The sequence below is a fragment of the Vespa velutina genome, chromosome 16 (assembly GCF_912470025.1).
Source record: "Vespa velutina chromosome 16, iVesVel2.1, whole genome shotgun sequence".
Taxonomy (NCBI): Eukaryota; Metazoa; Arthropoda; class Insecta; order Hymenoptera; family Vespidae; genus Vespa; species Vespa velutina.
The window spans coordinates 4835897-5100152 of NC_062203.1; the positions used below are offsets into that span (position 1 = coordinate 4835897).

The 264256-nt window shown below is 35.1% G+C and overlaps 39 protein-coding genes, 2 long non-coding RNA genes and 1 pseudogene across 142 annotated transcripts in view; 21 read left to right on the plus strand and 21 right to left on the minus strand.

Moving 5' to 3' along the window:
* LOC124954961 (two pore potassium channel protein sup-9) overlaps positions 1 to 2512 on the minus strand; it is a 4025-nt gene extending 1513 nt beyond the window's left edge. The window contains exons 1-6 of one of the 2 annotated variants that reach the window (XM_047508671.1): positions 2286 to 2512; positions 2046 to 2084; positions 1808 to 1963; positions 1299 to 1642; positions 1090 to 1208; positions 1 to 1009 (exon numbers count right to left, since the gene is read on the minus strand). The exon at positions 1 to 1009 is cut by the window's left edge and continues 1513 nt beyond it. In XM_047508671.1, coding sequence (XP_047364627.1) covers positions 742 to 1009; positions 1090 to 1208; positions 1299 to 1642; positions 1808 to 1963; positions 2046 to 2084; positions 2286 to 2298 — 939 coding nt within the window. In that variant the 5' untranslated portion in view covers positions 2299 to 2512 and the 3' untranslated portion in view covers positions 1 to 741. Of the gene's footprint in view, positions 1010 to 1089; positions 1209 to 1298; positions 1643 to 1807; positions 1964 to 2045 lie in introns of both variants that reach the window. The other variant, XM_047508669.1, reaches the window with a different exon arrangement.
* A 1116-nt stretch (positions 2513 to 3628) lies between these two features.
* On the plus strand, positions 3629 to 8209 carry LOC124954692 (serine/arginine-rich splicing factor 4-like). The gene is made up of 4 exons (XM_047507968.1): positions 3629 to 5876; positions 6109 to 6513; positions 6851 to 7232; positions 7365 to 8209. The coding sequence occupies exons 2-4, from the start codon at positions 6384 to 6386 to the stop codon at positions 7603 to 7605; spliced, it is 753 nt and encodes a 250-aa protein (XP_047363924.1). The 5' UTR covers positions 3629 to 5876; positions 6109 to 6383; the 3' UTR covers positions 7606 to 8209.
* A 363-nt stretch (positions 8210 to 8572) lies between these two features.
* Positions 8573 to 25657, plus strand: LOC124954687. 7 transcript variants are annotated; one of them, XM_047507957.1, is made up of 7 exons: positions 8573 to 8960; positions 12051 to 12276; positions 17141 to 17336; positions 17902 to 18398; positions 19064 to 19365; positions 19538 to 19793; positions 20527 to 25657. In XM_047507957.1, the coding sequence occupies exons 4-7, from the start codon at positions 18135 to 18137 to the stop codon at positions 22993 to 22995; spliced, it is 3291 nt and encodes a 1096-aa protein (XP_047363913.1). In that variant the 5' UTR covers positions 8573 to 8960; positions 12051 to 12276; positions 17141 to 17336; positions 17902 to 18134; the 3' UTR covers positions 22996 to 25657. The 7 variants fall into 7 exon arrangements, with proteins under 7 accessions (XP_047363913.1, XP_047363912.1, XP_047363915.1 ...); XM_047507956.1 differs by having other exon boundaries at positions 17141 to 17304; XM_047507959.1 differs by lacking the exon at positions 17141 to 17336.
* Positions 25658 to 25799: 142 nt separating this feature from the next.
* Positions 25800 to 26761, plus strand: LOC124954690 (dolichol-phosphate mannosyltransferase subunit 3). The gene is made up of 3 exons (XM_047507967.1): positions 25800 to 25963; positions 26134 to 26361; positions 26453 to 26761. The coding sequence occupies exons 1-3, from the start codon at positions 25952 to 25954 to the stop codon at positions 26501 to 26503; spliced, it is 291 nt and encodes a 96-aa protein (XP_047363923.1). The 5' UTR covers positions 25800 to 25951; the 3' UTR covers positions 26504 to 26761.
* Positions 26762 to 27256: 495 nt separating this feature from the next.
* LOC124954689 (UV excision repair protein RAD23 homolog A) lies at positions 27257 to 30879 on the minus strand. Of its 2 annotated transcripts, XM_047507966.1 has the most exons (7): positions 30642 to 30879; positions 30491 to 30563; positions 29933 to 30089; positions 29496 to 29669; positions 29023 to 29354; positions 28492 to 28809; positions 27257 to 28390 (listed from the first exon to the last, which is right to left on the minus strand). In XM_047507966.1, exons 1-6 carry the CDS (start codon positions 30705 to 30707, stop codon positions 28538 to 28540), a joined length of 1074 nt encoding a protein of 357 aa, XP_047363922.1. In that variant the 5' UTR covers positions 30708 to 30879; the 3' UTR covers positions 27257 to 28390; positions 28492 to 28537. The 2 variants fall into 2 exon arrangements, with proteins under 2 accessions (XP_047363922.1, XP_047363921.1); XM_047507965.1 differs by having other exon boundaries at positions 27257 to 28809; positions 30642 to 30878.
* A 169-nt stretch (positions 30880 to 31048) lies between these two features.
* On the plus strand, positions 31049 to 34444 carry LOC124954688 (zinc finger protein 337-like). 2 transcript variants are annotated; one of them, XM_047507963.1, is made up of 6 exons: positions 31049 to 31671; positions 31831 to 32162; positions 32272 to 32626; positions 32718 to 32888; positions 32998 to 33165; positions 33294 to 34444. In XM_047507963.1, the coding sequence occupies exons 1-6, from the start codon at positions 31512 to 31514 to the stop codon at positions 34202 to 34204; spliced, it is 2097 nt and encodes a 698-aa protein (XP_047363919.1). In that variant the 5' UTR covers positions 31049 to 31511; the 3' UTR covers positions 34205 to 34444. The 2 variants fall into 2 exon arrangements, with proteins under 2 accessions (XP_047363919.1, XP_047363920.1); XM_047507964.1 differs by having other exon boundaries at positions 32296 to 32626.
* A 237-nt stretch (positions 34445 to 34681) lies between these two features.
* On the plus strand, positions 34682 to 47910 carry LOC124954694 (activated Cdc42 kinase-like). Of its 6 annotated transcripts, XM_047507984.1 has the most exons (8): positions 34682 to 36598; positions 36936 to 37028; positions 37114 to 38700; positions 38857 to 39102; positions 39189 to 39328; positions 39843 to 40073; positions 43851 to 44470; positions 44536 to 47910. In XM_047507984.1, exons 1-8 carry the CDS (start codon positions 36595 to 36597, stop codon positions 45554 to 45556), a joined length of 3942 nt encoding a protein of 1313 aa, XP_047363940.1. In that variant the 5' UTR covers positions 34682 to 36594; the 3' UTR covers positions 45557 to 47910. The 6 variants fall into 6 exon arrangements, with proteins under 6 accessions (XP_047363940.1, XP_047363937.1, XP_047363934.1 ...); XM_047507981.1 differs by lacking the exon at positions 44536 to 47910 and having other exon boundaries at positions 34682 to 36609; positions 40988 to 43930; XM_047507978.1 differs by lacking the exon at positions 44536 to 47910 and having other exon boundaries at positions 40988 to 43930.
* A 3476-nt stretch (positions 47911 to 51386) lies between these two features.
* LOC124954693 (E3 ubiquitin-protein ligase RBBP6) lies at positions 51387 to 80018 on the plus strand. 8 transcript variants are annotated; one of them, XM_047507969.1, is made up of 13 exons: positions 51387 to 51911; positions 69287 to 69430; positions 70223 to 70367; positions 70458 to 70544; positions 70655 to 70781; positions 71705 to 72451; positions 72618 to 72629; positions 72736 to 73056; positions 74474 to 75247; positions 75586 to 76634; positions 76719 to 76819; positions 76897 to 78061; positions 78137 to 80018. In XM_047507969.1, exons 1-13 carry the CDS (start codon positions 51772 to 51774, stop codon positions 78152 to 78154), a joined length of 4830 nt encoding a protein of 1609 aa, XP_047363925.1. In that variant the 5' UTR covers positions 51387 to 51771; the 3' UTR covers positions 78155 to 80018. The 8 variants fall into 8 exon arrangements, with proteins under 8 accessions (XP_047363925.1, XP_047363926.1, XP_047363932.1 ...); XM_047507973.1 differs by lacking the exon at positions 51387 to 51911 and adding an exon at positions 58153 to 58571; XM_047507972.1 differs by lacking the exon at positions 51387 to 51911 and adding an exon at positions 65050 to 65284.
* A 268-nt stretch (positions 80019 to 80286) lies between these two features.
* On the minus strand, positions 80287 to 82161 carry LOC124954699 (xyloside xylosyltransferase 1). The gene is made up of 3 exons (XM_047508012.1): positions 81399 to 82161; positions 80866 to 81339; positions 80287 to 80802 (listed from the first exon to the last, which is right to left on the minus strand). Exons 1-3 carry the CDS (start codon positions 81849 to 81851, stop codon positions 80596 to 80598), a joined length of 1134 nt encoding a protein of 377 aa, XP_047363968.1. The 5' UTR covers positions 81852 to 82161; the 3' UTR covers positions 80287 to 80595.
* A 334-nt stretch (positions 82162 to 82495) lies between these two features.
* LOC124954697 (alpha,alpha-trehalose-phosphate synthase [UDP-forming]) lies at positions 82496 to 96561 on the minus strand. Of its 5 annotated transcripts, XM_047508004.1 has the most exons (13): positions 96540 to 96561; positions 95296 to 95302; positions 93952 to 94001; positions 92538 to 92643; positions 90775 to 90931; positions 89000 to 89164; positions 88376 to 88921; positions 87907 to 88280; positions 87642 to 87833; positions 86819 to 87155; positions 86390 to 86683; positions 86007 to 86276; positions 82496 to 85915 (listed from the first exon to the last, which is right to left on the minus strand). In XM_047508004.1, the coding sequence occupies exons 1-12, from the start codon at positions 96544 to 96546 to the stop codon at positions 86025 to 86027; spliced, it is 2487 nt and encodes an 828-aa protein (XP_047363960.1). In that variant the 5' UTR covers positions 96547 to 96561; the 3' UTR covers positions 82496 to 85915; positions 86007 to 86024. The 5 variants fall into 5 exon arrangements, with proteins under 5 accessions (XP_047363960.1, XP_047363961.1, XP_047363958.1 ...); XM_047508005.1 differs by having other exon boundaries at positions 82496 to 86276; positions 86819 to 87146; XM_047508002.1 differs by having other exon boundaries at positions 82496 to 86276.
* On the plus strand, positions 93293 to 99824 carry LOC124954698 (E3 ubiquitin-protein ligase TRAIP-like). Of its 4 annotated transcripts, none has more exons than XM_047508011.1 (7): positions 93293 to 93801; positions 94011 to 94261; positions 97817 to 97903; positions 97992 to 98363; positions 98464 to 98565; positions 98666 to 98779; positions 98923 to 99824. In XM_047508011.1, the coding sequence occupies exons 4-7, from the start codon at positions 98161 to 98163 to the stop codon at positions 99593 to 99595; spliced, it is 1092 nt and encodes a 363-aa protein (XP_047363967.1). In that variant the 5' UTR covers positions 93293 to 93801; positions 94011 to 94261; positions 97817 to 97903; positions 97992 to 98160; the 3' UTR covers positions 99596 to 99824. The 4 variants fall into 4 exon arrangements, with proteins under 4 accessions (XP_047363967.1, XP_047363966.1, XP_047363965.1 ...); XM_047508008.1 differs by lacking the exons at positions 93293 to 93801; positions 94011 to 94261 and adding an exon at positions 95583 to 95672 and having other exon boundaries at positions 98923 to 99169; positions 99263 to 99824; XM_047508010.1 differs by having other exon boundaries at positions 93293 to 94261.
* LOC124954700 (endoribonuclease CG2145-like) lies at positions 98896 to 101588 on the minus strand. Of its 4 annotated transcripts, none has more exons than XR_007102619.1 (6): positions 101470 to 101588; positions 101048 to 101157; positions 100756 to 100963; positions 100199 to 100631; positions 99796 to 100118; positions 98896 to 99040 (listed from the first exon to the last, which is right to left on the minus strand). XR_007102619.1 is itself a non-coding variant. In XM_047508014.1 (5 exons), the coding sequence occupies exons 2-5, from the start codon at positions 101130 to 101132 to the stop codon at positions 99888 to 99890; spliced, it is 957 nt and encodes a 318-aa protein (XP_047363970.1). In that variant the 5' UTR covers positions 101133 to 101157; positions 101470 to 101588; the 3' UTR covers positions 98896 to 99887. The 4 variants fall into 4 exon arrangements, 1 of the variants encoding a protein (XP_047363970.1); XR_007102621.1 differs by having other exon boundaries at positions 101292 to 101555; XR_007102620.1 differs by having other exon boundaries at positions 101255 to 101555.
* A 4867-nt stretch (positions 101589 to 106455) lies between these two features.
* LOC124954696 (dystrobrevin beta) lies at positions 106456 to 121630 on the minus strand. Of its 14 annotated transcripts, XM_047507994.1 has the most exons (18): positions 121151 to 121630; positions 117780 to 118008; positions 117163 to 117326; positions 116869 to 117085; positions 116636 to 116718; positions 116397 to 116548; positions 116224 to 116332; positions 115989 to 116155; positions 115222 to 115349; positions 115028 to 115126; positions 114806 to 114887; positions 114387 to 114425; positions 114162 to 114280; positions 113633 to 113798; positions 113155 to 113531; positions 111150 to 111295; positions 109089 to 109202; positions 106456 to 108601 (listed from the first exon to the last, which is right to left on the minus strand). In XM_047507994.1, exons 3-18 carry the CDS (start codon positions 117320 to 117322, stop codon positions 108339 to 108341), a joined length of 2421 nt encoding a protein of 806 aa, XP_047363950.1. In that variant the 5' UTR covers positions 117323 to 117326; positions 117780 to 118008; positions 121151 to 121630; the 3' UTR covers positions 106456 to 108338. The 14 variants fall into 14 exon arrangements, 13 of the variants coding, with proteins under 13 accessions (XP_047363950.1, XP_047363949.1, XP_047363946.1 ...); XM_047507993.1 differs by lacking the exon at positions 117780 to 118008; XM_047507990.1 differs by lacking the exons at positions 117780 to 118008; positions 121151 to 121630 and adding an exon at positions 117435 to 117548 and having other exon boundaries at positions 114806 to 114830.
* Positions 121631 to 123558: 1928 nt separating this feature from the next.
* On the plus strand, positions 123559 to 124791 carry LOC124954701 (troponin C). Its single transcript, XM_047508015.1, has 3 exons — positions 123559 to 123718; positions 123874 to 124294; positions 124423 to 124791. Exons 1-3 carry the CDS (start codon positions 123716 to 123718, stop codon positions 124449 to 124451), a joined length of 453 nt encoding a protein of 150 aa, XP_047363971.1. The 5' UTR covers positions 123559 to 123715; the 3' UTR covers positions 124452 to 124791.
* LOC124954695 (arylphorin subunit alpha-like) lies at positions 124783 to 129184 on the minus strand. Of its 2 annotated transcripts, XM_047507986.1 has the most exons (9): positions 128868 to 129177; positions 128354 to 128697; positions 127987 to 128271; positions 127369 to 127880; positions 126490 to 127271; positions 126251 to 126387; positions 125894 to 126173; positions 125612 to 125812; positions 124783 to 125557 (listed from the first exon to the last, which is right to left on the minus strand). In XM_047507986.1, the coding sequence occupies exons 1-9, from the start codon at positions 128941 to 128943 to the stop codon at positions 124980 to 124982; spliced, it is 3195 nt and encodes a 1064-aa protein (XP_047363942.1). In that variant the 5' UTR covers positions 128944 to 129177; the 3' UTR covers positions 124783 to 124979. The 2 variants fall into 2 exon arrangements, with proteins under 2 accessions (XP_047363942.1, XP_047363941.1); XM_047507985.1 differs by having other exon boundaries at positions 124783 to 125812; positions 128868 to 129184.
* A 3325-nt stretch (positions 129185 to 132509) lies between these two features.
* LOC124954890 lies at positions 132510 to 141594 on the plus strand. 4 transcript variants are annotated; one of them, XM_047508493.1, is made up of 16 exons: positions 132511 to 133235; positions 133891 to 134824; positions 134913 to 135238; positions 135368 to 135765; positions 135858 to 136003; positions 137243 to 137434; positions 137727 to 138317; positions 138398 to 138498; positions 138656 to 138761; positions 138862 to 139213; positions 139340 to 139456; positions 139525 to 139689; positions 139787 to 139981; positions 140128 to 140447; positions 140512 to 140746; positions 140862 to 141594. In XM_047508493.1, exons 1-15 carry the CDS (start codon positions 133026 to 133028, stop codon positions 140739 to 140741), a joined length of 4383 nt encoding a protein of 1460 aa, XP_047364449.1. In that variant the 5' UTR covers positions 132511 to 133025; the 3' UTR covers positions 140742 to 140746; positions 140862 to 141594. The 4 variants fall into 4 exon arrangements, with proteins under 4 accessions (XP_047364450.1, XP_047364449.1, XP_047364448.1 ...); XM_047508494.1 differs by lacking the exon at positions 140862 to 141594 and having other exon boundaries at positions 132510 to 133235; positions 140131 to 140447; positions 140512 to 140840; XM_047508492.1 differs by lacking the exon at positions 140862 to 141594 and having other exon boundaries at positions 140512 to 140840.
* LOC124954908 (transmembrane emp24 domain-containing protein 5-like) lies at positions 139823 to 142958 on the minus strand. Of its 3 annotated transcripts, none has more exons than XM_047508552.1 (5): positions 142794 to 142958; positions 142561 to 142700; positions 141780 to 141976; positions 141608 to 141674; positions 139823 to 141486 (listed from the first exon to the last, which is right to left on the minus strand). In XM_047508552.1, the coding sequence occupies exons 2-5, from the start codon at positions 142648 to 142650 to the stop codon at positions 141256 to 141258; spliced, it is 585 nt and encodes a 194-aa protein (XP_047364508.1). In that variant the 5' UTR covers positions 142651 to 142700; positions 142794 to 142958; the 3' UTR covers positions 139823 to 141255. The 3 variants fall into 3 exon arrangements, with proteins under 3 accessions (XP_047364508.1, XP_047364509.1, XP_047364507.1); XM_047508553.1 differs by having other exon boundaries at positions 142561 to 142715; positions 142794 to 142922; XM_047508551.1 differs by having other exon boundaries at positions 142561 to 142833.
* A 45-nt stretch (positions 142959 to 143003) lies between these two features.
* LOC124954895 (ileal sodium/bile acid cotransporter-like) lies at positions 143004 to 146110 on the plus strand. Of its 4 annotated transcripts, XM_047508512.1 has the most exons (7): positions 143004 to 143561; positions 144008 to 144331; positions 144404 to 144616; positions 144706 to 144880; positions 145000 to 145262; positions 145363 to 145549; positions 145670 to 146110. In XM_047508512.1, the coding sequence occupies exons 2-7, from the start codon at positions 144017 to 144019 to the stop codon at positions 145849 to 145851; spliced, it is 1335 nt and encodes a 444-aa protein (XP_047364468.1). In that variant the 5' UTR covers positions 143004 to 143561; positions 144008 to 144016; the 3' UTR covers positions 145852 to 146110. The 4 variants fall into 4 exon arrangements, with proteins under 4 accessions (XP_047364468.1, XP_047364465.1, XP_047364466.1 ...); XM_047508509.1 differs by having other exon boundaries at positions 145363 to 146110; XM_047508510.1 differs by having other exon boundaries at positions 145093 to 145262; positions 145363 to 146110.
* Positions 146111 to 146394: 284 nt separating this feature from the next.
* LOC124954889 lies at positions 146395 to 156317 on the plus strand. 5 transcript variants are annotated; one of them, XM_047508487.1, is made up of 8 exons: positions 146395 to 146781; positions 147184 to 147271; positions 147562 to 147674; positions 150418 to 150654; positions 150751 to 151016; positions 151088 to 151250; positions 151349 to 151584; positions 151843 to 156317. In XM_047508487.1, the coding sequence occupies exons 2-8, from the start codon at positions 147253 to 147255 to the stop codon at positions 155582 to 155584; spliced, it is 4776 nt and encodes a 1591-aa protein (XP_047364443.1). In that variant the 5' UTR covers positions 146395 to 146781; positions 147184 to 147252; the 3' UTR covers positions 155585 to 156317. The 5 variants fall into 5 exon arrangements, with proteins under 5 accessions (XP_047364443.1, XP_047364442.1, XP_047364445.1 ...); XM_047508489.1 differs by having other exon boundaries at positions 146396 to 146781; positions 147562 to 147692; XM_047508486.1 differs by lacking the exon at positions 147184 to 147271.
* A 114-nt stretch (positions 156318 to 156431) lies between these two features.
* On the minus strand, positions 156432 to 157083 carry LOC124954912 (mitochondrial translation release factor in rescue). The gene has a single exon (XM_047508566.1). The coding sequence runs from the start codon at positions 157081 to 157083 to the stop codon at positions 156511 to 156513; it is 573 nt and encodes a 190-aa protein (XP_047364522.1). The 3' UTR covers positions 156432 to 156510.
* Positions 156930 to 157632, minus strand: LOC124954914 (MIEF1 upstream open reading frame protein). The gene is made up of 2 exons (XM_047508567.1): positions 157292 to 157632; positions 156930 to 157153 (listed from the first exon to the last, which is right to left on the minus strand). Exons 1-2 carry the CDS (start codon positions 157445 to 157447, stop codon positions 157115 to 157117), a joined length of 195 nt encoding a protein of 64 aa, XP_047364523.1. The 5' UTR covers positions 157448 to 157632; the 3' UTR covers positions 156930 to 157114.
* A 277-nt stretch (positions 157633 to 157909) lies between these two features.
* LOC124954894 lies at positions 157910 to 162670 on the minus strand. 6 transcript variants are annotated; one of them, XR_007102703.1, is made up of 11 exons: positions 161324 to 162670; positions 161024 to 161145; positions 160796 to 160919; positions 159923 to 160696; positions 159545 to 159773; positions 159274 to 159485; positions 159009 to 159188; positions 158795 to 158934; positions 158533 to 158653; positions 158268 to 158433; positions 157910 to 158160 (listed from the first exon to the last, which is right to left on the minus strand). XR_007102703.1 is itself a non-coding variant. In XM_047508507.1 (11 exons), exons 1-11 carry the CDS (start codon positions 161432 to 161434, stop codon positions 158055 to 158057), a joined length of 2259 nt encoding a protein of 752 aa, XP_047364463.1. In that variant the 5' UTR covers positions 161435 to 162665; the 3' UTR covers positions 157910 to 158054. The 6 variants fall into 6 exon arrangements, 4 of the variants coding, with proteins under 4 accessions (XP_047364463.1, XP_047364461.1, XP_047364464.1 ...); XR_007102704.1 differs by having other exon boundaries at positions 158533 to 158650; positions 161324 to 162665; XM_047508507.1 differs by having other exon boundaries at positions 158268 to 158407; positions 161324 to 162665.
* Positions 162522 to 167645, plus strand: LOC124954899. 4 transcript variants are annotated; one of them, XM_047508521.1, is made up of 7 exons: positions 162522 to 162677; positions 163319 to 163431; positions 163534 to 163726; positions 163848 to 163945; positions 164101 to 164237; positions 164334 to 164681; positions 164756 to 167645. In XM_047508521.1, exons 2-7 carry the CDS (start codon positions 163384 to 163386, stop codon positions 165108 to 165110), a joined length of 1179 nt encoding a protein of 392 aa, XP_047364477.1. In that variant the 5' UTR covers positions 162522 to 162677; positions 163319 to 163383; the 3' UTR covers positions 165111 to 167645. The 4 variants fall into 4 exon arrangements, with proteins under 4 accessions (XP_047364477.1, XP_047364481.1, XP_047364478.1 ...); XM_047508525.1 differs by having other exon boundaries at positions 162523 to 162677; positions 164783 to 167645; XM_047508522.1 differs by having other exon boundaries at positions 162526 to 162677; positions 163239 to 163431.
* A 312-nt stretch (positions 167646 to 167957) lies between these two features.
* LOC124954877 (histone-lysine N-methyltransferase SETMAR-like) lies at positions 167958 to 168305 on the minus strand. The gene has a single exon (XM_047508470.1). The coding sequence runs from the start codon at positions 168303 to 168305 to the stop codon at positions 167958 to 167960; it is 348 nt and encodes a 115-aa protein (XP_047364426.1).
* A 1720-nt stretch (positions 168306 to 170025) lies between these two features.
* On the minus strand, positions 170026 to 173394 carry LOC124954900 (ubiquitin thioesterase OTU1). Its single transcript, XM_047508526.1, has 4 exons — positions 173330 to 173394; positions 172403 to 172776; positions 171997 to 172313; positions 170026 to 171893 (listed from the first exon to the last, which is right to left on the minus strand). The coding sequence occupies exons 1-4, from the start codon at positions 173377 to 173379 to the stop codon at positions 171675 to 171677; spliced, it is 960 nt and encodes a 319-aa protein (XP_047364482.1). The 5' UTR covers positions 173380 to 173394; the 3' UTR covers positions 170026 to 171674.
* Positions 173395 to 173580: 186 nt separating this feature from the next.
* LOC124954892 (probable ATP-dependent RNA helicase DDX23) lies at positions 173581 to 177446 on the plus strand. 5 transcript variants are annotated; one of them, XM_047508503.1, is made up of 11 exons: positions 173610 to 173727; positions 173865 to 174102; positions 174181 to 174799; positions 174887 to 175219; positions 175293 to 175715; positions 175807 to 175933; positions 176009 to 176132; positions 176202 to 176317; positions 176400 to 176660; positions 176749 to 176923; positions 177009 to 177446. In XM_047508503.1, exons 3-11 carry the CDS (start codon positions 174192 to 174194, stop codon positions 177230 to 177232), a joined length of 2391 nt encoding a protein of 796 aa, XP_047364459.1. In that variant the 5' UTR covers positions 173610 to 173727; positions 173865 to 174102; positions 174181 to 174191; the 3' UTR covers positions 177233 to 177446. The 5 variants fall into 5 exon arrangements, with proteins under 5 accessions (XP_047364457.1, XP_047364459.1, XP_047364455.1 ...); XM_047508499.1 differs by having other exon boundaries at positions 173865 to 174098; positions 174179 to 174799; XM_047508500.1 differs by having other exon boundaries at positions 173927 to 174098; positions 174179 to 174799.
* Positions 176010 to 182175, minus strand: LOC124954904 (snRNA-activating protein complex subunit 1). 2 transcript variants are annotated; one of them, XM_047508535.1, is made up of 9 exons: positions 181727 to 182175; positions 181269 to 181563; positions 180826 to 181166; positions 180594 to 180726; positions 179696 to 179944; positions 179237 to 179588; positions 178935 to 179138; positions 178366 to 178794; positions 176010 to 177197 (listed from the first exon to the last, which is right to left on the minus strand). In XM_047508535.1, exons 1-4 carry the CDS (start codon positions 181864 to 181866, stop codon positions 180615 to 180617), a joined length of 888 nt encoding a protein of 295 aa, XP_047364491.1. In that variant the 5' UTR covers positions 181867 to 182175; the 3' UTR covers positions 176010 to 177197; positions 178366 to 178794; positions 178935 to 179138; positions 179237 to 179588; positions 179696 to 179944; positions 180594 to 180614. The 2 variants fall into 2 exon arrangements, with proteins under 2 accessions (XP_047364491.1, XP_047364492.1); XM_047508536.1 differs by lacking the exon at positions 178366 to 178794.
* On the plus strand, positions 177589 to 181178 carry LOC124954903. Of its 3 annotated transcripts, XM_047508533.1 has the most exons (4): positions 177589 to 178442; positions 178506 to 178817; positions 179396 to 179562; positions 179726 to 181178. In XM_047508533.1, exons 1-4 carry the CDS (start codon positions 178242 to 178244, stop codon positions 179949 to 179951), a joined length of 906 nt encoding a protein of 301 aa, XP_047364489.1. In that variant the 5' UTR covers positions 177589 to 178241; the 3' UTR covers positions 179952 to 181178. The 3 variants fall into 3 exon arrangements, with proteins under 3 accessions (XP_047364489.1, XP_047364487.1, XP_047364490.1); XM_047508531.1 differs by having other exon boundaries at positions 177589 to 178817; XM_047508534.1 differs by having other exon boundaries at positions 177589 to 178817; positions 179003 to 179860.
* A 69-nt stretch (positions 182176 to 182244) lies between the features above and the next one.
* Positions 182245 to 184327, plus strand: LOC124954898 (NADH dehydrogenase [ubiquinone] 1 alpha subcomplex subunit 10, mitochondrial). The gene is made up of 4 exons (XM_047508520.1): positions 182245 to 182481; positions 182715 to 183353; positions 183444 to 183836; positions 184056 to 184327. The coding sequence occupies exons 1-4, from the start codon at positions 182413 to 182415 to the stop codon at positions 184185 to 184187; spliced, it is 1233 nt and encodes a 410-aa protein (XP_047364476.1). The 5' UTR covers positions 182245 to 182412; the 3' UTR covers positions 184188 to 184327.
* A 430-nt stretch (positions 184328 to 184757) lies between these two features.
* Positions 184758 to 186868, minus strand: LOC124954911 (synaptobrevin homolog YKT6). 4 transcript variants are annotated; one of them, XM_047508562.1, is made up of 6 exons: positions 186607 to 186868; positions 186405 to 186492; positions 186282 to 186339; positions 185930 to 186125; positions 185534 to 185805; positions 184758 to 185349 (listed from the first exon to the last, which is right to left on the minus strand). In XM_047508562.1, the coding sequence occupies exons 4-6, from the start codon at positions 186117 to 186119 to the stop codon at positions 185209 to 185211; spliced, it is 603 nt and encodes a 200-aa protein (XP_047364518.1). In that variant the 5' UTR covers positions 186120 to 186125; positions 186282 to 186339; positions 186405 to 186492; positions 186607 to 186868; the 3' UTR covers positions 184758 to 185208. The 4 variants fall into 4 exon arrangements, with proteins under 4 accessions (XP_047364518.1, XP_047364517.1, XP_047364519.1 ...); XM_047508561.1 differs by lacking the exon at positions 186282 to 186339; XM_047508563.1 differs by lacking the exons at positions 186282 to 186339; positions 186405 to 186492.
* A 425-nt stretch (positions 186869 to 187293) lies between these two features.
* LOC124954905 (inhibitor of growth protein 5) lies at positions 187294 to 189396 on the plus strand. 2 transcript variants are annotated; one of them, XR_007102705.1, is made up of 5 exons: positions 187294 to 187489; positions 187798 to 188250; positions 188331 to 188509; positions 188602 to 188807; positions 188896 to 189396. XR_007102705.1 is itself a non-coding variant. In XM_047508537.1 (4 exons), exons 1-4 carry the CDS (start codon positions 187351 to 187353, stop codon positions 188701 to 188703), a joined length of 873 nt encoding a protein of 290 aa, XP_047364493.1. In that variant the 5' UTR covers positions 187295 to 187350; the 3' UTR covers positions 188704 to 189396. The 2 variants fall into 2 exon arrangements, 1 of the variants encoding a protein (XP_047364493.1); XM_047508537.1 differs by having other exon boundaries at positions 187295 to 187489; positions 188602 to 189396.
* A 348-nt stretch (positions 189397 to 189744) lies between these two features.
* Positions 189745 to 193976, minus strand: LOC124954902 (beta-1,3-galactosyltransferase 6). The gene is made up of 2 exons (XM_047508530.1): positions 190414 to 193976; positions 189745 to 190349 (listed from the first exon to the last, which is right to left on the minus strand). Exons 1-2 carry the CDS (start codon positions 191124 to 191126, stop codon positions 190064 to 190066), a joined length of 999 nt encoding a protein of 332 aa, XP_047364486.1. The 5' UTR covers positions 191127 to 193976; the 3' UTR covers positions 189745 to 190063.
* On the plus strand, positions 191334 to 195529 carry LOC124954906 (phosphomannomutase). 5 transcript variants are annotated; one of them, XM_047508543.1, is made up of 6 exons: positions 191334 to 191610; positions 192249 to 192256; positions 192500 to 192581; positions 192697 to 192891; positions 192956 to 193223; positions 193341 to 195529. In XM_047508543.1, exons 3-6 carry the CDS (start codon positions 192522 to 192524, stop codon positions 193604 to 193606), a joined length of 789 nt encoding a protein of 262 aa, XP_047364499.1. In that variant the 5' UTR covers positions 191334 to 191610; positions 192249 to 192256; positions 192500 to 192521; the 3' UTR covers positions 193607 to 195529. The 5 variants fall into 5 exon arrangements, with proteins under 5 accessions (XP_047364499.1, XP_047364494.1, XP_047364498.1 ...); XM_047508538.1 differs by lacking the exon at positions 192249 to 192256; XM_047508542.1 differs by lacking the exon at positions 192249 to 192256 and having other exon boundaries at positions 191334 to 191606; positions 192478 to 192581.
* LOC124954901 (dual specificity mitogen-activated protein kinase kinase 6) lies at positions 194108 to 197139 on the minus strand. Of its 3 annotated transcripts, none has more exons than XM_047508528.1 (7): positions 197002 to 197139; positions 196610 to 196796; positions 196325 to 196490; positions 195911 to 196147; positions 195278 to 195457; positions 194965 to 195182; positions 194108 to 194863 (listed from the first exon to the last, which is right to left on the minus strand). In XM_047508528.1, the coding sequence occupies exons 2-7, from the start codon at positions 196672 to 196674 to the stop codon at positions 194719 to 194721; spliced, it is 1011 nt and encodes a 336-aa protein (XP_047364484.1). In that variant the 5' UTR covers positions 196675 to 196796; positions 197002 to 197139; the 3' UTR covers positions 194108 to 194718. The 3 variants fall into 3 exon arrangements, with proteins under 3 accessions (XP_047364484.1, XP_047364485.1, XP_047364483.1); XM_047508529.1 differs by having other exon boundaries at positions 196610 to 196727; positions 197002 to 197119; XM_047508527.1 differs by having other exon boundaries at positions 196878 to 197097.
* A 489-nt stretch (positions 197140 to 197628) lies between these two features.
* On the plus strand, positions 197629 to 203190 carry LOC124954891 (gamma-tubulin complex component 3). Of its 3 annotated transcripts, XM_047508497.1 has the most exons (11): positions 197630 to 197865; positions 198090 to 198256; positions 198405 to 198537; positions 198630 to 199050; positions 199851 to 200356; positions 200450 to 200645; positions 200777 to 200981; positions 201094 to 201315; positions 201477 to 201608; positions 201692 to 201952; positions 202138 to 203190. In XM_047508497.1, exons 1-11 carry the CDS (start codon positions 197787 to 197789, stop codon positions 202312 to 202314), a joined length of 2499 nt encoding a protein of 832 aa, XP_047364453.1. In that variant the 5' UTR covers positions 197630 to 197786; the 3' UTR covers positions 202315 to 203190. The 3 variants fall into 3 exon arrangements, with proteins under 3 accessions (XP_047364452.1, XP_047364453.1, XP_047364454.1); XM_047508496.1 differs by having other exon boundaries at positions 197629 to 197865; positions 201692 to 202281; XM_047508498.1 differs by having other exon boundaries at positions 197826 to 197958; positions 201692 to 202281.
* Positions 202583 to 208783, minus strand: LOC124954896 (pre-mRNA-splicing regulator female-lethal(2)D). Of its 6 annotated transcripts, none has more exons than XM_047508514.1 (6): positions 208468 to 208783; positions 207421 to 207799; positions 205178 to 205302; positions 204845 to 205023; positions 204607 to 204761; positions 202583 to 204487 (listed from the first exon to the last, which is right to left on the minus strand). In XM_047508514.1, exons 2-6 carry the CDS (start codon positions 207650 to 207652, stop codon positions 203745 to 203747), a joined length of 1434 nt encoding a protein of 477 aa, XP_047364470.1. In that variant the 5' UTR covers positions 207653 to 207799; positions 208468 to 208783; the 3' UTR covers positions 202583 to 203744. The 6 variants fall into 6 exon arrangements, with proteins under 6 accessions (XP_047364470.1, XP_047364472.1, XP_047364473.1 ...); XM_047508516.1 differs by lacking the exon at positions 208468 to 208783 and adding an exon at positions 208276 to 208395; XM_047508517.1 differs by lacking the exon at positions 208468 to 208783 and adding an exon at positions 208212 to 208229.
* Positions 203439 to 205663, plus strand: LOC124954916. The gene is made up of 2 exons (XR_007102710.1): positions 203439 to 205044; positions 205193 to 205663. It is a non-coding gene; the product is annotated as an uncharacterized LOC124954916 (long non-coding RNA).
* Positions 208784 to 208918: 135 nt separating the features above from the next.
* On the minus strand, positions 208919 to 210566 carry LOC124954909 (activator of basal transcription 1-like). The gene is made up of 4 exons (XM_047508554.1): positions 210218 to 210566; positions 209853 to 210073; positions 209538 to 209709; positions 208919 to 209420 (listed from the first exon to the last, which is right to left on the minus strand). The coding sequence occupies exons 2-4, from the start codon at positions 210010 to 210012 to the stop codon at positions 209141 to 209143; spliced, it is 612 nt and encodes a 203-aa protein (XP_047364510.1). The 5' UTR covers positions 210013 to 210073; positions 210218 to 210566; the 3' UTR covers positions 208919 to 209140.
* On the plus strand, positions 210304 to 213254 carry LOC124954910. Of its 5 annotated transcripts, none has more exons than XM_047508556.1 (7): positions 210304 to 210662; positions 211042 to 211144; positions 211243 to 211410; positions 211716 to 211834; positions 212042 to 212181; positions 212270 to 212444; positions 212585 to 213254. In XM_047508556.1, exons 3-7 carry the CDS (start codon positions 211302 to 211304, stop codon positions 212645 to 212647), a joined length of 606 nt encoding a protein of 201 aa, XP_047364512.1. In that variant the 5' UTR covers positions 210304 to 210662; positions 211042 to 211144; positions 211243 to 211301; the 3' UTR covers positions 212648 to 213254. The 5 variants fall into 5 exon arrangements, with proteins under 5 accessions (XP_047364512.1, XP_047364514.1, XP_047364515.1 ...); XM_047508558.1 differs by having other exon boundaries at positions 211075 to 211126; XM_047508559.1 differs by having other exon boundaries at positions 210304 to 210629.
* A 10657-nt stretch (positions 213255 to 223911) lies between these two features.
* Positions 223912 to 225575, plus strand: LOC124954907 (cytochrome P450 4C1-like). 8 transcript variants are annotated; one of them, XR_007102706.1, is made up of 8 exons: positions 223922 to 224288; positions 224359 to 224523; positions 224608 to 224683; positions 224756 to 224882; positions 224987 to 225052; positions 225141 to 225247; positions 225329 to 225397; positions 225502 to 225575. XR_007102706.1 is itself a non-coding variant. In XM_047508545.1 (7 exons), the coding sequence occupies exons 1-6, from the start codon at positions 224117 to 224119 to the stop codon at positions 225228 to 225230; spliced, it is 696 nt and encodes a 231-aa protein (XP_047364501.1). In that variant the 5' UTR covers positions 223923 to 224116; the 3' UTR covers positions 225231 to 225247; positions 225329 to 225476. The 8 variants fall into 8 exon arrangements, 6 of the variants coding, with proteins under 6 accessions (XP_047364503.1, XP_047364504.1, XP_047364501.1 ...); XM_047508545.1 differs by lacking the exon at positions 225502 to 225575 and having other exon boundaries at positions 223923 to 224288; positions 225329 to 225476; XM_047508549.1 differs by lacking the exons at positions 225329 to 225397; positions 225502 to 225575 and having other exon boundaries at positions 223924 to 224128; positions 224244 to 224288; positions 225141 to 225314.
* A 3074-nt stretch (positions 225576 to 228649) lies between these two features.
* On the minus strand, positions 228650 to 234053 carry LOC124954915. Of its 2 annotated transcripts, XR_007102709.1 has the most exons (4): positions 230459 to 234053; positions 229883 to 229952; positions 229727 to 229821; positions 228650 to 229430 (listed from the first exon to the last, which is right to left on the minus strand). It is a non-coding gene; the product is annotated as an uncharacterized LOC124954915 (long non-coding RNA). The 2 variants fall into 2 exon arrangements; XR_007102708.1 differs by lacking the exon at positions 229883 to 229952.
* Positions 234054 to 238578: 4525 nt separating this feature from the next.
* LOC124954913 lies at positions 238579 to 239889 on the minus strand (annotated as a pseudogene).
* Between the last annotated feature and the right edge of the window lie 24367 nt (positions 239890 to 264256).

Here is a 264256-nt window from a genome sequence, read left to right on the forward strand (position 1 = left end):
TTTTTTAAACGTTAACCGTTCTATAACGTATATGTGATAGATCATGTCAGAACGATATAAACTCTAATAATTGTTTACGTAGACGTTTTAGACAACGTACGTAGCTTACGTTGCTACGAACAGTTAAAAAGTATTCTATAGAGAATGGAGATCCCTCGCATGCTATTAACAGCCACCAATTTTTAACTTTATTTTCCTTTCGATTTAACAATTTCGTATCGTTCTTCAGTCTTACTGTAATACTTAAATTTATTATAGTGTTTAATTACAAATCACATAGAAAAAATACGATCTCCGGTCCGGTAATGTACACGTAACATTCATTAAATAGAATCGTACACGTGAAACAGATCTCTATTATCATTGAACGTTAATAGACGTCGAATATTACATTACCAACACGTTACTCATTAGTTCACTCAAGAAAGTTCACGAAGTAAGCCGAATCTGGCGCTTCTCTGTATAACTATACAACGATATTTATTTTTTAAATAGGGCGCATAAAGGATTTCCTTTATCTAACGAGTCTTACGATTCCTTTATTTCGGATCACCCTCTCCCGTGATTATCGTTGAATATATCTGTCCTTTGGCAGTGTTCTATACTCGTTGCTTATTTTATTAGTTGTTTATTTTTCTCTCGTCGATTCTTCCTTCGCTTTCAAACATCGATACCGAGGAGTTCCCTGCTGTCGGCCTTGGAAAGTCGACGACGTAGACTACGACGACGGAACTCCTTCCATCAGACGGATGCGCGCTTAACGCGAAAGCTCGCCGTGGTTGAAGGTGGCCTGTAACCTTGATATCCCGTAGAATCCAACAATTCGGAATTGGCCGGTCCAAGACACGTGCAGGAGCAAACGCTAACGCAGTCGTCCGTATCGTGAACTATTGGCACGTGACTGGACAAAAGTTTCCCGTTCACAGCAACTACCTCGTCGTCCAAGTTCAAAACGTGATCGGACGCCAATTGAAATTCGTTGTCTTCGCGACGGGTATCGCCGGTATTCCTGAATAAAGAGAGAAAAAAAAGAGAGAGAGAGATTTGCTTTTTTTCTCTTGAAATGATAAACGATCAATTATTTTTTACATTGTCATGAAACGAAGAACGAGGAGATTTATGCTGGCGGCAACCACTGCCAGACCGAATAATATGAAGACGAGACTTAAGGCAACGTATCCTGGCTTGTTTGAAAGTGCTTGATCGTTCTGAAAAACAAAAAGAAAGGAGAAACGTTTTGCCTGTTTGTTTACGCTTGGAAGATTTATCATTTAAAGGATTTCTCGGAAGTAATCTACCTGCAGAGCAACGTAATCCCCAAAACCTATGGTGGTTAACGTCACGAAACAATAATAGAAGCTATCGAAGTAGCTCCAACCCTCATAACGTGAAAATACTGCAGCGCCGGTGGTAATAATTATACTGGATAACAATCCGGTCGCCAGCATTAGATTCATCTCCGTGGCGTCGACCTTTTGACATCTCATGTAAATCTTTGCTCGTTTGATAACGACGGAGGCAAATTTATTGAGACGTTCGCCGATGCTCTGAAACATTACCAGGCCAAGAGGAATGCCCACCATAGCGTACGCCATGCAAAAGGCCTTGCCGCCTATAGTGACGGGAGTGGAGTGTCCATAGCCTTGAAAAGTAAATCAACCGAATAATCGATATACAAATATAGGCATAAGCACACACACGCACATACACACACACACACACACACACACACACACACACATATATATATATATATATGCCAAATGCGACCAAACGATGAATAAAGACATATAATCATATTGTTTACCAATCATAGCGAGAACAACCGTAGCAAAGTAGAAGGCACCAGCGAATTTCCATTGAGGACCCGCTTTGTGAGGCTTATTTTCGATTATTACAATCTCCACCATACGATAATCCTCCTCGGTGATGTTATACTTTCTCATCATGTTACGACGTATATCTAAGACGATGATTTCACGTGTCAAATCGTGTGCCCGTGATAAATCAAGAAAAAAATGTTAAACGTTAAATCGTTCACCTACCCGATAGAAATTCTCGGCGTTTTCTTTCAGTATCCGATTCTAATGCGTCAAACACCGCAGCACCGATCAAAAGGTAAATAAATGTACACACTACCAGCGACAGAGTCCTCACGTTCTGTCTCTTCATCTTTATTAATCGATCGACGAAACGATGGCGACGATCCGGAAATATGATAAATCTTGGAGTATCTTTAAAAAGAATAACTCTTTCGGTTTATCTGGATATTTCTAATCACTCACCAAGGGAACGCATATTGCCTATTGAAAAGCACTCGACGTTCGATCATCACACCTCATTGGGAAGAATAAGAGGAACTATACGATCACTAGTTGCCATTTCGGCAATTATTCTTTCAGCACAATTCTATTTATTTGGCATATTTGAAAAGTCGAAACTCGTGTGCGTGCACTCGTACGCGAACGCACAAGCCACAATGTGTTTCCCAGCCGGACGAAACTCATGAAGTATTGATCGGACCCAAGCGCAAGTATATAGATACCTTACTCCATAGAAACGCGAAACATCTAGTGATCTCTCCAAAGATATAGGTAGCCAGTGGTAACGGTTTGCACTGTAAAGGCGACTGCCCCGCAGTAGTCAACGTCGGTCAAAAATCAGCCACTAGATTACAAGATAACTATATGGAAGATAATTTAGAGGACTGACATGAATTCCTTACCGACGATCAATTACCTTATTTTATCGCTCCAAAATTAAACCGATTAAACTATTAATCGATATATAATCATATTTTATCGTAGACATTCGTTTGGTGCACCAATTGTACAAATTTTAATTGATCCGATCTGTACTTGTGTATATATATATATATATTACAGGATCGAGGATTCGCTTATCTTTCAAGATTAACAAACTTCATTAAAATACAAAATAGAATAGATTTACAATTAATAACGACGAAGTATTACTCGTCAAAAATATTATCAATATCGTTACTTCGGAGGATAAATTTGAAACGTTTAACGAAGAGCGCGAACGGTGACACTTTTAGATCGTTCGCTAGATGACGCCAGAGGTACTACAAAAGTTACACATTTTAATAATTTAACTTTTAATTTATCAAACAGTCCAACTTTCAGCACTAAAAATAAATTATTATTTACCTATATATATACAAAGTTAAATGAGATTTTATTTAATTAATAATAAGAATTTTTCATAAATCAAATTATACAGTTGCAAATTATTATTATTATTTCATATTACATGAACATTTTATACTGTAAATTTACATAAATAATAAGTTTAACAGTTATCTCCAAGTATTATATCTTCAATGTTGCTCTTATTATTATTGTCAAGTAAAGTAAGTAAGGAAAAATAAAGTAAAATTTATCATATTTTCCAGGAATCAAAGCCTTTTTCAAGGTTCGTATTTGTAATAAAATAAATGTAACGTCGCAAAGGAGAAGATTATTCCTTGGAAAAATGTCAAAGCGAATCGATCGACCATCCATAAAATCCATACTACGACAGAAAAGATTTTTTTCTTTCTTTTTACCACGAACGCGTTAAAAAAAAAAGAAAAAAAATCAAAGCGAGTCGTTGGAAAAGTAAACGTGGCCGGATTCTTTTACTCGAACGACGATCGAAGAACGATAAATCTGCGATTTGGTGACCCGGAGAAAAGCGAGATCGTCGAAAGTTCGTCCTCGAAAACACCAGGGATTATAGTAAATGTACGGCAGCTCGTTAGCATCCAGAAAGAGGGAGAGAAAGAGAGATAGAGAAAGAGAAAGAATTTTAAATTGAAAACTTTGCTCAGAAGCTATGCCAACTACGAATTCGTTGGTATAACAAAGGAAAGAAAATATACGTCAAAGCATAATGGACGAAAAGAGAAAAGGTACGTAAAATGGTGAAACACGTTAAATGAATCCCTTACTTTCATCGATGGTGCTGCAATTGTCACTGTGCGGACCCTCGGCCACGTTTGCGAGAAAGCATCGACGTACAAGAACTAATTTGGCAATTTTTAAATATCACGAAACATAACCAAGGTGATATGAAACAATAGTATTATATGAACGATCATTTAAAAATGCAACTTAGCAGAGTATGCAAGCAAAATCTACGATATACAATATGTATGTATGGTACCATTCGAGAGTGTTTCAATATCACGTGCTAGCTCGGAATCCGGAGCAAGCACTCTGGAGGAATCTGACAGAAGCGATGGATGCCGCGAGCAGCAATTCCTTCGTGGAAAGCATTGGTAGATCCTAGGAGAGCTTTATTGAACAAAAACGATTCATCCTTAACAATTACATCAAGGCTGGTATCGAGGAAGGTTTCGTAATTTTCGTTTACTCGATCGTTAAGCTAATTTAGATCAATTCTTCTCGTATTGGTCGAATCGATCGTAAACGACAGGTAAACGATAAGCAAAAATGTATATCCGCAAGGCACTCTAGTCCGGCGTGAAATCGGGATACCTGATCCCTGCAAACTCTCAGGAGCAAGTATTCAAAGTGTCTCCCAAAGTTGGTAAATTCGAGAAGAGTCGGCACGGAATTACAAAAGAGACGACTGTAAGCTCGTAAGTTCCGATAATGACGGCCTTGAAACGATTTAACGAAGGACCCGAAAGAACTCGTTCTCGCGAAATCTCAAAAGATCTAAAAGTAAGAAAATCATTAGGGATCCCTCTAAAAATGACAAAGAAAAACCGAACCGTTGGCCAAAGAAGGAAATCAGATTTGTGCCTGAACTCGATTCTAAGATCGTACGTATACTCTGCCTCGACATTTTCTTTCACTTCGATAATTTCACTTTCCCGTTTAAGAACGAGAAAAATCGAGAAACGAACTGATCGATCGAATAATCGACTCTGGATTAGAGTCCTCGAAAGAATATCGGACAAATTAGAAATCATTCTCGAAAGGAAACGTTCAAAACGATCTTAATGATAGAAATTGTTCGAAAAAGTTTCAGTATAAACTAAAGGAGTCTCGTAGCGAATTCATCGGGTGTCCGATCACGAAGCAACGAATCTTCTTAATAGATCGAGGAAACGAGTCGAGAAACAAAGCCGAGGAAGGAGAAAAGAGAGGAAATAACGAGGATCAGATGGACGGTTCCGTTTTAAAGAGAACCAAGGGATAAACGTTTCAAAGGGATATAATAAAGCAAGTCGCAACAGATTGCCGACGCAAAGTGAACATTTTCTAAATATATTTATATTTATATATATATCTTTAAAAAAACTTTTGACATTTTTCGTGTCGCGACACTTTCGACGTTTCTATAAAAACAAATGAAATAGAGGCTGAGGCAAATAAAGACAAGACGGACGAGATAGCTTCGGTATGGTTACCTGCCATCGACGATTGCATCGCTCTCGCGTCGCTTTTCATTATCATAACGTTTACATACGTTCGTACGGAAGTTGGCAATTTATTTCGAGTTATTTTTTCGTACTTCGAATGTCAAGAGAGAAAAAAGAAAGGAAAAAAAAAAAAGAAAAGAAAAATATGACAAGTCAGTCAACTTATCGCGGCTAGATCGGTCCTACATATTTCTCATTTCATTTTCTTCCGAACGTTCAAAAATTCCTTGTCAAACAAAATTACACTTCGCGATCACGTTTGAGCCTTGTAACGAATAAATCCAAAAAATTGAAAAAAAATATCAAAGCACGGACACGAATTTTTTCCTTCTGCTCGTCGAACCTCTCGTACGGAATTTACAAGCGAGTACAGATTTTTTAAGCGCTAATAAGATACGACAAAACTGACGAGATAAACCAATTACCTATGTATACGCATTTTCTGTATAACGATATGGCATACCAGTGACCCATATTTCAGGTAATAATTTATTCCTTAAGGTCAATAATCAGTGGCATCGATTCTTCTATATTACGTTCATTACTCTCGTCGACACACTCGCGCTTTAAGTCTAAAAAAACACAGACACACACATACACACACACACTCATACATATGCACAAAAAGAAGAAATTAACCTCGTCATTAAATTAACACAAAAAAAGACTCCACATTTCGTAATATTTCTCGAACGAATATTTCTATTTTAAAGTTTTGCAGTAGCAGCAGCAGCAGCAACTTAAAAGAATTTTAAGCAAAAAATAAAGCGCTTCAAAAAACAATTTGGTCGCTAAAAAGCTTGGCGTAGGTAAAAAGAAATAAAAAGAAGAGAAAAAAAAAGTCAAAAGGGAGAAATAAAAAGGTGTAACCAAGAGAAACGAGCGTCTCAGTCCGAAGGAAAAAAAGGAAGAGCAACCGAGGAAAAGAACGAAAGAGGCAGAAGCGATCGCGTAGACTATCGTCAGGTGTTGCGTTTATTAACGAAGGATGGTATACGGAAGTAATAGAAAGAGCAGCAATGATCGTTCCAAGTTACACGCCGTCAGACAACGTCGTCGTAGCTCGAAGAATCATGCTGGCTTGTCGTCCTGTGTACATGGATGCGTGGGTAGCGAAGGTGAGCTTTCTTACATGGACGATGTCCATGTTCTTGCACGAACATCGATCGGATGGTAATTAATTCTCGTCGACAGCGAATGGCCGCTTAAGAAAACAATGAGAAACGAGGAGAACACGACGACGGTGACTCGTTCCTTTTCGCATCTCCCTCTTTTCAATTTCTTTTATACTTTTTTTCTCTCTTTGTCTTTCTAACTAAACGAACTTTCCAATCGTTGCCATAAATAAACCTTTAAGTTAATGATTTTAAAAGCTTTACTCTTCGGAAGCCAAGATATCAAATATCTTTTACGTATATACGTAACATTAACGCGAACCTGTTGTCAAACTCTCAGGTTTACAAAAAATAAGGGATCACATAATGAAGGCCCTTGACTTTGGCATCGAGTCCGGATATCTCGTACCAACGGACGCAACCTGTAAGATGCTGCGCGTATCCTCCGATTTATTAGAAAAACGGCAAAGACGAAGAATTGAGAAAACGAACGAGACGACGACGATGAAATACAGGAGGAAAGGATCCGAGGATTCTTGGAATTTGCGTGAAAAAGAAAATAAGGAAATCGAACCGGTGGACTCATCGACGAAGAAATTTGAAGAATGTTCGGTACAAGAAGCGAGGCGCAAACGAAAAAATTGTAGAAGAAATTGTAGATCTCGAAGTCGATCGGAAGGAAATCGATGCAGATCTCGTAGACGTAGCAGAAGACGTGGAAGGTGAAAATCGTTTTCTTGTAGTATGAATTTTCTACTTTTTTTGTTTTCTTCTCTTGCCAATCGCAAGTTATAACCAATAACAAAGTAGTAATGGTCAACGAGATCAAATCAATGTTTCGCATGTATGTGCAGTTCAGAGAATCCTGAGAAGTTGGGAGAAGACGAGGACGATTACGAGCCAGACAAAAACTCCGGAAAAAAGAACGCTCGTAACGAGCGTGCGAATAGCGGTTCAAGAAGTTCACGCTCGAAAACGCAGGAAATCGACAGAACTGACGCCGAAAGATCCGATGACATCTCGGACATTTCTCTCGACGAGTACGAAACCGACGAGGAGGGGGATAAAAAAAAGAGCAACACTACCAAATCTTAATTTAAATCGATGTGCGATAGCCGCGAATCACTTTCAAATTTCTAAGTATCGTCCATTTCTCCGAGTGTTATTATTCTCCGTATGACCAATACATCTGTACAATCTTTAATCGTTAATCGAACTAATAGCATTGTTTTCGACATAATCATATAGACACTATGTGGCCACGAAAATTTCTTTCCACGCATCATAATTACACTAATTACACGTGCCATGCACCCATTCTCTCGTGGCATGACGCGTGACACGAGCTAGAGGTAGAGAGATAGAGAGAGAAAGAGAGAGAGAGTGTGTGTGTGTGTGTGTGTGTACGTACCACTGTGACCTTCCCTTCCTTCGATTCCCACAACTTACAATTGCTTGACCTTGAAACAGAGAGCGAGCAAAGGAGAAAGAGGGGAAGCATCGATACCAGTGGACAGAATCCACGATTTACGATCGAGATTCTTCTCCGGATTCTTTCGAGTCACTCTCCTTTCCTTGAACTTCACTCTTTGACCCTTTCCATCTCACGATAGCGCACTCTACACGCTTTCATCCGCATATCCTGCAGACCTCTCTCTCTCTCTCTCTCTCTCTCTCTCTCTCTCTCTCACTCTCTCTTTCTCCCCCTCCCACCCTCACGCAGCAGCAGCAGCAGCAGCAGCAGCAGGAGGAGGGTAAAAGCGGATCGATCGAAGACCGGCTCGCTCTCTTGCATAGTCCGTCAACTCGATTGCAACGAGTCGTTCTTTCTCGCTATTTAGACTGAAGAGAGAGTCGACTCTTGCGTCGACCGGTTCGACGATTGCGCACCACGTGGCTTCGGATTCGCGCCAGGCTCGATACGCTTCCCTTCCTTCCTCTCTAACCCGATACCAACCAACCCTACCGCCAGCAAAAAGAACTCTCACCAGACGCACCCCGATACGCCCTCGTCGTCGACGTCGTTCTACTCCCTCGTTCCTCGTCCTTCCTCGTCCTTCCTCGTCCGTTCTCGCCCATCCTCTCTCTCTCTTTCTCTCTCTCTCTCTCTCTCTCTCATCTATGCTACGAAACGATGCCTTCAGTCGACACGCGGCATCGCGACGCGAATCAGCGATCTTCCTCCTATTGAGATTTTCTCACACCAGTGTGTTCTTCGATCGGTCTATCCAATAAATTTTTCATTTTTAACGGAAGAGATTCAATTTCTATCGTCCTTCGTTTCGAATCTGATACTTCGATTCCGAGAATAAACAGATAGATATAACTACCGTTCGATAATTCCAACGCGATTTAATTTTTCATCTCTTCGACGACAAAGAAAGGGATTTATCTTACATTCATTGTGCCTTCGTGTATGATTATCGCGATGAGGAACAATATCCTTTTCGGTGAGTAAGTCACACGAACAATCGATTTTCGAACCGATCAATCGAACCTTACGTCGATCCTCTTAGAATTATTCCGTTTCCATTTCGCTTCGTTATACCGAAGAACGGATGTTATGGAGATAAAAAATGTGGGCAATGATGAGTTCAAGGATTTTTATTAATTTTTCCATGGAAAAATTAATTTAAGATTATTTCGATGGTTTTCCTTTAATTAAGCTTATTAAACTTTTAATTGATTTTTATTGCCGGTACTCAAAGGGTATTAATGTCGACCTGATAATTTTTAATTACCTATTTCTTCGTGCCAAGTTTTGTACAGTTTTCATTAGACATTAAACCCACCTACGCTCAGCGTAAAAACTCTCGCGCTCGGTGACGCTTATTTACAGATCTCCTACACTCTTCTTTATCTCTCACTCATAACTGTTATTCGAAGATAGAGAAGGAGTAGGGGGAGGCGGGGGAGGAGAGCGCGCGCGATTGCACTTGCGGAACACGCGCGCACTGTTCCGTGCGATGCGGTGCTTTCAATCGCATTTTTCTCCGATTTCTTCGTATATCCCCCTGTTATTCGTTTCGTCGTATTGTCCCCATAGTAACGCTCTGTTACGTCACAGACGATGCCGTCCACTTTGCGAATATTTTCCACCATAGGTAAACGGAAATCCTTCGAAATAACATTATAGGGTGAATACACGAGAGCATAGACAAATACCTGTGGCTCGGTTTACATACGAAAGCACGCGTACAATGTAACCCTTTTCGAGCTTCCAAGGATTTAGCGTGACCTGGCACGATCCATTCGACGGAAGGTTACACTCTCGTGCCCTCACGTACGAAGATGGAAAAAAATAGAGATAAATCATCCAGCTGATTACGCTCGTGACTGCCTCGACTACGTAGACATCAGAGATCTTTTATCAAAAATTTACCAAGTCGGATTAAAAAGAAAAAAAGAAAAGAGAGAGAGAGAGAGAGAGAGAGAGAACGTAAAAAATCAATATTTTTTTTATCTTTTCCTCTTTCTTTTTTTTCCGTAAAAGTAAAAAAATCTGATAAACAAATAGACACGCTCCAAAGACTATTCAAACTCCCATCGCAATAAGATCGTGCTTCTCCGTTGGCTTTCATCTCTTTCTCCGTCAACTAGAGAGTTCACCCTCGTGTACTTCCTTTCTAATTAATATTTATGCGACCTTGTTGTCGTTGAATATGCGATAAACCGCATACGATAAAGCTCGATAACAGAGGACTCCGTTTTACTACTCTATCGATACACTACATTACGTTCCGTACAGGCGCATACATACGCAAGACACGTGTACTTTCTCGATGCAATCTCAAGTTTATCTCCTAATATAACGATGTCCGAATCGATTCGTCGAACCGCGATCAATCCTTATTATGAACAAAACGATCGATCTGCGTTGAAGAGATACTTAGAGAGAAAGAGAGAGAGAGAGAGAGAGAGAGAGAGAGAGAGAGAGAGACGTAGAATACGGGGATGTAGAATAGACATACATTTTCTATGGTTAATTTAGACGAAAGGGACGCGGCGCCGTTAATTATGAACACATGTTGTATACTACCCCCCAAGGAGCAAGCTCAGTGGCAGTAACATTGAATTCCATCCCCCGATATCGTCACACTTCGACGCAAAAATACCGTCTATTTCAAACGCATAATATCGTAAACAAATGTTTGCACTTAGAAAAATAACTACGGCTAATAAGATCTACTCTCTAGTCTTATTGAATTGTATAAAATATATTTCAAATAATGTCAATAAAAGAAATTTATCACGATCGTTTCTTCCTTCGATCATCTTCTTTTTACCATTACAGACAGATGTTGAATATTTGTTTTATCATTGATTTAAAAATATTTCTTTCGAGATATATTTTAAGAAAATAGAACACGCTCGAAATGTTTTATCGCGTTACGTGACATTCGCATTGCTCGTAGCATCCCCATAGAAATCTATTTGGTGGGATGTGAGAGAGACCGATATTCCTTGATTCGAAGCATCGACAATTTTAGAGAGAGACTTTCAAAGATGCGCCAGCTGGTATAGTTCGATTTTACTTTTCTCTCGGTCTCTTAGAAAAACATTGGAAACATTTCGGAGTCGCGATAAAAATTATCCAAAGTTGACAACGTTTATTTTACTATTTGTATTATTATTATCATTATTATTAGTGATTTTTATTAGTTATTCAATAATTACTTCCAAAGGGAACGTACGTGTGCGAATAAAGCGTAAAAGTTTTAAAACGCAGTCATTCAGCGATTCAGCATGTAACATAAAATATATAATTTTTCTTATAAATCGCTTCATAAACAAAGCTTGAAAGAATTTAGCCTCATGAAGGATATTGCTCTACTCTGAGCCTAAATATTATTCCTGGCACGTTCCAAACTTATTGTTAGACTTTTACGTGCAAGCAGTAAGCAATCTTTCGTGTCAATGAATGATCGTCGTTATTATCTCGTTTTGTCTTCCTCCTTTTTTTACTTTTTCCTTGCAAATTTTTTTTTTTCTTAATTTTTGGATTGTATGACTGTTCCTCTCTTTATCTCTCCCCCCTCTCACTCTCGATACCAGACTACGTACGATTCGCTATGGAACATCTTCAAAACATTTTCCCCTTATTCATGATTAATTGTTCAGAAAGACGAGATAGTAGTGGTTAGTAAATCACAACCGCAAATGCACGTGCACGAAGTTCACCTTCTCTCTATTGACCTACACGAGTGTCTACTGTTCGAATCGATGAATGAAACTCGGAGACGTACGTCTCCTACGTCTATGCGCGTACGCTCGTGTGAGTCTATCATAATATACAGGGGAATGGGGAAATCAGAAATCGAGAATTATCTTGAAAATATTTTTATAAAATTCTGGAAAGTAGCCAAAAATGAAAGCTATATTAAAAATCTTGTACATCACGTTTATTATTCGCAAATAAAACTCGTTTGCGTGTGTATATGTATATATACGCGCGCGCACACACACACACACACACACACACACACACATATATAAATATAATGGAAGGCAATTTGTTGAACGGTTTGTCTCATTTCCAGCAGTTAACTCAACGAGTTGATCCTGATAAAGGATTCGAAGGCTTAAAATATTTTTCCACGGAATCATCCTTCTTCGGATTGCGCCCAAGCACCACGTAATTCCCTCTCAGAAAGGATTTCGGGATAGACTGAGAAAAAAATAGGATTGAAGAAAAAGGACAAAGAGAGAAAGAAGAGAAGGAAATGTCGATTACGTAACTTCGTAGAGGAAATAGACGCAGTGCAGGTGCTTTTCAAGGTTCTCCGACCTTTTCCCAATGTTTCTTTTCATTTCTCTTTTTTTCCTTAACTCTTCCCTGTTCCAATCTTTTCTCTCGATGTATCGTCCTTGAACATGTGACGACCCCGAGATAAATCGTATGTGTGAATTGGCGCGTCATTTCTTGCCATGAGTAACGTAGATACTGTTACTGAAGAAAAATAGTAAAAATATAAGACGAAGCAAAATACCATGGTTTAACTATATAATATTATTAGGTAATAACGTTCAATCGATCGGCTATCGCGTAAAATTTCACTACCTACAACGGTCATATTCCCTTTGACGAGTACGATTACATGTTACCGATGCATCAAAAGAAGAAAAAAAAAAAAAAAAGAAAAAAAAGGGAAAAAAAAGAAAAGAAAAAGAGAGGAAAAAATATTGGAAACTTTTTCAAAGTTTCATAATCTATCGTTATCGATCAAAAAACATCATCCGTTTTATACGTAGATTTATACTATAAGCACGTAGACACGTATAGATGAGAATATAATGCTCGAATAATGTTCGCCATTATACGAAGAACAATAATACATATAAATCTATTATTCCCTACTTAAATGAATAATATTATTTCGATCGGTATATCCAGGTTAATTAAACAAATATCACGTCAGATTTATACCAGTTTATTTATATAGAGCTCGTTATGCTACTCTTAGCTTTAACTTATGCTTTTTTACGTAAGCCATGCGTTAATCATGTATGTCAGGGCTAAATTGGACGTAGTATGTGAGTTTTACACGTTGCGCACGGCCATTATTATCCCTTATATTGTTTTTCTCCCCTTTTATCTCTCTCTCTCTCTCTCTCTCTCTTTCTCTCCCCTCTTCGCGAGTTTCAGTAAGTTTGAGGATATTAATTAAAATCTTGTAATACTTTCAAATTTACGTTATGCACCGAGCCATTATGAGATTCGCGCGAGATGAACAAAGAAAAAGTATCTTGAAAGCAAGATCGATCGATATTTAATATAATATTATAAGATTGGTTAGCCTCCTTCGATCGCGATCATCGCACAAAGAGAAGTTTCAGGTGACGGAAGAGAAAATTGAATTCGTTCTCTCAAAGCGACAAAGAACGAGGCTTGCTCTCTTTTTGTATCGTCCGATATTCAAACGCCACACCCAACCCCAACGCAGCATGTAAATCGTATTGATTTAGGAGAGAACAGACGAAAGTATCGCAGTTTAAGAATATTTACGGTTTATACTGCCAACTCAAGAAACGAATGAACACCGGCCGCCGCAATCAATTGTCAGCGATCTAAAAGTTTTGAAAAAAAAAAAGAAAAATAAGAAAAATAAGAAGAAGAAAAAAAGAAAGAAAAGAAAAGAGCGAAAAAAAGATTTGTATGCAAAAAGTAGCCAGATGTTCATAGCGATTTGGTGCTCGGCCAAATCGTTAACATTCCTCGCAAGCTCGAACGTCCTGCGATTCCATACGCGCGACCTTATACCTTACTCGGGAGCAAAATCGATCGTAATCGATAAACAAATTGTTTCCGAAAATATTTATAAACCTTCTTTCAAGCTTCGTCTAACGAGCTCGTTATACGAAAAAATTTGATAAAAAAATCTTTGTTCGATAGCTCGCATTAATTGGAAATTAGTAGGAATTAACTAGGCATCGATTATCGATCCTGATGATCTCGTCGGAACTTAACACCCATCTCAATCCCAGTGAAGCAGATAATCGAGCTCGAATGGGTATCGCGATGAGAAAATTTAACGTTCGCCTCGTGACTGGCAATGATTAAATCGATCGATCTATCACTCATGCTTTTACGCCCACGAACGAAGCTGGCAAAGAAAGGAAATAAAATACTTTTTATTTAATACTTTCTATAGAAGCTTAGGAACTTTGAAGAAATAATAGACATTAATTCCGTTATCTCGAGGACATTTAAATAAGAAAAACTCGGAAGAAATAGTATCGAGTTGGTATAGTTAAAAGCTCTCTATACGAAGCTTCTTTCTCGCGAAATCAACGGCGCGTGGGAAAAGGACAAGGAGTTGACCATGACCGGCGTAGACGACGCGTCAAAGTCGCGGAGCCAGAGTCGAGACGGTGACGAGTACAAGTGCAGGGTCAAAGCGAGCCAGGCAAATTGCCAACAATTTTTCGGACCTTCGAACTTATTTTTGTTCATAAAGATTCTTATTCTATAATTGCTTGATTAAGATCACGACATTAATAATAGCGAGATCATAGTAAAATCTAAAAGATCGACCGCGACGAAAGCAGGAAATAATTAATAATAGTGCACGAGAGAGAGAGAGAGAGAGAGAGAGAGAGAGAGAGAGAGAGAGAGAGAGAGAGAGAGAGAGGAAGAAGGAAGTAAAAAGTCAAAGTAGCTTATACAACTCTTTGTATTCGTTGATCCTATTGTCGATATATAATGCATTCACTGATCTCTATTAAATCTCTAGGAATACAATTGTTAATTATTCATAAATAATATTATCAAAGATTTATATGATTAAGGATGTGATCCATTCGATGGTTATTTTTAAATACCTAACGGAGAAATGGAGATAAAGAGAGCGACGTAACGTTGTACCTTGAAGCGAAATCAATATTTTGCGTAGCGAAAAGGTTCAACGCACGCGAGAGAACCCTTAAATATACCCTCAAGGTACCGCCGCGTCGATGCGGGCTATCCTTCATCGACCTAGAAAAAAAGAAAAGCATTGTCCCGCATCTGCAAAGAGGGAACGTATTTGTTGTTATCGAGGTGCTATCGAGAGCTAACATACGTGCCTACATTGCTTTTTCATTTTCGCGTTAGAGGAATGTTCTTACGGGAATCTTAAACAAGGGAATTCTTTTGATTTATCCAAGTACTTGGAACAATGGAAATAGGAGAGAGTCAACAAGTCCAGAACACGCGGTTCGTTTTCTTATTACGAAGTTTATGAAGCACCCTCAGGCCTCTTCTCTCTCTTCTATAATAATAAGGAAGCTGAAAACTGAAAAAGTCTGTTTTGAGATATACTACGTATGTATCTGGATAGTTGTGCGAGACACAAAGACGGATCATTTTAGGTCAACGATGGCGAAGCTGGAATTCCTTAGGAAATTCCATAAGGATCGATATCTACAAAAGGACAGGATTAATTTTGCGTCCTTGGAGGCAAACGAATAAGTTAAACTTTATCGATATGACTAAATCCGATCGAAACACCGTCCTTCAAATTTATTTTATTGTCCATTTATTTATAGACAGTTAGTTAACGATCATTATTATTAAACGTTCGAGAGAAAAAGAGAAAGAGTATCTATCGACTACTCGTTAGAGCATTAGGATACGAATTTCACCATTTTGCCATTTTTTTCTTTTTTGCATTTTTTTTCTTTTTTTTTTTTTCTCTCTTTTTCTCTATACTCTCAATGCGTCGCAATTTATTGACACGTCGTCAGAAAAATATATCCTCGCGTCAAAGGTATCTCCATATTTCACGATAAGGATTCCAATTCGATTTCATGTCCCGATAGAACATGCCTGACAAATCTGTCGATCGATTTGAAGCATTGTTAGACTACTTCGTCGTCTGATGAACAAGACGTTTCAATCGATATCTATCAATCTCCGATAAAAACAAATAACACAAACTTGAACGCAGAAAGTATTCATGATTCGTTCAAGTTTATCCATGGATACGATTCAATTATTATCCAAAAATTCGGACCGACTAAAGCTTTGTTTTCAGATTATTCGCCCTAAAAATAATTCACTAACATTATATTTTTCTTAGAATTCCATTATCGTTCTCTTGTGTGTCTCACATTGTGTTTTAATTTCAAACGAAAACAAATGTAAAATCTTTTTCTCGAGAAATGATTTCGAAATAGACGAGTAATTCTCTATTTTTAATTTCTAGTTCATTTTTCTCATTTAAACGGAATATACGGTCGATTTAGCCAATGTTTCAAAATAACATCGCATTTATCTACGTACCTATCGCGTACCGCCTACCAAAAGACATAGCCCCAGTTATTTTCGAGCAGTTATTAAACGTCAAGCTGTCGATTTTTAAGATGCGCATCATTGAAGAATCATCGATATTAGACAACCAGGTATTAAGTAATTTATAAAGTTCACCGAGAAAATCGATCGAGCTTTTCTCATTTCTCCAACTTTCTAAGGTGTTATAAGCGTTTAAAAGTTTCGGCGAGAAGCATTTTTTAAAATTAAAGTAGGTACTAACTACGTTCAGCGATGCTGACCCATCGGTGCCATGAACTGATTATTCAGGAATCTGTCAAACTCGAATGGAGAAAAAAAAGGAGATACGATCGTTCGTTAATGAAAGTTTTTCCTTTCAAACATGGAAAATAATTATACGACGCGTTCCGTAGATGTTCTTAGACAAAGAAGAAAGGAATAACACGAAGATGTTTGTAAGAAGATCTTTGAAGTAAAAGAATCTCCTCGTAATTGTAGAAATTATTTACATTTATATTGTAGAAATTATTTAGCTCATCACAGATAAATCCATTTTCTAAGGAACTAAGAGCCCACGTACTCGTAAACGATTCGACTTTACAGAAACTCTCTCAGGGACGGTTAACAATTTATTAAAGTGAAAGGTACTTGATCGTTACGCCCGATCTAAGCCACGTAAAATATACTTTGATATCTCCAGAGTGAAAATCCTCCAATCTTTAACCCTCTTTCTCTCTCTTTCCCTCTCTATCTATTCCTCTCCATCTCCCAGGACGATAATTCATTTTCCTATATTTTTTTCAAAATAACGTTACCCTACGATATTGTCCCATTTTTCTTTTTCTTCCTGAAAGAGAAAAGCAAATGATTCATTTCCAGTAAAAGCAATGAATATAGCAACCATTGGAAAGCTTTTTGCAGTCATGGCAAAGGAGGAAACGATTGGTGGTAGCACGTAAAGGCGGCGCTGAAAGAGAAAAGAAGGAAAGAAAGAGAAGAAATAAACTACCCTTAGCTCAATTGCAATAGGTCTGGCAAAATAAGTAAGCAACGACGGTAGTAACGAAAATCAAAGGTATCGTGTTTTTCAACCGTACCTTCGTACATGCAAATTAATTAAACGTTTTCGCGCTTATTCACGAATAAAGTCATAGTAGGCGATAAGTGAACGTGCGGTTTTAGTGTGCGAACGCTCGAATTTAATAGCCTCCAAATTGAATCCAGCTCGAAAAATAACGTTAACGCCGCGTTCGGATCCATTTGAAATGGATTCGAATTGCAAATATGAGATAATGACGGTCGTGCAGACGAGAATTTGAACAAGTGCGATGGATATTCTCACAATTATCCTTCCTTTTAGAAACGTTGAATAGTTCCTAACAATGAGTACTTTGTAACCGCTCTATACAAATATATTACTATTTATATATTATATTATTTATTTTCATATATTTAAATTATTCTTATTATAACGCTTATAATATATCAAAGCTAAACGGTAATCTCGGCTAAATGTATTTATAAAAATATACTGTTCGGTAAGGGCATAAATAAGCGATAATATATTTAACTTATAAATGGATCGATTTGGCAAATAGACTTTTTCTTTTTTGACAAGCGCCTGTTCACTCTGCTTTCAGTGGCGAGCGTCATTCGACATTGACACCAGGGAAAAAAATCATGGATCGTGCGAAGTGTACGAGTCTGGGTGGAGTTACTTTCGGATTTCATCGATTCCGACGTATTTGCTGGTGACGGCATGGCGTCATACGGAAGACACATTTACGAACCCAACTTGACTTGAAAGACGCGTGGGCGAGAAAAGAAGGGACGCGCAAGCACGGTACAGGCATACCGTTTAAAAGGAACGACAATGTCAGCGATCGCTACGGAGTCGCTGTGTCCGAGCACTATTCCCGATGAATCGACGACCGCTGTTATACCGACGGTTACCAAGATCGATACCAGACTGGACGTCAGTCCGATCTCGGTGGTACTCGCCGTCTCGATAGTTTGCATCCTCTCGCCGATAACCGTCACGGGAAATTCCATCATTTTAGCAGCCTTTTATAGGTACAAGAGACTTAGAACGGCCTCGAACTACCTTCTCGTGTCCTTGGCCGTTAGCGATTTTGGGGTGAGCCCGAAATTGATTTTCTCTTGCGTTCGTCGGGGCATCGATCGTCGATGAGTATTCTACGAGGATATAACGCAATGCAATACGTACAAATAGAAGTGTATATATACATATATATATATATATATATATATATATATATACACAAATATATACACACAAATAGACGAGAATAAAGTACGATGTACTTGGACGAATCGTTCCTTAAATTATATATACATTGACCGATCTATCGTCCGTGAGCTATGACGTCAATGAACGAATCTTATGGAGCTTGAATAGAAATGGTTTCGCTAATGCGTCGTGCGAAGTAACAATCAATGAATTTGAGTACCGCCTGCCTGGTCGTCGAGCCGCTATAGCATTAGGTTAGATAGTAGGGTATACATGCGTATACCGTGCGTGCCATTTACGAGTCAAATTAAACGCTTTCGCGTTTATTCGATCGTTAGCTTTTTAGATTTAACGTGATTTCAAGAAAAAAAAATGCTTTCTGTAACTCTTTGTAACTCTTTGGTTGGACTTTCGTTAATAAAGATGAATGAATTCGGAAAGGAAGAAGCAGCAGTAAAAAATAATACCGCAAAAATGAAATTTCATCGACGATCGAGGCCATTATCGTCTAGCACGTAACGATACTTAATCGATATTTGCTTTTGACAAAGGTCGGAGTGTTCATGCCGTTTGGTATGCAGCTAGAACTCTCTGGTCTGCCAGAAAACGGTACGTCGACGCTGTGCATCCTTCCGTATTGCATCGTGATCGCGCTTTGTAGCGTGAGCGTACTAGTTACGGTGGCAATAGCGGTAGATCGTTTGACATCGTTGGCACAACCATTGAGATATAAGAATATCATCACTCACAGCAGCATCGAAAAATATATCGCTGTATTTTGGATCTATGCGATCTGCGTTGGACTCTCGCCTTTGATCTACGCTCAAATCACGGGTCTGACTGAAACGCATAGGTATTATTTTATCCATGATGAATCATCGACGAGTCTTTAATCGCAATTTCAAATAATATTTATCGATATATATACTAATACGCCTAGTAGTAGTATAATTCGTAATCGAGAAATTACCTCCCATCGTGACCTAGAGAGGGAGAGAGAGAGATTAATTTACTTTACGTCATAGCGGAGGTTGTAGGTTCGGAGCAGCCGTCTTGCCGCCTGTAAGAGTCTTCCTGGTCGTAGCAGTTTGGGCGCCGAGCGCTCTCGTACTTCTCGCTTGCTACGTCTACGTCTACCTGGTAGCACGCGCTCATGCACGTGCTATTTACACGGTAGAATTATCATTCCGACATCAAACGCAAACCATGGCTTTGCCTCGCTATGGCCAAACGTTGGCCGTAACGGTTGGAGCCTTTTTCATCCTTTGGCTTCCGTTTCAAGTGAGTGTAAATATATATACCTTCTCTCTTTTCGTATCTTCAAAGTCCTAGAAACCAATCTATATACATAAACGCACTCATACGTTTTATATGCATATATGTAGGGGTCCATACTTGGAAATTTTCTATTGTTAGATGCACGTTTAATATTATATCGTATATTCAAGTATAGAAACGGGACAAATCGTGCGACAATCAATGCGCTATATCCGTAGCAAAAACTGTCTAAAAACCGATCTAATCTCCTTCAACGATCGCAAAAGATAACGATCGCCCCATCTCTTAGGAGTACAGCCATTGAAACGAAGTTAGCTACTCCTCCGATACGCTGCAATATGCAATACGTTACGTCTTGTTAAAATTTTCTATACGACGTCGTGGAAGAATAAGCGCGACAGCAAATTTCCATAGATATTTCCGACGACGTACGCTTCGAAGCGTACTTACATTTTGGAATTTTTTCATTATCTTTTTTCAGATCAAACGAAAGAGTTTTTTTTTTCCTCTTTGTTTTCCTCTTTCTCTCGTTCGAAATGAAAGAAAAAGAAAAAAACGAAGAAGAAAAGGAAAGAGAAAGAAAACGGAAGAGTCCTCGCGTCAGGAATGAGAACGTTTGATTTGCACGTCCTGCAGATATTGAAACGATAATACGCGTTTATGGCGTAAAAATGCGTTTCTAAAGAAAATTATGCAAATATTATCGTCCCGAATCTCGTATTTCGTCCCTTTTCAGACCTGCATGCTGCTCGACATCTTCTACGACACTAATTTCCTTACGGAATGGGCGGTCGTCTGGTTGGGTCTGCCAATTCTCTCTCACAGCGGAGCAAATCCTTGGATTTATGCCTTTCATCACGGTGAGATGCGAATAGCGGCGGGAAAAATAGCCGAGGACCTAGTCGCTTTGTTCGGTGTTACGCCTAGTCGATACGGCGGATGCTCGCCTGCGAGGCGCCAATCGAATACAAATCTAGAATTGGCCGAAGTGAACAACGGCAACGACATTAGGGAACGACAACACGTCGAAAATTGTTTCGCGCCCAAACAACAAGTGAGCGGCAATACCCATTACTCGAGCAAACGTTGTTTAGACATGTCCGGAAGGCAGGGAGATATTTCGCCAGAAAGAAACGAAGCCGATCATAGTTCGTCTTCGAAATATCATCCAAACGAGATCGTCGAGGAGGACATCGAGGATCTGAGGAAAATGTTGGATCCGAAATATATAATCGATCGGAATCACGTTATAGATTCGAATCACAACATCGATAAAATAAAAAATCTCAAGTACCTACTCGATCCGACATTCGGCAAGATAAGACACCTTAGACGTCTCAATCGCAAGAGACTCCTGAGCAAGAACTTTTCGAAGAAATGGTCCGAGCCCAAGTTTATATCCTATCAGAATTTAAATTCCGACTGCGGTGCCAATAGAAAATTTCTTCGATTCAACGCCATGTCCGATCCGGCATTAAACGCCGTAGCCGATAGCCAATCAAACGACATCGACAGGACGCTCGATGTCGATGCGACGGCTAAGGACATGGATCCAGACGAACGAGGAAATTCGAATCTATCCTCGATGTCTTATCCGAACATAAGGACGGCCGGCGGAAACACGTCTGAGATTAACTCGAGAGTATTCGTAGCAAATAAGAAAGGATCGGAGCTCATTCACAGATATTCCGTCGAGAATTTAAATGACAATAGATTCGACGGACGTCCGTCCGTCGACCAATTTGATCGACGTCAAACGGAGAGCCAAACTATAAGGAACGTTTATTCGCGAGCCCGAACGCGTCCACGATTCGATCTTACCAACGATATAGATGTTGCGCGTATTCGCAATAGCTATTCGTCGTCCTTATGTACGAGCGAAAACGCGGCGAAGCGCAACCTCCTTGGAAGTCCGAAGTATAAATTATCTTCGAGAACTATGAATGTCATCGGCAACAACAAGCTGCCTTCTAATCTGACGTGTTTCGGGCCGAAACAACGCCGCGCGGTGCCGTCGCCACCGCCACCGCCGCCACCGTTGCTGCCGCCGCCGCCGAACGTATCGAAGAACGTCAAACTTGAAACCGACCTATCACCCTATCGATTCTCGCAAGCTCGAATAAAGATGCAACTAATACACTCGGAATCGGTAAATCGGATCGAACCAAGCACCGAGCACGCGACATTTTTTCGAAATTCGAAGCTCGCCAAAGGATTAACGATTCCCATTATACACTCGGAACCAACCAGTCCTTTGGAGCCAGTTCCTTTGTCCTCGGCGCAAGAAGAAAAATCCAAAAATTTTCATGTAGAAATTACGACGAGAAACAACGGCGAACTCGAGTCGTGTCGAAATCGAAAGAGTCCCGTACGACACTCGGATCCTACGTTACCGTCGGTATTATTCAACGTCGAGGACTTTAGCGAGACCCTCGAACCGACCGATCTTTCGTACAAGGAGCTACCGGAGACGATGGATACTACCGAGAGAGGACCGATACAATTGTTCGACGCTTTGCTCAGAAACTATGAGAAAACGAGGGACAATAAATTGGCCGAGCCGATATTCGGCGAACACGATTCGACGAGATTCAACTCGAGACGGCCGTCCGACTCGAAATGGTCGGAATCATCAAAGAGTCAAGAAATTTTGTCGTGCGTTAACGAGCATCAAGCCATTCCCTCATCTTACTCGGTGAACGACTTTCAAACGTGCAACAGCGGCAGCGACTTGAACGATCTGACGTCCTTAGATCCGTTCATGTGTCCCGAGCCATTGACCTCCTCGTTACGCGAATCCTTCTTCGACGCACCCTCGGTACCTGACTCGGACATTTTCACGTCCTTCGAAGAAAACGACACGGCCGATTTTTCCCCGGAAACCAATCCGATCCGGACCGACTTACCATCCAACGTCTACAACTCCGTATCCGCGATCAATCTAAAGAGCTCCCCGATCGCTTACGAACAGAGCAAATCGACCGAGTCCGTATTTCGTAACAAACGTACCGAGGACGGTTCTTGCGGGATCTTGGAATCGTCGCCGTCTCAAATGCATCGTGCCAAAATTCGAATGCGTTCGTACATGGACGCGAAGAAAACAATTCGTTTGGCGCCATTGGCCGTACCGACTCCTACCGACATTTCTACTCCCACCTTTGATCTTATCTCAGAAAGAAAAACAGACGGGCCCGTATTGGTCTAATCGTTTATACGAGCATGGCTTATAGAGACATGGGCCATATTAAAAAAGATGTACATTTTGGTTTTTTTTTTTGTATACTGCGGATACTGCGAAAAGTCGTCTAAGAAGAAATTCCACTCGTCGGTATCCGAAATCCGAGCAACAACTCTCACAATTATACGTTTCCTTTTACTTAGAAGATCACATAGAGAAGAAATATAGGGTAATCCATCCGATTGGATGATAATATTTTAAGGTGTATAAAATATATCGCAAGTATAGCTTTATTAAGTGTAGCGCAATTTGCCGTGCCAAGCGAGTCGAAGGGATGTCTTTGATTTTAAATCTATACCATTAATTACCAATGTAATTTTACCGCTTGCGTACCTGAAAACAATAATCGATGAAAAAAATAACCTCCTCGTTATTTGGAACGACTGAAGCATCTATGTAAGACGAGGCGAAAATAAAAAGACGTACGAAAGTGTTTTTTTATGGGGATACATTAATTACGAGTACGAATTAGTCGAGGGACGAATGCTGATATTAAATAAATAGCATTACAATATTACACGGAATATAATTGTTCTCTTTGAAATCATTCATGATAATAATTCCGATGACGATTCGTTCTCTCGATGGGATATACTTTGTGTAAATTAATCGGGACGTTGATCGATATATCAAATGGAATATACCTTGTTAATTCTTTACTTATCCAAAAGAAGTTCGGTTTGCGTGTCTCTGCGATAGAAAAGTCTATACTACCGACGAAACCAATGGGAACCAATGTTTAAGAATGTTACGGAAGAGAAATGCAACGTACCTTAAACACACGTAGAAAACATATTAGAATAGAAGGGACGCTAGGACCAAAAAAAGATTATATTTTTAAATACCACTTATATTACTTCATTGCGATCGTTACGACGCTTGAACTATTTCAAGAAAAATCTTCTCGTAATATCCTGTCATCGGTGCTGCCGCCGACATGATTTTGATTCGACATTAATATTTCATATTTATAACGGAAAGTAATGGATTATTTACGAAAGAATAAGAAGAGGAAAATAACGATGCTTTTGTTTACTCGTAAACAACCAAGAGAATTCTAAATAGGTACTACCTACATTACGTATGTTTTACGTTATTATCGTTCGTTTCGTGTACGCTTACGTACCGAAAGAGTGCCTCGGATCTTGGTTCTCTAGTATCGAAAACAAGTTGCAAAAACTTACGAGCTCTTCCCTCCCTAAAAAACTTCGATCGAAGATTTATTATTATCAAATAGAGAATGGAGTGCATCGGTGTTGCGTCATTGCGAGCGACACGAATGTTGAATGAATTTTGGAGAGGTAATACGAATGAAGGATATAACTCCGCTGTAAATACGTACGAATAGTATCCTAACCCCGGTACCCGCTTAAGGTACTTGTACTTTAGTACCTACTTATATACAAGTATAGGTACTCTCGACAAAACTTTTCAAACAGGCAAGTACAGGTGTACTTACTTTCATCTTGCATAAAAATCTAGATCATAGAGATTGCTCGAGTGCTTTTATTTGATAAAAAAAAAAAAAAAAGAAAAATCCTTTCCCCGTTACAGAAACGGACGGCTGGTTCGTACGATCGATTTCGATCCAATATCCAATTTTAAATATCATTTTACTTATTCATTGTACTTTACGTACCGGTTATAGATGATAAACGAAGTTTAATCCTATCGTCCATGTCTTCCATCTAATACTATTAAAGATAAGTTACTTCGAGTAATATCATTTCGAATACGGAATAATAGTTGACGAGAGTGCATAATGGTAATGTATCAGATAAAAGTAACTACTCGAGAATATGTTTCAGGAGATTAAGTAAGTACACCCCAAGTGTCTTACCTATACGTGTATATATTAGATACACCAGTTCCTAGGCACAAGTGCAACGGTACTTTACGAAGCAGTTTGAAGCATGATAAAATACCATGTCGTACGATTCAATTATAGTAATCATCACCTTATGACGCAATTTCCAACCGCGTACATGTATTTTCCAAAAGCTCTCTATGAAATATACTACATTTTGCGTAAAATTCAATGAATCTAAAAAAATAGTACCCTCTATCCGGTTGCTTCCTACGTACGATCGATCTTTAAAAAACAATACATGATCAATTTCCAATATGAGCAATATTTAATTCGATCAACATTCGTATTAGTAAAAAATTCATTTAATTCAATATTGATCAACACTGGAGAGTTTATAATGCCTGAGAAAAAAATAAACGTATGAATAAGCCTGTACTATGATGTGAACCCATTCGCATAAAGACAAATAATTCTTCATGTTTACGTGATAAAAAGAAGAAGAAAAAAGAAAAGAAAAAGAAAGAAAAAAAAAACAAACAAACAAAGAAAAGAAAAGAACTTAAAAAACTTAAACGATAGAAACAAATCTAATATAAATTTATTACAAAATATATTACGATACTACGAAAATAAACGCGCTTGGTATTCATTTCGTTTTTCTTATACACATCCCAGATTATACAAATTATATAATAATGTGCGTGGATTACGTTTCAATTAAATAATAATTAAATGTCCAAGTATATACCAATATCTTTCCAACGCACAAATTAAGTTTCGTCGCTCGATCGCAAGATGACAGCACTTATATACGACAAACCTCATCTCGAAGATAAAACAGTTTACTACGAGGATAAGCAGTTATAATTAGGAATTAATATTACGTCGATAATAATGTTATTCGCAGTGGATACATTGTCGACCGTAGCGAAAATTATAAATGAACGAAAACAATTGTTCATCCTAACGAAGGAAGTAAAAAAAAATATAACTTAACAAGTCGATGAATCATTTTCGATTAACATTTAAACGTACAAAAAATAAAATGTAGTATATTTCTTATCTACGAGATGGCTTAAACGTAATAACAACTATGTTGTCATCCTCTACCCGATGATAAGAAATGTAAGAATACGTGGACGTGTTGGTCGGCGACGAATCGATCTCTGTGATAATTCCTATTTGTCTAATATTTATAACGTGAAGTCAGTTGCCAGTGTTTTATAAACATAATCTTTATCGGTCTAACATTAGAATTGGAACGTTGTTTTATATTAATTCATTTTTCTTTGCAGATGTCTAAGTTGACGGAATGGCTTACGTATACTAGTGTACCTTTAGTTATATGGCTAGCAGTGATCACTGGATATATAAATCTTTCTTATGCCACGGAATGGCAAGAAATATTTTTATTCCTACCGCTTATAGCTTTACTTGTATTTGGTTTGTATGCAACCAGTGTCATCTTATACAGGACATTTACATTCAATGATTGCAACATGGAATCAGCTGAACTCAAAAAAGTATATAATCTTTCTGTTCCTACAATTGTCCATAGAATCCTTATATGGTAGATCGATTAATATTTATTTTTACTAATTATTGAAATTGCAGGAAATAGAAGAAGCTAAAAAAGATTTGCATACAAAAGGTATTTTCTCATGAACAATATGAATATATTTTTATACTCTGTATATTAAAGCGTATACCATGAATATACACAATTTTGAACAAGTCATCTAAGATTCTTCCATTTTATTAATATTTTCATTATTTAAGCGATTAATTTCATGAGCTCGTCAAATTTTTATTGATAAATGTTGTTCTACGTTTAGCTGTATAAATGCAACGAAGATATGTAACTCTGCTAGAAAATAATATTTGTAATTAACTATTTTTTTCTAATAAATGAAGATACATTTATTTATGTTTTTAAGTATTACAAACATATTGAAAACAGTGAAAAAGAAAAAAACAAGATTTTGCTGCTTCAAAGTGTCTCTAGATCTAAAAATGAAGTATAGAATAAGTTGGACTTGAGTTTTTATACATTATTTTCTAAATTTCTTTCAATACAATTGCTTCATAATTTGCTGATAAATAAAAATACAGTACTGTTATATACCATTTACTCGAGGATAATCTCCTCAACATCGTTATAATATATTTTCAAAGAATTCGTATGTATGTACCACATATCATCCACGCACGCACGCCAGCCAGCCAGCCAGCCAGCCAGCCAGCCAGCCAGCCAGCCAGATACATACACGCATGAGTATGTACTTATACATTATGTAGTTACAAATAACGAATCCTTACATACGCACATATGCATATAAGAGGAAGATAAAACCGAAATGTCAAAGTTAACAAGCAGATAAATTTTTGACGACCATATCGAAGCATTTTGTCATAGAGAATACTTTTATTTTTTACTTTTCATTTTTTTTTCTTTTTTTTTTTTTTTTTCTTCGTAAAAGCTCTCATCGATCCGAGTATTAATCTAATGGTTGCAATCGGTGACTATAAGTCACGCCGTATCTACAATTTCTATATATTTCTCTCGCAAAACCGTATATGATAAAAATCTGCAAATTTTATACTCACAGAGTTATCTATGTATATGAAATATTAATATATTTAATATTTTCATGAAAATAATATTTTTAAGAAAGAAGTTCTTAACAAAGAAGTTTGATGCACGTATACGTATCAATTAAAATTTCTTCGTTATATTAATTCAACGCTAGAAACTGTGTTATAATCGTTTAATGCACATTTAATGGATTGACTTGTTAAATTTCTCTTTCATGTGCAACTATCTTTTATTATTTTCGTTTAAAAAATATCAAGAGATCAATTTTTTTGTTTCTTTTTCTTCCTTTTTCCCATTTTTTTTTTTTTATTTCTTTTTTTGTTCTTTTCTTTTTTCTTTCTTTTTTTTTTTTTTCTTTTTTCTCTTTTTATACATACGCAAATGTACACGCATATACAAGCACTAATTCCGACCGTATATGAATGCACCTATATTGTTTTTACATTAGAAAGTCCATCAAGTGCACAAAAGTACATTAATGAACTGGAGATATATATGTATAGACCTTTCGCGCATACGCACAATTATTTATTTAAATGCACGCACAAAAGGTGTACTTTTATTTATTATTATTTACCGATCTATAGCTATCCTTAGTTTTGAATGTATAAATACAATGAAATAAACGTATATTCTATTAACAGACTACAAATGTTACGTGGACTTTCTTACGTAAAAATAGTATTAATTTGCTCCAGACGGTGAAGAAGCAAAGATTCATTACCATACGACTGTTATCATCTATAAGTATGAATGTATTAATACAAGCTCCAAATGATTCTTTTATAGCCTGCAATATTGATGTGTTTTAGGTGAAATCCATCATGGATATAGCACAACAAATAGAATTTTATATCAGTGTGTGTAATTTTAAATTTGTTGCATTTCCAGCCATTTTGATACATTGATGAATATATCACATAAAATTTAGCTTGTTGGTATACATGTCAATTCTCCTGTATATAATGAATAAAATATCCTAAACATGTACGTATATTTACAAACAAAGCAATCGTAATTACTGTGAAAATAAGTGGTTATGATGTAATTTACCCACCCTTTCTCAGTCCATTGATATTTCAAACTCATACATATGTATAACTTCAGTCATCGAGATTTTGAGATAGCAAAAAGTTAGCAGCAAGATTCTCATTTTTTTCACATGCAAAGTAAGCTTGTACAACTAGATGTTCTGGAAATCCTAACGCCGTCAACCTATCAATAGCCTCTCTGTCTTGCGGTGTTAACTGAATCATTTCAACAGCCGCCCGTGTACTAGATCCACCACCTGAAAGACCACCTGGAGCGGCCGCAGATGCTACCGCTGCTGCAGATACAGGCATAACTCGTGCGCCTGTACCACCAGTTGTTTCTACTGCATTAAAAAGATTCACTTGTGTGAGCATCCATTTATAAAGTTCACATCAATATACTTGCCAAATTTTTAATTTTTTTAATTCTTTTTTATTTTTTTTTTTTTTTTTTTTTTTTTTTTTTATTTTTTTTCTTTTTTTTTCTATTTTTTTTTTTTTTTTTTTATTTTTTTGTTTTTGGTTTTGGTTTTTTTTTTTTTTTTTAACAAACGAACCTGGCTCATTCAGCATACGTATAAATGCTTCCTGATTCTGTGAAATGTGCTGTAAAAGGGCAGGATTAGTTTGTCCTATTTGCTGGAGCACGGTATTTAAAAGTTGAGGATTTTGTTGAATAACTTGGCGCATTTGTTGAAACTGTGGTTGCATTCGCAAGAATGCTAAAGGATCTTGGCCTTGATCTTGAATTTGTTCTTGCGCTTCTGCAGGATCCTCCAATGGATCCTCAAATAGTTGAGCGGGTATACCTGTCAGAAGATATTCAACCGCCCTATCTGGATTGTTGAAGCTCGCTCGTAAAGCCTGTTCAACTTGTTCTCTCTCGTATCTGATAAAAATGAGATTAATTGAAAATATAAAGGCGTTTATCTGTCCGCATACAAATAGATTATTTATTTCTTATTCTTTTGTCTCTCTTTCTCTCTCTCTCTTTCTCTCTCTCTCTCTCTCTCTCGTTTCTTTTACTTACCCCATATCCATGATATTGTTTACCATTGTATTGTATTCTTCACCCATCAGCAAGGCACTCTCGGCTTGTCCTCCAGCAGCTGCTGGCTCTGTCACTGTAGATTCTTGCACATTTGTCGATGGTTGAGATACAGTTTGACCGCTAGGGTTTGTACTAGGTGGTGGTGGTGCTGAGCTATGGCAAAAGATAAATACCATGAACTCGCCTGAAATATCTCAAGAATAACATTTTTTTTTCTCATTCGTAACTGCAACATAAATATTTACATTTAAAAACATTTATTCGAGATTTAATACCTTGCAACTCGTCTTATTACCTTTCTAAAATATCATTTTTATATAGGCAATAGTTGTGCTTTTTTTTCCAATCACAAACTTTTAAAAAAAACAACACACTTTGGAAACGACAAATTCATAAACTGTTATATCATTGAATACCTGGTAGTTGTGTCTTCCTTATTGTCACTTTCAACATTGTGCTCTTCGCTCGCAGCCGAACCACTACCAGCTTTTGGTTTTGTAATCATTAGAACTATAAATTTCTTTTCATCGATACTATACTCCGTAAGGGGTTTGTCATCGATTAATATTTTTCCTGGAATGATTACATGTATATTTCAATATCGCATAAATACATCACACAATGCAATAACATATATATATATATATATATATATATATATAAAATAAGTATATATACGTATACGTTGATCTCGAAAGAGACATTGGAAAGAGACATTAGTATTGGAAACCATTCGTAGAAAATGAGAGAGAGAGAAAAAGAAAAAACTTTCAAACTTAACCTGCAATAGCTCATACGTGATATAAATCATTGAAATAAAATTAATTACGCGGACATTTAATGTATTATATGTGAAACATTTCATAATAATTATATGCACATATATATGACGGAACATTGAAAATCATACAAACATAGTCGCAAATGTTATAAATTCGGACGAGAGAAAAGTGAGGTTATGGGCTTAAATTTACCAGCATATATTAACTTTTGGTGTTCGGTAGGGAAGCCTTCTTGAGTCTCGATATGTTTCTTAAGCTCTCTTACCTGCAAGGTAACATATAATTTTTCTAATTAACCGAAACGAAGCTACATAAAATTCGATATCACTACGTTTTAACTCACCGTTGCGGATGGTTCAATTTCTACCGTAAAAGTTTGTTGCTGTAAATTTTTCAGAGTTATAATCATATTGTAGAATTTTCAAAGAAACAATATCCCACTCAATGATAAAATGAAGTTCGAGAATCTCCTTCAACAAGAATAAAACGAAGTTTTGGCTGAAATCTTTTTAGTGATGAGTCGGCACTGCTTTAAGCAGCTCAAAGATACATAATCCGTGGTATAACGCGAGAGGAACAACGCACTATCGTATGAATTTATGAGCATTTCCTTTGATTCCAACTCGAAAAGAGATAATGCATAGATGGCAGCATTTACTTTATTTTCCCTAATTCAATGCATATTTGCTGTTCGCCGCTGGCACACATTATACACATACGCACATACATGCACAAATGCATAGGCACGCGCGCGCGCGCGGGCATTTAGAAAACAATTCCTTTTTATGTAAATAATACCGTTTTAACAGAAAGTCCTTTTTATTCCTTGCTCCTCTTTTAGGTAACTTAATAAAAAGAAAATATCTTCGTAAACACTAAGAAAAGTGTAGCATTTTAAATCTCACTTTTCCCGCGAAATTTATCTTCGGTTGCCGCGTGCACCGTCTCAAAAGAAAAGGTTACGTTGTATTTCGTCTGGGTATATGCACGAATTAAGAGTTTTCAATATGAGTAACAGTTTCGAAATTATTGACTAAACAATGTGAACGTTTAAAACGTATACTTCGTATACGTTGCATATAATAATATTGTGAAGATAATAAAAGAGCGATATTCGAGAAAGAAAGACATTGCTTCTATTAAAGGAAAAAAAAAATATGTCTGATGAAATGACATGTGACATTTTATTATGTGAGTGGGAAAAATAATTACAATGAGCGAAGAATGTCCAAATTGTCGGCAAATTACGAATACATCAGATTCAAGACTGATAAAAGATAGTTGTGGTCATAGCAAATGCAGAATGTGTCTTCTATATGAAGAAGAAGGATGTAAAACTTGCCGTGATCTACCACAAAGCGATGGAAACTTTGGTAAAAATTTTCTCTCTCTTTTTCTTCCCAATACTTTTCTTAATTTCTAATACATAATAGAAAAATAATGAACTTGAGAAAAGTATATAAAATTGATTAGTGATTTTTCCTTTTTCTTTTTTTTTCTTTTTTTCTTTTTTTCTTTTTTCTCTCCCACAGTTGAATTAACAAATGACAATCATGCAAATGCTAAAAGTTCTGTAATCGGAGAAGAGATAATCTTGCCTTTAGAGCTTGTTATTAATAAAAATTCAAAGTGTATCTATAAAGACACTCTTGATAACGAAAAGGATATATATAAATTGTCAACTGTAAACACTGACAATGAGAAAAACTCGATTGAAACGTATATTCCAAAGATAGAATCATGCGATGTAAGTTCAAATGTGCAGATTCATTTAAATAATGAAAACGATTTGGTATCCCAATCAACAGATGCTTTTAATGACGTTCAGACGCCTATATCAACGAGAGCAAATGTGAGAAACGCAGTAAGTAAAGTCACATATAAATTTGTATAAAAAAGAAAATAAATAAATAAATAAATAAATAAAAAAAAAAAAAAAAAAAAAAAACAAAGAAAATAATATTTCAATATAGAAACCAAAGTCAGATCCTATTGAGTTTGTTGATAATAAAGGTACAGTAAAGGATAAGCACTTAAAATCTTCCAATAGAAGCCATATATCGGTAATAGCTGGAACTCCAGAAAAGTATAAATGTAATGCTTGCAATAAAATATTCCGGAACAAAAAAGGCAAATGTTACCACGACGCGTGCGTAACTGGGATTAAGCCTTATCAATGTACTTTCTGTGATAGAGGTTTTGTTAAGAGATCCCATTTTGAATATCACGAAAGAGTTCACAGTGGATATAAACCGTATAAGTGTGGTATATGTGAGAAAGCATTTCCACAACAAAACAAATTGAATAGACATATGCATACACATAACAGTAAGCAACGATTTGGCATGTTTTATATAAAATTTTGTTTCATTTTACTATCCTTTCGAGTCTTTCCTTTTAATGTAATGATATATTGTAGAAGAAAAGCAAAAATTTGTATGCCCTAAATGTAAAAAAAGATACAGTAAGCAAGAAGATTTGAAAAGCCATTTGAATAGTCATAACAATTCTGTCGTTTATACCTGCAAAGCCTGTGGAAAATCTTTTTGCGTTTTGACAAATTTGAAACGTCACATGAGAACGCATACTAGTGAGTTTGATGATTTACATTATGGCATTATCTTACCACAAAGCATATTATTTAAAAATGATATTTTAATTAAGCAAACGAATTGTATCATGAATTTTATTATTATTAGATGAACGGCCATACGTGTGTGACCAATGCGGTAAGAGTTTTAAAGATAAATCTTTGCTAATACGTCACAAGAGAACTCATCAAAAAGACAGGCCTTTCTCGTGCGCCCATTGCAATAGAGTTTTCTTATCCAAGAGTGAATTGAGACGTCATCTGGCAGTACATTCAGGTATATCCTTTATGAAAATCCATTAAAAAAAAAAAAAAAATGAAAAAAAAAAAATAAATAAATAAATAAAAAAAGAAAAGGAATGAAATGAGGAAGAAACTCATTGATATCTTGCATAATTTTCTTAGATGACAAACCATTCTCCTGCGAGTACTGTCAAACCGTCTTCAGGAGGAAGGATAATTTAAATCGTCACATTAGGCATCATCATACAGATATTTCAACAGTCGATATGAATAAATTACAAGGTCTTAGAGAAATTGCAAGTAGAAAGGTATTAAAATCAAAACAAGTGAGCACGAAACATAAGCAAAAAGGAAAGAAGATGGAAAAAATGACGTCATCCAACGTTATATTAAAGTCCAATAAAGTTTCATTAAGTGTCACAAATTCTCATGAACAAATTAACTCTAGATTAGATCCAATGGGTAATATTACGCCAGTTATAAGAACTACCACCGAGCTAAGTAATGCAGTACCCGTTATTAATGGTCCTATTTGTATTAGAAAGCCAGAAGATAAGACCGAAAGTAATAAGAAAACATTTACGTATACAGAACCAATACCGCTCGCCGAAGCTGTCGTAATAAACAGAAGAATAGAAGAGAAGTTGTATCCTCAGAATATGTCTCGTCATAATTATTTTTTGTGCAATTATTTGAATCATTCTGACAAGCATGCAATAACATCTTCAACGATGCGCGCTAATCACTCTATGAAAGCTAATTATTCCAATCTCAATGGTTTACCCTCCGAAACAACAACGGCGACCGAAGCTACGTTTCTATGCCAAACTACAGAATCGGGTAATTTTAATTTAGAAAAAGATTTAACGATACAACAGGAAATATCCAAAGAAAAATCTGTCGTTTGTGACGATACGAAGACACTAAACGAGGTTACTACATTAAAAAAACCTAATGATCTTTTAATCGAAGTAATTGGTCTTAAAGATTGCAATTCAACAATTGGCACCAAGGAAGAAAAGCAAGAACAAGCAAATTGTGTTTCTACTATAAAGAAGACATGCATGCGATAGATCTTATTAAGTTAAAAAAAAAAAAGAAAAAAAAACAAAAAAATGATATTTTCACATAATAAACAAGATTTTTTTTCCTCCAAAGGAAAAAAAGCGAGCGATACAAGATTGAAATACGATATAGAGCAGCTAGTATTATAAATATATGCGCGTTCTTTTAGTAACCTTGTTATTTCAATTATGGAAAAAAAAAAAAAAAAAAGAAAATGCATCTCTTTCTTATCAATTTATTATACATTACAACTGATACGAAGATCTGCCAACTTATATTCATTTGTACGTAATGAAGCTATATCTGTACACGCTGAAGCTGTAATCATTCAGATCGATTCAGATATTTCAAAATATACGTAGCGACGATAATTTTACAGATAAATGATATATATATATATATATATATATATATATATATATATATATATATATATATATATATACCCCTAAGAATGCGTGATTTATTTAACAAAAAAAGAATAATAATAATAACAACAGCAACAACAATAATAATAATAATAATAATAATAAATAGATAACTAAATAAATAAATAGATAAAAAAGAAAGAGAAATAGAAAGAAGAAACAATGTTGCCGATCCAATATAAAATTTAAGATTTACGATCGCTCTTGGAAAATTTGCAGATTTTTAAAGAATAATGCTCGAGATAAAAAGTGGGATAATAAACTGAAAAGAGAAGACAATTGATTAATCCTTCATTTCTCAGTCCTTTTGTATATCATAGAATCTTTTATAAAGAAAATTTGCTTAGTGAAATATGTTACTTAATAATAGAAAACACTTTAATTGGTATTTGGTTTATGATTTATCGTAGTAGTATGCCAAGTTAGTCTTTCCTGATAAAATTTAATAACTATCTGAGGACAAATAACGTTGGCTTCTCTCGCAGGTACTAAATCCGATTCCTCTGTTCCTTTCCTATATGAATAAAATCTTATGTATAACATTTGTCACCTCGTCGCATCTTTTTTTGGTTTGTTTTTTTCTTTTTCTTTTCTGTTTTTTTTTTTTTTTTTTTTTTTTTTTTTTTTTTTTTTTTTTACAGATTATATAGAAATAAATATGTAAGTAGAAAACATATATGATATTGGCTAACCATTTCATTAAAAACATTAATTCTCCGCTGGAATCAGTTGCGCCAATAATTCTTTCTGGCTCCAATTCTCTGTTAAATCCATATAATGGATTGGTATTGTCTACTAGCCTTTTTTGATTCATACTAAAAATATAATAAGAATAAATGTTGTTAAATAACTTATAAATATTATTTTTGTCATTAGACGCATGCTCAAAGGTTAAGGACAACTGTGATGAAAGATTCACTATCACAGCCAACTATGGAAGAAGGTACTTTGCCGGTCAAGTTAGAACAAGTAATAACTATTCGAATTCATTGGATTATTATAATCACCTGTTTACGGCTATCCAAAAACTTAGTATCTTTAGATTATGATAAATGTTCTAGCCGTTCGTAGATGTTATCAATGTTTCCTACAACGTTTAAAAGAGAACTCTGTTCTACGTTGTATAAACGAATAGACTCTCCCGCGTGAGAAAAATTACCAAATCTCTAACAAGTTGGCGTTATAATGGTTTATTCCAATTGGTCGACTCATCAGCACGTGGATACAGTCACCAATAGCGTTTAGTTAGAGGAGGGAGCTTAAGCCATAGATATTCTTGGTTGTTATCTTTATCTATGCGTATATAAGCCGACAATAACCGAATCATAACGAAAATGACCGATGCATGATGCTGCGATGGATCTCTGTCGATCGCTCCTCCTAGCATGCTTTTCACCAGTAATAACAGCAAAGTGCAGTAGTAGTAATTGCACTAGCAGCACGACATTGGTCAATGCTATGGCATCGTGTACGTGTCCTGTAAATTAGTGCTTCGTGCAAGCGATAAAGACGATCTGTCGTCTTGCATGTAGAGAGTAGGGTGGAAGGGTGGTGAGGAAGAGGAGGAGGAGGAGGAGGAGGAGGAGGAGAAGAAAGAGAGAGAGAGAGAGAGAAAGAGAGATAGATAGAAAGTGAAACTCGCGAGGGATACGCGTCTCGCGCGAGGTTTTATCGTACGCGAGTGCGTTCGATTACGCGAAATAAAGGAAGCGAGAAAAAAAATCTAAAAGTTGTATCGACCAAAGGGCCGGTGATGAAAGAGACGGCGGATAAAAGTAGGGATGAAATGACTCGTCAAAATGTGGGTTGAGAAAGTGAAAAAGGAAGGCTGAGAGAACGAAAAGACCGGTCGATTGGTCGTTGTCGCGCGCGCGACAAGAAACAAAAGAGAGGAAGAAAGAGCTTTGTGACTCCGAAGCGGACGGCTGCCAAAGCCGTTGCCAAAGCCGTATCCTCGCTCGCAGCGAAGAATGGGTGAGTGCGCGGTACGAAGTCTCGATTGATTATAAATAAAATCTTTCTATTTAAGGCCGCGGGGCGTGTCTTTCGCGGAAATACGACGAAAGAAAATAGATTTTGCGAACGAGACTCTATGCACTTGCCGAATACATTTTCCACTCTACTTCCACTCTCTCCTCTCCTCTCCTCCCCTTCCCTCCCCTCCCTTTGCCCCTCTCTCTTTCTCTCTGTGTTCTTTCTCCAATCTATATACATGTATTAATAAACAATGCAGCAAATGAAATTTCTCAAATACTTCATTACGTTGTAATATAAAAATATTTAACTAACAATGCTCATTGTAAAAACACAGATGCACAAGGAGGAATGTCGCGTAACGTCGGTCCTGGACTTTACGAATTTCTTATGGAGGCAGAATTGCAACAGTATTATCCAGGTATTCGGGGTATGTAGATATAAATATTTCTTTCGCTCCATCCACAAATTTAAATATATTTTACATTTATTTTTTTATCGTGTTATATCGTTAGGGGACCTAAAAGTTCAAACAACAGCGCAATTAAAGTATGTGACCGAAGAAGATTTAAATGCTATAGGAATGAGTAAGCCTGAAATGAGACGCTTAAAGAAATATTTTCAAAAGCACTTTCCTCAAAATTATCTGTCGAAGTTCAAGAAGATGTTATTACCAAAGCGCGAGGAACAAACACCCAGTGCTCTTGGTATGTTACCGGAGGAAAGACAAGATAGACCTCCTGTACGGGTTCCTAACAAGCACATGATCCCTGCCGACGCGATAATAGTGAACAAGGAATTAGGAACTGGGGAATTTGGAGTTGTACAACAAGGTGTGTGGACCAACGACGGCGAAAGGATACAAGTAGCGATAAAGTGTTTGTCGCGAGAGAGAATGCAGAATAATCCTATAGAATTTTTAAAAGAAGCTGCTATTATGCACTCCATCGATCACGAACACATAGTAAGACTATACGGAGTCGTTTTGGATACAAATTCGTTGATGCTCGTAACGGAATTAGCGCCATTGCGTTCTCTGTTAGAGTGTTTAAAGGAGCCAAGCTTGCGGGCCAGTTTTCCCGTTCTATCGCTATGCGATTTTGCTGTTCAAATAGCCGATGGAATGCAATACTTGGAAGCGAAAAGATTAATACATAGAGATTTAGCTGCGAGGAATATTCTTGTCTTTTCTAAAAACAAAGTTAAGATATCAGATTTTGGTTTGTCCCGGGCGCTTGGCGTTGGTAAAGATTATTATCAAACGAATTTCAATGTAAATTTAAAATTACCGATCGCATGGTGCGCTCCTGAATGCATATCTTATTTGAAGTTTACATCTGCCAGCGATGTATGGGCTTACGGCGTAACTCTTTGGGAAATGTTCAGTTATGGATTTCAGCCGTGGGCCGCGCTGACGGGCCATCAAATTTTAGAAGCCATCGACGAACCAAACTTTCAAAGGCTTGAACAACCAGAATGCTGCCCGAAAGATTATTTCTCATTGATGCAACAATGCTGGCAGCACGAACCGTCTAAAAGGCCGAAATTTTCCGAATTAATTAATTTATTGCCAGACTTAAAGCCAGAACAAGTACAAGCAGTACAGGACAGTACAGAAGCGGGACAATTGGTCTACAGACAAGGTGATATAATAACGGTATTGGACAAAGGTAGTAGCAATACCATGTGGAAGGGCGTCCTAAATAACGGGAAAACAGGAATCTTTAATCCTGCTCACACGATAGCATATCTTGGATCGAATTTACCGAGCAACAAGCCAGGAGAATTTACGAGAGGCGACGGGAAAAACGCATTTTCCTCTCAACGGAGGAAAATTCGTACGGATATGATATCCTCCCCTCAAGGCGATTTGAAACACACCGGTCACGTTGGCCTGGATGGAGCATATTTCGGTGATATCAGTTTTCTCGGTGGCAAGTACCCACATTTACCGCGTCAAGTGGTAACCCCCTATAAGCCGCAGGAAGATGTAACGGATAATTCTAGTCAAATTTTAAATCAGGATGTAAGAAGTTTAGAGATAGACAGAGAAACTTTGAGGGATAGCAGGGCTTTGCAACAAGAGCAGCAAAGTAAACATGGTAGTTTTTTTCTTTTTTTTTCTTTTTTTTCTTCTTTTTCCTTATACCTTCTTTACTTTATCATTAGAGGGAGTTTCATTATTAGTACCATTATTACTCCATATGGTATATCAGTATCGTCCTCCTCTTATACTTTTTTCTGATGATCTTTTATAGACAGTTTATGGTCCGACGTTAATTCCGAGATGTGCCAATTGGGAAGCATTTCTAATGCGGGCAAGCAAGCTACTGTAGTATCGTCAAATCCGATCGGTAATATCGAGAGTCTCGGTGCCGATCACGAATATCATGAGATCAGTGACGAGGAGAATCAAGACAGCCCATTGAGATTTGACAAAACGTTAAACTTTGACTTTGGCCCGAGTCTTTTGGCCGAAATGGATCAAATGTTTAGGTCTCTAGGTAAGCAAATTCTATGATACTCGATGAAATAATATTGAAAAAATATATTCCCTCGTTATCTGACGCATTTGATCTTTTCATAAAAGGTTCTTCCGCTCCTCCGCCACCACCTGGACACCCATTGACTACCGCCGAGCATGAATCGAGCAACGCAAGAAACGAACTTCGGGAAATACAGGCGAAACAATGCAGCAAGAAGAAACAAGCGACCGTGAGTCCTATAAATGTACAGTAATCTTTTATTATTTCTAATCATACATCATTGTACATTAGTGATCATTAATATTTTATTATTTATTGTTTGCTGCTCCTTTTTTTATTAGTTTGTATAGACGTTTAAATATTTATATTTACTTTCTATCTTGATATTTTTACTTTTGTATTTATCGTTTATATTTATCCACATTTATATTTATCTCTGTAACTTACGTTAATACATATTTGTATTATTTATATCTTACCTGTATTGTGAGAACGCATTAGTTAAGGAATAAAATTTAATAAATTTAATTAGAAAAAGTCAAGGAAAGGGATCGAAAAGGAGGAAGGTAATAAAAGGAAAGGAAAAAAGAAGAAAAAGAAAAGGAATTGCACCATTCGTGTGTAATTAATATCTTTCGCGGGACGATATGCATATATCAATATCGTGTACAGTCGTAGCGCAAGTCTTATTAAAGATCAAAGATATAAAGTTAGTAGAGTTGACTGATGGAATCAGTAAACATTTATCTTATATTTAGGTGAAGCCTATCTCTGCAGCCGATCAGAAAACACTCTACTCGGCCATTGCTATGGCACAGGAATTGACAGCACGTTCCATGACAGATCTTGAACATCCACCGGAGTCTCCCCGAACACCCGCCAGTCCTTCAAGGCGCAGAAAATTCTCTTTTAAGTTGCCACATCAACACAGTCCCAAACCAGACAGACGACACTTTTCAGAAGAAGCAGCCAGAATACCTGACATGCAGGTACATTGAAACAATTTTTTGTTTGGTTACTGGTACCTATTATTATGAAAATATACACACAAAGTTCTCAAAGTTTAAGCAAAGGAAGAACAATTATTATTTAATCACTTTATGCGAATTCCTTTGTTCGCTTATTGCATTATGCAGTTTCGTACACTCTTCACACCACCAAAAACAAGTTCATCGGATTAACTAATAGAGAAAAATATTGATTATCAACTTTTAACATTCTCTTTTAAATTTACGTTTCAAATGTTTCAATAACATTTCACAAATCTCTCAATTAAACTGTTATGGAACAGAGTTAATTCCTGCTGTCACTTTTACTCGAAAAGTAGGTATGCATTACTAATCTTTCAGCTAGGAATATTTTTGTTAAACCGTAAGTGATATGTACGTATGTTACATGACATGTACATATACATATACACATATACATGTATATATGTATGTATGATGTATGTATATATATATATATATATATATATATATATATATATATATATATATTATTATTATTATTAACTTTCGACGAAACTCTAATACTAATTAATCCCTCCTCTCCTCCTTCCTTTCTAACTCATCGTTTATTTGTTTTATTTAATTTTTCTTTGTTATCGCTTATTTATTGGTTTATTTATCTATTTTTATCCTTTTCGTTTTCTTTTTTTCTTTTTTTTTGTTTTTCTTTTGTTTTTCTTTTGTTTTTTTATGCGTCGCTGCACTGCCATTCTAAAAATCCTTTTTTATTTTCCATAATATATAACGTCGAATCTTCGAATGATATAATTTGATATAATTTCATGTGACATTTCGCTTGTCTCGTCGTACGTAACCATTGTTCTAATTCTGCATGATCGTATTATTGTATATATAACGAACTAACCATATCTTGTGCATGCGATGATACAAAGTGGCTATGTTCGAGTCTACAATCGCTATCTTCCACGGTATCTAGTATAGAATCTCTTGGCGCGCCATCGACCTTAAAATTGCCTTTGTGGGATAAAGCCTCGGCGGAGTTTTGCTTTGCAAAGTCCCGCGAACTTCTAACGAAACCAAGTGCCTGGACCTCTTATATGGATATAGAATTCGACGCGCATATATTGGACAATGCAGCGACCAAGCAGAATCTCGTAAAGTCGAGTGAATTCCTTGAACATGGAAACAGGAAGAGTGGGTACAATTGCGAAAATGCGATCGACATAAATCCAAATCATAATCTTAAGCAACACAACGGAACGGTGTCCTTCAAAATGGATAATCCTAATCTTGATTATCCAAGGGAATCCAAACGTATATCGACCAGTTACGTCGATCGCTATTTCGAGCAACCGAAATATTTTGACGAGGACAGCAGCGGTTTGAGCTGTTCCGTCGATAAAGCTTTGCGTTTTACCGAGGAGAAATCTGAAAAATTTGATAAAATGAATAACTTGGAGCACTCCGTTAGATCCTCGTACGTGAGCAATATCCAAGAGCAAAGCTCCTTGATTGGCAGTAGTAGGACCGGTCAACACCTCTATCAAAACAAAATTGATAATTGCGAGCAAACGTTGCAAGATAAAAAAACGAGCTCGACGAATTTCGAGATGGCCCGCGAAGAAACGCCAAATTACGACTTGTTGAAGGAGAAAACGGCGAATCTCGATACCACCTCTCGCAGCAAACCAATTAAATACGAGTCCCAGAGAGAGAAGATAAGCAATGTCGATGTCGGAACGAGACCAAAATTGTCGAGCTCCTTCAGTGATTCCTCCAAAATAAATATAACGGAATTTACGAAGAAGATCGACATAGCGAAAGCAAGAGCGTCGAAGGTCGCTTTTGTACCTAGATCGAATCATCCTGGTCAAGAAACTAAGAGCATCGTCTATGGTTCGTCCGATAGCATAAAAACGAATTTACAAACTGGTACGTCCGATAATAGTACGACGAGAGGAAACGTTGAGGCGGTAAGAATAAATATTCAGAGCTTTCGTAAGATCGAACAGAATCAAAATGGTTTCGATGCCTTCCCTTTCGTAATATCGAACAATCCTTTGTTCATTGCTGAGTCGGATAAAAAGGAATCACCGATATATAGCAGTTCGGAAAGTTTGCGAGTGAATTTTCAACGTCTTAGGCGAAAGTCCGACGCCGAGGCCAACAGTCAAGTCGAATTAAGTAGCAAGATATTGGCGGAAAAGTATCAACGGGAGGTGTCCGGCTTGGAGAGCGTTAAAAGTTATTTGGACTCGAAGAAGGGCCAAGGTTTGGGCCTAGGACTGGGTAAACTGACGCAAAATATGATGCAGCTCGGAAAGAACTCTATGTCGAATAAAGCGATTTTACCGAATATAAGAAAGTTGGACTTGCCGAGTCAGTCTCAAGTAAATTTTCGTAACTTGAACGTTCCGCTTCAGAAACCGAAGCATCTGGACTTGAACATACCCTTGCAGAGCCAACAACAACAACAACAACAATCAAGCTCCGTTAAGTTGAATATAACGCAAAAAGCGAATCCGCCTACGAGCCCTAGCATACACCAACATATATTGGAACCACCAAAATTGTATCAAAATGAGACAACAAGAAAGAAGGAGCTACCAAAGTCCGAGCAGCTGCTTCTAGATAAACAATCGATTAGCAATACGACGAATGTATATCGGCACAGAACGTCGTCTCTGTCGGAGAATCGAAAGCCACCGTTAAAGAACGTACGCAGGTCGTTTCATCCGAGAAACGATTCCAGCGAGGACTCGGACTCGGTTTCTCATTCGGAGACGGACATAAGAAGTCGATTGCGTTACAAGCGCCGTAGCAAAAAGGTCCCTCACAGTTTGAGGCTGAACTTTAAGAACAAGGGCCAATTTCTCCATCCAGATTCGGCTAGAGGATTTTCCTCGGTGGAACTCTGTGGAAAGTCACCACCACCCTCTACGAGCTTCCTAAATTCTCTCTCTCCGCCCTTCTCTTCTAGGAACAACTTGCTCTCCTGGCCTGAAAGCGCCCCGAGCTCTAGCTTGACCTTCACGAGTAACTCCGATCTGGACTCGGACACGAGTTCGGAGTATCCGGAATTTACCAACGACATATTGACCTTTCCTCCCTCTCCGGCTCCTTAAAATGCTAGAGGTGTTTCACGAAAGATCGATTTGCACGATGAAAGCCGCAAGAACCTTCCTCGGGAAGGAATCATCCCATACATAGATATACACATATACACATACCTATGCGTAGAGAGTATATAGCATGCTTGCATGTTCTTCTCTTTCATCTCATTCGATCGTCGAATTTAAACGATATTAACCGAATAATAATTATGGCTTTGACGAAAGTTTATTAATACCTTTTTATACCATACGACGAGATCTTAGGTCTTACGCGCGTTCGACCGTATTATCGAGGAACGATGGTTTGCGATAACACTCGACGATGCACGAATTCGAATCCTTTTTTGTATCTTTGTGCATTTTGTCGCACGCACCTTTACATGATGCAGCAATTGCATTCGTTTCGCTGCACAAAATATTTTATTACACGCACACGTTAAAACATCATTCGGTTCGGTTTCAAGAGTCTCCCTCCGTATTCTTTCCGTTGGTAACGACTCGTTGACAGAGATATAGATTTCGTTCATTCGTTCGTTCTTCTTCTTCTTCTTCTTCTTCTTCTTCTTCTTATTCTTCTTCTTCTTCTTCTTCTATCATAGTTCTCCTCATTTATGATTTTTGTTTTTAATTTTCGTTTTTCTTCTCTCTTCCCAAATCTATCCCTATCCCGCAACTTGTTTAGGCGACGTTGTCGGAGGAAGCCAAGGAGGTGTACAACAGCTTGGTCGAAACACCAGCGATCGAAAGCGCACAAGACACGAATCCTCTGCGTATGTTGCGTTCGGGATTGCCTGTGGTGAGACCAAGAGTTCGTGGTAATAAACATGCGACCCTTGGTCACAGTATTTCCCATCCGGAGGACGCAACTTCGGAACACGCTTTTCAATTTGTGGATATGCATCACGGTGGAGCAAAAACCTTGCCAAAGATTCGAGCACCGCCACCCCCTCATCTGCCACCTCCCTTACCTCAAACTCGAAGCTTGGAGAGGCATCATTCCGCTTTGGAGATTGAGAACAATCAGAATCAGAGTAACGTCGACGAAAATCCGATACCATTGCCGCCGCGAGATCGCTCGAAAACGTTACAACCGAAATCGAGCTTGCCGAGACATCAAAGAAAGCATCCGTTGATCATACCAGGTGGAGGAGTGACGAGGACCCTCGCCAAAATGGCTGTTACGACGCCACCTGCTCTAGAGGATCAAGTCGATGGTAATTTTCTTCTCCAATATGCGAATTCACCGACCACCAGTACTTCCACCCTGCAGGAGAGTTATTCTCCGGAAGTTTCAACTAACAGGTAAGTAGGGCCAGCTCGCTAACGTCCACCCTCTTCATTCTAATCTTCTTCATATCTTCTTCCAGCCCGGAAGAATTCGAGCAGCGCATCGAATCGGAGCTAGCCGCTCTGGATTCTTTGCCCATGGACGAAAGCAAGATGCATCGTTGCAGCGTCATTTCGGAAGATCTACTCGAGTTTTCTGACAATCTGATCGATGCTGAGGATACAGGATCCTGTCCTGAAAACATATCGGAAGAAACGAACGATTCCATTGACGTTCGCTTCAGAAGAAAGATCAGCGTGGAGTCGAAAAATTCCCAAAAAAGCATCGCTTCGAAATCCTTCGAGGAAGAGACCGAGACAGGACTGCCCAGTAGGAACTCTACTACATCCAGCTCGAGCAGATCGGAAGACTCGAGTCTTTCCAATAAGAATGAATCTCCAAGCGTAGCTTTGATCGCAAGGTCCCAGCCAACGAGCACAAGAGGAGGAGGATCGTCGTCGAACCATCAAAAAAGATCTTTCAACTGTACGCTTCAGATAGAACGGCCCTTTGCAGAGGAATCCAACGTGATCACTACCACCGGTACGATTACGCAGTACAACGTAAATACGGCGAAATCTTCTGGATCGGACAACACGAATCGCAAGGATCTTAGTTGCTGTAACAACGAAAACTACCTTACGTCCAATACAAAGTCGTACGATCGCGAAGAAACGGATAAATTGGTAGTCACCCGTAGCAGCGACCTGTCGCGACAATCCGATCATGTTTCCTGTGAAGATCTTTTAGAGTTTGCTTGCGACGGCCCGAACGCTCGCAGAACTCGTGGCCCGCGTAACGGGGAACAGTCCGATGAAGTGAGAATTATGTTAAAGGTTTTGCACGATCAATCGACTCCCGAGTCATGCATAGCGGCCTTGAATGTAACCGGCTGGGACGTCTTGACGGCGATAAAGCTCGAACGTCTTCAAGGCTTGTTGAAAAGGGAAAACAATTTTGTTGGCCTTGAGGATTGCAAGCTGATGCTCAGTCAGTGCGGCGGGGACGTCGTTAAAGCGGCCGCCTTGCTACGAAATACCGATGACACTGCTGCGGTTTAGTTCTCGAGATACAAAACTTCTATACGCTTTTGTTTTTCTTTTTTCTACAGATAATTGAGATTCGCGAGATTTTTATTTATTTTGTTAGGGCTTTTTCTTTTATATAGCGATACAAAAATATAGTATTTCAATGCGATACGCTTTTCCAACTCTATTATTGCGTTGAGTGTCGTTTTTTGCGTGACGGCAGATCGAATTTTCCAAAAATTCGTGTCAATGTGTTTCAAAGAAACGTTTAATCGCTTATTTAATTTATCCTATTATTTTTTCGCAGAGTAATTTGCATTTTTTATTGTATCTCGATACGATGTGATATACTTTGCACAATAAGTAATCTCCTCAAATAGTCGGTTTATCATTATTATTTAGATGATAAAGCTGAACACACACACACACACCAGACATATATATATATATATATATATATATATATATATATATATAAATATATATATTCGATGTATTTTCTAGCTTCCGTTTTGCCAAGGTTTAATAATAGGAGCGAAAGTTTTATAAGGAAAGTCTGCGCTCGGCCATTAATTAAACTTTACGTAACGGATAAGTATAGGAAAATTTGTAGCATATTACGCTTTGAGGGGCGTATAGTCTCTCTCCCTCTCTCTCTCTATTTCTCTCTATTTCTTTCTCTCTCTCTCTCTCTCTCTATATATATATATATATACATATATATATACATATATATATATACATATATATATGCATATATATAAAATTGTACATTTTATTTTATACACAAAGATGCCCGTTCAGTCATTTTATTTTAATATCATACCTGGGAAGAAAAAGAAAAGGAAAAAAGAAAGAAATGAACGCGATCAAGTATTTTACAAGACAATCAGTTTTTTACACGCCGATACGTTTAATATTCGCGCTGATTTAAGCGCGAAGCGAGGAGACTGCATGTAATACGATAAGCTCGTTTGATTCCTTCGCGTGTAGACAAATTTGTTTATTCGTTGATACGTAATTTTGATACGAAGATAATGTATTTTTTCTATCCCCATTTTTCTGTGTGACGTGTGCGCAGGGCCTACCGCTATAGCATTTCTCTTTGCGATTTTAATTATTGTTCTCGCTCGGTTTCGTCGATGTCTTGGCGGTAAAATAGAAAAAAGGCATTTCAATATCGAGAGGAATATTTCGTAACGTTTCCGTGCTCGTTCAGGGAATAATTTTCTACTCGAGAACGAGCGGCAAACTTTCCTTCGTTTTCACGCCGTCAGTAGCTTCGAAAGGATAGCGAGATTATAAAATGAAATAAAAAACGAACAATAATAAAATGTAAGAACGGTGAACGTAATAAGACTAACGAGAAGAAACACCACGTTCCTAATTTTTTTATCGAAACGCAACCCACGTTACTCACGGATCAAGACGTTGATTATTCTTAAACTTTAAATCGGTCGTTCACCGATAATAACGATAATAGTAATAATTATATCATAATAATATTATAGTAATATAATCATAGTGATTTATAAACGTAGATAATGTGTAATTTTTATACGCGTACGTCGTTGATGCGCGTTCGACGAACTCTACTAAAGAAAGCCGTTGTGATAAGCCGTATTAACTCCCTTTCGCGTGAGAAATAATAACTTGAGCAAACATTCTTCTTTTTATATATACATTATATCATTTTTCATTCTCGAACGATAGTTTTTTTTTTCACGAAAGACCATCGTTGCACGCGTATCTACAAACGGGAATACAAAAAAGGAAGAAGCCACGCACCCTTATCCCGAAGGAAAGTCTCTATTTAAGTGTCGTAAGGAAAGTCGATATTTTATAATTTATATACACACATATATATATATATACATATATACATTATTATTATTATTATTATTATTATTATTATTATTATTATTATTATTATTATTATTATTATTATTATATATCATATAAGTAGCCTGATTAATCACAAACGACCATTTGGTAATCCCTCGAAGATAAAGGTAACTCATGATTTTATTATTATAAGAAAGAGCGACAAGTCGAGTCGTACGTCGTACCAACAATAGTCGTCGTCGACTCGTGTTATTTCAACGAAGCCAAAAAAGCATCCCACGTAACCCCGTTCGTCGGTCGACGTAACAAGTAATTCCAAGAATTACTCGTTGGCTTTAGATGATAATTGATAAGCCATCGTAGAAAAAGTTAATGCACCACCTCGGTGATACTTTTTCTTTTTTTTTTCTTTCAAAGGGCCACTGTACTTAGGAGCGCGCCCTATAGATAGAAATATCATCGAAAAACGATTAAAACTTATTGTTAATTATTACTATTTATCGATTATTGCACACTAGCTAGCGATACGATCAAAACAGAGAGAGAGAGAAAAAGAGAAAAAAAAAGTTGCTTCATACACACAAATAACGAATTGAATAATTTGTTTATTCGTGTAATTATAATAAATTGAAACATTGAGTTTTTAATCGTGAGCATTTTTCTCTCTCTCTTTCTCTCTTTCTCTTTCTCTCTCTCTCTTTCTCAGCCTTTTCACAAAGGAAACAAGAAAAATAAGACCGATCGGTCTCGGCACCGTGATATCAATGACTGCACGATTTTCGTATACCTTCGCAGTCCGAATTAGAAGTAAGTTCGAACCCTCGCCGTAGTCCTTTTTGATACGCGATCTTTACTCTAAAATTTTTAAGACATTTGTACGTCTCTCTTTCTCACACACACACACACACACGTGCGTAAACACATCGTTCTTTCCCTTTCTGTGTCGTTAACGCGCCACGAACACGACAATGTTTTATAACTGCTGTACTTGCGGCGATAGATATAACGATATAATAGTAATAGTAATAATAATAATAATAATAATAATAATAATAATAATAGTAATAATAATAATAATAATAATAATAACAATAATAATAATAATAATAATAATAACAACAATAATAATAATAATAATAATAATAATAATATATACACACATTATGTATATACACACACAGACACGCAGACACATATATATATATAAATGCGCATGACTTCGTAAATCAAGATATATCTTATGTAATTTAATCCTTTCTTCTTTTCCTTTAGAAAAAAAGTAATCATGCCGAAAATTTCGCAAGCACGTTCCAGATTCTTTCGATTTCGATATTTCTCGCGTGAAAAATTGGAGAATCTTGCAAAAGACAAGAGAAGAAAGAAATGGTGATAGAAAATCCTTTTGTCACGTTCACCATTGGCACGTTCTCCGGTTCGCGAGAGAACTGCTGGCTTATTTTATTATTATTTCCGTAGAGTCAGATAGTTAGCGAACGGTCAATAGTTAGTCGAGCGCGAGCAAGAGCACGAGCACGCTCCTTCGAGATCGTTCTCCTTGCGATTTTGTGCTCACCGAAATCAACGTCCCTCCTTTTTCTATTTTCCATTTTTTTCTTTTTTTTTTTTTTTCGTTTACTTATCCGACGAAAATTGATCCGTTTATCGCGTTTACGACGTCGTTCTAGACGAGCTTTGAGCTCGACCTCGACCTCGACCTCGAGCTCGGGAAAGTGAATCGTGAAAAAGAACGAGGAGAGAAGTTTTAAGAGAACGCAGAATCAATCGTAATGCGTTCGCGCTCGTATGGAAAGGAAAGGCGTTATTGGTGGGAGCAAGGGACGAGGAGCTGCCAAAGGAGGAACGAGATCGATGGTACCTTGAGGAGATCTCATTTATTCTTCCGACCTTCTTTATCGTTTTGCTTTATCCTTTTATCATCGCAGGCTCAGTTTACAATGCAAATGCGTGTACGTACCCAAGACCGATTAGCGATCTCGTTAACGGCCTTGAGCAATACCTTTCTTTCGCTCGATTTCCAATGAACAAACCCACCGCGAGTTACTTTGGCGTTTGTTCACGCTCGCGCTCACGCAAAATCCCACCATTTCTCTTGATAAATATTCCACTCTTACGTATTCCCTCGTTATTTCCTTTCGTTCGAATGAAAATCGGAACGCAATTCCGTAAGAGATCGTACGCGATAAGATGCCTCTATATAACCGTCTCTATCTCACGGAAGTCGAAACGCTCTTTCGTATTTAACGTTCTCGGTTATGAAATCGATGAGCGAACGGACGAGTGCCCAAGAATTAAATCGACGTCCGCGCGTAATAATTTTCAACCGTCTGGATGTATGCACCAACGTCATACGTAACAATCTTTTCGACTTTTTATTTTTATATGGTACATAGAGCTTCCTCATGGCGCATGCAAATTTCGTCTACATACTTTCACCGTGCCTATCCGCGGCTCTTCCCGTCTCTCTTTTTATCTCTCTCTCTCTCTCTCTCTATTCTCTTTGCATTCCCCGTGAAATGAGCATGCGTCCACGTATCAGTCCACTTCTGTCCATTCCAAGAGACTTTAGACGAGAAGAAAGCAGATTGTACGTCAATACAAAGTGTCGTTCATGTCGAATTTTATTAATCGTAAGGAATATTGCACGGTACTCTTTTTACGAGTTATGCGATCGTATCGGCTACGTGAGAACGAATAATGCCCAAGAACAATATGATCGTTCGCGATAGGAACAAGAATAATGTTGCTCCTAACGGTCCTGGCAATAATAAAGGACGATTTACCTTTGCTAGTGGAATATAATTCGATTCTCTCCGTGCGTTGCGATAGATAATATCGTATTTGTGCCAACGAACATATGTATATATTGTCATGTTTTGTCGATGTAATAATATTTTTGTCAATAATTTTCACGTTTCAATGGTATTACGTGTCCTTCGTTGCAATTACGCGAATCTCTCATTTAATTCTCCAATTCGCGTTCCTATTCGCGACGATATAGAACGAAACCTCGACATACATTTGTTCTAAGAACAGTTATTAACCTTTACCGTTTGCGCGGAATACGACATGTAAATCGAACGGGCAAATCGAATTTAATTTAGCGGGTCGATCGGGTGTCGTCAATCAACGTTGTCATAAATCAATGGAGCGAGAATTTGACAAATTTTCACGCGCATATTTTCTACTCGTCGCGATCGATGAAGTTACCGATGAAATTTTTCAAGTAACGTGCGAACGATCATATCGGAAAGCATAGAGATATTTCGTTAAATAATGCTGATTCGATAGAAAGAAAGTGCGGACGAAAGGTCGTTCTCACTGTTTTGGCCAGACGGTCGCGTTGCATGGCAACAGAGGCCCAACGATGGTCCTGCGATGGTTCCCCAGCTCCTAGCGGTCAGTGCAACATAACTGCACTTGCTTCTCCGCACCGGCCGGACGTATTGCTGAAGTTCACGACATTACCGTACGTCTTTCTGCGCGAGATCTCTCTCGTTCGTTCGTTCGTTCGCGGGTGCGCACAACGCATCATCAAGCAGAGATGCAACAGGTTGCGCCTGGCGGCGATCGAACGCGCGTGCCTTAACAGGACCGTCTCGTATATCTTCTCGTTTACGTGTACCGCGCGTACACATACGTACGCTCGATCGCATTTCCGCTTTACCTTACCCCCGACCACCTTCCTCGAATATCATCTAATGCAACGGATTATTCTCTAGCCGGTGAAACTTGCCTGTAGAAACTCGCAACCTGCTTTATCCCATTTCTTCGAGCACGAAAATCGATCTAGAAAAAAGACAGAGAAAGCTAGAGAGAGAAAGAGAGAGAGAAAGCTAAAGAGAGAGGGGAAATAAGAAGCGAGTTAGAAGAGCGAGGGGAAGGGTCCCCGAGCAGCGAGACCGCCGTAAAGACGATGCCATCGTCATTTTTGTGGGGGTCATTATCACCGAGCGCACTCGCGCTCGTGGTAAGATCGCCCGGCGCACCGTTCAGTACAGTTATAACTTTGCTACGAGCCTGACGAGACACTCTCGCGAGTCTTCTCTCTTCTCTCGGAGGTCGCGCCTCGACACGCGCGCCTCGAACACGCGCGCCTCGACACCCCCCTCGACACTCCTATCCTTATCTTTCTCTTTTCCTAATATCTACGAGAAGAATAGAAACTGTCAATAGTGCGCAATCAACGGACCGCGTTCTTCGAATGTTCTTAGAGTATCTCTTTGTTATTTTCTTCGATATCAGTGGTGGATCGAGTGAAAAATCAAGATCGATCGGTCTTGGAATCGTCCGTTTCGATTTAAAAAAAAAAAAGATCGACATCGTTGGAACATGCGGCGGATCGTTAGAGGATCGTAACAAGATACGAGAAAGAGAGCAGGAAGATGCTGTGCCTTAAGAAACGAAGAACTTATAGCTTCACGCAGGGTACCTGCGTGGATCTTCCTCGGCGCTCGAAGAAGGACGCTGCTCGTTACGAGGGGTCCTTGAACATGGCTATTACGACACTGCCACGCAACAACAGGTGAGTCAGCTTTACGATTAAAAAGCTGCAGCTGCTACCCGGCTTCTCTCTCTCTCTCTCTCTCTCACTCTTTGACTGTCCGTCCAGCCATCTTCTCCAGTTCTATAATAGAATCGAACGTTACTCACGATTATGAGTATTTGGTCGCAACGATCGAAAGGAAAACTAAATTAATGAATAGATAAATTTGTCCATCGATCGAGATCATATCTAAAATAAAAGATAAGAGCGTTCTCGTTCTGCTACTTCCTTCGTGAGTTACGAGTTCGTACGCGCGAAGGACGTGCGGAGGTAAAAGTAAATGGAATCGTAGTTGACCAAGCTCGCTCCGACAAGTGGAATACAAACGTCCTACGCGCGAGTATATCTCCAATGAATTCTCCTCGTTCCGAGGATATCGACGTCAGTGTTGCGAGGAAAACTATCCGCGTGTTATTGCATTCCTTGCTTTAGAACGAAATTGTCATCTCGTATCCTATTCTCTTCCTGTCCGTGGTTAGGAAAAAGAAATAAAAAAATAAAAAATAAACTTGACAATTTTACTCGACTTCCTTTCCCCTTTGTATTTGGCATAAAGTTAAACGGAATTGTCCATTGTCGACGTAATGCGTTCCACATTGTCCCACGATGCTATCTCTTGATCCTGCTTTAAATATGAAATCCAGTTTCCAAGTTTTATGCGGTACGAGTTTTACTCGCCGAGCGAACCTCGATTTTAAACCGTTAACGTTTAATTGTCCCCGGTCGTCTTCCTGTTTTATTTATTCTAACGTAACCGTTAACAAGGAAACATACATTTTTTAGAGTGAAAAAGATCTCGATCGGTTAATCCGATCTCGTGTCGTTTAATTTTTATTCCACAACTTCACGTGTTATTTTTACTTTATCACTATTCACATTCTGCGTACGGATATTGTCCATTTAAAAACAATTATATGGACAATTTTTATAATATCGCTAAGGATAAGTACCTAGTCTATGACTAGAATTAAAGGAGGGTGAGGGTGGGAAAGAGAGAGAGAGAGAGAGAGAGAGAGAGGGAGGGAGGGAGCGAGAAATGCAGTTAAGCGAGTCGGTTTCCTGCTTTACGTAAAAGCTCGCCGAAGGAAATTTTCACGTGTATCCCAGATAGACGCGTACCTTTCTGTCAACTTATTATTATAGAAAATCCATCCTTTTGCTTCCTAGTCTTTAACTTTATCGTCGAAATATATTTAGATAGATAGAAAAGAAAGGAAAAGAGATCCCGATACTGATGATCCTTTCCCAGTAAGGTGTTATTAATAATTTGGGAGGTGTATGATATTTTAGCAAGACGATCAGCGAGACGGCGTTGCTCAGGTGGAGTCTTCCCGAGTTAGGAATAGAGAGATTTGAATGCCACGCAGTCATTAGTCGTTGCTACCGTTAGAGATGGACGGAAAGACAAGAGAGGAACGAAACGAATCGTAATAGCGATATTACCTCGAGAACTCGAAGAGCCGATTAGTGCTTCTTCTTTCTCTCTCTCTCTCTCTCTCTCTCTTTGTATTCTCATCCTTCTCGTTAACATCCATATTCTCAAGGCGTCGCGAGTAATTCTCTACGGTAGCATTGTTCGATTCATCGTCCTCGCCGTATACGTAAAGCGTATTATTATATCAATTTTCCATACCTGTCGTTGATCCTCGAAAAGTAGTATCAATGTAGCTATGCGAATAGTAAAATGTAAAAAATACCAGATTAAGAGGAGATACCACAATTACGGTTTATTTCCTTGGTCGAAGAAGCGAAGCGACGTCATTTCTTCGTTGGAGGTTCCTTTGAAATCGTGTCAGCGGTCTTAATTGCGACGGAGGAAGCGTACAACACGGCTCATTTCGCCTTTCGGACTTAATAAGACGGGACGAGACGAGACGAGCAACGTTATCCGCTCCGAGATCTACGATAAAGGCTCGTCGTAAATCGAATAACACAAATTTAATCCTTCCAACGAGATCCTTCGTTTCATTCTCAATGTTCCATCGATGTTCAATCATGAGATTTCCACGCAAAAAGGAGAAACAAACGAACAAACAAAGGGAAAAGAAAAGAAAAACCATAAATTCTCAACGGTTGTCGTTGGATCCGAAAGCAATTCCTATAAGAACGTTCGACCGTGCAGCTATGTCCAGGGCTGTCAAACTGCCTGGTGGCGGAAGCGCAACGCGTTGCATGTTGAATAAAGGGACGTAGGAGCGATGCTCGTTGGCTGGCGTACACCGGCCATCTGCAATTTGCGCTTTTGCCAAGCTCGTTTCACCGCTCCTTCGCAGGCGTGGCACCGAGCACACAAACTTTAGCCTCGCACCTATCTCTCTCCTCCCGGTTACTATACTAGAATTTAGATTCGTTGGACGCGACTAAAATCTTAACTCGAGTAAAACTCGACGCAACCCAGACACTCGTACTCGAGATATCCCGATGCACCATTATTTTCTTGAAACTCTCTTAAGTATGGATCAATTAAAATTTCTAACAACGGAAAAATACCGAAAGCTGACGGATTAATAATCGTCCCCTGTAAAAACTGGTTTCTTCGCTTAACGTTAAAAGAACGACTTGTTACAACTAAACATGCGTCTCCGTAGCTGTCACCTTCGTACATCTTCGTAGAGGAAAATTGCATAGAGATCGTTGCGGGACCGCAAGAAGCAATTTCGTCCGTGAGACACGTATTACCTACTTTACCGGTAAATTATCGTCGTACAATTTTAACTACTCGAATGGGGATTATTAAAGTAACGTTTACGCGATATTTTGTTCCACATTCGCGACTTGCTCCAGGAAGAGATCATCTAAACTGGCACGTTCTCGAATCGTAGGATACGGGAATGAACATTTCATTTTTTATTCGTTCGGTTTATCCGTTCGATCGGTTTCTTCCATGCAAACCACAAATGGCCGCGATGATAAGCCGTGATCACCGTTCGAGGCCGTTCAGGAAAGCTTCTACTACGTAGGCGTAGGTCGCAAGAGTACGCAGAAGAATCGCGTTACGCAAGTGGTAGGGGCTTCCTTTTTTTATCTCCTGAATGATAATTATTTATAATTGCAATTAATTACGGGCATTTGCCTACGGTCTCATGCGGTCTCAAGACTCCGTCTAAGGAGTCGCGTTCGACCATGAGAACGACACTGTTCTCAGACAATTTGTCGTACGCGCATAGGTGAATAAGCGCGCGCATCCTTATCTACATAGCAGTAGATATGTATTAGACACTTTGGGACACGTCCTCGTTATCCTCGAGAACGCTGTCCTCGTTGTCTCTGTCTGAGACTGGATCCTTTAGAAAACGAGGAGACGTTTCCTCGAAAGTTCGCTCAATTGTTGCGATTCTCTCAATTATTCATTCATTCGATCGAAGCGTCCCCGTTTCGGATATTCTCTTCGATTATATTCCTTTGAAAATCGTCCTTTGTCTCTTTGAAGAGAAAGAAAAAAATTATATTACGATTGTCGTATATCATACCTATGCAGATGAGATTGACGAAATTGTTACGCCGGAGATCTTGCTTCGTGACGAAATCTCGTAGAAATCTCAAAGCGATATATCTTGCGAAGAAACTCGAGGAAGTTTCGGAAGCATCGATAGTCGCCGGATATATGCTTTCTAACTTTTACCTTGTAAATTGTGCTTGCAGGACGCATCTTCTCTACCATCATGTCTACCTCGTAAAGTCTCATTCATATCCCGTTCGTCCTTACACGTTCGTTCTTTGTCACTCGTGAACCCTCGCATGTATTATCATTTGTTAATAAGTTTGTTGTCTCAAAGGGGATTGTTGAATTCAACACGTTCGACATTTTTCTATCTCTCTCGGGATAATCTTGTGAAGCGACGTTCAGGGTGCCCCTGCAACACGATTACCGCACATGCATGGCTACTATAGCGCTTGTAGGTTCTCAGGCGCTACACGTATCTATCTATTTCTACGTATTTGCGAACGAACCGAAAATCAACATCTATACTATTAATAATTATCTTTATCCTCAAGGATGAATAGAAAAAAGAAAAAAGGAAGAAGAAAAGCAAAAGGAAAAAACAAAAAAAGAGAAGTCTTGGTCCAGACCAGAACAAATGTCTCCCTCGTCAAATTTGTCGCGATAATTTTAAAGAGAATCAGATCGTGGAAGACGAGAGATTTCGATCGGCGCTTTCTTCTTGCTCGATCGTGCTGATGAGTGAGCGCAATTCAGCAGTCTGCTTTGCTCCTTATTGTGCGCGCGCACGCGCGCACGAGAGAGAGAGCTATAAAACGCGTTTGCTGGCGCGCTTTCGACGAGCAAGCAGATGTTTCTACCGGTCTTTCGACACGTGATCCACGTTTCCAACGGACGTGCCGCGCCATGTGCGCGACCCTTATACAAAGCACCCTTATTGTCAGTAAGTATAATAATGGTCTTCGTCGCCGCTTCATCTCCAAAAGAATTGCGAAATTTTTCCAAAGCGATCAATGCGTCGCAGATTTCGTATCGCCGTTTCTCGTTTAGTAACCATCCAAATGAAAATTTCGATCGATCTTAGGCGTTTCAAATCACTTTCGACGCTAAAATTAGGGACCTCAGTCAATAATTGACAATCGCTTTGAGCGATTCGCTATCTCCTTGGATTATTTCTCTCTTTTAGCTTTTTTCTTTCTTTTCTTTTTTTCCTTCTTGCGAAAGACTATTTCTCGAGGAACGATATCGACGATCAAAGTGGGCTAACGGTACGTTTTTGCGAATCATCGCTAGACTTTTCTCTATGGCTGTCGTTCGGTTCTTCAAGCGTTCATTTAGCGTGCGTCGAAGGCATCGTCGCACTTGAAGACCCGTCGAGAAGAATACTCGTTATCGCCATCTTAGAGATATCTTAGAAACGATGGTTACGATTCGCACCGTCGGCAGGAAAATATCAGGCCACGAAAACGCTCGGTCCTTTCCGCATTGGCGCACCTTCATGCGTCATTGTTTCTAATTTTTTGACGTAGGAAGCGTGACTGCTCTCTGCGAGAGCACATCGAATCGGATTAGCAACTTTTATCGCGGAATCGTTTCGCGTTCCACATTGAAAAATATCAAATACGAGAGAGATCCCGAATGAGGAGAGATCGAGAATATCGATGCGATCGATTATCTCCTTCGTTAACGAAGTACGTTAACGTTCGAGAAAGCATAATCACGGTCTCCTTAAAGAGCGGAAGGATAAACCATCGGCTAATCTCGTGTTAGCATCGACCAACGCAGGGAAATCCGTCCGCGTTCTCGTACGAGAGAAATTCCGTGTCGGCGAACCGTTAGATCTGCCACCTGTGTCCAACGTCTACGGAGAGAGTGCTCCTTCCGCGTCTAGGTCTTTACCTATAGGTAAAAGGACGTCTATGACATAAACCTATACAATACTATACTCTATATATCGTTCCTATCCCTCCATATGTTGATAAATACTTGGACGCATTCGTATCGTCCGATCGGATATAAAATCGTGGCTTCTCTCCTCTCCTCTCGATTAATCTCGTTTAATCTGAATTTACAACGATACACTGCGAGCATCCTGGTCTGTGACCTTGAAATCGACCTCCCCCGTCGAGTTACCCTTTCTTTCTCCATCCTCAACGACGTTTCGAGCCGTAGCTCGAATCATAATTCTCAAAACTACATATATACCTTATTCTTATTTATATATTGAATATCCAAACGTAGATCCAAGAGTAGCTACACGTGGTAGAGATCCGATCTTATCCGTTAATGGAAAAGCCACATCGTCTTACGAATACTTTCTAATCGACATCGATAAGCTACGATCGTCTTTTTCGATTTAACCATTTGTCCCGATTTATACGATGAATGCTGTAATTCTTTGAAAAATGACTAATACGATTTCGACTTTTCCCGGTCTTCGGTCGATACGACGCAATAACGTAATATATTCCTCCTTCCTGGACACGATCCTTTAATGTTTTTCTTCTTCTTCTCTTTCTCGAAAGATTCTCTTATCGATCAAGCGAATTTCTAATTCCCTCGTCGTCGTCCTCGCCGACGTCCTCGCCGTCGTCGACGTCGTCGACGTCGTCGTTTTTGCGTCTCTCCGTTCTCCGAAGTGTTCGCTCGAGCGAACCCGAACGCGGTCGAGTGCCGACGGAAAATGCCGAAACATCACGAAATAGGGAAGTCATCAGGCGGAAAGTACCGAAGCTCGTGCTCGTACTCGCGCGAAAGCCGTTACCTGTCGGCGCGGCGGTCAGTCTCGCGCGCACTGCGACAGTTTGTACGAGTCTTTTGTTGTGGTTGCGTTACGTTTCTGAAAACGCACGCGCGCGCGCGCGCACTAACGCGACACACGCAGGCGCAAGCGTGACAGGTGTTTCTCGTTTTTTCAATAAGATTTCTCTCTCGTTTCGTGTACGTGCGCGCGCGCGCGCCCACTCGCCCGTCTCCCCATTTTTCCTTGTAATTCCCGTTCCTAGACTTTTCGTATGTCCGTGCGGAAGTGGCGCCGGCCTTTGAAACGTAGACTTCCGCGAGTGGTGTAGTTGCTGGCCCAAAATAAAAGGCTAATTCATTAATAATCGTTCTCGATATCAACAACGATATTTACCCAAAGAGGACTCTCGTGCTTTTCCTGTTCAACATGAAACCAATGAGGATTTGATCGCGAGGTAAGGCGACGTTTATACGGTTTTGAATCGTATGCGAGACAACGGCGAAATTTCTTTCTCCTTTCATTCGTTCGTTCGAACACGCGAACGTGTATTGCGTAAGTCGATAAATTACATCGTTTTCCGTGAACACGACGAACGTACACGACGTTTTTCATCGTTCAATTTCTTCCCTTTCATTTCTAACGTACTTATTTATTAAATGTACCCATCGCCTTCCTTCCTACTCGATAAAATATTCGTCGAGAGAAAATTTCGTTCATGTTATCTCGATTCGTATTCAACGACAGCGAATGACTTTACGAGCTTATTTAAAGACGAATCTATGTCGTTTAGAGACGCTCCACGATATGACGATAGATCTCTTATTATTATCTCCGGAATTTCAAAAATGAGCTTACACCTAAGTACAAAAGTCGAGTTTTCTCGCGCAACGTTATCGCGAACGATGGTATTTTTTGGGATAACGTCGTGTCAGAAAAGGAAAAAAAAATCCGCCTATCATCGTACCTTTGATCGTACCTATTTCTTCTCATTTTTTTTGTCTACGTAAATGTGCGCGAACGGGATCGTTCTCTTTATCTCTTATTCCTTCTTACACGATAACGTCGTGGATCGGATCGAATCGAATCATAGTTTCAGGAAGAAAATGATTTACAAGATAAAGGATAAGTTCGATACTTATCGTACGATTCGCGCGTCCCGACGTTGACTCAGCCAACGTCGACATACGAAATATTTCATTTCGAAGGAACGTACGTATTACAATATACGTATGGAATTTGATGAAATTCCTTAGAGTCGATCGTTGGGATTTTTGTTTTTTATCTTTTGTCGTCGAGATAACATTGATGGTACAATTCAATTTTATTAATCATCGTTCGAATTTACCAGCCGTATACATTTCTTTTACGCTAGAGTCGATCGGATTTGAGGACGAGTCGTTCGAAAAGGCACGCCCGTCTTACGCGTGAAAATGGCATTTCACGCTCGTTGCCGGCCAGTCCGTTAACTCCGCGAACGTGTTTTTAATGACGAGACTGCCGTCTGCTCGCCGACGAGAATAATAATTATAAAATCGTTCCGGCGCGATGGACTCCTCCTCGGACCGTTCCTTTTTCTTTTCTTTCATTTTCTACACTTCCATTTCGTATCACACTTTAATTCTCTTCGAGCAAATCGAAGAAACCGGTATAATGCTTCGCTTCGTTAGACAATCGCGGTCATCTCCTATGAGTCATTTTTATCTAGGTATTGGCGCGCCATCGATTAATATACTTTCGCCGTCATCCAGCTTTTCGTAACGTCGGGCATATGAGTGCATATCGTCTGGCCTTGATTCAAAAATCTGGTCCAGCGCTCTGTTGACGATCATTCTGCGATCGAGGGGCAAAGAGAAAGAGAGAGAGAGAGATCTTTCCTTGATCCTCGTTTATCCGTTATTAAAACCATTGTTTACATTAGACACTCATTATACGTAACGGAGAGATAAGAAAAGTACATAAAAAGAATGTCAAGTCGAAAAGAATACGTTACGTCGTACGCACGAAATATGACTACGATAAGACCTTTCATCGAATTATCAGGGAAATTCTCTTGGAAAGAAGAGAGTCAGCATCCTCCAACTTCAATAAGATAATATTTGCCGTCCCGATTTTACGCTTCTGACGTCAAGAAAGGCAAAGAGGAGCCGTATTTTCCTTCTCTTTCTCTCTCTCTATCTTATATATTCTCTTATATATTCTCATTTTTTTCATTTCCTTATCTCAACCATCCGTTTTTTTACGCACGTATGGCACAGGTAATGGCGCCACATTTAATGGCGCGCACGATCCTCGTTCTTTTATTTACAACGTCGTTCTCCGCCTCGTCTTACGCGAAATCGATAAATAATATCGAATATCGAATATTGAATATCGATCGGAAAGCGGAACTCGGTGTTCGATCATTATCCTCGTTCGTATCTAATCCATGCCGCGTACTTGCGCATACGTTTCGTAGCTAAGTTTCCTTTTTTTAAAAAGAAGAAAAGAAAAAACCGGGATCGCTCTAATCGAAAATAATCCAGCAGGAGTAGCTCGTTCGCCTAGCTCGTAAAAGCCAGGAGACCGAATCGACCGTACGGCTTTAATTAGAGTCGCGTTAGTCCGCTTCCGCTATTTCATGCTTGCCGCAAAATAAAACCGTTCGCGTGCTCCTCCGAGCACTTATCCCTATTTTTTTTCTCTGACATTCGGATATGAGAGCATTTCGAGAATCGCCATAAACGAGCGACGAACGTTTCTCCTATCGTGGCGATTCGTGACATTAATGACAGGCGTGAATGCGAAACGATGAGCAAAGACCGGAGCCGAGCCGAGATGTAAACAGGATGCCGAAGAGTATACACAGGAAAAAGAGAAAGATGGGCGACGACGATGAGTGCGAGGATTATGCGAAGGTAGCAAGGTCGTTGCCACGCTGAGACCGAGTCTTCTACCGAGCCGATACCCTTCTCTCTCTTGCTTCGCCGGCAAGGTCGTTGCCATCGAAGGGAATATACTCCTTTTTCTAAGCCAACAAAATTCGCGTTTCCAATCATACCAGTCTGATCCCTGTCTATCTTGCGATATATGTTGAGCAGACGAAGAATCATGAAAATTTCGAGGTTGACGAAAATAACGGTCGTCGGTTGACGCGATGATATATATGATCGTTTACGACATATAAATTATACGGAGAGAGACGATATTACGTGTTAAATTGATTCGAACATCGAGAGACGAGTTAATCCGATTGACTTAATAATAATACATCGAAACGAACTTACTCGAATATATAGCCATGTTTCTTTGGGTGACTTCTTTAACGAGGATAAACGCGAAAGATGGAAGGCCCCATAATCGGACATAAAAGGAATTCTTGAAAGATCTCTATAAGGAAGTGAAAACGAGACGGGGAACGCGGACGACAGAGAAATTCATTAATAAAACTGCACTTGTGGGATATACGGGCGAGCGAATGGCTCGTAAGAAGGTAGGAGAGAATCGCGCGTAGGTCAGGGTCGCCGCGCGCGCGCGTACTCTCACGCATGTGTCGGAGGAGAAGGGAAAGCCAAGAGATAGGAAGGAAAGGTGGAAAAGGAAAAAAAAAAAAAGAAAAAGCTTGCTCCTTACTAGAAGTAGTCGCGTGCTAAACGTCGGATGAAAGTTAGTCGAATGGTGGTGGCATCGATGGTGTCGTTCGGAAGATTTCTCACGATCGAACAAGAAGAGGAGCGCGCTATGGCTCGAGTTTTTCATCGACTCCGAATGAATGACCGAAAAAGTATCTTGGAAAGGCACGACTGGTCAAGTCCCACACCAGCTGATAATTGGCTCTACCGTTTAAAAGATCGAGCCCGTCGACGACGAGATGAGAAAAGATAGCGCCGAAGAATTCGACCAGGCCGTCACTAAAATCTTCTTCCCTGGCTTTATAATATAAAAGCGTTACTCTCGTTGGACGACGTCTTTCGTTCGTTAAAAAAAGTGAACAAGTATTACTCGACAACTTTTCTCGAATAAATATTTTATTGTAAATCGACCGATAAGTATTTTCGCTTCGTATTCTTTTGGAAAACGAATGCTTCTAGAATAAACGTCGTTCTTTGACGATAGAAGAATGAAACAGAATGAAAGAGAACAAAATTAACCTCAGTCATTTTCATAGTGGAACAAAAGACGTCGACGTTAGTACGACGATAGTACGACGTTAAACGCGCTTAAACGAGAACGTTTTCGGACGTTAACGTAATTTACGATTTATGCTTGAAATTTTAACACCGATAATAAGACTATCGTCGCACGTCCCGAAAGGCTTTAGAAACGTTCCTTATCTACAAAGCGATTACAATTTTTCTATCGTCGACGACGATAACGAGCGGCAATAATGAGGGAAGAAAAAAGTTGAAAAATTTGCAGGTAAAAAATCGCAGCAGCGATTTCTTATCGATGTATTTCCTTGTTTGTCACGATAATAGCAAGTAAATAATAAGTAATAATAAAATGCAGTGGCAATAGTACGTAAAAACACATTTTGCGGCGTATTTCAACACCTGTCGTATTATCTTTCGTTAAATTAATCGTAAAGTCGCGTAGAACGATTTTAAATTGCCGAGGAAGAAAAGTTTGGATAAAGTGATATTTAGCACGTATCGTGTATAAGTAGCCGTTTATAATCGTTGAAATCGTTAAACGAGATAAACCGATGCTCCATTAGTCCTCTAATTAGTCGGAGAGTCCGGTCAATTAACGTTCCCTTTCCCGGGCGCAACCCGACGACGGTCGCATTGCGAATTCGAACGTGTCCAGCTTTTAATTTTAAATTCGCATCGCGATACTTGTTCTCGTTGCTCTTGTATCGTTAAGATAATTCGATTACGAAGAGGAGAAAGAAAAGGAAAAGTTGATCGATCCTAGATATCAAAGACGTCGTTGTTACAAGATAACGTATAACGTGATCTCATTATTCGCATTATTTCTACTTGTACGTCTTATACCAAAGGCATACACGTTGTTGATAAACAGCTCTCCTCTCTCGGGCGAATGTCTAAAAACGATTTGTATTCTCGTATAAGCCTCGCCGCGTACTTACTTACATCGTACGTACATACGTACGTATATACGTATAGGATACATTTCTCCGGCGTAACTTGAGAAACGAAAAGAAAAAAAGAACGTTTACACTTGCTCAATACGAATGTTTATCGTTAATATCGTCAACGATTCAAAAAATTGACCATTTTACGGGGCAAGAATGCAAGAACTCGGCTTCGTGCCGTAAGACGGATTAAGTAATATCCTACGCGGTAACAACGAGAGTACACGTAAGCTTACGTAAGAACGGAGCTACGCGTAATTCCGCGTCTGTATTGAGAGTATCCTTCCTTCTCTTCTACTCGCCATCCTTCTCGTGCCTTTCTCTCTTTGACCTTTCCTCCAATTTTATCAAGGTTGAAACGAGCTTCTCTCCTCTTTTGTTTTATCGATAAGCGATTCCATACGATAATTGTTTCGACATGAATATTTGTTTCAACGAGAAATCATGTAGACGACGCGTGACGGGAAGTTGAAGAGAAGTTGGATTGCTCGTAGAACAAGCACGTTTTCGTTTCTACCCAATTTGCCGACGCGACAACTCGTCCGTACTGTTACGGTTAAGCCACCGTTAAGCGCGTATGAGCGACCAATAGAGATAAAGATAAAGAGAAGAGTCCAAGTTTTTATTTCTGCTTGGGGACTCAACGATCGGAAGCCATGCAAATTCCACGATGCACTCGGTGGATCTTCCTTCACGAATCGTAACAGTAACTCGCGAGTCAAGGAGCGGATGGAAGCGGCCATTGGTTGAACGCACTCATCAGGATTGCCGTTCTACAGCGTGAAAAGTACTCTCTCCTTCTTGTTCTTCCTTCGTTCCGCTAGCGATTTCTACATTTACTTACGTGTTTTAGATAATTCACGTAATTGTTAATTATTGCACCTGACGATCCTACACGCGTCCATTCTCGTTTGACGGTCGTTGTCGATCGCGTTAAAATCCGAGAGAGCAGCCCGAAGGATTTAATCTAACGTGACAAGCTTTCTCCAGAAGGAAATTGCATATAGAGCTAGACTGTTCTTTCTGTCCTTCTTTTTCAAAACAGACGAATTTGGAAGGAATTCGATGCTCGAAAAAAGAAAGAAAATGAATGACGCTTAAAAGACAGAATAAAAATGGGTCGGAGAGAAGAACGTAACGACCGGAGGACGTAACGTAAAGCACATCGGAGGAGAATGAGAGGCGAAGCTATTCTATACACCTACCAACGGCCGTGTACGGCCTGACCTTATGTCCCACTCCGTATAAGCGTGTCTCTCTTTCAACTAATTTCAACTAAACTCTCTTCCGCGAAGAAAGCTGTTACCTCTCCTTCGTACATTTTCTTTTTGCCTCCGAAGTAAATAATCCTGACCTGTACTTTATCACGTCTTTCGTACGTTTTACGATTATTTAATGACACAGTTAAAAAGTAAAATTTTCTAATACCAGAAAGCCGTAGAGTACCTACTCGCGTTACGTCATTCTCACATTTTGATAGATCGTACAGTTAATACCGACTGACTATGCTGATTCTCGACGGAAGAATGAATGAGAACAATTTAACGCTATACGGGAAAAGAAGAAGCAAGTTCGGCCACGTCCATTTACACACTTCCGAGTCTTACTCTGTCTCGCGCTTGAATGGGACGGTAGCGAGCTCTGTTCAAGGCCAGGCCCGCGACCGTCCCTTGTTTTGTTTTGTTTTGTTTACGCGCCCTCTCTCTCTCTCTCTCTCTCTCTCTCTCTCTCTCTCTCTCGCACGCGTTATATACGACAACATATATGCGTAAATTTACATTGTCTATATGACAATGAAATTTGTTATCGCTTGCAACTACGTACGCATATTTTCTCCATTTCATTTTGGAATAATCGAGAGACCGAGTTGGCGATGATAGAAAATGTCGGACAATCTCTTTCTAATCTTCCGCGTTCCACACGTAATCTCGCTGGAATCGACGCGACGAGAGAACGTTTTCCTCTCAACGCAAAGAGATAATGAATAATAAATTTGATTATGTAACCGGCCGATTAAAATTGCAAGTATTTGCATCGGAGGAAAAAAGTTGGAATGGTGGAAAGGTGGAACGAAGAAGAGGAGACTTACTTACGTAAGTACGCGTTTATCGAGCAACGAGGAAAAAAGGAAGAAAGAGAAAAAAGAAAGGAAGAAAGAAAGAAAGATAAATGGAGCTTCGCCATGGAAATCGTCCCGACCATGGCCTTTCGAACGAAGGGGGAGGATTCGTGTCGCGTCGGTCGTCTTGTCATCGGCGTTTTAAAGAAAAAGAAAGGACAAGGCGACGACATTGCAAGGTTGTTGACAAGGATGTAGTAATCTTTTCGTGATGCAATCCGACTTCCTTCGCGGTTTTATTCCATTTGAAATAATTCCACTCTGAAATAATAACAAAGATGCGGATCCTCCTCTAGCGTCGGACTCAGTCAAGAGCGTACGCATATTCCTCGGGTATATAACTCCTTTAGAATCGAACGTCCTTCTTCATCTTTTTTTTTTTTTTTGTTTCTTTCACAACGATTTATATCTCTCGGGGAAATAATAAGCTTTCCCTTATCCCTAATCTGCCGTTGGCAGATCTGTCGCGATCGGAGCGAAATTAAAATATGACGGCGTTTATAAACCGGTCCTTAAGAATAATCGACGAAGCGAGAAAGATCGAACGACGATTTGTACCTCGATAAATTTTGATTCCTTCGATTCGTCGAAAATCTCCCTGGTATCCTGTACCCGATTTACCCGATTCTTTTATCCCCACTTTTCATTCCTCGATTGCATCGAAGAAAGCAAAACATCCAACTCGTCAAAGTTACGTACAAAGTTACGTGTACTTGGTACGCGTTACGTCGTCTACTACTCCCACGACGTGCGTTCTTTGCCAACAAGGATTGCATAATCGAGGAACGAGACAAGAGTCTCGTGGAATTTAACATGAAAATCGTTCGCGAGCGATTCTCTCGTTTTGGTGTGAAAGAAAAAAAGAAAGAAAAAGAAACAATTCGAAAGATAAGACGTATGACGAACTAAATAAAAAGAATGAATATAAAGATAATCCAAAGACGTACGCGTCTTTGGAAGTACGTAAGTAAGTAAAATGTCTCCTGCTTTGGTTTCGCGCTTCGAAAAGGTAAGGAGAGAAAAAAAAGAAAAGGAATCGGCTCGTTGCCCATAGCAATCCGGTTAATTAAAGAGAAAGTGGAACGAGGGCCCTGATCGTTCGACGTTCGTCGTTACGAACGCCGACGAGCGACGACGAAACAAACGATCAGCAAGCAGGCAGACCCGGCTCTTCTCTCGGCAACTCTCCGATTCCCTCGGAACGTTTTTTCAAGGCCGTCTCCTCCGCTTCGTCCTCGTCGTCGTTGTTGTTGTCGTCGTCGTCAAATCGATCTCCGAGAGCGGGCTTTTGTAGAAAAAAGATCAAAAGCGGCTTTTAATCGTTCGACTAATTGCAACTCGTCTTGGCTTCGTGGTCGCACGCAGACGCGAGACTCTTCTTTTCCAAGAAGAAGCATACGCGTGGCTTTTCTCTCTCTCTCTCTCTCTCTCTCTCTCTCTCCGGAGGAGGCTGCGAGGAGGTCGCGAGCAAGGCCACCCGGGCCGTTGCCCTCCTGAGCTCGATCTTGCCTCTTGCATTCGCTCGGTCGCTCGGTCGGTCGGTCGGTCTACGATACGCGTGCAGGCTTAGAGATATCGTCCATCGATAGGATACGCAACCGATTCGTATCACTTCGTATCTGGATATACTCGTATGCCATTATTACTCGTATACGAAATGTCGACGAAACGACATTACCTACTTGGGATTATTTCGTAGCTTTTGTAATACCTGTTCTCGGCGACGTAACGAGTCGATCGCGCCAAAGATAGGATCCGACTTTCACCCTTGTCGTTCGATTTTCTCTTATTTTCGTCGAATTTTTATCCTCCGACCGGAACAGATATTATGTCCTTTATAGACATAGAGTTGGCATATTGCGTAACGATAAGTATACGCGGACGTCGGTTTGAAGGTTTGCGTTACGTGGATTCTTCGTTTTCCGGCCGAACAATCTGCTCGGAGTGAAAGCTGAAATTTTCTGGGAACGTTCTCCAAGAAGAGCGGCCTATTCCGTGTCTACTTCGTGCTCATTCTAAAAGAAAGGCAAATTCATTTATATCAAACGAATATCGAATTCTTCGAGGTCTAAAGAGTTTGTTCTCCTCTTCTTATACGTCACATACGACGAAGAAAAAGGAGATCGTAGCGAACATAGAAGTTGGATTTTATCCCTTTAGAGTTTCTCTCTAACGTCAACTTGTGCAATCGGCGTACGCGTTTGCCATCTCTACATAAAATCTTATGTAATCGTCGTCCCAATGGCGAAGAAGAAGAAGAAGAAGCGGCACAAGGAGAAAAAAGAAAATGCAACAACCGTGAGGACTTTCGTCGAATCGCGCTTGCGAAATTGCGATTCGATTCGATTCGATTCGAGTTCTACCCAATTCGTATCTGGTTTTTTTCTCATCTATGAAAAATTCCTATGTGGCAGAGATAAAACGATCTCTACGTACGTACAATGGTACAATAACGATATTTCCTTTGGATTGTCATTTGATTTTCATGCGAAAGACGAACTACCGAAAAGAATGCTCGGCTCGGAATCAATATCGATTTCGTAGTTGGTTTGTTCGGCCGAGCACGTTCCGTTCGTTCTTGGTCTTCTTGGTAATGTGGTCACGTGCCCGCCGTGAACGCGCACATTCGCGAAGTCGTGGCGACGATCGACGAGAGAGTCCAAGAATCGAACGATCGGAATCTCTCGTCGATCGACTCGAAAAATATCGACTCGCGCATTCAAATCTCTTCGAGGAATCCTTATATTCGAAGGGAAAGGATGCCTCCTCCTTTATGACGCGGAGGACGTCGTGGATGAACGTGAAAAGATAATGGAAGGAAGAAAGGGAGGTATGCGGTATCTAAATCTGTATTCGAGACGTTTACACAATTCTAGACCGTTCGCGTGCTCTCTTCTCTCTTTCGCATCGCAAACGAACTGACTTTCGTAGGGGGATCGTCGAGGAGGAGGAGAAGGCGAGGAGGAATATCGCGCGCGACGAATACTTGGCACTCGCGACCAACCTGCCAAAGACCTAAGCACGATCTAATTTCTATCATCGAATGAGTCTGTGGAGAAAGTCCAAGGAGTTCTGGCCAAGTTCCAGAAACTTTTACAAGTGAAATTTCAATCTCTTTTTTATTTCGTTATTACATCAAGTAAGATATCTATACCTAGTTCGTCTCGATGCTTTGATCAATCGAGGAAAAGAGGACGCTCTTACCGATGGATAATCTCGACCGGTTTCGAGTGAGGACGACGGCGGCTATAGGAAAACGCGTGTACGTCCACGTGAGGATAAGTTACAAACACCAAGGAGAAAGCATGTCCGAGCGTGCCGGAGTCTGTTCAATTCTAAGAGTTTACTAAGAGAGACCGATCGAAAGTACGCACGTTTTCTACCACGAGGTTTCCATACGTGTATACATACGTTGGTACAGCGAACGACAACATTTCGTCGAGGCGTTGCGTCACCTAAGACAGACCATCCGCAATTGTTCCTGCGAATCTTTTTTGATTGCATATAATTTGAAAAAATGGCATAATTAGTAGAGGATTCGTAATTGCTACGAAAACGATCTAATCGCTCGAACGTTATCGTATCTCTTGTAATCGAAGATTATAGGATGAGGAGCAATGGTAAATCGTTCCTCCTTGGGGGAAAAGAAGGAAAAAAAAATAGAAGGAATCATAAAAGAACTTTGCGAGAGATTCAGCGAAAGGAGCCTTCGAAAGGAGGTTGTCGCGTTTTTCCCGTCGTCGATTCTCGAACGAATAGACGACGTCCCGCAACGAAAAGTGGATCGCTACGCTTCTTTCTCCCTTTTTCTTCGTTCTTCCGTACGCAATCGTGTTCCGTTCGCTGATATCGTAAGGACCGATCCTTATGATGAAAAAGAACAAAAAAGAAAAAGAAAAAAAAGAAAGACGAGTATTGCAAAGCTCATTGTAAAGAAAAAAAGTAACGCAATTTGTATTTGTCCGTCCGCTTTTAGGAGCAGGGAGGAGAGGCCATCCGGAATGGTTCTTACCGTAACCGAGGACACACCGGCGGATATGCTGGCTGGGAGTATGGAACTTCTGGTCCAGCTTCCGCGCGAGCATCATCTTAACGCGCAAAGAGTCACCGTCCAGAGGAGGTAAATTATTGATAATTTTCATCTGATCGTTGCTCCTTAACGAAGTGCACTGTAGAAATCCTTCGATCGCTCCTAATTAATATGCTAATGGCGGCGTGCTCGCCGTAATAGCTCCCCACTTCATTAATTATGCGGATCGTTATCGGCTCGAAGCTCTGACGTAAGTCAACCTTCCTCGAGACCGAACTCGGAGAAAAAATTAGGCTAAACGCGCTATAAGCTCTCCCTAGACGCACGCGCAGAGATCGCGTATATAAGAAAACCATCGTCGTCTTTATAGCCGTCGTAGTAGCTCGTAAAATAATTGACATTTAACGTCTACATTTACGTAACGATATGTAATAAAAATTTAATTGACCCGCCGGTCAACGACGGTAGTTGGATCGATAAAAAGAGAGCCAACCCAGACGACGAGGATGTGATACCTTATGATTTCCTCCGTGAAATGATGATAACGCGCGTTGTCGTTGGGAATATAACGACGTCTTGATGTTCTTACGACGTTCTTCCGACGAAGAAAAAACAAATGATATAAGCAAGTAGTAGGTACATATACCTGCATACGTAATAATGAAATACGTATTCGATTAGCGAAGCTTAAGAGGTTACGACTTCTTCAACATATTTACTTGTATTATGCATTTTAACTGCGCAATATCTGAATGAATAATCGCGCGTATTTCTTCGCTCACTTCAGAAATCGATTGAAATCGTTTGCATTTGTCAAAGCGTCTCTCTCTCTCTCTCTCTCTCTCTCTCTTTCTCTATCTGTCTATCTATCTATGTTCTTAGTACTCCGATGATGGATCTTCTCGTTCAAATTGCAACGGCCCACAAATTGGCAGCTTCGAGTTACACCTTGCAAGCGATCGGCGAGCGTGGGTTAGTTTTACCTCATCAACCGAACACGCCGATAGGAGCGCTCGATGCTCTTCAGGTAATATCAATCGATCGGACCTAGTAAAAAATATAGATGCCTCGATATGGAAGAGGCAACAAGTTTTTTTCTATCCTTTCGTCGTTTCAGGTGAAATTACTTCCCAAGCAATGTGCGTTCGTCCCGAAAAAGGTGAAGCCTGCGAATCAACCTTTCGAAACAACATTCAGATTGCAGGTAAAAGGCATAATTTTGAATCAGGCTATTTCACTTTTACCCTGAGATCGAGAACGTACATAGTTCGTTGAAGAAAAAAAGGCTCTTTCTTTCATGACTTTCTTATTCAGGTACATTTACCAAGGAATCAATTGTACGTTTCAAGAGTCAGTCCGAAAATGAATCTAGGTGAAATTCTGAACGAAGTGTGCCGTGAGAAGAATCTGGACAAACACAAGTACGAGCTACGTCATCCGGGTAAGCGCGAGTGCACGTCTCTACTTATACATACGTCTAACGTTAATTAATAAGTAAAAACGTACGGCAACGCGATCGAGTCTTGCGACATCGATTCGCACGTTTCGCATCCTTTTCGCACGGATTACTAGGTTTTCGTCAAGACAGAAAACGTTCTTTATCTTGCTGAGAACGCGAGATAAGAGCCAAGGCTTTGATATCGATATCGGTTTCTAACGAGTCCGAGTTTATGTTTATTAAAACGTTATCGCCAGTGACAATATCGTCTGGACTAATTAAACGCGCCCAAGTAACGACAAGCGTCCGTTCGACAGCGTACTCGTTAGCCTCGTTCAATTCTCGTTAATTAACACCTTGGCTGATAATAGTGATCGACGCGAGACGAGCATCGTGTATATCTCTTTGGTATTTCTATCGAACGATTATTATATTTTACTCGTACGTTCGTCGCTTCGATAAACTCGTCGCTTCTTCGAAAGATATTTCTCTCGAGACTTTGGTGAGTATATCAAAAATATATTGTATATAAATATTTTAATTTGGAAAAAAGTTCAACGTCTCCTCGTCTGTCATTCGTCGCGTCGCGTCGCGTCGCGTCGCATCGATTCTCTAAGTACGATTCTAAGATTTGCATTGTAATCGTACGGTTTCTTCCGAAGCCAACCACGCGACAGTGATCGTACGCGTAGCAATCCAATTTTCTTAAAATTTTCTATAGCTTGCCATTCGGCGAAATGTCCCGCAATCTTAATTTAATAAGTTGCTATTAAAAATGATGATCTCGCTGATAACGTCGAATTAACGTCGAATCTTCAATCCCGAGTTTTTATACGGTTCCAAAGACGATCGTTGACGCGTATATTTTACTATCAGGTCATTTCACTCGTTACGATCGATGTTAAAATATATCATGTGATTTGCAGTGAACTTGGAAGAAATACTGGATCTATCCCTATCCCTTCAGGACTATCATCTGCAGGAAGTAACGCTTTACGCGAAACAAGGTAGAACGTTAGGTTCCGCTTTGAGCTCGCAGGACATAATGGCTCTGCAAAGGCAAGAAGAGAGACGTAGGCAGCAAGCGAAGCAGAGCGTCTTTGGATTCATGTTTAAAAAATCAAAAGAGAGCTCGTTGAGCACCGACAGTCTAGAGGGTCGAAGCGTGTCACCAGCGAGAAGCGACGAAACTGGAAGAAGTGCCAGTCCACTTCAACCGCCTACGAGACCTCAAAGAAAGAGGAGACTCGCACCGAAACCGCCTACCTCTTACGATCAAGAACAACAACGGGCTACTACGACCACCGGTACGATACCAACGACGACGACGAGATCGGCGGCGGCGGCGGCGGCGGCAGCGCCAGCGGCGGCAACGACAAGGACGACAAACGCGGAATCATCGATGAAAGAAAAGATGCTCATCGGTCACAGTCGAAATAGCAGCGATAGTTCGGGATATCACGAGGCTTCCGTGCTAAGTGACAATCCAGATTCGGCTGGACGACTCCCGGAAACTCTACCAAGGAGAAACAGAACGCCTGGTACCAACGAGATCCCGAGAAAACTCGTTCATACCTCGCAGTCGAGTAAAAGTCTCGGTAATCTCGCCGTAACCGCGTCCGGTGCCTCTCTCGATCGAGCCCTCAGCAGCTCCTCCCTCAGCAGTTCCACCGGTAAGACCATTTTCTCGTCCTCTCTTTTTTCCCTCTCCCCACCCCCTGCCCCCGGCCCACCTCTCTTTCTTTTTTACTTATTTTACTTGAAACATCTTACCGAACGTACATACGTGCTAACCGGTTTCATCGCGATCTCTCTTTTCCTTGCCTACGTTGCGAGCAGACTCGAATTCAAGTAAGTCTCTTACAGCAAACACAGCGAAAAATCTTTATCCCTCTGCTGACTAATCTCTGTTATATTACGTAGAGAGATAAAGAAAATCTTTTCTTCGTATTCGTAGGTTTGAAGAAGAAACGTGCCGCACCACCTCCACCGGTTTCGAGGCCACTCTCCGCAGCCATCTCTAATCAAGCGTTAGAACGTATCGACGATTCTGAGGAGTCCTTGACTTCCGATATGGATCCTTCGAAGCCACCATCGGACATCGGTGCACCTTCGAAGGCCTCCTCGGACATCGGTTTGAGCACGATTCTTGTCCTTGACAAGGCCGATCACCCGGAGATGATGAGAAAGGAGAAGAGCAATTTGATTCGAATGGCCGATGTTAACGCGGTAGAGGATCCTCCGAAAGTAGAGAACGCTAGAGTAGAAGTTAAAAGAGGTAAGCTAGCGCGTAGTCGCGACAGCACCGTTTACAATTACTTAGCCCCTTATAGTTTCGCAACTAGAAAAAGCCTGGAAAACGTTTACGAAGCGGTCGAAGGATCCGATCAAACTGTCAATTTGGATGAGGCAAAGCGTCGCGCTAAAAACGAATTCTCTAAACACGAAGTCGATAATAACGATTTAATCTCGACCGAGAAGAAAGTTCAAAAGTTTCGAAGTGACTTGACGGGATGCGACGACGGGAACGTCATCTCGATCGGAATAGGCGAAAACGATCAAGGGTGGAGCGTACCCGACGAGTGTCGTTCGAAAAAGTCATCTGCCAATAGATTGATCAAGATGGAGGCGATTGTGAATTTGGACGACATAGAGACGGATATAGAGGCTATGCCAGAATGTGGTATACTCGAGACCAGATACAGTCCTACGAGATTGCACGTGGACAATTATATATGCAGCGAAAAGTGTCAGGCTAAAATGTTGAGACACAGTATGAGCTTTCAAAATTGTCCCAGGCTAAAGGACACGAGGATCGTTAACGCTTATGAGAAGACTTCGGTCGTCAGCTCGCGGAGTTTCTGCGCGCATTTAAAAGACTTTAATTCGTCGAGTAACGATTCCACGAAGGAATTGTCATCATCCGCCGTGTGCAAGCAAACACCGAGATTGGGAGACGTGAAGACGACCAAGTGTTACGACGGTTCCATCGTCTCGAGTCAAAACGATCTTGGTTATATCAATGGTAGCAAGAACAATTTATCGCCTCTTAGTAATCTTCAGATTTTTGCCATATCGACAAAACCGTTGGACATACAAGTAGCTCCGATCGTATCTATACCGAACGACATCGATAAATTACCTTCGTTGCCCATCATACAACGTTCGAATAACAAATTGGAACCGGAAAAGAAATTGAGCATTTTGGAACCACCGCCGCCGGGATTAGTCAGTCGTCAAGAATCGAACGAGAGTTGGAATCAATTTTTGATACAATTGAATTCTATACTTGAGAGTAGAGTCGGAGAATTCGTTTAAGCGCACGACAAATCATAAAATTATATAGATTGTTTCGCTTCGACGGACGAACGATATATCATATTTCCTTTCTCGTTCGTTTCCCTTCGGCCGTTCGTTCTACGTTTACTTTTTCCCTTTTTTTTTCTAACAAACGCCACGTTATAACAACTTTTACAAGTAGCGTTGCAGAATTATTACAATTACTCTCCTTGCGCTTTTCCTGCGACAATCCCCTTTCGTGATCAGCATTAAGAGCTTCTTATTAACAATCACCATACCCATCCAGTATTGCCATCCAGTATTTTCTCATCAGTATGTTTTTTTTGTCTTTCACTCTCTTTCTCTCTCTTTCTTTCTTTTTTTTTTTTTCTTGGTGGTGGTGATATCCCCCGTAGAAAAGGCATCGTCCGAGGAATTAACGCCCTTGCCCAAGCCTCGCAAAGTTGTACGACCAAAAGAGGAGAGATCGTCGCTGATAGACCCGCCGCCAGTACCTAAGCGTAGATTAGTGCCACCGGTAGTGTTATCTAGATCGCAGAGCAAGGATTCTTTAGATCCTTCGTCGAATAGGAACGTAATAAAGACGAATGCGGAAGATGTTCGCTCTTCTTTTTCCTCTTCTTCCTCTGGTGGCCTCGAATTCGAAGCACGAGAGACTGACCCGTTGGAGACAGATAAGAGATTGAATCTCTTGACGAAACACGCCAAGAGTATGAACGACTTATATAACGTCGATTCGACAGGATATAAATCCTGTACCGTGATATCGATGATACCAAAATGCGATCGTTTCGAGATCTCGAGAAACTCGAGATCGTCCAGTTGCGGCAGACTCACCGACGAGAATCGTCTCTACGAGGAAAAGAAAACGATCCATATGGAGAACGATTATGAAGGAGATTTCGATGTTATCTCGGTGACGAAGGACAATGAGATCTTGGAGGATAACCCGAAGGACTCGAAAAGATCAAAGGTCTATCGTAGTCCGTCCGAATCAAATGACTTTCAAATCGATTCGTTCAACAAACGAAAGAGACATTTGACGTCTCAATCGAAGGATATCGTGTTCGCTTTAAATCTGAACCTGACGTTCGGATCCGAAAAAGAATCGGACGTTGAGAAGGAAAGCGGGCAGACGGAAAGGGCTAACGCAGTAGAGGGGATATCAGGTGCACGTCGCCGTGTATGCGTATATATATATATATATATATATATACACGCAGCACGCATACCACGTATACCTATATACAGGGTGCTGTCGCGGATATTTGACGTTATCGCAGATATAAAACACGTGAAAACATTATCGAAGTATCGTAAGATAGACACACCCAGCATATACGTATATCTACAAATATTACTAACAATCTTTCGTTTTTATTCTATCGTTTGCCGTTTGGCTTCGCATTGGCGATTGACTTTTTTACTTTTACGATTTATACGTTGCTAAAACTAGCGCAAAAGCTTTCTTGGAATTTTTAAACGAATGCATATTCTTATTTAATAGAGATCGAGAGGAAGCTATGCGACACGGACGCTCTGCTGCACAAGGTGTCCGAAACTTTATCGTCGTCGTCGTTGGCGTCGTCGAACGAAGAGACCGAAGATGTTTATAACGCGGTGATAAAAACTAACGCAAATCGTCGCATGGAGGAGGATCCGGATGAGGATAAGGAGACCCCCGATTATGGTGAAGAAAGGAAAAATCAACAGGACACCTCGGATTACGTGTCCGCCCTCGAGGAAGATTCGTCGATGGCTGATTGGGAATATCAATTGCCGGCACCACCGAGCGCCTTTCGAGATACCGATTCGTCGCTATTCGATGGCTACGACACGGTAACCCTGAGATCGGTCGAGGCGTTCAAAGAATCGCTCGTTGAAAATCGAGACGATCGTAGTCGTGTTAACAACGTGTCAACGTTCATCGACTTGGATCGAATCCGCGAGATCGAAAGAAAAACGATGTCGATCGATAAAGATAAAAGTAAGAATATGGAATCGCAGAGGGCCGGGCCAGAATCGAAATTTAAAAAAGAAGTGATATCGGAACTTGAAACTAAGATAGAAAGAGGGACATTGGCCCGATCGCAAAAGGAACCGGATTCGAGGAAAGTTAATAGCGGTACGCCGACGTTAACGACGTCAAACTTCGCGCCCATCGATAACACGCTGTCGAATTTTACAATCACCACATATACGCGTCAAAAGAGTATAGATATATTCAAGGAAAAGGAGGATAAATGTTCCCTCGAAGACGAGGCTAGTCGGAATAAAAAAACAGAGCCAAAGATTTCCAACGACGTCGAGTCTACGCGAGTTTGGCAAGCCGTGAACGCCAAAGCCGGTATCGTTAAACGATCCAAGAGTCATGCATCCGCGATTAGCAAGGCCAACTCGAAGAACGAAGTGGAAGGGCCTAGGATCGACCCGAATGAAAAAACGTCGTCCAGCACGTCGGTGTCGGACGTCGATATTGAGAACAAGTTTACACAGCGAAGAAATAATCGCCAAGAGGAATCTACCAAAGGGAAAGAAGAGTTGCGATCGTTCCAGGTAAGAATTGATCTTTTATATTGATTCGTAAAGGAATACGACCGATACTCTTTGTGCGATTTATTCTTGTTGCGATTTATACAGGTGTTGAAAAGCATTTTACCGCAGTTGACGAGCTCACAACCAGCGGAAGAAAATGTATCGAAAGAAAGGAACGTGATAACGCGAGAAAAAGCAAAGGCAAGGTAAGATCGAGCAAATTTTTCAGAATTGCCTTTGACAAATATTTCATTCTAAAAGATTCCGCTGGATTTCCGTCCAGGTTCGAGGCGTTATCCGACCGAGATCATTCCGTAACGCCGAGCGTGATTTCGTCACGCGGCGAATCTCACGTAACGGCGCAACGAGAGAGTAAAGGTACGATGGACGACGATGGGGAAACGAGGACGAAACGTCGTTACGCTTATAACGGTCCGCCAGCGATCAGTTTAGGAAGTTGGGCCGAAAGACCAACCTTCAAGGTTCAAATTAAAACGGACACAGATTATAAATTTCAACGGGGCAAATTGGCGGAGGGCGGTACGATTGATTCGAAGGAAAGACATGATAAGCGAGACACGGATGATCTTGCGGATAAGCTGAAGAACGACGCGACGATCGTTTTTGGAACAAAGAGGACAACTTTTAACGAAACGATCGCTCTCGAGTCGAAAAAAAATGAGGAGAGACCTATCGTGACAAGTGTCGAATTGAAGAAGACCGGCGTGAAAGAGAAGGAGGATACTCATAAAAAGTCAATGAAGGATAATGAGAAAGATAACGAAAAATTGATAGACACGACACCGTTGAATTTTCAAGAATTAACCAAGGCCTTTCGTATCGATATCGATCATAGGATAAAACCTATGTCCCAACGTGCCAACACAAACAGACATTATGGTTCGCAGGAATTTCTTCGTAAGAAGGTTGATGACACGAGGAAACAAAACGGGCAGCCGATGAACGACGAATTCTCTTTTAAAAGGAACATTTTCCAAAAGGATAATGCATTGATCAACGGTAATCGCAATATCAATGCCAATTCCGAGGGTAACCAATTCGGCTCGTTCGTGGGAATAAATTCGGTGAATCATCGTCGTTCATTCAATCAGGATCAGACCGTTCAAAGGAAGAATAACGTGACGCTGAGGAACAACAACGCAAACGGCATAAAGCCGCACCCTATACCTATACCCGTTGTAAAGGGATTCAAAGTATCGACGATGCCTTTTAAAGAATCGAAAGTTATTAAAGCCGAGATTAAGGTTAATCAAAACGATGAAGTCGTTGAGGCACTGCCTCCCAAAGCTCCGACGATGCCTGTAATAATGGGTGTCACTTTAAAAAGTACTAACGCGAGACCAAAGTCAATGCCGATAAACGTAGATCCTAGAGATATGCTATTGGAGTCCATTAGGAATTTTGGGGGTCGAGGAAAATTAAAAAACGTAAGTACATTATTTCATTCATCTGATCCAACTGATATACGCTTAATTAATCCTATAATAATAACGTTATTTCAGATTGCAGAGAGGTATTAAAAATAAATCAACGGTCATAATGGTAAGGCACCGAGAGGGAAGTCACATAAAAAATCAACTACGAAAGATAGAAAATCTCCTTTTCTTTCCTCTACTCGTCTTCTCTCCTCTTATCTTATCTTATCTCATCCCATCCTATATTACACGTGTACACGTTGTCTTCGCAGTTATTTAATTAATGCGACGGTAAAAGACTCCTGAATATTATGAATTAGAATTTATGTACATAGTATACTAAGCCTTTATACTGCGTTCGTCTCGTGTGGAATTACGAATTACGCATAGATCAATCGAATAATCGAACGAATATGTTTCCTCGTTAAATTACTACAACAAAATAAGGTTGGTAAGCTTCTCTCGATGCTTCTCTAATTACGCGCAGCGTACAGTTAACTGTACGAATCATGGAAATACGTGAAATCAAACGATGCCTGGTGATGATGGACGGATACAGGGAGGAGAGAGAGTACTTGCAACCTTTATCGGCATGGACGCGAAACGAATCGACCACGTCGAATAAATAATCGTGCAAAACTAAAGATTTTCTTTTCTTTTTCGTTTGTTTGAAAGATTGTGCCATTTGTGATTCCCTTTCAAGAAAATTGTCCATTATTATTTCATTTTTTTTCGACGTCGATTCGTTCTCTCTTTCTTTTTAATAAAATTCCACAAAAGTCATTCCACGTTAGCTACGTGTAAATACGTTGTACAAAAAGCCTGGTACGTTGATCGAGCATGTATATATTCTATTGGTGAAGTATCGATCATCGGTTAGAACTTGGAAATGTTCGTTCGTAAGAGGGAATCAACGCTTGTCGCTCCATCGAAGAAGCGATCTACAGTCGATTAATAATCGATCGATCGATCGTTCGCGGATCGTTATAAAGATAATGAAAGAGCGAAGAGAAAAAAAAGAGTTTTTAACATTGCAAGGTCATTCTAGCTTTGGTCAAGTCATACACGTAACAACGCCAAAGCCACTTTTTTATGGCCGAATGAGATATTAAATACTAATAATAGCAACTTTGTTTGTTGGCTAACAATTAATTATTCTAAACTTTACATATAACTTTAAGTTTCTATAAACGGGACCAAAGGTAACATTTCTTCTTCTTCTTCTTCTTCTTCTTCTACTACGATATCGACAACGAATTTAGAAATATAGAATGTGTTATTTAAATGAATACGAAGTATAGTCTTTGATAAAGTCTGGTCAGTCGATTTATGACAATATAGCGGTTAGACGCAAACGATACGTTGTACGTCGCGTGAAAGAATAGCTTTGGAAATTTTCCTTTAATAATAGCAAAAAATTATTTTTCTTTTAAACTGTGCTACTAAAGATAAAACTCTGTAGTATGATGTATTACCTAACACATTTTCGATACAGAATATATACGTTTCTGTTATTAACTTAGGTCTAGGCTATTTCTACCCTTTCGTTTTCTCTATGGAATATTTTTCTTTTTCTTTTCTCCCTTCAAAGAAAATAGTATCATCATGCAACAAGTCGCATTCGAAGACACAAGTCGTATTTTTTTTTTCTCTTTATCTTTTGCTTTTTTCCTTTTTCACGCCTATCCCCTCTCCCTCCCCTCCCGTCAATCCTAAATAAATGATATATTTCATTGGATTCGTCGCTACCACAATGTGGATGTGAATTTTTATACTCGAGTCGAGTTTACAATTATCTTTCACAGTCAGAAATTAATCTGACAGTATTATTAGGCACTGGACAAAATTACTGTATTGTATATAGGTATTTATATTATGTCCATTACTTTGCATAAACGATATAATAATACACTGAAACATTTATTTATATGCGTTATAATTTATAACCGATTAAAATGGTAACATTCGACATATGCATTTATCATTATTGCTTCCTCTTTATTCATATTATTTCAGATTTTTAATACCGCACACCTCATTACGAGGTGTTCACTTGCGCATTCGCACTTTGAGAATATCCAGGTCGAAATGTACTTTAGCGTGGTCTATTGGATACTCATTAACAACTACTATTTTACTATACGAATTGCATTAAAATAACGGATAAGAAGGAGTATCATATGCAAGACAATAATTATTTCTATAATTAAGAAGTATAAAAAAGGAGAAAAAAAATCTTAACGAGATAAATATCCTTTATGCGTCATAAAAATACAATAGTTACTCTGCATCTAATCGCTCGATCGGATGGCATAAATTGTTAGAGATTTAAAATATAATAATAGAATGAAAAATGATTTCTTTCCTTCCATACGATCGAAAGAGTCTCGTTTATGTATATTGCCACTCGATAAGAATAAAATATATTTGACTTTGTATCACAGATTTCAAAAGTAAATGAGTTTCAAAACTATGTTTCATTCTCGAAAGTAAACGTAGGACTTAGAAAGTTGATGTCTACGAAATGTCTTTAGAATTCATAATACTTAATCGTCGGGTATAGGTGTATTGCAGTTCCCATGCCACAATTTTGTTTCTGAATTACAGAGAGAATAATTAGCGAATACATCCGCGTAACCACGGTCTCTCCACCATGTACACAATTGCTTGTTCCAGCCGCAATCAATGGTATAGATTAATTCGGGTCGTTCCATACCTAAAACCGTATAAAAATCTTGATCGCCCAAGTGACCCTGAAATATACAAATTATTATATATATATTATTAACGCATCATTGAATAATTTCCATACCAACCTTAAAATGATATTTATTCGTCATAGCGTCGACGCTATCCTTACTAACAATTTGTTCGTACAAGGAGGACTCGCGTAATCTTTCTAAATTGAATAGGACCATGCCGCTGTTAAAGCCTGGAAAACCACCGGCCTGAGCTGGTTCCCCATATGCGGTCTTTGCGTGTTTGCTACGATATAAGTACAAAACATGCCGATATACGGGGGTTAATTCCGGTGCCAAACCAAAGAGTGCTTCATCCCCAAAATTGTCAAACTCCTTGAACAATTCTTTTACGTCCCTACGAAATTTTGTATCAGCGTCAAACATGGCTGCCACTTTTTGATCGACTGGCGCTATTCTATGCAATCCAAGGGAGAGAAAGAAAAGGGCATCCGAATAATAAGTTCCAGGTTTGCTACTGAAATGCGGCGACATAACAGAAACTATGTCCTCCAATTGTTGAGCCAGCTCGTGTACGTTATAATATTGCACCTATAAAGATGAATTGAAGATAGGACGCGATCATAATCAATAAAAATGATACGACTTACTTTCATAGTCTTTTTAGTGATCGAGACAACGCTTTGCACTACGTTCTCGGCGATGGGACGACTATCATCGTCTGTTATCACGTGGAAAGCAATATCCACGGTGGCCAATGCGAGTAAGGATTTCGTAAAAACGTAAAACTTCTTTCGCATCGGAGAATTCGTAGCGACTTTGGTGAATATACACCATACATTGTAATAAAACTCATTTCGAAAGGTGGTAACGATCGGAGGAATAGGGACGGCGATTTTAGTTGAGGTTAGTCCGACGATCGTATCGTTGATATCTCTTAAGGTGGTCGAAATGAATTCATTCGTTGACCCTTCGACATTTCGACTTTCTGCCTGGCCCACGATCCAACGTGCACCGTTCGTAGATGTTTGATAACAATAAAGTATCACCAAAAGCACCGCAATAATGGCGAGGTTCACTAGCACCTTCCGTAACAAGTGCATTTAATTGTTCATCTTTTTAGCTCAATCCTAAGATCAGCTTGACAACGTTGATCGGCGAGGATCCGACAACGAAGGCGCGAACGTCCAAAGAATATCGAACATCGTATCAAAATATCAAAGATCCTTCTTTGCTCGATGAATTCTTCGAGTCGGCCATTGATCGTTCACGGTGAGAGAGACTGCGCGTCCCTGGCTGCGCTCCGTCAGTATACTTTGGCAACGCTGTCAGGGTACTTGGCTACAAATTTGCTCGCCCCGGTTCGAGACCAACCAAGGGCGATTTTTTCTTTTCTTTTTTCTTTCTCTTACCTCCCCGCCCTTCCCGCCGTGTCAATCTCCATTAAAACAATCCAAAGAAAATATAATATTATTTGAACTTGGCCGTGTCCAAAGAGAGAATTATCTATGTCTATCTACGGGAATGCAAAGGAATACTAATAATTCGAAGCAACTGGTACAAATCGTCAACGTACTTATTTCGTTTATTAACACTTGCCTGCACCAATCTAAATTTAACCGAATAAACTAGTCGTCTAATGATCGTGCGTACGAATCAAATTAAATTATTCGTTAATATTACATTAACTTCACGATGTTAACAACTATCGTATTCTTACAACTATCGTGTAAATATTAATTAATCGTATCGTTCCAAACATATTTATTTCAATAAATCAAACACATTTAGTTTAATCTTCGATGTAGGAAAGAGCTATTACGTTTGCCCATGAGATTACAAAAGAAAGATTAACTTGGCAGCCGTCAAAATCACGGCTTTCACGTTCCTCCCATTTATTTACATCACTGATCGCCATCTAGCTTTCGATCAATGTCACAAACCATTCCGAGAAGCGTCACTTTGTCGCCGACAATATGGCATACAACTCGAAGAAAGATAAACTCGAAAAATAATTTTCTTTAACAATTAGGCATTTTTTGCATTGACTTTTATAACATCGTACCATTCTGGAAATTCTACGGATTATTTTCAATACGTTAACTATATAAGTAATATTCATATAGTTTATATCTATATAATATTTTGAAAGGAGCAATACTAACACCGATTATTTATTATATAATCGTCGAGTTATCGTCCAAACTTGTTCGGGTATTTTCGTATTTTTAACGAAATCCATTAAAGTTATTTCTTATGTGTCCGATCTAAGCGAAATAATATTTTTCAAGTAAAACACATTATTTCGTCTTAATATTTCTTGTCCATAAATCCACCATCGCACGGAAATTCGTAATATCTCGTTGATATTGCTCGCTAGTACTATTATGATTATTGCATGTAAATATTATCGTTTGGACGTGTACAGTTGTCCATATAAAAGGCATGTAAGGAAAAAAAGTATTTACGGAAAAAAGAATTAATGAGAACGTCTCGTAAACGTTTTACGTAAAAATAAATGGAGAAATTCTTGATATCGCAATGACGATACTCGCGATGGGTCGTTGCAGTAATCATCGACCCATTTCACCGGCTTCATCATCGTCAAAACAATTTTAATCGGTCATGACGGCAGAAGCAAAGGTTACCCAGAGAAAAATAAAATAATCGTCTAGTGATCTCATTCCCCCGAGTGTTATCGTTATAATTGTGAACGAAAAAGAAAACGAATGATAAGACGATATAATCACTCCTTTTCAAATAATTATCATTAAGGACTCGCAATCGTTCTATAAAAGGACTCTTCTAATGTCAACTAATGTGCATTACTACGTACAAACAAAAAAAAAACGTACAATTTGAATACGTGATTGACAAGCATCTTTATCGAGGACATTTATTTCTCCGTTTTGAATGCCTTCGCTTATACAACCATCGGAACGAACTACAAATAGATTTATGCAAAAATGCAGCACGCGCTTTTTTCCTCCGTGTATAAGTATATATACATGCTAACGTGCGCAGATATATACATATTACACATACATAACGCGTCCCTTTTTATATATACATAATAAATACATACACAACATATGCGTGGTGCTCGTGCGTTCGGTTACCACGTATCTTTTTATTTCTGTGCGTGCTTATCGTCTCCTATACGTACGCATATGTATATATGTATATGCACACCCATGACGATCTAGAAACTATTTATTTATATACAAAACTAAGATTCAAAATTCTGCACTCTTTATATATATATACATTCGTTTCAAAAGTGTACGTAGGTGAGAATATCGTAACGAGCCATTCTCGTTCGTTTTCAATAGACTTTGAACAAGGTATAATTCTCGTTCATTTGAAGGACAAGAAAAGGGTAAGAAAAAGGAAACGAACGGGGACGGGGAGAGAGAGAGAGAGGAAATCAACGAATGTGCGGAAAATTAATTTTCTTGGTCGATCCACGTAACGTGGTAATATTTCGCCATCTAGTACGATTAACGATTTAACGATAGAACGTACATGTATGTGTGAACGCGTGTGTGTGTGTGTGTATGTGTGCGCGTATTACATTTGTTTACATGTACGTGCGTATGCATGTATTTACACATATAGTACATATTTAAAAAAGATCGATCGGTGGGAATGAAGAATCGATAAAGTTACTCTTTCGTGTCTCGCAAAATGGAGGACATTTCAAATCGTCGCGTTTTGTCTTGCAAACTTTTGTAAAGATATTTCACACGAAGAAATGATCAATAGCGTTTCGAGAGTCTTGAAAAACTTATAGAAAAAAAAAGAACGTCTCGTACGACTTATACTATTTTTAGAAAAAGTGAAAAATCTATAAGAATCTTACAATTTACTTATACGAGTCTATATATCATTGTTTCGTCAATAAAATATAGTATCGCTAACGCACATTCATTATGCATGTATTGCTTAAGAGATACGCATGTAAAAGATATTGGTACACGCTCGTTAACTCCTTACCCCTAAATTGACATTTATTAATACGCTATTGATATGAGATTTTAGATTGGCACTGTAACTTTCGAAGAAACTTTTCATCTTGTTCAAATAAATTAATCAATCAATCAATTAAATGTTTAGCTTTATAAAAGAGCACCCAATATGAAAAGAAACGTTATCGAAGAAGCTGCAAATGAATAAGCGACTTTCTTTACGATACCAAGTATACCAATGATATTTGACAGAAGATGTTATTAAGATGACAAAAATTCTTTACAATTGATCTTTCTTAAAAATTATTCTTCTTTACCACCGTCTCACACGACTGATTGATATCTGATCATTTTAAAGATTAAAGATAAAAAATAATTACGAAGAGAAAAGAGATATAAAGAGGAAGATCGATCTCGATCATTACGGGAAAATTCTTTCAAAAGAAATATTATTATTGTTATTTTATAGCGCGTTCCGAATTTTTTTTTTCGTTTTCTCTTGAAAAATGTCAAAATCCAATGAAAAAAAAAAAAAAAAAAAAAAAAAAAAAAGGAACATACGCACGATCTATTCTAAACTGCTCTCATTTTTTTTTTTCTTATTCTCTCCTTCTTCCTCTTCCTTGGACAACGTATAACATCCAAGATCGAACGACTAAGTCCTACTTCTCGTAAATCTATGGAGCCTCTTCCATCGCCTGAATACAACGGCAGCGAGTTCTTTGGACATGTTTACTTTTTATTATCATGATCTCTCATAGAGACGTAAATCAGACTAAAAGTTGCCTACTAATTCCTAAGAAAACATCGATCTCAATTTCGAAAAAAAGAAAAGAGATACTATGTAGCTTAAAGTTGAAAAATTCAGTTCCATTTTCTAACTAATTATCTATTATCTTGTACGTATTATGTATATTTATACGTCCATCAGACGTCGTGGAAGTATCGTCGTACTCGCGACCGTACCGGTGAATATGATTAACGAAGGAATTAAAATTTGTTAAACGATCGAAGTTTTTTTTTATAAAAATGACAGTCTCCTCAGGATATCGATATCCATAGATTCGATATCGCATACGTTTTGTTTCTTTTACAGTACACGATACAGTGTTACGATCATTGTTACTCTTGTTCCCCTATATTTCTCATTCTTCCTATACTTCCTTCTTTCTCTCTCATCGTCTATCGTCGTATTCTTACTAAAAGTAGATTATTATAAACCTGGCGTTTGATCCGATTAATCATAGATATCAGATCGGCACGCTAACGTATTTTGAATAAAATACGTACATACTACAAAAGTACCGTTTACGATTCTAACGTTGCGTTAGTCGGTGTGCTCGTCGGTGTATAAGACATCTCCATGGTGATACCTGCACTACTGCGTCGGAATTTCGATTGTATTTCGGTGCTATTACGCGGCTTACGCTTGCTAAGATGTCTCTCGACCCATTTTAGCATGGTTAGAACGGAATCCGTACTTGGCAAACGTCTTTCAGCCGACGTACGTATAATGTGAGACGAAGCTACGCGGAAGGTAGCAGCCATACCCTTTAGAGCCTGTAACAAAGTTTATTTTTTTGTATGTACGATCGAGCTAGTAAAATTGTTAAATTGTTTAATTTAAGAGAAAGAAAAAAAGAAGAAAACATATGAGGAGCGAATGGACTAACTTTCATAGCATCCTCGTCGGTGGCATCGTCACCGGCGTAAATGATCCTTATTCGTTCGCTCCAATCCAAACCAAAAGCCGTACGGAGAATATAGATCGAGGCTCGCCCTTTGTTCCATTCGACGGGGGGCTTCGCCTCTATGGCACAATGCGCCGAGCATGCCTTAAAACCGGACTTCTCGATCAATTTCTTTGCCTGATTCACCATTTCGGGACGTCTTTCCATCGGTGTCTCGCGATAGTGGAACGTTAGCAAGGCTCCTTTGTTTTCTACCCATGCACCGTCCTTGCACAGCTTCATTCATAGACAAATTCGTACATAGGGGAAAAGAAGAGGAGTTGGGGAGGGAGGGGCCAGAAAAAAAGATCGTTAGAGATCTATAAAATAAAGATTCTTTTCTTTTTTAAAAAGAAAGAGAAGAGAGTGTACCTGATCCTGCAGAGCTTGCATCAAATTGGCCACCTTTCCTTCGCATTCGATCGGCATAGGATGAACGAATTTGCTTCCATCGGGATGTAAAATCTCTAAGCCGTGATTACCGGCGTAAGTAATACCCTCTATACCGACCATTGATTTAACGTTATTCACATTTCTACCAGATATAATGGCTATATAAACGTCAGACATGTTGGAGAGTCTATGCAAGACGTTTTTCGTTTCCAACGGCAAGATCGCCAAATCCGGATGAGTTGCGATCGGTGCCAAGGTTCCGTCGTAATCCAATAAGAGGGCCAACTTGTGATTATCGCCGATATACCTAGGGGACATGTGTCATCACTGGATCGTTACCTGGCTTTCATCATGAGTCGTGGGTAGTCGCATTCGCAGGCGCGGGCCCGGCACCACCTTCCCGGCATAAAAAGCCCCGCAAAGATCCGTTCGTGTATTGTACAATTTTCTAAGGGAGGCCGAAAGTAATAACGGAAGCACTGGCAAAAGTTTCGTAATTACGGTGCGACGCAACCCAAACTCATGCTGATTTTTTTTTTTTTTCCTTTTAAATAGGAATGTTCCTTTTATTGTTTTCTTTCTACCCGCACCGCCGCCCCCCCCCTCCTGTCTCCTCCCAAAAGAACGCTGAATTTTTCGGTAGCAACGTGAATACGTTACCAAGCGGTGTCACATGTATATACGATGTATTTATATACAAGACATAGAGCTCCTCGTAAGAGGCTAACCGATTGAGAAGCGCATGCGGGCACGGTCGGGCCCAGTGTCATGCACGTCGCATAACGCTATAATGAATACCTACTTGCTCAGGTAATCGTCAAAATCGTCCATTGTTACCGGTTGCATCGTCGTAGCACCGACGGAATCGTGCTCCTCGAGCGAGCCCATAACTTGAAGGAAGGATTTCATCCAATAATTGACGTCGTAAATCCTTTCACGACGGCGCAAATGATTCATCCTCAGAGTACGTTCATCCTCCGGCATAGTGAGAGCCCTGTCGAGGTACGTTAAAAGGAACGTTAGAGAAAAGAAAAAGGAACATGATTGAAGGAGAAAAGAAATTTTACCGATGGATCACTTCGGCGGCCTCGTCTATCTCATAAGGATTACATATCAAGGCCTCGTGCATCATTTCGCCGGCACCGGCAAAAGGTGATACTATCAAAACACCCGGCGGTGTGTTTATCTGACAAGCAACGAATTCCTTCGCAACCAAATTCATGCCGTCCCTGAGAGGAGTGACCAGAGCGACGGCGGCATCCCTGTAAAAGGCCGCCAATTCGTTCTGACTGACGCAACCGTAGATATAACGTATCGGTGACCAATTTGGCGTGGTAAAACGACCGTTTATACATCCTATCAATTGATCCATCTCGAGCTTCAAATCTTGATACTCTCGCACGTCCGTTCTCGAAGGTACGGCGATTTGTAGCATGGTTACCTGATAAATCAAAATATTCCAATTGTCGGTTATATGCGTGCGCATATATATATATATTGTAAATAATATACCGTCTATGTGCGTTCTCGTATCACCTGTTCACGATGTTCCGGATGCTTTTCCAGCAACATTTCGAAGGCCTTCAAACGATGTACAAGACCCTTTGTATAATCGAGTCTATCGACTCCCAGGACAATCTTTTGATTGGTAAGCATAACCTTGTTAGCCGTTTCAGCGAGAGAGACGAATCTATCGAAGGGTATGCCGATTGGAAGTGGCCGTACGCGTACGGTTCTACCGCCATGCTCGACCAACAAATTTTTACGATCGACCCTACAGCCGAGGCTCCTTTGACAACAGTCGACGAAATTCAAGCAGTAATCTTGAATATGAAAACCGACCATGTCGCAACCTAGCATACCCTGAAGTATCTCGTCCGCCCATGGGAAGAGTCGAAATATGTCCCAAGGTGGGAATGGAATGTGAAGGAAAAAGCCCAACTTCAATTTCAGATTCTTTTCGTCGGCGACCTGTCTGACCCAATTGGCTGCCGTCATCAAGTGATAATCGTGAATCCAAACAAGAGGAGTGCCGTTATTCTGATTCGCTTGTTCCTTGTGGATCTCCTCCAAAGCGCCGACCTGACGAACGCGACAAAAGGGAAAGATGAAAACCTTCCTTTCTCTAGCTCTCTAGCTCTCTGCTCTTTGTTAACTCACTGTCTTGGCTGCAAATTTTTCGTTGACGGCCGAATAAGCGCGCCAATGATCGGCGATAAAAGTCGCCCTATCCGGCATCGAGTGAAATAGCGGCCAAAACGTTCCGTTACAGCACCCATTGTAGTAAGAATCGAAGATACCAGGATCTACGTGTACGGCTACGACCTAAAGTAAAAAAGAAAAGAAAAGAAAAGAAACATGTATGAAGCGTAAGCAACAATGAGATACCCTCGCACAATATTTTAAATTCGATTCGTTCAAAGGCAAAATGTTTGTTATATCCGACTATCACGTGATAATACTCGCATCATGCTCGCGATGCGTGGACCGCGAAATTTTGATGAAACGATCGAACGAATCGAATGAAAAGGATAGCACGCTTCTCTTTCACTCTCTCGCTCGTTCGCTCGCTCGCTTTTGTATCGTGTTTAAAAAACGATAACCCCTGCCGACCTCGCGATACGATTATCGTGACACGAGATCGTTGCTTCATACCCATTCCCGTGTCTTCGTTTTCTTCTTCTGCGTTATAAGCGAATTTTTATCGTTTCTTTCAATTATTCGAGTTCAAGTTCGATATCTCGTACGAACGCGGGTTAAGCGCACGGTTAGATTAGATCGACCTCTCCCATCTCAATCCATCGTCTCTGTATCATTTGTAATTCGTTATTACCTAACTGTACTCGGAATCTGTCGAGTTGACCCGTGCTCTTTTATAATCTCATACCGATGGAAGAGAAAATTGACGTATCGATCGATAGAAAATTAACTTGGCAATCGTCGTATCCGACGTACCAAATCAATTTGGATAACTTTTGTACCCTTTTTTGCGACTAGGCAGGCCGCTCAGAAGAGAAAACAAACGCGGTTTTATCGGTAATCTCGCGTGGGTGTACGTCAACCGGTCAGGCTGTCCAACACAACGATAAGAATAATGGATATAAGAAAGAAGAAGGCGAAGAAGAAAAAGAAGGAGAAGGAGGAGAAGGAGTTAAACGATCGTCGGCTAGTAATTAATGCGAATCGTCGAGGGGGCTCGTTAACACGAATCGTTTGCAAAGAGTTCGTATCTCGTCTAATGCTCCATCGCGCACCTCTTTTATCTCTCTTTTATCATCTCAGGCTCTCCTTTGTCTTCTACTCGTGTCTTGTCTACCACAAATGTCTATTCTCATTCGAAGACGAAAACACGTGTTTATATATTATATCCGCATATGCACGTAGGAGAAAAATAATATGAAAGAAATAGTAAGAACATCGAAGAACGTAGGGGGAAAAAAATAAGAAAAGAAAAAAGAAAATAGTAAAAGAATAGCAATGCCAAGGGCGAGCCAGTACCTCATTGTCTATATTTGAATCGTTGCATACTAATCGTCGACGCGGACGTCACTGACGCGTTAACGTTTCGAGTTAAATACGAGGAGATCTAATTGTTTCGAAATAACGACCTACGTTGAAGAACGCACTTTTTTTTTCACGCAAGCATACTACAAGAGAATCGAACTCGAGCGCGCCCGAAGGTAAATGGAATTATTTTTAGCGATCTATGCAGCACGTTATTCGAGTCCGAGGACGAAAATAAATTCGTCCGTAATAATATCTTAAGAGTGAATAAATCTATTTCACGATCTCGTGAACTTGTTTCTATGAGTTCAAACTATTTCTTCACGATCGCAATGAACGCGCATTTTCTTCTTCTTCCTCTTCCTCTACGTACGAACATGGAACGATTCGATGAAACGTTCGATCGATATTTTTATTCGTACGAGTCGTACCTTACTAGATAGAAGACCGGCTGTTGGCGTTCGATCGTTTGGATCCGATTCTGGTATCGGTTCATTAAGATTCTCCATATGCATGCCAGGCCATCCGACCCAAACTCCATTTCCACTTATTACGACCGGTGCAACCGCAGTTACGAGACCACCGGCGCTAGAAGAAACCGTAAGAGTACAAAGTCAATAATTAAGGATTAAACGAAATCATATCATGGAGAGATTTAAGTGTTTATTTTTTTATTTATATCGATAAGACATCGTGGCTGAAAAGCGTTTCGAGATGAACAAAAAGCAAGAAAAAAAAACAAAAGAAAAGAATCTTTATCCATGCTCCAGACACGCGTTACAATGTCGCGTTAAATGCAAAATCAATAATAATAAATCCAAGGGATCGCCTACGTAATACGTATCGGTCGACGAAGATAGTAGTAAATGTTTTCTAGAGCATCTTTGAAAATATAAACTCGATAAGATACGTATCCGAAGTTTGGAATATATATCTCTCGTTCTCTTCTCTCTTATAACAGAAAACAAATGACTCTTTTATATCGCCAACTTTCCGCACGACTTTTGAAACGCACGTGTGCTATGCAATCGACATTGTATGATTGCGTTTGTACTATCATCGACTCCTGAAATTTCGATCAACGTGACCTCTCGACTAGTCTCTAAACTTCGAGAGAGAGAAAGAGAGAGAGAGAGAGAGAGAAAAAATGTAAACAGCGAGTATGTATTTAAAAATTTTCTTTTTTCTTTCCTTTTCAACTTTGACACTTAGCAACGTTTACAACATAGATACTGTAATGTATGTAAGAAATTTGATGTTACAACGAATAGGCATCAGAGGATGAAAGCCTATTTCGAAATTTAAACGAAGGAAAACGACGTCAAAATCCGACTCTCATTCCTTATCATTAACGTCCTCTCACAAAATTTCAATTTTTATCTCTGAATGAACGTAAAAGCAGAAAACTCTGCTTCCTCGATAAATCAATGGAATTGCACGTGAATGATTACGATGAAATTCGTGGTTCAACGAACGTACGTACATACGTATATCGCAAAAAAAAAAAAAAGAAAAAAAAAAAAAAGATAGGAAAAAGAAAGAGAAGAACAAGACAATCGAAAGGGAAAATTTATTTTTCTTATCTCGGTTATTAGCTCCATTAGAAAACGATTTCTAACGAAAACTATAGTCATGACCAAAAATAAATGTTTAAATAAAAAGAAAGACTCAATAATAGCTAAAGAAGTAGAGCGAATCTCGAGATCGGTGTATCTTCTTTTTTTATATCGATTACGCTCCCTTCGTTTCCCTTACGCAATAACGTGTATTTCGTGACAAATTAGTCATCTTAATTTGGCGTCATTTCAAAAAATCATTCTAACGTTTCTCAACGTTGATCGATCGTTACGTCAAACGAAGACCGGAAAGAGCGAATTTACGATAGGATCGCGTATATACCAGATAAAAAGGATCTAGGAAAAAATACGAGCGACCTTCATCGATGAACGAACAACATTTGCCACCCGAGTCTCGAGTCTCATGTTTCTCCTAGCTCGAAAGATGAACCGTTGTTATTTCTTCGATCATGCTTTAGAGAAAAAGCGATGAAAAAAGAAGGAAAAAAGAAAAAAAGAGCGATATAAAGAAACGCGTTTATCAGAAGAAGGGGTGTAGGTGTTGTTTTCGTTGTTTGCACCCATAAAAAAATAGATCGATGGGTGCAAGGACGAACGCTATGCATACTACAACTAACCTGGCCTTTCGTTCCAGTTTACCAGACAGCTCGTTTCTCTTCAGCACAAACGGCAACCTGTTGCTCACTACGATCATGCTTCCGTTGGAGGTGAAGCTTCCCGTTTCTGTGAACATGCCGTCGAGCATATTCTTTTTCGTCGTCGATATTTTGGACATCGCGTTGACTTTCTCAAAGGTTAAAGAAAACTGAACCCAAAGCGGGAGTAAGGTATAAGGGAAAAGGAAATAAAGAGAGGGACAAGTTCCCCTTGGTATATAATCGTGAAGAGAAAAGAGGGATAAAAAGGAAAAGAAGAAGAAAAAAAAACAAGCAGAGAAAGAGCGCGTTTAAACTCGCGTCGTAATGCTTCACTCGCGTATGCGGTTAAAAGAGTAAGGTGTCGCGTATACGCGCGTTTCCGCGATCTCCTTTGTCACGTGTCCGCTCGTTTCTTTCTTGCGCGAGATCGCGCACACTTCTCCTCGTCTATTCTTTGCACTAGTGTCTACGTATATCCGCGTAACCGTGTATATATATACACGAGAGGCGACGCAACTCTGGTTGAGGTGCACCGAAGGACGTCTCTCTCTCTCTCTCTCTCTCTCTCTCTCTCTCTCTCTCTCTCTCTCTCTAATCTCTATTCCCCTCTTTTTATTTTCTCCCAAAGTGCCACTGCTGTTGTTGCTGGTGGTGCTGGTGTTGGTGGTGGTGGTGGTGGTGGTGGTGGTGGTGGTGGTGGTGGTGGTGGTGGTGGTGGTGGTGATGCTGTTGCTCTCGTCGATGTTGCGTTGCCGTTAATCAACAGGCTAAAGCGCTATGATCGGTCAGCTTCTTTGATTATCTCGTGATAGAAAAAGTGATAGGGAACGAGTAGAGAGTGAGAGCGATAGGAGAATCCGACAACGAACGGGAAAAATGAGAAAAGTTATTTGGGGTTGCGTTTGCGATCGATTGGACGTCTAACGATGGAGTGGGAGGAAAGAGAGAGAGAGAGAGAGAGGGAGGGAGAGAGAGAGGGAGAGAGAGAGGGGAGAGGGATGTAAAGAAAAAAAGCATTTAACCGCGATGCCTGATCGAAGCGGTACCGAAGCAAAGGCCGAATGTAGTTTATTTGTTTTCGCGAATTGGTCCAAAGTACGTTCTTCCTAGGACGATATCAATGACGGGGCCGCAACCTCTCGACCACCGCCGCTTCCTTCACCGTAAACACGAGAAAGTACCCTCCTCGCCTCATCGCTCCTACGCGTTTCATCGAAAAGAAACTCGCCTACCACCGAGAAACGTAGGGTTATCTCTCTCTCTATCGCGATTCATTCTCGAAAAGCACGTTCCTCCTCGTGTTTTTCATCTTTCCCGTTCTCTCTTTCTCTCTCTCTCTCTCTCTCTCTCTCTCTCTCTCTCTCTCTTTCTCTCTCGAAATGATGATAATTACGTCGACGATGTTGACGATGAAGATGATATTTCCGATTCTTTTTCTGGTTCCTATAAAAGAATACGAGTTTCTTTCGAAATCATACGCAACGCGAAAAAGAGATGGATAGAGATGGTTATTACCGAAATGAACGATGGTGGATACGATAAAAGGGCACGAGTAACAAGAAGAAAATGAGAGAAAACGAAATTGTACATAAATCGTGCCGCCAATAGATAAGACAATTTAAATGCGAAAAATGAGAGGGAATATAAAGACTCGACGATAAGACGAGAAGACTCAACGAATCAAAATGATGAAACTGAACTAGGTACAATAAACTAATATATTCGTCTTTATCTCGAACGTTATCGTTCCTTCGATAGACGCACCTAAACTTTCAACTTTGTTTTGGAATTTCAGTAGAAATCGTTACGTTTGCTCCTACTCCTGCAGAAAAATCGATTTTTTCTACTTGCGCTTGTCTCCTCTCTCTCTCTCTCTCTCTCTCTCTCTCTCTCCCCCGATTTCTTTCGTCAAATTTACTGATAGTCATTGACGTCAATAATAAACGTGGCCAAGACGTCGTGGATTCCAGAGTCCAAGACTCGGAATCGATCTCTCTTTGTCTCTTCTAAAGCCCAGTGAAAAGAGCGATAACGGCTATCGAATCTAGCTCGAACGCCACGGGGTCGTCATCGTCAGAATCAGAATCCGATTATCCATTCGAGATCTTTACTTTCTTAGAAAATGAAACTGGCTCGAGTCAAAGTTCGTTTTAAGGATGACTATACCCTGCACATGACATATATGCTTAAAGAGCGGGAGGGGAGGGCGGAGGGAGCATTGTTTAACGACAAATAAAAAAAAAGAATCGAACTCGCTGGTCTACTTTTATCGTCGACTTGTACGCGAATGGCATCGCTATCGCGTACAAGTGCAAACAAATGGTTTACATGCACTTATTTCTAATCATTTATAATACGCGTTTGTAGGTAATATAACGTTTGTACGTGAAATAATAAATCAAAGAGATCAACTCGATTGATATAAATATTGCGATGACAAGAAAAAAAATAAAGAGAACAAAAATGGTGAGAGAGAGAGAGAGAGAGAGAGAGAGAGAGAGAGACAAAGGCGTAATAAAAATTCCAACGACGATGCGCGATAATGATCCAGAGGAAAGAGGAAGCGAGTATTATTGTCAGCTCTTGATCACGTGTTATTGTCGTTAATTAATCAGCCGCGATCAAATGCCGAGGAAGATTGGCACGCGTCGCGCACGCGGTGTCACGCTCGCCCATCTTTCTTGTCCCGCCTTTTGGCTTCACCCCTTCCTCTCGCCTGTCCCTTGCTTCTTATTACCGTAGATCTGAAAAACATAAACGTGCGATCGATTTCTTCTCTTGGACTCGCGTAAGCGACCCGCGCGATACTCCCAAACGATATTTTTTTTCCTCTCCTTCCTGCTCCGCTGACTCTATCCAACGTCGATATAGTTCAGCTATCGTGTACATGATAAACGATTCGAAAAATGTGTCAAACTATATTCATCCAAAGGTATTAGCCAATATCAAGTACAATTTTTCCATTAACTCGATCTCGAGGATAACGTAATTTTGCTTTGAAAAGCACCGTCAGAACAAAATCCTAAAAAGAAGAAGAAGAGGAAGAGGGAAGAAGAAGCACACACGATTTCTTACCATTTCGATGGATATTTTAATCAAATTCATAAACCGAGGGTATTATTTACTTTTCTATCATTTTAGACGTGCGTGACAAACGTCCAGCGAAACTTACGTTTGCGTTCGGAAATTTTCGCTCGAGTTCGGCTATTATCGTAGGGCATCGATGAAAATGAGCGCGAAATCAAACGCGGTACGATCGACGTTTCTAATGTACGTACACCCCCACGACACCTTTCGTCAATGTTTCGCTAAAAACACTGCTTCGACCTCGCTTTTCCCCTTTATTCCCCTCGACGCCACTGAATGTTTTTTCCTTATATCTATTTTCCGTGCAATATGCATATTTACAATATGCAATTCTTTTTCTTGCGCGATAACTAATGTTATTATTAGTGTCGTTACTAGTTGACGCGTAGTATTAACGTAACGCGCGAGATATCGATCAGAAATTCAAGGTTATCCTTTGGAAAAGAGAAGTATCTCGTTAATGATTCGTCGTCCATCGCGCGAAATACGAAAAAGGAAATATTAATGTTAGGGAAAAGCCGATAATAAGAACGTTAAGCTTAGCCATGGTCGAGAGATAATGCTCGTTTATGAGTAAAAAGGTAACATGGGGGGAGATGACGTGATCCATGCGAAAATTATTTCGCAATTATCGTAGCCATCACCGGTATGCCATTTGATCGAGAGAACAACTCTCTATGTGGATTTCGAAGAGGAAGCACCTAGTAGTTAGCTCGTGTGTTAAAGAACGAACGATTCTTCTTACCGTTAAAGCCGCGCCGATTCGTCGTTTTTGCCCTTTCGTCACCTCGAAAAACCGATCACGATTCCTTTATTCGCGCATCTACGCGAGACGTTCCGAAAATTTGACACCGACTGGTCTAGTGTTTTTACAAGAGCGTCGTAGAAGCGTACCTATCATACGAGGAGAAGGTACCACTTCTGCGCTGCTACTTTCTTCCCGAAGTTTCGAAGCAACCTAAACCCTCGTCCCTATCGATTCTACGTCTTTCACGACAGGTTGGCCAATCCTCATCTATCCCAACACTCCGTACGTCTATTTTGGATTCCCTAGAAAGGCTAGCCAAGGGCAACGTTCCCTATACCTCTTCGATTTGCCGAGAGCCTGATCGACAGGTGTTACGCTTGACCAATCGGCACTTTTCTTTTTTCTCTCTTCTTCTTCTTCTATACCGATTGGTCCTTAATATTACCCTCCGTTATTCTATCTCTCTCTCTCTCTCTCTCTCTCTCTCTCTCTCTCTCTCTTTCTCTTATTCTTCGAAAATGCATTTCTCCTCGAGAGAAAGTTTTCGGTTTTATGCCGTTAAACGCATCTTTAACCTCTCGTTAATCTCGGACCTAAAGCTTGGATCGATGGATCGATGGATCGATCGATCGATCGAACCGACTCATTCGTCTCTCCTTTCGAATGCCGCAAACACAAAATATAATTTTCACGAGTTATTACGATATATTGCGATTTTCGGATTTTCAAATCTTATTATAATTTATTGAAATGGATTGGCTTTCTTTTCTTTGCCATTTCAAATTCACTCGACTCATTCGAACGATCCTGAAGTTGGCGATTAGAGAATCTTAGAGAATCAGCGGGAAAATTCAAAAGAGCTCGATTGTCGCGCTCAAATTATCGGTCGTCGCCGTTCTTTCATTTCTTTCCGATTTTCTCTTTCTTTTCTTTTCTTTTCTTCTCTCTCTCTCTCTCTCTCTCTCTCTCTCTCTCTCTCTCTCTCTCTCTTTTCCCTGTTCTCCCCTAAACTATCTATCGATACCATTACTCGCAATATTATTAGTTATTATACAAGAAGACGTATATAAACATATATATATATATATATATATATATACATATATGTATGTATGTATGTGATGGTATGATGTATGTTTATCGGTCGCTCGGTTAGGATCGACTTTTCCCGTGATATTATTTGAAATATGATCGTCGCAGCAACGGTTCGTCGACGTACAAAAGCCCTAACCTTTTTTACTCATCCCAACTAAAAGAACGATTATCCATCGCGAAATAAATTTCGAAGAGGGAAAATAATATTTGACCGAAATAAATGAGTTAGAATCATAAAGCATTTCGATCACACGTCTTCGCGCCTGCAGTTCCTAGTCGAATAGTATCCTCTCTTAAAAAAAATGAATTTTCTTTGTGTCATATGTAGTGATTTACTTACACAACCTGATGATATTTTCTATACACGATGCGGACATGTCTTTCATTTTAAATGCCTTAGCCAGTGGCTAGAGAGGTAAGCACCTCCTCTAGAACACATATATAAATCCAAGGTCCAAGTCCGAAACGATTCTCTTACTTATTTTCATCATTTTATTCTATAGGTCGAAAACTTGCCCACAATGCAGGGAAAAAGTAACGCACAATCGTATTCACAGATTGTATCTGACTGTGTCGAACGAAACTACGGTAGAAAGTGATCCTTATACCCAAGATAAACTTGCGAGCCTCAAGTTTCAAATTCTGTTGAAAGAAAAGGATATAAATTATTTCATGTCCAAAAACAGTACGTTAGAGAAACAAAATGCAGGCCTGAGAAGGGAGGTAAGGAAATTGGAGAGTGAAACCAAAGAGAAAAACTCTGGTATATATGCGTTGAAGGAACAGACCAAATATTTTAAGGAACAACTCGTGGGATACGAAAGCGCCAAGAAGGAAATTATACAATTGAAGAAAAAACTTGAAGAACTGAGAAAGTAACAAAGTTTATTAAACTTTAATTTTATGCTTCTTTTCCAATCCAATATGGATTTTATCTAAAATCTTCTTTATATCCTTCGTTCTGCTTTCTTTTAGTATACAAATGTTATTAGACGCACCAATTGAAGACATTAAAGATATAATTGGAAGGGATAAAGATCCTGCTACTCTTCTGACGTACATAACCATCATGAAAAAGTAAGCATTTGGAAATATTCGCGCGTCCAAGGAATCTCTTTCTCTCTTTCCCTCTCTCTTATTTCCTTGTTATACAATTGTCTCTTATTTCTTGCTTTAGAGAAACTATGTCTAATTTAAGCAAGATCAGATGTTTAAAAATTAAAGTGAAGAATCTTCAAGATGAACATGCCAAATTAACTATGACATCTTCGCAATGCTATTCGAACAACAGGTACTATAATGCATTTCCCTCTATATAGAGCGAACTCTCTTTCATTGGGTAATTTTGTGAAGGAAGGAAAAGAGGAGAGAAAAGAAAAAAGAAAGGAAAAAAGAAGAAACAGCTAAAACGGCTTAAAACTTTAATCTTTTCAGATTACTCAAAGAGTTTACAAATTGTAAAAAAGAAAAATTGGCGTTACAAACGAGAGTCAACGAACTCGAAAAGATTCTTGGTATTGCAGAAAATTCCGATCGTGTGGTTACGGGCACACTGAAAAATGTCAAAGGAAAAGATGAAGTTACGCAAGAGGAATGTTTGACTAGTGCTACGTTAAAAAAATCAGTTGTTAAGAAGAGGACGCATACAATTTCTTCTCCAACAAAGCATAACAGAGAACATGTATGTCAACAAGAGAAAAGAATGTTATTTACAATTTATTATTTTCATTACTTATTTTTCTATCGTTATAATTTCTTTATCTTCCTTAAACAGATTGTATCAAAGAGTAATATAGAAAAGAACGATGCGTCTTCTTCGATCGTAGAAATAATGGATAATGAATGTTCGAAAAACTATTCCAAATTAAGGAACTTGGACAGTGATACTTCTATACCCTTAAAGAAAACTAGATTCTCTAAAATGCATGAGGAAACGAATGATGAAAATGATGTGCTTTTTGATAATAGCATTGAAAATCTATTACATATATGTAAACATGCTGATACAAGTACAAATGCGGTCTCGAAGGCATCTAAAGAAAAAACTGAAAGAGAAAAATCAAGTAAAATGAAACATCATGAAGAAGACATTATTGATTTAACATAATACTCTCTTGCATACACGTGATTAATCGTAATAGTATTCCTAATTCATAATTTTTTTATAGTACAGTATTTTTCACTCCTGATCTGATTTGTTGCCCAACTAGTAAATTAAGGGATGTTTTGACAATTGATACGTGCACGTATGCATGCGTGCGTGCGTAGATATACATCATTATGCAAAAGCAAAAAAGACTATAGTACCTTTATCAATAATAATAACGGAGAACATATATTTTTCTTATATATCGTCATCGTCGTCGTCGTCGTCGTCGTCGTCGTCGTTGTCGTTGTCATCAGATGAGAGGAAATGCTGCTCCAACGAAATTTTCATTATTTCGTTGCCACGTATACGTTTGGATATTAAATTTATGCCCTGCGAAGGAGATTCTGCACTTTGCATTTGGTCTGGCATAAAAACATAGCGTATAAACTGCCATATCTAATTCTGGTAATGTTCCAATGAACATAGTCGACGCTTTATATTGCTCTTTATAATTGAAATGTAATTTTGCGAGTGCAGCTTTCTGGAAAAGGAAATTTCTTTATTAACTTAAGAGTATAGTAGGTAGATACGAGAAAGATTTTCATTTAAAAAATAACTGACATTATCGAGAAGAACTTTGCGCCCATAACCGAGATAATTAAGATTATTTAATGATTCTTGCTTAGCAAAATAGATCCAATTATGTAGGCCGACGATACTGTTATCCTTTTTTTTCTCTACTAAAAATACATGCTCAAATCCTGAACTACCAATCGACCCTTTAATTCGTGAGTAAGGATGAAACCAAATAGACTTTAGTACAGTTTTATACGTTTGCGGATTCATGGCAAAGTATCCTTTTGTAGCAAGAAAATTCATAACCGATGTTATAATGTCCGACGATGCAAGAGCATCAATGAACTCATCCTCCTCCGCGCTTTCTTCTCTCGTCACAACTTCTGTTTTGCTGATATCTAATTCATAATTGTCAAAGAGATTGTTCAATTTTTTTATTGTCGGGTGTGAGGAAACGTTTGACGAAACTCTCAATAATCTGAAGATAAAAGTATAAAAGTCAAAAGTAGAAAAAAAAAAAAAAAAAAAAAAAAAAAAAAAAAAAAAAAAAAAAAAAAAAAAAAAAAAAAAAAAAAAAAATAATAAATTTCCAGATATCCTACGGTTTTGGAGCATTATCCGTTATATTATCTCCTTTTATCCATCCTTGATAACTCACGGTTATATTTTCATAAATGCAACAAGTATTTCTTCGAAATAACTCTTCTGTTATTCGTTGTAATTCCATGTCGCTTATTGAAGAAAGTTTTGGCCCATTATTTTGCGATATTACATTATTCTTACTACTTTTATTTATATTATTATTTTGTCCTAAAAGAGTGATTTTGAGTTTGTTAATTTAACCATATATTCATAATCTATATAGTATAACTTAATGTATAAGGTAATAGCTACCTGTTGATGCATGATAGAAAAATGACAAGTGTACAAAGAGATTAATCAACAAAGAATTATGTCCAATGCAACTTGTCAAATACATCTTTGGGCATACGGTCGGGCTTTATCTTGAAAAAGGAAAAGGTATACAATAAATGAAATATACGTGCTCACACACACACACACACATACACATATATATATATAAAATATGTATGTACATACATATGTATATAAAGTAATAATGATTATAATAACGCACGTTCTCAAGAGATAGAACTCTCATCGATTCGCACCGTTACCAATCCGTGGTAACCTCAATTCGCTGATTATCGATCCATGTGTTATGATTAAAGTCAATAATCGATAAATAGTGAAATGAGAAAGAAAGAAAGTGTAAGTTCAACGAGCCAATTAATTGCTTGTAAATCTTGAAATACCTTCCTCGCATACGCGAAATATATACGTCTCTGTTTGACGACGGCAGCGATCAAATTCGTAGTGGCGTATCACGTGAGACCGAATGTCCGATTAGAAAGTTTTGAAAGTTTATAATTGTAAACTTATCAGCCGATAAAACAGATTTCTTTTTACGCGTCGTAGATCACACGGATCTATGATCTTCCACGAAAATTTGAATGACTAAAGGAATGAATTTTTATCGTGTATATTTGTTCGAGATTAATATCAATGAACATTGATTTTTAAGACGATTAACGATCAGTTTTCTGATTGCGTTTCCAGGCATCCATAGGCGAAAGGATCATTGCAGCCGCAAGTCTTATTCGACAGACTATACCCATCGATACTTTTTATTCTGGCCAAACTGTGTAAAGCGAATTTATAATAATTCATCGTTTCCGATAGTGGATTGCCCATGAGAGTCAATTCCTCTAAGTTTTTCAACGATGTTAAATAGTCAAGCTCATTTTCCTTCTGAAAATGATCGATTTAAGATCGAGCAAGAACGTTGGGATTAAAAATTTGTTGTAGTACAAGGTTCTATCGCTTACCGCTATAAGATTGTCGGCTATGTGAAGCTTTTTCAAAGACGAGAGTTTTTGGACGAAGCGCAAATCTTGGATTTTGTTGCTCTCGATCGACAAGCAGGCAATGTTATTATCCTCATGGAAAGAATCGACGTCCATCGTTTCTATTTTATTGTGATCTATTATTAAAATTTCCAAGCTGGAATTCCTTCGTAAGTCTTGAAACGAGTGGACGAGCCGCATTAATCGATTTTCATATAAAATAGATTTAATGAGAAAATTAAACGAAGCGGAACGTACCGCGTACGTTCGCCAATTTATTGTGATGCAAAAAGAGATGTTTCAACGTTGGGAATACTTGGCTGTCGTCGGCCAACGTTATCGAGCCGATACGATTATGATCCAAGTACAAAGTGGACAAATTTGAAAAGCCATAGACATCGTTCGATTTATCCGGATATAGGGTCTCTAAACGATTGTAACTCATACGTAAAGTTTTCAATTTCGGAAGAGCATTTAGACTCTCGAGGGAGATTATATGATTTCTGCTCAGGTCCAAGCTCTCCAAATGAGGTAACAAATACGACGGTAAATTTATCTGTGAAAGAACGACGGAAAATATTTTCGAAGATTTTTCAAACGGTTTGCTCGTTCGAAAGCGACCTTTCTTATGGAACACCTGACGACATCCAATTGTCTGACATTCGTCAATTTTTCAGCGAGATTCATCGTCAGCAACATCGTTTGATCCAATATATTACCAAGGACGTTTCTCGCTTCTACGATGCTCGACCTTTCCACGCATTGTCCGGAAACATACTGGGGGAGGAGGTTAGGGAAGAAATAAACGAGAAGCGAACTTAGTTGAACGAATTAACGCGGGAAATTATTACCTTTAGATCGATCAAATGAAATATGAGAAAGTCGTTGTAAGAAATCGCGGATTCGTTCGGATTGTAGCTAAGATCGACGATTTGTAATTTTTCCCAGTTTTTAAGATTCTCGATTTCGTGCAATCTCCTAATCTCATTGTGGGCACAATAAAACTCAATTATCGTCTTGTACGAGCCCATCGGTCGCAAGGACGTTATTAGATTGTTCGTAAGATCGAGGCACTTCAATCTCGGCAAGTGTTCCTGCGTGAGACCGTCGAGATCGGTTATGCAATTGTCGATCAGATGTAATCGTGTCAAATGCACCGACGGCTTCTTCAGATGCACCCGGCCGATAGGGGAGTGGGACATAGGAATGATCGTTTGTTGACCATCGTAAAGCTCCGCCAAAGTATTGCGGACTATCTTTAGGCCGTAAATCTTTTCATTTACTAACGATTTACCTTCCAACGAGTTATCCTCGGTCCTATTGGGAAAGTATATACCGGTCAATAGAACGATCTTATCGCGTTCGACAATGTCAGAGAAAGGATTTCTTTCGAGGTTCAATGTCTTTAGGCTCGGAACGAACGTTTTTAACGTTTCGAGACTCTTTCTGCATTTCGTCAAACAATTCCACGAAAGGTCAAGCTCCTCCAACGCGATCAATTTCTCCTTCATCTTGATCGACCGTATGTCGTTGAAACTGACGTTCATTTTCTTAACGTGAACGATCATTCGCCAATTTGGAAATTCATCGAGACGATTGTAGGAAAGATCGAGTTCCCTCAAGTTCGGCAATTCGAGTGAATACTCAAGCAGGCCCTTTATACCTTGCCCGGATAAACATATCTTCCTCAATGTCAAAAGTTTCTCCTCGTCGATTCTAAGGCACAACGAGATCTTGCGTTTGGTTAAACGTTCGAACGACGAGGACACCAGTGGATGCATCATCGCACCCCATTCTATTTCCTCCTCCCTCCTATCGTTCTCGATCGAATCGTTCTATGCGGTACAAGATTTTTTCTTTTTTTCTTTTTTTCATTATACGCCCAGTGCGTAACGTACAATGTATGTGCGCTTACAGATATTTCAATACCTCGAATACATATTCGTATTCGGCCACGAATATCGCGTCCGACAAGTTTGCTTCTCTCGTCAGGACGTACATTTGGCACGGTCGGTGAACGTTCTCGCGTTGCCTCGCTTTCGCTCGATGAAATTCGTCGGTGTATCGTTCCCTTAACCGCGCGTACGTCGATTCAGATGCGATTCAAGCTGTCACGAATCGAGAAATAGGGATACTTACGTCACGGTACAACGATGAAAAGGTACGCGCAAAAGTATAGAAATCCTTCGTTTCTCGCAGGGATCTGCCTTTGTCTTCTCTCGCTTCGAAAGTTTCTCGTGAAATTTAAGGTCAGCAATAGCCGAACAATTCGTTAGGCGGATTCTTTTCTAGAAAAAAAGATCAAAGAAAAAGAACAAAAAAAAAAGAAAAAAAAGAAGAAGAAAAGAAAAGAAAGAAGTACGGCGGTTTACAGATTAATTTCGCTACTTGTTTATAAAATCCGCGCTTGAGCACGTTCATCGGCCATTCCCGAATACTTCGTACTCCTGGTACAATGGCTAGAAGCTTCGAACCATTCTCGTTTTTGCATAAATCCTCAACTTGATCGTTCCAAATACGATACTCGCTGATCTCCTTGTGAAAAATCTCCGTAACCCGATACAATAATATCCCCGTTATACCCGTGACACTGATCAATGGGGAACGTTGATGGCAATATACGTTTATGGAAATTCGAACGTCTTACTTGTTCGCGAAAGGACACAACGATTCCTCCAGAGTCGTCTGACAAATTTTCATTAAACCCTCGCCGTTGTTTTTATGTTCTCGTAGATATAGATTACCGCAGTGGCGCATGTGCAATTTTAACTGTCGACAAGTGATCTAACGAAAATGATTAATATTAAACGCAACGTTGTATTTACAACGCATGCAACGCGTATAACGCGTACTACGGTTTATTACTTGAAAACACAGAGAGGCCATTTCTTCTCTCTCCTTTAATTTTTTTTCCTGACATTCGACGAGCGACGACGCTCGTCCCTCCGAAGCGATCAATTCTTCATTATTTTCTTTTAACGTCACTTGGAAACTTTTAGACTGTTTAACGATAAACGTTACAGGATAATAACATTGTACGGTCTCACCTGTAATCTCAACGTTCCGATCTCGTGCAGTAACTTCTTAAGACGTTTCTCCTTTTCTTGATATTTCTCATGTATGTCCTTCAACGACTTGAAATAAACGTTTATATTATCGTGCAGCAACACCTTGCAACGCATCATCTTCTTCCTTACGTAATAATATTTTCACCTTGGTCTCGGTTAAATTAAGGAAATAACGAAAGAAAGATGGAAACGAACGTATACTCGAAAAAAGAATCGATCCAATGTCTTTCCGCGTCGTTTATCGGATAATGATCGAGTCTGTTTATTCGGGGAAGCCAATATATAACGTATGAGCGATAATTGCAAAGTCGTGTCATAGGGCAGTCGCCGTAAAGCGGATCGTTAAAAACTACCGACTCCAATTTTTCCAATGGTCGCAAACTTTTTATGTCCTGAAATATAATTAAGAATCGCGGGAAACGAAAATGGAAGGAAGCTAATCTCTCTCTCTCTCTCTCTGGGGAGGGTGAATAGTACCTTTATACGATACAACCGGTTGCCCGCCAGATTGACGTACTTCAAGTTGCAATTTTTCGTGAATACGTTTGGCAATCTTTTCAACTTGTTATCGGCCAAATTGAGTTCTCTCAAGTACTCCAACTTACCGACATTCTGCCGAATTAAATTCGTGCGAATGCGAATGTTATCCGTTTCGATAATATCCGTTAATTTAATTATCGACGAGAAATAAAAATGGAAAATATCTTTTGATACCGTTAAACGATCTATTCTGTTTCCCGATAAAGAAAGAATTGCCAATCGTGGGATCTTCGATAGATTAGGAATTCGTTCGATTTCGTTGGAATAAGCGTAAAGCTTTTCCAATTTCGAGCATTCCTTCAAAGGGGATATATCCTGGAAAGGGGAAAAAAAAAGACAAGAAAAGAAAAGAAGAGAGAGGGGGAATCAAATGTATAGACGGTATCGGGGGATAAGAAAGTATAACAACACCTTTAACTTGCACTCGATCAGCCATAATTCTTGCAAATAAATAAGTTTCGAGAGAAAGTTCAAAGATATCGGGTCTGCCTGTTGACCGATTATAACCAATGTGCATACATTTAATTTCGTCGAGCAGATGTCGCGGAGCGATAGGTCTTCACGAAAAAAATACGACTCTTGGCGCTTCTTTATTTCCTTAGATCTAACTGAAATGGACGATTAAGGATGGATCAAAACAAATGGACGTATTTCGACAGGAATAAAGGGATTAAACTAAGGTTTTTTACCTTTCGACGAAACGTTTTCTTCCTTGACGCGTATCATCGTCGTAACGGCTTCGATGGTAAAAACACAGTGGGCTATGAAAGATCGATCTTACTCCGACTATCGGCTATCGCTTCATTTTTTATTCAATACTCGAATTATGCAGTTGCTACATAGTTTCTTTTTTTTTCTTTTTTTCTTCTTTCTTCTCTCGCTCCCTCCGCCCTTTTCTCCTAACCGTACATATTCGTATAGACGAACAAGTATAGGAAATGATGCACATACGAGTTTGCGTAAAGTATCCTTGCACGTATGCGTATTATACATATTTGCGTATGCATTACATTTCGGCAGTACACGTACATCAGCGGCATAATCTAGCAATTGGTAAATTATTATAACAACGTAGAAATTAAACGTGCCGAATACGAATGCGTACGTATGCGCATGTACTCTGTTTTTACGAAGTGTGCAACGCGCAGACTTTCAAACTTGTTGGAAATTTCTCGAAAAAGGGAAAAACAGGAAAAAAACAGGGAAAAAGAAAAAGCAAGTTCGACTGCTGCACGTAAAATAGAAGCAATTATGCTTCCCATGGCGCATTATTAGTTTGGGAAGTAAAGAAAAAGAGAAAAATATTGTACATACACGAAAGCGATTAGCTTTCTTTTCGCAATTTGCCGCGTCTGTTGCTCCTTAAGCCGTCCTAGCTTTCGTCGGGCAATATAAATACCAAAATGTTTACAATTCGATCCGTCCAACGATAAAAATGAATCGAATACTTAGCTAATTTACTGTTGGTAAAAAACTTTCTTCTATGTACAATACGATACGTAATCCTAACAATTTGGTATAATACCTCAGAGCCATTTAGATCATAAATTGCGATCTTAGCGAGCGCATCGTGAGCGTATTCGAGCGAAACGCGTAAAAAGAAAATGAAAAAGGAAAAGAAGAGAAGGGAAAGGAAAGGAACGAAAGAAAATGAAAGAAAGTCTGAACAAACGAATTCTGAGAGATGAATTCAGAACGATTTCCGAAACGATAGAATAACCCAATTGTTAGTTCTCGCTTTTTTAAGAACTAACGGTACATAGTTATATAAATTTAATTCGTTCGCGTATTCACGCGAAAAAGATTCTTCGCTCTTTGACAAATAATTTACGAATCACTAGCTCCGAGGCATCTCATTCGTCCTCGATAAAGAAGCGAACGAATCGTAATAGCATAGGGTATGCGAATTTTGACCTTTCTCTACATTTTAATATCTATCTTGAATATATCTTGAAATATTATAGCGAAGCTTTTTAACGTGTATTCGATGAGTTGAAGTTTACAAGTTCTATGTATGTATATCGTGAAATTTTAACCGGTACGAAGGTATAAAAAAATTACACGCTCTCCCCTAGATACCGTAAACCTCGATCGCTTCTTGTTGTTGCTTTTACAGATTTTATAAAAGATTTCCTATTATATTATTCTTTCTCTTCGTCCGCTTCTCTCTTCGCATCACAGCGACGAACGTATCTTGGATAATGACATGGCGTATATCCTTACGCAGACGCAAAGGCTTCGAAAAGACGCGAGTCAAAGGAGCTCCTCTCTCTCTCTCTTTCTCTTCCAAAATTTCTTCTCGATCGTATCTTCAATTAATTCCCAGATCGTGTCAATAGAATAATTACGCGACTTCGTGCGTAATCTCGGCCGTTGCCTATTTCGAAAGTGCGAAAACAGGGAAATAAGGAAAGACGACATCGTACGAGGAAGCTATCTATGGATCGATCCAACTCTAAGATCGAATTACTCGTTAGGAAAGGCGTGAGATTCATCCAAATTGAAATTGATCCATTGCCCTCAGCCCCGTACAACTGCGGAGCTTTTGAAATTCTTTGTTCGATCTTAGCTAAACCTCGGGATAAACGTAAAAATTTGTCGCTTTATCGATCGCATCCAAGCGAACTTACATTTCTCTCCCTCACTCTCGCGATCATATAATTTTGGAATTTATCGGTTTACCCATCTCTTCACAGCCTCCGACCAATCCGTCTCATTTTCATCTTCATTTCCACCACCGTCTCCCTCCTCTCTATCGCCCCTATCCTGTTCCTGTTCGTTCGACGAGGTGCGCTCGGTTTGCGACATATTGACATTCCTCGCTCTCAATTCGGCCAGAAAATCGTTCTCCTGTTGATAACGACGTTGAAGTTCTTCGCGCCAAGAATTACCACCGCCACTGCTATCGTCACCGTCTTCACCTGCCTCGAAATCTGCAAACAATTCCGTCCATTTTAAAATAATTATTCGCTATTAAATTAAAATATCTATGCTTTATAATTCTCGTTGAACGTTAAAAATTGCTCTTGCGTGAATCATTTTCGTCGCTCGTTATTAGTCATATAAAATCACAATGTCGTTGATAATTAGGACGAGTGAGAAGAGCGAGTCGAAACGATAAAAATGTTCTCTTCTCGCCGACTGATACTTTGTACAGTCACGTTGCGAATTACAAGGAATCTTTTTTTTTTCTTTATAATGAGTATCTTATTTATAATACTTTGTCTCGATTTCGAATTTATTCGATAAGAGGACGAGAAAATGATATCGTGTAAGTACAAGCTCTGCTACGTCTCTCCCGACATACCGATTGTGAGATGAAATGTGATAGAAATGCGAGATCAAACGGAAGGTCGTAACGCTCGAGACAAAAACACGTTTAAACGATCTGCTAGTTCTCTCAACGCGTAAACAACTTACCCAGCGGTTTTCTGAGAAAACGTCCCGAGTTGTGAGAATGGTCCTCCTGGTCTGAGTCTGCAAGCCACCAGGACACATTCACAGGGGGTGCATCACACACATTCCACAACACGTCTAGAGTGTTATTTTGTATATTTTTAGCACGTCCGACTGTCGCTCGAGTCCACGTTTAAGTATATATTTTTTTCTTTTTTTTTCAAACGTCTACCGTCAGTCCAATTGTTATCAAAGTAAGACTAAGGTTTATCTCCTCTCTATGCGTAAACATAATTCTCGTAATCGCGTGACTCTGTACGATGAATCGATATGGAAAAAAAAAAAAAAAAAAAAAAGAATATATATGAAAAAGTAATACATATTGTACATCTCGTTTTACAATTGTATCTCCTTAATAGTCTTGCGTGTATTGTAGTCTGTGCTACGACTAGACTAATGTTTTCTAAAAACTATTCTAAGTTAGAAAAAGAATAAAGTAAATATTAACTAACAGGCAAGTATACAGAGAAGAAAAGAGAAGAGAAGAGAAGAGAAGAGAGAGAGAGAGAGAGAGAGAGAGAGAGAGAGAAAGAGAGAGATAGAGAGAGAGAGCAGTCTGAGTAGTATTTACATCAATGAAAAATGATATAACTATGTTCAAACTTAGAAAGCAGCATGTATGTATGTGTGTTGGTAGTCCAGTGTAAGGTTTTGTATTTGCTGTAAAAATTGATATTTTCCATGGTATTCGATAAGAGATATAGATTCAACGCGTTATTGATAAAAATGATGCATATTTAATTAATTTGACGCTTTTCTCTCTTTCTTCGAGCTAATAAACGTAAATTGATTGAAATTTTTTAAATGAATTTAAAATAAATTTGTAGCATCAAATTAATTTCATGTACATCCTTGAAATATCAATGGTCATTCGGACTCTAGAGTAAAATCGCTATTTTTCTTTATACTCTTAATCGCTCTAACGTTTTCCAAAAATTTAAACCAGATTAGAATTTAAATTATAGCAACGTGTTAATAATGAGAATCGAACCATGGCCTTATCTTAATACTTACACGATTTTCTTTCCAAGAAGAAACCGAGCGTCTATTCATTTATTTACTCGTTTCTACAATCGATATATATACATATATATACGTACATATATATATATGTAGCATTTTACATGCTGTATAGCATTTGTAAAGTGATATATAAAAATGCCATATAACATCATGCCTGTATATATTTACACACTCATTAACAAATACGAGTATATAGTTTGAAAAATATACGAATGACTAAGTAATCGTTATATTTATTTCTTTTTCTTCCTTTTTTTTTTTTTATAACACAATGTAGATATCGTGTCGACAATAAAAATTTCACGAATCTTTTCTCTATTAATTTGTATACGATTTTTTTTGACGCATTGTTAAGAAAACGTTAAATCGCCAAGTCGCTTCTGAATAATAATAACAAATTTGTTGCTTTATAAATGGCTCACCTGCTCTTCTGTACTCATCCAAAAGAGTAACTCTTTTCAACTTTCGCAAGAGGGGGGGGGAGGGAGAGAGAGAGAAAGAGAGCGAATTCAACGTTTCAAACAGTATTCATTACTGTCTCTCTAATAATACTAATTGTAAGATAGACACATGCTGCTGAAGAAAGACGAACGGCTGTAGATCTTTAACGAATCTTCGTGTGGTTATTATGCGTGTACACAAACGATTATTCTGAAAAATTGGCAAAAAGAGAAAGCAAATAGATGAAGGAACGCGTAAAAGAGAACGATTGTAATAAAGAGAGATGAGAATTAAAAAGGAGAAAGAAAAAGAAATAAAGAAAAAGAGAAGTGGATAAAGAAACAAAGAAAAAAACTATAGAAAGTAAATTAAAAGGTAACTAAAAACTATAGAAAGTGCTCTCTCTCCGAGGTGTGAAGAAATTCATCCATCATCGTATGGATATTGAACTTTGAATGGACTCTTTTGCATATCGAATTTTAAGTGCCATTTGAAACTACAAAAAAATGATTTTTCATTCGTCTTTATCAATTGTCTGCATTACATTGCATTGAAACATACCTGAATTTAATTCCCTGACCAACGTTGACATGGCATTAGTAACACTGTCGGCAGCTACCAACAGATCGTTCCGTAAGGATCGGCCCAAACTATTATTCGCACTGCTGGAACCGCTTCCTGGCAGGCTGTTTGTCCTGAACGCAGACCTGACATCGAAAATCTCTATTTTCTTTGCGCAAAGCCACTTTAAACAGCAACAAATTCAACGGCTATTGCAACATGCTGCGTGATTATTTGCACAAGCATAATCAATCAAACTTTCGAATCTAATATCTTTGTAAAAGAATCTTATTCCCGTGACGTAGTCACGTGAAAATACTCGTAATAATAAGTGAAATGGCACATAAGCTCTTATCGTTCAAACGTGTCAAATAATGGGCGAAAATAACGGAACTTGGCGTACATGCAGTAATCATAGTGCTTACAACTATATTAATTGTCTAACGGATAAGATCGTCATATTTACGTATGCATATACATGTACGTATGTATGTATGTATGTATATATATATATATATATATATATATATATATATATATATATATATATATATACATATCAATGCATTACTCCTTACATCTCTCTATGTACAAATTTGATTTCTCCAAATGTGCTAGATCTTTATCTACAATTCCTCGATCCTTTACACACCCTTATCGTTGCATTATATGCGGATCTAGATAATTTTTTTTTCAAATCAATTCAAATTATATTTTATAGACCTATTTGCACGCGCACACACACGCACGCACGCACGCTCGGTGAAACGTCGGTGTAAACGACAACTAGTCTTTTTTTCCCTATTGTCGATATTTACGATAACTATGTACACAGTATGCACACGCGTATGCATTAATTTAACTTAAATAAAACGAAAAAGACTAAACAATTTCGTAATTATTACGATTAAGAAAGTTTCCTACGTATCCTAACGTTTCGTTTCTATATTATATTTTACTATAGTAAAACTAATATAAGGTAGTATTGTCGTAAAGCATTGTGAAAGGGATAGAAGCATAAGTGACACTAAGCGATTCTTTCCTTTTCTGACGATAAATCGTTAAAATAGATAGAGCGTATACATAATCATATTTTCTGACGTTTACTTGTGTGCGAAGCTAGTACAAAATTGTGCTTGTTAATAGCCCATTGAAAGCTCATAGAAACGGGTATCATTGATAATGTGAACATGCAACAAAAGTACCTATCATTTTTTAATAACCTTATAGCCAGAATATCCAAATATAGCTAGATTCAAAATTTCTTATTATTTCGCAAAAATTCTTTTCTCTTTAAATATTTTCAATTGTCCACTACATTATTGTATCCCTGGCTATAGGCATTATTTAAGTGCCAGTATCTAGGATTCATTCGCTGTGCAAAATATTTTGTACAAACTACGATCGTCGCAACACAAGAAATCGACTACATATACGGAAGGGGGCGAGAAGAAAAAGAAATACAATCAAGTACATACTACTGCGTATGTACAATTAAAAATAGGGAAACAAATCAGATACCTAAGAGCAATTGCCATGTAGTAAATAATAATCAACACACATATGTGTGTGTGTGTGTGTGTGTGTGTGAGTGTATGTATGTATGTATGTATGTATGTACACACGCACGCACGCACGGACAGACACACAGAGGATAAAAATCGATTTCTTTCGGTAGATATTAGGCGAAAATAACATTCTAATTAGCTCCGAATGTGTATACTTATTTGTACGCACTTAAAGAAAGAAAAAACGAGAAAAAAGGAAAAGAGAAAAAATAAAAATATACGAAGAAAGATGTAAGAATTGTTCGGGAAATCTTAATATTTGTTCTATTCGCTGAACTTTCAAAGTAGCACCTAGAATGTTCTGGTCTAATTATTCTACAAATTATTCACTTCCCAACATATTCTCATAATACTTTCTCGTATCGTCGTCGTTTTTTAATATTTCTCGTTTTGTTTTCAGTGTGTTTATAGCATACGTTTTGTACATGCCATCCTACCTTACGTCGCCTCCGACACACGAAAGACTATCTGGAATAGGATTCTGTATTGTCCCAAGCATAGCACTGCTCGACATGTTCGGTACCGACGTCGTTGGTACGGAACTCTGGTAGCTTTGCGACATTTGACTTTGTTGATTTTGCTGCTGTTGTTGCTGTTGCTGCTGTTGTTGCTGTTGTTGCTGTTGTTGTTGCTGTTGTTGTTGTTGCTGCTGCTGTTGTTGTTGTGGCTGTTGCTGTTGAGGAGTCGTTGACAATGTTCCACCTGGAGTGGCTGGTGCCGATCTGCTACTTGTCACTGTACCAGGAGGTAACGGAGGAGATTTTGTGCTTCTTGGCGAACTGTTTGGCGTTGATCTAGGAGATGCCTGATGATTCTACGAGAAAGTTTTGGCAAGTAGACGAATTGCTTTTCAAACTAGAGGAAAATTTCTTGAAAATAATAACGCTCTCATTCTCTTTCGATCGATCTACATACCTTCAACATTTTCATAAGACCTTCTAATTGAACCATTAATTGTCTCCTGGAATCTTGCAAAGTTGCCAAGTGAGTTTCCAATTCATCCTTTCTTTGTCTCAATGCCCTCAATTCCGACATGAGAGCAGGATTCTCTAATCCTGCCGCCTCTATCTCTTGTTGTCTCCTATAATATAAAAAGATAAAAATATTTAGTAATAGAATTGATTTCTTTTCTCTTCTACTTTTTCTTTTTTTTTTTTCCTTTTTCGCCGTAAAAATAATTTATGAGTACGAAAAAAAAAATCTATACATATCACGTGAATCTAAGTTTTTTTGTTCTCGACGAATGATAATATATGTGCGATCGAGTATGTATTTCGACAAAGTATAAACCGTATTTCTCTGCTCTAATATGCTTTGCTATGCAACCAAAGAGACATCAAGCTCAACTGAATGTCGTCATAACATGCGTGACTCTAGGATGGTTCGACGGGATGACTTGGAGGTTTAGGCTCGATATAAAGGAAGATAAACGACACAGGTATACCTTAACCTTGCAATTTCTCGCATTATTTCTTTATTCTTCGCTTCTAACTGCGATATTAGTTCACGTTGCGCTCTCGATGCGTCCAACGATGCCAAATTAGCGTCCGACGGTGTTCTACCCTATATATAAGAGAAAAAGAAAAGAATATAATAATATGGAACTTGGAAAGGAATGTAAAGTAAAGCATTTGTAATGCGATTAGATTTCTTAATGGCCAGTACTTACCGCTTGGTCAGCTTGCGACATTCTGGACGTAGTACGAGGCTGTCGAAGTCGTTACGAGATCAAAATTAGTTCTGACACGTTATGATGAATCAGCGGAGTTTTAATCGAATTTGTTAAATCGAATTAACGCTGAAACTTATCTCTCTCGTGCTTCAAAGTACTTTGTGTACCATCGATCGATTATTAAATACACACTTGCTTGTTATACTCGGTTTCGAGGAGAGAATAGAAACAAGAAAGGAAGGAAGGAAAGAAGGAAGGAAGAAAGGAAGGAAGGAAAGAAAGAAAAAAAGAAGGAAAGAAAGAAGGAAAGAAAGAAAGAAAGAAAGAAAAACAGACAGACAGACAGACAGACAGACAGACAGAAAGAAAGAAAGAACGTACTACTCGAAAAGATAAATAAGCGTTAGTCGACTTACCATGGTCCTAGCTTCTTGTGCCAACCTTTGTGCATATCGTGCTATTAATTTATGTTCGTCGTCCAGTCTTGAACTATCCATACTGAACGATATACCAAAAAAGAAAAAAAAAAAAAAAGAACGTAAAAAAAAATTAAGTAAAGCGTGACGTTCTTATGCAAAGTCTCGTAGAAAGCAAAGATAAAAGTGAATAAATAAACCAAGATTCGTCCCAGTTCTTACCTTCTCAAAGTAGATCGGCTATCCATGGATCCGGAATCGAAGGGAGCCATGAAACCTGGATCTGGAAAACCGTTGTGAGATGGTAAAGGTGACGGTGGGCTGTAACGCAGTGAATTAATTCCAATTGCAACATTATATACCAACCGTCGAGATATTCTAAATTCTATTCGATCTTTTTCTCAAGAGACACTCACACTATGTGCGACAAATCCAACGTTTTCTCTGGCTGCTCGGGAAATCTAGGTATGTTGTTTTTCCCCTTTTCGGGAACGCATCTGAAGCTCTTGCGCAAAGAATGGCCAATTTGTTTGCTTGGCGATTTCTGTCGACAGGAATATTATCATTAATTAAAGAGAGCGTTGATGGGTTCATTAACCGAGTCGATCGAACAACAAACTCTACGCATATAAAATATAGATTAATCCTAATTGTGCACATCTCAAAATAATTTCTAGTTGTGCATTTGGGCTGCCAGTGATACACCTGCCAGACATTTTGAAAAGCTCTCATTTATACGGAATAAATAATTTTGACTTAAATAAAAAAATACTCTATATTTTTTAAAGCCTAAATAAGTAATCAATAGGTAACGTAGGAAAACGTATTTTCAATTTTGACATTATAAAAAAAAAAAAAAAAAAAAAAAAAAAATCATGAATCATACAATGCAAAAATTTATATGTTTCATTTAAAAACCAAATCTATACTCAAGTGATCGTTGCAAAAAGTATAGTTACTTTATAACTACAAACATAGCTTTTATTTCGAGAAGGAAAAATTACTTAATTATTACTCCATCAATCTCTGTTATTTTCTGCTTTTGTCTTCATTCATACAAATTTTCATTTCTACAAATCAACAAAGAATTCATTTGCTGATCAGCATCAAGTCCGTGTATGTTCTTAATTCCTAATCTTTTTAGTAAGTAAACGGTAAAGAATCTAGGTTGATTGCTACGTACAAAACTACTGTACTCTCGGGTTTCGTGATCGTTGTTGTGAGTCCCGGAAACTTTGCCACGCCAAAAGCAATCCTGACACAATTGATAAGAATGACATTTTTGACATCTGTATCGGAAACCGGTAAAATTTTCCTTGTGACAGGCATCGCACATGATGGGATGAGCCACTGTAACGATTAAGGCTTACTTAGAAATCAAATGGATTGAATGTATTATAGATAAACTATTTACGTACCTGTTTCAACAGCCGCCATTCTGTGATATAACGGGAGCCAAATCAAACAGTGCGGCCCGGGATCGGACATGAGTGTATCCAAAAAATCATTGACCGTCACTTTGGAATTCTGAAAAGAAACACATGGAATTGATGGGAATTGCTTCGAATAAAAAGCAAAAGAAAAAATTTACAGAGGGAAAAATGGTGCTCGCGAGACCCTCCGAATATCCAAAGGACGGTGACTCGTAGACCGCTGCCGTTAATGACAAAACCTCTTTCAGGTAGTCGGCGAACCTCCAATGTATCATGTGCCCGTTACCGTCCGATATTTGTGAGTATATATCTAGATGAACATGAGATTCGACGTCACCTTCGTCTCAAATATTCGCATTTTTAAGAATAAAGAGAGAAAAATAATAGGACGACTCACATCGAAACTTGTCCATGAGCTTTCCAGCACACAACGTGGCCAATGCCACCTTCACCGAAAATACGGATATCTTATTATTTTCCCTGGAAAAGAAGAAAAAAAGAAGAGAGAGAGAGAGAGAGAGAGAGAGAGAGAGAGAGAAAAGTTAAAAAAAAAAAGGGGGAAAAATTAAAAAAGAAAAAGAGATCCATGTGAGAATTATAACACAGCAATTTATCGTTTTTCGAACATACCCACTGGTATACGCTGCCAAGAGCCAATTCATCAGTAGAGCCGTGGTAGCGTCGACTTTGGCTTGTTGAGACACCGGCACCCTCTTGTTAAGCGCATGAAATAAGGAAGACAGAAGAGTTTCTAGCCTAGATACTCCCAACGTACTAGACGGCTCTAGAGTATTTAGGCCGTTTTCTCGAAATGCTTCGATCACATTCCATATGTCTACGTTGTGTACTGTAAACAAAGAATCAAGATATCGACCAAATAGACGTCATAACAATTTAATAGAGTTTCAAGTACGAGATCCTTACGGTGAACTTTCTTCTGAATAAATCTAAGCTTGCAAGCCGTACGGTAAGAAGCGAATCGTATGCTGTCAAAGTTTTGTTGGCGCATCTCTTGCAGAAGTTGCAATCTACTGGCTTCACCGCTGCTGCTATTGCTAGAACTTCCTGCAACCTCTTCCGCCATTTTCCTAACAAAGAAAAAAAAAACAAATTATTCGGACTATTAAATTGCATCTGACATCCTACTAGCGTTTCTTTCATTTGCTTTAGAAAAATATCCCGTTTTTCTTATCTACTCTCTGTAACCGGCTCCTCCTGTTATTCCCTCGTAATCTTCCATTATGCTCGAATTATTTTGACAAGTCGACACGAACGCGATACGGATAAGGGTGAAGCTGCAATTGGGAGGCCTAACGCGAGAGAAAAAGAGGGGCAGAGAGAGAGAGAAAAAGAGACGAGAGAGAGGGAAAGAGAGATCAGAGTACACACACATACACACACACACATACGTGCGAAAATCGAATTATCGATCGTTCAGACGGACACATAGACACACAAGCGCGTGTGAATTATCAAAAAACATCGTACCAATAAAATATCCGACTAGTAATACTAAGAGCAAAATTTGGTCTCTTTCGAACCTTTTAGTTAATTAATGACGTGTATATCTCTTCCTTTGATTAGGCATCTCGTATTCGCCTTTCATCATCGAGATTCATCATCGAGGCTGATCCTTTGAAAACGACTGAGAGTGTAGCTTTTCAAGCACGTTCCCCTTTATCTCTCTCCGAGATATATGTACTTAATATTTTACATACATTATATACATTATCCCTTATATACACGCCATACGAATTTGACATATTCTTTCTAGAAGAGGAAAACAAAAAAGACACGAAGGAGAATATATTATTACAAGGACACGTAGTTTGCATTTGAAAAACTTTCATAGAAATGTGAAGAGAGATACAGATATGGTGGTATTGATATCTGGAAATCGTATCTTTTTGCATGCTAGATGAAAATCTTGCTCTTCAAAGCAAGGACGCTCGTTCTTTAGTCATTATCGAGATTCATAGTTTTTTTCTCCACTCAAAGGTTATACAATAAGAAACGACGAGCTCTTTCAGTCGGTATATTAAAGCGCACGAGTGACGGCACGGATATTTCAATGAACGAGCGGCGTCGGACTCGTGAACGTCGTTTGCAAAACAAGAAAATATTAAAAATAACAAATACAATAAAAAGTAGAAAATGATTCGACGAACACGCGCGCGCGCGCACGCACACAGCATTGGTATAAATTTTAAAGAATCATGAAAATTTCATTCGTTTGCAAAGAAAAAGACTTTCTTAACGGCAACGAGGAAAGGAAAGAAGATCGATAACTCTGTAATATATAACTCTGTTGCTCGATCGTTGTCTTGCAGAATAGAAACGGAGACAGGTGCTCTCTTCGACAAAGAAAAGAGACACGATATCTCAATGACAAAGACAAATATCGTCGTTTAGAGAAACGATCAAAGAGTCGAGTTTCTAGTCGAAATGAAACAAAGTCTTTCCGCAACGCGGAATGCATCTCGTTAATTGGAGTTCGTTAAAGCGAGAGAATAGCACGTTAATTGTTTATTCTTGGAAATAGTCGATAATTCCTATTCTCTTGTTTAGTACCATTTAACTTGGCTGCCATAATAGGATATATTATATTTGTTCCAATATACGATAATAACGTGATTATTATCGTCTTTCGAAAGTCTACTATTCGCTATATATTTATTCGAAAAAATGAAAATAAAAAGAATTAGAGAGAAACGATCGGAAAAGACGATTCGGATCCTTTGATGTTCGTCTCTATGTATTCAAAATTGGAATGCGTGTGTATACATGCATATCATATTCCGTGAGGTATATTCTTTCAAAAGGGTTGAAAATATCGAGGAAATACTTAAGCGAATCGAGGGAAAAAGCCTCTCGACTCATTATTGTGAATAAATGAGCCGTAAAAATGAGGAGGATCTCCGATACTCGGGGAGTGACCTTCCCTGCGAGTCTCGTTACGCGAAACGCGATACGCGGCAGAGAATGATGTTTTGCGAAGTAGGGTGAACCACCCTTTTCCATTTCTACTCTTTTCGAATTGTCGACCACTTTTCTTCCGTTTCATTAAGCGCTAGAGCGAACTTGGAATCGTACTTTTTAAAGCTGCTCTATTTCTCTCTCTCTCTCTCTCCCTCTATGCCATCGCGCATATTTAAAAAGTATTTCCCGCCACTTTTTCAATCTCCAACGTATCAGACTTTGTGCTATCTTCGGCGTTGTTAAAAAAAAAAAAAAAAAAAAAAAAAACAAAAAAAACAAAAAAAAAACAAAAACAAAAACTGCAACATGCTCGGTAAAGTCGTTGAACGAGCGAGAGAGGGTCAAAAGTAGAAGAGAAAAAAAAAGGACGACGAAGTGACAAAAGAAAAGGGAGGAGGAGAAGAAAAAGTAGAGGGAGGGAAAAGAGAAAGAAAGAAATGAAGCTGAAGCAGGAAGAAGCGAAGGAGCGAGTGGCCAAGTTTGAATCAATACGATAAGTGGGCCAGGTGGGGGCGTATAAGATCAGCCGAGGAGACAGAGGAACGCGGAACGCACGGGAGAAAAGCGTTTTGGTCCGTAGAAAGGAACGCGCGAAATGGGATAGCCGGCCAAAAGGCGCGGCCAACTTTGGATGGAGCAATCCTAGACGCGATCGAGATATACAGGAGAGATAACTGGCAGAAAAAATCTAACCTATTTTATCCGATCGGTTTTCGAACGATTTTCTTCTTCTCTCGATTTCTCGATGCTCGTCTCGATCATTTATTTCGCTCGAAAAGCCAACTAAATGAATAAACTTTCTCGATATTTTCGAGCACATCAATAAGATTTAGTAACGTAAACGTAGAAATATTGAAAGAAACTTTAAACATTTCCAAGTCTATCTTAAAGACACGACCGAAGAAAAATAGACGTCATGAATGGGAGAGTTCATTGAACTCATGAGCGTATCGTGTCTCGGACGTTATTAAACTTGTATTATCTTTCGAGTCTGATGAAAAAAAAAAAAGAAAGAAAAAAAGAAGAGTCGAATCTACTATCCGCGAGATAGGAAAACGTTGAGGAAATTGGATTATTATTTCGTTTCATTATTCGGTGGGATTTAGCTTTAACGCCTTTACAAATATACCAATGGCATCTTTGGTCTTTTGTCGATTACATGTTCATCTATTATTATGTTATTTGCTATCCGAGTTAACTTTGTTCTTCTTAAGACGCTTCCAATATATGCTGTATGCGCGCGTGTAAGTGCCTGCGCGTCTACGAGCAACGACCGACCGCTAAATCGCGTTAGCAATATGCATACATAAATCCAATTTAATCGCATTCGACGCGACTTACTTTTTTGACGTTAGCGATGCGTTGCTACATATGTTGATAATGAGACGGGAGAGTTCTTTTTGTATTTATTTATTTATTTAATTTATTCATTTATTTATTTTCTTTTTTTCGCCCTTTGCCCTATCCACGCGACAGATCGAAAATCCTGAAAGAGCATCATTTATCTTATAAATTTAATTCGAAAAAAGATCACTTTAGATCGTTTAGAATTCGTGCGAGAATTCTAAACGAAAAAAAAGGATTTAAAGGAAAAAGAGAGAAAGACCGTGCTGAATAGATCCTTGCGTACGGAGTAGAAAGACTTCTAACCTCTTCTCCTTTTCCTTCGGTCAAGGCTTTATTCGATGATATTTCTTGGTAAATCGCATTGCTTTCGATATCGATGAGGATAACGACAGGACTGGACGGGAGGGGACGGGATGGGACGGGACGACTAGGCGATCGAAATGAAAAATAATGCTAGAATGATGAATAATTAGTGTCTCCTATTGCAATCGGTCGAGTTAAAAAAATCGACTCGAGAGATGCTCGAGATTCGTACGCGCAGAGTTGTCGCACCTGATTTTATCGAATTCTGAATTTATACACGTACCTGTGTGTGTATTAGTTAGAGAAAAGCTTTGGGAATCTTGAAAACACCGTGCTCACGTTTCCTCTTCCTACATCTATCTTGCTTCGTTGAATGACACGCACGAACGTCGTATCGTGGCGGTGATACGAAAATCACAAGGCAACAACAACCATTGAAAACGTTCAGTGGTAAGAGTAGTCGATCGAGAATGAAAGATCAGAAGGTGTGGATGGCGTTCGATGAAAACCTTTTTCGTAGAGAAAACCTTTTAGAAAAGCTAACGCTTTTCGAAGCCGTTTTTCTTTCTCCTTGAAGAAAGCTCTCTCGACGAACGAAGAAACAAGAACGTATCGCTTAGTACGAGACAGAGAGAGAGAAAGCGAGAGAGGGAGAGAGCGTTGCGATAAATAAGCGAGCCGGTCGAACGTCGATACGACCCGCGCCTCGGCAGCCCCGCGGCCATCACTGATCGCTCGCGTTCGGCCGGCGATGCCCGACCGCCACGCCGCGCCACGCAACTACGAGTACTTCCGAATATTCCCGACTACCGCCGACTATTACCGAATCCTGGCGCCCCAAATTAAACCACGGAACGAGAGGAATCGGAACTTTCCGAGGGAGCCCGCGAAAATCGAAACCAATATACGCAATCCCGATCCCCTTCGATATTACATTATTATACGTTATTATTCTTTTGAAAATACATAAATCCGTTCAACTTGTCACTTGCGCATTCTGCTAAATCAATATATGACCGACTTCTTATGTTTATATGAGATTCTCTTCGAAAATAAATTCTAATTAAGAAATAAAAGCTGTTCGAGAGGAGGAGTTGGAAGAATTACAACGTTCATTTCTTTTTTTCCTACATATGACAATCCTATATATATTTAATCTCTAACAAATTCAAGATACTCTTTAATTAATTCAAAAGAAATTTTAAGAATTTTCAAACATGAATGATAGTCAACGAGCACCTTAATTAGCAGTTTTCAAATAATCGAGAAAACACGTACTGCGTATCAGCCTTTAGCTGCGATCCTCTATGCCGCCATGTTTGTTGGATATGTCATCGAGTTTCGAACGCCTAAGGATCCTATTGCATATCTTCGCCACTTTTCGCTCGCAAAGCGTATCCGATCTCGGGGACAGATACAAATGAAATATAATGAAAATTGCAAAAAAGAAAAAAAATTACAACCAAATAATAAATATATATTACCATCAACGAATAACAATCTCTTTCCTTGAACGGCCATACTCCTTGAACGGTCCGTAATTAACGTAAATACATTTATGCGTGTCGCGTTATGAAAGAGACCTATGTCAAATATCAAATTTCTCTTTCTATGTTCTATTGGAATATTATTCGGGTTAATTCAATTTAAATAATATTGGAATATTATTCGGTATAATTGAAATAGAAGAATATTTTTTAATTATGGCCATTTTCCACCAAGATATTATATGATCGTTTCAAAAGCAATTGTTTCAAAAAAAGATTCGTAAAAGGCTGATGAGATGCTGTAGAATAAAAGCGGCGACGTAATAATTAGCATAATAAAGGTGTTTTTTTCAAGAAGGCAAAAATATTAAAATAATTAGTCATTTTATCACTTCTATCTATCCTGAATGAATGTTTATTAAAGGACGCAACCAATTCTTCTCTCTATTTCGATAGAGCCTATATAGAAAAATAGAGACGATAAAGATATATAGTACAGAATTGTGAGTGATATGAGAAGCGCGCTAGCCACCCTCTTGCGTTCTACGGCGCGAGCTCTCTTTTTGGCACCGTTCTCTTTATGTTTAAAACATTTGGCACAGAAATGTTGCTGTCCAACCTGCAACTATCGTTCGATGTAACGGTAACGTTAATGAAAAAGGTTCTATTCGTACGGTAATATCTCGATTTGTATCCGATGACTGTTTCGGTCATCGTCATCAAAACTAAACCACCATGCCGGATTGACTAATTGTTTCGTTATTACGCGATACTCATTGCAGTATTGAGAGAAAATCTATCTCTGCCGATTTAATTTTCCGTAACTGGAAAATGCACGAACGATGATGAATCGTGCTCAAAGTGCTCCAAGTACTCGAGGACGAGAGGAACTCGATATATTTTTACCGTACCGCATGCCAGGTAACGTCGCGCCTTGTAATCGTTTGCAGGGACAGACTGCGTGGGCAGTGAACTAAGAATGCTATGCTAATGCGCTAGTCGAGGACTGTACACAGACTCGTTAGACTGTATTTTGCGGTTAACGAAATAACTTTTAGCGCGACGCAACGCAGACAGGGAAAGAGGGGAAGAGAGAGAGAGACGGACGTACAGACACACACAGACACACAAGGATCGTCTTCGTCATCTAACAACGCACGCGTGGAGAACTCGTGCGTTGCCCACTTATAACATATTTCATTTTTCCTCGCAGCGGCTCTATTTTTGAGCCGAAAATCATCGGCTGCGGCTCTTTCTAGCTGTTTCACCAGACGCGGAGGAAGTCTTACATATAACGCGAGACGGAAGAACCGTCGTCTCTTTAGGTATCGATCGTCGGCCGTGCGAGAAAAAGCGTGATCATGGTAAGGATCTCTCTCTCGCTTTCTCCCTCTTCCCCCACTTTCCGTCCCTTTTCTCAAAGACTGAAAGAAAAAACAAAAAGTCTTTTATTAATCTATTCGAAGAGTAAAACATAACGTAAAGTGTTAATACGTGTTCATTTATCAATCAATTAAAGGAAGAAGACGACCAAAAAATGGCGGTAATGCGGAAAGCCTTCCAAATGTTCGACACAACGAAGAGCGGTGTCATCGATACCCTCAAGATATCAACAATATTGAACACGATGGGTCAGCTCTTCGATGATGGTGAACTGAATGCGTTGATAGAGGAAAACGATCCCGAAGGTACGGGCAAGGTGAACTTTGATGGATTCTGTAGAATCGCAGGACGATTTCTCGAAGAGGAAGACGCCGAAGCGATGCAGGAGGAACTCAAGGAAGCCTTCCGATTATACGATAGGGAAGGAAATGGTTATATCACTACGGCCACGCTGAAAGAAATCTTAGCTGCGTTAGATGACAAATTAACTAGTTCCGATCTCGATGGCATAATCGCTGAAATTGATACAGATGGTTCTGGAACGGTGGACTTTGATGGTACGCTTATACATTATTTTTTTAACATTTCTACCTTTTACACAGAATTTAAAATGTCTTCAAAGTAACGTGACATAATGTACCTTAAGACATTAGTCACATTTCTATTCGCGTATAATTATTTACAGAATTCATGGAAATGATGACAGGCGAGTGAGGATGGGAAAAGTGAGTCGGTTTCGAAAATGACGATTTCATTTTCTGGAAACATCATAAAAGACCAATATTAACGATAGAGAGAAAACAAGAGAGAGGGAGTGAGTGAATGAGAGAGAGAGAGAGAGAGAGAATGTCCATTGGAGAGAAACCCTGTCAAATTCAGCGTTCGTTATATTAGCGTAATTTCTTAATAAAACGATCCTTTATCTAGTTAGAAAGAAAGAGAAACTACTTCAGTGTACCCTGAAACGCGTTAAATCTCGCGTTAAGATCCATATCGGAATTTACAAAAGATATCGGAAAAGAATTCTGTCGTAATATATTTTTATGGCAATTTATTTATTGTGCTTTCTCCATATTAATCATTCCCTTTTTATCTTTTTCGTATCAAGCGGTACGCGCACGCAGAGGCAAACAAATACACACGCAAACACTCCGGTAATGCGTGTTATTTTTAAGTATGACATTGATCAAATTCATATTGCTACGATATAATACACTAGTCACAAGTATTTCGGTGATGATATTACTGGTTGATCGTGTTGGTCAGTTGACCCTCGTGTTTGACGTCAACATTGCAGACATAAATGTTGGAAACGGCAAGAGCACCGGGAGTAAGAGGTCTGTCCAATGGATAACCATAAGGCTTGCCATCGAGGGAAATGGCACCACCTATGATTTCGGAAATCATTTTGTTCTGATAATGGTTATCGACTTGTTGATCCTGAACAGTTTGGCTGCTGGTTTGATAAATTCCTTGGTATCCACCGGCGTGCGTCTGTCCGCTGCTATAATGTTGCGCCGGCTCTTGTTGTCCTTGCCAAACACCGTGTTGTCCTTGCCAGTGGCTCGTACCGTACACACCACCTTGTACACCACCTTGTACACCACTTTGTACACCACCTTGTACACCTCCTTGTACACCTCCTTGTACACTTCCTTGTGCACCTCCTTGTACGTCACCTTGCAGACCTACTTGTACTCCTCCTTGTTGTCCTCCTTGTACTTGTAAGCCTCCTTGCGGCTGTCTTTGTACTCCCGCTTGTACGCCTTCTTGTACGCCAAGTTGCACGCCACCTTGCACGCCGTGTATAGGTACGATACCTTTGACATCGTTATTCATTATTTGAATGCCTTCTTGTACGCTATCATACATACCTTGAACGCCAGATTGAACTCCGCCCAGAACGCCGCTCAAAACACCGCCCAGAACGGTCGATTGTTGCTGTCCGCCGTTAGGTGTCTGTTGTTGTCCATATTGGTGATACTGTTGAATGTGCCCATACTGATTAGCTTTTACTTGGGTGTATGGAGTTTGTCCTTGTTTCGCGTAGAAACTACCTTGTTCTGTGCCGACGGCTGGAAATAATAAATTTTTTATGCGATCAAACTTATCCAGTAGCGTCCAACTTGATCTTTTTTCCACGGATAGGATACTACCTTCGATAAATTGTTCTAAATCATTTTGCTCAGGCAAAACTTCCATGGTTTTTTTCACGCCGTGTATCTGTTGTTGTCCCTGTTGCTGCTGGTATTCTTTAGCTTCTACTATTTGATAATGTTCCTGATAATTCTGGTATTGTTCTGGGATAACTGGTCCGTAATTCGGATTCTCTTGTGTTGTCGACGCGGAGATCACTACGAGAAGCTGAAGCGACAAACCGTTGGAAGTACCCTTGGGAAGAGATAGCCTGGCAGGGAAACCATAGACGTGCTGTGGCTGTAAATATATACGAGGGATCGTTATAATCTAGCACTTCCATTTGCCCTTATCTTATTATTAAAACAAATCATTACTTTTGTAATGTATAATGGCTGCTGGGAATTAATGGCAGCATTTACACCTTCTTGAATAGCTTGCGTCGATGGATAGTCGTGGCTTTGTCCTGACGCCTGTTGAGAGTTCCTAGATATAATATTTTGCCCTTGTTGCACTGTAAATCAAATCATATGTGAATCATTTTCTTCTTCGTCGTAGAAAATTTTAATGGAAATGGATGTTTTTATAAAGGACCTCGGATGAATTTCATACGTACGGTCTTGAACGAATTGGTCGAATTCTACGAATAATTGTCTGTGTTCAGAAATACTAATTGGTTGTCCTTGGTTATCGTATTTTGGTCCAAGATAAACGCGAACAACGGCACCGGAGATGTGACTCTGAGATTGAACGATGATCTGATAATTGTACGGGTGGTGATCTAATCTCATTAATTTGGCCTGAATAGTTGGTCCTTGCTGTTGTCCTTGCTGTTGTCCTTGCTGTTGTCCTTGCTGTTGTCCTTGCTGTTGTCCTTGCTGTTGTCCTTGCTGTTGTCCTTGCTGTTGACCTTGCTGCTGTCCTTGCTGCTGTCCTTGCTGCTGTCCTGGATGTTGTCCTTGCTGTTGTCCTTGCAGTTGTCCTTGCAGTTGTCCTTGCAGTTGTCCTTGCAGTTGTCCTTGCTGTTGTCCTTGCTGTTGTACTTGCTGCACACCTTGTTGACCAACCTGTCCACCTAGAATTCCTTGTCCTTGTTCTTGAACGGTTGCCTGATTAAGGCTCACATAATACTCATCGAAGAAAGTCGTCAATGGAGAGACAACAACGGATTGAATTGTAACGCCAGGAAGAACGAGATCGTTGTATTGATATGGTGACAAGGAATTTTGATAGCGCTTATAGAGATTGATTACTTTTTGGTAAAGTTGGTAGAAGACTGGATCGCGAACGGATGTCTCGGGAAGTTCCAAAACGGACGGCGTGTAGTCGTAAATGTTTTTAACATGGGGAGCGTTGCCAAGGAGATGATTAGCTGCTGCTTGAAGACTGCCATAGTATCTATTTAAGAGGAAAAAAAAATAAAAAAAAAACAAAAAAATGTACTATTTCAATCTGACTATTTTCATAATATAAAATCTATCGTATATCGACGAACCTTGGATTTACGCTTTTCCCATTTCCTTGAATCAATTCGGCAAGTATGTTTAAGCCTTGCGGTTGGTAAAGGGATAATAAGCCACCTTGTGCAGTTTGAACATATCCAGAGTCGATGGCTTCAATCAATCTCTTTTCCAAATCCTTCACAGTTTGGCTCAATTCTTGCTGTTGCGAGCCTTGTTGTTCAAGATTCAAGTATTCTGGACGGCCGGGGAATGAGAGACCATTGGGATGTTGAAGACGAGGCTCGAACGGAGCCTGTACGGTAACGTAGTCGAGTTGATTAATTGGATCAAGTCCGTTGGCAAGGCGGTTCAATTGGTAATGGGCCAAAAGTTGTTGGTGAAGATAGGCGGATTGAGCTCCTGCACCGATAGGACTGTCTTGTTCCGACCACTGAATTCCGGAACCTCCTAATTGATAGTAATGTTGCTGCTGATGCTGCTGCTGCTGCTGTTGCTGTTGCTGCTGCTGCCGCTGCTGCTGCTGCTGCTGTTGCTGTTGTTGTTTCTGAAGAAAAAGAAAAAAAAGCAAAAAAAAAAAAGAAATGGTTTATTAGTCAATTTTAAGTTTAAGGAGATTTTCAAAGTAACAATTAACAAACGAGCACGCTTACCTGTTGCAGAATATTACTAGCCAAATGAACATAGGTATAGTAATTTGCAAGTCCAACATCATGCGTGAAATAAGAAAGCTGATCTTCTCCGTGAGGCAAGTATGCGGTTTGGTTGACAGGAATAACAACATTTTGAACGCTTGGAGAATGAATAATTTGCGAATTGATTTTTTGTGCTTCCTGGATGATTCTAGAGTCAAAGTAATATTGGGGAAGGATTTCGTATAATGGAGGTAAAATTACCCCCTGAGTGTCTTGACGTTGTAAGACAGCAGCGATGAAGGCCTATTTTATCAGGCAAAAAATCGTTTCGTTATTCTATATGAGATATTTTATATAAAATTCGTATTAAAATGTTGAAATATACCTGGAGGAATTGTCCTTCGTTGACATTAACGCGAGCATAAGCTGCAGTAGACAAGAAAGTTTTATAATCGACGGCATCCAAAAAGATCTTCAGAAGAAGAGATGCTTCCTTGCGCAATTGAGCGACAGAGTTGGAGAAGGCAGTGCCCTTAGGCTGAACCAAACCAGCTTTAACGACATTGCCGTAATACTTGGCTATTATCGGATTTTGATACATGTTGGAGTTTGCGATAATGTCATAGTTATGGCCGAGTTGATTTAGCTGCGGATTTGGTATATCATCCTGAGTGATCTGTTCAAGAAGATCGATGCAATTTTGCTGCTTCTGCAAGAGTTCTTTATTTGCTGTAATTAAATGAATATATGTTTTGGTGATTTGGCAGTTTCCTTAAAGTCGAAAATAGATAGATTTTTAAGCGGTCTTATAATGCATTAGACTTGTTCTTACGAGCAACATAGTTTATAAATAGTCTCAACTATTATAACGAGTAAATAATAATTATTTCTTTACTTACCAGCACGTTGCTTTTGCTGCGGAATTGTAGCCGCCCCGAGGGCCACGAGCGCCAATAAAAGGAATGTATACCGCATTGTGTCTGATACAAGATTGCGTATGCTCACGATGGGATTATGCACCACTTTTATACCTAAGACATATCTAAAAGTGCTTATAATCGGTGACCTGGTAGGGTCAAACTTTTCTGACCCCCGATGTCCCCCGCGATTTCATTATCTAATAGCGATACCATCCCCCGTTTACATTACGCGAAACGCGTCTGACACGGCCGATCGAAGGTTAAACCGTGATAATTATATTATTCCCCAATTATATCGGGTTGCGCTCTATCTTGAGTTGCTGCATTTGCCATTGCTACCGGCTTAGGGTATCGCGAAGAAAAGCCCACGTGGGGTATCATCAATCGGACGTCATTCGACGCTCGACTCTCTAATCACAGAGAGTCCGGTCTTTTCGTTCCAACAATTTCGATCTATTTCAATTTCTAGAATCCGACCAATTCTAACCTAATAAAAGGTGCTCGTTTACGTATAACTTTTATATAACTTTCATATTTTTATCGATCGACCTGATATCAAATTTATATCAAATATTATAACGTTTTCTTTTCTTTCTTTCCCATTATAAAATTCCCTTTTTCAACGATCGACATTGAAGAGGTATTATTAAGTCGATCTGCACAAATGCAGAAAATCCTAAGATAAGCTGCATTAAGTCCCTTTTGTAAAACCAAGGAATTAAAAGAATAGAGCGGACATACTTAAACGTATTAAACGTAAGGAATAATTTAATCGATAATTAAATTGTATGCATGTACATTATTTTACGTGATGATATATTTATGATGTAATCATTATTTTAATTAAAAATTAACGGTCCTTATCGATCTCGTGGGTTCAATGTATCATTAGCGCATGTATAACATGAAGACATCTTAAATTTTGCAATATTCAGTTATCTGAATCAGTCCACGAAAGGATAATAAAAGCCGATAATACTTAACGAACTCTCAGGTGATTATGGGTCTTGGGTCAGGGTTATCGTCTTGTTTTGCTGTCCCGTCAACAAAGTACATCGTTTTATGTCCTTGCAAGATTGCAAATCGAGATTGATTCGAGATTCAGTCAAGGACGAATAAAAAAGGTGACGATAATTTCGACCAAATTGAAATATCCATTATTTAACATACTTATATGATTTGGAAATATTTATATGATCGCTAAATCAGCCGCGCTATATTACAATATTAGTCAAATGTTTTAGTCAGCTTTGTGTTATTTAACTTATCTCGGGTGAGAAAAAAAGTTGCCCGAGAGCTGAATAGCTTTTTAAGATACCTCAGCAAAAAATAACGTAGTCGAAGCGACAAAATTCTAAAAAGAAACAAATCAAACTTTTTTCTTTTTTCACCTGTCTTTAGCTTTTACGTCGAATTGATTCGTTAACGAAAATCTAGGAGAAAAGATCTAGAAAGAAAAGGAGGAAAATATTAACAAAGGATAAAAAAAAGGAAAAAAAAAGAAAAAATTATTACATATCGTAGTAATCATAGTATTTTCTCCAAACGAAACATAATACATCAATATTTTATACAATCCTTTATATTATCATATTCGTTTAATTATTCTGTAATCGTCGTTATATTTTTCCATCAATTCGCCGACATGCTTAATGTACATGCTTAATTTTTGGCCGCTTCTTTTGAATTGCCTTTTTTGCTTCTCCATGGCTTCCCATTTTGCCTTTCCTTTCAAATCGAACGTACATTGGGCTTCGCTGATATTCCCTGCGATAAAATAGATAACGTTTAAAATAATTAAGCTCGCAATAAAATAATTGCGAACGAAACGGTTTCGTAATAATGGAAACTTCCAACAACTTACTATTTTGTCTATTGCAATCTTTATATTGTAGCTTGTTTGTAAAGGGCATAGAGTTCCAAGAGTTCTTCGTCGATAGGACGAAGCTTTTTTATCGCTGCTTCGAATTTCTAGGAAATTCTTTGTTCTTTAATACATTATACATTGTTTTTTTCGCGACATGCACGAGCAGTTTTTATATGTTAAGCTTCCATATGTTAACTAACGTAAACGATTAGGGATGCGTATTTTCTTATCTTGAGTGAGTTTCCGTAGCTTCTCCGTGCGAGCGTCGTGCAACCTATTTCTTTGCATTCGGAAATGTTCAAAAATCAGTACGAATGTATGAAAATCAGTAGTAGAGCTGCTGCGAGCTTTATCTCTTTTGTCGCAAATTTCAAGGGACGCCGCAGTACTAGTAACTTTTTCTTCGTGAAAAATGTCGAAAACAGCATTAACGTCATCAATGATAACAGAAGTAATTTTCCAACAATTTTGATGAACAATAGAGGAAAATTTTAAGACGTAAGGGTCAATCTACTGCGCTATTCTGGCGGAGTTTTCTGAAAAAGCTTTCTATTTTTGTCATAGGCTATTTTCGAAAAATAGCAAAGTAGCAAAAGAAAGAGAAAAAAACCAATGACAATGCGCATTATCATAATGACGCGTAAAGTTTGCATCATTTTCTTCTTCACATACAATCGAGGCTTATTCTTATAAATGATATCCCTACTACATATATATATATATGGAAAATGAAAAATCATCGGAAAGAATTGATTATTTTCGCGTAGATCCTCGCCAGGTCGATCGACTTCTTGCGTTCGTTGTCTCGTACCTGACTTGTGACGCGGTATTTCCGTAAGGAAAAATTTCTTTAAATCGACTTACAGAGAACCGGTCTAATAGCGACGAGAGGAGTTATTCGAGCGAACGAGGCCAATGTGCCACATCATCATCCCGGAGCTCACTCACCTGCGCCCCAAGACTCCACCCCTCCCCCCTGGAATTCTTGGCTCAGCCTTCAGACTTTCTCGCTCATAAGTGTCATAACGAAGCGATAACGAATGAGTTTTCAATTGTCCACCATTTTCATATCCTTTTTCCATCTCGAATCTTCGATAAAAATTTCATCGATATCGAATTATCGAGAGAATTCTCGATGGAAAATGTATCTACAATGTTCGAATGTGTTTAAAAAATAAAGATAGAGGAAGAAATAAATACGAAACAACGAGCGTGTTTAATGGCCTTCCGAAAAAATTCCGAACGTGTCATATAGGAATGCGTTCCGAAGGAACGGAAAGGAAAGCGTATTTTGATACCTTCCTAACGCAACGGACCTCAATGGAATGTTCGCTTCAAGATAAGAAAAAAAATGAAAACGGAAAAGTATATATTACATATAGAGAATAATTTTTGGCAGTCGAGTTATATTTTTTTGTTTTTTTCTTTTTTTTCAAAATGAAAATAGAAAGGAAAGATATTTAGTAGATACACTTGTAGTATTCTATCGTCAAATACGACTACAATCGTATTACAATCGTACTTAGAGAATAAGTAAATGTGCTTCTTGAGAGTTTCTCTGCTTTCTCTCCCTCTCTCGCACAGACGCAACCCACACGCAGGCACGCACGCTCGATTCGTTCGCAAATGGCGGAGCATTCCGGAATGCGATCGAGCGGAGCTGCGGATGGCACGAGAGATTGGCTCGTCGCAAACGATCGTATACTATGATGACGCACGAGCGAGTGAACGAGCGAGCAAAGGTTTCACCGCGACGCGTAAAAGCGACCGCCTTAGTCGCGTCGTTGCACGCATCAACCGACGCTCGGTTACGCTCGGATTTTCCTTATGTCCGTTCATTACTTCGCGTGCTTTCGCAAAGCACCACGAGGTACCCGCGGCCTTGACTTGCCATATTTTCCATACAATCGAACGAACTGTATAATAATTATTATTCGCTGGATCGGGCAAACGCGAAAGTTTACCGAACGTTCAAGTGTACTTCGATAATAATAGGATCATTTTTCTTATCGCATCTGCGACGTGAAATTCTAACTAGAATCTACAAAAATAATAACGCAATCATGTTCGATGAAAATCCAAAAATGAACAGATCAATGACTTATCGCCGTTTATACGATGCCACTCGTTCGTTCTTGTCAACGTCGAGAAATGTGATATGAGAAAGATAAAGAAACCGAACGAAATAACTAAAAGTATAAGCAATTGACGTTTTATATACACATATGCGCGTTCGTCAGTGTCATGATCGAGATCGATGAGACGAGGACATGAGTTTGATAAGAAGCTGCAAAAGAGATTCCCTTCGTGGATGCGAAAAGGTGTCGGACAAAATTCTTTATCCGACGGTAAATAGTTTGGCCTTGAAGAGAACGAGATTACCGTTGCAACTTCACGATGGTGGTACGGATATCGAGACGCAAGAGGAGATGAAAAAGGATTCGGGGCCCCATCGGGAAAGTAAACGAACGAGTTTGATGGTACGTACAAATACAAAGGAAGACTTTTTTTTAAAGCGTCAGGAGCTTCTCTCTCTCTCTCTCTCTCTCTCTCTCTCTCTCTCTCTCTCTCTCTCTCTCTTTCTCTCTCTCTCTCATCTTACTGTCATTCGCCAGCCCGGCCGTTCTTCTTGCGCAAACGGTTAACCGCGATCGGTAAACACCGTTAAAACTAATATAAGACGTAAGCGGGCTGCGTTATTACGCCATCTTATCGCGTGCCTTTCCTCTTATCTACCCTCCGATTTAATCAGTAGTTGTGGAATGTTTATAACACAGGATCATAATCACTTACATAGTTTACTTTTGTTAATCACATAATCGATTACTTTCGTTAATGGCTTCTCGACGAGATTAGACGAATTCTTTAAATTTTTTGGACGAGTGTTCGGCAACTGTGTAATGCCACTTTCTTTTCCAACAATAGCAATGAGAACAGATTGTCACGAGTTACGGAAAATGTGTTCCGTTTTCTATCGATCTATCGTACGATAGGTATATATCATTTTGAAACGGAAGATATCTTTTTTTTAATTCCTTCGACTTTTATTCCCAGAGACTCGATTAGGGACTCGAACATTTTTCGCGGTAATATTTACCAAGTCGACGGCATAATTGAAATTTATTCCTTATCTAGGCTAAAGGCAAGGGCAACCCATTCCGAAAATACCGCGCAAAAATTGAAATGATGGTCGAAAGACGAAACGAGATATTTGAGAGTGCCGAATCGGCTGAAATCACCACAAACATCCTAACCGATAGCGAAAGAGACGAGGAACTATTATATTCTTCGAAAAAAGAATATAAGAAGGAGAGAATGGCCGACTGGCCATTGGAGGAGAAAAAGAATGAAAACGTTAAAGCAAATATTCGAAACGAGTCGAATGACGATTCGAGTGTTCTCAGCGAGAGACGTTGCTCGTATTCTTCGGAGGATTACGAAAAAGTCGATGTTAAAAGTCAATGTTACCCGGAAGCCTTTGTAGAACGTGACTTCGATGTCAACGAGAGCTTTCACCGCAAAAAGATCACGGGAATATCTAAATCGACGTGTGATAGAGAATCGATATTGTTTTCCAGCGACGAGGAAAAAAGTAGTCTACGGAATAATAAGAAAAAGAAGAAGAAGAAGAAGAAAAAGAAGAGACAGTTTGCTAGATACGTACTGCACTATGTACCAGGATATCCGGGCAAACGTCATAAACAACCAACGAAAAAGAAGAAGAAGCATTATCGCTTCGTAACGTCGTTTGACTCACGGGCGAGATCCTTGGGCGAAGAGGATGAAACGAGTATTGAAGAGAATCAGGAATTTTCGCGACCAAGGAGTCTCTCGAGATTCGAATTGAAATACGTCATGATTTCGGCTCCATCGAACTTTGTTCACGTTGCCTCGGCTACCAATACGCGCTTAATGTCCAATGAAAAGATCGCCAGCTCGAAATTAGAACAATCGATTATCACTCACGAAGAAAAATCCGCTAATTTACCTCTCCTCCTAAGAGGGAAAGAAGTTGACAAAAGTATTAATCGGCTTATCGGCGAAGAAACGCCTATGGAAACTTTACGACGTACGTATCGCAAACTTATGCCTATCGCAAACCTAGCTTGAACTTTCCTTTCCAACTGCTTTTCCACCGGTCTACTTCTTATTTCTAGACGTCAACGAAGGTAGAACGCCTTACGTAGAAATAAAAAGAACGTCCCTAGGCAATGCGGAGGAGCGTAAGGTCGAACTCGTAGATCCTTGCCGATCGGTGAAAATCGAAACAGACGATCACGAGATGAGAATTTCTTACGAGCCTATATTACGCACCAATGTCAGTTTTCTTTGGAGCGATCGAACGAGAAATTTCTTGGACAATAAGAACGAGCAAGCTAGACTTTCTTCCTCGCTCGTAGAAAATGACGAAGAAACGTTCGCGGGAACGTTCGAAGAACCGTACGACGACGTGGGACCACCGCTGTCCAAGTCCTTCTCTCAGGTAGCGCAATATCCCTGTTTCTTTCTCGTGCTTTCCTTTCTTTTTTTTTTTTTATTTTTTTTATTTATTTTCCTTTGCCCCCTCCCAACAACAATGATCAATCGTAGTTTAACAAACTCTATTCGTTAGGAAGACGATTACGACGATGTAGGACCACCGCCGACATGCTCTGATGAAAATACACCTGGCGATGGAAAATACGCGAAGGATGACACGTACGACGACGTTTTGGTGCCATTTTTAAATAAAATCGAAGAAAAAGTTGAAACGATATTGGAAGATGATGACAGACAAGAAAGCTCGATTAACAACGATTATTCCAGTCTCGAGGATGGTGAGGATGAAAGGTACATTTACGATGACGTTGCTGTACCCGTTGGCGAGGAACGCGTCAATAGTCTCTATGGGGATTCCATGGCCGCCTCTTTTATGGGATCGGTCCTGACGAACGGCAAAGAATCCGAATGGGAGGACGTGGACGATTTTACGAACGCATTGCCTTGCTACTGTCAACATGACTGCACATGGTAAAAAATCATTGATCAAAGAACATAGACGAGCGTTTTGAAATGATATAAAGAAACGGTTCGGTGTCGAAAGGATCGTTTCATGTTTTCAGTGAAAAGAATGGCGAACAGTGTAATACGTGGAGTAAAAAGAAGACTGGACAACGGTCCGGCAAAAAGTGGAAAAGACGGCGTTCGAGAAGATGTAGGAAAACCTCGGCTTCCTCCGCGCGAACTCGCCACGACTCTATTGTTGACGGTAAGTCTATGGAGGAACTAAATATTGCTTTTACGCAATGGCAACCTGTGTGTACAGTCCGCGCGCGATATGAAATGCCCGCAAATGTGGCATAGTCCAACCGAGTCTCCAATCTCCTCTCTTTCTCTCTATCTCTCTCTCTCTCTCTCTCTCTCTCTCGTCTCCGTCTTAATTGCGTCACAGCGAGTTCGCTACTGTTGCTCGCTCGATCCAGCTATTTTTTAATTATCATAATTATACGAAGGAAGAAACGAGAAAAAAATCTTCCCAATCGACTAAGCGAATGTAGAATATCAATTCACGTGTGAGTGGAAACGACAAAGGAAATAAAAAGAAAAAAGAAAAAAGAAAAAAAAGAAAACTCGAGACAAAAGAAGACAGGAGCGCACGCAGAATGGAAAACGTAGTGGATTGGTCCGGCATAGAAGGTGAAAGCGCTTCTTGTGCGCTCTCATTGTCAGTCACGGCTGAACCGGGCTCTGCGTCGCGAGGCTTTCCATATCTCTCGTCGTTTGGGTTACCAACAGATTGTGCGCGTTTCGTCTTCGCTTCAGTTTCATTCGAGCTGGTATTAAATCTTGGTGCAATAGGAAGCAAGCAATCGTTCATCTATATATATATATATATACGTACATATATATATAGTTATTTTCTTCTCTCTTCAATTCTAACGCTCGTGAAAGTTTGAAATTCCGAAATGTCGTGGAAATGAGACAGAGTCTAAGGACGCTCTCACGACGGCCGAACACGCAAGGTAAGAGAAGCCGTGCGAGAAGAATGTGACTCGACGCGATTCCTCCTTTATTTCTCTCTCTCTCTCTCTCTCTCTCTCTCTCTCTCTCTTTCTTTCTCTCTCTCTCCCTACCCCCCCCCCTCGTTTCTGTCTTTCTCGACGAATGGAATTTCGATGGACTTCTTGCAACTTTCTCGACGGTATTTCTGCCTTTCTCGCATTATGAAAGAAATACATATATTTTTTATAGTCAGCCAAGTAGAAAAAGAGGAAAAAATAAGTAATCGCAAAGGTCACGGGCTTCGACGCTATCGCCTCGATAACGACCTTGACATATCGAGAGATTTGAGAATCTTGGGCAAAATACATCGTAGAAATGTTCTAGTCATTGTTCTTCTTTCTTCGCGACTGTCCCTGTTGATCATTCTGGAAAAAAAGAAAATCGTAGGTGGTTCGATGGGCAACGAAATGTCAAAAGATTTTACCTTGCACGAATGATTTTCAAGTGGCCATCACCGGTTCTGCTCTGTTACTGGCCGATCATTCGGGAAAAAAGGAAGGAGAATGGAGATCATCGGGAAATTCGGAATTGGATGGAGAGTCCGTTGGTACGAAGACCCAAGGCCTTGTCCAAATGAGACTTGTGGATCTCGACGAGGACACGGACATGCAAGAGGCGTCGTGTTACGTTCACGAAGGTTTCCCCCATGTATTTTCTTCTACACGACATACATAATGTACATAAACGTACTTTCGATCGACGAATTCAACGTTCTATAGCGGGTCCACTGGTGGCCATTACTCTGCCACGTTAAATTCTTCTAATCTAAAATCTAAATATAAGAAGGATCAAAATGATCTATCGAAATTTCTTTAACGATTGATTTTTTAATTAATAATTAATTAGCGTTCCTTAAAATAAAAAAAAAATAAAAAAAGAAAGGAAGAAAGAAAAAATCAATCGTTCTCTTTCATTTTTACGCCAAACAGAAAGCGCCTCGGAAGATAGCACGTACGAAAGCCTTCGTTTTTGCCAGCCGGACGACTTCGGTACGGATTCGGAAAGCGAAACGAGTGGGCGCGTAAACGGGCCCAATCTTAACGCCGAGAATCGAGGTGAAAATACTACCAATGGGAATGTTTACCTGGAGGCTCCCGCGAAACCGATACCACCGCCTCCGAGAGAATCTAGTCTGACGGAAACATTGGGTAGAAGAATAAAGATGTTGCGGAGAACGTGGAGCATTACCAAGGGGAGTCTTGGTCGAATTCGAAGAAGAACTTTGTTCGTTGAAGAAGAACAAGCTTCCGAAGAAAGCAAGGACCTTGCCAACGTACACCATCAACAACAACTGCCGGACAATGGAAAATATTTTAGCTTTAGAAAACATTTCCGAAAGAACCTCACCAGCTTTTCGACCTTTTATCTAAACGATAGCGACGGTATTTGCACCTCGAGGAACAACAATAATAATAATGGTACCAGCAAAGAAGCCATTTATGGTAATACCAATTGGTACGCCGCGTGGTCTGGTACGACGAAAATTAATAACGACTGCGAATCTTCGTCCCGAGACGTCGGTAAGTTAGAGACCCTTTATGCACGTGTGACTCTCGTCGTCTACGGCTGAAATCCCGCGAATTATGAAATATTTGACTAGATCACTACAGCGTCTTGGCGGACCAAGAACCTTTGTATCAATTTTATGAGGCAGCCGTTGCGCGTGTGGCCTTCGAGTCGGATTCCGACGGATACGAGGAAGTAAGCAAAAAACATTATATATATATATATATATATACATATGTATATTTATACCTATGTATATCATATACGCACGATTATTGACGCGTACACGTTGCTTGCTCTTGCCACGACAATGAAATTGAAATAAACCGTAATATATCCGTAATATATACAGGTAGAAGATTTAAATTTTCCTCCGCTCGCTACGGAGGATTTTTTAAAACCAGGACAACGTACTTTATGGTGTCAAACTCCGCAAGTTGTACGCAGCGGACTCTTACGTGAGTATTCAATGTCAACGTATAATAAATATAAATTAATCGACATTAGCGTAGTAAATTTAATAACGGTTTAATAACGACGATCAACGATTTTTTATAGAGAGATTAACGCCGGAAGAAAAGAAAATACAAGAAGCAAAGTTTGAGATCCTTACGTCGGAAGCATCTTACTTGAATTCGCTTCGTGTTCTTGACAACGAATTTCTTCGCAATCACGAGTTAACGAATGAAATTTTGACGAGTTCTGAGAAAGATAAACTTTTTGGCGGAGTACCTGCTGTGATTAAAGCATCGGAAAGATTATTGGCGGATCTGGAAATAATATGGAAGGAAGATCCTACGTTAAATAATTTGCCTGACATTTTACTTAAACACTCGGACAAATATTTAGATATATTCGTCGGATATTGCTCTAATCAGATTAAAATAGATATGACGTTGAAAGAATTGAGGTAATCTCCTTCTCCTTTTATTTTGATCATTTTCGATTTTTCCTTTCCCCTCTCCCCCACCCCCACCCTCGCCCCGTTTTTCTCCTCTTGTTTAATACAAAGAATGTTTTTTCACGATCGAATAAGAGCGAGGAAAGGTGGCTCCAAATTTGTCGAAGCTGTCGCACAAATAGAGTCTCGTCCTGAATGTCAAAGCTTGCCATTAAATTCGTTCCTTATGCTACCGATGCAACGTATTACAAGGTAAAATATTACTAACGAAAAGTAATAATATCGGTATCAAGATTAAAAAATTTATTTTAAATTTATAGACTCCCGCTGTTAGCCGATGCAGTACTTTCTAAATTATCCGTCGAAAATACCGCCGATAGATCCTCCTGGGAAAAAGTTTTATCAACTTTCACTTATGTCGCGTCGGAGTGTAACGAGGGTGCACGTGCTGCGGCTCAAGAGGCAGAAATGGAAATGATAACGAGGTGACACGTTACCTTATCTATACGTCGTTTCGTTTCGTCTTATTTATATACAAAGGGCAAAGCAGTAAAATATATAGTTTCTATTTGATCTTTATAGGAAATTGGAATATTCGGCAAAAATTAAGACATTGGCATTAAAAAATCGACGTTTAATTAAAAAAGGACCCGTTATACGCTTAACTATGAAGGCGGATATGGAATATAAGCTTACATTTGGGAAGAAGTTCAACAAAACACCGCTATACCTTTTTCTACTTACAGATTATCTTCTAGTCACAAAGATTAAACACAAGTATGTCTATATGAAAGAAAAAAATAATAATGATGAAATCATTAAATTAGCTCCTATGATGAATGCTTAAAATGCTTTTCGTATGAAAAATACGCTCATCATGGGAAATAAGCCTATATTAATGAATTCTCCCTTCTTTCCATTAGCAGTACTCACGACGAAGCTTACATCGTAACGGACGTTTGCAAAAGAAATCTTCTTGCCTTGGAAACCGTTTCCGAGGATTCACCCTTTGCTGGTCGCAATGCAATGATGTTAACTCTTTTGGAAAATTATTCCGGTAAGCAGGCTGAATATGTTTTAACCTGTGAAAGCAATACGGAAAGAGAAAGGTGGTTGGAAGCTATATCGCCGCCTAAACGAGAAACGTTCGGAGAAACGCTTTACGAAGCCTGGGATTGTCCTCAAGTAATGGCTCTTTATTCTTACTCGCCGAGCCAACCCGATGAGCTTACATTGCAACCAGGTAAGACGATGAAAAAATATGTTCTTTATTAAAAGCAAACTTTTACTTTATTAATCGTACGTAGGAGATGTTATTAACGTAATGAGAAAAATGACGGATGGCTGGTATCACGGCGAGAAGCTATTGAACGGCGAGCAAGGTTGGTTTCCTGCTAATTATACGAAAGAAGTTGCCTCTGAACACGTGCGCGCGAGAAACTTGAAGCAGAGACATCGTCTGTTAGCCCTTACGGGTAGCGTTTTACAAAGAAGAGCGAAACAAAACTTGGCCGATCGTCTGCAAAGCGTATCGTAACAAAAGTATGTCTGCATTTATTGTTCGTACAATTATGTACATAAATTTCAATGTAATTTAAACATGGAGACCGTTTAATAAATCTATATATCACCTCTCCTTGTTATCATCGATATACAGTGAAAGGATGTTCAAACGGATCTTACAATTGGTGGAATGTTTCTTCTATCAAGATAATGGTATACAGTCTTAATTCAATTGCATCAGTCGTACGAGAAGAGTATTGCGAGAAGAGTAACTTATAGTGTCTTGGTAACGTGTTTTATGTAAATATTGTTGAATTGAAATATTTCAAATTTTATCAAAAATATAGAAAATTTGAGAATTAAATTTCAGCATTAAAAATTACGCGCCTCGTAATCGAATAGAAAGATACAATGGTTTGTATAAAATGTGTTTTATAAACGAAAAAAAAAAAAAAAAAATAAGATTTAATATACCCCGATAAGGTCATACTATCGCCATAGAGAAAACATCGAACATTGTCTTCCCATTGTATTCTTATTAAAGTTAATCAGAGGCTCGCCTTCGAATATCTCGATGGTCTAACTTGAAATAATCTTTTAACAAAGTAAACCTGTATCATAGTAGTCACCGTAATAACAATTATTTGCGCGATGGACCACGTTTGAACGTAAAAATTATTGTCCAAAAGCAAATTTAAATCTCTTGCTTCTCGGCTACGGCTCAAATGTTGCGTTTGCAATATGTCATTGATGTTTTTCTCCACGCCTCTTAACGTACTCTGAAAAGAAAAAAAAAGAAAGAAGCATAAGTACTTATTATTTGAAAAAGAGCTTGGAAGAAGTATTCACTTATATAGAAAATAAAATAAATATTAATTTCTCTTATCGATTGTTACGTACAGTGAAATTTTCAACCGACAGATTTAGCTCCTCCAATTCCTTGGTATATTTTTCCCATTGATCGTACCTAACAAGAAATAGAAAAGAAATATATTTTTATTCCCATTCCGGTATGTTATTTGTCGAGAACGCATCTCGAGATTTCTTTTATAAATAATAAATCTTATTATACCTGATAACTGTGATATACAAATTCACCAATTTCGGGGCAAATCTGGAAAACTGATTGTCGATGCAAACACTATAATAACCTCCGGTAACTGACTGATCTTGATAATCCACGTCTGTTCTCCATTGATATGGATGAACGATCACGCCTTCCGGATTTCTCACTGCAAATCCGGCCTTTCCATCTCCACCACGTAGTACCTACATTTTTAATGACATAAAATTTCTCTTAAAGAAAGCCAACAAACTATATAAACCTTTCTTCCTCCACAATTCATTCTCATAAAATGTCTTATCCGACGATAGTCGTGGCTGCGTTTCTATTCGCTATAACGAATAACAATATCGATGTCGATTAAGGCATATAATATTTTTACTAACATTTTATCTATGCACAATCACAAACACAGAAATAGGGCGGCGGCGGCGGCGGCGGGTGTAAAAATAAACAAATTCGCACGTGTAAAAATACATGTTACGTTTGTATTATTATAAACGAAGAAATAAAAATGGCGAATTGCATAGATATTGATACTAATATTTATTATTTATTATTTTTTAAGAAACTCATCTAACGTACTTTTGGAAAGTTTTGAAAAAGGAACCATATGGTTAATAACTCAATTGCCATTCCGACTAACCATCAGTTATGCTCCTTAGACTTTCACGCGGCGCACATCTCCCCATTCTCAATATATACAACTCAGTGGTGTCTTATTTACGGAAGAATCACATTATCCCAAGAGGTTATGCATCGAAGCAGACCGTGAAAGGAGACCGTGTACCTGGAAGCTGACGTAGAAAGTTGCGCCTGGATTTACAAATTGGAAATAGCAATCCTCCTTTCCGGCATCGATATGCACCTTGTAGTCCATTGCCACTGCGGGTAGAGTTTCGTACCACGGTCTGTCCGTTTCGCATTTCGCTAAACCGATTATCGCTATGAAAATTAGATTTCGAAGGAGAAAAGAAGACATCGCGCGCCTCGATGTATCCGACCATTACAACACCTACTCACCATTCTACTACCATCACCTATCCCGAGTCGACTGACAAGTGGATTTCCCCTTCTCTTCCTCCTTTTCACACAGCAGAGAGAGAGAGAGAGAGAGAGAGAGAGAGAGAAAGAGATCGCCGCGCAAGCGCAATATGAACGTTTTCTCCTCGACAATTTCATTCCTCGAAATAAATGTTATTACATTTTATCATATTCGTGTACAGGTATATCGCAATCCGATACGGTTTGAACTATGATCGAAAGAATCTCTTCGATCGATAAGAATGTGTCTACGAATTACAAAACTTCGATCGATCTGTAAATAGATATATCGCGCACACTTAAAGCTCGATTCATAATATCGATTTGAGATTAATCATCATTCTCGTTCTTTGCACATTCGAGAATAAATATCTTCTTAATGTACTTAATATTTGGCCGAGGAACTATCATTGCTCTCTTACAGCTTTATAAAATATAATATCAAATATAATAAACTATGAAAGAAAACGAGAGAGAGACAGAAAGAGAAAGAGAGAGAGAGAGAGAGATAGTTGGAAACGTTGGAAAATCAAAGTACCGTTAAATTAATGCAATAGACCGACAAGTGGAATATGATATATCAAACGCTTGCATCATTGAGATAGGCCCCCCGAGCACAGATGCAGTCATGCAGTTTATAAGCTTTCGGTATTATCAAGTATATTTACCAACATAACGAACAACATTTTATCAGATGGGATCATATTTTTTTGAAAATATTCTTTTCACTCTATATAAATCAAACAGGTGAGACTAAAATTAAAATCTTTCCTTTCATTTATTCATACACGCGATAATGAATCGACTCAATATCATATGCGCAACATTGGAATTTAAAAGATCTATATCTAAATACACGACATTTGTCTTAATAATATACAATAAATATAACAATAAATATAAATATACCGTGAGTTTTGACACGAATATGTTTGCTCAATTGAATTAATTATACCCAAAATGGGATATTTACTTACTAAGATAGATTTTTTACCACCTAATGAAATAAAACATTTTTTCTCTGTCATGCAAAAAAATCAAAACCAATGCAACCTTTATATAATATCGATAAACTTTTATCAATCATCCATATATATATATATATATATATATGTATGTATGATGTATGTATGTATGTATGTATGCTATAAGAATTTCTAATTAAAATTATGATCATATGCTTAATTACACAGTGGATAAGAATGCTCATCCTTGTAACATGGTTCTTTTTTTTACATCAAATTGCGGCTGAACAATTTATGGTAGAAAAATGGGTTGTGAATTTAACAACCAATTCCATTGGCTTAGCAATGGAAGAAACAAAGACCGTTCCATTCTCTGTCAAAACAAAATATCCAGGAAATTTCAGTTTTGATTATATAAGCGAATCGACCAATGTTGCAACAATAAGTGGTGTTATTAATCAAAATGATAGCAATCATTTCTATGGTATACTTAATATTACCGGTATCTTTTTGGGTACTACAAAAATTAAATTATATCTGATGAAAGATAAGGTGAGTTATTTTATCTAGACACTGCAATATGAATTTTATATAATACAGATTGTTTCAAATTTATATTTTTAGAACATAGAAGACAGCAAAGATATTCTTTCTGTTACGGTAGTACGTTATCAACGAACGTTAGATACGATATTTACTGTTAGCGTTGCAATACTTGTATCTATTCTCTATATTAATTTTGGCTGTGCTATGGATTGGGAAGTATGTAAAAGAACATTAAAGAAACCTATCGGTCCTGCCATAGGATGCTTTTGTCAATTCTTCTTTATGCCTTTGGTAACACGTCTAATAAAAATAAAAACAACTTGGCCTATTTTACTTAACTATAATAATAATAATAATAATATAATATTTTGTTTTCACAGTTGAGTTATGGTATCGGATATTGTTTATTTCCTGACAAACCTGAACTACAAATAGGCATGTTCTTCACAGGGATAAGTCCAAGTGGTGGAGCATCAAATATTTGGACCGTATTATTGGATGGAAATTTGAATCTTTCTATCACTATGACTACGATATGCACTATACTTGCTTTTGGTAATTTAACGTATATATGTATATAGATGTGTACAAAAAAAAAGAAGAAAAAAAGAAAAGAAAAATCAAAAAACATCATTATGTATAAAATGTTTTAAATGAACGTATGTTCTATACAGGGTTTATGCCATTTTGGGTATTTACCCTAGGCAAACGTATTTTTGAACGCGGAAATCTTGCCATACCTTATAATCGTATCGCAATGTTTGCAGTTGGTCTTATAATACCTCTATTGATAGGATTTCTTATACAAAAGAAATTACCAAAATTATGCAAGTTGATGATACGAATAATGAAACCATTTTCAGTAATTCTTATAATATTTATCGTTGTATTTGCTATCCTTACTAATCTATATTTGTTCAGATTATTTTCATGGCAGGTGAGCTTTTTTAAATCTGTTTTTCTTTTTTGTTTTTTTTTTACGAACGTAATACAAAAAAAATGCATTAAATGATATAATATGAATTGCAAATTTTTAGATAGTGGTAGCAGGCATGGGTTTGCCATGGTTGGGATTTATTTTTGGCATGTTGGTATCCTTAATCTTTAAGCAATCTCGGCCAGATATTATAGCAATAGCAATCGAAACAGGAATACAAAATACAGGTGTCTCTATTTTTTTACTTAGATTTACTTTAAAGCCACCTGCCGATGATTTAACTACAGGTAAGTTGAACCTGAAAATACACGATACGATTGATTTGCAATTTTTCAACCAATTTTCTTTTATTCTTTTTTTATTTCTTTTCTTTTTCTTTTTTTTTTTTTTGTTTTTCTTTCTTTCAGTGGTACCAGTGTCATCCGCCATAATGACCCCCATACCGTTAATAATTTTATATATAGTAAAACTAATATTTAACTATAAACGCAAGCTACAAAAGCGTACAACAAATACTTCCAAATCTTTAGAAAATTCTGAATGTTGTACAGAACCTATTAACACTGCCCTACAAACTAATTTGCATTAAAAATAATATAATGCGTGCGTTGATGGCAATAAATATAATCTTTATTCACAGTTCAAGATTGTGACAATTGCAATATTTCTTTTATAAAAGATTATTATATAATATTAGATAAATCTGTAAGATTCATTTATCCATTTTTCATTAAGTTCTACTAAAGGTATACTGTAATAACAAGAGAAGGGAAAAAAACATAGTTTTATCGACATTTATATGAAGAATGAAATGTATTTTAAATTATTAATAAATCCGAATAATGAAATTATTTTGTATTTACATAAATCTATCCATCTAAAAAATATAGATGTTAAATACGCGTTGTAATTATTTAATAATAATTTGAATAAATCATAGGAGAAAATTATAGAAACGTCTATAATTTTCTAACATTTCTTCTCGCATTTTGGTGGAAATAAAACTATATTCATGCAAAGAGAAGGTGCGTTCCTTTCGATTCCAACCAGATAAAAATTATTTTTCTGTTTACAGTTGTCACACCTGGGATCTTTGAATATTAGCGCCGTTCGGTTCGCTCCTTCTATGAATCAACCTCGTCCTACTTCAGGTCGTAGACCTTCGTGTACGCCAGTATACGTATCGTATGTGTATCCGAAAGCATTATCGGAGATTCACGGTTCGGCAAATATGAAAATTACGTTCCTTACGAGCTTCGCATAGAATTTGAATGTTTACAAGTACAAGTGATGTTAATCGAGGCTCAATTTTCGGTAGTGGACATGCAAACGCGTTACTGTGATGTTATGCGTTACTCCTCCGAGTATGGAAACTGATTTGAAAGAAGAAGCGTTCAGTAAGGAAGAAATATCGTTGGTGTCTGTAGGGTGTATTGCGTAGGAATGGTATCACCGTCCAAGCTTCAACATCAAGAGCAAAAGCAACCGTCGAAAGAGTATATATTGAATAAATGTTCGTGTAAGTGATCGCGAAACGACACGCTTCGTCATAGGCTTGTGTATACACGTACACGAGGAAACGGGTAATGCGTATACACAACCCACACGCGCGCGCGCACGGTCGTTTCAAGACGACGACCTGCATATTCGTCCCAAGCGTTTGGCTCATCTACCAAAATTCGATACCCCCCCAGTCCCTCTGCCCCGCTCCCCCTGCTCCTCCCCCGCCCATCCCTACAATTTCCATCTCATACCAATGGAATGTCTTCTCCTAACAAGCGTGTTTCTTTTTGACACGATTTGTTATTTAAAATAAAAAGAAAAAGAAAAGAAAAGAAAAAAGAGAATACTCTTTTGTTGTACTTGGCGCGACATCTAGCGTATCTTTATTTGATTTTGATTTTGATTTTGATTTTAACAGGTCAGCTGCTTTGACATTCAAATTGCGATAGAATTATATTTTTAACACAAGTTCTTCTTATCTTCTCTTATGTTGGAAATGATACTAGGTATTATTTTATATTCAATATTAAGCTATATTAAGAGGTAGTCTTTCCTTTCAACGACGTAATTATCTCTCTGTTACAACCATACTATGCGATTAAGCGCAATAGTAGATGACTTTCTTTTTATATAAATTTTGTATTTATATTCGCATATAAATATATGATATATTTATTATTGGCTTTGTTAAAATACACGAAAGATGCTATGAAAACAGATAGGTAAATCCGTGACTATGGAACTTTTGAACCTTGAGTTAAATAATCGTCATTGAAATAGGTTTATTTATTTCTAGATGTTCGCATACAAAAGGGCCTGAAACCTTTGGCAAAGAAGTCATTTTACTTGGATATAAAGAATCATGCCGCTTCGGCCAAGCTAGAGGCAAAAATCAAGGATCTTGGAGGAGTGAGTGTCATTATTTGAGTGAGATTTTAATACTGGACGTACTAAAAGCTTATATAGTGCATCATAAATTTGCCTGTTATATCTCCTTTGTCGATTCGTTCTACAAAGATTTTGGATACATTTTGGATAGGCTGCCATACTATTTTTTCACCCCTTCCCGCCATTTTTGATTGGTGCGTCTCTACGGTCGATAGAGGACGTGACCTACCACTACTTGCACGCGGCGCGTCATCGGACGCGATTTTGAATTTTCTAAAAGTACGATCGTAAATGTAATGTAATGCATTTAATAAAGGGCTAACATTGAGAGTACGTGTAACGTACGATAGTCATAGTTTGGACTGGTTGCGTTGTCTTAGGAAGGTAGGAGAGAAAGATTGATCTCGTAAAAATAGAAAGTTTCGAATTCCTTCTGGTTTACACTTGGAAGGGAATCTCTTCGAAGGAGGCCTTCTTTGAACTCGTTCACAAATCTATTCTTAGCGAGTTTCTTGCTCCTTAGACTTGAGTGAATGCGCAATACTGTATAGACTAGAGAATGAACGCTGACATTCGCTGGCATTGGCCGAGCTTAATTCGAAAAATCAAAATGTATATGCGAATGATAAAGACAAGAAAAACAGAAAAGAAAGTACGGAGATTGTGAACGGTGACGGTGACATTTCTTATTATCCTATGCGAATACGCCATCGCAAATATTTGCTCTCTGTAGCGACATTCGTCCTATATTGTCGTCGTCGTCGTCGTCGTCGTCGTCGTTGTCGTGGAATGAGAGGAGAGAGAGAGAGAGAGAGGCATGCGGAGAAAAGGGAGAACCGAACCGTCGCGGCCTGAGCGCGGGCTCCGCCCCGAAAGGAAGTGCGGGGCCACTCGTTGCAACGTTGCACTTCGCAACGAGCTTGACCGACCGACTATTCTCAACGATCCGCTCTCTCTTTCTCTCTCTCTCTCTCTCTCTCTCTCTCTCTCTCTCTCTCTCTCTCTCTCTCCCTCTCTCTCTCTCATTCTTCAAAGTAAAATCAGAAATACGCGTTACGGGAACTATTTTGTTCATCTTCCAAACGGGCCGCAAACGACGATATCGTGTATGGTAAGACCGTTGATTTTCGCGCCATCTTTAGTCGTTCGTACGAAGTTAAGTCTTTTCTCGTGAAGATGGCTCCCTGGGTGTGCGTATACGTGCGTGTGCATGTTTTCAACGTGTGCGTTCGAAAAAGAGAAGCATGGCGATGGTCCGGTGGGGGTAATGAACGAGAAAATACGCTAGGGCCGTTTGTAACAGAGACCGAACTTGACGCTCGTGTGAGGAACGAGAAATGGGTAGATGAAGCCGTATTATCCGTCTTCTTCAGCGAAGATCAGCGGACGCGGACACAAAGCGCCGCCATCGGGCACCTATGCTAAGCTGTTAACGGCGAATGGCCATTTTGTGCGTGACAGTTCTCTCCCGCGAAGCAAGAATAACAACGACATTGCATCAGTCCAAACGATCTCGCGCATATTTACTAAGAATTTTATTCCTACACATTTTGCAATTAAAATCGTCGTCGTCGTTGTTGTCGTCGTCGACGTCGTCGGCGTCGTCGTCGTCGTCGTCGACGTCGTCGTCGTCGTCGTCGTCGTCGTCGTCGTCGTCGTCGACGTCGACGACGACCGTAGCTTTGCCCGGTCTCTTTTTCACAACGATTTACACAAGCGAGTTTGCACAACTTCAAAAACTATATATTTGCGCGTGCGTTAATCATGTATTTACCATGAGAAGTCGGTGATATTGTATTAGATATTTTATTTTGACGCCACCGCTCAATGTTTTATTTTTGAAGTTGACTTTTGTTTGCTCTCGAGCGTATATTCTGCTGCGACACGCGCCTTGACAGCAAAACCTTTCCTCTCTTCTTCTCTCCCTCCTCTGTACTCCACTCCCTCCTTCCTTTTATTCCCCTGTCTTTTTCTCGCCTTACGACTCTCCTTCTCTTCTTCCTCTTGTTCCTTCTCTTTATCAAACGTGAATCTTACGACGAACATTTCGTTCCTTCTCGAAGAAGAAACGAGTTCTCCTTTAAAAATAAATTTCAACTCTCACGAGGATACATTAAAGGGAGGAAGCACGTGTCTCTCGTGTGTGTTGTGTTACGTGGTATTGTGTGCACCCATAAAAAAAAATAAATAGACACGTATCGTTTGAAATCCGTGTGTACTATGCGGTGGATTAAGACTACCATATTAACCGCGCCAAGTTTTAGCGTCAATGACATACGCGCTCAGTATTTCTCTTGGTGCCATTCTTGCGAACGTTTAATCCGAAAATTACTTTGGATTTCCGGCGTACTTTTCGTCGCGTACATCGCTCTATCTGGAGAAGATTGTTGTGCTTGGAATATCGTTTGAAGTCAGCTCAAAACAAAACACTGGACGATTATTCTGTGTCAGGAAAGCATTGGTAAAAGCACTTGGCATACGTACAGTCTCTTCTATCTCCTATACGATTTTGGATATATTTTTTTCCAAGCATATTTCTATCGCATAACGCTACAAAGGAGGCGGCATTTCCACGGTTTATTGCTTTTCCCTTTGAACGTAATCAAAATCATAATTAATCGTACAAGTATTGATACAAGCATCGATAACGACGCATTCCAAATATTATTATATTTATATGGTTAAAAATATTATATTATAATTAAAAATGTTATAAATCAAGAAAAGTGATCTATTATACGTTGATAGTTCCTTTCTGTTTCAGGTGATAGAATTATTTTTAGTGCGCACCGTTAGTCTAGTTGTCACAGATCGTATTGACAGAGTCGGTCAAGTTCATTGCGAAAAATATAAATGGGGTTGTATCAGTGGTGGCAGCGGGGGAACCCCCTCGCTGAGGAGCATAGAATTTCCAACTCCGACACCTCCTACGCCGCTTTTAAGTTCTGAGTGTCCTTTGTACAATACGACCAATCTGCAGGGTCACACTACCCAAAGATCTGTAAGTTGGAACAAAAGAATAGAAAGGACAAATATAATAATTTTATTATACCATGTAATATCGTATTGATGTTTCTTTATATATCCTGTAATATAGAAATCGCGGACGGATGCAATGTTGGAACGTGCTCTGACCCAACCACAGCATTGTTCCGTGGATCCGCTTGACAACGCCCTCAACTGGGGAATACCTATCTGGGCAACCGATAAAATTCAGGCTTGGCTCGATAAAATCTATGCGTCTCTTAAAGACACTAGTAGTTTGAAACATCTACAAGGAACAACGAGCAGGCATAGGTTCGAGAAAGATCTCAAAGTCAAGCACTTGAAAGGGTCGTATGTCAAGTTTGAATCTTTTCGCAGGTAAAATTCATTCTCATCGAATACGACAATATTCAATTTCTCTTTGATAATGACCAATCATTTCTTTCCAGAGATACAAGACCGGTATTTTTGGAATTGTCAACGTGGCCAACGTTGAACTTTGACGGAGACCCAGGGACTTGTCCTTTTGACGCTAAGAGGAGAGAAAAACTTGAAAATAAAACAAATAAGGAGATTAAGGAAAACAGAGAAGCTATCACAAATAAAAAAGAAGTATGATGCCATAAATTTACAACACTTTTAAGTATATATATATATCGTTTATATACGACTAGTCGCAAAATTTAATGTTCCAATTATCTTGCTGTCAGGGTAAAGAGATGACTCGGCGACCACGTGCAGCTCGTGCTCGTAGAACGGAACAATTAGGAGCTGGTTATTGTGAAATATGTCGAATAGATTATCGTGATTTAGCGAAACATGTGCAAAGCGATCAACATTCGAGTTTTGTTCAAAACGATGACAATTTTCTCTCTTTGGATACGTTAATCAATACAAGTGCCAGTGTAGAAGCATTTTTGAAACTAAACAGAACAAAAGATATCGGGTAAGTAGCTTTTCCATTCTCGATTCTATTATCTTTCCTTCTTTCTTCCCCCCCCCCCCCCCCCCCATTTTTCTTCCCCGACTCTCCCAATCCAATTTGATGATCCAGTATTATCCATGCTGATCTTATTGCGCCTAATTTATTCCATTCCAAAATATAAGTAAAGTAACATTTTTTAATCTGTCTTGTTTTTCTTTCTCTTTTTTTTTTCTTTCTTTTTTTTTTTTCTTTTTTTTCCTTTTCTTTTCTTTCCTATAGAGAAGAATGCAATATATATCCAACCGAGGATCGTACTCTTCGCGACGTACTGCCAGAGGAAAAGATCGCTAAGAATGAAAAGACTTCAAATAATTACTCCGTACAAGGAATAGACATGGTGCAATGCAATGGAACCCGAAGAAATCTTAATTTAAAATTAAACTCTCCTCACAACTTGCGAACACGCGCTAAACACGAAAGTGGGCATTTATTGAGATCAAAGGGTAGCCCTTGGCACGAGGTCGATAAGAACGAAAAATTTTACGACAAATTCGAGGGTTTTACTATAAAAAAGAGAGCAAAGGGAACCATTTGGATCGAAGAAGAAGATCCGGAAAATAAATACTCGCAAGCAAGTGACATTAAAAGCTCCGACCAAGTAGATTATAATAATATTAAATCGCCGGGAAAAGATGTAAATGGTATCAATCAACGTGATTATGGGGATAATAATACTGTAAATAAAAGGCATAATGGTACAGATAATCAGGATATTAAAGAATTAGACAGCGGGAGGGTTCCAACTAATGAACAAAATGGTGTATTTAATCCTGAGCTTCCTTCGAAGAATGAAAACGACGCGAATATTAATATTCATGGAGAGATTGTAAGATCTAATTTGTTGAAAAATAATGTAAATATAAATGGCTTGTCCGATAAGAATAATCGTATAGAATCATGGAAATCTACGGACGGTAAAGTAAAGTTTGATGGTGTGAAGAATGAGTTGGAATTGCAAAGAGTACGATCGGATAATGGGAGAGTCGTCGGAGGTGGTGATCATAACGAGAAGAAGGAATCTATCGAGGTAGTTTGTAATAATGGTCATACGGATAACAATCAGAAGGAATTAAAGACGTTACAATGTGCAGAAAAGGAATTGGGTTGTGAGAAATTACGATCGCCTAGGGTTGCTGCTGGTGGTAGAAGAGGTGGTAGAAGTTTCCGCGGGCGTCATAGATTGTCGGTCGAAGAACGCCTGATCGAAGATAATCGTGCATATTACAAAGTCGAGGTATTAGGAAGTAAGCTACGGTCGAGCACATTACCGTGCAACAATACCTTGTCAAATTCTACGATTAAGGATGCGGAGGTGGAGGAGGAGGAGGAAGGGGAGGAAGAGGAGGAAGGTGAAAAGAAGGAGCAGCAGCAGCAACAGCCATCCAGTGAGAAACCAGTTGTCGTAAGATTCAAACGCGTAAGAAAATCTGAGCTTTCCCTGTTAAGCGACGAGGCCGAGTCTTTTATGTTTGGAGAACCTAAGCGCGACGATACGAGCGAGATTAGCGACGAAGAACAAACTAGTGTTTTACCTAGGGACACCGAAAGCGATTTCAACGAGACTGTCAGTTCCGACATACTTAGTTCGAGCTTGGATTCCAATCCTCGGATAAAACAAGAGATTTTGGAAGAAGATTCGCAGGACTCCGTTAATCTTGGCAGAGCGAGAAAAAGAAGGCGTACACAGGCGGAGGCGCTTATTAAAGACAATGCCGACTATTACAAGTTCGAGACACCTGGCAGTAGATTGAGATATCAGGCACCGTTAACCGGGGTCAACAAGGTACCCATTAATACCGAACGTAAGGAGGTAAGATCTGACGTTAATGGAGGAGAAGTTGTAGAGAAAATATATCCGTCCAAACCTTCGGCAGAAGTTGAAAGAATGCAATTTTCGTTCGAAGTAGTACCGAAATCGGAACCGTGGTATCAAACCTATCAACGACAGGACGAGGGCGCTGAATTTTGGCATTACTTCAGCGACGGGGATACAGGAAGACCGTTTCTTTTACCCTATGAGATAGAAAACTTCCATGAGACCATACTTAGAAATCAGGCGAAGAATGAGAATAGGAAAAAGGGTAGAGGCCGTAGTATAGGTTGCATCGGACGGTCACCTAGAAAAAGTCCGCGTTGTCATGCATCGACGTTGGCAATAATGTCCACGATCATAAGGAAAAGAGAACAGCAGCAAATCACTTCAAATCTCTGTACGATAGAGGAATGTCAATCTCTGAAATCGCAGATGGATACTCAGGTAAAAGCGGATGCAAAAGGAGATATTAAATTGGATTCCAAGGTGTCCGACATCGATGAAGAATTGAAGGAAATCGCGAGAAATATCGACGAAATGCTTAACACGAGAGATGTGATAGAAATGGAGGATGCGTTTGAACCCGATAATGTACAAATAGACGGGCTAGAGGAGGAGGAGGATGATTTCATCGAATCGACGAATGTACCGAAAGGTCCGCCGGCAAATCTGTTGGAATTACTGGACAACTGTCATGAACTCGTTCCTTGTATAGAAAACTCATCGTGTGCCAGTTCGGAGTGCGGTGAAGGAAATGTCGAGTCGCCCTTAAAACGACGTAAAAAGAGAAAAAATAGAACGGGATGGCCCGGGATTAAGATACGAAAAAAGTTACAAAATAATAAGATGATTATAGGCACGTACAACGGTGCTCAAGGAAATTTCAAAAGAGCTGGGGAGTTATCGAGAGAGAAAAGTGTTGGTCCGTTTGACGAAAGGAATAACGAGATTGACGGCGAGGCCGACATGTCTCTGCGATTAATGGCAGACACACATACAGAAATAGTTTTATCGAATGGTAGTACGATTTCATCTACTACCAGGCATAATGAAAAGACTACGGTCGATAAAAAAAATAATAAAAGCACGCCGGATGATTGCGATGATCCTGGCGTATCTACTAAAGCATCTCCTAGAGCGTGTCCCAAAACGTGTCCTAAAACGTGTCTTAGCGCGACTGTGATCGGTAAAAATAAAAATGCAGACAATAGCGGTGGCAAAAATTCCACGACCGTGGACGAATTGAGAATTCCTAAGATATTTGGCGAGGCGCAAAGGACTTTATCGGATAAGAATTTTACGTTGGACATAGAGGAAGAAGTGTCGGAGAACGATCCTGGAAATGATGAAAATCACGAGAATGTATTTAGGAAAGATGTGAACGGTGTTATTGTGTTGGAACGACAATTCATCGCGAAAGCTGTCGTAAAGAAACGTCCGCGCATAAACACATCCTCCGAAGGCTGCGAATCGCGTACCGAAATTGAAAATCATGACATTTTGTCAGCCAGAAAAGACATAGATTCCGGGATAGTATCGAGAAAGCATCATAGCCCCGGCGACGTGTCTAGGCTGGGATGTCAACAAACCCGTTCGGAAAACTCTAATATTGATGTGGACGCTCATAGGACGGTTTACAGAAGGAATAAGGTAGGAGGAGTGGTAAGGTCTAGGAAACGAGTTAACACGAGGAAACAACAACGAAGGAATAATAACGTTCCCTCGGAATCCGTATACGAGAGCGAAAATTGCAAGAATGAGTCTTATTTGAGTATTACTTGTAAAAAGCAAGAAACTATGAAGAGTGTGAAAAAACAAAGCGACGAAACGATAGGACCCTCGGTCGACTTACAGGACTCGGCCGAATTGGAGTGTGCACTGTCGGAACGTAACACCCCCACCACCACTACCACCATGCCGCCTTCCGATTTACAACAAAGACGTTCGAGCATCGAGTTTCAGCCGGTAGTTAGAATGATGAAGATAGACAATCCAGTTGACATGGATCATAGTATTTTGTCGGTTACTGTAGCAAGTAATAGAAGGTTAAGAAGTTCGAATTCTCATAGAACGAACGCTCAGCCGCCGCGAAAACGTTTGAAAACTGCGCGTGGACAATTTGGAAGGTGGTTGAAAAGTAGTAGCTGAAATCTCGGATAAATCGCGCCTACGCCAACCGTCGTGAAATTTCAAAATTAAAGAGTCCTCTTTTATGCTGCTGCTGCTGCTTCTTCTTCTTCTTCTTCTTGCCACCAAGAGGCGCTGGAATTTTGAAATTTTCTTCACCCATGTAAATTATGTGTAATATAGTATTCGTCTATGTAGTATATAGTATTTAACGTTACTGACACGTAAAATCTTAATAATATTCTACTTGATATCTTCTTGACGCGGTACACGCGATAATGCGTCGTCAAACTTGTACATTCGTCGAATGCGGTCTTGATGTTCTCAGAATTAATGTTTTTCTATCCGCATCGTCACCCATCCAACTCCCTCCTTCCCTCCCACAGCGGCTTTTTTGTTTATATTATAATGTTTGTAACAGGTACAAAAATATTCCATGTATTATATAAACGGTATTTCTGGAACATATGTGACTAAAGAGAAGAAATTCTTTAAGCGCGCACGAGACTGCATACAGCTTTGTAATATGTATAATCTCATATTCTGTTTATGCTTCGCATTATCCAAGGTAACACTGTAAATCCTCGGAGGAAAACAAAAACAAAAAAAAGAAGAAAAAACTACAAAAAAAAAAAGGAAATACCTTAATTATTTTATTTCAAGTGGAAATATGTAAGTTTCTCGTGAGTTCAACAAGAAAAATTATTATTAAAGATACGAATTTTTCAATAAAAGAGACTGGTTTTTTTTCTTTCTCGAGCGATAACTATCTTTCGATATTAATTTTAGCTTTTAACTTTGCGCCAAGGTAAGTGATGAAATGCGAGTTAATTTAAAGTTCGATTATATCGTCAATGTCGGCAAGAGAGAGAGAGAAAACTTATTTATTTTTTATCTACTACACATCAATGACGAAGAATTATCATCGATAGCTTCTTTATTCTAATTCATACAAGTCCTTCGCGTTCTTTAAACGACTTCTTTAAATCGGATAATTTCTTCTGCCTTTGTCGTTTCTTTATTGACATCTTTTCTTTGAGCACGCGTTCTTGATTCTCGATTGATTGATCGCCATTTAATAAATTGTCCAATTTGGTGATCATTATATCTCGCGCACGTTTCTGATTAATCCATAAACTTCTTGTTTCATGGCATTTTACAACGATCCCCGTTGGTTTATGTTTCAAAGTCACGGCATTGTTCGTTTTATTAGTTGCTTGACCACCTGGACCGCTTCCTCTTACAAATCTTTCCTCAAGTTCACTCTCGTCGAGAGTCGGTACTTTCGAATAATCCAAATAACGTTTAAAGGATTTCAGACGTACTTGATTGTAGTTACTTATACGTTGCGTTTGACGAAATTTCATTTTCATACCCTTATTACAATAATTAGGTATATGAAAAAGAGGCATCTTTTTATCGACCCATTGAAATACACCGTAAGACAATAAACGTTTACTCAGAATAGATTGTACGTATGAAAATACGGCATTACCAGCATGTATATTCATCTTGATCATACATTATTTTAATAAATTTTCATGATTTAAGTTACACCACTCTTTGATTTTTCAATAAAGTCAATCCTTTCTGAAATATAAACATACGAAACGATGACGCAATAATAATGTTATAGGATCAGCATTCAATTTTATAGGTTATGGTTTGATCGAATATTCGTTTCAAATAAAAATATTCGTGTAACAAGACTTCTTACGATAAAATTACCTTTAATTGAAAGTCAATGTCTGCCACCTCGGTTAGATTTTTATTCTGTTTAAATTCTTCTCGTATTTTTTGTCGATAATATTTTTTATCTGTAAATCTTAACTGTTCACCATAACGTAATAAATCTTTATAAAGTTTTAAAATTGCGATTCTCATATTGTAGAATTTATTATTATATTATTACAAACATATTATGAAAATAATGTTATTTTCTATTTAATTGCAATTAACGAAATTTACGTTTCATCAAGAGCTCAAGAAAATGAACCTCTAGTGTCCCCCGTCTCGATTGCGACACCACGTTATCTTCTTGTTGCTTTGCCATCAGTGCTGCTCAATCGATTGTATTTCATTACGTGTACTACGTATCACATGATCAACCGTAAACAATATTCAAACCATTTTGTTTACACTTTCATCTTCTCGAGCGAAATATTAATGTCAATTGAAAGATTAAAAGATATTTTATTTTATTATATATATATATATATTTTTATTATACATATATATATATATATATATATATATATATATACATACATATGTATATAGGTACACACATATGTATATATTGGCTGAAAGGACCGGAAAGAAGAGAACATTTACACAGTAAACCTCTACTATTTAAAATATCAACGTTTTATTTATAAAAGCAACGTACGTGTAAAAACATTCCAAATTTTTGTGCTTTTCAAATAAATATGATTCTTTTTTGTTATCATCCGTAAATATATATGTGCGTGAGCGTGTGTATGTGTGTGTATTAAAATTCTTTAAATTCTAGTTGATACATTTTTTGGATTACATCTTGCATTTCCAGTTCCTTTGCGATTTCATTGATTAATTCATCCACAAGTTTATCTGAAATCCTATATGAAAAATGAAAGCTCAAGATTATTATCTGTAATTCATACTAAAATGAAATAAAAAAATATATATATATATATATATATAAAGAAAATGACTTAATATTTACCATGCCACAATATTCCATGGCTTATTTTGTGTATCGTTAGAATACATCGGGTTACATTTAAATAAATGATAGTATTCGATTCTATATCTCAAAAATTTGGCTTCAGTTTCTTTAGAGATATTTAATTGGATGAAACTATTCTGCTGTAAAATATTTTTTTTGCCCACTTTATTTTTACATATTTGTTTGTAGTAAAAAAAATTTAACGCTAAAATATCTTTCTAAGCATATTGTATTTTCATTGTTGCATCTATATAATACTCACACTTTTATGATTGTCCAAGTGACTGATAGCATTACAACATGTATGCTCGTTGGATATATTATCCAAAGATGAAAGGCAAATCAAGTCCATGTTTCTTCTATCCTTACTGATTTCTCCTCTGCTGTTTTATATTGAGGAGAGAGGGGGGGGGGAGAGGAGAGAGAGAGAGAGAGTGAAAGAAGTAATATAATTTAAAATAAATATCCGACAAACGTTATTCAATATTGTCGAAATACAACGCATAATTGTGTTTATCCTTTACCTCTTTGATAATGAATGTTTTTTAGGTATACGACTTGTGAAATCAACATTTGAAATATCTTTATCATTATAATCTTGAAAAGATTGATACTTTGGAAGAAATTCAAACAATACTTCGTCGGAAGTTGCTGTATAATTTTTCTATAATAAAAATCATTTGTACCTGTTAGAAAATAAATTAGATGGAAAAGCTATTATTTCATAATATATATCACCTTATTCATTGAATCGTTATAAAGATTTGTACGATTACTTTTTCTTTTATCATGTCTCACCTCGCCTTTACAAAATTTTATATTATACGACGATTTATTAGGCGAGTCTTTCATGATCTTTGCCTTTTTCGATAAAACTAATCTATCAGCACGCTTGGATTGTATTTCCAAGTTGGTATCCTATATTTGTAGGAATTTTTAAATTCCTTTTTATTAAATAATCTTTTTACGTCATTATATTATAAATTATAGTAAATTTTCTTACATCGTCAGAATCTACCGGGACTGTACCCATTATTGTCTTGATATCATCTTCCTTCAAGGATATTTTATATTTTGCGTCGTCTTCTTGGATAATCTCTTTAGAAAATGCATTTGTAATTGGACTAGAATTTGGTTGTTGCGGTACAGACAAATGTTCGTTATAAATAATTTTATTATAACGCGTATTAATTTTTTTATCCTTTATATGACATGCTGCAAATCGTTATGGTTTAAGTTTTGGTTTGTAAAAATATATCAAGCATATTACGTACCTGAGGATTTCCCTTTAAAATTGCTCTTGTAAGTTTTAGTTTCTACATTATTGTACATTCTCAATCGAGCTTCCAAATTCTTACGTTTAAAACGATTTTTCGTCCGCGGTACATTTGATGGTATAATTACATTTGAAACTATATTGTAATCATCCAATTGCGATTCAGTTCCTGAACTTAGTTTCAACTTGGACAAAATAGCGTTACACTTGGCCTGTGTCTCTTTTTCCTGCAATTAGAGAACCTGTAAGCGAATTCAAATCTGACGTTTCTTATGCTTTTTCAAGATTTGAGGTGTGCACATTGAATGTAATTCATCTGTGCTTTTTCTTTTCTTTTTCTTTTTTTTTTACTCGGAAAGAGTTTTTTTTTATTTACCAGTGGTACCGTACAGGTATCTCCAGAGCCAAAATAATTTCTGGTCAATTGAATATGATCACAGATATCTTTCAAATCGGTCACTACCTTCAATAGTTCTTTGATCTTTTTAGGATGTCCTTGCGGAATTGAACAAGGAATATGTCTACAATAAGCAGTTAATCCATGCAATAACAACTGATGAGAAGATATCAATTTTTGTTCAATAATCTGCATGTGAAACGTAATGCCTCTACGACCAGATTTTATCTTTGCAGATGGTGAAATGGCGCGCATATGTTTCTGTATGTCACTGACATATCTGTTAAGATCGTATAAATAATTTCTCGATAGTCTTATACAAAATTCCATAATTCGTTGTTGCCTTCTTTTCAAATCTATGTCGCCATCGGGCAGTGGAATTCTGTCTAATCTGAACGAGATTTCATCTAACAATTCAGAAATCCTTTGCTGCATTATTGCAATTCTATGCGCAGTCACCGGATCTGGTTGCACAGAAATATTATCTTCTTTATCGCTTTCATAATCTATGCTCAATTCTGGAGTAGAATTGCATTCATAATTGCATATCACGTTTTGTTTTGTGCAATGTTTGCTTTGTACAATGTCGGAGGAAGTTCTTCTCAGATCCGATGATCGTTTAGATCTTACAAGTCTCTTATATGGCAACACGTCTTTTCTTAAGATTGACCGATCCATGTCGATAGTAATGGTATCACTGCTTTCTGTTTTTGTTATCCTATTTGTAAAATTTTCCTCTCCATGTTCTTCTGTCTGTTAATTAATAAAGTATATCGTCAAAGTTAATAAACGAAGTTATTAATAAACAAGAGCTTTTCTTTCATTGCAATAACATTGGAAAAATATATTTACCGGATAAATCGACTTATGATCATTCCTTTTACTGCCTTCCATATAAGATCCTAATTTATATTCGGGAAGTGCATCTTCCTCCAATCTTCTTAATTCTCTATCTTCCCTGCCATACTCGTTAGTGCTAAATGAATGTATTATCATCGATAAATAATAATAGCCTCTTTCTTGTATGACATTACAACTAGGAAGAAGTAAATGAGTACTCTCATATTTCATATATCTTACCTTATATTACTGTTTAATTCTTCTTCTTTTACAAATCTACGCCATGCGCGTTCCTCCTCGTCTCTACATCTTCGTCTTTGGACGTCTTTTATTATGTACTTGAATTGATTTCCAGATATGTACTTAAATTAAAAACAAAAAAAAGAAGGATACACAGATATAACATCAGAATTTCCCAACAAAATTATGATAATGATATTATAACTAAGAATTTCTTTTTTTCTTTTTCTCTTCCATACAATCATTCTTTATCATTTGCTTTTTTCTCTTTTTCCATTTTATTTTTGTAAACTTCATCACCTTGAAATCGTAATTTTCTCCATCCTCTCCATCCGAATACAGAAAATCTTCCTGTTCCTTTCCGTTCGTCAGGTAGCCGCCGAGATGCGAAGTTGCCAATAAAAATGACATTCTTTCTTTGGTTAGGTTTATCTCTTTTTCTCTCTTTCTCTTATTTTTTTCTTTTTCTCTCTCTCTCTCTCTCTTTACATATAATTTCGTCTATTCATCCAATTAGGATCATTTAAATGTTAAAAAAATATAAAAAGGGAGTATGCGTTGAATTTGATAAAATAGAACTATGGAAATATATGCCGCCCTGGGGATGAGAACAGGGGGTTGTGAGAAAAAATGTCTTTCGTTTTGCGGCAAGCCATCAATTGGTGGTTTAAATTCGATATCACTTATCGAACTACGAAGGAGATGCTTTAGAAATATATTAACGCGATATTCACTCAATATCTGCTTCCTGTCCCTAGATACGACTCCTTCGTTTTTCAATACAAAACAAATATAAAATGATCGCTATATGATTTTTTCGCGCATTAATTTTCTTATCAATCGTCAATTGTCCTGAATTCACGATGTAAAACGAAGATGTCGTTAATAATTTTTTCATTACCTCGAAATTTGTGCATTGGAAATGGGACATTTCAGTTTTCGTTTCAGTAAGTGTATATCTTTTCTTTTTTGTTGTCTTTCAGACTATACATGCCCTAATGAGATTAATTAAAATCTATCAATAAAATGAATCTTTTAATCCCTGCCAATTTGCGCGCCAAATTTTGAAAGAGGCACAGCATTGGCTCGTTTTTTTGCGCGGCAACATTTACGAAAGGTGTGTTATTCATAGGGATAGTAGGATGAAAGGGTGGGCGCGGTTATCGCTCGTCAAATCACCACCACCGATCAATACTTGCGCGGCTACAAGGTCTCGTCATGGTTATTTTGGATTATTCGACGAACAGAGTCGGATTTTGCGCGGCGCCAAATTCTTAAAGGCATCTGTATCAAGGCGCGCCTTTTCGATAATAAATGTGGCCCACATTCGTGATCGGTATCACGGAGAGTGACGAAAAAATTAAGAAATAATTTTTATTTGATTTTCCTATATGAACTTTCTCATACGAGGAATGATACGTAATGAGCATACATTTTTTCGCTAATAGCACCTGATCTTGCTTGATTGTTAAAAAGGCAATTCGAATAGGTCGCCATCTTGTGCGTTTGCCAACCAATCAAAAATGAGAATTAAGTGACGTTCAGTAGATTCGAGGTGTTTGATCGTCGCACAATCATACTTGGAATCTCAATCGAACGTACGATTCTTTGGTGTTTCATTACAGGAGCTCGTTGCGCATTTAAATACCACTCGGTAAAGTCCTTAATATGGTTTGATTAAAGACAACAATTTCTTTTTATACGTCTACGATTCTTGCGCTTTCATTTTCTCTCTTACTTTACTCATTAAAAATTATGCAATTCGTTTGATAATTATTATAAGGCGCACCATAAAATTCTATGGTTTAACTCGGATTATCATCTTTTATCATCTTTTTAATTTTTTCATATTAAGTACATTATAAGGCTTAAGATTTTTTTTGAACTTTGACAAAAGGGAAGACCATTAAAATGAATAAGATTAATGTCATGGTCTATAGTATAAGTAAAAATTCGCAAAGTTACACATTTATTTAATGTTTTTATTACATTTATTTGCCTTTTTTATATTTTAAAAGCTCATCACTTTTCCTCCATCTCTTCTTATATATTGCAATTTCTCTCTTTCTAAATGTCAATCATTTCATATCATCTACATTATACCTTTATCATTTTCCATCCTATAACATCTTGAATAACTTAATAAATATTGGGCATTAAATGTAAGCAATTAAATAATATTCAAGATATTATAAATATAGATTTTTTCCTTTAGATAATTAAAATGTAAAATTTCCTTTACATGACAATATCGTACACGATGCAACAATGATAAAGAGGAAATATTTTTTATAGAACAGTGGTACGCGCATCATAACAAGAAATAATTTCTCAAAGAGGAATAATTATATATACAAAATATGACATCTAAAGTTCTTATGAAGCTACCAACGGTACCATTTTCACAAGTAAGCCAACTTAAGTAAAAAAGAATTAAAAATTTATATTATCATCATCATCATCATCATCTTGTGCTCCATTGTATTCCCTTATTTTCTTTTTTCTCATAGGGAAAAAAACCAAGCCCGCATGACATTACTTTAAACGAGAGAAATGATGGAATGATACAAACTAGACAACAAAATATGAATATAGATAGAGCAGCTCAATTGGAGCAAAACATGAAATTTCTACAAGAGCAACATCAAGCGACCTTACTTGCTTTACATCAAGAAGTTGAAACGTTACGTCAGAGAAACAGAGGTGTATATTAGAATGATGACTATATGACATAAATTTTACTTAATTCTTTTTATAATATATCCTCCATTTATATTATATTATAATTTATATTATAATAATACATATTATTTCTTTTTTTCAGATTTGCAATTTCAATTAATTTTTTCAAAAGGAACGACTTGTGTACCTAGCAGTCCTTCTTCACCTGAAGACAATGGAAATGGGTTCGCTAAACCAAAGGTCTTTTATATCTCCTCTAACAAAGAATGGAATTATAAAGTAGTAAAAAAAGACATTCTATGTGTTATAAATTATACATTATATATACATATATACAGTTTTACATACATGCAGTTTTTGTTTGCTCGTCATTATAACTTGTCTTATACACACAGGGTAGCCCAGTATGCGTGAACGTGACACCACTGCAGGTTGAACTCTTGGAAAAAGATTTGCAAGATATTAAAGCCTCGTTACAAGATGCAAAAACGCACAACCAGTGTTTAACAGAAATTATTGATCAGCAAAAGAAGTTAGTAGTGTTATTAATCTAATAGCACAGTAATAAAATAATTATTAAAATATTAGCAATAATTGAATTGAATTGAACTAATATTTTGCATTATAGAAATTTGGAGGAATTAGAGAAGCAAAAGAAAAAAATAGATGTGACAGATGTGGGAATTCAAGTAGGAGGCAAATCGGAATCTTCTCAAGAAGATATAGTAACACGTTTAGCAGATGCACATGCGGTGATAAAACAATTGCATAGGGAAAATACGGATCAACGAAAGGAAATTGCAACATTAAAGGCAGCATCGGCAAATAACGGAGGTACAAGTAGGGGCGGATGGGCACGAGATAGTAATAATAGTCATCATAGTCGTGTATCATCTATAACTGGAATACAGGAATCAACATCTCACAAATTTCCACCATTACAGACACAGAGCTACTCGCATCGCAGAATTCAAAGGTATTACTTAATAGCGTCCACTCTCCTTTTGATATCACAATAGACATTCTTCTATGCCCTTATGTTCATTACAGCTTTGATCATAATTCTGATTATCACAGAAACGGAAGAAATCGATATGACAGACAGGATCTTCATACGGACGCTGAAAATACTGCATTACCTCAGCTTCAAAATGGTAGCATAAATTCAGATGCTATGATCTTTGATTCTTGTTATCGCCGATATCAAGCTTATCTTAATTATCATCGAGAATATTATAGTAATCGCAAATATAGATGTCAAGGTTCGCAAAGGGATCGCAGAGATTCTGAAAATCGTTATTACAGACGCGATTATAAAGATAGAAAATTTAAAGACCACCAGAGGGGAGAATGTACAGATTCTGGAGAAGGTTCGAGAGATGCGGATAGCTCTCATAATCAATAAATAATATATAAATTGTTTTGAATCTGGCGGCTTAGCCGCATCATATATGAGTAGATATGTCTTTAAGTTATTTGCCTTAAAGTATGTAAAAGCATCAGGAACTCCATTAGCAGTAATAATAGTTATAAATGCCGAGTGATTAATGTTTTCTCATATAAATATTCTTATCTTGAATATTATTCCGTTCCCTATGCTTAGATCACCATACATAGCGCAATGACACATTAAAGCTATATGATCTCTCGAATGGAACAATCTAGTGCAGCATAAATCATTTTATTCATTATAGGCTGCCTTGAAAAAAGTAGAAGTTATGCCTCATGAATTGGTAACGAAGTAATTATAAACAGCAAATATAGATATCAAAAAAAAAAAAGAAAAAAAAAGAAAAAAAAAAAGAAAAAAAAGAAAAAAGAAAAAAGAGAGAAAAGAGAAAAAAAGAAAAAAATAAAAAAAAAAGAAAGAAAAAAAAAAAAAAGAAAGGAAAAGCTACTACATGTAATTACAACAACTTGAAAAAGTATGAGAAGGAGGTGGGAAACGAAAGATGTAATTAATCGAATTTCATTATTACTTTTTCTGGCATCCCTAAGAAGAATTGCTTTGATAAAGAAATGACAAGAATTTCTACAAGTTATTCAACAATTCACATCACGTTACATTTACAAGATCTAAAGATGCATATCTTAATATTTTATTTTATATTGAGTGATATTAAAAGTAAAAGTGAATTTTAAAATATTAAGTAATTTTATGTAGAGTAACTTTTATTGTAATTGTTTCAAAATTATATTACAATTGAATTGTAAAATAATTGGCGGATGATAGTTTTTCTTGCACAATGGAAGGTGTATCTATGAAAAAGTTGGAAAATTCATCAATGATACTCATTTATCCTACATATATACTACTGTTTCTAATACATTTTCAACTATTAGTGGATGCATATATGCGCGAGAAATAAAGCAAAGTTGATATACATATAATGCTTCTATCTATGAGCATAGATAAATTAATATGAGGTGTAATGATTTGATCAAGTACCTTTTATCTATTATAATCGCATACCTTATTAAAAAAATGACAAATAATTGGATGATGATTTTCAACATAGAATATATATTTTACTATATTTTCTATCACTTTTGTATATTCAGTTTGCAACTATTACCAATTTTTTATTTCTATATTACATTTCATACAAACATTGTGCAATCAAATGAACGTTGAACAAGTTTTAGATTATCCAAACTAAATAGATATAGAGATATAAACATGTTTTTTATATATTTCATAATTTATATTTTATATTTACATATTATGGCGTATATACGTTGAAATATTTTTATGCACCTTTAGAACTCTTATGAAATTTTACACTCATAAATATCTTATACAAGTTATGCTTGAATAGATCACATAAATGAGTTTATTAAGTTTTTGTTTTGATTTATAATTATTGTGAATATAGACTATTAATCATTGCTTGTTAATCTTTATGTTAGCACAAAAATGATTACATAAATTGTAACTTTCAAAGCATAAAATCAAATCAAAAAAATTTAATTTTATTAAATGATTTTAATTTTACAGATTAAATCAATATATTGATTATTATGTGTAATATCAAATGATTGGATTACAATCAATAGATTTAAAAAAAGAGATAAAACAAAAGTTTTCATTACTACTTTCACGGCAAATATGTAATTACTTTTGATATATATATATATATCAAAAGTAATTACCATTACGCTAACTTATTCTTCTTTCCTAGAATATTCGAAAAAAAATTATCCAATAATCAAATCATTATTCGTTCTGTAGTATTTGATCTAAACGTTGTAATTTCAGTATAAATCATGCAAATGAGAAAGAATGTTTCTCACACACCACGCATAAGCATACACGCGCGCGCGCGCAACACACACGGGGGGAGGGCGACATGTAAATTTATTAATTTTTAAGGTTCTAACTAATATCGTAATGTTTCTCATCTTAGTCAGATCAAAATAAAAACAAGTACTTTATGATAATATTACATACAAACTTGTATGCTTAAGTGGAAGAGACATTAAATTAATATTGAGAATATCTTATATTTCTTATTTCGTTATGTGTGCGCGCACAGATTAAATTAAAATTGTACCCAAGAAGAAGACACTAATCGTAATTTCATATTAAAAATATCTGTGATTAGAAATTGCAGTACATAAGATATAATTTATTATTGAAATTTAACATTGCTCTATTCTTATTTATTTATTACTGTGATTTCGGATAGCTTATTAAAAGTACACATTTTATTTTTCTTCTTAAAATTTTCATAATATTTCTAATATTTTATGATTTTTGTTTAAAATTTTATATTAATATATAACTTTTTCCAATATAAAAATCTAAATTCATGCATGGGATGGTGCAATTGAACGATCGATTAATTAAAAATATTCAAAACTGGTTATGGATTCTTCAACAAAAACAATAATTATTTTTAACTACTAATAAATAAATAAATATATATATATTATGGTGTCCCATAAGTTTTTTCCTTCTTTTTGATGCGAAATCAATAGACGATATTTGTTGTTTAAGATTGTTTTACTATGTTATATATGAACCGTTTTGCTCTATTATCTTCTTCCATCTCTCAGGAAGCCTCATTATGCCCTCTTTTCAAAATTGTTGAGACTTACTTACAAAATATTCATCGAGGTGCTTTTTTATTTCGCTTTCGGATTTGTGACATTTATCGCGGAGAGAATTTTTTAACGAGAGAAACATAATAATAATATCGTACGTAGAGACGCGGTTCATAAGATCGGTCTCCGTCAATTGGTGTGAAACTCAAACTTCATACCGATTCACATATCCCATCTTGATTAAATGATTATGTACCGTTGTCCTGGGAATGTTAGTGGCATTCACTATCTCGCGCACACTATATCGCGGATTTTCAGCAAGCATAGTCTTGATGAGGTCCGTATCCGTCGTTGCTGGGCGGCCGCTGCGGTCTTCATCTCTCAAATTAAAATTGCCAGCTCTAAATTTCTTAAACCAATTGCGGACGGTTCTAATAGTCGTAGTACCACTTCCATAAACTGTGCAAATCTCATCTGCAGTGTCCTTTGCGCTACTACCTTTTTTAAAGCAATGAAGCATAACATGCCGCAAATGATTCTTTTGGCTATCCATATTGAACGGCGTGGAAAAAGATTTTAAAAGAGACTTTGTCACCAACGAAACATACTTTGAAAGAACTGTGAGACGACTGAAATTGATGCTATAAACGGACAATACATAAATTTACATGTTTACTAACAGAGCCGGCTCAAGGTCACACATAGCGTGGCAAGGAAAAGACTTATGGGAGAGATATATATAAAAATAATATATATAAAAAATTAAATAATTTAATAATTACTTATAACTTATAACGTTTTTCACTTATAAAACTTAAACTTAATAAATATTTTGAACCGGTAAAGTTTAAAAATTGTAGTAAAAATCTATATATCTCTACATATATCTATAAATAACAATTTTATCTTGGCGCTAAAATGGTCAAAATGTCACCATCTAGCGTTCGAATATATTTTGGTATTAAACTGTTAAAGAAGTAACCTTTTCATAGCGATTGGCCACGTGCTGACAATGCCGATATTTACTAAAAAAATGTCACATGTTCGTTTTTAATCTATCGTTATCCACTTAAACATAACCTCTCCGTATAGGAACAGCACAGATTTAATTATCGCTGCGAAGAACTTAGATATAACGATGTAAAAAATATACAATCTAATTGGAATACAACAATAACAAACTCTTACGACGAAGACGGAAATCCAACTGGATTATGTTTTTTCTTCGTCTTGTTTAATTTTATTAGCCTAATCCACATAAATGGTAAATCGACAATTTATTGGGATCTTTATTGTCTGTCCAATCGACCATCCAATCAACGGTCACATTTTTTTGAGAATGATAAGAATAAGTTCTGTAGGTTTTTCGTGGATAATCCATTATGTAGAGAGAAATTTTGCACATCAAGCAATAATTGTGATATATTTATTTAACTTTGTCAGATACGCAGTAATTTAATCAGACTATCACTCTCAATAGCTATGGCTGTGGTCTCTAGAAGAATCAAAGAAAGAATGAATGATTTCTTTTTTGTTTTCGGCGTTTTTGTCTCTCATTTTATTTGGTTGATTTCCACCAAGTATATTGGGTGGCGCCGAGGCGTGTTAGTTATATGTCTTCTCGGAGGAGGCGTAACAGTCGCAACGAAGTCGCCACAATTCGTCGAAATTTGGCGCCATCTAACGAAACAGTCTGAAAACACTTACGACATCGGTACGCATTTGTTTCACGATAAAAGCATAAAGAATAATAAATATAATTAACACATATGATGATTAGTATACTTTGCGAATTTAAAAAGAATTATCTTTAAATTTAACTATATCCATATATTTGCCTATAGAAGTATAATTAACAATGTAAAATATTAATACTTTAGTGTTTAATTAGAATTAAGTTAAAGGGATTTAGAAAATACATTGAAATATACAGTCAATCGACCGGTAGTATTTGCATTACATGATTTACAATTAGATTTAGCAATTAATACCGACCCAGGTATTACTATGTGAAAATTGCTGCATACGGAGACCTACGGACTAACGCTGACTCTACTCTAAAATTATATATATTATTGTTGTAATTTTGTTGCGATAAATTTAAAAAATAAATTTTTTTAATTATCAAGTATTTTTTATAAATTTTAGTAACGTTATATCATTCTGGAAACGCTACAGAATATTCTGAATATCTAAATATTAACGATTTATACTCCGATGTTATATAAATAATGTATTTAATACTTATGTTTAGAAATAAAAAAAACTACAGATAGTAAATAATTGTTTTTTATTTCAAATAATTTCATGATAATAATATAATGAATTAACATGACCTGAAAAATGTGTTCTGTATGATTATATAAATGGTTATAAAAATCATGTTCCTAACAGAGTAATAAATAGTTATAAATTCTTTTCTGTCAGTTTTCAGGCATAATGGATTGAAAAATATACTGAATATATATAATTATGCACTATCGTACTAACGATATTGGAACATATTCTAGATCTTTTTAAAAAAACGATAACTGTAGAAACGAGTGACAATGCATATTAGATGCTTATATCTGCGAAGAAAGGAAAAGAAAAGAGTTCACTATAATTTAGCTGTCAATAAACATTAGTTTCATCAAACAATTGGGCATAATTTCTTGCAAGACTCGATATCATCTATCTATGCATCTATCTGCATAGAAATAATATAATCTGACAAAAGTATCTATTATATATGTCCATATAAATAAAGTAATCGGTTTGGTAACCTTTACTATATTATTCGTTTACAATAATTTCATGTGTGTGTGTGTGTATATGTGTATGACCTGTGAAGATGAATATTTCCAAGAAATCATTATTTTCAAATAGTAGTATTATTACCATTATAGCTGCACTGTAATTTATAATTTACAACATTTGCCTTTTCTCGTCTTATTTTTACAAGTTGTTTGTATATATTTTTTTTTTTCAAATAAAATTAAATTGATCCTACTGTATAAATTTCACGAAATGATTATTAGCTATAGCTTTCAAAATATAATACATATGAGTCATAGAACATGCTGGGCTAATAAAAATGACAGTTTTTACAGTAACATATTTAAGGACCATCATAAATTCTCAATCTTGCTAATGCTAGATTTAAGAAAAATATAAAATACATATACTATATATTGTAATAAAACAGTATGTGTGTACATATAATTAAATTGTTTTAAATGAGTTTTAAAATATTGTTCACTGTAAATCATTGTTCAGAGTAATAAATAAAAAATAATGAATTAAATTTTTTCCAATTATTAATATTGCGCAATTTCACATATTGCAAAGTATATAAAAGAAAACTATAATTAAAGGCACGTTTTAGTTTGTGAAATAGACGATACTAATATATATAATATATATCCAATTTTACAATTAAATGATATATCCCTAATTTTAACGATGATATTGAATTAACCATTAGACCAAAGAATTGCACAAGATAAATAAAATGCACAAGGTGAAAGTAATTTCTTTTAATTTCGAGAAAAAAGAAAAGAATAATAAAATATTTATATAAATAATGGATTATAAATTTTTCTCAAAAATATAATATGCATAATTTTATCCGTAATAATTTTGCTTCATAGAACGAAATAAAAAGACACACACGCGCACGCAATTGTATGATCACTGTTGAAAAGAAGTTTTCAGCTGAATCAGTGGTCATTATTTGTTTATAAAATTCAATCAAAGAGTGCATTTTATAAATATATATGCATATTTAGGACAGAAGAAACATTGGCGCATAGTTCTTAAATGTTTTCAAGCCTTCATCAAGTGAAAAATCATTTTGAGGCTAATTTATCGAACACCTTACATAGCAGCAGTCTGATTAAAAATACTTATTATATATTGCACGAGCAAAATTGAAATTACATTACACAGGCACTTCTCCAAAGCTCTTGTGGCCTGTTTCACTGGCATGTTGTCGTGCTGCACCCGGTCCATTTAATTTTACATTGCAATCATAACACATTAATTTAAATTTTTGTACGTCTGTATACTGACGACTAGACTTCACTTCTCTTGCAAGTTCTGCCGCTTCTAATAACATTCTATCATCTTCGGTCGGAAAGATCGTTTGGATACTACCACCCTAGGAAAAAAATGCGCCATTAAGTAATTGCACTTTACGTACGACTAAATACATTTCAATTGTATTTAATTTAATTAAGTATAATTTATTATCTTTAGCTCACATCAAGTGGTTCCAAATAAAGCGGATCATAATGTATTCCATCAAATATAAGAAATACTCTTTGGGCATAATGTTGATCTTCTCCAAACCTATTTATAATAGCATTGATACTATCGATTACAGCTATCTCTAATCCATAAAACTTTGACAGTATAGACAATTCTATTGCTCCTCCCCAAGAATCCGGCTTTAAAATCCATTCGCAATATTCTGCGTTAGGTCTACCCAAAAAAGCTTCCGAATATTCCTCAGTATCGGCAGCTACGGCATTTGCTATTATCTCTCTCATAAAGCTTGAGCAATTGCGATCGACTTTCCCTGAATAAAAAATATATATAAATATATCCTTGACTTGAATAAGTTCGTATAATCATATTTTGTAATATCTTAGATGAGTATAACATTACCATTCAGAACGTAGCCAACGCTAGTAAATAAACACGAATTATCTGCCGGCACAACCATTTTCATGAGTACACCTGGAGTATTAATGAAGGTTTCATCATTTACAATGTGAGATCTGCCAATTGCCGTTGCTATTTGAGCGCCGTTAATAACTTGTTTCTCTTCGACGATCAGGGTGTCACCAGAGACTATACCGCTGTCCGCAATTGTAGCTGATTCATTATCAAGATCGATCGCCTTAGGCGGAAAACCACCAAGGACATGAAGAGCTTCAACGGATATACCTGTTACATCGGCTAACTTCGATTTTAATAGAGCTACTTTGTCCTGTGGGACAAGCCCATTTACAACCTTTTGTCCTGACTTTGTTTTGACCCTTAAAACAAATCCAGCCATACTTTCAGGCGGTTATGAGTTAAACCAGAAAAAAAAATAAATAAATAAATAAATAAATAAATAAAATAAAACAAAATAAAATAAAATAAAATAAAATAAACTTATTGTGACTTTTCTTTCAAACGACTATCCCAACCTCTCAAGGGATCGAGATCATATCATGGGAGGGAGGAGGGGGAGAGAGAGAGAGAGTCATACCAATCTCACTATGACTTTTACTTATTATTTACTAGCCATGCTTATTATTCCTTATTCCTGATTCGTGAGTTTTGCCTTTTACGAAATTGAAGCAAATTGAACAAAGCGTAAAAATATGAAATATTAAGAAATCTAATAACAGCGCCCGTTATCGTTGATCACGTGATCTGGATAATAACCGATTACACCACAATGTATAATGTACATATAAGAGAAGGACAGGTAGAATTTTAAGAGAGCTTATGCGCCACGCACGCACCACGCACACTTATCTCTGTCCAATTAATTTTCCCTTCCTTTATTTCAATCAATCTTATTCGACGACGTCGACCAACCTTGTCGAGATTTTTATTAAAGAACTTTGCACGATGGACTCAGCCAACATTGCGAAAAAATAAACGTCAAATATCGATATTGAAGATAAATATTTGGTGATATTATTTTTGTCATGCATACATCCAACGCTATGTTCGATAATCAATATTAATGCTTATTATATATCATTACTATTGTTCGTATGAATAAATTGAAAAGGGGATGAATGAATCACGATTAGAAAGCTGCTATTTTTACTGCAGTCGTTAAGTTCGCAGTTGTTACGTCACGCGTACACCAAGGTGGCGCTGATACGAATATATTTTCAGTTGTTGTCGGATATCTATATAATAACGTAACCCCAAGACTTACGGACAATTACTCATAATTATTATAAATAAGAATTATTTATCTAATTGTAAGCATTCATATAAGACTTTATATATATATATATATATATATATATATATATGTATATGTATATATATATGTATATATTATATATTTATATATATATAAGTTGACGATTTCGAAATATAACCATATTTTTATAAGTTTCTTCAAGGAGAAATATAAGTTTTTTTGTTTACTATGGTGTTCGGCTCGCTTGACTCCAGAGAGACGTATTAGAGAGTATAGGATAAGGATATTAATGATGCAAATAGAATTAAGATTGAAATGTTGATTGAAATTATTCTCTTAATTAAATAATCTCGTTTGCATCAAGGTTGCTTGATAGTTTACGTATGCTCCGGATTATTGATATAAAATAAATCCTTTGTAAATAAGATAAGTAAATAATATTGGAAATCGTTCACGTCCATTACCTTACTTATTAATTATTTTAAAAATTATTTTCCCATCGTTACAGTTAACGTGACAATGGCACATGATAAGAAAACCGTCAGACGTAGTAGATCTCGTGAAAGGGATCGCGATCGTGAAAGAGACCGAGAACGACGTGATCGACGCCGTTCCAGAAGCCGATCTAAGGAAAGAAAGAAGGATAGAAAACGTTCGAGATCAAGAGAACGTTCGCGCGAACGAGATAGATCGCGGGATAGAGATCGTTCGAGAGAAAGGGATAGATCTCGTGAGAAAGATCGCGATAGATCCAGGGATAGACGGGATATCAAAGATAAGGGAAAAGATGATAAAAAACGTAAGGGAAGTCCAATATTCTCTGTTGAGGAAGAAGCGAAGAAAGAGGTCAAAAATGAAGTTAAAAAGGAAGAGGAAGAAGCTGAGGAGAAATCAAAATCAGTGCAAAAGAGAGAACCGCTTAGCTTGGAAGAGTTACTGGCTAAAAAGAAAGCGGAAGAAGAAGCGCGGGCAAAGCCAAAATTTTTAACTAAGGAAGAACGTGCAGCTTTGGCATTAGAAAAGCGCCAACAAGAGGTAGAAGCGATAAAGAAGCAACAGGAAGAAGAACGCAAAGCATTTTTTTCTGGAGGCGAAACCAAAGAGAGAGATTGGGATGATAGAGAACGGTAAATTTTCTTACCAACATTAACTCTTTGTTATAGCTTTTAAGTTATACTATATAAAAGCTAATATATTTATGTATTATGATGCAGACGTAGAGATGCTCAACGTTCGAGAGAAGAAGAAATAAAGGATAAGGATAAGGAAAAGGAAGTGGAAGCTATTAAAGAACGTTATCTTGGTCTTATAAAGAAGAAACGTCGTGTGAGAAGACTGAACGATAGGAAATTTGTATTTGACTGGGATACATCGGAGGATACGTCAGTCGATTACAACAGTATATATAAGGAAAGACATCAGGTGCAATTTTTTGGAAGGGGTAATCTCGCGGGTATTGATATTAAGGCTCAGAAACGCGATCAAAGTAAATTTTATGGAGAACTGTTAGAAAAAAGACGTACGGAAGCGGAGAAGGAACAAGAGAAGTAAGTAATTTATTCTAAAAGTTAGATTATAACTTTGAAAGTTGTACCAACAAAATAAATTTCTCTTTCAAAGGATGCGATTGAAAAAAGTAAAAAGAAAAGAAGAGAAGCAAAAATGGGACGATCGTCATTGGTCTGAGAAAGCCCTTAACGAAATGACCGAAAGAGATTGGCGTATATTTAGAGAGGATTATAATATTACGATAAAAGGAGGACGTATTCCAGACCCTATTAGGTCATGGAAGGAGTCCGGATTTCCAAAAGAAATTTTAGATATTATCGATAAAGTCGGATATAAGGATCTAACGCCTATTCAAAGACAAGCTATTCCCATAGGTCTCCAAAATCGTGATATTATAGGTGTTGCCGAAACTGGTTCTGGAAAAACATTGGCGTTTTTAATTCCTCTTTTATTATGGATTACTAGTTTACCCAAAATTGAAAGATTAGAAGAAGCCGATCAAGGTCCTTATAGTATAATTTTGGCTCCAACGCGGTACGTTAAAACGTATTTTTCAAGTGCGTCCCTGCATAAATTAAGATCTAAGGAACACCAAGTATTATTAAATGTCTCTTATTTATATTAGTGAATTAGCACAGCAGATTGAAGAAGAAACTAATAAGTTTGGACAACCCTTGGGCATTAGAACGGTTGTAGTAGTGGGTGGTTTATCTAGAGAAGAGCAAGGATTTAGATTACGTATGGGATGTGAGGTAAGGTAGAAATAAATTATTAAGAAAAATTAGAATTTCTTTTTAAACTATCTTTAACATAATTTTTGTTTCTAGATTGTCATTGCTACCCCTGGAAGATTGATAGATGTGTTAGAAAATCGATATTTAGTTTTAAATCAATGTACATATATCGTATTGGATGAAGCTGACAGAATGATAGACATGGGCTTTGAACCAGGTTACATATTAAACTATTGCTTTACTCAAGATTTATATACGAAATAATTTATATATTTATTTATATTAGATGTACAGAAAATTTTGGAGTATATGCCGGTAACAAATTTGAAACCGGACAACGAAGATGCCGAAAATGAAGAAAAACTTTTGGCTAATTACAATACAAAGAAGAAATACCGACAGGTGATCGATATATATATGTACACACACACATACACAATCGTTCATTTTCAACGCTTTAATCTCTTGTCTCACTGTTTTTTAGACTGTGATGTTTACAGCTACTATGCCTCCTGCAGTGGAACGTTTGGCAAGAACTTATTTAAGACGACCTGCTGTAGTCTATATCGGTAGTGTTGGTAAACCTACGGAACGAACTGAACAAATAGTTCACATAATGGGTGAAGCTGATAAACGTAAAAAACTTATGGAAATACTTAGCAGAGGTGTTGAACCACCCGTTATTATATTCGTTAATCAAAAGAAGGGTGCAGATGTACTTGCAAGAGGATTGGAAAAGCTTGGGGTAAAACATAATGACATATTATGTATATTATATGTACATATGTAGTATATATTTATATACGATTACGATGAAAACATTATATTTTTAGTATAACGCATGTACTCTTCATGGTGGTAAAGGGCAGGAGCAAAGAGAATATGCCCTTGCATCTCTTAAGAGTGGAAGTAAAGATATTTTAGTTGCTACTGATGTAGCTGGACGTGGTATTGACATTAAGGATGTATCTATGGTTATTAATTACGATATGGCTAAAACTATTGAAGGTATGTGTATATTTGTAAAATGTACATGGTAAAATTATTGTTAAAATGTTTATTCTTACTAATGCAATTTCATATTCCTTCGTAGATTACACACATCGTATTGGTAGAACGGGGCGTGCTGGTAAAGCTGGTCTTGCTATTTCTTTCTGTACAAAAGATGACAGTCATCTATTCTATGATTTGAAGCAAACTATTCTTGCTAGTCCAATATCCACTTGTCCACCAGAATTACTTAATCATCCGGATGCGCAACATAAGCCAGGCACAGTGGTTACTAAAAAACGTCGGGAAGAAAAAATATTTGCATAAATTTTAATTAACGTAAACGCACATCAACGCAGCGCACGTTATTCTTTCTTTTATATAATTTGTTGTACAATTAAAAAAAATCGAAAAGCGATCAATTTTTGTCATTAAGTAATCAATACGGTTATATCTGTTGTAATTAGGTACAAAAGATAAGTAATATTTTCCTATGTACGATGTAAGATACAAATAAAAATATTCAATTCGCTTAATAATATAACAAGTTATTGGAATTTATCATTTACGAATTGAAATAAGTCTTGATTATATGGAAAGTATATCACATAAAATATATATACATGCACAAAATTGATAGATATTGAAAGCGGTTGAATAATATTAATATTACTGCGACGTGATGAAAGTATAACAGGCCAACTAGAATAACGAGGCGTCTATGAACATACGAATAATGCGACGCTTGTGAAAAGAGTGCGAAGTAAGTTACGTCTCTGACCGATCTCACGATCGTCAACGGCAACGAGACAATCAAATTCCTCAATTGTTTTCCATCGCAAAGATTGCGGAATCGTTCTTCGAAATGAACTTCCTCTGGAATATTATATATCAGTCTCGATTTCTCTACGCCTGACTTGCGTTCTTTTTTCTCGATTCACAAGAAAATCTTATAAAGAAGAAAAGAATAGCAAATGATAATTCTTGGACGAAATCTTCCGCAAACCAACCCATAGATTTACAAGCTCGACATAGATCGCTCTCGAAAAGAAAACACAAAGTTTCGCGGCAAGGAAAAAATCACTTCAGCCGTGGATCGCATAAACGAGGGAAACCAAACGGCGGTGTCCAAACCCCGAAAAGCTCGTCGCAAAAAAGCTAAAAGTGTGACTGGAGATTCAAAGGTTCATCTAAAATTTATTATCTTAATGGTCTTTTTTTTTTGTTGTTCCTCCCCCCGCCCCCCATAACTCAACCAAATATTATTATCTAATAATGATGATGATGATGATGATGATGATGACGATAATAAGGACGACAATAATAGGCAAAAGTCATGGCGAATCCATGTGGTGAATTCCGTAAGGATATGCAAAAATGTGTCGCACCAGCAGGACCACAGGGAACAACTTTATTACCTGCGGCCTGTTCCGCGGCACCGATTCAAAGTCAAAGCGCACCTGTAACACCAATGCGACCACGATCACTTTATACAGCGCACAGTTATCATGCACAGACCGAGGACACTAATTTTCAAGTACGTAATTCATATTCTCATGTTTGCTCTTTTTTAATCATCCGAGAACAAACTCTCTTTCAGCGGTACAATGAATTTTCCAAGTACTTTGAAACACCACCAGCGGATCAATGGAGCGGCGGTATAACGGGTGCAACCACTTATTCGAGTTCAGGGGCGATTTGGAGACAGCCAAGAACTCCTAAAACAATGGCCACTCCGTATTATACAGCCGAGGAGGCCTGCCTTTATACAGAAAATTGGAGGGAACACGAGACCGATGCGAGTGCAGGAGGTGCTGTTGCCACTCCACATGGTACCATTTCCCTGAGACTCCGCAATAGGATTCGAGTTGACATGACAGTCGATCGTGCTGTAAGAGTGATCAATTTTAAGGTATGCCCACCTTTATATCTATCATTAGATCTTCGTTTCGATGGCACCAAGCGAGCAACAAATCTGATACTATGATCGTTCGGCGCGTATATATCATAATTTTACAATAATACTTACATTAATTATAACGAAAAAGAGAAAATAGTTATACGCATATGCGTTATATACATATTTCGTCAGTGCAGAATAATATCGTGCTTTCGTTAAGCTGTTCTGGAGCAGCCGCTGCATTATTACATCCAAATGGAAGAATATATCAATATGGATCGCGTGTTGAAATTCTGGCCCACGATACGCATGGGAATAATAAGTTGGTCATTTCTGAAAAATTATGGAAAAATAAGAGCATTATAATAAATTTTAATTTCCATCGATCCTTATAGATACGCGAAGATGTGGTACAAGGGTGTCAGTTTTACCTGCGAACAATGTGCTCTTGTATATTTAGTGGATGCAGCGGGAACTAGAACAACCACTGACTCGTTTTCGGACATGAGTCAAGTAATAGATTATCGATTTTATAAACGAGTAACGATTTTTAATTACGTCAATTGTACATCACTTTGATATTATTTCAGGACTTTTCGTTGAGTGTTTTTTACTCCGGCTCGCGACATGGATCGTCGTGCCTGCAAGAAGCGGCTACAGCTCTCGGAGCTGCTCAATATTGGATGACAGATGAAGGTGTTGAAAATTGGATCATCAATAATGTCAGAATTTCTCAGACTCCGGATGGTCTTGTCAGGTGTGTTTTTACATTTATGCATTTCGCTAATTATTTATTAATAAGCATATAATATGTGTATAAGTTTTTATTATATACAAAACATTAAATAAGATAAAGGAAATTAATAATAATTTAAGAATATAAATATTACCTGCAGTAAATTCATTATAATTTTCAACAGAATTGCGCGTAATAGCAACAAGTATCAGCTACGAACATCACCTAGCAATGGAACTGCATCCTTAACAACTCCGTTTCTACATTGCACAGCATCGTTGGGTCAAACGTCTCATCTATTTGTGCGTCGAGGAGAGCGCCGGATGCATTACGACGGAACAAGTTTTATTGTGCGCAATGCAGGACACAGTGCTGGATTTGATGACAATGACCAGTTAAAAGTCTATTGAAAAGTTTAAATATCTATTAGATATTGCCATAAGATTATATTTTTTAATTGCAAACATGTGCGTGTGTGTGTGCGTGTGCATGTGAGTGTGATAGTCTCAACAATTAAATATATTTATCGCTAAAAGCTGCTCGATGAGTAATGTCAAAAGAGATTTTATAATAAAAAAGCAATATGCTATTTCATATACACAAACTATATACCTATAAATATACATATACACACATATATATATATATATATACATATATATATATACATATATATATATACATATATATATATACATGTAAATGTATATTTGTGTATATAATTATAATTATGCTGTAAAAAAAGCAGACAAAAGCATCGCAGGTTATCGTGTAGGCAACTTTTTTAAGTTCAGAAATTCAATTGAATTTGCATTTCCAACATATATTTAGGAATTTAATTTAATCGCTTTAATTTCTATAAGTAATAACATGACACTATCTCTAAAAATATAAAATCTTGTCATATTCAAGCAACAGATAAAATTGTTAAATTTGCAATAATTAACATTTTCCTTAAGTAATGTTCTTTACTGGTATTAATAAATGTATAAAAAGCTACATATTGCGTATCTTGTTTTGTAATCTATATAAATGTTACTCATAATACTTACATGCGGATCATTTTATTATATTTACTCGGCAAATTCATCCATTATACTTTCAGTATTGTTATCGATAATATTTAATGGTGATACATTACTTCCAATATCACTTGAGGAAGAGAGATAGGGGTCATCTAGATCTCTTTGAATAAAATATATGTATATATTAAATAAAATAAATATAACTATACAATAAATATGATTTATAACGATAGAGACGAAAATAATCAGGTCAACTTACAGTCGTTTTATTTTCTTGTCACTTTGCGAAGACCCTTCTATTTCTTTAATATCTTTCTTCGTTGCACTTGTACACATTTCCTTATTATATCCCTTACCTCTACTAAACGTATGAATATCATTTATAATCTCAGTAGCAAAGTTGGAATTAAATAAATTTAAACTGCAATTATCAGTATTGCTGCCAATTGCTTCACATTTCTTTTGGTGATACGTTTTGCTTAATTTATTTATCTTTTCAAATATTTGATCTTTCTCGCCCATATTTTTAATAGATGATAAAACTGAATAAGGATTATTATTATAATAATATCTTTTTCTAAAGCATTTCTCAAAGCTAATCTATAAATAAGAAGTAATTAAGAATAGGTAAGTAATTTTAGTTAAAAAAAAATCTGACTTTTTGTTTAATGCGTACGCGCAAACACACACACATACACACACCTCTTGATCAAAAAGACAATGTTTAAAAGCATTATTGATGATAAGTTTGCTCAATATATAATTGGCATCATGATGTTCACCTTCCCTTATTTGATTGTGCAATTCCGTAATCATCTGCCACTCTGTTAATGTAATTCTAATTTTAAATTGAAAACATGGCATTTTGAAATATATTCCATACAAGAGATATAAGCCACAAATACGTTCTTTAAATGTACCGGAAAACAAATACTGTTTTGTTAGATGTAATATTTCTTCGCAAAACTCCATTAATTCTGCAACATGTTCTTTGTCTCTATATGAACAGAAATAATCACTGATGATAATAATAATATAATAATAAATAAATAGTAATAATAATAATAATAATAATAATAGTACACATAGACGCTTTTCTAAATAATGAAATCAAATATATTGGTAACATTAATTTAAAAAAAGAAAGTAATTTCACTTACTTAAAGATTAGACTAAATTTTAAATCTTTCCAAATTTCGGAAAAACTTTTAAATCTTATATCGTCGACTTTTTCGAAACGATCGATTAATATTATACAATCTTCCCTGAACCCTGCAGTTATATTAAAAGACGTGCTCATTTTCTTATCAAAATAATTTAATTCCAAAAATCTTTTATAACATAGAGATTATAGAGAGAATTGATATAAAATATTGTAATAACACGCAAGAAAAGATCTCAATAAGATATTTTGTTAAAAGATAGGTTAAATCGCATTGCACTTGTGTACCTAAGAAAACACCACCTGTGGTATATTAGATAAAACGAGCAAAATTCAAGCGCGATATTTAAATTATTTTTGATAATACGCAATTATTTTGAATATATTTGATTTATAATTCCTGATAATATTCAAATTATTCTATGGATCAGGATAATTTATTAATGTAAAACTTAAAATACATGCATTATTGTGATTTGAATTAATGCAAATTCGATTATCTATTAGTGCTACTTAGAGATATACTGCTCCGTTCAAGTTAACGTCATAAAGGGCAGCGTACAGTTGGTCTAGTGTACCATTTAGAAGGATTAAACGCAAGATCATGTTTGATTCTTGTTTGCGCACATAAAATATAATTGTTTATCATTCTATTAACAATATTTACATATATATCTTAATACCATGACATCAATTTTTCGAACGTGCATTGATAAACATTCCTTAAGTGGTTTATTTAATCGATTATGTAAGGTTAGTCTTTCAGAAAAATATACATTTTTTAGAATAGAGTAGTACAGAATTATTTTTAGGGATATTAAAATATAATAAATATAGTACATATAAATATATATATATATATATATATATATATATACATATATTTATATATATGCACTATATAATGATTGCATTTTTCTCTATTATGATCATCCATTTATAAATTAGCTGACTTTTACCTCTATTACTAATGAATCTGATCGCAGGTATCAAAAACCACTAATTTATTACAAACAGCTCATATTAGTGGAAAAATTAATAGAGTCCAACGACCCCGACCACCACTTTTTCCCTATCAAGAAAAAGAATATACTCCCTTCAATTTCTTAGAGTACACCATAGAAAGATACGATGAGAACAGCAGAATTATAGTTGTTGAAGGACCTATAGCAGCTGGAAAAGATAAATTTGCCAGAGAATTGGCGAAAAAACTTGAGATGGGATATATGCCACCTCCATCGTTTGATTTATTATATAAAAATGCTTATGGCTCTGATATAAGATCTTTAAATTCGCAAATGCCCGAGGAATTACAAACATGCGATATAGAAACATTTTTAACCAATCCAAAGCATAAATGCGTGCCAGCTTTTCGAGTTACTCATTATCTGTTAAAATTAGACGCTTATCTAGAGTCATTGTTACATGTATTATCAACCGGAGAAGGAGTAGTGCTTAATCGTTGTCTATATTCAGATTTTGTATTTATGAATGCGATGTATCAAGCAGGATATATGAATCGTCAATGTTGTCATTTCTACCAAGAAGTTCTAAAAACAACAATGGGTTACTGTAAGAAACCTCATTTGGTTATTTATTTGGACGTTCCAGTCAATGTTGTTAAGGTAAATGTATTATGATTGAATTATTTATGAGATATTTATGAGATATAAATATCTATTATAACGATCTAAATTTACTTTAATATTGTACAGGAAAGAATAAAGAAAAGATGTATACCTTATGAAGTAAATTCAGAAGTTTTAACGACAAAATATCTCACTGATATAGAAACTGCATATAAAGAAGATTATTTACCACAAATTTCTAATCATGCATATTTATTAATGTATGATTGGGTAAATGGTGGCAATATCGAAGATATCGTCGACGATATAGAAAGGATAGATTTTAACTTTAATGAACAAAATTCAAGTAAGCTGAGCGATTGGGTATTTTTAAATCTATCTGAATTGGAGGACACAAGACATATGTATTCCCATCGAAATAGATCTCTGATCATTACGGAATCTATAGTACCACTTTATGAAGTTCCTGAAATGTATTATTTTGGTGATACAAAAAAGATTGTAAATTTGCAAGAATCGGTAAATATATAATCGATTGTTACAATATAATATGTACATAATAAGTAATTTTGTAGATATTATATTAGAATTAAATCATTTAATAATAATGTTACCAACTTGTTTGACAACAGTAAGTCGATGTAAAAAATTATTAATTTTACTATATAACATCTTTTTACTCTTTTTTTGTAAAAATAATATTATAATTTTATAACGATTAAAATCGTATTTGTATAGATGCCTGGTGCAGAATTCTCAGAAGGATATAATCCTGATATGGGTGACAAAGTATTGTGGAAGCTCAAACACGAACGTAGTCCTACTATACCTTTAGTGATACCCCATAAGGAACTTATAGCAACTGAATGAATCCAGACATAAGTGAAAATAATTATTTTAATTTAGATATTTACTTATGTAAATTCTTTGTAGTAAGAAGAAATTGAATTGAAAAGGTAACAGTATATTAAATGAAAACTTGAATATGAAAATAAATACCTAAAAATTTATACTTTGTATCTTTATAACGCTTAATTGCATCATCATTATAAAATTTCATTCAGCCAAAGAGGGGGAGGGGGAGAGAGAGAGAGAGAGAGAGAGAGAGAGAGAGAGAGAGAGAGTTGATATAATTTTAAATAAATAAAAATATTTAAATATCGTGCGTGTATATATAAACGGAAAATTTTACCCTAATTCTGCAGTAATATTTTTTCATGCTATCAATAATAACAAAGGCGAAAATGTTATTTTATCTGCAATAATTCTCATATGAAAAATATTAACACATTTACATTATTCTATGGATATTTATACATGTCGTACACATCCAAACATTTATAATTACTATAATATACAGTGTTGTATGTCTGTTATGTTTTTTAATATGAAAGACATCAATTAAAATCAGAATATATAAACAGGTACATATCAAGTAGATTCTGTTCAAGCAATAATCATACTACAATATTTATTCTCCATGTCATCCCAATTGGTTAATGTGTTAAAGTTTATATTAAAAAATTTTACATGTAAATTATTTAATATCGGAATGTAATTGTAACTTCCAACTGAAATAAATAGAATAAGGAGACACTTTCTTTACAAAGTTCTTAAAAAGCAAAATAATTTCTGATAATAGTAAATACATTGGACCGTTTTATATTAATAGAATGATAAAAACTAGTAAAATATACTTTAGTTATTATTTAATTTCATTTAATACACAACCGGCAGTGGTCCTTTTTTTCATTTTTCTAATGTAAAATTTCCAGATTTAAGGTTTATAATTAAAAGCGATTCTTATTCTTAACAGTGGAAAATGGCTAATTCAATTCAAGCTACATACAAGAAAATATAATCAGCAAATATCATTGAAAGGATTTTTTTTTTATGGGGCTAAACTACAACAAGAATTTGTTTTCCTTGCCGTTTTATAAAATGCTTTTGATTGGGCACTAAGTCCTTCTGATTTTGAAACAAGATCATCTAGCTTTTCACCTCTTTGGAGAACAGCCTTGAGTGTATTATGCTGAAAAATAATGATAGACGTAATGAGAGGAAAAAAAGAAATGATTTATACATACAGTTTTGTACAAGATAATGTTTGTCAAGATAACTCTTAGAACACTAAGTGGCATTCTTTATGTACAAAAGCAGCATTTTACGTTACACCTTGTCATCTATAATGTAATTTTAATATTCAATGTGCTTACCAAGATAATTTTGGTTTCATCTAAATCATTTTGCATCTTCATAAGTGAATCTGCTTCATTAGGATCCTGATATTTTGCCAAATAAACATTTATTTGAGGAAAATCAGTTGTAACCTCCTTCAATGTTGGCCACGTCGAAGGTGCATATTTTGCTACAAACTCATCTAAGATTTTTGTTATCAAGGTATGAGATACTCTTCTAGGATACTCGTGGTCTGAGATAAGAACTCCTGCTAAGTTATCCGCACGAACATAAACATGGCACATATATTCTGTTGAAAAATCATTTCCATTGAGAACTCAACAAATCTATCAGGAAATTATTAAATCTATATATATTATGTATAATATTAATAAAGTGTAAATGAATTTTGTATTAAGACTTTTGTTTATTACCTCCTTCTTTCACACTCTGCCTAGCACTTATTTGAGTTCTTTCAACGATAGTCTTGCTGACAAACCCCATAAATTCCTTTATACTGCCTTTTTGAAAAAATGAGAATGATTCAACGTCATAAGCAGCCTTCAAAGCGATTGCCGAAGTTGGATTTTTATATAAAATTGTTAATGCGTATAACTTGACCATTTTAAACTGAAATATATATTCAGATGTCTTATAATTCACATGTATAAATATGTACACATTTATTTACTTATTTCTTCATTTATTTATTTATTTACTAAGAAAATAAATAAAATCCCAATATAGTAAAATTTATATTTATAAAATGAATAAATATAGAATTACCTTCTTCTTATCAAAATTATGATTACATTTATGTTAAAAATTAGCCAGCTTAACAATGCTATAACATAATTATTTTACTAAAATTGACACATTCTAAAGATATATTCTATTTATGGTACTAACCTGTTATTAACACGAATAAAGATTCAATTTGCTGTTAATCAATAAATATATAAAATTTAGGAAAATAATACCATGTACATCTTACAAGCTAGAAAAGAAAAGAAAAGAAAAGAAAAATGTACCATTGCTAACTTTCTTATTATGTATTTTTGCTTTCGTCATAAAAAGAAAAAAATAGTATATAATTATGCCAGAGACATACCTCAAATAAAAGAACTTTTCTCTCTCTCTATATATATATATATGTATATGTGTGTATATACATATATATTAGGTACAACTGTCGAAAGTTTCACAATGTCAATCATGCAATATTTGTACCAATATAGTAGTCGTAGTACTAACAATGCCTTTTCTGTTCTAAATGTTTATTGATGAACCATTGTTATTATCAGCTACGTGTTCATCTATTCCAGTCTGATGAAAAACGGAGGCAGCCATTTTGTATCTTCAACGGTGGTTCTCAACATGAACATCTCATTTCAAAAATTACCTCTTTCAAAAATTTTTACAAATCTTCTTTAAGTATGAATAAATTATAGATTAATATCGTAAACTTTGGTGATAGTATTTCATAAAGAATGATACATATCGATATTTTTTACTTATTATTATGTAATAAAATTTTAATTAATAACAACAGAACCGATATATCGATCGAATCTAAGATCTCAATATATAAAGAGTTGTTAGAAATATCTTTTAATGCGTATTTACACACTTTATTGTTTAAATTAATTTTTATAGATCTTATAATAAAAGTATTATGGTATAAGCGATAACAAATAATCTAAACAGTGCTTTTTAAAAATTCGCGCCGTAACCGTTAACGTCCAATGATTGGCACCCATGACAATAATAATGTCCATCGCTTTCTATCATTGACGACCATCGATCGTTCATTTATATGGGGATCATTTTTTTTTTTTTTTTTTGACAATGATGCATGAAAGTATCTCGTGCTGGTTTTTATATTGACATTTCATTAAGAAGAGATCATTATTGTATTGTAAATTGTACTCAAAAAAAAAAAAAGAAAGAAAAAAACATGACCACGGCGCTTTATCTAGAGCATTATTTGGACAGTGAGTATTAAAATTAGAGAATATTAAAATTAATAGAGTTGTCAAAAGTAAAAATTTCAATATTAAATATTTCATATTAAATATCTTATGAGGTTTATTGTGTAATTCCTATTGCGTGCTTTTATATATTAGCAAAGTAATAACAACATGATAAATTTATATTCGTGCAATCAATGTTAAGAAAAAATATATTTTCATATACTCCATATCATGCGTAATATCTATTATACAATATGCGTGTGTGTACATATATTTAAATATAGAAATACAGAGAAATTCAATTTTTAATGGTAAACATTCTTTTGTAGGTTTAGAACATTTACCAATTGAATTACAAAGAAATTTTACGTTAATGCGAGATTTGGATGCAAGAGCCCAAGGACTTATGAAAGAGATAGATAAACTAGCAGATGATTATTTAATGAATATAAAGAAGGAGTCAACAGAAAAAAAGAAAGAACAGCTGTCTCATATTCAGAGTTTATTTAATAAAGCTAAAGAATATGGCGACGATAAGGTTCAATTAGCGATTCAAACATATGAACTTGTAGATAAGCATATTCGAAGGTTAGATTCTGATCTTGCGAGGTTCGAAGCAGAGATACAGGATAAAGCTTTAAATAATAGCAGAGCCCAAGAAGAGAGTACTTCTACTAAAAAGGGAAGGAAAAAATTAAAGGAGAAAGAAAAACGGAAGAAAGGCACAGCTGGAGCTAGTAGCGAGGATGAATCTAAAAGTGCTAGGAAAAAACAAAAGAAGGGTATGTTTGTCTATCTCTTTGTAATCAAATAAAATATAATATAATATAAAATGTTTGAATTTTATATTATTATACAACAGGTGGTTCAGTTGCATCAGCTTCTTCGGCTGGAGCTGTTGGAAGCGGTGCTCAAGTAGATTCCACCACACTTGGTCATCCCGCTGATGTTTTGGATATGCCAGTGGATCCTAATGAACCAACTTATTGTTTGTGTCATCAAGTATCGTATGGAGAAATGATAGGCTGTGATAATCCGGATGTAAGTTAATCTATAATAGTATTAAGAACAAAGCACTCTCCGACTCTCTTTTATCAAAATTATATAATAAATTAAATTTTATTTATTTCTAGTGTCCTATCGAATGGTTCCATTTTGCCTGCGTTGGTTTAACCACTAAGCCAAAAGGAAAGTGGTATTGTCCTAAATGTACGCAGGATAGGAAAAAGAAATGAATGCCAAAGGAGATACAGTTGTATTAAGAAATTTTTAAAGAAGAAAGAACTTCGTCATACGCCAGTTCTAAAATTAGTGATTGAACATAAATTAAAATTTATTTGTATGAAAAAATATAGAAAGCCCTGTATTTTTATTGCATTCAAAATTGATGAGTAATCCTGCGATAGAAAACTATTTTTTGTTTTCAGATAAACGCAGGGTTTAATTGATTTGAGATAATCACAAACAACTCATTAATTTTTATTGTAATGAAAGCATGGAGCAGCATATCGCAGAAGATGGAAGTTTGAGATTAGCCATAATTTTACTTCTTATTTTGTTTTATAATTTTTAATTTTTTGAAGTAATTACTTAATTATAATTCAAAATATGATAGATCTATATTTCTTATGCGTAAGACCTTTGTCTTTAATCGCTTTTTGAATGTCTGTGATTTGCTTATAACGAAAATGTTTTCCTATAACATGGTAAATACAGTTATTATATTTTTTAAATATATATGAAATTAATCTGAATAAGTTTTATGTTGTTGAAGCAAATTAAAAATTAAATTTATCTAATTAAACAAAAAGAAAAGTATATATATATGTATATATATATATGTATATTTAATTTGCAGAAACAAGGATTTTGAGTCACAAATCATCTATTATAATACAAGGGTTTTATGAAATATATGTACAATCTTACGTTATGGCTTTTTCTTCTTCAATGATCGATATAAAAGAGATACAAAAAGAAGCATCGATCGCTACAAGGTTTATGTGTGGGTGATTCACAATATCTACCAGAATTCTTTTAAAAGATATTTTCTTCATATATATATATCTACACACACGCCCGCGCGCGCACACACACACACACAGTCTGGCCTTTTGTAAAATATCTAAAATGATGTAACATTCAATGGAAAGACAAAAATATATGAGGTAAGTTGATGTATAGATGCAAATAATGAGATAATTGTTTTTAATATTTTATAAATGCATACGACATAGAACGGAATAAGTTTTCCTTAAGTAAATGAATAGAATAAATTGTGCATAATCAAGAAAAATATATTTGACTTACATAAATAGAAATTTTCCATTACTAGTCCTCTATTACAAAATATTTACAACATCTATGTACAGATATGATCTCGCTATAAAAGTAGCTGAATCATATTAAGAAATACTAATAATGTATATCTCAAACTTTAATTAGGTATCAAATTACATGTCTTATAACCCAGTAATATCACAAACTGAGTTGACTTTTATATATATGTATAATACATCATTAGCAAAGCAAAGTTTGAAAAGATAATTTTAAGAGACTAGAATAGAATATAGAACAATAGGAATACTTATTATATTAAGGAATTCCTGTTTGTCTAGTGCAACACTGACTAGGTGGTACAGTCCAATTATATCTGTAACTCATACGATTTCTAATTTCTTTAGGACAAAGTGCTCCAGAAGCTTGATAATATTCATACATATTTCTCATATTTCGTATGGTTTGCTTATGCATAACTATGTATTGATTAGAACAACCACGTGATCTATATTCTGTATCAAAGCGTACGTCATGCTTTCTTTCTATATTTGCTAATGGTGCAAGCCATAATCCAACAGAGACATCTTCTGAATTGTGCAGTCTGAAAAAAATATGATAATATATCTTTCCTAATGACAAAAGAATATTTAAAAAAAAATACTTACTTAAGAATTTCCATATTACTAATAATGAACTGGATAAGATTATATGATAAAATATATCCACCGCCTAACGCATATGGCAAATAATAATCGCATAAGATCCAATCCATTTCTTTCCATGGTCCGCTCCTTTTCACTTGTGCTTTTCCATTGAAGAAGCCCCAATACAATTCTCTCTTTGTACTTTTATTTTGCCATTTGTCTAATTCCCTTAATATTTTATGTACAAGAACGAATGTGTCGTCGTCGCACTTAAGTAAATAATCAAAATCGTAATATTCATAAATCTCTTTAAGAGAGTACAGAAGTTTCTTCGTCAAAGTCCTATAAGAATCTTGTAACTTCGGTAACAAAAGTAAATCGTTAAATTTTTGTTTCTCGGACAATAACGTATCTCTTTGTTCGGGTAGAACATCCAATGTTCCCACTGCAAAAAGATGCTTTACCGATGCATGTTTTTCGGAAAGCCACGTTTTCCTAACAGTATCTCTTTGCTCTAAATTTTCTGGACTCGTTAGAATTAATATTATTAGCCTGAATTTGGATTTATCTTGGATCATTTGATCGCTGGACGAACACTTCGCGGATGATAAATAATGTACGCATAAGAAAAGAAAAGAAAATGTAACAAGTAACGTCGGTATATTGATTCTTAAATGATAGTTTTTTGTTAACATTGTTACGAACGCATTTCTTACATTACGACAGATAAGCATTATTTAAGAGGTAATTTTAAAGAGACCAAAAGCATGCCTCTTGTCATGCTATTATTACAAAATTATTACGCCCGATAGAAACGTTAAATTTTACATTTTACATTTTACTTCGTTCCTTTAGCAATACGATTCAAAACTTTCAGGTCGGCTTTCCAGATGGCAGCATATGTGTCACAAATGTGGCGACATCTGAATAGATGACGTGAAAGATAGCAAGCAGGAGGCAGGAGGTCTCGTACGCAGTCTTTCTATACGTAGATATAAAAAGCGATAAAAATGAATAAACAAAATGTGGTTCTTTGATAATTTTACCTTTGACAATTTTTGCGATGTGAATATATTAAATGTTGAATTATAGTGAATAAGTAATAAAATGCACTTGTTTATTATTTTTTCAACTTGTAAAACCGATAAATGTATGCAATAATTGGATTTAAATTGTGAATTAAAAAAAGATAAAACTTACATCGACGCCAAAAGATAAGTTAGTTTGGATTTCTTTTTTTTAAAAAGCATTAATTTTAAGAATAATAAAATTTAAATTTTAAGAATATATAATTATTTATGCAATTACGTCGAATTAGTTTATGCATCTGGAGTGCCTCTAGAAACTAGATTTTTTAATATTTAAAAACTTGGAAAGTAAAAGAAGAGACAATTTTAGTAAAATAGATCGAATTGTCACGATAATATGGCATTCCTATTATTAATGGGTCTTCATTAATATCTCTTTATCATCCAATTAGTTCTTATTAATTTTTTTTCTCTCGACATTGATCGCATTTGTAGAAATGTATGAAATAGGATTGATAAGATAACGTATACGCGTGTAAATTCATACTTTGGGAATAATAACACGTGATGGTATAAGAGAGCGACGCGTAAACGTGGACATTTTTCTTTACATATGTTCTGACATTTCAAAAAGTTTTCACTCGATCCTTTCGAAAGATTTACAAATAATAGATTTAGGAATTTATTTTTTCTATGCCTTATCGACATTTTGAGATTACACAATTTATACAATTAATTAAAAGAATTAAGCATAAACTCCTTCGACCAAACATCTAAATTAGTTCGATTTGCGTGACGTGGACTGACAGCTTAAATATATCGCTATAGAGGACACGGTAAGATTTTATTTACGATATTATAATATTGAAATAAACATATTATCGACAATGCGATAGGCACTATTTTTTCTATTTTATCTTTACCAATGTCGTAATATAATTGAGTCGTTTCTATATTTTCTGCTCTTCTCGGCATTCCTGATTTCACGCGCGCGCGTGTGTATACCTTTACGCCCTATATGTATTATATTTGTTTGATTTTTTTTTCTTCTCTTTACATATCACACACACATGTTTCAGATTATTGGAAGAAACTATTAGGATGTCAAAAAAAATTATATGTTTATTTGATATAGATGGCACTTTAACTGAACCAAGACAAGTATGATATTAATTATATCGTATACATATTGTTTTATTACGTTCTTATTTTTAATTTTTGATTTTTTTGTTTGTTTTATTCATTATAAATAATACGTGTTTATGATTACTTCTAGCCAATCAAAAGCAATGTGGAGAAATTTCTTTTGACCGTTTTGAAAAAAGATTTTGACATTGCCGTAGTTAGTGGATCAGATTTGAATAAAATTAAGGAACAACTTGGTAGTGAAAATATATTTGAGAAATATAAATACATTTTTGCAGAAAATGGACTCGTTGCTTTCAGGGATGGCAATTTATTACCGTCACAGGTATTTGATAAATCATTTATTTATCAATTATATTATATATATTGATGTTTCAATATTTTTATAGACAATTCAAAATATGATTGGAGAAGATGCACTACAAGATGTAATAAATTTCTCATTAAAATATGTATCAGAACTTAAACTACCTTTTAAACGTGGAACTTTCATAGAGTTTAGAACTGGCATGCTTAACATTTCACCAGTCGGACGTAATTGTACAAAGGAAGAACGTGAACAATTTTATGAATATGACATAGAAAATCAAGTGCGTCAAAAATTCATACAAGCACTTAAGAAAGAGTTTCCTAATTTGGCCTTGACATATAGCATAGGCAAGTAATTTTTTGTTTCATACGTACATGTGTATATTAACACACACACACACACACACCTATTTATTTAATCCATATAAATTATTCATTATAATGCATTACTTTTCAACTTAAAAGGTGGACAAATATCTTTCGATGTGTTCCCAGTTGGTTGGGATAAAACGTATTGTTTAAGACATATACAAGGCTATGAGGAAATACATTTTTTTGGTGATAAAACAACGATCGGTGGCAATGATCACGAAATTTATGAAAGTGATTTAACTGTTGGACATCGTGTAACTGGTCCTGAAGATACAATTAATCAACTAAATATCCTTACAACTCTTGTTAAAGAGAATAAGGAAAAGGAACAAATGGCAATACCAATGCAATGCGTATAAGTTACACCGTACAAATTTTTCTTGTAAATATTAAGATGTTAAATATTATGCCAAATTTTCAATATAAAGAAAATATTAATATCAAATGGTAGATTCTTTTCCAATATATTCTCCATAAACTTTTTCTATTCTATTTCAAAAGTGAATTATAATAAATAAAGAATTCATTAATTGTTATTATACACTTCAAATGTTAAATAAAATATATCTCCCATTGTGTATATTACACACCGTATTGTATTAAAATATAAATATATACAATTCACGTGCTTGTATGAAATTTTAACAATTCATGTTTTTCATACAAGCTAATGAAATAAGAATTATTTTAATAATGAAGCAAATAAAATTCTTAATTTGTAATTAACTATTTGTGTGCTTTATATAAAACATATATATGTATATGTATATGTATATTATACATATATATATATATATATATAACAATATAGATTATCATTTATCAAAAATCAAGTGGTTTTACAATAATTTTAGAGAACGTATAATAAGAAATATATATTTGATCATATCATTTCCACGAATGCTTTTTAATTAAGTTATTGGTTTTAAATAACTGAAGAAGTGATGATACACAAAATGCTCATTTATTAAAGATTTATAAAGATGAATTTACTAAGAATTTTCTTTTTAATTTCTTTCTTTCAAGCAACTTTATTATAATCAAAGTATTATCAATTACTTAGGCTGCATGAACGTCATAAAGGTACAATATGAATCCAAATGCTTCAGAAAATGGATGTATTATAAGATTTCACGTAGTTTACCGCTAATTATGCAGAAATGTGATATAAAGAAGTAAATTTATATTATCAGATTGTGTAGAAAATATTAGTAAATATTTACATATCTCGATCCATCACCACTTAACTTAATGCGGATCGAAAAATGTATAATGATTCAATACAGAGAATGATTTAATAATTAAAAGTTGTACTTTTGTACCTCTTTACTTTAAGATCAAATTGCAATACGAGAATAATTTTAATATGTATAATAGAACGCGCAAAAATAAAATTAAATGACTTCATTGTGAAGTACAAATGTACATTAGAGTTATGATATAAACTCTACATGAGTAATTCTTATATGTACTATGCAAGTTGCTCGAGTTCGGGTAAATCTAGAATTTGTCCGACGAACTCAGCGACATCGGTATCTTTTTTTGCATGTTCTTTAATGAAACTGAGCTCCAGAAGTTGACTGTAATTTGGACGAGCAGTATAGTCCTTCATCAAACTGAAAAGTTATTGTTTGAATATACTTTTATGTTATGTCATATAAGATTTTTAATGAATTATTGAAAATGATCCTATTTATAAGCAGATTTCCTTAATTACCATTTGTTAATAAATTCTTCAAAACTAGATGAGAACTTGCCAGAAGGTAATTTTGGTGCTTCGTCTTTAACAACTTGTTTTAATTGTTCAAATGGTGTACCCCATGATTCATAAGGAAACTTTCCTGTAGCTAATTCGACAAGAGAAATTCCTAAAGACCAGACATCAGATCTGATGTCATACTGTGAAGGATTTCCTGATGGATCTATCCTTTCTGGCTAAAAAAAGATAATGATAAAGAATGTATCGAAGGAGGAAAAAAAGAAGGAGGAAGGAAAAGACAAAAAATGATAAAACACATATAGAAACGTACAGCCATGTATGGTTTACATCCAGCGTCTATAGTTTTAGCAACGGAATCAACAAGGTAACCAGAAATTCCAAAATCACAGATTTTAACTTCACCCTCTCGATTAATGAGAATATTACTGGGCTTGACATCTCTATGTATAACCCTTAGTTTCGAATAGAGATAATGCAATGCGCTAACTACCTGTAACGATAAAACGTAACGATGAAATGATTTTATCAATAAATTTGCATAAAATTTTTATGTTAACAATGAGTAAAGGTTACACCAATGCATCCCTTTACCCGCCCCGTTCATGCCTTTATCCAGTTTCATTAACTCAGCCAGCTCATCCTATTACAGCATCTCAGTGTACAACATCAGGTTTAAGAAAAGGAGCAATGGAAGTGGATGTGTGAATGAGAGCACTGTCTTAACAACAATTGGCTATAAACTGCATATACCATATCTAGGCCCTATTGATAAGTATCAAAAGTTTGAACACAAACATACCAAAATTGTGTTTCAATTTAATCTCTCTTAAAAAAATTTCTCTTAAAAAAAGTTATCAGACAAAATGGACTTTAATTTGATACATATACAGATAAAACTATAAACATATTTAATTATATATAGTTTTAAAATTGCAATCCTTACAGCAAATGCCACTTTTCCTAAGATATCCTCTGGAATTGCACGTCCATGTTTGTAAACTTTTGTATAAAATTTATCAAGACTCATGTCCATCACCTCCATACATATCCAGACATCGCCTTCTCTAAACAATGCTCCATAGAATTGTACAGTATAAGGACACGCCGAACTACGCATAGAAATATCCAAATCCATAAGTAAACGTTTCTGTTCTTGCGTGTTGACCGTGGCAGTTATCCTCTGTGTGTGATATATATATATGTATATATATGTATATGTATGTATATGTATGTATATATATATATATATAAAAATTATCTTAAATTATTTATCTCATAATATAAACATATTTGGCTCCAAAATATACATCAATGTTAATAAATAAATGATACATCTAAGTTATAATTTTTCTTTTACCTTAACTGCCATGATGGTACCACTTTGTTTATGTCGCATTTTATCGACAACGCCATAAGCCCCGCGTCCAAGTATACACAATGTCTCTAAATCATCTGCCTCTACGACAAATGTTTTCTCGCCTATAGTTATCGTAGTTCTTTTATCTAAATTTCTTGGAGGTGTCCTATTATAACACACACAAACACACACACACACATACACAAGTTCTATATATGAATTTATATTTTTATATAAATATTTTTTTCTTTTTTTTTTTTTTTTTATAATCACGTTATTACATACACAGGAGCAAGAGCTTCATCAGAGACTTGCAATTTCAAGTTCCGTTTTCCTTTTCGAAAAGCCATGGTGTTATGCTGAAGAAATGCCTTTATATGCCTATCGGGAAATTTAATGACTCCTATATATAAGTAAAATTCATGTTTATTTCCATTAGAACATACTAATTTATATCTGAGATATAAATTATCTGTAAAGATAAAAAGGAAATATTAAATTTCCATCAAGCATCTCATCTATAATATAAAGATGATGTTAGGTTATTCCATACAAAATATCTTCTGAGTGCATTGATGAGAATAGACAATTGTAGAAAAAATTGTGATTTTCTTATTACTTCGATCAATAGAGCATAATCCATTTTTATTTCTACCTAGAGAAAAACATTACGTTACCTAAGGAGGGTAACGATAAAATTCCAAAGATCCGTTGCCCAAATATGAAGTTTTTCACAAACTTAAATGATAGACTGAAGGTGTTCACAAGGATCAGTGCTGCCAGAATAACGATTACTTACGATATTCGATTAATTACGATATTCGACCTTTGAATATGTAGACATCTTTTAAAATATCATTTCCTTACCATTCTCTTGATTGGTCCACTTAAATATAATTACTGATCAAAGATTCCAAGATGAATTTATAGAAATTTCATACAAATGCTTACAAACGTTACTGATCCTTTTTTTTACCATGATGTGGAAAATCATTACCAATTTGCATTATAAATATATATACATAATTGATATGTAACATTTCTGATTAACGGTTACGTACGTTTTTAAAGAAATTTTCGGGAAGGGAATATTAATAACATTTTGAAATGTTACAAAATTCAATTTCTATTCCTCTTTTGTAAATTATCCTTATACACTTTCATTCTTGCTTTTTTTTTTGCTTTTCCTTTATTCCTTATACTTTATAATAAATATGTATTTGATATTAATATAGCTTCTGCAATTTCAAATAATACACATTCGTCCTTTATTTTTACTTTAATAATACATAGGCGCGCGCACGAGAAAGAGAGCGAGAGCGAGAGAAAGAGAGAAATGCTTGTGCAACATCAGATTATATCTTTCAAAGCTATATAAACAAATTACGTTTACATCATTACATTTTTATTTGCAAAAGTGTAGTTCTTTTTTTTCTTTTTTTTTTTTTTTTTCTTTTTTAAAATGAGTGGTTCAGAAGAAGAAAATGTTGCTGATTTGGTTCAAAAAATGATCATTTCGTTTTTCGGAGAACAGGAACAAGGTTATTCGACAATCATATCAAAAATATTTCATTAAATATTGATATATTATCATCATTGATTATATTATATGTTATCACAATTATTTAACAAACGTTTGTATATAGTGTATTTATATTAAAAAGAAAAAAATGACAATCTTTTGATCACTTATTTAAAATCAATTTTAATCGTCTATGTTTATTACAAAGAAGAATATATTATAATTGTTCCTGTACAATTACAGAACTTGTTAGAAGATTTATGAGATTCTCCTTGGAGTTGTTTTCATCTATTCAAGGAGTAGAAACTCTAAGAGAAGATGAAATATTGGTTGCCAGTTCTATAAGAAGTAAATTGTCGTCTCAAGATGCAGTACGATTTGACAAGTTACACAATGATCTGAGAATTGGGGTAATAGTATATATTTCGCATATTATAAACAATATGATATTTTACTATTACTTTAATTATTAAATTTGAGTTTATACATATATTTATATATATGTATATATACACACACACACAAACACACATAATGTATTTATATATTTTCATATAGCCCCTGAGAAACCGTATAAGCGTTCTAGTATTTCTACTGAACTTAAATCAAACGACTGAGCAAAGAAGAGACAAACTTTTTTCTTTTCCAGACATAAAGTCTAGTTTAAATACTCCTGTCGTATCTATCAGCGGTATGCAAATTTGTATATAATTTTTAAGTGCCTATTTATCTTTTACAAACTAACTATTTAAATTAATGCGATTGTTCAATGGCTGTTCAAAGGACAACCATCTCAGTCCTCATGGAGTCAGGCACAGCAGGTTGTTTCTATAAATACTATGGAGACAAATATACGGGGTCCTCTTGTAAATCAAAACAATGTATTTCGAGAAGAATATGTTTCAGAGGATGTATTGATACAAGATCTAATATATTGTTTCCAAGGTATCGAAGGGAAATTTTTAAAATTAGATTCAAATTATGGATTTCAAATCGATCCTGTAGCAAACATCAGTAGTTCACAAAAGCAAGCTGTTTTGAGATTAAGCGAGCTTGGTTATTTATATAACACTTTACGCAGAAGTGCAGAAAGAATATCTGCAGCGGGTATAGGTAGAGTTGCAGAAAGTTTTGTTGCAGTATTGCAAAAAGAATTATCAGAATATTATAAGTTCATTGCTATAATGCAGGAAGAAGTAAACAGGTAATAAAGTTTTATATCAATTGTTATTCTAAGCGCGCAAGATTTTTATAACTCCTCTTTATTTTTTTATAAACTCGTTTTCATGGTACTTATTTCAGTATGAATTTATTTTTACTTTATGTATATTCAAAGTTTAGCTTTTTCTTTTTATATTGCAAACATTTGGAACATTTGAGATATTTATAAAAAAAAATTAAATTTAATATAAGCCCAAGAAAACTGTAATAACATATTATAACTAATGGGACGATTAATATTTTCTAATATGGCTAAGCAAATATGAATTGAATTAATTTTACTATGAATAAAAATATATGTTATATATGAGGGCAATTATGGAAAACAATATTAAGATTACAAAGATAGGAAATAAGTATTCAAGCTTTTTTACAACTTGTAAGCAGCACATGTTATGGTTATAAGCAGATTATTTAAATAGATAGTTAATTATTTAAAAATTTATTTTCCAAATTTCCCCGATTTTATTTTTCTTTGTCAAAAGTATTTGCATTAAGTTATCGTTACTTTTTTGTATTATTTTTAAATCACATTTCTCATTATGCAATCATATAAATTACAATATTCTTTACATATTTTAGAAAAAGCTTGAATACTCATATCTTCTTTCGGCAAAATTTCTATGAAATAGACATTGTTCTTTCGTGACAATTAATGAAAATCTTCAGATCTATGTTTTATATCTATGAAATAAAAACGGTATGGTATCAATTAAAAATAGCTGGACATAGTAATTCAGATATTATACGTAGTAACTCACAATGACCGAATTCATATATTAGGTCACAAAATCAGCTGGGTCATTATGGAATCACACTTTCGCACTTACATATTTGGGCATATGATCCGTTGGAAACTTTGAAATGGCTAGCGAGTGTGACCAGAGCCTGTCAAGGCCAAAAAGGAGGATTATTGGCTTCAACCATATATGAGTTCAGTTATCACGGCGATGCAAGTGCAAAAAAATTAATGAAAAGAATATTGGAAAGTGTTTGTGTTCCATTGTACAATATGCTGATGAGATGGATCACGGATGGACAATTGGATGATCCATATAATGAGTTTTTTATTGAAACATGCGCAGACGTAGCAGGAGATAGGATGTGGCATGAAAAATATCAAGTTAGAAATGCAATGGTGCCTTCTTTTATTACTAAAGGACAAGCAAAAATGATATTAGGAACAGGAAAGAGTATTAATTTCTTACGTGAAGTATGTAAAGACTTTTCGCCATGGCAACAAGGCCGAGAAACGGAAATGTTTAAAAATACGGAAGACCAATATAATGGTATAATCAGTTTGATTTTATTTCATATTATTTTTTCGCTCGTTCTACATTTCTTTTTATTTTCTTTTTCTCAAAAATTTCTTTTATTTGCAGCAGTCGAGATATTCCTTGATATGGACCCAGATGGCCGTTTACAGACGATTATGGATGCAATTTATAAGGAAACATCTACAAGAGTTGTTGAAATTTTAACAAAACAATGTCATCTTCTTGATCACTTACAAGGAATAAAAAGTTATCTGTTACTTGGCCAAGGACACTTTATCCAACATCTCATGCACTTATTAGAGTAATTTGATTTAAGAATAATATTTTTTTAATATATCTCGAGTAACTTTATTTTTTACTTTACTATTGAGATTTTCATTTAGAAAAATAATTATTAAAATTTCACTTTTTTATAATTTCACTTTCTTTTAGGCCAGAATTAGCAAAACCAGCAAATTCTTTATATCCACATAACATATCGTCCATATTGGAAACAGCAATAAGAGCAACAAGTACAAATTTAGAGGACGTAGATGTGCAAAGACGTTTAGATGTCAGATTATTAGGGCCTTCAGATAATGAAACAGGATGGGATATATTTATATTGGATTATAACGTTGATGGACCTATAGGGACTGTAAGAGTAATCATTATTTATCCAAAATGTATCATCTTAACATCTTCTTTTGAATAATATTGGTATATGTAATAGATACATTGTATGTGCATTTGTATTACTTCTAATACAGATTTTCGAGCCGTGTAGTCAGACTTATCAAACGGTATTTTTTGCATTATGGAGGGCAAAAAGAATGGAATCAATATTGTCTGCAATATGGAAGCAACAAATTACGTCGGCAAAAATATTTCGAAAAATGCCAGAAATTTTGCCTATTCAAAATCAAATTCATCTTATTACAAGCAGCATGGTTCATTTGGTTCATCAATTGCAGTATTATTTTTTATTTGAGGTAAAACTAATTTTTATAATGCTGTGTCATATTTCTCTCTGTGTTTGCGTGCGAATGTATATGTATATATATATATGAATAGTTTTAAACTAACAATAAATGAAAATTTAATCATTATTAGTAACTGTTATTATGTATATATAATGTATTGTATATTTTAGGTAATTGAGTGTTCTTGGGATGCATTTAATAAACAACTTGGACAAGCATCTTCACTCGACGAAATAATAGCTGCTCATGATCAATTTGTAGATGCAGTAAGACGTGGTATCTTATTGGATGAAAAATCTCAAGTAATTATTTGATTCCGTTTATAAATACATTATATTAAGTAATATATTATACTAAAATAATCTAAATATATTATGTTCATTAGGAATTAATGGATCATCTACGTTCTGTTTATAGTCCAATTTTAGACTTACAAAGTCTTGTAGAAACATTTCTTATACGTGCTACTCAAGAACATGAGGCAAAATTATCTGCTGATAATTTCTCACAAGCCATAAGTGAACAAACAAAATCATGGGGACGAAGCACTGCTAATGATATAGATACTAAAGAACGTCAAACAGCATTCTTAAAATATTTGAACACTCTATCTATTCAACTAAGATTATTGTACAGAACTTATCAGGTAATAATTTATAATTATAAAATATATTATCAATTGAAGAAAATTTTAATTACTATTTCACATATTGTTCATTATATGTATCATCACATATATACATATGATATATACAGATATGTACATATCGCATGTTGTTCATTATACTGGAAATATAATTTATTAAAACTCAAAATGTTTCTACTTTGTAGGATAGAGTGAAAAAATTTCTATTAATGCTTGCCTTCGCGGAAGATGTTTCTTTGCAATTACTCAGCGTACGACTAGATTTTAACGAATATTACAAAAGAAAAGATAGCCGATTAGTTGTGCCATTGACGTATCAGCATCGTAGGCAGAGCGATCAAAGTTTTCTTATCACTAAATGAAAGCTATTAATAATTGAAACTTTTGTAAATGCAAAATGTGATCGTTACACATATTAAGTGTACACACACACACACACACACACACACACACTCACTATTTAAAATACTTCATAGATTCAGTGTTGGGTAATATTTCACTAACAAATAATGATTAAATAACTAGTTTAATAGTACCATATGATTAATATTAATGTAAGTAAAACTTTAATCGTTAATTGAATTAAATATTGCCCAACACTCTGTCCACCAATTTAATGAATACTCCAAATTACTTGTTTATAGAAATGATTTATTTTTTATAGAATATGTGTGAGATGGCAAATTTTAGTGTATTTTTTTTCCCTTAAGTTATAATAAAGAAGAAGTTTATATTTCTCACATAGGTAATACAAAGTAATATAAACGCGCGTTTTGTACATTTATCATTAGTCACTGACAAAATTAGAGATACAAAATGCATAATTGATGTAATGTATCTCTTTTTATGAGATCAGCTTTTGTTTTATTGAAATGAATTGATGTTATTATTTTAAATAGTTTATAAGTATTTTATAGACTAACAAATAGATCTTTTTACGCATAATTGAAAGCACAATTCATACATGACATGTGCGTGCATACACATATTTAATATGGGGAACAACACAGGTCATACATACGCGCAATAAACTAGATTTATATCTTCAAGGGCTATTTGTGTATATTACCCGTAGAGATATTTTTTCTATATACTATATACGATATAACCATTCAGTGTGTATAAAGAAGTAACTCAAGATAAATTTTTTAAATTCATTCTTTTTTTTTCTTTTCTCTTTTTTTGCTACTTCATTAATGAGATACAAATAAATTAATTCTCACGCAATTTTGATCTAATTTTGGTTAGTTATTAAAAAATAATGTACCAAAATACCCTTATTTCACCCAAACCACCCATTGATAATCAACGAAGACGTAAATAGAATATTTCATGACTCGTGGATCATATGTGGTTCACAAATTCTTATTTACAAATTAAATTCATATATATGTAGATGTCAAAGTAGGAGAGAGTAGAACAAATTGAAATGTAATACAATAGAATAAAATAGGATAGAGATGGGGGAGGGGGAGGGGGAGGGGGAGAGGATACGATGAATACAATATAATATAATATACACACAGAGAGTGATTTAAGGAAATATGAAAATGAGATAATAGCTTATTTGACTCAATTCAAGAATTACCAATAGTATCAGAAGTACAAAGTTACACGTGATAATTAGTATACGAACTATAATACTACAGGATTAGAATAGCACAGAATTTTGTTACCAAGAAATAAGTACAAATTCTGTTTTTGTACAATGGACATTAATCCTATATTGCGAACCACGTTATTTCTCTAAAAAATCACGTGCGATGAAACAATAATGCATAATATGGATTATTCACTCGGGATCACTTTGAAGAGTCTCACCATTGGTCAGAACTAATGCATCATCGTCAGCGTCGTTATAATCCAGAGAAAGAACACTCTCTCTTCTTTTCTTTTTATGCGTCCTTTCGTCATCACTGCTCGGTGCACTTTTGTCCCTTTTTGTCCTTTCCCTACCCCTAGTCGCTCTAGTCAATACTTCATCCCCGTTAGTTTTGCCACTGTATTTATCATAACTCTTAGTCCTCAATGTTTTTTTGTTATTTCGATTTTCCTCGTGATCTTCTTCCCTATCACTTAACTCTTCATTTTCGACTTTAATTATTAAAGCAGCCGAATCGCTCGAACTTTCGTCATTCTGATCTGTTTGATTTGTTTTTCTGTCTATTCGATCTACTCCTCTTTCAATACTTGCGCGCTCACTTTGAAGTAGTTTATTATTATCTAGTAACGGTGAAGTTCTCGTAGTTTTACACATATCACTTCCTTCTGTTAACAGTTTCGAGCTCTTTACTTCTATAGCTATATTATCCTCTGTTTTTTCTTTTTTGATTGAAGATGTATGGGGTGATAATCCGTTAGTTAAATTTGTTGAATTATTCTCACCGGCAGCGCCGGTTATTTTCAATACCGTATTTTCTTGTTGCAATAAAATAACCGACTCTCGTGCCTTACGTAATTCTTGTTGCAAGAAATAAATTGTACTTTGCATACCCTCCACATCTTCATCTAGGTCTTGAAGAAATTCATCTAACTCTATTTAATATAACACGTGAATGTGAAATCTTGTAATCCAAATAATTGTTTCGTTTTTTCTTTTTTTATTTTATAATTATCTGAAATATTTTACAAAATGTTTTATAATATATACATACCTGATTGAGATTTTTTAACTTCTTCGCTGAAACTTTTTTGTAATGCAAGTTCACCCTCTAATTTAGCAATTCTACCACTGGCTATCATTCGACCCAATTCCTCATTTTCTTGATATAATAATCTACACTTGGCCATTAACCTCTTTCCAGTGTTACTGGAAAAGTATACATGCAATTAATCATATATTCAAATAGATAATAAATCTTTTTCAAACATTGCAAAATCATAATTATTTACCTATCTGGTGTGAATTTCCATGCGCTTAATTCACTCTGTGTATCTTCTAATTTAGCTTTTGTTGTGACCAATTCTTGCCTTAATTTTTGTATCAAAATATTTACAGCTGGATCTAACAAAGCGGACCTTAATGAAGCAGCAGATGGAACTTGGGCTGCTTTCATTTCAGATATTTGATTCTGTTGGATAATAATATAATGGTAAATTATATATATATATATATATATTTACACACATGTTTATGTATTAAAACACAAACATTTTGCACAAAATTAAATTAATTTATTTATGTCCCATATGAGAAAAATGATAAAAATAAATAAAAATACGTACAACACATTCTTGCAGTTCCTGTTCTTTAGAGGCTAGCCTCCTCACTAAGATTTTTTCACGATGAGATGCTTCAATATGCTGCTGTCTGAACTTGTCTTCTGATTCTCTCAACGAAGCTAATTCACCTATAAAATGGTATCGTGTCAACTTTTGCTATGTATATTTGTTAGACATTTACTACCCTCTCGTTATATGTTTGACATATATATATTTTTACATCTTCAGAGTAATAATGTTGCTGTTTAATAAATTAAAACATAGTAAATTGTACTCTTTACATGCGAGAATTAAATTATTATGCAAATTAAAATACTATCTTATATCCCCTATAGTACATTTTATATCTTTAATCTCAAATATTATATTTGTTTCAGTATTGGCTTCCTAGTTCTTTATTCTGTGTTATTTAATTTATTCATATGTGTGTGCGTGTTGATAATGATTTTAATAAAAATGAATGTAAGATATAAAATTATTTAAATTGTACATTGGTTTCATAGGAATTAATTTCGCAATCATGTTTCTCAAAATGTTAATTAAGTTGTCCATGAAAAGATATATATTATTACTGTATCTATTCTTTTTTCATGATTTAATTTTGATTTGTTTTTATGATTTTATTAGAAATCTCTATTACAAGCATTTTTATTTGCCCAAATGAAATTTCTAAAGTAATCTCATATATGATCTCTTTAATTATGATATAACGGAAGTATTGGTCTTCAATATATTTCGTCAATATCAATTATTTTCATCATAGTATGTATGAAAAATACATACAGATATGATATTTATATAGACAATAGCGTGCAATGACACTCGACATCTTTTACAGGTTTATATACTTTAGGTTTTGTTTTGCTTATTATGAGATTATTATAGCATATATGATATACATATACATATACATATACATATACATATCATATACATACATACATACATACATACATACATATATATATATATACAAACATATATATACATACATATATACATATATATATATACATACATATATACATATATATATATATATATATAACGCAATAATTATAACAATAACATTCTACCATATCAATGGATAGAATGAAAAATCAGATAAGATAGAGGATGCATAAATTTAAAAAAATAGGGTATCCAATTATACACAAGGGATTCCAGATGGCGACCAGATCAATTAACATTTTCAAGACCCACCATAATATTCAGGACCAGCACAGTGTTTTCTAGGCCGAAGGATGCATGGGACCATTCTTTACATTCCTCTGGGTTGTAAAGTTAGCATCAGGGCAGATGTTATATCCCTTATGATCCTCATAAGGTGAAAACTTCATACCGAATGTGTACACACACACGCACACACATGTTTGTTTGCCAACTGTAATGCTTATTACACTATAGGAGAACATGCGTAGCACACCGCACTTTCACTTATAAGATCAAATTAAAAATTATATTTTCCTTGAATTTCACGAAATAAAAATAATTTAAAGCAGACATGGCAATAAAATGAAAAATTCATTGTGTCTGCATAATATGCACAGCATCTCACTTTTTGTTTTGCACTATATACACCTTGACTTAGATGAGCACGCATGTTTTAAGAAAAAATGTAATGCATCTTGAAGTTTTGCATGATGTATAGACTTGTTCTGTAATTATTATCTCATGTAGTAAGTCACACTACAAATTGTCACCTGTTTCCCACAAATATAGCACTATTTTTCAATGCACTTGGAAGACAATATTTATTCTTTTACTTTTACTACGTATGAAAAAGTAGTTGATAATATTTTGTGGAAATATGTACAATACTATATCTGAAATGTACATTGCGATTCAGAGCAGTTAACTAAGATTAGTAATATGAATACTCAGCATGTACGATACAACTTAATCGCCCAAGAAATGGAATAGTACTTAATTAATTTTCTAACTAACTTTTTAGAAATTCCTCTTAATCGTGAAACAACATGTGTATGTATATATATATATATATATATATATATATATATATATATATATATGTATATATGTATATATATATGTATATATATATACATATTTAGGTGAACATCATTATTAATCCTATACACTGATTTAAAACAGTTAACATCTAAGCTTAACGTCCCTATAAGAGTCTTGTCTCATGCGAGAGATTGCGTTCAGTGTTCTGGCATTCATTAATCTGGTTAAGAAATGTGGAGAGTGAGTTGGCCTCACTCAAGTGATCTCAGTACCTTCCTGGGCTGCTGCTTGGGCCTCTAGATATTCCACATATAAATCCTGTTCTTGCCACTTGGCTGCCAATTCCTCCTTTGTTAAGTTATCCAATTGTTGTCCTGTTAGCTTTATACGCCTTGGTTGTCTCGGAGAATGTGGACTACAAGCTTTTACACCTGTTCCATTGCTGAGTGGACTTCTTGGTGAAGATGGTCCTGCTGATTTAACCTCGTTGCACTCCTCTGCCATTTCACGTTATTATTTTACTGCACGATCATATAAAAGATTGTTGGAAAATCTTGCTCGAGTTCACTACAATCCTTAATACTTTAGTTACAGCTTCTGTGTATGTTATAAATGAGCCAGAGTAAAGGGTAATAAGACGATGCCAAATATCTGTGGAAGACAAGAAAATATCAATTGATATTGGGAAATAAATGAAGATATTTCTAAGATAAAATCTACTGGCCATCGTAAAATTTACGTAATTTTAATATAAGTAATTAAATTTTTATGAATATTATAAAAATAATATTCACTTTTTAAACTTAAAAGATATTAATCATTTGCATATTTTACTTTAAAAATTTCTTAGTAAATATATTTGAATATATGAAATATTAATTTCCAAGACGTGATGAATAACGAAATGTTACATGAGACATTTTTATAGATATATACCAAGAGGAAACACGGAAATTAGAGAGAATAGAACTGCAAGGTCCAAAACGTGCGTAATGAAAAGTAACTGTGACGCCATTTCGTGGGACATATTCTAGATTAGAACTTGGGCCTAAAATTTAATTACATCCTTCCTTAATTGGTAGGTTTTCCGTATAGAAAAAAGGATCGCTTTAAATGTAGATAATTACGTAATTTTAAATGTATAAACATAGTTCTACATTTATACAATTTATACTCCAGATGTTAAGCCATAAGGTAAATCTTTATCAGAGATATGACTAACTTGCTGTTACCAACTGTCAATTTTATTTACTGAATTTTATTAGCTCGATTTAAAAAAAAAAAACTAATTAAATATTACGAATCCGACATTTACGTACCGACATTTGCATATCATTCAAAGATGTCAATATCGAAAGTTTGATCGTGCATGATGAAAAACGCATCTATCTACATATGTATGCACATGTACGCATTTACAAGCTCACAACAACTAAAATCGGAAGCTCCGCGATCCACTTGAACTTTCCAATCAATCAGTCTACGAAACCTATTTGACAATTTGATAATTTAGTTTCTTTTAATCGGACGCAAATACTATTGTACTACGTAAGGTATTACTCGAAAATAAGAAAGGTCATTGGAACGAGCAAGATCTTTCGATACTACTCTCTCGTATTATTGGTAATAGGAGAAACCCGTGACACACACATACACATGCGCACAGATACGATCACTCAACAGGAGAGAATGGTAGTGGAAATAGTTCTCTTCGATTTAATCTCAAAGTTAGAGGTTACGCGCATGCGTGGTTTACAGAATGGTCGTATAGAAATTTTCTTTCTTACATTTTAATTAAAAACTTTACATTAACAATATTTATCTTTTACGACGAAAATTGTTCTGTTTTTTAAAAGTATACGACGTAACGTATATACGTGAATAACCTCATTTTTATACAAAATATTAACATTTGATATATGGACATATATTTTTGGTAACAAAACAAAAATACTCGTTCTTTAGAATGTTGCAGTGTGCGTCTTGAAAGTATTAACCAAATAAAGATTTTAAAATTTCATCTCTATTTTTTATCTCGGTTTCCCCCTTCATGTTTCTAATTTCTGCATCCGTGTCCCTCTGTTTGATTTTAGGCAAGACAAAATTTGTCGCTTCTCCTTTCAGTTTCTTCTTGATTAATCTTTTACTTCTATCAATATTATAAGAAATATAATTGGTTTCTCTTTTTGCCTGAGCAATTTCTGTGTGGAGTCTTTGTTTGTGAACTGCTCGCTCATATGCCAAACGTTCGCTTAAATGAATCCATTTAAATCTGAGAAAGAACATTTGTACATTCATATAATTCATAATTACAAAATAACACATTATAAAATAAATAAAAGAATAAAGCAAGTAATAGTAATAAGACAAAGTAATAGTATTTTCTTACCGTGGTAAATATTTTATATTCCATATGACATCAAAAAATTTACTTTTTTTACGCATGGAAATTTGTTTGTTATTTAATACTGCTGCTACATATTTAGCTACTTTCTTACTTTCAAATTCCACCCACCCTTCTGTGAAATGTTTCACAGGTTTTCTCTTCTTAACAACCTCCACTGTAGAAATAAATTTTATTATAGATTAAGCATTTCATTGTCTAAAACAAACTATCTCTAAACCTTTTTTCTTAATGTCTTTCCTTTTCTTTTATTTCTAATGAAAATGTCTTTACAGATATTAGATATCTGTTATAACTTACTATTTTCGGCTAATTGTAAATACACTCTGCCAACTTTTCCATAAGTGGAAAATATTTCTCGTACTTTTGTAATGTTCATATATTTGGGAATTGTTGATAAATAAATAATTCCACTTTTTTTCTTTTTAAAATTTTCCACGTGCTCTGTATCAGTCATCATCCTTTGTTATATATTTATCACACCGACGCGCACATCGGATATTAGAAACTTTTCTGTATGCCTAGAAAATACATACATAAAAGGAGAGATTTCTATATATTCAACACAATATGTTACTGTCCAACTACTATTTCCACTTTGTTCCTATAACGAGAAGTGTCGTTTTATATATTGACAAAAATTTAACTATTAACATAAATCTTACTATAAATGTCTGAAACATAATATAATATTGAATTGTAAAAAGTTTGGTTATTCAAGCGATGTATTTGAAGATTTTAAATTAAAAAGTTGGTAACACTGAAATGCGCCATAAAGGGGCTGCTGCATCAAGGTACTTGTATTTCGACGTCAAATTACGACATTAAAAGCTGCTACGTTAATAGTTCGATAAATTCCTATTGTGTATGCTACCGGTATATAGAAAGCATGTACATATTTATTTAATTAATGCGCCTAAATTTTACGGATAACAAATCTACACTATACAACTTTTGTACAAGATGCAACAATATAATCGCGTAGCAACTGTCGACGGATTACATTGAACATAGGGAACGGTTGTGGCAGTTCACGGCTAAACTACGTGTTCGTTGTATACAGCAGCTTGTGCTAAGGTACTCTGTTTGCGACTATTGTTGTCATAATAGGTAAATAGATGCTCCTATAATTAACTCTTCCCCTTTTTCTTTTCCTTTTTATTACATTGCAGGCCTAATTATTATTGTATAAGTATTGTTTTATTTCCTTCTTTCGTGCTCCATTTATACGCGAATGTGTTGAATTGTTTCTCCTATGCTTTGTAAGGAATCGTAACGTGTTACATTTCTACAACAAATTCGTGAAAAAGGTCAAGTTTATTATCATAAAGTAACAAATCAAGATTAAAAAATTAAGAAAATTATTATGAAAAATATATATCGAAGGAAATGATTACAAAATTGTTTAATAGCTAGCATTCGTAATATAATCGTGCAATGTTTTGAAATTATTTGATTATCTATTTTGATATATATTTATTTCTTTCAGAATTTAAGAAAATTTTTTTAAATATTATTGCAGTTTAGTGTCATGACATCATATTATCTATATGTAATAATAACTCTTATTTGTGGTAAGTAATAGGAGGGTGGTAAGTAATGAAATACAAATAACAAAACAAACATAATAAATAAACAATATTAGTAATATAAGGTTAAAGATTGAGATAAATATAAAAAATATTTTTAGCTAACTAAACAAATAAGTATCCTTACAAAGAACATATTAAACTAGAATCCTTCGTAGCCATGGAGTCTAATGACAGAAAGAATGTTTATCTTTCTAAAAATCCTGATAATTCTTTAAATTCTGGAATGAGAGATACTATGATTGTTAATCCTGGAAATATTCCCCCAGGTAAGTTATGTTTTATCTTTTATCCAAGTATTTATATGACAGTATCATGTTTATTGAAATGTTTATTTCAAAGAATCGAAAGATGTATTCGACTCGAAATGTTATCAAATTTCTAATTAATATTTATTAAAAGGATTTTTAGTGTCTATTGTTGATTTTATTATTAAGTGCATATAATTTTCTTGTTATATATTATTGAAAATGCGTATGTTCTCATTATTATAAGAAAATTTTAGATATATATTTTCTAATGAGATACATTTATTTATATACTATGATGGAGAATTTTATTATACTTTTCCTAGAATGTGGCGATGGGGTAATGAAGCCTGTTAGTGTTTCTGGCGTTTCTTCTAATCAAGCAAAATGGTCTAATGCTCAAAATAAAAATTTTATTATCAATGCTGTACCGGTAAAAAATGAAGTGAGTTAAATATACAATTGAAGTTTGCTTATAACGTGATGAATACTTATTTAATCTATGTATATATATATATATATATATATATATATATATATATATATATACACACACACACACACACACACAGTGTATATGTATATACATGTGTGTGTGTGCGTGCGTGTGTGTATATATATGTACATGCGTAATACTAACGTCTGTTATTAGATAGTTCACCTCGAAGGTGGGACACATTGCAATAAAAAGATGTATTATTACGATAGACATTATGGTCATGAAGAAACTGAAAGACCAACACGTAGGGGAACAAAGAGATATAGAGACAAGGATGCTCCAAAACGCGCACTGTATGTATATCATATCATATGTTTTTCCTAATCTTTATTAGATACGAATCAAAGCTTTTTGCTCATCCTATACATATCTTTTTATTAGTTCTGCATTTTTCTACTTTTGCCAAGAATTACGTGGTAAAATGAGAGAATTGCATCCAGAAATGGGTGTAGGTGATATTGCCAAAGAATTGGGTAAACTTTGGATGACTACTGATCTGCAAACTAAATCGAAATATATGGCTATTGCTGAAGAAGACAGAGTTAGATATGAGAGAGTATGTAATATACTTTTGGATTAAACATTGAATTTTACAAAATAATCAAGTACCTAAATTTAGAACATTCGATCTTTAATTAAAAATATTCGTAATTAATTTTTGAGCATTTTTTACTTTTCATTTTTTTCATTGTTTAGGAAATAATAGCATATAATAAAAGGATGAAAAACTATGATCCAGAAGATGTTGGAACAGTGTAAAGTGGTGGCAAGGATAAAAAATAATCTTATAGACAATATATATGGTCTTAAAGCAAGAAGCACTATTAAATTCATGGATATATGATAATTTTACTACTAATCTGTTACGATTATTCTTTGTATATAATATGTACACACAGTCTATATTAATACCCAAAACGGACTGCTCTAGATTTTAACTCTTTTTCTAACAGTAAAAAAAGATTAATTATCAGATGAGAAATGATCTATTATAATACATTTTAGTACTATATAAGACATATTTTATAATACTATTTCAGTGGGCATACTTTTCACTTTTGGATTTTAACAGTATGCTTGAATCAGTTTTTATATGTCATTATATACATTACATAACAATTATATTTTACTATAATAAGGGTATTCTAGAATTGGACAAAACTGTGCAGTGAATCTTTGCGGATGTCTGCATTTCACTTGATATTGGACCCTATTATATTTTCGAAATATACAGAAAAAATGCTTTTTTTTCTATAACAGTTAGTTGATATGTTTTAGAAATTACTTTTACAAGATAATGTGTGCTATTATATTTACAAAGGAAGTATAACATTGATATCAAATATAATAACAATAATAAAAGCAATTATAATGGATATAATAATAATATTAATAATAATAATAATAATAATAATAATAATAATAATAATAATAGTAATAATAATAATAATAATAAAAATAATAATATTAATAATAGTCTTATGTTAATAATAATAATAATAATAATAGTGATGACGATGATAATGATATGCAATTACGAGTATATTATATCACAAAAATCATAATATTATAATAAATAATCAAGCAAATTGAGCTTTGTACAATATGCTTGTTTTATTCAGTTACACACATATATGTATAATATATGTTTGTAACAATGAATGTTTGAATACCAGGGAAATACATTCAAGGCTCAGTATACATACATATTACATATATTCACTTCATGTATCTCGTTCTTTTTTGATAAATAAATATATAACAAAATGAAGTGTATTTAAAATTATAATACTTAATTACAACTTAATTATATAGATAGTATAAGAGAAGATAAAAACAAAGGAAAGGTTGTTAATTTAAATCCTTTTTTCAATAAATGCTTCTAATTTTCTAATTCGATCTGGTTCATGTTCGAGAATTTCTTGAATGTCTATTATTTCTTAAAGTTAATGATACATTTGCTATCTACTGGATGCTTGAATTGTTTTATTAATAGAAGTTATTTTGTTTTTACCAAGTCCTAACAAAAAATATAATAGAGGTAAATCAATAGTATATTAATTTACAGTTAAATATATACATATATATATGTGTATATATATACACACACACGCGCGCGCGCGGGTACACACGAGAGTATAAATAAGCGATCATTCCCATCATATATAAAATTTTTGAAATTCTGGTACTAGTAAAGCTGCTAACTGTATTTTATCAGAAGTCAACTAGAGAGTCTGCCGATGACATTACAATTTTAAAAATCATTTCAGCATTTGCTGTATCTTTAACTAGAATATGTTTAAAAAATTTAGTTAGTTATTTTTTATAATAGTAATTTTTCCATTAAAATTAAGAATGTTAAAGATATTATATGCACGTTTGTATAACATTTTTTCTTAATTTTGCATATAGTATATGCTTGCATATTTTTGAGGAAAAAAAATTAAGGAACTCTGAATATATACACAAAAAATATACTCACATTATAAAAAAAAAAGTTAGATACTTGTGATGGGAAGCTAGTGTGTGCGTAAGAAAAATCTATTTTTCAATTTTTCAATTTCTAATTAGCAAGTAAGAAAATACTTATTTAATTTTACTCTACCGATTGAAAGTAAAATTTCTAATGAGTTTTTGGCACTTAAATTTTATTGGTGATACTACTTTTTGATTATAAATAAAAATTAATAGATTAATTAATATATGTAGTTGTATTCATATAGAGGTATTCAAGATGATGAGTATTATTTAATTAATACTTTTTTGTTGCCCTACATTTTATTATAAGTTACTGCAGTTTTTATTATTTTCATAAAAAATTCGTGGAAAATTGTACACCGAATAGTGCTTTTCGAAAAGCTTTTCGAAAGTAATGCCATTTTTTCGTCTGGCTAGTTTTTCATTATTACCATATTTTTAAACATAAGTAACTAGCTTAGGGAATAAGGATGGATGTATTTATATAATAGGTTTTGTAAAATTTTGGCAAAATCTTTTGATGTTTACTGTTACTCTATTATTTCTGTCAGCCGCATAATGTCGTGCCTATCGTATATTACTATATTGCATATGGTTTATTTCCATTAGAGAGGTTTTTCTTATTCATTTTCTAGCATACCTTTTTTATTGACACGAATTGTGTTACAAGTCGAATTGGTGTATTTATAGATAAATGAACTTATCAAGGTTCAAATGTGAAGTAAAGGAATATCTAAGATATTCCTGGTACAACGAAGAAAACACTTACGATTATTAAATTTTTGGTATCTATTCTTATAGTTAATTCAAATATGTGTTCTTGTACGATCCTCGCCATTGACTAATCTATAGTACTGTTAAAAAACGTTGATTGGTTAATAATCGGTGTCTTGGGAGTACATTGGTTGTACAGTTCTTTAATTACTCATTGGAGCTCGTTGATTGGATGCTATTTTGCGTGTTAATAGAATTATATTTGCTCGGTTCTTACTATGTTAATAGGCTTTCGGAAGTTGAATGGTGCGAATTTTGATCCAGCGATAGGATTGTAACTATAAAATTTAAATTTATTATGAGAGTATTATTTCCGGAATTGATAATTACGTATATATCTTGATCGAACGAATTTATTTCGTTCACATGAAAAGGTTTAGCTCTATTTAAAAATATATACTTCAGAAGTAGGGCTTTCGATATTGTGATATAAGACGTGATATAAAACTGGTGGAAATATTTTTCTGTTTTCTTTTTCCCAACCACCTGTTCCTAGTTCATTTTTAAGCGATGTTTGTAGTTCCTTCTAGTATTTTGTCGGTTTTCTTAATGTTTTGGAATGAAAAAAAATAGAGGTGAAAATTGGAACGGCAATTACATTAAATTAAGTGATTTGCTTAGCAGTTTTCTATTTGAGAAATAATCACGTAGATCTGGGAATAGCAACAAACTATATAGTACATGTTTTATTATTGTTTATGCAAGCAATACAAAAAATAATAATAAAAGAATCAAGCGTCTAATAAAAATAAAACGTGGTTACACGCTTGGCTTGAGTGAAATAAGACACCCTTTGTTACGGCCCGACCGTCATTTTTTCATCGAACATATGGACAATGAAACTTTCAGAGCTAAGAAAGAATTATGCTGTACGCATCCTTGACGCGACGCCATATTTGTACAAAAAACGTCAGCTCGACATGCCTTCATATCGTCCTCGTTGATTTCAGGTTATGATTTTAGATTTTTTCTAACATACACCCTCTTCATATATACCAATTGATAATTAAACATGCGACTTTTAAGAGGCCGCGATCGCATATTTAGACATTGTCGCGTTTAAAAGATATTCAGGAAAATGAAATCGATTTGCTGAGCAGTTTTCTAGTTTAGAAAAAAATCACGTAGACGTTGTTTGCTTACATTACATTCCGCGAAGTGTCGTATAGCTCTTAAGACGCATTGGACTTGAAATAATATTCTCTCAGAGTGCATGGATCGTTTAAAGTCAATAATAAATACCTTTTGAAGGACCATGCGAGTTGCCACGTCAGTTTATTATCGTATACTCCGAGGATTAAACGTTGAAATTTATATTTTCTGCACCGCTACATTCAATCATCGTATAGATACGATCATTTTTTAATACTCCAAACAATGTACAATGTACGAAATGCGATAATGCAATTCTCAAGAATAGTACATTCCCTTGAAGATCGCGTAACCCTTGAAGTTAAGCGTAATTTAAACGTAATATAATTTTCTTTCAGCTTGTATCGATCATTTAATGTCAACAAGAATAACTATTGGAAGGACTATGCAAATTATTATGTAATGCGCGAAAAATTAAAAATAATTTTAATTCAAAATTACGAAAAAAAATTTAAATAACTTATACTTTCGATAATTTTATAATTATTTAAATAATGTATAATGAATATGGGATACAATGGATCAGTATTTAAACTTTAGTGCATTCGCATTAATATTACATTACTCGTAACACGCGTAAAACATAAAATAGTTTTAACTTAACACTATGCCGTCCGCACGTCTAATTTAGATTTTTTCGTATCGCGCCGATGGAACTGACTTACATAATTTCGCTTATCGCCGACGGTTTTTCGAGGTTCTTGTTTACTAATTTTATCGTCAGTTCCCATGTCTCAATCCTATCTTTCGATTTTCTCGAAATTATGAGGGTATATATATGTAAATAAGTACAAGATTTTTTTGTATTACATGTTTATTTATTTATTTATATTTTGTTGAAAACTTAGTATTTATTTTTTAAATGAAACGAAGCAAAGCAATCTCCGAGGTGAAGCGCATTCTCTGTCTACATATTTCAGATTCATCCGAAGATATTGCCTCATTTTCCTTTTCTGAAGACGTAATGTCTTCTAGTTCCTCACAATCTTGAAATTCAGATGGAACATCAGACAAGATGTCCACACACTCATCACGTATAATTGTATCTTCTTTTTCGTTTGCCATTGTTGAAGGGCACAGGTTTATATAAAAACACAAAGTTGCTACGTCTGTAATTTACTGTTAGTTATAGAACACGCAATATTCTTTCGTTCTCCAGTTTTGAATTTGAATTGAATTCTCCACATGCAGCCATTGGTGCTTGAGCAATAATTTCCGAATAGCACCAAGATGGAGCTACCGGCACTTACCCGATATTTTTCGCATGGCACCAAGGTGGAACCACCAGACGTCATAGTGTTAATATTAAATTCATTTCAATTAATGACGAGAATGTGGCTCAAGAGGACAACTATTAGACTATTGAATTATTATAAGGTTCACTAGAAACTTTCGAGAATGGCTCTTAGTCGTATTTTAATTTTGCCATGTTGTCACTCAAATTGCTTTTATGGCGATGAGTGTAAGGGTATAGATTTAAAAAACTGAAACGAAGTAACATTTCGTAAATAACATTCCCACATTGACACGCGTACGCGAATAGGATTATTTTATATTTTATGCATTTTTAATATTAAACTCGAAATATAAATTATACACATTTTCTCTTTTCTAAAATTCAATTGAAATTATAATTCTAGTTTAATAAAATCAAATTTTACGTTAAAATCGATTGATAAATGTTATACATTTTTTCTTTTCTAAAATTCAATTAAATTCATAATTTTATTTTAATAAAATCGAATTCTATATTAAAATCATATATCTATGAAATGTACAAGAAATATAATATTTCTTTCAGAGAAAATAATATTTCTTTAGATCAGTATTCAGAATATTTCATCTATTTTGTTAATTAATCTTTTATTTTTTTTAAGTTTAATTAAATTAAATTCAGAATTTTATCGTTCGTATAATTAATATACATGTATGCATATTCTTTTTTCTTTCCTTATTTTTTTTCAGCTAGTTACAGATCGTGGAATTGCGAACACGGGAAGGAATAATTAATAAATAAGATTATCTTAACATTTAAACAATGTACGATATAGGTATAGTATAATTAATTAATATTAATTAAAACAATAGGATATTTTTAGCAACGTTATAAAAATCATATACATGTACTACCATATACTATTGATTAATAGATACACTATCGATTTAAAATTGAAACGCACAAAAAACTTTCTTCGCTGTCATTTCTATTTATTCTTATTTACTCTCATTAATTATCCTTTATATATCTCGGGTGGGATCCATGGGATGGGTGAGGGCCTCTGTGCGGGTTGCTGTCTTAACATCATGTAGAGCTGTTTCTATTTTTTTTATTTTTCTGTGGCTCTCTTTTCTATATCATACTCTTCTTTTGTTATTATATTTTTTTAATATTCATTTATGTTATTTCTTTTTAATTATGTTTTTAATTATGTCATTAATATACTCTTATTAATTATGATTTATATCCTCGGGTGGGACACATGGGATGGGCTCATGGGTGTGGGTCTCTGTGCGGGCTGCTGTTTCAGCATTGTATAGAACTGCTTCTCTTTTTTCTCTTTCTGCGGCTCTCATTTCTTTTTCCGGCTCTTTTCTATCTCATATTCTTCTTTTTTAATTATGTTTTCAATTATTTTATTAATATGTTATTTCTTTTAATTATGTTTTTTTGGAAAAGAAATGTTTTGTGGAAAAGAAGATTATGAAGAAAAGAAAGGAATATCGGAAGGTGCGATGGAGCTGATAACGAAGATTGGACATCTCGGAGATCCCTGCATTTTGTTAAAATCAGAGTGGGATAATGCAGCTATATGTTCCCTATCGAAAGAAGGAGACCCGTATCTTCTTCGGGATTATTGCTTTTATATAGTAGCGTACAACAATCGACTTATCAGCTTCGGGCATAGTTGCGATGTCGTTCAGAAACTGGAAAGTAGAAAGAAAATTATTAGTATCATCGTTGTAATAAGAATGCGTTGAAAATATTTTAAATGTTTGGTGTAAAAATATGTATATGTAATGTTTAAAGAAACAGACTATTGTTTATTTAAAAAAAGTAATATATAAATAGTTCTTGCACATCATCTAGCGAGAACGTCGACGCAGTAGTCGTAGGAGTCTTCGTTGTTCGCAGTTTCTCTCCACCCTTTTTTGCAATTAAACTGTGTCGCTGCGATCCCCTTTTGCAATTAGACTGTAGTCGCTGCGATCCCCTTCTGCAATTCCCTTCTGCAACTAGATTGTAGTCGCTGGTCCATCCCCTTTTACAACTAGATTGTAATTGCTGGTCGCTCCTCTTTTACAACTAGACTGTAGTCGCTGGTCGTTCGCCTTTTACAATTAGACTGTAGTCGCTGGTCCCCCCTTCTACAAATAGACTGTAGTCGCAAGGGCTTCTCTCTTTTGCATCTAACTTGTAGTCATTGGGATCACGTACACATTCGGAGTTTCTCGTTGTTGTAAATTGTGGAGCAAGTAATTTCGACTTTTACTTATCGGTAGCGAAATCCGCATGTTTCGCTTAAATTATACGATAATTGTTTGTTAATCCACGTATTTAATCTGCGTAAATACATTATATTCTTGTTATATTCTTTATTCTGCTTCGATAAAATACGACATCTAAGAAATTGAAAGAGTTTACAACTTTTCATATTTTGACGATAAGCGTATACGCACGAGAATTCTTCTAAACTGCAGAAATAATGTGAAAAGTCACGAAAGCCTTTTAAAACAGTATTCTGAACGTAAGCAGAGCAGTGTGATGTATCGATTGATAACATTCACCAAACTCTTGTGGAAGTACTTTCATATTTTTTATTATTTTTATTTATTGATAATGAAAGTACATGCAGGGACAGCGTAACGCAATTGCTTATAGCCCTTGACGACAGGAAAACGCGCGAGAACGTCTCATGCAAGGGGGTGCGTGCACGCGTGACGCGTGCACAGTACGCGCCTAGCGACTAGATGCTGTAGGTGAGCCCGCAGTAGAAAACACTTCATCGCCAGGACTTTATCATCCGTAGTCGTCTAGATAAATTCATCGCAGCCGTTATTATCAGTTCGTTGCAGTCAGTCGTTAAGATCACTTCGTTGCAGTCAGTCGCTAAGCACAGTTCTTTATAATTAATAGTTAAGATACTTGAGACTTATAATTTTGTTGTTCACCGTAAATTTCCATAACCAAATAAATCAATTCGTAAAAGAGAAGAAAAGGGTTTTGAATACCGAGCATTGCTTCGCCCTATTTTTCCTCAGATATCGTTAACAAGAGGGAACCAATTCAAGGGTCAGTAGTAGGAACCCACGAAAGAAATATAGACGTGAGGAATGATATTCGGAGCCTCTCTCATCATTTCATCGAATAACTAAGTTAAAGAAAATCTTTCTCGGCGCATTTTGACTTTTCTATTGTGAAGGAAAAAGAGGAAAAAAGAGCCTCGCTCTCGTATAAGATCCCAAAAGGGTTGATCGAAAAAGAGCCGCCTGATTATGTTGGTGTAATTGGGAGGCTGCAGGCACTTCGGTTAATCTACAGCCTTTCAAGACCCAACTGTTGACGTCACAATATAAATAAGTAGCATTACCTGATATCGATAAAACAGAAGTCTATCCTAACAACGGTTGCTAAAAATACTACATTTAGTAAAGTATAGTAAAGTAATTGAATTGAAATCTTGATAACATATCCGTCGAATATATGCCTGACGATATACAAACAGAAATTATCTATCTGCGGTCGGTAAAATTTTCAGTGATGATATCTAATTTACAGTTTCACTAAAAAATTAAAATTATTTCGGTAAATCTGAGATTATACTTTTCTTTATTATCTCGGTTATTTGTAATTAAAATGGTAAAGAAGCATTCATCATTTATGGAATTATTACTTTTCATTTTCTTAAATATTATATATATATAACCCAATTTTTTGTGGAAATTTTTTCGTCAGTTATTCCATTCCGTTTTAATTATACAATTATTCACACTCCTTTCTTAAAATAATTCAACGTTTTTTGACGTTTTAAAGTTGACGATGTAAAGAAATTTTTCATTGTATCAAGATTCAATGAAGAAATTAGACATTTCAATACTTCCTTCACTTACAGCGCAGATAAATAAGCTCATACAATAATACCTTATTGAATGCTTTTCTATTCATCAAGAATGTATTATAAAAAAATTTCTGATTACGTTAGCAACTCTTCAATTCGAACGTCCGATCATTCTTCATCGTCTCGAAAGTCATACTAACCGGATTTCTAGAAAAACAAAATTTAAAAAACGAATAATATAACAATCCTGAGCACAGTTTGAAAAACTGCCTCTATTCTATAGCTTATGTTAATGCACCCATTACGGTCATATAACTAAAAAAGTAGAAAGACATGCAAAATAAAAGACAAGAAAATAAATTTTGTAAAAGTTGCGAAATATTGTCGAAAGAAATCTGACTCGCCGCTCGATTGATTACGTCTATTTATGAATATTCAATAATGCGCGTCTACTTGCGGTCTCTTCATATAGTTATTGTGAAATGTAGAAGGAGAAAGTGAACGAGGCAACCTTGACAACAAGAAATGATACGATACTATTTAAAAATAGAATAAACCAATAACTGAGAAGAAATGAATGTCATTCAAGAAATAATAAAGTCTTATTCCCACATATCTATTATAAATATCTCAACAAAATTTATCTGATCTAATAATAATAATAAAAAAAATAGTTTATGAATATTTCCATCTGATTTGAATGAACAAAGTTCATTTTTAAAAGATGAGATTGATTTCTATGTAGCACTACGATGGTTATTCAGTTTCGCACCGTTTACGTAGAATCGAATTTAACCATTTCGAGCGGTATAATCTGATTAATCATCAAAATTATTTTCCTTTCCGTGCACGTTCTTATCATCCTCACGGATAGTTCGAGAAAAACTGTCATTTTAGTCAATTTGCATATTTAAAGCTAATAATAATAAGATAACCGAGTTTTTCTAGGATAATTACCGATACACAATAACGAAACGTGAATATCGCAATTTTTTTATCTTTATGCTTTAATTACATTCTTACAGATTTAAATTGACTTAATGCTTTTTATCATGTATCTTCCTCACGAGTTTTCCTAGATCCATAGAAGACATCGCGTTATTCCATTAATTTCTGGGAACACGGCAATATAAACAATTAATTTTGCAGGAAAATCGACGAATTTCGAGCCTAGCGCCTAGTGTAATGTCATTGTAACTAGTGAATCCATGACATTGTACCAAAATTCTTAATGATTTACGCCATCATGAGAACAGGTATAATTCTTGACCAATTTTGATGATCACGTTCTCATCTTCAAAACGAGTTTACTGCATATTTTTTTCGAATTTTGGAAAGAACTTTTCGTTTATGCATAAATTATCCTCGAATAAAAATAACATACTTTACACGATTTTTTTCAAAGATAATTTTTTGAAAATTCAATACATTGGATTAAATCTTCATCATTAAAATGACATTTTTTCAATTGTTCAAGAATTACTTCTGTCTTCATTGACGACGTAAATGCTGTTTTCGACATTTTTCGAAGAAAAAATTTATTACTGTGATATTTGTAGTTCTTCATTATATTTATAGATTAAAAATATAGAGATTATGTAAGCAATCTGTAGCACATTTGCTAGCATTTAGATTAGTAATACAAGAAACGTTCGATTCTAACGAAACGTTCTATTCCCTCCACTAATAACTGACGAAAATTTCGCGGTGATCCGTGATACAGCAACGGTATAATTTTTATAGAAATTAGATATGAATATAAGTATGTATATTTGTTGATTACTTTTCAGAATTAATGAACATATATATCATATATTAGTGAGCATATACATTATATATTATTTTTAATAAGGATCAAAACTCAAGTTTTTTCCACATTATCTGCGAGATTTTTCTCCCAGTGTTATTTCGTTATGGTTTCTTCTGTGGGAGTTCACTTTATATTATTTCAGTTACTACTACTATTACTATAGTAATAATAAGTAGAAAAATATTATAAATAGAAGAATATATCTATATTGAATACATCATGACACATATGATGACGATAATTTACGATACATAAAAGAGGAGGAAGTGTTTCATTTTACGTGGTGTCTTTATAATTTAAAATAAGAATCGTAAAAAACTACAAAAGGATCTCATTATTTCATAAGATTCTATATAATAAATGATCAATGGATAAAGACATTGAAATTCATACTTATTTCTAAATTTTTATAAATTAATTTTCTTAAGGATTAGTAAAAATTTAAAAATGCACTCTTCTAGATTTTCTAGTACCTACTCAATTTTTCATATCAATTAAACATTTGTCTCCATTCACACAATTAAAGCAGAAGTATGTATGAAAACAAAAAGTGAATAAATAGTGGATTTATAAGATATGCGTCATTCCAATAAAAAATTTATTTACAACCGGCTTATAACGTAATGTTTAGTCATCGCATTTTTTGTATTAATAAGAAGTGGGGACGGAATCAAATTTCGTTGCTATCTACGATCTTTCTTGACTGTTCTTGTGCAATCAAAAGAGAAATACTAGATGTAAGCGGTAATCACGTGAGCGAAGTCAGATTTATGCTTTCTTTAAATATTCCTCGCTTTTTTATTCCGTTCTCAGTTCTTGTAAGGACAGAAGTGTAGTAAGAGCCGTTGCGCGGTGCTATCAAATTATTTGCAAATCTCAGCAAATTTTATTAGTGATATTAGATTATTTTCACTACATTTAAGTTGGTTATATATATTCCTATTGATACAATTCATCATGTATTCCATTGTAATATTAATTATTATTCTAACAATTTTATTTGGACTATACTATGGAATAGCAGAATATTTTTTAAATAAATTACGTATGTTTAATATGATCAACGGAATTCCTGGACCAAAAGCATTTCCAATAATTGGAAATCATCTGTTTACTGGCGACACAACAGGTAAATTTGTATCATAAATTTTTTATATTTAAGTATTTCATCCAATATTTATTTATAATTTCTATTCTAGCTCTATTCAAACAAATACTAAATCTTGGTAATAATTGTCAATTATCATATATGGACGTATTTGTTAATCATTCTATCGCATTAATGGAAAAATTAGAAACTTTTGTTGGAGAAGAATTAGAAGTTTTTAATTATGTCCTTCGCTATACTTTGGATATAATATATGGTATTTTAATTTAAAAGTTTTTTAATGTTTAAAAAATTTATGTACATTTGTTTGAATTTACTATAACTTTGTTGAACTTTTTAGTGGAAGATGCCACGCTGGATACGCAAATAAATTCGCTGACAAATCCGGATTGTAAATTAGCTGAATCAATAAAATGGTAGTAATAAAGATACTTTTATTTTTGTAATATATTATATATACTTCTAACATTTTTTGTGTGCACTTTCAGTTTGATGGATATAGCAATACAAAGGGTCTGTAAATTATGGTTACATCCGAACATAATTTTTTATAACACTGCTAGAGGAAAGAAATTTCATGCCAGCTTGGCTTACCTGGATAATGTAACAAACAAGGTATCATTAACGTAAATATTTTTTAAATTGCATTACTGCTTTTCAAAATTAAAATATTTTAATATAATATTTTCTATACATATTGATATTTTTTGTTCTTAAAGATAATCAAAGAAAAAATGGAATCTATGTTAAGAAGTAAAATTAATCGAGAATTGATAGCGGAAAAAGTAAGTAAAAATAAGCAATATACCTATAATAAAATTTAATTTTCAATCTTGTCATTTGTTAATGATAGATTTTTGTTTATTTTTCAAGGACAAAAACGGAAGACACTTTCCGATTTTTTATTCGAGTTATCGCACGAAGGAAAAGTATGTACGGAGGAAGATACCCGTGATAAAATGAATACAATAATGGTAGCTGTAAGTCGTATTTATTATTTTTAATTGCAATAAAAATTGTTTTATTAATAAAAATTGAGGAAAACTATATATTACTTTCAGGGAAGCGAAACTTCAGCCACAACCATTAGCTATATCCTCTTAATGTTTGCTACATTCACGGAAATTCAAGTACATATACATAATATTTTCTTAATAATTTGTCATTACGTATCCGACGTAAATTATATTCATATTAACTTCTTATCATGTCTTTCAAATCTTCGATCACAAAGGACAAAGTATATGTGGAAGTAAATCGAATTTACTGCTCAGACGATCCAAAATGTGTTCCGATGACATATAATGACATTAAAAGTATGAAACTTTTGGAACGTGTGATCAAGGAAACGTTACGTCTATTTCCTCCAGGTCCTCCCTGTCATCGCTCGGAAAGTAACGCAAGATATAAAAGGTACCTCTGCATTCAAAATAATTTTATATATATCTTTTCATTATTTTACGTTTTATATTTCATTATTAATAATATGAACGTATTATATAGTACTAATATTTATTTATTAATTATATAAAGTTACTAAAAATTGGACTATACCGAAAGGATGTTCAGTAGTATTTTTCATCTATAAACTACATAGAAGCGCAAAATATTGGTCACAGCCATTAGTATTTGATCCCGATAGGTTCCTACTGGGAAAGAATTGTTCTACATATTTCTTTCCATTTAGTTACAGTCGAAGAAATTGCATAGGGAATTATATACTCCTATAGATTATTTGATAGTATATTCCAAAAAATTCTAAAATAAAATGCATTTACAATTGATTTAATTTTTTTAGATCAACATTTCGCTATGCTAGAGATGGCAACAGTAATTGTTACACTGATAAAAAGATCAGATTATTGAACGATTTCAATATTAGTTAGTAATACTTTCAAACTGATTGTTGAAAAATTTTAAAGTAGTTATCATTGAGGAAAATTTCACCGACCACTTCAGAAACATAACCTCATTGGATAACATTAACTTAATCAATGTTGTTCAAATTAGTTAACTTACTCAATGTTTCTCAAATTAGTTACTCAATGTTTTTCAAATTAGAGAAACTCTTTATCCATTGACCATTTATTATATAAAATCGTATAAAATAATGGGATTCTTTTGTAGTTTTTGTACAATTCTTATTTTATACGGTTAATAATTTATATCTGGTACAGATTATCTACAGTTATCCACAGGATTCGTTATGTTTATATATTAATTATCTATATATTATATTTATATAAATTAAACATTAGATGACTTGCCGGCTTTAACATAACGTACATTTTTATCAGAATTTCTTCTATTGCTACTGGTCGTTTTTTAATGATAAATCCTTTTAACAAAATAGCAATTATTACCTTTATTTCTAGCATTGCGAATTTTTTATCTAAGAATGTAAAATCAATAGTAAATGCATTTTCTGAAATACATTTGAATTTATGGAATACAATTTGAATATTATTTAAAAGCAATCGTAAGGAATAAATATAGCCACTAGGTCGAATGTCAGTCCACGTGCAGAGATTAGGCGAGCACCTTACACCGGATGTAGATCGTTGGCTCTAAAAAACGTACAAGTGGATAGCAAAAAGCGACAATGTGAGAGTGAAAGAGCGAAAAAAATGATTATCTATATAGAACACTAGGCATGATAACAGAGAGTAGAACATGTACATAATGTATAATTAATGAGTGAATTTTATTCTTCTTAATATTGTTAAATACGATGAAAAGGCATTACTTGTATAGTTTCTATTTAATTGTTATAACATATCTTTCATTAAATGCCTAAAGAAAATATTAGTTTAACAAAATGGTCATTTTAGCATTTAAAAAATCTCATCTTCTATTTATTCTTTATTTTCTAAAGGCTCTTTAGCGGGATCATTTGAAAACAATCTCGTGTATAAATAAAATATTCCTGCAAGAATTTATACAACTCCATATAAATCTAATATTTTAATTGATATTCATGAATAATATTAACAAATGTCTGCTAAGGATGTGAGAAAAAAGAGAGGAGAGAGAGAGAGAGAGAGAGAGAGAGAGAAAGAGAGAGAGAGAGAGAGAGAGAGAAAGAGAGAGAGAGAGAGAGAGAGAGAGAGAGAGAGAGAGAGAGAGAGAGAGAGAGAGAGAGAGAGAGAAAGGATGATATGAAATAGAATGAGAAGAGAAAAGGAAAGATATGTATATAGGATTAGAATACCAAAATTTAAATCATGTAGTTTTTTCATGAACTTCCGTTGGTATGACGCAACTATTACATGTGCAGCCTTGGCCGAATCAGATAAAAAAATGTTTTTTATTTGCATATTTGATAATTTATGCATTCTCTCTCTTTCTTTTTTTCTCTAATATAGGAAGAGGCCGCCAGAGTAAAGAGGGAAATAATCAATATAAGCTTATATAGACGCATCGTAGAGACAACGTTTCTCGTTTGTTTTGTAGTCCATATTTTGTCTTAGCGCTGAAATAATACACATTACGAGCGAAATGCAATGAATATCCCTAATTGTTTGATGGATAAGATTATATTTAAAACTGAATCAAAAAACTGAAATTTATGAATTCACTCTTCACTCAATCACTTTTCCGTCGCGTGTGTTGAATAATGTCACTCGATTTGTCTGATTGAACGGCCTATGAATAATTACTTTATTTCATACTAGAAGTATTTTATCATTATACTTTATAATTTGTAGATGGGAATTTTTAAACATAATAGATTAGCTATCATGTCTAGTTTCATCGCATGATAAAACTCTACATGTGCCAGTTGAGTATTCTGATTTATGAGAAAGAGACAGAGAGAGAGGGAGAGAGGAAGAGGGGAACAGAGAGAATGTATTAAAATATTAATTTATTAGAATTTTGAAATAAGCAATGAGAATGATCTTCGAGGGATTTACTAATCATTCATTATATCAAATTATATGAAATAATTAATGGACAGTTTTTGTACAGTTTTTATTTTATACAGATAATAATTTGTTTCTGCTACATATTCTATACTATATTTCATAGAATTCGTTATGTATATACATTAATTATGTATGTATTGTATATATGTTATATGTTTTAATTAATTTCTATTTTCAAATTTTAATCCAATTGGTTTTGAAGGTTTTAATGTGAGGCTCATCTTTAAACCTGTTTCTGCAATTCCTATTGGATAATCTAGTTTAATTCTAAATCTTTTTATCAGTGTAGCGATTACTGTTGCCATCTCTAGCATAGCGAAATGTTGATCTAAAAAAATTAAATCAATTGTAAATGCATTTTATTTTAGAATTTTTTGGAATATACTATCAAATAATCTATAGGAGTATGTAATTACCTATGCAATTTCTTCGACCGTAACTAAATGGAAAGAAATATGTAGAACAATTCTTTCCCGGTAGGAACCTATCGGGATCAAATACTAATGGCTGTGGCCAATATTTTGCGCTTCTATGTAGTTTATAGATGAAAAATACTACTGAACATCCTTTCGGTATAGTCCAATTTTTAGTAACTTTATATAATTAATAAATAAATATTAGTACTATATAATACGTTCATATTATTAATAATGAAATATAAAACGTAAAATAATGAAAAGATATATATAAAATCATTTTGAATGCATAGGTACCTTTTATATCTTGCGTTACTTTCCGAGCGATGACAGGACCTGGAGGAAATAGACGTAACGTTTCCTTGATTACACGTTCCAAAAGTTTCATACTTTTAATGTCATTATATGTCATCGGAACACATTTTGGATCGTCCGAGCAGTAAATTCGATTTACTTCTACATATACTTTGTCCTTTGTGATTGAAGATTTGGAAGACATGATAAGAAGTTAATATGAATATAATTTACATCGGATGTATAATGACAAATTATTAAGAAAATGTATTATACACGTACTTGAATATCCGGAAATGTAACAAGCATCAAAAGTACAAAGTACAACTAATGAAGTTTCGCTTCCCTGAAATCAATATACAGATTTTTTTAATTTTCTTTAATAAATAAAATATTGCAGCTAAATAATAAATACAACTTACAGCTATAACCATCTTATTGATTTGATTGGAGACATCTTGCTCCGAATATTTTCCCCATTCGTGCGACAATTCAAATAAAGTCTAGAAGTGTCCTTGACATTGGTTCTTGAAAAATGAACAAGAATCACATTAATATTATTAATAAATGAAAAGATTGAAAACTAAATTTTATTAAACGTATATTTCATATTTTTACCTACATTTTCCTCTGTCAATTCCCGATTAATTTTACTTTTTAATATAAATTACTTTTTTTTTTTAATTATCATTAGGAATAAGAAACAACAATATATATATAAAATATAATATTAAAATTTTGAAATTTTGAAAAGTAAGATACAATTTAAAAAATGTTTCTTCTAATTATACTTTGTTTGTAAAGTTATTCAGATAAAACATACACGCCTGATATTTCTTTTCTATAGCAGTGTTATAAAAAATTATGTTCGGATGTAATCATAATTTGAAGATCCTCTGTGCAGCTATATCCGTTCCACTGAAAAAGTAGACGAAAAACATACAATACATTACGAAAATAAAAGTTTCATTATTATTACCATTCTATTAATTCAGCTAATTTGCAATCTGGATTTGTCAGCGAATTTATTTTCGTACCCATCATGCCGTCTTCCAATAAAAAGTTTAATAACATTATAATAAACTTTAAACAAAAACATCAATTTTATACACGTATAAAAATTCTAAATTCTACCACATATTATATCCAATGTACAGCGAAAAATATAATGGAAAATATCTAATTCTTCTCCAACTGAAGTTTTCAATTTTTTCATTAAAACGATAGAATAATTAATGAATACATCTATATGAGATTTTGTATGTTTTAAAAGAAAGACGTCATTTAAAATTTTTCGATGACGATTCCACAATGCTGCTTAAAATCAAAAGGAAAGCGATATTTTAATTTACATACTTTACTTATTTTATTCGTTTAGACATACATATAATATATTTATTTGTATGTGCATATAAAAGAGCAAAAATTTTTACTGTTCAATTTTCTAAAATGTAATATATATATATATATATATATATATATATATATATATATATATATTTATGTATTAATAAACAATGTAGAAAATATACTTCATCTGGAGCAGTTAACAAACCTGGAGCCCACAAAAGGTTTAAATGTTTCATATTCCTCGCTCTTATCAGTAATATTTGGATTATAGCGAGTGGCGGTGTTATCGGACTATTTATAGTAATAAAGGGCATTAAAATGTGTGTTGATGCGGTTATCCGAAAATACGTGCTCCACTCAGTGTATGGTTGGAATTTGCACCTGCTAGGTGCAATCTGGAGTTCATTGACATATCTGCTTTTATACTCGGGACGACAACGACCACCAAGGAGCTACAAAGACAAGGTCAGGAATGACAATGAAACCAGTGTAAGTGTCGAATGTGAACTACCAATGCTAGCAGAAGGAAGTGATGCGAATCCGACCCCTACCGCAAGGATATCGATAAAATATCCTATCCTTGAAAAAATAATTGCAGCACGTGGTACTAAGTCACCGGAGCACGCGAACTCCGAGCGATTTACTTAAGGGGGGAGGTGTCACGTTTTCGTGTGTAGGTCAACCAGAAATTATGAAAGACACTTTAAAGAAGAGAAGCCCTTATAGGCACGAATATGTGTGCTTGTAGAGTGATACTATTTTTCATTTGTTTCTCCTCTATTTTTCCCTTAAGAATAATCATTTGCAGCTTGTAGTTAATAAATAATTTAGAATTATCTATAAGACATGTAGTAACGAAATACGAGAAGACATAGGGAGGACAAAAAATACGTGCAGGAATGCAGATGCGTTATAGCTCTTTCATCCTTGGCAACGGAGCGCGCTCAAGAGCCACACGTGCAAAAATAAAACTGACCAAGGAAGTACATGCAGAGACAGCGTAACGTAATTGCTTATAGTCCTTGACGACAAGAAAACGTGCGAAAACAACTTATGCAAGAGGGCGCGTGCACGCATGGCGCGTGCACAGTACGCGCCTAGCAACTAAACGCTGCAAGCGAGCCTGCAGCAGAAAACACTTCATCGCCAGGACTTTATCATCCGCAGTCGTGTAGATAAATTCATCGCACCCGTTATCATGAGTTTATTACAGTCAGTCGTTAAGATCACTTCGTTGCACTCAGTCGCTAAGCACAGTTCTTTACAATTAGCAGATTATATATTTAAGGCTTATAATCTTGTTATACATTGTAAATTTCCATCACCGATTTTATACCAAATAAATCAATTCGTAAAAGAGAAGAAAAGGGTTTTGAATACCGAGCATTGCTTCGCCCTATTTTTCCTCAGATATCGTTAACAAGAGGGAACCAATTCAAGGGTCAGTAGTAGGAACCCACGAAAGAAATATAGACGTGAGGAATGATATTCGGAGCCTCTCTCATCATTTCATCGAATAACTAAGTTAAAGAAAATCTTTCTCGGCGCATTTTGACTTTTCTATTGTGAAGGAAAAAAAGGAAAAAAGAGCCTCGCTCTCGTATAAGATCCCAAAAGGGTTGATCGAAAAAGAGCCGCCTGATTATGTTGGTGTAATTGGGAGGCTGCAGGCACTTCGGTTAATCTACAGCCTTTCAAGACCCAACTGTTGACGTCACAATATAAATAAGTAGCATTACCTGATATCGATAAAACAGAAGTCTATCCTAACAACGGTTGCTAAAAATACTACATTTAGTAAAGTATAGTAAAGTAATTGAATTGAAATCTTGATAACATATCCGTCGAATATATGCCTGACGATATACAAACAGAAATTATCTATCTGCGGTCGGTAAAATTTTCAGTGATGATATCTAATTTACAGTTTCACTAAAAAATTAAAATTATTTCGGTAAATCTGAGATTATACTTTTCTTTATTATCTCGGTTATTTGTAATTAAAATGGTAAAGAAGCATTCATCATTTATGGAATTATTACTTTTCATTTTCTTTAATATTCTATATATATAACCCAATTTTTTGTGGAAATTTTTTCGTCAGTTATTCTATTCCGTTTTAATTATACAATTATTCACACTCCTTTCTTAAAATAATTCAACGTTTTTTGACGTTTTAAAGTTGACGATGTAAAGAAATTTTTCATTGTATCAAGATTCAATGAAGAAATTAGACATTTCAATACTTCCTTCACTTACAGCGCAGATAAATAAGCTCATACAATAATACCTTATTGAATGCTTTTCTATTCATCAAGAATGTATTATAAAAAAATTTCTGATTACGTTAGCAACTCTTCAATTCGAACGTCCGATCATTCTTCATCGTCTCGAAAGTCATACTAACCGGATTTCTAGAAAAACAAAATTTAAAAAACGAATAATATAACAATCCTGAGCACAGTTTGAAAAACTGCCTCTATTCTATAGCTTATGTTAATGCACCCATTACGGTCATATAACTAAAAAAGTAGAAAGCATGCAAAATAAAAGACAAGAAAATAAATTTTGTAAAAGTTGCGAAATATTGTCGAAAGAAATCTGACTCGTCGCTCGATTGATTACGTCTATTTATGAATATTCAATAATGCGCGTCTACTTGCGGTCTCTTCATATAGTTATTGTGAAATGTAGAAGGAGAAAGTGAACGAGGCAACCTTGACAACAAGAAATGATACGATACTATTTAAAAATAGAATAAACCAATAACTGAGAAGAAATGAATGTCATTCAAGAAATAATAAAGTCTTATTCCCACATATCTATTATAAATATCTCAACAAAATTTATCTGATCTAATAATAATAATAAAAAAAATAGTTTATGAATATTTCCATCTGATTTGAATGAACAAAGTTCATTTTTAAAAGATGAGATTGATTTCTATGTAGCACTACGATGGTTATTCAGTTTCGCACCGTTTACGTAGAATCGAATTTAACCATTTCGAGCGGTATAATCTGATTAATCATCAAAATTATTTTCCTTTCCGTGCACGTTCTTATCATCCTCACGGATAGTTCGAGAAAAACTGTCATTTTAGTCAATTTGCATATTTAAAGCTAATAATAATAAGATAACCGAGTTTTTCTAGGATAATTACCGATACACAATAACGAAACGTGAATATCGCAATTTTTTTATCTTTATGCTTTAATTACATTCTTACAGATTTAAATTGACTTAATGCTTTTTATCATGTATCTTCCTCACGAGTTTTCCTAGATCCATAGAAGACATCGCGTTATTCCATTAATTTCTGGGAACACGGCAATATAAACAATTAATTTTGCAGGAAAATCGACGAATTTCGAGCCTAGCGCCTAGTGTAAAATCATCGTAACCAGTCTTTAACTCTGTCGCTTAGCATGAGAACCTCTGCGCAATTGAGAGTCATAGCTGGCCATGGTGTGAGAAAAGCAACGTAAGGTATTCTGATAGTTGGGAACGTATAACGTAACAAATCTTTTTGTTAATATAAACGATAATACTTTATGTTTAATTTGAAGTAACACATGATCTTATTCAAATTAATAAATATGAGATATTCCGATTTTGAATATTTAATTTTACGTTAAGTAAGAAAATATGCTTGCAAATGTACTATAGCTATCATTTCAGAATATATACTTATCAAAATTTAAATTCATTAGGTGACATTTAAATCGATAAATTTTTTGATTAACTACTTTTTTATACTGTTAATTAATTAATAGTATGAATAGTTTTATTTCGTATGAAATTATTCGTATTTATTCTATTTAGATTAAAAGATTCTATTAATATTAAGATAAGATTTATAAAGAAAAGATCGCATCACCACCACAAAATAAGAAGGAAGGAATAATTGATACTTATGTTCATATTAAACTTGAAATCATCGAAAGATTGATTTTACCTTTGTAACCTGTCATTATTCGCCTTACGAAATGTTTGATATCAGAAGAACATCATATTGAACATTTACAATAATAAATACTTTTATTTACAATTCCTAATTGACTATTGTATAGGCAATAATTAATAGTAGTTCAATAGTAGTACAAATATATATACTTATTATAATAATAAACATTGGGTAATGAAAAATTGATTGAATTTGTAAAAGAATATATCTTAATGGAAATTGTAATTTTTTATTTCAAAATTGCCGCCACTTAGCCCCATCTATGCATCTCTGTTTTACATATATCTAATGGAGCGATCATTTTCGCCCGATGCTTCGTATGATATATTTTATATGAAATAATTTTTTAATGATCTAAGTGATTGAAAATATAATAATAATCAAGAAGAGAACGTAGCGTCAAAATAAATTGAAAAAAGCAAAGCATGTATTTTTATTTAAATAGATTCATTTATTTATTAACATTTTTGTTAATGTTATTGTTATGTTCTTGAAAACGAATCAAAAAACATTAATAACTTATGATTATCTTTAACATTTAAAACAGCAACCTTTTTCCTTATTTTGAAATGTTTTTTATATTATGTGAAAATATATTCTCATTTTTTCTTAAATAGTAACCGCAATCTGGATTTAAGTAAATTATATGGAATACATGTTGTTATTATGACTGTTAGCATTTGTATAGATTTAATAGAATTCTTTTATACAGATGAAATTTTTTTTGTCATACTTCTTTCATAATGATGTGTATAATGCTAACTCCAAATCTAAAACCGAATGTTATAGAAAAGAAATCACCAATAGTCAAAAATCTGCGAACACAATTATATTAATTATTATTCTTTATTTACTTTATTAAATGACTGTTAAAAAACTTAATCCTTATTACAAAATATGTTCAGAAGTGTTTTCAAAAAGCAAAAAGAAATGAAAAATGGACAAACAAGTGTAACTTGCACAAAAAATCAAAATATCAAGATATATCGTTTCTGCTATTCTATATGAAAAAAAGGTAACTGTATAAAGTGCCATCAAAACCAAATGATAAAGATCATGAAGATTGGAATGCTCATTTGGTAAAAGCTTTATTCTATTTTTCACCTGATGAAATATTTTTGGATAATTTTAGTTTTGTAATAGCGCCTATTAAATGTCAACAAAGAATATTACATAAGAAACCTTTAGGAAATATCTTTAACAGAATTAATAATATATTATTAATATATATATATCTCGGATTAATTATGTGAGCTGATAAACGAAAATATGTTTCTCTGTGAACAAAGTGATAAATCTTTATTTGTTAATTAATGCTTAATTGCTAATTAATCTTACCTGTGAACAAAGAAACGACAATTTACGTTTATTATTCACACTGTTAAATTTTATTTAATATATATTATAAATTTTCTTATAGCTCTCGTGTTACTTTTCTTACTGCTTTTCGTGTTATATTTCATACTGCCCGTTTCTCTTCCAAATCTTAACGGTTCGATTTGTAGGTCACAAAAGAACTTGTAAATAACAATGGAAGGGCGGGCTATGAGACGCGCGGCAAATCTATCTGAAGAAAGTATACTTCCTTTACATCTCCCCCCCGCCCCCCAGAATAAAATTTCTACAATTTTTAATCCTCGTCTCCATCTTCTGATATTGGAAGTAGTTTTGTTATGTGGAAGAATCCAGTTTCTTGTTTTCGTTTTATATATTGATTCTGAAATTAATTTTTTTTTTTTTTTGAATGGACCCATTTTTAGTTCGTCTAATTCCTTTTTATTCAACCTATTGCCATCTTCTATATATATCATATTTCCTGTGTTAAACCGGTGATTCTTTCTATTCTTGTTAAATATCTTTTTGTTATATTCGTGTGATTTTTTTGTTCTTTCTAGGGCTAGTTCTTTATCTCTTACCCTGCATCTTATTTTGTTTACTAGAGTCTGATTCAGATCTAATCTAAATTCATCTTCCTTCACATGTTCGTTAAAATTTATTTTAACTTCTTTTATTTCTTCCTTTCTATCCAATGTGTTTATATTTTTTTTTTGTTTATGTTGCTCTCTTTTGAGATATCTGTAAGTTTTCATCCTGAGTTAGTTTGAATTTCTTTATCATATTTAACCCAATAATGAAATCTTCAAAGTCATTTCTTTCTACAATAAATACGTCAACGTTCTCCTCTTTATTTTAATGGTTACTATACCTTTTGTTTGTGTCACACCATTGATCGTCTTTAAAAATATTTTGTTCTTATCCTTCGTTTCATTTTCTTTTTTTTTTATTTTGATTAGTCTCGAATTTATTAGAGAGGCTTGGGAACCTGGGTTATATGTTCCGTTTACCTCCAACTTCTCTTCTAATACTATCTTTACTTTGATCAATGGTGTGGTTATTCGTTTTTTTGTTCCTTGTATAGGTGCACTTTTATCATCGAATTGCTTTTATTTATTCTGATTTCTTTTCTATTTTCCTTTTTAAACCAACAGTCGTCCTCTAAATGATATCTAATACCTTTGTTTAGTTTTTCACAATTCTTACATGGTTTTTTTTTTTCAAATTTCTTGTTATTATCTTGTCTTTCCTCTTTTTCTTTTTTAAAATTGTTCTTACTAGATTTTCACATTTCTTTATTTCTTGTAGTAATTCTGTTGAGTTTTGACAATTTTCTCTGCCTATTTTATCTCTTATGAATTTTGGTAATTCTGCTGCTGTAAGCATTATCAGAATCTTTATACCGATATTGTTGTCCATATCCAGTAGTAGTTTTTCCTTCCTCATAGAGTACTCCATTAGTGAGTAGGATTCTTCATATCTTCTTTATATCTGTAGAATATAGCGTATATACTTGTACTCCATCCCATGTCTGCAAATGATTTCAAGAATCTCTGTTTCCATTCGTTCCAACCAGTCTCTATTGTCAATGCTGTTAGTGTTGCTGAGTGGCAGTCTAAACATGCCCTGTCAAGAAATAATCTTAGAATTTCAATTTTTGTGTTATCTTCTTTAATTTCGAATCTTTGACATTCTTTTTTAAATGTTTCCAACCATTGTTCTGCATTTGAGTGTCTATATGAAAATTTTTCGATCATGAATTTTTCCGATATACCCTTTAAATCTATTTGGTATTCTTTTTTCTGTGTGGGTTCTACTATTTTGTCTAGGTATAGATCATTAAACATTAAATTGCCATTCTCATCGAAATACGTACTCTCCATTTCCTGTGTGCATTTAATCCATATTTTTCTTTTTTGGTCTTTTTGATTGATGCTTTTTTCCATTCTCTTATAGCTTTTTGTTTGTATTAGTTCGCTGTGATTACTTGCAAATTTTTCATTTTCTGGCAACATATATCTTTCTTTGTCCTAAGTTGTGATAGAAGTTATAGCAATCACGTTTGTTTTTCTGTCGCTCGGTGATGCCACACATTTAAATGCGAATTGTAGTTTTTTTTCCATTATAAACCAAAAATTGTCGTTTTATAATATCTCGGATTAATTATGTGAGGTGATAAATGAAAATATGTTTCTCTGTGAACAAAGTGATAAATCTTTATTTGTTAATTAATGCTTAATTGCTAATTAATCTTACCTGTGAACAAAGAAACGACAATTTACGTTTATTATTCACACTGTTAAATTTTATTTAATATATATTATAAATTTTCTTATAGCTCTCGTGTTACTTTTCTCTTCTATGTTATATTTCATACTGCCCGTTGAAATACTGCCATTGTCTCTTCCAAATCTTAACGGCTCGATTTATAAGTCACAAAAGAACTTGTAAATAACAATGGAAGGGCAGGCTATGAGGCGCACGGCAAATCTACCTGAAGAAAGTATACTTTCTTTACACACACACATATATATATATATATATATATATATATATATATATATATATTATAAATTAACAATAAAACTAATTATATATTCTTTGATGGCATAGTTATTCAAATCTTTTCATCTATAAGATAGAGTTATAGTTACAACTATAAGATGTGCCAAATTATTTTTAAGATGAAAATAGATATTTTTTGTAAATAAACCATCTACTTTTCTGCCTTCAAACTCTTTTTCTCTCTCTCCTATATCAATGTCAGCATCATTGAATGATTTTTATGTGAACGTTTCAGGATTATCTACTAAATCTTACTATTTTTTTTTAATACTGTTGACTAGTTTTTCTTTTGACAGCAAATGTATTATACTGTTATAAAATTGTACGGTTTTTTACACACGTTAGCTATTTAAAAAATAACTTTAATATAATTACCAAATATGAAAAACAGATAAGTACACTTTATCATTCTTCCTTATCTTACAAAAATGAATTCCAACAATGATTTCAATCTATGGAATGAAGAGAGTGTTATCAATTTAAAGGAGTTCAAATTATTCTCGACTATTTTATATGTATATTTTGGATGATATAGTTTTCATATTATATATTAACAATGGTATATAAATAACAAGTAGTAAAGAAGTAGAAATCAGAAATATAAAGAATTAGAAATAGTCTGATTTTGATTATTTTATTTTTCAAAAATTATTTACGGAGCTTTTCTACGGAACTTTAAGTCACCTGTATCTGCACCAACATCGGTTTATTTATCGCCAGATCCAGTAAGATCTCCTGGCCCTCGTCTGTAACCAGCACGGTCTTCTGTCTGTCTTGAAGCCTCGCTTCTTGGACTTGCGGCAGGCCTGGATCTTGAAGTTTCTGACCTAATTTGTTTCTTGAGCGTAGATGGAATAATCTCTGGTGGTAGGTGCAAGAATCCACGTAAATATTCAATTCCCTCGTTAGTCAAATACCAATAAAAATGTCGCTAAGTAATTTGCTCTTTGACATAACCTCTGGATTTGAAGGACTGGAGAATCATGAAAGAATTATTATAAGAATGAGAGAACACATGCAATGATAATTTATTCTAATATTAAATATTAAGATATAATTTACCTGCATTGCTTTAATAACTTCTAAATTTGGAATTGTTTCTAACTCTTGATGCTTTGAAGCATGGTAGTCCTTTTTCGCCACCATTATACCTTCTTTAAAAAGGTATTTATATATGGCCATACGATTCTTTTTTGGCATCAACATCCTGATAATGATAAAAATATATTATCTTATGTTATTACTGATAATTTGAGTTATTAAATACTGTATAATATCAATGATACATAATCTTACTAATTTGTTACTTTTGAGGCACTAGCAGATAGAAATATTAGATTACCGAACATATCTCATAGGCAATAAAGAAAATTGATAAAATTACACGTGTAAAATAAACCAGACATAAAAGATATCTGTATTTTATTTAATTTAATAAAATCTTAATTTCTCATGTTATATAACATCAACAATTTATTACATGTTTAATGCAACATTATATGAAATAATGTATTTTAATAACCTATGTAACTCATAACAAATACTTGATACATCTTGAAACTTAAATTGATTCGCAAAATTCTAATAAAATGATAATGATGGGTATAATGTAAAACGTACTCGACGTTCCTCTGTAGATCTTCTTTAATCTTATTTAATTTCTTGTGGAATACTTGATGAAAACAACTATTTTATTCGAGAACACGAGCGAAAAGATGAAAGAATTCATTTCTTGCAGCCTCGCTAGTTCCGGTTCGCAGCGGTACGATTCTTTTCTTTAATTGTTGCTAATTCTGATTGGCTACGCTATTTTAGAAGCGACTCGTACGCCATGTTTCTTTTCTTTACGTAACGGCAATTTTGATTGGTCATATTAATCACTGTTGTCCAAGCGATCGACCAATATGGTAATAAATAAAAATGTAAAGTATATTTTATGATTGTATCCGAATACAATGATTTAAATTCATTATCAGATAGGATTGTTTTTTCTCTCGTACATATATTACGATATGTTACAAAGGAAATATTACAATACTTCTTAATCCTTCGCACTATTATTTTATATGCATTTATATTATATATTATTCTATATCTATTAATATTTATTACTACCATTATTCATAGCAAAACATATTTCAAATAAAAGATAAATGGGTACTTCAAGAATGCCATATCCTGATATAATTATTTGTTTATTATAATTTTAATATCATTTCACATGATATTAATTTTAATATCATGTGAAAATTAATTTTACTTTTTGAAGTGAAACTTCTTAGGGCACTTTAGTGTAAGTTGATTAAGTAGGGATTAGAGTGAAACGAAAACTGAAACAGGGAGAAAGGTCCTACTCTTCAGTATAGTAATGTAATGTTCTGGTAAAAACTTCTGAGATTGCTAAGGACTACAAAATTTGAAACGCAATATTCGTAACACATACGCATATCTCTCTTTTTCCTACTAGGCTGTTTATCACTTTTCGCTCAAAAAGTGGAGCGGCAGGTATAGGTAAAATATAAACTACAGGGAACAGTGTCTCCAACATACACCTATCGTATCGGTAATGTAAAAACTTTTTTAAGTTGTACTTATTTCACGCAACATAACAATCGGTTTCGTGTAAGTTAGAATAAGTAGTTTAGTAGACTGTGAACTCACTTTTCAATCTCTCATATGCATAGGATTATGATGTTAGAATGCGTCTCCCAGTAATCTGTGCTAGATAGGATATCGGTACGGATTTGTTTCACAACAAATGAGAATAATGAATATAATTACTACATATAATAATTAGTATATAAATTTGTGATAAAAGCAAGATTTTATAGAGTCTTTTGTTAAAAATAATTAGAGTATATTTTATGATTGTATTATTAAATATAAAACCTCGTATATAATATGGAAATGAGCTCGTATTTTAATCCTTATACAATTATATAATATATATGTTCATTAATTATTATTACTTTTAAATATTCGAAAAGGGTTAAACATATCTATCGATGGGCGGTCATGTGTCGAAATTATCGAGGATACGATTTGATGAGAGTTAGTGCATAAAATGACTACGTAAAATGACACATTTCTACTTCTGTTGTTATCGTAAATTACCGTCATCATATGTGTCATGATGTATTTAATGTAGGTGTATTCTTCTATTTATTATATTCTTTTATATCTTATTATTATAGTAATAGTAATAGTAATTGAAATAATATAAAGAGAATTTCCCCGTTAGAATGAACTAATTTACTTCATTAGTTTCGTTAGATACGAACATAAGATTTTCTTGAAATACTAATCTAAATGCTTGCAAATGTGCTACACATTTTTTACAAAATCTCTATCTTTTTAATCTATAAAAACAATGAGGAATTACAAACATCACAGTAATAAATTTTTTCTTCGAAAAATGTCGAAAACAGCATTTACGCCGTCAATAAAGACAGAAGTAATTTTTGTACAATTGAAAAAAGGTGTCATTTTAAGGACGAAGATTTAATCTAATGTATTGAATTTTCGAAAAATTATAAAGTATGCTATTTTTATTCGAGGATAATTTATGGATAAATGAAAAGCTCTTTCAAAAATTCTAAAATAATATGCAGTAGATCCGTTTTTAAAATGAGAACATGATCATCAAAATTGTTCAAAAATTATGCCTGTTCTCATGATGACCTAGATCATTAAGAAAGCCGGGATAATGAGTACAAGTGAAATAAAGTATTGAAATAGACATGACCATTACTAGACCGAAAGTATTTGGTTTATATCAAGTGAAAACTTGTTGCGTCTTACGTTCCTAATTACGGGAGCGTGTTACGTTGCATTTCTCGTATCGTAGCTCGTGATAACGGTCGAATTGCATTAGGGATACCATCATCAATGTTATAAACCCACTGGTCGCCATGAAAAATAGCAACTCGGAATTTTTCAGTTTTCGAAACTACTGGGATAATACAATGTCTTTGATGGATCCTGGAGAATTCATGAGGAAGATGCGTGATAAAAGGCACCATGTGAATTTAAATTTATAACGATATATTTGAAGTACTGAAATGCAAAAGTTTCGGTTAACTTATTGTTTTTAGATACAAATGTAGAGGTTGATTACTACGATGGTTCGTATTGTCAAGAATGTCTCTCTCTTTCTCTATCATTCCATCTAACTTTTATTGATACAGACAGTATATACACGCGTGTACGCATGCAGGCACGCAGTAATTGTAAATATGACGAACCGAGTCGGAATCCATTCAATAAAATTGTGAGACACTGTCAAAATTTATTATAATAACAATCAACTTTTTTTCTGGGTATTGTTCCTCTACTTTTTTTTTTTAGGTATGACGGATGTCTTAAGCGTTACAGCGTCCAGTAGCTAACCAGATTAGTTACTGGAATTGTGGTCAAAATTTTTTTCTTTTCTTTAAAAGATTTTTTTTCTAAGTATCTCGTCGACACGAATAGTAAGACGATGAAAGATAAATGAATGTTCGAATTTGAGGGCCATTATTGTGATACACTCTAGATGAATGCAAAAGCATTGTGTAATGCATCATTGTATGTGCTTACGTATGGATGCTATAAGTGGTAAAGGTACCGAAATATTTAGTTATCCCATAAAATATTAATATTGTGAAAAAATATTTTACATAAACATTTAAGTGTTTGATAAATGAACGTGAATTAGTGTATTATTAAAACCGATTGAAAGAATGGACGAGAAAATTTTGTCCAAAAATTCGATTAAATATATGTAATCACAAAAGGAATGAAAAATAATTATTTTATTTCAATAAATGATACCTTTTCTTTGTTAGTGGAAGTTTCTTTAATGTTTGCCAGGAATCAATCAGATAATCATGAAATGTGTAATCTCACGATCGAGATTGTTGTCGAACGATCTCTTGTCAATATTAATTAATAATACTTTCAAATGGATTGGAAACAAACGTTGAAATAAATTTCATTTTTCTGAAAAATTCTAAACTTTAATAAATTTAAAGTTATCATACTAGAAATTTTACCGATCACGGATACATAATCTCTTTGGATATTATTGATTTACTCGATATAGTTCAAAGTAGAGAAAGTCTGTACAATTAATAATTAATTTTCCTTAATGAACTATTTAATCAATAATTGCATGATTTACTACTCTCCATTAATAACATGTGCACATTATTTACTTATTTTATATATTTAATAAAAATGACTGTTCTACATGAACAATCATATATGAATCAAAATATATCTGCATTACGTGACATCGATGAAACAGCGTTTCATCGATCATTGGTGAATGTACCTTTGTACAAAAATATGAATTTTAACATGAATTAAAATCTTCGTAATACATCGGTCAATTATATACGCCTATCGAAATATATATATATATATATATATATATATATATATATATATATATATATATATTATATATATAAATATATCTAAAATTTCTGGAACTATTTTAAAAGTCATTTGCCTTCTTATTATCAGCAATATTATCGTATAATATTATTGATAATTTCTTAGCTCTTAAAGCTCTTCTATATTATCAAGAAACACTCGATTGGAGAAGATACATTTGCACGACATTATGATCATGTGATTCTAACATAGAGCATCAAAAGGTGATGATTCGACATAGTATTTGGCGATCTATTATTATTTTCAATTATTATTCTATTAATATACTATTATTATGTTATATATTATGTGTTTTAAATGCTAGTTTTAACAAAGTGAATAAAATGAACGAAACCAACAATATTATGTAGTAAGATTTACATTTGAACTTTTGTCTATTTATGTACCCATTTTTTTGCCTCGTTTCATCTACACTTTTATATTTTAGTTTTTACTTTTTCATTCGTATATTCATCCCAAAAATACCAAAACATTCGAAGAATATCAAATTATTAGACAAAATAAATAATATTGATGACGTGTGTTCATAAGATGATCAGAAGTTTTCTGATATAGAAAATGACAATAATCTATTTGACATATTTAAATAATTATGATCTATTTAACGATCTATTTGAAAACTCGTGAGGAAGATAAAAAGCATTAAGGCAAATTAAATCTGTAATTAAAGTATAATGATAAAAAATTGCTACATTCATGTTTCGTAATTGTGTATCGGTAATTATCCTAGTAAAACTCGATTATCTTATTATTTTTAGCCTTAAATGTGTAAATTGACTATGTAAAATAACAGTTTTTCTTGAACTATCTGTGAAGACGATAAGAACTTGCACGGACAGGAAACGAGAGATCCTGTTTGATCGTTGTGTATCAGAATAGACTGTTCGAAATGGTTAAATTCGATTGTATGTAAGCGACACGAAATTAAATAATCACCGTACTGCTGTATAGAAATGGACCATCAATCTCAACTTTTAAAATTGAACTTCGTTTATTCAAATCAAATGGAAAGTTTTATAAACTATTTTTTTAATTATTATTAAATGAGATAAATTTTGTTGAGATAGTTATAATAGATATGTAGGAATAAGACTTTATTATTTCTTGAATGATATTCATTTCTTCTTAGTTATCGGTTTATTCTATTTTTAGATAGTATCGAATCATTTCTTGTGGTCAAGGTTGCCTTGTTCACTTTCTCCTTCTACATTTCACATTAACCGTATGAAGAGAACGCAAGTAGGCGCGCATTATTGAATATTTCTAAATACAAGCGACGAGTCAGATTTCTTTCGACAATATTTCGCAACTTTTACAAAATTTATTTTCTTTCTTTTATTTTGCGTCTCCGTCGTCTTCTTTATTTTCTATATGACCATAACAATATTTTCTATATGCATTACATAATCAATAGAGTAGAGACAATTTTTCGAATTCCTGTGGCCAGGATTGTTATATTAACTGTTCTTCAAATTTTTTTTTTCTAAAAATCCTGTTGGTTTGTCTTGCGAAACGATGAAGAATAAACGGACGATCAAATTGGAAGGTTGTTAGCGTAGTATTAGAAATTTTTTTATAATACATTCTGGGTAAAAAAGCATTGAGGAAGGTATTATTGTATGAGCTTATTTATCTGTGCTGTAAGTGAAGGAAGTATTGAAATGTCTAATTTCTTTATTGAATCTTGATACATTGAAAAATTTCTTTACATCATCAAAATACTGTTAATGATTAGAGCAGTCAAATTGCCATGTAAACATTGAATTATTTGAAGAAAGGAACATGGATAAGAGAATAATTAAAACGGAATGAAAAAATTGTCGTGAAAATTTTTACAAAACATTGCATTAAATATCTGTAATATTTGAGAAAATGGAAAGTAATTATTCCATAACGATGAATGCTACATTTCCATTTTAATTACAAATAATCGAGATAATAAGAAAATTGTAATCTCAGATTATACTTTTACTGAGATAAACGAGATTGTTAATCATCGATTTTAGATCGCTATTACAAAACTATTCTTCCTAACTGATTGTCAATAAACATCGAAATAATTTTAATTCTTTCGGAAAACTGTAAATTAAATAACATCACTGAAAATTTTATCGACCGCAGATAGATAATTTCTGTTTGTGTATCGACAGGCATATATTCAACAAATATATTACCAAAATTTCAATTCAAAGAATTGATTATACTTTTTCAAATTTAATATTTGCAACAACCGTTGATAGGATAGATTTCTATTGTATCGATGACAGGCAATGAAACTTTTTTATATTAATGTACCGTAAAATTTACGAACATGATTAAAAATTTACGATAGATTAATTATGATTTTTAACGAATATCCAAAGTGTATTAATACCAAAGTTTCAATTGCTCTATGGTAAAGAAAGCTATTACGAAGGGAATTTATGGGTGCAAGCTATCAATTTTTATAGTACTCCATTTAGTCAGAGATGTGTATTTACGTGTACATGCTACAACTGAAATGTTATAAAAAATACAGACTGGAAAAGAAATTGCGAAATCGTAAACAATATTTTGTATTAGTATTGAAAAGGATTACGTAGAACTATATTTCTATTTGCATAATTTTCATATGTTTCATATCAGAATTGATTTAAAATGATGATGCAATTATTGAATTCTGTTATTAAATATCTTATTAGAATCGCTCATTAGATTAAGAGTATTTTTTAAGCACGAATACTCAATGACAAAACCTTGATGATGACCGAAGCGTTAGGCTTGTAACAAATGTATAATTGGACAATAATAAATATATAAAAAGATATTTTCAGTGTTAAGGTCAATTTACAGGAATGTGTGTTTCAGCAAATGAAAATATTTAATTTGTTGCTATGTGTGTGAGTGCGAAAGAGTGACAGAATTAGGATGATGTAAAATAAGAGAAAATGGAAGGAAGGACATTTACATATGATTGGTATATTAATATAATGGTAATTAAATGTGCTATCATTGACAACTGCCGCAGATCATATCAAATTGTTTTTTTTTTCGTGCATGTTCGATATGGCTGTCACATGTGTTAATTTAACCATTATCTAATAACGAATGCTTGATGTTCTTTGCTTTTCTTTCCTGCGATAAAGGGGCTACTGTGATTGCACACGTAGAGTTTTTATGATAAATATAACGATACATATGAACTAATTTAAAATGATACTAATAATATATACATGTTATATATAGCAATCAAATATATGTAGATTGTAACACATAACGATAATCACTTTTTTGGAATATCTTCAGTAAGAAAAAAATAATTATATACATATAATTCATTCAACGAGATCGTTTGTCAAACAAAAAAAACAGTCGCGTGCTAAGTTATTGATAAATTACTTCACTAGCAAATCAGGAACCATAGTCAATTGTTGAAATCAGAAGTGATATTACATAAATCTATGTTCAGGATTACTTCGTCATCCGCCTAGAGAGTTAGACAATCTGAAATATGAGATTTCATCCTTGATCTGATCGCTTCCTCGTCGCATTCGTTTTTAACATTTCTCGATTCGTCTGCTAGAACGGATAATATATAATAATCTTATTTTTCCCTAAAAGTATTTTGTCGACATGAATATTGATGTATATCGACGTATACCATTACATTATATTATTTGAAAATGGGATTATTTAAGCGAGATACATTAGTTATCTTGTCTATAAACTCTGATTTTCGAAAGAGAGAGAGAATCAGAAAGAATGCAAACATTTATAATAAGGTCATCTCAAGGCAAATTTTTTCGTGCAATGGACACTAGGCTCGTAATTAAAGGCTCCGGAAGGAAGAGAAAAATCAATTGTAAATGCATTTTATTTTGAATTTTTTGGAATATACTTTCAAATAATCTATAGGAGTATGTAATTACCTATGCAATTTCTTCGACCGTAACTAAATGGAAAGAAATACGTAGAAGAATTCTTCCCGGTAGGAACCTATCGGGATCAAATACTAATGGCTGTGGCCAATATTTTGCGCTTCTATGTAGTTTATAGATGAAAAATACTGCTGAACATCCTTTCGGTATAGTCCAATTTTTAGTAACTTAATATAATTAATAAATAAATATTAGTACTATATAATACGTTCATATTATTAATAATGAAATATAAAACGTAAAATAATGAAAAGATATATATAAAATCATTTTGAATGCAGAGGTACCTTTTATATCTTGCGTTACGTTCCGAGCGATGACAGAAAGCACCTGGAGGAAATAGACGTAACGTTTCCTTGATCACACGTTCCAAAAGTTTTTTTTTCTAATCATTTTTAATATCATTATATATTTTTATTCCAAAATACTCTTAATATCACTATATATCAAAGAAACGTTTGATTTAGTTCCCCATATATTTTGTCCTTTGTGATCGATGGAAGACATGATAAGAAGTTTATATGAATATAATTTTCGTCGGATACATAATGATAAATTATTAAGAAAATGTATTATATACGTACTTGAATATTCGGAAATGTAGCAAGCATTGAAAGTACAAAGTGGCTTAAGTTTCGCTTCCCTGAAAATAATATACAGTTTTCCTTAATTGTCATTAATAAACAAAATTTCATTGCAACTAAATAATAAATACAACTTACAGGTATAACTATTCTATTAATTTCATCGCGAATATCTTGCTCCAAATATATTTCTCCTTCGTGCGATGACTCAAATAAAAAATCTAGAACTGTCTTCGGATATTTTCCTTGAAAAATGAACAAAAATCTATCATTAATAAATGAAAAGATTGAAAATTAAATTTTATTAAAGGTACGTTGGTTATTTTTGCCTAAATTTTCGGCTGTTAATTCCCGATTAATATTACTTCTTAATAGAGATTCCCTTTTTTCTTAGATTATTTTTAGGAACGAAAAATAACAATATGTATAGAAAATATTATATTAAAATTTTTTAATTTTGAAAAGAAGTAATGCAATTTAAAAAATATTTGCTTTAATGATACCTTACTATTAAGTCGGTTGTTTTCAGGTAAGTTAAACACGTCTGAAATTTTTTTTTTCTAGCAATATTATAAAAAATTATGTTCGCATGTAACCATACTTTAAAGACCCTTTGTGTTGCTATGTCCATTGCACTGAAAGAGCAAACGAAAAATATTGTAAGAATATATAATACATTACAAAAATAAAAGTATCATTATTATTACCATTCTATTGATTTAACTAATTTGCAATCCGGATTTGTCAGCGAATTTATTCGCCTATCGAGCGTGACATCTTTCAATAAAAAGTTTAGCAAAATTATAATAAATTCAAACAAATGTACATAAATTTTATAAACGTTTAAGTGTTTCTAAATTAAAATACCATAGATTACATCCAATGTACAGCGAAAGACGTAATGGAAAGCGTCTAATACTTCTCCACTTAAACTTTTCAATTTTTCCATTATTACGATAGAATGTTAAACGAATATATCCGTATGTGACTTTACATTTTTTATAAGGAACATTTCATTTAAAGCTTTTCGATGTGGATTTCATATTAACGTTAAAATCATATCAAAAAGAAAGAAAGTATGCTTTAATTTACATATTTTATATATTACTTTAATTTACATATTTTATTTAATTTGTTTGTTTATACGTACATGTATATAAGATAAAAAGAGAGAAGATCTTGTACATATTCATATAATAAATTCATTTGAATGTGTATATAAAGAAGCAAAAATATTTTCTTGTTCAATTTTATAAGATTTAATGTTACAAAAAAGAATATATTTTATAGTACATATTTAATATAATTATTAGTAATATTAAACAATGTAGAAGATATGTATTTCACAGTAATATTTGGACTATTGAGTACACTATTTCGAAAAAAAATAATACAAAATAAAAATATTATAAAATTATTAAAAATTATTAATATAACGCTAACAGATCTTACCATGATATATTCTGGATTGTCTACGATTACAAGTAATTTGGTGCCTATCCATACACGCCACAATAATTGATAATTCTTACCAAGATTTAGTATTTGGTTAAATACAGCTAGAGTAGGGATTATAAATAAATATCGGATAAAATACTTAAATATAAAAAATTGATGATACAAATTTATCTGTTGTATCGCGAATAAACAAATGAGTATTTCCAATAATTGGAAATGCTGTTGGACCAAAGATTCCTTCGATCTTATTAATCACGTGTAATTTATTTAAAAAGTGTTGTACTATTCCATAGAAAAGTCCAGATAAAATTGTTATAGTAATAATTAATATTACGGTGAAATCCATAATTAATTGAATCAATTAGAATATATGGAAACTACTTAAATAAAATAAAAATAATCTTATAATCGTAATAATAATTATTGAGATTTACAGATAATCTGATAGCACCGCACAACGACTCCTACTATACTTCTATTCTAACAGAAAGTGAGGATGGAAGAGGAAATCATAAAATACCAACTTTTATAAGTAATTAAGTAATTATTCCCTATTACTTATATTATATAATAATATAAGTAATTATTCCCTTTTAAGTTTTTTCTTTTTCAACAGTCTCGTAACAATTTCTTCTAAATCTTTTATATTAATCATTACAAAATCCTCTATATTAATCCCTATACTTTCAATAATATGCATAATTCTTCTATTGTGCCATTCGACTTGTCATTATTTACAGATTTTACTATATTACTAATACTTTTTACATATGTTACGTCTCACTAGGCACGGGCCTTAACAAACTAATTTCCTAAGGAGCTCCGGCTTTCGCGAGATCTCGTGCCTTTTCGGTCGTTACCTGCTTGGACAGTTCTTTTGGCTTGGGATCGGTACCAAACAGAATGTCGAAGCGACGTTGCAAACGCTCTTTTGAGAGAGTGATTCCAGACGATGTTGAAGCCTTATCTCCAAATACCTCGGAGTCCTAGGATCCAAGACTGGAAGGTCCAACCGGAGAATTCACCTTCTGAATGGCTGCAAGGAGATCAGGCGTTACGGTGGAAGGTTCTCTTTCTTCTCTTCCACTGGCTCGACATCCAGTGCGTCGTTGTAATTTTTCGTTTTGTGATAGAATTCCTTTAATAAGCGACGCAATTGGTCTGTCTACCACCACGACGTACTTTAGGCATAAAGGTAGGAAGGCGCTCGGAAAGAACGGTTAATTGGTAGTAGAAAAGGAGGAAAGAGAATAAATCGTCGTTCGTGCGGGGACTCCTCACCGAAACGACAATTTGTTTGGAGAAAATGCCCGTGCATCCGCTGTAGAGGATGAACAAATTGCAATGTCACATTTGAATTAGTCGACTGCGTCGCAAATACTACCTCCCGATTTAGAGATATGCGCGAGGAAAGGAGCCGCTACGAACACAACCGGGGTTACTGACTTGAGACGTTTTAAAAACAAAACTTTTATTCAAGAATAGCTAAATGTACATTCATGCGTGCAGATGTAAACTCTAAATTTAATAGATGCGCGTGATTCGTCTCGATTCTCGCTGGAGGTGTATACTCGTCGAAAGATCCAGAGCAATAATCATGGAAGAGCGTTGTGCAGTTGCTTATCTGTCCAGCCAGTCAGCATTCGGCGGCACTCGCTGCGTTCTCACTGGTGCATTGCTGTCCCAATCGGAGATGGTGGGGTGGATTCAGTCAAGTAAGTGAGGAGCATTGCATACGCCGTGGCTCGGCGGATGGAGCCTTGGTGAGCTGCAAGTACGGACGGTGGGGTGGAGAGGACGACGGAGATTTCTGAGGCTGGATGTTCTCCTTGAATTTTATAGACCATGTGTTTTTCATTAACTTAAATACTTTAGCATATTTACAGAGAGTCTAGAAAATTCTCGGGTATTATTTCACTTCCTACGTGCGTAATTGTTTGGGACCGGACCGTCCCATGTACCTACGTATTAAGCGCACGTGCGTTTTTAGAATTTATGTTTTTCCTGTAAGATTTATATGCTCCGTGCGTTCAATACTCAGGTAAAACTGTCCCTTATGTTTACATTAGTTACAATATTTCGTGTACATATAATAAGTCTAGCCTATGAATTATTGTACTTGCTAGAATGTATGTCCTTCGTCCTTAACATATGTTTGTAATATCGGAATAAATGAGATTATAAAGGTCGATCCTCATGTCTCACTTAAAGCTAAATAATGTTTTAAATTTAATTTTATTTTTTACAGGTTTTCGTCGTGCGACGTAACACATAGTATATATTAAATTTATCAGCTATGTTATATCCTTTATTTTTGCCTAAAATCTCGAAATCTGTACTGTCTATATCTTTCATATCCCTTGATTTTCCTCTAATTATTTCTTCCAGAGCTCTTCACATTTTCGTAAGGTTTTCTCTATTATTATCTATTATACTTTCGTAATATTTCTTCTTCTTTTCCCTGATTAACTTAATCATTGCATGTCTTTCTGTTTTGAACTGCAGCCAATTCTGTTCTGTATCATCGTATATTGCTTTCTTATACGCTTCATCCTTTATATTTGCCGCTATTCTTATATCAACTCCCAAACAAATATTCTATCTCAACAAAATTCATTTCATTAATCTTTACGTTATCAACCGTCGTTCATAAGTATATACGTTTACCAAAACAAAGAACCCAACATAAGATTATTTATCCATTTTGAACGAACAATAAGCATTATTTCTTCTCTTTCTATGCACATTCTTATTTGAACTTTTATCATTCCCTTTCCTTTTCCTATATTTAATATCGTCTTCGCGGATAGTCCAAGAGAAACCATCATAGCAATCCATCTCTACGTTTGAAACTAAAAATAATAAAACAGAGTGTTATTAGCAATATTAGTCATACCTCACTCGGAAGTAGTATAATTAACGATACACAGTAACGAAACGCAAATACCGAAACCTTAGTATCTCAATACTTTAGATACATCGTTACAAATTTAAATGCATAAAGTGCCTTTTATCGTGCATCTTCCTCACGAGTTCTCCAGAATTCATTGAAGACATTATTTGTGTGTTGTCCTTGTAGTTTTCGGGAACACGGCCAAATAAAAAATTAATTTTTAGGAGAACAACTAAAAAATTCCGAGGCTTGAGTTGCCATTTTTCATGGCGACTAGTAAGTCTATAACACTGATGAATTTCATTCACTCTCTAGCTTACTCTCTCTCTCTTTCTCTCTCTCACTCACTCTTTCATTTATGGTTTTAGCATTTAGTTGTACTTAGTTTGTACAACTAAGTAGGAATTTTTGACGTCTACGTAACAAGTTCCATTTGCTTCGTAAATTACATCTGGGAAATGTTATTTTATAGTTGATAAGAAACCTTCATGCGAGATCTTGCCGGATCCATTCTTAATGTTTAGAAAATGACATGTAAAGTATTTATTGGTTTCAAGAGCAGCTGTAATCTTATTAATTATTCTAAGTGCTTGTTCAATTGTAGCGTGCTTTTCTTTGAATCAAATTGGTTGTTTGATGTTAACTGTTTGCTGTTCTTTATTTCCTTGATTTTAGTTAATTTCTTTTTCGTGTAGCTTGAATAATATTGATAAGAGATCGGTTTGTATGAAAAGGGATGATATATGTTTCTATTTAGTTTAGGCAACATTATGATTTCGGTCAATTTCCATGAGCTGAGACAATTCTGCATTCTAATGATGGCATTAAATATGATTGTAATCATTGTGATGGCTTTGTCTATAAGTTCTTTGATTACTTTGCTACTGATTAGGTAAAATCTCGGAGATTAGTTAGTTTTAATTGTTGTTATCAATCTTCTTATTTCTTTTTCTTTGTAGTGCTGTGTGTTGTGATATATTCTCCTTCGTAACAGGTTGCGTCCCTTGTTAATGTTGTTGTGATTATTGTTGTACATGTAATTATGTTTGTTTGAAAAGTTTAGTAAAGATATTTTGCAAATTTTGAGTTTGCTTCGCTTTTATTTGTTATCTTGTGTAATATGTAGTTCGGATAGGAATAGATATCCAAGCTGCTTCTTGGTTTATTTGTATTAAGTAGTTTACTACGTTTCCAATATGCACAGATTTTGTTTAGTGAGATATTATAATTTAGGTTTCCATTGATTTAAATTCTGAACCTGTTCTAGTCAGTGGTATTATTGTACAAGATAGCCGGATATTCTATTTGTAATGGATTTCGCCTGTATTCTCACAATACGGGAGTATGATCAGAGCTCAACTGTGAATTTAATAATAATTTCAAGTATGTTCTCTTTATTCTTTTAATGGTACCAAAATCTATAAGATCCGAAGTATTTTCGATTGTTAATGGCGAATAAGTAGGTTCGCTAATCGATATTGGTATTAAAGACAATTTATCTATGACTTGAAATAGTATTTTACACTATTATTCTATTGAAGATAATTATAATAATTTGTTTATTTCCATTTTCGTAAATTGTTTTTAATATATAGAAAAATAAGAATATTACAATGGTAAGTATAAATAGTATTATTTATCTAAGCTATATATGTAGAATTATGACTATGAAAATTTTTAATAATACCTATTGACGCTACAGTATTACATTACACGTTTTCAAAATCCTATATAAGACATATAAAGGCGTATAGAAACATATAAAAGGGTATTCAAAGGCATTAGCTCTGCTCATATGATAGTATATTTACATGAATACAATAATACAATAGTTAACATGTTGACTGGCACACAAGTCTTGTTCTGGGGACCACAATAGAATTTTTATTTTTCTATACATACAATGATAGAACATTGTTGTAATTAGTGTTGATCATAATTTATTGATGATCTAAATTTTACCAGGATGATGCTAAAATTGTAATTAATTTTAATTAACATAGTAATGTAAAAGATTTTCGCCTGGCATGTAATAAGACTAATTGTAAGAAAATATTGACAGGGATATGAAACTAACGAAATTATAACTAATGAATAAACTTGTTTTGTTAATGTATAAAGGATGTTATTTCAGTTATTATATCCAACAAATGTATCATTAATATAATTATGGTACACGATATCACCGAGAAGATAATTTAGGTATATTATCAATGTACACGTGTATTTGTTATATTAAATGAGCAATCCTTTTTATACATATTGTTATTATTTTTTATTCTTATAATAATATTATTATTATTAATATAAAGTCTAACAATTATTTTTAATATACACGTTTATTACATAATATTTGTCATGAATAAATATAGCAAATTGTTACGTTCATAACAAACGATATATGTAATTATAAATTGAAGTAGAAATATATATTAAAGCGTAAGAAACGAATGAAAAATTTATTGTATAAAAACTTTATCATTTTAATAAAGAACCAAATGAAGAACAGTTTATTCTAGGAAGGAATATATACATATACATAGGAGTATATATAATATACATATAGTAAAATTTTATTTTTGATCTTTTTTTATATTAATAATAGATTATTTTTTAAAGTTGAAGAACAAAAGTCAAAGGTATTTCTAGACTTTTTATTCGAATGATTGTATGAAGAAGGAAAACATTCGGAACAAGGTATTCGAGATGAAATCAATACTATTGCTATTGATATAAGGCATATTTATTATTTAATTAAAATAAAATTTATAGAATAAAATCAAAGAAAAGTATCTATTTCTTTTCAGGGAAGGGACATTTCATCTTCTAAAATTTGCTTTGTACTTTTAATGCTTGCTATATTTTTTGATATTGAAAATATATATTTACTTAATTATTTGTCATTGACATTGAAAATTACTTTCATTTTAACTATTTATCATCTTTTTCACATTTTTGATCACAAAAAGAAGTATACGAGGAATTGTATCAAATTTACGACTTGAGGACATGTTCTAATAACAGATGATGATATTAAAAATATGAATATTTTAGAAGGAGTAATTTAAAAAATATTATGTTTTTTTCCTGTAGCTCCAGTCATCACTCGGAAAATAACGCAAGATATAAAAGATATCTCAACATATAAAATGATAATTTTCATATTTTCTTATCGTTAATATTATTATTATACTATTTAATAATAATATTTATTTACTAATTAAATCGTGACAAAAAATTGGACTATAGTAAAATGAAATTCTATTTCCTCACCATTACTATTCGCGATCTGGATAAGTTTCTATCGGATATGGGTAGTTCCACAAAATTTTTATCATTTAGCTACGAAAGAAGAAATTGCATAGATAATTATATATTCTTATATATTATTGAAGTAGCGTTCCATAAAGTTGCAAAACAAAATGCATTTCCAATTGATTTTATTTTTTATGTCAAGAATTCACTATGTTAGAGATGATAATAATAATTTCTATGCTGGTAAAAACGACTATAATTAAAACAGATTGGCCAATAGGAATTGAATAAATAGGAGTCAATTTGAACGTCACGTTAAAAGCATCAATAAAACGACGACGAAATGAACGACACGATTGTTATCTTATTGATCGCGGAAAATCTACTTTGATGATTTTTCGTTTATCTATCTTGGAAATGGGAATTCAAGAGGAGGAATTTGGTAAGAATATTAGGCTGATATTTCTGCATGACTTTTTTAAAAAGGTCGATATTATTTCTTAAAAAACAGTTTTTCTGATCCATAGGCCTCACTGTAGCTTGAATATGCCGATCGTTTATTTTGACAAAGTTTATGGGAACTCAAATAAAAGAAATAAGTGAATGGATGATTGCCGAATTGTATTTTCAATCAGTTGAAGGTTCAATTCATTTACCATGTATGATACGTGTAATCGTTAGGAACAGAATAAGAACTGGTTTTATTATATGGTACAGTTAACTAGTCCTACAATGGCAACTATACTCAAGGAAATAGCATGAAGAATAAGATACGTTTCTGATTTCTTCTGAAAAAAGTTTCTATTTATTATCTAATGTTTCTCTTTTTTCAGAATTGTTTTATGATCAGCCACCTTCACGATGACGAAAATTATAATTAACAAAAAATTTGCATACTTTTTTAAATCTAGCATTTTGTTCATTCTTCCAAGTTTAGAGTAATGCTTTATTCTTTTTCAATAAGTTATATTTTCATATATTTTATGTATACATTATATATGTACTCATATATGTATAAACTATAACTCATATTTTTTAACATGTATAATTAACATTTGAAAAAATCTATTTGAAAAATATTTATATTATATTATGTTGTTCATATGATTTTTAACGATTTGTGAAAATGTTACATATAATCAGTTTCGTTTTATATTAGATTATTAATAAATAATAATTTCTTTTTTGCAAATTACCTATAATTCTTTAAACAAATATTGGTTTTCACGCCTGATATTAGGCATTACTCCATACTTTTGTAATATAATATTATGATGAACAGTTAATAGCTTAATTCCCCTAAATGTCACGAAGATGAGCATTTTGATTATTATCGCTTATAGACATTAATACATACACACATATTTCTGAAGTATACAAAAGAATATAAGAAACAAAATAATGTAAATAACGGAAAAAGACAAAGAAAAAAAATTTATATAGTAAACCACTGGATCTTGCAACTAAAATTTTTTATGATTTTTAAGAGCATCTTTTCACACATATGTTACATATATGGATAAATACATATTTATGAAGTATGCATGTAATGATACAAAAAAGAAATTTTTCGTGTAACGAAAAGGAAAAAATAAATTGAAGAAGAACGAAAAGATTCATGCGTTGCATACTACAGTACGACAATTTCTAAAGTATTTTTCCAATCGTTTACACCCTTGGATTTTTTTCTATGCGAATATTTAAAATCCAGAATATGTCACCCAACAATCTTTCGAAATCAAAGCATACCGTCAAATTGTACCTGATGAGTTGCAAAATCTTCGATGTAACACTGAGCAAAAACTATATTACTGCAGAAGAGCGATTTGAACATTTTGACTATTTAATAAAATAAAAGTTGTTTTCAACTAGAAACTTAAAACCGCATTTCTTCGGTAACTATGGCAGTTAACCCAAAGTAGATGAATCTATTTAAGACATGTTCTCCTCGAAGACAAAAATTATCTTGATTTGGCATTTTTTGAAAGTGTCATTAGATTTCGTAATAAATCTAGTGAACATTTTTCGTTTGGACACTCTGTATACGTATGTATGTTACATAGTATGACCGATATCTTTCTGTTTTTATCATTTTCTTTTATTCTTGCATTCATACCCTTGTATTTGATTTATTTCTATTATTAAAAGTATTTTATCGAAATAAATATTGATGAGTATTGACCTAAATATATAATGTATGTGTCGATAGAATTAATAAAATGATATAAATTAGTTACCATGGATGCTTACAATTTGTAATAAAACTTTACATGTGCGATTGATCATCACTCCGATTTTTGAAAGAAAGAGAAAGAACGCGTAAGTTAGCAATATTATTAAAGCAGTGAACAGGAAAAGATTTATTATTATTTAATCCTGTTGTCTCCTCGTGTAATATGTAGAAATAGGTATGATAATTTATATATATACATAACTCCTTTTCTCTCACAGTTCCTGTCTCCTTCTAGATATATTTTTACTAAGATAGACATTTTAGAAAATGTATTTTTTCTTAATTTCCATCAATTTGCGTGATTTAAATTGTGTCCAATTTTTGATTTCACAATTAAATTCAAGTCGAAATTGAATGTTCTTCTGTATGTATTATTTTTTTTTTAAAAACAATATCTAAAGCAGTTTTCTTTATGTTATAGAGAATTTCATCATCTACGATATCAGATAATATTTTTTCTAGAGTTTCTTTTAATTTTTGGTTTAATAAAAATTAAAAGAACTTTCTGACTTGAAATTGAGGTCTTTGTAAAGAGGATCATCAAATCTATCACAAGTAGCATTTTGAATTGTATTATTGCACTAGAGTTTTCTCAGATATTCGTCATAAACGATTATTTTAGTCAAGAGTTTCGAAAAATATATTTTCATACATTTTATAAAAATTTAAGTCGTAAGATAGTGCTACTAACTCTGTTAAAACATTAGATATTCCAGTATTGGTCGGTGATTAAACAATTATTCGAATATTCCGATATAAATTTTGTAGTTGCTCGCGTAGTCGGAAAATTAATACTTTGATAATGGTAAAACCGAACAATAACAAGAACACCATTTTAATGATAAACCTGCAATTGAATAGACTCGAATAATTTTTTTAATTAAAAATTTTCCTTAGAGATTCACAGCTTGAGGATACTGAATGGCATTCGTTCGAACCTTTTGTGAAAATTATCCAAAAACAACAAAATATTTTTTAGTGCAGATATTCGAATTTTAAAGGAATATGACATTATTATTATATATCATTATTATTATAGAGGTAATTATTAATTATGCGGGTCTATATAGGTGATTATTATTAAATTTTCCTGACTATATTGAAGAAAACGTAAGGGTACAACACTTTAACGATATGCATCATTTGTAATCCACATATTACGGAAAGCTTATTAATGCGAATTTGATCAAAAAAATAAAATGATGTAGCATAATGTTTATAAAAGAAATTCAACGGACTAGTGACGTTAATTACGTATATTATTCATGTCAATGTGAAAAAAACCGTTTTTTGCATATATAAAGTATGAAACGTTACGTTTTGTCAGCGGTTCGATAAATGATAAAGTACATGTTCTGATTATGCTATGTAATAATAGTACTCTCTTATACAGGTGCCATTGGCATAACAAAATATTAATAAACATTGATAAGAGTATGGAAAGAAAAAGCTATAAAACTGCTTTTTTAAGTTGTTACTTAATCTATAAGTATAATAATTTTTAAGAATATAGTGATAAAATAATCTTCAAATATTTTATCAATTGATTATTAATTATATCAAATTAGTAATGATCCTGATAGGTAGTTATTTCTCTTATATAGTTTATAAATATTTATTTTTGCCGAAAATTATCTTCTTCGCATAGAATTCGTTGTATTCGATATTAACTTCAATACAAATTGAATCTGTATGAACATATGTATGCAACCATTATCATTGGTACGACGTAAATACATTGGATACTTTTACGTAGTTTACATGCTGAGGCGGAAGGATACTATTAATGTCGGTTCTGGACTGATACCCGTCTGCATGTTAAAGATACTTGATCGTTCTTGATTAATTCAAGATTGTCTGGAAATATGCAAATTTGTTGGCAAGCTTTCATAATATGTTACCGGAATATCTTAGTATTATCTATTAATATGTTTTAAACTAACTGTTTTTAAGTGATTACAGGTTAACATAATCATTGATATGATAGAATAACGACTATATTTCGGAAATAAAATCATATTGAATCCATCAGTGAAATAATACTCACACGTTCTTGCATACATTGTATATTAATGTATTATATAAATGGAATGAAGAAAAATTTATTTCATAATTGATTGCATTTTTTGCAGATGTATATAATATATACTATAAGATATAGTTTTCTTCTCTATTAAATTTCGTAAAATTGAATGGTAAAATATTTGTTCTTCTTTATATGTACATTTAAATAAATGCATTATGTAAATGTTTACAAAATCTTTTTTTTCTTTTATTATATATATATATATATATATATATATATATATATATATATAGATGAACAAAATAAGTAAAATATGTAAATTAAAGTATTGCTTTCCTTTTGATTTGCAGTATCAATGTGGAATTTTCATCGAAAATTATTAAATGAATTCTTTCTTACAAATGTAAAGTCGTATATAGATGTACTTGTCAATCATTCTGACGCTTTAACGAAAAAATTGGAAACATTAGGTGGAGAAATATTAGATATTTTCCATTACATCTCTTGAACATCTACAATGAACTTTAAGTTCATTAGATATAATATATGATAAAATTTCAAAATTTTTAAATATTTATAAAATATATATTCTTTTGTATGAATTTATAATATTGTTGTTACATTCTTTATTGAAAGATGTTATGATTTCTGAATTCGTTGAACAATGAGAATCACAAATTTGCTGAATCTATTGATTAGTAATATTACTAAATATCATACTATTTAAAATATTTAATTTTTTATTTATAATTCTTGTTTTGTTTACTTCTTCAGCTTGGTGGATATAGCTACGTAAAGGATATCTAAAATATGATTACAGCCGAACATAATTTTTGTAACACTTCTATCGGAAAGAAATTTCAAAAATGTTTATTCTACCTGAATAAAGTTACACGCAATGTATATTTAAGACATACATTTTATTAATCTATCTTATTTCTTTTTAACAATTCGAAATTTTAATATTATTTACATATAAAAATTTATTTATATATATATTATTTTTTGTTTGTAAAAATAATTAAGGAAAAAAGAAATCTATATTAAGAAGTATAATTAACCAGGAAATGAAACAGGAAAATTCAGATAAAAATAATTATCTACGCACGTCTACTACATGATTGTTTTTATCTTTTTTAATTTATTAAAATTTTAATTACATTATTAAAACTTAATTTATTAAAATTTGTTAAATTTATTGTAATTAATATTGGAGCATATATACTTGTTTGTTTTTCAAGAACGAAAGACAATTTTCTCCTGGATTTTTTATTCGAATCATCTCATGAAGGAGGAAAATATTCGGAGTAGGATATTCGGGATAAAATCAATACTTTAAGTCGCATTTATTATTTAGTTGCAATAAAATTTTGTTTGTTGAATAAAATTGGTGGAAAGTGTTTATTTCATTTCAGGGAAGTAAAATATCAGCTAGCTAAAATGTCATTAGTTTGTACTTTTAATACTTGCTAATTCCCTAATATATAAGTACGTACATATTACGTACTATTTAGTACATATTACGACATATTACTTACTAATAAGTACGTACACTTTTTGAATAATTTTTCGTTACTTATATAATAAAAATTATTTTCAGATTAACTTCGCATCATGTTTTTCACATCTTTGATCACAACAATGATTAATTTTGATCATGGACAAAGTATATGAGGAGAACCAAAGTATACGAGCTGAACCAAATTTACAACCCAAGCGATCTAAAACATGTTCCAATAACATATGATGATATAAAAATATGAATCTTTTGGAACGCATGATCAAGGAAACGTTACGTCTTTTTCCCGCAGGCCCCGCCATCGTTCGGAAAATAACGCAAGGTCATTTCATAGTGATACACATATAAAATCAGAAATAATAGTTTTTATATGTTTTATCCTTAATACAATATAATAATATATTATATAGAAATAATATTTATTCATTAATTATATTAAGAGACAGAAAATCGGTCTATACCGAAAGGTAATACAGCGGTATTTCTCATTTATAAATTCCATAGAAGCAAAAAATATTGGCCACAGCCATTAGTATTTGATCTCGATAGGTCCCTATCGGGAAAGAATAGTTCCACATATTTCTTTCCATTTAGTTACGGTCGAAGAAATTGCGTAGGTAATTACATACTTCTATAGATTATTGAAATTATATTTCATAAAGTTATTGAACAAAATGCTTTTATAATTGATTTTATTTCTTTAAGTCAATAATTCGCTATGCAAGGATGACAGCAATAACCGCTCATAAGAACATTGATAATTAAAGTAGATAAACTAATAGCAATTAATGAAATTGGAAAAAAAACGTATCTTTTGTTAAAACTAACGAAACCTATAAAATTAAAATTGGAAAAAAGAATATTCGTTTTTAATAATTATAACAAATAAATTCATAATATGCACATGTTATTAATGCCGAATAACACTGGAAGAGATTATTGATTAAATAGTTCATTAAGGAACATTAATAATTAATGATTCATACCCTCTCTACTTTGAACTATATCGAGTATATCAATGTTATCGAATGAGATTATATATCTGTAATCACTAAAATTTTTAGTGATGATAACTACTTTAGAATTTTTCAAAAAGAAAGAAATTTATTTTTATGTTTATTGGTTATCAGTTTGAAAATAATATTAACTAATATTGATTTGAAATCGTCCGATAATCAGCGATTATCTCGATGATGCAAGCAAACGAAAATTCTACTAACAACAAAAAGGCAACATTTATCATAATAAAATAATTATTCTACTTTCCCATTTTAGTTATAAATAATTATTCTCAATTTTGGATGAATTCTTCTAGTCAGTTTTTTCATTCAGTTTTAATTGTATACTTATTCATGTTCCTTCATCAAACAATTAAATGTTTACATGACATTTTATAGTTAACAAGTTTTTTATAATGTAAAAACATTTTTTCACTATATCAATATTTTATGAGATAACTAGCCATTTCGGTACCTTCTCTATTTACAGCGTCCATACGTAAGCACATTAAATGATGCGCATTATTCAATGCTTTTGCATTCATCTAGAGTATATTAGAAGAATATTCGTATTATTAAAGTAATGGCTCTTCAATTCGAACATTCATTCATTTTTCATTGTCTTACAAGTCGTATCAATGAGATTGCTAAAAAAAATCTAATTAAGGAAAGAAATAAATATTCTGGACACAGTTCCAGAAACTGATGACTTAAGATCGTTGTAGGTCATATCCAAAAAAAAGTAGATGAATAAAATTCAGGAGAAAAATCGGTTGCTATTATAATAAATTTTGCAAGAGTTATAAAATTTTGTTGAATGGAATCTAACTTGGTCCATCGTATTTACAAATATTACATGCTTACATGCGTACGCGCGTGTGTATTCTGCCTATATCAATAAGAATTAGATGGCGAGAGAGAAACAAAGAGAGAAAGAGAAAGACATTCTTGATAATAAGAAATGATTCGGTAGTAACTTAGAATAAAGTAAAATGATAATTGAGAAAAATTGTCTATTGTTTGAAAATAGGAAAATCTTGTTCTTCATACTTCGAAACAAATAATCTACCTCAACATCATTTATCTTACTTCAAAAATAAATAAAAAAAAAATAAATGAAAACAATTTAAAAAAAAATGTTATGCAATGATTTATGGTCCATTTTGATATAACAGTACGGTATCGGTTCCATGAATATTTACATACGATCAATACTGCACGCGAATGCACCGGTCTTTTTTCAATCCATTACTCATAAATGTATGCGATCACCAGAACAAAGGACCCAACATGAGATTATTGATCCATTTTGAATGAACAATATGCATCATTCCTTCCATTTCTATACACATTTTTTCCCTTTCCATACACATTCTTTCCCTTTCCCTTTCCTAAATTTATTTTCGTCTTTGCAGATAATCCGGGAGAAACCATTATAGTAACCAACCTCTACATTTGAAGCTAAAAATAGTAAGACAACATTAGTCAAGCTTCACTCGGATGTAATCAGCACAATTAACAATACATAGTAATGAAACACGAATACCGAAAACTTTATATCTCAATACTTTAGATATATCATTATAAATTTAAATTCACAAAATGAGTACTTTGCAGAGAGTACGAAGAAGTGCCGGATCAAGTTACAAAAGACCGTAGCAGTGTTGCTCGAGTTGACATTTCAAATCAGCCGGGCGCCGTATCGGGTTAATTGCAACCAGTGATTCTATAACACTGATGTAGATATCTTGCATGCAAATCGACCGTTATCGCAGACCACAGTGCGACATAAGTGAACTTGAAAATAAAAGACC

What these genes read in the sequence shown, in the direction of transcription:
- LOC124954692 (XM_047507968.1), top strand. Translation starts at nt 6,384, where the DNA reads ATGGTATACGGAAGTAATAGAAAGAGCAGCAATGATCGTTCCAAGTTA. An exon ending in TGGATGCGTGGGTAGCGAAG is followed by an intron (nt 6,514 to 6,850) that starts GTGAGCTTTCTT and finishes TCAAACTCTCAG; the next exon opens with GTTTACAAAAAATAAGGGAT. An exon ending in CGTAGCAGAAGACGTGGAAG is followed by an intron (nt 7,233 to 7,364) that starts GTGAAAATCGTT and finishes ATGTATGTGCAG; the next exon opens with TTCAGAGAATCCTGAGAAGT.
- LOC124954687 (XM_047507957.1), top strand. Translation starts at nt 18,135, where the DNA reads ATGTCAGCGATCGCTACGGAGTCGCTGTGTCCGAGCACTATTCCCGAT. An exon ending in TGGCCGTTAGCGATTTTGGG is followed by an intron (nt 18,399 to 19,063) that starts GTGAGCCCGAAA and finishes CTTTTGACAAAG; the next exon opens with GTCGGAGTGTTCATGCCGTT. An exon ending in TCCTTTGGCTTCCGTTTCAA is followed by an intron (nt 19,794 to 20,526) that starts GTGAGTGTAAAT and finishes GTCCCTTTTCAG; the next exon opens with ACCTGCATGCTGCTCGACAT.
- LOC124954690 (XM_047507967.1), top strand. An exon ending in AATCAGCTGAACTCAAAAAA is followed by an intron (nt 26,362 to 26,452) that starts GTATATAATCTT and finishes TTGAAATTGCAG; the next exon opens with GAAATAGAAGAAGCTAAAAA.
- LOC124954689 (XM_047507966.1), bottom strand. Translation starts at nt 30,707, where the DNA reads ATGATTATAACTCTGAAAAATTTACAGCAACAAACTTTTACGGTAGAA. An exon ending in AAATTGAACCATCCGCAACG is followed by an intron (nt 30,564 to 30,641) that starts GTGAGTTAAAAC and finishes GTTACCTTGCAG; the next exon opens with GTAAGAGAGCTTAAGAAACA. An exon ending in AACAATATCATGGATATGGG is followed by an intron (nt 29,355 to 29,495) that starts GTAAGTAAAAGA and finishes CATTTTTATCAG; the next exon opens with ATACGAGAGAGAACAAGTTG.
- LOC124954688 (XM_047507963.1), top strand. Translation starts at nt 31,512, where the DNA reads ATGAGCGAAGAATGTCCAAATTGTCGGCAAATTACGAATACATCAGAT. An exon ending in ACATATGCATACACATAACA is followed by an intron (nt 32,627 to 32,717) that starts GTAAGCAACGAT and finishes GATATATTGTAG; the next exon opens with AAGAAAAGCAAAAATTTGTA. An exon ending in TCACATGAGAACGCATACTA is followed by an intron (nt 32,889 to 32,997) that starts GTGAGTTTGATG and finishes TATTATTATTAG; the next exon opens with ATGAACGGCCATACGTGTGT.
- LOC124954694 (XM_047507978.1), top strand. An exon ending in GTATTATCCAGGTATTCGGG is followed by an intron (nt 37,029 to 37,113) that starts GTATGTAGATAT and finishes TTATATCGTTAG; the next exon opens with GGGACCTAAAAGTTCAAACA. An exon ending in AGAGCAGCAAAGTAAACATG is followed by an intron (nt 38,701 to 38,856) that starts GTAGTTTTTTTC and finishes GATCTTTTATAG; the next exon opens with ACAGTTTATGGTCCGACGTT.
- LOC124954693 (XM_047507969.1), top strand. Translation starts at nt 51,772, where the DNA reads ATGCTGTGCCTTAAGAAACGAAGAACTTATAGCTTCACGCAGGGTACC. An exon ending in ACACTGCCACGCAACAACAG is followed by an intron (nt 51,912 to 69,286) that starts GTGAGTCAGCTT and finishes GTCCGCTTTTAG; the next exon opens with GAGCAGGGAGGAGAGGCCAT. An exon ending in GAGCGCTCGATGCTCTTCAG is followed by an intron (nt 70,368 to 70,457) that starts GTAATATCAATC and finishes TCGTCGTTTCAG; the next exon opens with GTGAAATTACTTCCCAAGCA.
- LOC124954699 (XM_047508012.1), bottom strand. Translation starts at nt 81,851, where the DNA reads ATGCACTTGTTACGGAAGGTGCTAGTGAACCTCGCCATTATTGCGGTG. An exon ending in TCACTAAAAAGACTATGAAA is followed by an intron (nt 81,340 to 81,398) that starts GTAAGTCGTATC and finishes TCATCTTTATAG; the next exon opens with GTGCAATATTATAACGTACA. An exon ending in CGAATAAATATCATTTTAAG is followed by an intron (nt 80,803 to 80,865) that starts GTTGGTATGGAA and finishes TGTATATTTCAG; the next exon opens with GGTCACTTGGGCGATCAAGA.
- LOC124954698 (XM_047508009.1), top strand. Translation starts at nt 95,641, where the DNA reads ATGGATATTTTAATCAAATTCATAAACCGAGG. An exon ending in ATCAAATTCATAAACCGAGG is followed by an intron (nt 95,673 to 97,816) that starts GTATTATTTACT and finishes TGTCATATGTAG; the next exon opens with TGATTTACTTACACAACCTG. An exon ending in AAACTTGAAGAACTGAGAAA is followed by an intron (nt 98,364 to 98,463) that starts GTAACAAAGTTT and finishes GCTTTCTTTTAG; the next exon opens with TATACAAATGTTATTAGACG.
- LOC124954697 (XM_047508004.1), bottom strand. An exon ending in TCATCGTCAACATCGTCGAC is followed by an intron (nt 92,644 to 93,951) that starts GTAATTATCATC and finishes GCATGTTCACAG; the next exon opens with AAACGGGAAGCTTCACCTCC. An exon ending in TTTGACGATTACCTGAGCAA is followed by an intron (nt 87,156 to 87,641) that starts GTAGGTATTCAT and finishes GTGATGACACAT; the next exon opens with GTCCCCTAGGTATATCGGCG.
- LOC124954700 (XM_047508014.1), bottom strand. Translation starts at nt 101,132, where the DNA reads ATGTATTTGACAAGTTGCATTGGACATAATTCTTTGTTGATTAATCTC. An exon ending in TTTCTATCATGCATCAACAG is followed by an intron (nt 100,964 to 101,047) that starts GTAGCTATTACC and finishes TCACTCTTTTAG; the next exon opens with GACAAAATAATAATATAAAT. An exon ending in GCAAAGTTCTTCTCGATAAT is followed by an intron (nt 100,119 to 100,198) that starts GTCAGTTATTTT and finishes TTCCTTTTCCAG; the next exon opens with AAAGCTGCACTCGCAAAATT.
- LOC124954696 (XM_047507987.1), bottom strand. Translation starts at nt 117,478, where the DNA reads ATGGAAGATTACGAGGGAATAACAGGAGGAGCCGGTTACAGAGA. An exon ending in GGAGGAGCCGGTTACAGAGA is followed by an intron (nt 117,327 to 117,434) that starts GTAGATAAGAAA and finishes TTTCTTTGTTAG; the next exon opens with GAAAATGGCGGAAGAGGTTG. An exon ending in TGTGTCGGAGGCGACGTAAG is followed by an intron (nt 111,296 to 113,154) that starts GTAGGATGGCAT and finishes TTTCGATGTCAG; the next exon opens with GTCTGCGTTCAGGACAAACA.
- LOC124954701 (XM_047508015.1), top strand. An exon ending in TGGAACGGTGGACTTTGATG is followed by an intron (nt 124,295 to 124,422) that starts GTACGCTTATAC and finishes AATTATTTACAG; the next exon opens with AATTCATGGAAATGATGACA.
- LOC124954695 (XM_047507985.1), bottom strand. Translation starts at nt 128,943, where the DNA reads ATGCGGTATACATTCCTTTTATTGGCGCTCGTGGCCCTCGGGGCGGCT. An exon ending in AGCCATTATACATTACAAAA is followed by an intron (nt 126,174 to 126,250) that starts GTAATGATTTGT and finishes ATATATTTACAG; the next exon opens with CCACAGCACGTCTATGGTTT. An exon ending in TTTAGAACAATTTATCGAAG is followed by an intron (nt 125,813 to 125,893) that starts GTAGTATCCTAT and finishes TATTATTTCCAG; the next exon opens with CCGTCGGCACAGAACAAGGT.
- LOC124954890 (XM_047508493.1), top strand. Translation starts at nt 133,026, where the DNA reads ATGAGTTTGATAAGAAGCTGCAAAAGAGATTCCCTTCGTGGATGCGAA. An exon ending in GCCTATGGAAACTTTACGAC is followed by an intron (nt 134,825 to 134,912) that starts GTACGTATCGCA and finishes TCTTATTTCTAG; the next exon opens with ACGTCAACGAAGGTAGAACG. An exon ending in GTCGTGTTACGTTCACGAAG is followed by an intron (nt 137,435 to 137,726) that starts GTTTCCCCCATG and finishes TACGCCAAACAG; the next exon opens with AAAGCGCCTCGGAAGATAGC.
- LOC124954908 (XM_047508551.1), bottom strand. Translation starts at nt 142,752, where the DNA reads ATGTCTTCTTTTCTCCTTCGAAATCTAATTTTCATAGCGATAATCGGT. An exon ending in TTGTATATCACAGTTATCAG is followed by an intron (nt 141,675 to 141,779) that starts GTATAATAAGAT and finishes ATTTCTTGTTAG; the next exon opens with GTACGATCAATGGGAAAAAT. An exon ending in TGTCGGTTGAAAATTTCACT is followed by an intron (nt 141,487 to 141,607) that starts GTACGTAACAAT and finishes TTTTCTTTTCAG; the next exon opens with AGTACGTTAAGAGGCGTGGA.
- LOC124954895 (XM_047508509.1), top strand. Translation starts at nt 144,017, where the DNA reads ATGCTCATCCTTGTAACATGGTTCTTTTTTTTACATCAAATTGCGGCT. An exon ending in TATATCTGATGAAAGATAAG is followed by an intron (nt 144,332 to 144,403) that starts GTGAGTTATTTT and finishes TTATATTTTTAG; the next exon opens with AACATAGAAGACAGCAAAGA. An exon ending in AATTCTTCTTTATGCCTTTG is followed by an intron (nt 144,617 to 144,705) that starts GTAACACGTCTA and finishes TTGTTTTCACAG; the next exon opens with TTGAGTTATGGTATCGGATA.
- LOC124954889 (XM_047508486.1), top strand. Translation starts at nt 146,706, where the DNA reads ATGGTATCACCGTCCAAGCTTCAACATCAAGAGCAAAAGCAACCGTCG. An exon ending in TATATTGAATAAATGTTCGT is followed by an intron (nt 146,782 to 147,561) that starts GTAAGTGATCGC and finishes ATTTATTTCTAG; the next exon opens with ATGTTCGCATACAAAAGGGC. An exon ending in AACAGAACAAAAGATATCGG is followed by an intron (nt 151,585 to 151,842) that starts GTAAGTAGCTTT and finishes TCTTTCCTATAG; the next exon opens with AGAAGAATGCAATATATATC.
- LOC124954912 (XM_047508566.1), bottom strand. Translation starts at nt 157,083, where the DNA reads ATGATCAAGATGAATATACATGCTGGTAATGCCGTATTTTCATACGTA.
- LOC124954914 (XM_047508567.1), bottom strand. Translation starts at nt 157,447, where the DNA reads ATGAGAATCGCAATTTTAAAACTTTATAAAGATTTATTACGTTATGGT. An exon ending in ACATTGACTTTCAATTAAAG is followed by an intron (nt 157,154 to 157,291) that starts GTAATTTTATCG and finishes TTTATATTTCAG; the next exon opens with AAAGGATTGACTTTATTGAA.
- LOC124954894 (XM_047508505.1), bottom strand. Translation starts at nt 161,434, where the DNA reads ATGTCATTTTTATTGGCAACTTCGCATCTCGGCGGCTACCTGACGAAC. An exon ending in ATACCTGTACGGTACCACTG is followed by an intron (nt 159,774 to 159,922) that starts GTAAATAAAAAA and finishes CTCTAATTGCAG; the next exon opens with GAAAAAGAGACACAGGCCAA. An exon ending in TCCCGGTAGATTCTGACGAT is followed by an intron (nt 159,189 to 159,273) that starts GTAAGAAAATTT and finishes CTACAAATATAG; the next exon opens with GATACCAACTTGGAAATACA.
- LOC124954899 (XM_047508521.1), top strand. Translation starts at nt 163,384, where the DNA reads ATGACATCTAAAGTTCTTATGAAGCTACCAACGGTACCATTTTCACAA. An exon ending in ATTATTGATCAGCAAAAGAA is followed by an intron (nt 164,238 to 164,333) that starts GTTAGTAGTGTT and finishes TTTGCATTATAG; the next exon opens with AAATTTGGAGGAATTAGAGA. An exon ending in TCGCATCGCAGAATTCAAAG is followed by an intron (nt 164,682 to 164,755) that starts GTATTACTTAAT and finishes TGTTCATTACAG; the next exon opens with CTTTGATCATAATTCTGATT.
- LOC124954877 (XM_047508470.1), bottom strand. Translation starts at nt 168,305, where the DNA reads ATGGATAGCCAAAAGAATCATTTGCGGCATGTTATGCTTCATTGCTTT.
- LOC124954900 (XM_047508526.1), bottom strand. Translation starts at nt 173,379, where the DNA reads ATGTTGGCTGAGTCCATCGTGCAAAGTTCTTTAATAAAAATCTCGACA. An exon ending in CGTTGGCTACGTTCTGAATG is followed by an intron (nt 172,314 to 172,402) that starts GTAATGTTATAC and finishes TTTTTTATTCAG; the next exon opens with GGAAAGTCGATCGCAATTGC. An exon ending in TTTATTTGGAACCACTTGAT is followed by an intron (nt 171,894 to 171,996) that starts GTGAGCTAAAGA and finishes TTTTTTTCCTAG; the next exon opens with GGTGGTAGTATCCAAACGAT.
- LOC124954892 (XM_047508501.1), top strand. Translation starts at nt 174,192, where the DNA reads ATGGCACATGATAAGAAAACCGTCAGACGTAGTAGATCTCGTGAAAGG. An exon ending in GATTACGTATGGGATGTGAG is followed by an intron (nt 175,934 to 176,008) that starts GTAAGGTAGAAA and finishes TTTTGTTTCTAG; the next exon opens with ATTGTCATTGCTACCCCTGG. An exon ending in TATGGCTAAAACTATTGAAG is followed by an intron (nt 176,924 to 177,008) that starts GTATGTGTATAT and finishes ATTCCTTCGTAG; the next exon opens with ATTACACACATCGTATTGGT.
- LOC124954903 (XM_047508531.1), top strand. Translation starts at nt 178,242, where the DNA reads ATGGCGAATCCATGTGGTGAATTCCGTAAGGATATGCAAAAATGTGTC. An exon ending in TAAGAGTGATCAATTTTAAG is followed by an intron (nt 178,818 to 179,395) that starts GTATGCCCACCT and finishes ATATTATTTCAG; the next exon opens with GACTTTTCGTTGAGTGTTTT. An exon ending in ACTCCGGATGGTCTTGTCAG is followed by an intron (nt 179,563 to 179,725) that starts GTGTGTTTTTAC and finishes AATTTTCAACAG; the next exon opens with AATTGCGCGTAATAGCAACA.
- LOC124954904 (XM_047508536.1), bottom strand. Translation starts at nt 181,866, where the DNA reads ATGAGCACGTCTTTTAATATAACTGCAGGGTTCAGGGAAGATTGTATA. An exon ending in ATTGTCTTTTTGATCAAGAG is followed by an intron (nt 181,167 to 181,268) that starts GTGTGTGTATGT and finishes TCTTATTTATAG; the next exon opens with ATTAGCTTTGAGAAATGCTT. An exon ending in GACAAGAAAATAAAACGACT is followed by an intron (nt 180,727 to 180,825) that starts GTAAGTTGACCT and finishes TTTTATTCAAAG; the next exon opens with AGATCTAGATGACCCCTATC.
- LOC124954898 (XM_047508520.1), top strand. Translation starts at nt 182,413, where the DNA reads ATGACATCAATTTTTCGAACGTGCATTGATAAACATTCCTTAAGTGGT. An exon ending in TTCCAGTCAATGTTGTTAAG is followed by an intron (nt 183,354 to 183,443) that starts GTAAATGTATTA and finishes AATATTGTACAG; the next exon opens with GAAAGAATAAAGAAAAGATG. An exon ending in TTGTAAATTTGCAAGAATCG is followed by an intron (nt 183,837 to 184,055) that starts GTAAATATATAA and finishes GTATTTGTATAG; the next exon opens with ATGCCTGGTGCAGAATTCTC.
- LOC124954911 (XM_047508563.1), bottom strand. Translation starts at nt 186,119, where the DNA reads ATGGTCAAGTTATACGCATTAACAATTTTATATAAAAATCCAACTTCG. An exon ending in GCAGAGTGTGAAAGAAGGAG is followed by an intron (nt 185,806 to 185,929) that starts GTAATAAACAAA and finishes ATTTTTCAACAG; the next exon opens with AATATATGTGCCATGTTTAT. An exon ending in ATGAAACCAAAATTATCTTG is followed by an intron (nt 185,350 to 185,533) that starts GTAAGCACATTG and finishes ATTATTTTTCAG; the next exon opens with CATAATACACTCAAGGCTGT.
- LOC124954905 (XM_047508537.1), top strand. Translation starts at nt 187,351, where the DNA reads ATGAAAGTATCTCGTGCTGGTTTTTATATTGACATTTCATTAAGAAGA. An exon ending in TAGGAAAAAACAAAAGAAGG is followed by an intron (nt 188,251 to 188,330) that starts GTATGTTTGTCT and finishes ATTATACAACAG; the next exon opens with GTGGTTCAGTTGCATCAGCT. An exon ending in TAGGCTGTGATAATCCGGAT is followed by an intron (nt 188,510 to 188,601) that starts GTAAGTTAATCT and finishes ATTTATTTCTAG; the next exon opens with TGTCCTATCGAATGGTTCCA.
- LOC124954902 (XM_047508530.1), bottom strand. Translation starts at nt 191,126, where the DNA reads ATGCTTATCTGTCGTAATGTAAGAAATGCGTTCGTAACAATGTTAACA. An exon ending in AGTAATATGGAAATTCTTAA is followed by an intron (nt 190,350 to 190,413) that starts GTAAGTATTTTT and finishes TATTTTTTTCAG; the next exon opens with ACTGCACAATTCAGAAGATG.
- LOC124954906 (XM_047508543.1), top strand. Translation starts at nt 192,522, where the DNA reads ATGTCAAAAAAAATTATATGTTTATTTGATATAGATGGCACTTTAACT. An exon ending in GCAATTTATTACCGTCACAG is followed by an intron (nt 192,892 to 192,955) that starts GTATTTGATAAA and finishes ATATTTTTATAG; the next exon opens with ACAATTCAAAATATGATTGG. An exon ending in GGCCTTGACATATAGCATAG is followed by an intron (nt 193,224 to 193,340) that starts GCAAGTAATTTT and finishes TCAACTTAAAAG; the next exon opens with GTGGACAAATATCTTTCGAT.
- LOC124954901 (XM_047508528.1), bottom strand. Translation starts at nt 196,674, where the DNA reads ATGGCTTTTCGAAAAGGAAAACGGAACTTGAAATTGCAAGTCTCTGAT. An exon ending in GATGTAAACCATACATGGCT is followed by an intron (nt 195,183 to 195,277) that starts GTACGTTTCTAT and finishes ATCTTTTTTTAG; the next exon opens with CCAGAAAGGATAGATCCATC. An exon ending in GAAGAATTTATTAACAAATG is followed by an intron (nt 194,864 to 194,964) that starts GTAATTAAGGAA and finishes ATAACTTTTCAG; the next exon opens with TTTGATGAAGGACTATACTG.
- LOC124954891 (XM_047508496.1), top strand. Translation starts at nt 197,787, where the DNA reads ATGAGTGGTTCAGAAGAAGAAAATGTTGCTGATTTGGTTCAAAAAATG. An exon ending in TCCTGTCGTATCTATCAGCG is followed by an intron (nt 198,538 to 198,629) that starts GTATGCAAATTT and finishes GGCTGTTCAAAG; the next exon opens with GACAACCATCTCAGTCCTCA. An exon ending in TATTGGATGAAAAATCTCAA is followed by an intron (nt 201,609 to 201,691) that starts GTAATTATTTGA and finishes TATGTTCATTAG; the next exon opens with GAATTAATGGATCATCTACG.
- LOC124954896 (XM_047508514.1), bottom strand. Translation starts at nt 207,652, where the DNA reads ATGGCAGAGGAGTGCAACGAGGTTAAATCAGCAGGACCATCTTCACCA. An exon ending in CCAAGCAGCAGCCCAGGAAG is followed by an intron (nt 205,303 to 207,420) that starts GTACTGAGATCA and finishes ACCATTTTATAG; the next exon opens with GTGAATTAGCTTCGTTGAGA. An exon ending in AGGAACTGCAAGAATGTGTT is followed by an intron (nt 205,024 to 205,177) that starts GTACGTATTTTT and finishes ATTATCCAACAG; the next exon opens with AATCAAATATCTGAAATGAA.
- LOC124954909 (XM_047508554.1), bottom strand. Translation starts at nt 210,012, where the DNA reads ATGATGACTGATACAGAGCACGTGGAAAATTTTAAAAAGAAAAAAAGT. An exon ending in TTTACAATTAGCCGAAAATA is followed by an intron (nt 209,710 to 209,852) that starts GTAAGTTATAAC and finishes TTATTTCTACAG; the next exon opens with TGGAGGTTGTTAAGAAGAGA. An exon ending in AATATAAAATATTTACCACG is followed by an intron (nt 209,421 to 209,537) that starts GTAAGAAAATAC and finishes GTTCTTTCTCAG; the next exon opens with ATTTAAATGGATTCATTTAA.
- LOC124954910 (XM_047508556.1), top strand. Translation starts at nt 211,302, where the DNA reads ATGGAGTCTAATGACAGAAAGAATGTTTATCTTTCTAAAAATCCTGAT. An exon ending in TCCTGGAAATATTCCCCCAG is followed by an intron (nt 211,411 to 211,715) that starts GTAAGTTATGTT and finishes TACTTTTCCTAG; the next exon opens with AATGTGGCGATGGGGTAATG. An exon ending in GATGCTCCAAAACGCGCACT is followed by an intron (nt 212,182 to 212,269) that starts GTATGTATATCA and finishes TCTTTTTATTAG; the next exon opens with TTCTGCATTTTTCTACTTTT.
- LOC124954907 (XM_047508545.1), top strand. Translation starts at nt 224,117, where the DNA reads ATGTATTCCATTGTAATATTAATTATTATTCTAACAATTTTATTTGGA. An exon ending in TTAGCTGAATCAATAAAATG is followed by an intron (nt 224,684 to 224,755) that starts GTAGTAATAAAG and finishes GTGCACTTTCAG; the next exon opens with TTTGATGGATATAGCAATAC. An exon ending in GAGAATTGATAGCGGAAAAA is followed by an intron (nt 225,053 to 225,140) that starts GTAAGTAAAAAT and finishes TTATTTTTCAAG; the next exon opens with GACAAAAACGGAAGACACTT.